At 48.1% G+C, this 288,358-nt stretch overlaps 2 protein-coding genes across 2 annotated transcripts; one reads left to right on the top strand and one right to left on the bottom strand.

The window, feature by feature from the left end:
- Positions 1–2,529: 2,529 nt before the first annotated feature.
- On the top strand, positions 2,530–3,012 carry TWIST2 (twist family bHLH transcription factor 2; the record flags this gene model as incomplete). The annotated part of the gene is made up of 1 exon (XM_080632091.1): positions 2,530–3,012. One exon carries the CDS (start codon positions 2,530–2,532, stop codon positions 3,010–3,012), a length of 483 nt encoding a protein of 160 aa, XP_080488217.1.
- Positions 3,013–70,180: 67,168 nt separating this feature from the next.
- On the bottom strand, positions 70,181–279,094 carry HDAC4 (histone deacetylase 4). Its single transcript, XM_080632056.1, has 27 exons — positions 278,973–279,094; positions 251,792–252,040; positions 197,267–197,338; positions 172,426–172,670; positions 160,794–160,944; positions 156,044–156,164; positions 150,793–150,914; positions 139,981–140,112; positions 137,826–137,938; positions 130,963–131,079; positions 130,673–130,871; positions 127,762–127,991; positions 117,966–118,223; positions 116,468–116,654; positions 108,869–109,002; positions 103,061–103,181; positions 99,297–99,343; positions 93,274–93,381; positions 92,721–92,776; positions 91,887–91,974; positions 90,626–90,745; positions 88,765–88,862; positions 80,165–80,283; positions 77,798–77,931; positions 72,680–72,764; positions 71,209–71,350; positions 70,181–70,711 (listed from the first exon to the last, which is right to left on the bottom strand). The coding sequence occupies exons 2-27, from the start codon at positions 251,811–251,813 to the stop codon at positions 70,672–70,674; spliced, it is 3,261 nt and encodes a 1,086-aa protein (XP_080488182.1). The 5' UTR covers positions 251,814–252,040; positions 278,973–279,094; the 3' UTR covers positions 70,181–70,671.
- Positions 279,095–288,358: the final 9,264 nt, after the last annotated feature.

Genomic DNA, 288,358 nt, shown 5'->3' with positions numbered 1-288,358 from the left:
CTCTGCCCCCAAAAACCCTCTGTCCTCAACCCCTGGAAGAACTGAGTCCCACTCCATGCAAACGCCTCACTGCCTGGGAAATCAAGCCCTGCATTTGATGGCCATGGTAGGGCAAAAGGAAGAGGCATAATAAGCACTAGCACACATATCAGCGGGACAGGGGGAGACGAGGCAGCAATGAGCAGCTCTGTTTCTCTTGCAAGCTCAGGTCTCCTCCCTTTGCTCCTGATGCTCTCAAACAGCCCAAAACACTGTCCTGCTCCCTCCCCAAGCAGCCTTTTGCAGACATAGATAGCAACTTTGGCAGTGTATTCCTGGTGCTCATCCCCATGACACAACTGCCCTCCCTTACTGCACACACCCTTGCAAATCCACAGCAGCTTACCCCCATAAACGTGGAAAAAGCCAGAGCCATTCAGAAGGAACCTGTTTGCTGGGAAAACCATGCTCTTTACAGCTGAAAAGCAGAGATGCCCCTTTGGTCTTTGGTGATGGCTCCTTTTACTGCTTGGAAATGACCTCATGCACTAAGAGGAGGCTTCCAAGTACCTCAAATACAAATCAAACACCCCTGACAAGGGGTGTTCAGTTCTCCAAGGCACAGCTCCACATCAGCACCACTATGGACAGCAGTTTATTTCACTTAGAGGACAGGCAAGGGGCTGTTACTCAGCTTTCTCCAGTATAAACCACCCTAACCCAGCCAAGGATGGCATCTGCTTCAGGTCCATAGGGCTGGTAGGTGCCATCCCAGCCCCCTGTACTCATGGACCTCCAGGTTGCAGATGCAAAGTAGTCACCAACCCTTGGGCCCAGCTGCCAGGCCCAATCCCTTCTGGAAGCCTGGCTTTGGGGTGGGAGAGTCACCCGTTCGGAGTCACCGGGGTCTTAAATTGGATTAAAAGTCTATTTGCAGAACTGCCTCGCTTTCCGACTTCTGTGCTGCACCTGAAAACCTTTCCTTTTGAAAGCAAACACACGCTCTCCCCAGGGGCTGCCTGGGGAAGTCTTTCCACTATAAACATTACCTACCAGGAGTGGAGTCAGCTCCAGGCAAGCCAAGAATTCCTTCTCCTACCAAGGAACACTTTCCAATCAAACCAGACATTATTTTTTCCATTAATGAGTGTTGATACCTACTGGAAAGCTTTGCAAAGAAATCCGCCCCAAACGAATGCTTCGGATACAACATCTATGTTTTACGAGTTTGCTTTTGCCTTATTTTTATTATTATTGTTTTATTTCATTTTCCTGCTCCCTATTGAAAACACGATCTTTGTCGCTCAGGAATGCATCTGTTCCTGCAATTTGGGCTCTAACTGAAATCAGAGGTCCAAAACCGACTTTGCTCTGCCTTAGCTCCACGGAAGCAAGCAGAGTTTCCCCGCATTTTTCCCTGGTGTGATGGAGAGGAAAAAGAGATCCGCTGTCTTCTGTTTGATGCATCAGAAATCCTGGAGCTGCTACCACGAGTTTTATGTGCTGGGATAACCACGATTTCATCCGCAAGATATTCGAGAGGAAAGGACATCCTCCTGCCTACCTACCTACCTCTGCTCTTGCTTCCCCCAGAAGTACTATTCAGTGTTGGACAGGAGGTGAAAAAAAGCAGGGAGAAAATAGGCTGTGTAGCCATGGTGTCCTCTCCATCAGGTTCACTGCCAGCTATCAGCTGCTTTCCCAATGACCTGTATTTGGGGCTCCATGGGGTTAGTCCAGGAGGGTCTTTATGTGCTCCTCCACAAGTAGGTGCACTCAAAACTCCACCCTTCCCACAGCTCATCATGCCCCAAGGGACTTCTGCCACCCTGAGGTCACCCCATGGGTCCCCATCTCTGCATGGCAGTTGAGAAGCAGGGTGCGAGACCCCCCCCAGCACCAAGGGGGCAAAGTATAGGGCATCCTCTTGAGCATGATGGGGCTTCATAAGCCCTGCACACCCTGATTTGGGCAAGGTATCAGGGCAGCCTGGCTACGGAGATGGAACCCACGGGCGGAGATGCAGCCTGTGAATGCTCAGCACCCCAAAACACCCCCTGGCAGGGCCGTTACGCTAAAGGGGTGCCCCAAATCCAGGAGGGGGGAGGGTGGTCTCCGGTTATCTTTTATTCGAGGTGCATTCCCAAGATTGAAGTGTAACATAAAACTGTGAAAGTTTAGCAGGGGAAAAAGCTTTCCTCCCACTGACCTGGCCGGCCAATCAGAAGGGAGCCCTGCACCTCCCTCACTTCTGACAACTATTTAGCAACTGAGCTCAGCTAAAGTTTCCAAAAAGTTGGAATAACTTCCTCTCTCTCCAAGACCTCAAGGTTTTTTGCACAACCCCGGTCCTTGAAATAAGAACCCTTCAAGCAACCTGGAAAACGTTTGGTCAGCACAAAAAAAAAAAGAGCAAAACCAAAAAAAAGCCCTCCTGTTTTTTCCAAAGGATCTGTCTCAGGAATTTAAAGCACATTTAAGACACACACACACTCACATAACGTAAAGGAGGGGGGGAAAGGCTCTTCCCCTCCCCTTCTTGCAGAAAGCATGGAAGAAAGCTCCAGTTCTCCTGTTTCCCCTGTGGATAGCTTGGGGACCAGTGAAGAGGAGCTGGAAAGACAGCCAAAGAGATTTGGCAGGAAGAGAAGATACAGTAAGAAGTCCAGCGAAGATGGCAGCCCTAACCCAGGGAAGAGGGGGAAAAAGTCCAGTCCCAGCTCTCAGTCTTATGAGGAACTGCAGAGCCAGAGGATCCTGGCCAATGTCAGAGAGAGGCAGAGGACTCAGTCGCTCAATGAAGCTTTTGCCGCCTTGAGGAAAATCATCCCCACTTTGCCCTCTGACAAACTCAGTAAAATCCAGACCCTCAAGCTGGCAGCACGGTATATAGACTTCCTCTACCAGGTGCTACAGAGCGACGAGATGGACAGTAAGATGACGAGCTGTAGTTACGTGGCTCACGAAAGGCTGAGTTATGCCTTCTCCGTATGGAGGATGGAAGGAGCGTGGTCCATGTCGGCCTCCCACTAGCCACCGCCCGGGCCAGGCAAGCCCAGCTGCCGAAAGGGTAGGTACTGATTTCTCTTCTCCTGAATGATGCTCCGCGTTCATCATGGGATGGGGTTGCCCCTGGCTCCCTGCACAGCCTGGCTTTACTGCAGGGATTGGTCCTGCCTGGGCAGAAGTGGCACAAGTTGGTAGGGAGTGGGGATGCTGCTGGGCAAGGGGTTGGGGGCCACCGACCTGGAGGTGAGATAGGTTGTGCTTGGCTCCCTTCTGCTTCCCCGTGCCTGCAAGAATTCAAACTAAAAGGAACTTCCATTCATGCAAAAATGAGACATACCCCATTTAAAAAAAGAAATAAGAATAGAGATCAATATGATTGTACTCTGCAGGAACGGGGGAGCAGAGAGAGAGCTAGCTGATGAGGAATGGGGGGGGGGGGGGAAGAAGTGCTGCTGCATGAGATTTGCCAGAAAGCACTGCTTCAGGGAAGGGTTTTAAGAGAGGAAAAGGCAATCAGTACAACAGGCTGACAGCGGGATCTGAAACAGCTGCCACCCCAGCCCCAAAAACCCCAGTGCCAAGGCAGTGGTCCTGGAGCGGCCGCATCCTCTCCCGTTTGGGGGGTCTGCAGGACATAAGTGGGGTTCAGTGACAAGTTCAGCCCAGGTTGTGTTTCTTCTAGAAGAAACAGGCAGCAGATGTCGGCTGCAAGCCCAGGCTGTGCCCCTTCCCCCCCACACACAGTAAAAAGCAAACAAAGATAGAAGAAACTTAGCCAAATTTTCCTATTTCTTCAGTTTCCCTTCCCCAAAGTGCCGGTAAAGCAAAGGCTGTTGTTAGAGGTAGTTTCTTATTTACTCTTTAACACTAAAGTCTTCCTCATAGTTCTCCGTTAGCAGAAAACTACTTCCTCTTAAGTCGCCTTTGTAATATTTGGGGAGGGAGGAATAAACAGCAAGAAAGGCAAAGAAAAGGCCTTTAATAACACCCTCATCTCAAGCCAATTAAGCTGAGCAGCTCTGCGTTGTGTCAGCCGGAGTTTGCATGCGGCTGGTCACTCTCTGGGGCTTGCTACATAAAGCAGAGTCCATGAACCCATTTCACCAAGCTCCAAGAGAGAAATTTGCCGCCCTCCCATCACGTTGAGCGTGATGCAAAGTGAATTAATTTCATCATGCAGAGTAATCGGCTACTTAAAGGTGAAAATCAAGTTTATCCCAGCCCATTGGCCAGGCTCTTTTAAAGGCGTAAATCCATCTTTGTTTAAGCAGCAATAAACGGCCCGTTTAAATTAAAACCCAACCGTGGGGCAACTGCAGCCCCTTGTTTGAAAACAGCCAGAGAGTTTTCAACTGGGACTTACTAACGGTGTAACACAGAGACTTAAAATCCTATTAGAAACCACTTCCAAGTCAATGTTTCCCTTGCATCCTTAAACAGTTTGGACTTCGGTGCTGTAATTAAGGTGTGCACACAGTGTTCAATGGAAGAAGTAACACCCCGAATGTTAGGCTGTTCACAAATCAGTTACCCTGCCCGTTGTACAAGCTGCCTGTTTTTTAGCTTTGTTTAAATAGGTGATGCTGCTGGTGTGTGTTTTACGGACATTACATTATGCTACTATTTTTTGCATGCTGTGCCCTCATTTCAACTGCAAAAAGCCAAAGTCAAGCTGCTCTTTCGAAGGATCATCCTTCCGTTCATAAAACAGGGTGCCTTTTCCCATACTAATCTGGTTAAAAGAGCTGCAGCAAATAGATTAGAACCCCCCACCACACAGGCTAAACCCCAGGCTTCTTGTCAAAAACAGATGTAAAATGTCCCAAACACATATTTCTTCAGCAGTTTAGATTGGCTGAATAGTAAAGTGCTGGGGTGGAACAAAGCATTTATTCTGTTGTTTCCCCAAATGATGTGCTTGCCATTAGCCAGTGATGGTTTTAAAACTGTTCTCAAATCTGCAACCATTCTCTATCACAGGGCTTTATAGCAGCAAAACCTCCTTTATTCTTTTAAACCATACTTAAAAATCACTGACAGTTGAATTATTTATTAGCACCACTCTGATGAGGCAGATTTTAGGTGCTGATGCTCAGGTTTCCCCTACCCAAAAGCAGTTTCAAGCGACATTTTGGACAGCATGAAAAACCATGATGTTTAGTCAAATCCCGATATGTTTTTCACTTCACTTTTTCACCAATTCAGTGTGAATTAGTATTCAGCCTCCTTGCCATAACCTGATTTCGAGCCCTGTGGCTAGAGGCGGCTCTTTGCTTTGTGTCTGAGTGCCTTAGAGAAGAAACTCGCCTTTCCTCAAGCCCCTGTGCTTCTCCTTTCTTGTGCTTGTGTGTGCACGCACACGCGTGCGGTTGAACTGTTGAAAATGCTGTTGACAAATGGCCTGGTGTGGTGTGGTGTCAAATTCTATCGTTTATGGCAACAAAAATTACATCTGCCACCAAAGGAAAACTAAAGATACATCAAGATCCTCAAGAAACCCTTTAAAAGGGGCAAATTTAGCTGCATGGCGCGACACGGACTTATACATGGGTCTGTCCTGGCCAGAGGAGGTTTTATGCGTAGTGGGAGCTGCCTGTATAGTCTTGGTGAGATATATATATATATATATATATATAAAATCCCTTAAGAAATAGCCATTTGAATTTGGGATCAGCTCCTGCCTTTCCTAGGGAGTAGTGAGCACCGCAAAGATTGGGTGAGCGAAAAGAGATGAACGCCGTTCAGGCTGGATTGCCGCAGCCGTCCTCCCTTTTCCCGGGGTTTTGGGGAGCGATAGAGCAGGAAAGGTTTTCTCCTTGCAGGAACAGCCATAACCCTTCATCTGCAACAAAATCAGAGCCGCTTTTGGACTAAAAATCAGAGCCTTGGGAACTGGTGAATTGCCACCTGGCTTCTCCAAATGCCAGCAGGTCACTGCTGCTCGTTCCTCTGGCCATGAGAGGTTTTCCTGTTCTGGTCCATGTAATTACAGACAACTTACTCCAGTAGTTTCAAGACAAACAAGCACAGCTTTGTACTTCAATGAGTTCAATAGGGTATTTCAGCTGGATACAAGCTGAGCCTTCCTCCCAAAAATCTTCACATCCTCATCACCAGCACCTGTGCCCCTTCCCTTTGCAGCCACCTTTCTCTTTTTCCTTCAAAACACTCAAGATACTCGTGATTTTTGGATTTCACAGTTTAGAGTAAAGAAAGTATTGCCTGTTATTCCATTTAGCAGGAAAAATCCTGTCCAACAGCGATGCCAGAAGCAAAGCGCAAAAGACAATATAGCCCTAAACCCCGTGCTATTAAAACCAGTCTGCCAGCAACCCACTTCCCACTCTCTGCATTATAGATTGGGATGAGTCCTTTGCCTCCCTTGAGCTGGCAGTGGCACTAGTAGTACCTTTCCCATCTTTTTTTGTGCTGGGGAAGCCTCATGCAACGTGTACATTTGATACACAGCCCTTTATCATTGCCTTTCCAGGGCTGTTTCCAGTATAAAACACTATCATCTTATTTCACTTTGTCCTTCAAGCAGCAAACAGACGTTATCTTTGCTGGCCCTGGGAACAACCTAGTTCTATGGTATATGAAAGCAGTGCAGTTAACTGGGGGTGTTATGACACTGGAACTAAGCCCTTTTTGTCCCCAAAGCCCTATTTTTTTCATACGCATCCTTAGAAAAATGTAAATATGTTTCCTTGACAGGAAGGATTGTAAAGTTTGGTATTTACATTAATAGGCTTGTAGCGGAGGGGGGGGTTTCATCTTAGTGCATTTAAAAGCCCAGGAAAAATGCGGGTTTGGATCTTCTGTTTACTTTTGTGTCTTTTCTTGGGAAAGAATAAATCTGTTCCACAGCAGACACCAAATACATTGCAGTCAGCCAGAAAACACTCGGGCTCAGGGACCTTTGAAAGAGAGGGTGTAAGGAAAATGCTCCGGAGAAGGAGACATGCAAAAGACAAATCTGCCATGGGATAGATGCATAAAAACTAATTACCGATCATAAAGAGTTAGAGATACACATGGTGGAGAGAAAACGTGGGATCAAAACCGAAGGACAGCTTGGAAGAGCTGCAAAAGCATGTTACCACTTAATCTGCCAGCGGCAGGGCTGCGGTAAAAGCGCTATCGGGAGAGATGTGCGTTGAAGGGTCATTAAGGGAACAATCAGGGCATACATTTCAGCTAAGTACACCTAATTTGTCTCCAAATTAGTCATCCTCACACGAGTCGTCTGCGCAGAGTAGCTCTAATTTTAAGAGCGCACAAAGCATCCTCTAAAAACAAAGGGGAAGACTGCAGTGCTTCTCCTTCACAACCTCCCTTCACATTCCTTCCTTCGGTGCTTTTTGAGACATATTTCATGGAGTTCTACGTAGCAGTGATAAATGAGCCTTGGAGATCACAACAGCCTCTCACAGAGCTGGGACAGATCCTGTAACCACTGCTGAAATCTCTTTTGGGGACATTTCTTGTCACTCTTTCCCCCTAGCAATATAATTATTTTTATAGCTGTAGCTCTGAGAATCATTTCCATGTGGTTCAACACGACTCTGAAATCTCCAAGCCTGAATTTATGTCTCACTGTAGAGCCATAGGAACAGTTTGATGAGGCCACGAACATGTAAGGGAACGCCACCGCAACCCAGAGCGCAGGGCGAGCTCGACATGGAATTACAGGTGATGGTTAGGTAAAGCACACGATTTTTGGCAGTTTCTCTCCCCTTCCCAGGCTTAACTGATTAGGGAAGGGGGAAAAAAAGCTGACAAAAATATAGTGCTGTGTCACGAAACACCTTCTGATCCAGATCCTCTGCTGGCCCTGAGGAATCTTGCTGCTCCTTGCTAGCTGACGATCCCATCAGACCCCTCAGTGGCTTGCTATAAGTGACTTGGAGCTCGCTACACACCATCGCTTCTGATTTGCTTCTAAGGCAAATTTGGAAGAGAGGAAAACCAAGAAGTCCTCCAGCTGGATACAAACAGCCTCGTGCTAATTAATAATTAGTTCTCCAGAATTAAAACAGTAGGAATATTTGCCAGGCAAAAATAAAAACAAAGCTCTGGGCACCCCAGGACTTCATTAGATTTGTAGTTGTAGATGACCACTCAGCAGCAACAACTAATCATACACAAACAACAAATTAACTCAGCCAGCCAATAAATCGAAGTAAGGCAGCCCCTTCCCTCATACCCGTCTCTTTAACCGCTTCCACACCAGACCTGGATGAAAGCAGCCGGTCCATGCAGCCCATTCCGAGGCACAGCAACTGTCCCATCAGGGCTAGCTTTAGCAATGCCATTGTCCTTCTCCCAGGAAGGGGAGCCGGTTAAGCAGCCATGAGGCTCTTCTCCAGCAAGCACCCCCCTCAGCTGGGCTTTCTGTTAGGCTCTGCTCAACTTCTGCATGCATGTGGATGGCTATGGCAGGTGGGGATTTGGGCTCTGCATAGCTCTTCAGGATGTACTTCTCTTCCTGCATTAAAGCAAGGCTTTCTTTGAGGGGTGTGTGTGACTGATAAAAAAAGAGATCTCTCTTTAAACGTTTTCCACTGTTCATCACCCTTACAGTGCAAGGCTTTAGTGTTCAGCAGCAAGGAGGGTTTTCCCTTGGGAAGGGTCAAAATGAGGAAGAATCAGCGTATCTCCACTGAAAATGAGCTGACACGTTGCAGGAACATGGAGACAGGAGGGCTTTGCTGGAGAAAGGTGCAAACAGGACAGCAGAGGCTTTTGGTACCACTCTCAAAGTGCTAAATAAGCAACAATTAAGCGCTACTGTTAATAGAGGGTTTCAAAGATGCCATTAATTCCCTGATCTCCCCAGCCAGTCCTCCCCCAGGTCTGAGCCCTTTGGGTGGAAGAGGCACTTTGATCTAATTCTCTGAACTGAGCCCAGGAAAGAGCCAGCAGCGGGCGTTTGTCAGCCTGGGATGGCGTCTCCCTGGGAAGGGGACAGCCAGGCACCCCCAGACCTCTCCCAGGGGCTTTGTTTGTGAGCTTTCACATGATTCCCACATCTATTTTGGCTTCCGCATTGCGGCAAGTAATGGGATCTCAGCAGACCCAGTCCCGACACAGCTTGCAGAAGTGATCAGGCATCAAAAAGATAATAACCCTCACGCCCTGCACTGTACAGCGAAGCTGGATGTGAGCTGTAGTCCCTCTTCCTCCCATCTTCTCCCTATCATTTGCTTGGAAAACAGAAAAAGGGGGGCTGGGAGGAAGAGACAGATGTCTACTGGTTCAGCTTGATGTATATTTACTGGAAGAGGTCCAGTAAGCCTGTACTAGGTTTAATTGAATTCCTAATAAGATAGTTTTGCCTTTCTCAACCGCTGCCCCCAAAAAGAAGCTTTACCATCTCCTTAAGAGATTTTAGACCTGCCAAATGCGTGCTTTAAAATGCATGAATTAGGTTTCAGCTGAATTTAGCCACCAAAAATCCTCACACCATGATTTATCTGATTACACCTTCAGTTTAAACTGCTTGGGCCTCCTTTAAAAACCATATGTTTGTGCTTCAATGTAAATAAACCTAATTGCTCAGCTAAGAGAGATGTGGCGGGATCATGGCTGCACTGAGGCTTTTGCTAAGAAATCAGGTGATCCAGCTTGGAATATTCGATAGAGTTGGGATGGTGCCAGGGAGAGGCTTTCGGGCAGAAAGCTGCATTTTGCATGGCTGGGGTGCTTGGGTTTCCCAACACCAACCTCCTTAATAGAATTAATCTGCCAGAGGGACCTCGCAAGCCACAAACACACACATTTAAGAACTGGCCCTTACGGCAAGATTCATGCGCACCATGATGAAATCTCACTGTGGAATATGGCTTGATAGGAGAAATTCCCAGCCCCGGGAAGCTCAGAAAATCATGGGGTTGTTAAAAAAATACAACAAAAACCAAGGCAAAAGGACATATGCGTGATGATCTTAAAGGTCTTTTCCAACCTAATTCATTCTATGCTTGTCAGTGCACAATTTGCCATTAGTAAAAATAAACCACCCTGTTAAAACAAAAGGACTTTAATCCCTCTGCAGAAAGCTTGACTGCGGAGCACTGCAGCACCCTGATACCCCCCATGCCATCACCCCATAAATGCTGTCAGGAGCACGCTTGCCCTGCAACACAAAAAGCCCACCCTGAATATGCTCAAGACAGAGAAGCAACGAAATGGCATTTCGTTGTTGAAAGGAAACACTGGTTCCTTGCTGGTCCTGTACATTTCACCGCTCTCCTTTCACCATTCAAATAGCCCCATCCCACTGCAGCTTCTGTGTGCCTCTGCCGAGGGCAACGTAATATATAGTGTTATGTTACATATAACATTATTATTATATATAGTGCTGCCCATTGAACGGAAAGCCATAAGCTCCTTCCCGGGTGTTCAGAGTGAAGACTCTATGGGAATGCTGCTCTGCAGGCTTAGTTGCACCCGTAGCACAGCTCCAGGAGGAACCCCAGTATCTGTGAGTGCTTGGCAATGCCACCCACCCCAGGTACAGGGGCAGAGTGAGGTGTCACCGCCCCCAGGACCATGTTGCTGGATGTGAGTGATACACCCTCATAGCAGCATCACCGCCAGGAGAAAAGCATCTGGGGCACCAGCAAATGGTTAAATCAAATGAGTTAGGATGGGGAAAATAGCTCTTTGGCATCTCAAAGCTGAGCACTGGGGTGCCTGGCACTACCTCCATGCTACATACACACCAGCTGGCATCCCATGGGCACCTTTAGCCAATTCTTGTGAGCTTAAGCCTTTCTTTCCCCCAAATGCACAAGGCTGTGGCACACCAGATATCGGTGGATGCAATGGCATGGGGTAGGTAGCAGGAATTGAGCCTATGCAAGAGCGTCCATATGGAACCACAGAGATTTTGGTTGTGGCAGTGACTCTAGGAGTGCCAGGGAATCTCCACCATGGAAACTTCCCAGTGAAATACCAGGGCATAAAACTACACTGTAAAAGCTGGCCAGATGGGATAATATCATCTTAAAAATATAAAACTGTGTGCAGAACATTAATGCGTATTTTTACACATTAGATGATTATTCTGCATCTGTAAAAGACATTTATTACATTGCCTGATGAGCTCAGGAGACTTACGAGCCCTTTTTGCTGCCTGTAATTGCAAGCACAATGCTTCAGGCATGACCCTGCAAAGATCTCTTTCCACTTAGTGGGGTTTCATGCACTGGACAAGGAGATATTTTGCAAGAGATTTTTCATCCTTTGCCATGAGAAGAGCTGTTGAATAGATTCCTGTTATTACCAGCACTAAATAATCTCTTTTATACTTGGTCTCTGACATGTTTGTTGTTGGAGGGGAGCTGGAGCACGACTGAGCTTCGGCTTTCTCACCACCTTCCCCATAGAGAAGTGGTGACTTTGCACTTAGGTTTTGGTGCAAGGAGGTGGTTTGGGGCACTGAGTTTTGAACTGTGCAAGGCACAGTTAGTGCCTCAAAAAGCAAAGGGGATCAGAACATCCCTTTCCAATGATCCCTTGGAAGCTTTGAAACCGCAATCAGTATTTCTTTGGGTAAGTCAGTGCTTGCAAAGGAGTAACTCAACACCGGTTTATAGGCTCTTGCCAGGGAAATGAGCAGTACAGAGAACACAAAAAGACTCCATCACCCCCAGAAAAGTAACTACAGGTACCCCAGAGCCAATGCAATGTGCTCAGAGTGCTGGGGATACAGGGTAGCATCTTCAAGCTGTGAATCAGGAGTTCAAAACACTGATTTTCAACGGGACTGAGTTAACCTGAGAATTTTACTCATAAGCACTTTTATTTTGTAAACCTGGCAACACTTCCCCTCTCAATGGGTGGCAAAAGGTGGTTTAAAGTGGTTGAGTAGCCTAAGGGAAACGGACATGGCTTTGGAAGTTGTAGCTATTTCCTAGTTCTGAATTATGTCAGAATAAGAGGCTTTAAAAGCAAGAGGGTTCAAATGTGTTTCACTTTTCTGATACTGGTTTCTTGACCTCATGTCGTTACTGGCTCATTTTCTGCCGCAATTAGAAAGGTTTCCATGTGCACCACAGCACCTAAGGAGATACATGTACAAGTCCCAAGTACATTTATTAGGCCTGCCCACTCATCCCTGCTCCTACAGAAAACAAACCTCCCGTTTAGAGCCCGTTCAGCACTATTTCCTAGTGCCATAATTCCACCAGCCATGCAAATCAGTTGCAATGTCTTTGTTCCCCAGTGCTGTTGTTTCTTAATCTTCCATTTAAATGCTACTACACACGTAGCTACGTCCATCTTACACAGCTCTAGCAACATTTTGCACTATCTTAAAACACAAACCCTCTTTCTAGATAGGATTTCCATAGGCTGCCACCTTGAATTACTCATTCAATGCATTGTTAAGGCTGCCTTTCAGCTCAGTTTCAGGCACATCCTTAAAATGTGCCCAATATGTTCCAAAACAAGGGCTTTTGGGTCATTTCTGCCATGTCATACCAGCAGACCCAGCCTGACAAAGAGATCTGGAGTACCCCAAGGGGAGAAAATCTCCATTATAACACAAATATGCAGCTTGTCAATGCAAGCTACAGCACCCTTTGTCAGGCTCCCCAGTACAAACCCATCTTAACACTGCATCTTAAAGAGATCATCCAAACCACACTCTCCCTGTGCAAAGGGTGCTTGCCCATGCTGTTGACACCACTGATTTGTCCCTTTGGGGTTGGCAGGAGCCCCTAGTGAGGACAAGCTATAGGGACCACACAGCAGTGCTGGCAGAAAGCACAGGATTGGAACTGGATGATCTTTAAGGTTCCTTCCAACCAAAACTGTTCTGTCATTCATCCTGGGGATGCGGTGGTGTCAGTCACACCCTGGACCTAGGCATGGTCCTTTCTCATGGGACAAGGCCAGCATAGCCCAGATGCGCTCTGGGACAACACTGCCATCGTGGATACAAAGAGGGAGAGAGGAGGAGAGGGAAGCTTCCGGGATCTCTTGAAGGAAGCTCCGGTTGGGACTCAATGCCTAAAGCTTTGCAGGGGGTTTGGTTACTGGGGTTATGGGGGGCCTGGGTGTTTAGAGTTACCTGCATTGTAGATGGCAGCCACAACTGGAGAATCACCAGCAGCTCTGCAGCTGTGAAACAGTCAGGGAATTGACTTGGGAAAGTTGTTGGCCCACTGTATAACATGCAGCTTGGGGGCTTTTGTCCCCAGACAAGCTCAGTGCTTCCAGCTGGTTCCCTTCTTGCAGGTATGGATGTGAGCTGGCCATAGAATTGGGCTGCCCACCCCAGGAAAGACAAACCAGCCCTGAACACAGCCCTTGGCAGACACTGCAGGGATCCCAGCCATTAAAACCCTGGTCATTGCCCCCTGTTCCAGCAGAACAGGAGCCCTCCAATCTGGGCTCTCTACTTCCCTAACTGCCACCATCACAGCATCACGCAGGGATGTAGCACCATCTGGCTTTAACCCAGTAGGAGGCATCAGATGGGGCCAAGAGGCAGATGAGGCTATTTCTCCCATTTTCATTTTCTTAGGAAACTATACAAAAAGGAAAAAGAAAACAACAAAACCCCAGCACTTGGCAGCAAACAGAGGGTGGGGATCACTGCCAAGGCCTGGACAGCTGTACCTTCTTCACTAGCAAGTTGTGTGATCAGCAAGGGCCGTGCTGAAAGCCAAGAGGAGTTACCATAGCTGCCACATTGCATTTGGCTGATCCTCCCTCTGGGAGACACCTTAAAGAAACAAACCCACCCTAACAGCTACGCCAGCACTCGCACTCCACTGTGCATCAGAGGAAAACTATGGGTGACCTCTCAGGGTTTGTGTTTCCCCCCCCCCCCTTTCCCTATCTTCTGATCCAAGCAGAGGGAATAGGGGAGAAGGAGAGTAGTTCCTACAAATGTTCTCTCGTTTTCTGCAGCCTCGTGGTCCCAGCAGTGCTCCTGTGGCTGGACCTTCCCAACGGCTTGGAATAACCCAGGAAGTGATGCAAAAGCCCTGGTGGGTCCCATCCACACTGAGCTCTGCAGCCAGGAAAAGCCACCCCAGCCCATGTCCCTGCGCTGCAGATCTAGAAGCTTTTTCCTGGTGGGATCTTAAAACAGAAGGGAAGGGTTATATCGGGAGGAGGGAGGGAGATGTGATGTGCAGAGGAGCTTGAAGGAGCGTTGGTGGGCCATGCCTGGCTCACAGCAGATACACACCAAGAGCATTGCTGTAAGCAATAGCTGAGGGAAGCCTCCACTCTCCTCCCAGCAGAGCAGATAATGTAATGAAAAGCTCTTAGATGTCTTTTTAAACATAGCTAAGTCTTCCTTTTCTTTAGGAGAAAAGCAAGAGACCCATTTCTAGGTGTTATCCCTGCTCTAACACAAGCCAAGCACTCCCCAGGCTTCAAGGTTTGTGTTAAACTCAGTGAAACAAATCTTCTGACCTCTACAAGCTTCCTTTCACAAAGCCTGCCACATGTGTCCCTGTTTCCATTACAAAGCTCCTTGCAAACATGTTAAAAACCATCAGAAGGATGGTTTTCCCTTGAAAACATCTCCAAAAGAGTCTTCCAAGGAACTGTACTTGCTCCAAAGCCATGCTGAGCTCTCCCTATCCTACCAGGCCCATAATTAGCAGCTTCCCATGCTCAAAGAGATCTGTTGGATGATAAAGGTGGAAAGTCACAGGAACACAGCACAGCTTGCTCCTGGGCTCTTGCTGACTCAGCATCTGCTGGCACTAGAGGGCAGGATACACTTTATTAGAGAGTAGGATGCACATTATTAGAGAGTAAGGAGTGTTTGAGGTTGCATTGAAGGGGCAGATGTGTCTAAGAGGGAGCATGCAGCCTGTCTAGGAGTAGCCAGGAGCTGCCTCACTGCACAAAGCAAGGACCACCCTTGCACTGAGCACATCCCAAAGCAGTCATTATCAGGGCAAGAGCCTCCCACACTAAGGATCAGAATCCCAAATGGCATCAGAGGCACTTCCACCACCTTGCAGTCACAGCTGCCTGCTGCTTTACCAGCCATATGATTCAGGGTGAAGTGTTTGGCCTTGCAAGGGGGATGCTCTGAGCAGTATTCGCTGGCAGTCTCTGATCAGAAGCTGTCTATAATTGCAAGCTCCATGCTTCAGGCACGACTCTGCAAAGACCTCTCCCCTTTTAGTGGGGTTTTATGCACTGATTTCTGATCAAAACCATTTGGCAGATACATGCAGCAGGCACAGACAAGCTACGCTGCAAGTGCTGTTGCTCAGATTCATACAAACAACCTTTTTCCACACACAATCAGCTGATGCTCAGGGAGTTGTCAACATATTCTTTCTATATAGAAAGACTTCCTTGTCTTCATCTCATTACTTTGGTGTGTTTTCCTTTGTATATGACAAAATCTGTACTGTCCTCATCTTAATAGGAGATTTTAAACTAGCTCCAAACAAAGCAAGCTGAGGTTCTCTCTATTCCTTTATCAACAGCCACTTGAAGGACAACCAAAACTGCACAAGAGTACTCCAAGCAGATTATGCAGTGCAGTCCTTTCATTAGTGAAAACCCCATAGAACTGGCAGACTTCAAGAGCATGGTCTAAACACAAGAAGAACTTCCTCCAAGCCTCCCAGACCTCCTTGTAGGGAGGCCCTAATTCTGCAACCACAGCATGCCACCCTGCAGCATGGTGTTCATCACTGCAGAAAGCATTGTGGGCTGACAGCCAGCAGCAGCAGGTTGCACCCTGAATAAGCAATGCTTTTTGGCATCACAACTTGTAATGTACAATAGCAACTAAATAGATCAGGGTGGACCAGTGTGTCAAACCCCAGCCCAGATGCAGCCCAATCCTGGCAGCAGGCACAGGATGCGATAGGCATCACCTCTGCTGCTGATACGTACAGGTCTGTCAGAAAGCATCGACCCTTCACTGAGGGACTGAACTCCTTTAAAATGGAAGGATTGGGGTGCACACTAACAAACTGAGATGCTGTACCCACAAGTCTTGCACTACAGCACAGGGCTAAACCCAGCTGAGATGTCCCAGCAAAGCCAGGGTGCTCAAAAGCTCCATTTTAAGCTGAGACACCTGAAAATGGCACAGAAGAGCTTTCAGGGTCATGATCAAGATATTGGGTTAGGGAGGTAAGAGGGACAAAGCCCAAAATGCCTGTTCCATAAACTTCTTGGAAGAGAAACACCAAGAGCTGGCTGAATATCCTTCCGGTATCTGAAGGGGGCTACAAGGATGCTGGAGAGGGACTCTTCATCAGGGACTGCAGTGGTAGGACAAGGGGTGATGGGTTCAAACTGAAACAGGGGAAGTTCAGGTCAGGGTTTGGAGCAACCTGTTCTAGTGGAAGGTGTCCCTGCCCATGGCAGGGGTTGGAACTGGATGAGCTTTAAGGTCCCTTCCAACCCAAATCAGGCTGGGATCCTATTGTTTCTAGTGGAAGCCATGTGGGGTTTTGATTGCAGCTTGGGAGTGTGGAGATTTCACCCCTGCTTTGCTGCTAGAGGAAAACAAGAGGTCTGTAACCACACACTTGGCTGCTAGCAAACAGGGTGTTTTGCAGGACAGCACACTGAGAGCCTCTAGACAGATGATGGTTGGTGAAGGAGCTCCCACACTTGCTCTCATCTGCTCTGTTCATCTCCAGCCCATTTTGCACTGCTGCTGTTGGTGGGGACCAGGCACAGCTTGCACCCATAGCCCATGCTAAGGACACTCACCTCCACTGTGCTTTACACCCAACTTGTCCATACCACCTTGGTTGATGGATAGTGCCTCAGTTTCCCCTATGAAGAGTTAATACGAATACTTGTCTTCTGAGTGCCTGTTGCCTGCCTGCCTGCCTTGCAACCTCTCCACAGGACAGAGCAGTGCATGTAAAGAAGGAATCCGCGTACAACCAGACTGCTTTTTCCCTGCCTATCCAGCCCATCCTCCCTGCTGTCATAGCACAGAACATCCTCTCTGTACCCTGTATTTTTAGGTGCTTTTGGAAGCAGTTTTCTCCGTCTGGCCTGCAAAATGGAAACTGGCTCTGCACCGAGGCCAGGCTGAGCAGCCCATCTACAGCAATTTGTATGCATTTCACAGCTTCTCATTTCAGCAATCTAAATTGCAGATGTGCACTTCAGATCGGGAGAGAGACAAGAACGGAAGGAAAAAGGTTAAGCAGCTCTGAGTCACTCCAATACATGACCTACTGTTGATTTAGAAACCTACCTCAGCAGTAAATGCAGAATAAAGCCCTCCAAACTGTTTAACCTCTTGTATTCTGGCCAGCAAAACAAATCAACGAGAACAAAACATCCCCCCAGAGGCAGAAAAGCAGCGGATCTGGAAAAGCCCTGCATTGGAAGTGGTACCAAGAGAAGAGTGACTCAAAACAAGTGACCTAAAGAAGGGCGAAACAAATAAGGAGAGAAAATAGGGCAGCAGACATGAAAGGCAAAGAGGCAGGAACAGGCATTAGCAGAGCAGATAAGACAGCAACAAGCAGAGGGAGAGAGAAAACACAGCTCAGACCCTGCTCTTGCTAAAGCCGATAGCAAGACTCTGGTATAAAATGCACCCACTTTGTGCAGGAGAATGGTTTGCACCCAGTTGTTCCTTGGGAGCTGCACGGACTGAACACATCCATTATAATCCCAAGTTATTTTTCCATGGGTGGGATGGTTGCTGCTTTTTGGCGGGGTTAGAAGCACCAGGCTGAAGGCAAAGGATATCTCAGCTGCATAACTGCAAACAGGCATCACATGCAGGTAGACATTCATGGGAGAATGAGCCTTACCACAGTCTTACTATGGAGAGTATGAACGCATCAGTGTTGAGGAAGCTCTGCAGAGGGTTGGCAACTTAAGACACAGAGCAGGCTGTGCATGGAGGTGTCCTTATCTCAGCCTTGGAAACCCCTGTGAACATTTGAAGGCAGCTGAAGCACACAAAGCCCCAGTGATCTCTTGTAGAATCATTTTCTGCCTTCAAAGCGCATGGTGTAGCAGCGGAAGGAGAGCTTTCCCTGGGATTTGAGGCACTGAGTGGGAGTTGAGAGAAAGGCCAGCATCTGCTGATCTCAGGGTACCACCAGGAGAATACTACACAAGGATCTCAAGGAATTCACTTGGGCCAGAGCCATCCCATGGTCTCCAGTTAAAGCAGAACTGCTATAAAGCCATACAAAGTGACCAGGGGAGCCAAGGGGGTTTGAGAGTCCCAACAGTTGCAGTGATTAAAAGGGAAACTGATGAGCAAACATTTACAGCATAAATCAGGCTTTCCTTAAACATCCAGGCATGCTTTAAATCAGCAGTGCTGTGGTTCATAAACCACCAGAGGTTTTTATGGAGATGGTGATGCATTAAAGAGAGTCACCACTATGGTCAGCACACAGTCGGTTGTCAGAGACAACTGCCTGCGTAGTCCTGACCGATAATTCAGTCCCAAATATCTCTTGGGCTGATTTTCTCCCCTGACTTCTTAGACCAGGGATGCAACCTTCCATTTGTACAGCAGTGATAAAAGCTGTTGAACGCAAGCCTGAATTGCTCTAAGTCACAGCTACCTGTGACTTGTTAAAGCCCTCCTGTGTTCCTGCAGCTTTGAACAGCCTGTGCCCCTGGTTCCTCTCCGTTCCTAAGCTGTTGCCTGCCCCCACATCAGACATGAACGGAGATAAAGCTTCAGAAACCATTCTTCAAGCTGCTTTTGAACTCTTCAAAGATCATGTGGTCAAGCTTTTCCACCTAAAAGTCTGCAGACCAAAAACCTTCCCTATTAAAAATACTGCATCAACTGATTAAATAGGACAGGTTCTGTTCAATAGTGCGATTAGAAATATTACATGGGACTTCTTACAATACACCAATAAAGCAGGGCGAAAGGTCGACATCCCAACAGCAGTAAAAGCTTCTGGTGCAGGATGGCAAGCAGAAAACATCAAGATTTGTGCATTACAGTTGTTGAGCCAGCGATGTTTCCAAATTGTGGGCATTTTCAGTAGTGTTTCTGTACCTCCATCTATTCCTTTCCCCCCATTTTGCTGTAGATCCTAACACTGGTATTTACTTGCGTTAGATACATAAAACTGCAGGATTCTCCTCCTGAGAAGTGGGGTAGGACCTTAGAAAGATGCACCTTTCCCCAGTGTAACTATAATAGATGATGCCTGGTGGTAGGAGGGAAGTAGAGGAGATTTAAGCATCAGCTTCCTCCAAGTCAGGACAAACCCACATTGATTACATGGGAGGAGAATTTCATGCTGCTTTTGAAACCTTCTGCGAGGAGGAGCCTTAAGAAGTGTGCTCAGTGATACCCTAGAGAGCTGCCAGGAGCACGTGTGCTCACACAGGGCTTGCTATCCTTTGCTGGTATTGAGCTGAGCCTGGCAGACAGGGAGAAGGAAAGTGACAGAGCAAAGCACAAAGGGAGCAAAGGGCCTTGGAGACCGGGGGAGAAGCAACAGGCAGAACAAGCAGCTTAGGCTGGGATTTATCACCAAGGGGGGCTGAGACTGACCAGGCTAAGGCAAGGAGCCTGTTTACAGCAGCATCTCCTGTGTGGGTTACACAGTGAAGTGCACTGCATCCCATGGATGTTGTAGGCACAATCACCTGTTTGAAGGGGAGAAGTCAGACCTGCCATGAGCACCAGGGTCAAGAAGAGATGGGCTGGAGGAGGCAGAGAGACTCCCAGGAGCCAGCAACACCATTTTAAATCCATAACATACAATACTAACATAAGTAGGGATAAAGCGATGTTCTCATTCATTTGAAGATACAGCTGGAATTCCAGAAGACACCAGCTGTTTCAGTGCAGCTCCTACAAGTCTTGCTACAGCAGTGTGTCCCCAAAAGCTAAGCATCATATCCACAGCCTATGTACATGGGAGAATCTTCATAGACAAGGAAATAAAGGAGCAGATTTCCCCAGAACAGATACAAACCACCAATTCCTGCAGTCAGAGCCTAGCTTGTGCAGCCAGGCACAGCTCCAATGAAAGGAATAAGCTCAGCTCCTTTCATTAATGGCACATAGACAGAAATAGTTTGGATGGTTTAATACCAGAGAAGCCCAAGAGCCCCATCCCTTGGATTTAAGATGATGCCATAGCCAGGGATGAAATCAAGTGAGGTGAAGGAAAAGCAATGCCAACAGCTCTCCTTAGTCTCTGGGGCTGCTGCAATACCCCACACATCAGCTAGCTTTCTTATCCCATCCCTATTAGTTTGGGGGCAGCATGCAAACACTTGGAGATGAGTGTAGGTCCTTCCTTCATATACATCAGGATGCTTTTGCAGCATGCTCTGCCCTGGTTATTCCATTCTCTGATGGAATAACCCAGGAGCATTTGCCAGAAAGGGACTGAAGGGAGGGAAGAAGAAAGTATTTAACTCCCAAATCATTGTAAGAAATTCATTAGCTATTATTTCAGCTGCGTGACCTCCTGAAGGGACTTTCTACAGAGGCAGATTATGCAGTCAACTCCATATAAATAAGTATGGAAAGGGCAGAGATCACTTTGTTTGTGGGATGTAAGGTTAAGTTTCCTGTAGGGTGCATCCATGTAACTTCCAGCAAACCAGTGTGGCCCAACAGCCCCCCCCAGCCTGAGGATGCCTCCCCAGCTGGCAGGCATGGCACAAGCAAATGTGTTCTTTTCATATGGGGAGCGCTGATTTCCAGACTTCCTGCCAGTCCCGCAGGGACACAAGCACATTGCATTGCTGCGAGGTTTCCAGCTGCAGTTCAAGTGGGCTGCAGCTTCAGATACATTACAAAGACCAGGTCCCAGCCAGGCACACTCCTCTGGGTAAGGGGCTCATGCTTCCTTAGCTGCAGCACTTAGATAGGTGAAACCTGTGAGCTCCTTTCCATCTGCGTTTCTTCTGCCACCTTCAAGGATAAAGCACATGCCACGAGAAGCAGGCAGTCTCCCTGAGCCCTAAAGCTTCATCCCATCCGCTCATTTTGGATGTTGACTGAATAATTGCTGGTTTTATGTGGCCTTTAAGCTGCTAAGGAACAGCTGATCCTTAGAAACCTGTTTACCTTTCAAGTGAGGGTGTAGTAAGAAACACAGCTAATCACATTTGCTAGGATCAGGTGGAAGAGGAGGCTCTCTCCACAAGATGTGGTGTCTAAAACCAGAATCTCTTTGGTGGTCAGTGGTATCCCTATGGTTGTGCTCCCTAATAGATGAACACCAGCTTTAAAGTATTACAAGGAAGTATATACACCCCCCACAATATTGACTGATACAGGCAAGTGCTGTATTACAGGTGCACACATGAGTAGGGGAAGTGTGCAGTGTACATATACATATAGATGAGACATCTGTGCCTGAATAAGAGAGGCAACCAGAAATTGCAAGAGAAAACAGCATCTTTAACTTGTAAAAAGCACAGAGAAGCTTAAGTCCCTACAGACAGCTTGTGCTCTTCCACACCTATATTTATATACATACATACTACAATATATATATATAAATATACTCCACAGTATACTTAAAGCCTAAATATGGTATCAGAGGTGATTTGTGTATTGCATATAGAAGCATGCACACACTTTCCTATACCCTACCTGCATTCAATTTGATTTCTTAAGGAGCCTTTAAATCTTCCATTTCAATCAGTGAATGTAGGATCCAGACTCCCTCGTGCTTCACAAACACACAGGCACAGATTGAGCCTGGGGAATATGAAACGTGAGGAAACGTTTTGCTGTACCGCAGGCAGCAGCAGCGTATATAAACCTCAGCTGAACAGAGCATAAAAGCTGCTCGGCATCAGTCGCAAACCCAAGCAGTCAGGTGAGAAGCAGCTTCAGAGCCAAGCCCTTGATTCACAGGAGCACGAGCTTAATTCAGGTCTGCATAGCCCAGGACAGCTTGTGAAGTTCAGAGAGGAGCAGCAGGGCCAAAGTCAAAGCACAGAGCCTTTGTTTTGAACGGATGCAGAGAGCTTTTCTTCCCCCCCACTCCCCGAAACAAGGTTGCATCAGTACCACAGCAACACAGGTTATTGGCTCAGCGGGAACCTAGCAGAGTTCAAGCTCAAAGGTTCAAACAAGTCCAGTTTGCAGCTGGCAAACCTAAACAAGACCGGGCAGCTGGCCTTGAGCTGAGTCACCCACAATAACGAGGCTGAAAATGTTGACTTAACCCATTCAGTCAATGACCAAACCCAGAAACCCCTGACAACTGCAGACAAGAAAGCTTATATCTGCCTTTTGTAGAACGAAAACCCATGTAAACCAATTTTCCAGAGCTTTTTCTAAGCTTCTGTGTACATGCTGCATACAAATCAACTTCTTGGGAGTCATTTGTTCCTATTCAGCAGAGCAGACTGCACATCCTTACTGGATGTGCACTGAAATCAGCTCAGCAGTGCTAACAGCACACATTCAGGCATGTGATTAAGCAGTTCACTAACTGGACAAGCTAAGGACACGCTGACTTTTTTGCTCCTTTAGCACAGAGATTTCATCTCTGCGTGTTTCTTCCTCCAGAAGTTTGAACTTGCTGGAGCGAGATTGTTTGTTCCCCTTTGAAAAAGAGCAGCGAGGGAGCAATCAACTTTGGTTTACCTCTTGCGAGGCCATAAATTCCAGACGTGTGATGAAAAATGGACACGAGAGCTCTGAAGTGGATAGCTTATTTATAGGAAAGAAACCAAGCAGCAACATGGAAAGCCTAGCAGACAGCAAGCCGAATACATTGCTGTGTCCACTCCGAGGCCGCTGATGCCTGTAAAAACGTGTTTTGAAGTTATTAGTTAGTCATTGCAGAGGAAATTAAAACCCTCAGGATATTCGTTTATGGGAGTGCAGGCTCTTGGAGCAGAGCAGTGGGCTGGGCAGCTCACAGCACCATCCAGGCTGGAAGTATGTTGCTAAAGAGGCTGTGAGTAAGCTTGTTCCTGCTCCTGCTTCCCATTACTGGCTTGCCCAGCATCACCCACATAGCAGTTTCAGGAAAGCCTATAAAGCAATCAGCTAACCTCAAGCTGAATTACAAGCAATGATACCTGCCTTATGAGTCTTGGAAAATGAGTGATTCACGGCTGCTCAGAGCCCAGACAGGGACCAGGGGGTTACTGCCTATCTATCTCCTCAAGAAATCACACTCCTGAGGTACGATGGTGACATCAGAAACTGCTAAAGTAACTAGGTTACTGCTCCCCTTTACCATTATCTTAAATAGGAGCCCCTCCAGCAGCCGCCACAGCCCAAGGTGAGCAAGCAGAGCTGAAAAGCAGCACAGACATTCAAGTGTTTATTCAATCACAGCCAGCTAAAAGGCTTGAAGAAGAGTAAATAACACCATGCTGAAGCATAGCTTATTCAAACAAAACCCCCAAACCTCTGCATATTCCAAAATCCTTTCTGGCAATACAAGTAACCTTACCTCCTACTCCTTGTCCTGCAAAGGTCCCCGGATGCAAAGCTGTTTGGGCATCCTCAGACAGCAAAGCCAACCTTTGGAAGTAGCTGACAAGGAGATCATAGAATAGTTAGGGTTGGAAAGGACCTTAAGATTAGTTTCAATCACCCTGCCATGAGCAAGGACACCTCCCACTAAACCATGTCACCCAAGGCTCTGTCCAACCTGGCCTTGAACACTGCCAGGGATGGAGCATTCACAACCTCCCTGGGCAACCCATTCCAGTGCCTCAGCACCCTCACAGTAAAGAATTTCTTCCTTATATCCAATCTAAACTTCCCCTGTTTCAGTTTGAACCCATCACCCCTTGTCCTGTCACTACAGTCCCTAACGAAGAGTCCATCCCCAGCATCCTTGTAGCCCCCTTCAGATACTGGAAGCTGCTCTGAGGTCTCCACGCAGCCTTCTCTTCTCCAGCCTGAACAGCCCCAACTTTCTCAGCCTGTCTCCATACAGGAGGTGCTCCAGTCCCTGATCATCCTCGTGGCCCTCCTCTGGACTTGTTCCAACAGTTCCATGTCCTTTTTATGTTGAGGACACCAGAACTGCACACAATGCTCCAAGTGAGGTCTCACGAGAGCAGAGCAGAGGGGCAGGATCACCTCCTTTGACCTGCTGGTCACGCTGCTCTTGATGCAGCCCAGGATACGGTTGGCTTTCTGGGCTACAAGCTCGCACTAAAGCCAGCTCATGTTCAGTTTCTCATCAACCAACATCCCCAAGTCCTTCTCTCTATGGGAGAGTGAACAGAGTGGCAGAGCTCCTTATAAACACCAAGGCAGGAGAGGAAGGACCTCATTAACCTAAAGAGCAGCAGCAGGGTGAAAGGATTCAGGTTGAGATCTAGAGGCTGGGTTTAAGCATGGGCAATGCCATCTGCAAGGAAGGCAAAAGCTGTGAAGTTTGGGAGGAGTATTGTACAATGCAGTACTTGTAGTAAAGGCTGGAAAAATGGTCCAGGAGAGGTGCAGGACCGAGGATGGCTCTTGCCAGGCTTGTGTCTGTGTTAATGTAGCTGTCAGACCACTAAAGACAGAATGAGCCTCCAGGTACTATCAGATAACTAATGCAAAGCAAGCCATGGTCTATCAGCACACTTATGCAAAGTCACTGTTGTCATTCCCAGAGTCACCATGCTAGCATCAGTCATAGAATCCCAGCCTGGTTTGGGTTGGAAGGGACCTTAAAGCTCATCCAGCTCCAACCCCCTGCCATGGGCAGGGACACCTTCCACTAGAGCAGCTTACTCTAAGCCAAAGGCACATGCAGCTGACCTGCTGTGCAGTGGGTCTCCTGTCCCAAGCTGTGTTCATCCCAGCCCTGCACATCAGCCGGTGGCTTTCTCTGAAGCATGGTTAATGTCACTGGCACACACCAGAGTGCCTTATTTGACGCCAGGTACTTCTTACTCTGGTGGGATTGTTTGGCACATAGAAATGTAACACCCTCTGCATTAAGGGTAACCCCATGTATTTTAAACAGTTGGATTATTCTTGCCATAAATAAAAGATCAGAGTTGCTTTATTGACTGCAGCGGAGTTATACCCGTTTATTCCAAGTGAGAATTTGGCCCCTTGACTTCAATGAAGCTATGTTGGTTAATCGCGGATGGAGACCTGGCCTGGCACAATCCCCTCCAAAAGCCCTGGGAGATCAGTAACACAGGGGCTGAATCACGGCCGTTACACAGAGCCTGGGTGGTTATCAAGACCCTGCACCTACTGCAGCGTGAAATGCTGCCGGGCTGGGGCCAAGTGAGTGCAATCACTGCCTTTAGGGATCAGGGTGTGGTGAGTGAGGGCACATTCTTCAAACGCTGCCTCATGAGAGGGGGAAAGTTTCAGAGCAGCGCCTTTTCCTCTGCAGACATCTGGGAACGCCACCCAAGATGCGGCTCTGCCATAGCTGGGCATGGTGACATTGAGCAAGGAGATGGGGATCCTGCTTCTTCACATCACGGGGTTTTTGTGATGCTCTTTTAAGATCCATACGTATAAAAATGGAAGATTTAATCTCCTGAGCTTCAGGGAATCTGCCCCAGCATCTGTTTGCCAATTTTAAACAGCCTCATGCACCAAAGGGAAAACGTTCTTCCCTACTCCGGATGCAAAATAACACAGGGTCTTTTTTTCAGCAATCACCTCCCATTCTCTCTCAGGGCAGACAAAGGTTTACTTCCCAGTGTTATAGACACAAGTGCCATACTTCTTGCAGGTAATGAATCCACTGAAAATGAAAATCGCTTGACTTCCCTTTACACATGAACCCACACGGTCAGAGAGAGATGGTGAAGGTGTGCTGTACGTTGCAGTGTGGAGAAACACCAAAATAAACCAATTCAAAGGCAGAGTTGATGGCTTTGGGGTCTCAAAGTGATGGAAACACAGAGTGGACAGGTCTTGGAATGTACTTTGATCAGGCATTGGAACAGGCTGCCCAGGGCAGTGGTGGAGTCACCTTCCTTGGAAGTGTTCACACACCATGTAGACAAGGCCTTCAGTGCCATGGGTTAATGTTATTGAACAGTTGGACTTGATCTTACAGGTCTTTTCCAACCTGGCTGCTTCTGTGATTCTATGGCAGTACATAGCCCACATCTCCAGCACATTAATCATGCAGAGACATCATTCCTGGCTATGGGATGCCAGTGTCTCCTCCCAGATGGCTGGGTGGAGTTTCCCCTCTAGTTGCTTCGAAGTTGCACTGAGCAGCTAAGGTGACAACAGAAGAAGGGTTCATCATTGCTTTCATAGGGGCACGGTGTTGCTGTGGGGAGGAAAGCAATGCCTAAGCTTGCAGTTCGTTTGCTTCAGCTCTGCCTTCCAAGCGTTTCTGAAGTCAGGCATCTGGAGCGTGATGTAATCTGAAGATTGATCAGCAGCAGCACACGTACAGCTGTGCACATCTGGCCTACAGGTGTTTCAGCCGCTATTGGTCAGTGACTGTATTGAACATTAAAAAGCACCCCGAGTTCCGAAGGCAATCGTCCCTGTCCTGCGGATTGCTCACAGAAGCCCATGAAACGCCACTGATTTTGTGCAAACTGCCTCTTCTTTTTAGTGGGTGGCTCCATTTTTTGTTCAATTCTAGTTTTCTTTAAGTAACAAGTTTAAACCATAGGTGCTTTCAAAGCAGGGGGTTTATTGTTGTTGTTAATTCCACTGGCATTAATCCATGCTGTTGAGTCAGTCATAACTATCACCCACTTACTGATTTAAGAGTCAGTGTTATTATAGTGTTTGTGCTGCACTGATAAACAAAAGCTAAGGCTTGTGCTCAGCTGTGTACAGATACAGCCCAAAATACCTAACCTAAACAGGGCAGGGGCAGATAAAGTGGGGAAATGGGTAGGAAAGGTCTTTTCCATGGGGTAGGAAAGGTCTTTTCCATGGGGTAGGACCTGCTGTGCCAAGTCCCAGAGTCAGAGAATGATGCTTGTTGCTTCCCACAGGGATGCTGCAGCTCATGAGGTTTGCAAACTGCAGCTGTGTACTTGCTGCACACAGGAAAAATAAGGGGAACAGGGAAGCTGCTGGCTGAGCAGGGCAGGCTAAACGAATTCCCTTGGAAAAAAGAACAAAGCTGCAGATATATCTATATTTAGAGAAGGTGTTTTTCCTAGGATTTGTATTATTTGGGCAGGAACGCAGAGAGGAGGAGGACTGTCCAGTACACTCTGCTATCCTAAAACGGGGGGAAGGAGGCAGAAGGGTATTTTTACAGCCCATTTCATATCTTCAGTTGTGTTTATCCCTGTAGAGACAGGGACCGGAGACACATTTCACACTGAGTGCCAGCATCATCAGAGCATGCCGCACATCAAGCTGTGTAGTGCCAGCTGCCCTAAGCCACTGTCTTCACATATTCCCAAGAGGAAGAAGAATCATATTCCTACTGGTATTTTCCTCCCTGATAGTCTCAATCAGCCCACAAGAACAGGTTTGCCTTAAACAAACACATTATACTTCCCAAACTGCTTAGCACAGGTACACAGTCGTTGTAGCCCAGTCAATGGCATAAGTCATTAAGCTATAACACATCATGCAGCTGTCTCCTAAAATATATTAAGCCTTAGCTTGCAAGCTGTAATTGTGCAGAGTAAGGTTTGCACATGGTCTTTGGTGTGAGCATCTCAGTAGAAGTGTATGGCACATCCATAATGACTTTGCCCTCCCTACCTGATGCCTACACATACTATTTCTATCTCTTTGGCACTGCTTTGATGTGTGCATTTCAGGCAGGGAGAACCAAGCGCCTGCCTGGAATTGCTTGTGTTCTGGCAGCTGGAATTCATGTTGGTTTGAGAAACCTAGGGGATGGGGTGCTCATGAGGCAGAGGAAGACATGCACTGACTGCCCTCATCTTTGGCGCAAGCCTCAACAGCTTCAGAACCACTCTTTAAGATGCACGTCAGCATCTGTGCAACCTCTTCTCCTAGTGCTGCACATTTCATTTGAGCTCTCCAACAAGAATATCTCATTCCCTACCTTTTTCCTTCTGCTTGCTCCTTTTTTCTGCACCTTATTGTACAAAGCCAAGCTTGTGTGTGAGTGCCTCTGGGGAGGGGAGATGAACCCAAGGAAACAGCGACGGGCTTTATCTGCTGCTCCATTAGCCAGGAGGGCTGGTGGTAGCCACCTCCTCCTGTCCCTCTTTGCCCACAGCCCTGGCTTTCACGGTCAGGAGATGCTGGTGGTGTCTCCAAGAGCTTGTCCCTCTGTGCCACCCACCAGGCAGCTGGGCAGAGCTGAGGACAGAGCTTAGATGGTCCTTTCAAATGCCCAAGCAACCCTGTTTTTTCCTACTCCAGCCGCTCATTAGCAGCTTCCTTCTTGCAGCAACTTCTAAATGAGCTTCCAGTGATGTGCTGCCAAGACTTTATAAGGGGCTCCCACAAAGCTACCTCCTCCTTCCTCCTCCAGCTGCAATGAACCCCACCGCCCTGCAGAGGCTGATGCTCAGGCTGTGGAGGAGTGCAGGGCTGGGGGAAATGTTTCTTTGAGGGGGCTGCTTTCTCTTTAAAGCTCTTCATTTTGTTGGCTTAATTTTCTGGTGAGGGAGGGACACCTCGGAGTCAATATTAGTAACAACTGCCCCGAGACTGCTGCGGAGAGGCAGGACATAACACAGAAACTCTGAGTGTCCCAGTAACAAAACGCTTCATTGCAGAGCTCTCCCTTCTCCTCCCTACCCTGAGGCTGATTTTATCTGGGCTAGGGCAATCAGCCACAGGACAAAATCATGCCAAAGGAGTGTGTTTCAAGACCCCAAAGGGCAAGTTTTTCCATGGGCAGTTGGTGAGCCTGCAAGTTTCTGAGTGTGATGGAGGCCACCTTGGCTTTCTTGGCATAGCAAAAGCTATGCCGGCTTGCTTTGAACAGAGCTGATTGCCCAGCAGAGCTCTGAGCTTGCAGGTCCAGGATGGGGCTGCATCAGTCCTTCAGCTTCTCTCTTTCTTCATCCCAAGTGGAAAGAAGATGAAGCCCCAAGGAAAACCCAACAGCTCAGTCATGAGGAACTAAGGGAAAATTGAGATCAGAGCACTCAGAGGTGTTAAAGCGGTTTGTGAGGGTTTCAGCCTCCTCTCGTGCCGCAGACACCTTTTTGACTCCAGACAGTTCAGCCTTGCAGAGGCACGTCTGGAGCTGGAAGAATGCGAAAGCTCGCTTTGCACCTTTAAAAACAAACGGGTTGAAAGAAGATAGGTACCAAAATACTGAAGAAAACACCAAGGGCTGTCCCCTTGGTTTCTTCTTTTGGCACTGCCTCTTTAGGATGGCTCTTCCCGGACAGCGAGGTGTGATCAAGCCATTGCCATTTCGTGGAAAGGAGGGAGAAGAAAAGGCTTAAATCTCTGTTTCCTTATGCCCCATCCCCATCAAACAGCTTGTTACGCTCCCCATAATGAACCAGGGAGCCATCGGACGCAAACCAGCCATGGGCAGATAAATCCTCCCAGGTCTGAAAAGCCTGGGGTAAATTAGATTAGAGGCTTTCCTCTAGACGAGGGGTATATTTGGTGATAGCTGGTGGGGTGGGTGTGTGTGCAGCTCAGGAATGAACAACTGGGAAGGATGTGTTTTTAAATGGTTTCCCAGCTGTAAGATGCACATAATTGTGGCTTTTCTTCATCTGGGAGACTTCAAGAGCAGATGGTCGATAAGGGTTCATACCAGCAAAGGCAGAAAAAACACAAGCCGGGGTATCTGGTTTCAGTCTGTCCTTACCCACAGCATTAGATCTGATTTGGGCCTTCTCTCCCCCCACTGCATGTACACAATTATCTGAATTCCTTTCTCTGCTGTTTCCTTCCCTCTGAAGCCTTGCAGACCGGCCTGCCTGCCTTTTCCTTTGCTTGAGAGATAGCTGTGGATTCGGGCTCTCTCCTTTCCTGGTCTGTGCCACAGCCACCAGGACCAGCACCTCCCTTGGGGCAGAAAGCAACCACAAGGATGGGAAATTATTCCCCATCCCCATCTTTTTTGCCTTTCTTGGTGAGAAATGCCCTCAAAATCAAGGGATTTCTGCTATTTTAAGGTGCCATTACTTCGTGCCTCAGTTTCCCCTTACCTCTGCTGCTTGCTTCTGGTCATGTTCAGAAAATGGCCCTAAAATCTGCATTTTTGCACCATCCACGTCAGAAAAACATTTTAAATCTCAGCTATACACCACCATCCATCTTGGCTCTGGGGACAACTCCCAAAGACAACTTGGGATTACCCCTTTAGTAGAGATCCAGCAAACACCTGCAGCAAGTGTAGCTTTATGTATGTTATACACAGAGCAGCATCGCCCTACTTCCTTTAACTTTGCCATAAAAACATTTGAGCATATATTGAATGATGTATAAACATGGACACATGCACAAATGGAGTTTTCCCATTCTTAAACAGAACTTGCACAGCCTGTGCTTGGATATAGCTTAACTTCACCTTGCTGCTTGACACCAGGGGCTTCTTCAGCTTAGGAGGGAGGTAAGAGGCATCCCACCTCCCATCCCAGCTCCCAGGGTTTGCTGAAGTTTGGCCAGACACTCTGCTCTACCTAATCTAGGTAGCAAATACCTGGTTTGCCTGTGCACGTCCCAACCTGCTGGTCATGAGTCCACCATCTCGCCTCCACCCAAGCAAATCTCTGCTGCTTCACAAGGGCTTCATGTTTTTAATGGCACTGTGATAAAAGCCAAGGCAAAATAACTCACCCATGCTTCCTGCCTTAGGTCTGCTTCATATGGCTCACAGAAACACTCAGCCCGTGCATAGTTGGAAGGCGATTTTGGGAGGCTCAGAACTAGGTCAAAACAAACTTAATTTCCCCCAGGCCCAGGTGGGATGCTGCTTGACAAGCCGGGTGATATGCATGCTGCCTTTCAGCTCTCCACCCGTTGCAGTCCAAGCCTCCAACACGCAGTCAAGGGGAAGCCTTCAGCATTTTTGGAGCACGGCTGTTTTCCGCTCTCCCTGGGCTCCAAAACAGCTGGACCATTTTTGCCCCTGCTGCAGAAAACAAAAACAATGGCAAGAAAGAGGAATCACCGTTGGGCATGGAAAATTTTCAGCCCAAGCATCATCGGTTTCAGGAGGTTTTGAGCAGATAAAAAACCATGGGATGCTGGAGGGCAAAGCACACAGACACGGCCGTGGATATTGCCATTGATACTTGCCATATGCTTTCTTAAAGCTGTTATTCCCAAGACAGCTGGGAATGATGGTCCTTGGTTCATCAGGCTCAGGAATGAGCAAGGTTAAGGGTTGAATTGGGGGCGTCTGGCAGTAAGCACCTCATGTAGGGACCCAGCCCATGATGATGACAATGATTTCTGTGTCCTCAGCAAGATCCTCCAGGCTACCTCAGATGTCTGTGCTTCAAGCTGCCACATAGGTCTTGATGACAGTCCCCTTGTGGGTAAATCTGGGATTGAGTTGGGTCTCAGAGGCAGGGAGAGAGGAGCACAGGATGCTTGCAAGAGCCCAGGTCACCAGGAGTCCTGGTAGCCAGGCAAGACAGAGCCCTCATGGACAGAAGTAATCCGTATTCAGACTTTCTGGCCCGAGAGTCAAGACGCTGAGATTTGTCCTCCCTTCCAACTTGGCATTTCCTAATCTCAAAAGGAACAACCCCATTTCTGGAGCCGCTTGCTTTGGCATTTCACAAACTCCCTTGCTGGCACTTCACGCCAGCCCGTGCTGACCTTTTCTCTCCCAAGGCACGGGGACCAACACGTGAGCAACCGAGTCACGTTTCGCATTGTTCACTGTTGTTTTTCCCCGTCCCTGTGCCCACGGGGCAAGGCAAATGCGGCGCTGGTGCGGCGGGCGGGCGTACCGGGGCTATGACATAATGCAGTAACCAAACTAGCTGCATATTGATTTATTTTGAAGAAAAATATTAAGGGCAGCTGCTACTTAGCGCCGACTGAAGCATTTTATTGATTTTCTAAAGCACGAGCGTCCCATTTTGTGCTGTAACCCAGCGTTGCTTGAATCCAGTGGTTGGACTAGTCCAGGAAAACTCATCCACATCATGTTTTCCTCCTCTTGAGGACTATATGGAGGGTTTCCAGCCCTGAAGGTGCTCACCTGCATAACAACCAGAGAGGCCGTAGACTGTTATTTGCTCTGCCCCACTTCCAATCAGATCCAACTCAACAGAGTCCTTCTTCTTCCCCATTCACCCTGTAACATGCCTGTAGCCAGCTTATGGTGCAGCACCTAGCACAATAAAGCCAGCATGGGTAAGGACCCATGATAGCCTGAATAGGCTTTTGCCATATGTTTCACTATATTAATCCTTTCTGGTATTCTCATTTTGGAAAGGATAGGTTTTGGGATGGTGATGATGGAGATCTCCAGCTGAGTTTGTTCAGTGCTTTCCCATGGGCTGGTTTAACATTTGTTTCCTCAGTGCATGTTTGTTTCCCAGGGAGGGAGATGCCAGAGCTTTCTTGTCACCCCTGCCCAGCAATGCTGCCTGCTCTGCTTGCATCCTACCTCCTAACACCAGCCTGGCTCACAGTGGAGCTGCTCCCTAATCCAAACCTCCACAGCCTGCAAGTTAACATCCCATTAAAATGAATGTTGTGAGGGTGCTTTAAACAGGCACAGTCTAGAGTGGGAGACTTCAGAGGGGGCAAAACACAGTGGCAGGGATAGTGCCAAAGGCAGCAGAGCCGTGGGGACAACACGGGATGGAGGGGAAGCTGGCTGGGACCACCGAGGCCGCCACACACGGGGTGGGTGAAGAACGTGCCCATTGGAGTCACTCAGAAGAGATTTGTTATTGCAATTCAGACTCCTTTCAGCAGTGATGCTCGGTCAGAAACCGCATCCACTCCAGCGATGCCGGAAGGCAGCAGCATCAGCCTCAGGCAGCGTGCCCTGCACTGACCCAATCGAGCAGGGCCAGGGTCTCGGCTTTGACCTGTGCTGGTTTTTACTTCCCCAAGTTGAAGGGGGGAGGAAGCAGTCTATAAACTTCTTGGTGACTGCTGAAATCAGTCCCAGCTGGTGCGGGGTGAGCAGCTGGTGTGTGCTGCACCGCTCGCATCCCTCGTCCGATACTCACTACCTGACCCCCTTCCCAGCTCCAAACACAAGGCAAGAAGTTGGGCCAGCACTTTCCTGGTAGGGATTTTGGGTGGACAAAACCCATGTGGGCAGAGAGAGGCTGGGACCTGGTGGGAGAACCATTTTTTTGCAGTAAAATAAGTTGAAAAAACATCCTTTAAAAGAAACAAACAACAGAACACCACCAAACAAACTCAAGCCATTCAACTGCACTTGCTATTGCATTTGCACTCTGAGTTATGTTATAGAAGTTGTATCAATCCCTTTGTAACCAAAACTACCCTAATCCTATATGAGCAAAGGCTTTGGGGTCCTGTTGCAAAATCCCCGGCTGTGCTATTGCTGCCCGCTTCCATCAAACCAGCAGCTCTCAGCTCCCATGGTTTCCATGCTGTGTTCCTGGGCTGGGGAATGCTCCAAATGCAGAGAAAGAAAGTAGAGCAGCAAGCCCTGAGCTCATCGTGCAAAGGAAACTGCACTGGGTCTGCAGTAAAGTAATGCACAACAACTACATTCTGTGTTCCAAGCTACAGGGTAAGAGAAATGCTTGAGAACTGTGTTCAGCAGAGAGCTTCACCGTCTACCAGCTCTCAGTCCCGATGCTGCGATCATGCTTTGTTATAATGCAGCGCTATGCCTTTCAGCTATAACCTGGAGAATCACAAGGTGCCTTATTGGCACCAGTTGATTAAATCCCATGTGCACTGTAAGAGAGGAAGGGATGTACTGCCATTTCCCAACTGGGGAAACTGAGGCACGTGCAAAGAGAGCAGTTGCACAGCAAGCCTGTACATGATTAAAACTAAGCTCTGTGTTGTCCTGCTGTGCTACCACACCAGCTTAGTGCCAGGAAGGCATTCTCTGTGAAGTCTGCTATATGCTTTCCTGCTTTGATTAAGTCCGTACCTCATCATTCTGCTGCCATAGGAAACCTGCAGCCATTCCTGCAGGAGCGCATTTGGGTCCCAGTCATGGGAGCAGAGCAGAGAAGCGCCATAGGAGTAGCTGCCAGCAGAGTGCTTTGACAGGCTTTGATGGGCTCCTTGCTGAGCGCCTCTGGGATTAAAGGATCATAAACATAAAGCATGACCTTGGGAGGGTCCATTAAAAATCATTATGGAAAAGCTCTCCATGATTTAAGGGGGGGAAGGAGCGTGAAGGGCCCCGTTGCCTCATTTTATAGCTCCTGAAGGAAAGCAGGGCTGTGCTTCCCCTCTTGGTGCATGATGAGTTCGGGGATCAGAACCAGCCTTTCTGGGGGCACAGGCACAAGGCACAGGATTTACTGCAGCAGTTCAAGATCGGGTCTCCAGAAACAAGGGGCAGGAGGAGGCAGTCTGACTGCAGTGATGTGACAGCACTGGGTAGGGGAGGAGGAAAGACCAGCAGCAGGATTTGGGGGATATTATCCCTCTTTCTCAGCCAGGAGTTGATCCTCCTTCCCCCTGCAAGACTCAGACCACTACAAGCAAGGACCAGGTTTCTGACGTGAGGATTACAAGCCAGATTCAGAGTACGATTTCTTCAATACACATAGCACTCTTAAGCAAACTGAGAAGCCACTGAAGTCTCCCAACCTTACTAAGCTCCATATGGGGTGCTAGCAGGTTTTTAGCACAGTACTCCTCTATCTGGGTGACATGGAAGGGGGGGCTAACTGAAGAAGAACAGGCTGGGAGCAGGCATCACACGTCACTTCTCTGCCTGCAGTGGACATGTTGCCACACATCCCACCACCAAAGTGTCCTTGATGCCACAAGCAGATACCCTCCTCCCTCTGTTACCATTTATGTGTTTTCAAAACTGGCACTCAGAGCCAGTCAGCACCCAACATCCCAAAAGTCCACAGAAGAAGAAATGGAAGGAGCGGGTCACACAGCAAGGGTTCTAATCTCGTGCACTTTCCTTGTGCTGGTAGATTGGGTTTGCGAATGACCGGGTTTTACTCTTTCATGTGGATCGTACATAGAATATGTGGTAAGAACAACCAGCAAAATGTTACCGGCTATGAACTGAAACACAAGTTTATGTCAAGATGTGAAGAATAACCCCTTCATGGCCAGGTAGAGCAGCTTCCTTTGGTGACCCCTATATCTAGTCATAATAAGGCTCGATCAGCTCAGACAGGCTGCTTTAACGTGCAGTGGAAACAACCTACCAGATTATCCTGCCAAGGCTGATAATCCAGGGGTAGGGCGAGATAACTTTTGAAGGTCCTTTCCAACCCAAGCTATTCTATGATAACCAGGCCCTGGCTGAGCAGCAGCCACATCTATCCACAATGACACCTCATTCTGGTGACCTGTGTGGGATGAGAAAGGATGGGTTAAGCCCTGGGAGCACACAAGGGACCCGGCAAAGCCATGCAAGAGCCATGGGGCACAGCTGCAGTGCTGTTCACAGGGTAGACCTACACTCATTCACCTCGCAGTAAAAGGGAAGACATCAGCATTGCGCTGCTGTGAAATTCCCGTTGTTTTCCAGTCAGACAGAGCCAAAAAAGCTGCTGGAAACCAGAAAGAACCAGTGGGAACAGGATCCTGCACCGCAGCAGCAGCAGCCAGCGCAGGGTGTCTCACCCGGGGTTAAATCCATCAGCTTGCAAATCACCAGCTCTGCTCCGAGAGCAGCTTTGTGCTGACCTCTCCAGTCCTGAGTGGGATTTAAAACACCAGTGCAAACAGATCAGCTCAGTATTGCCTCCTACCTGTTTTCACCTTGGTTTACATGACAGCCAGGTTCAGTGAAGAGCAGGGTACGGTGATACCTCCTGTAGCTGGCAGCAAGCATCCTCCATCCCTTCTTCTGCTTGCTGGAGAAAACAATGTTAAAAGAAGGTCATCAGAAAATCTCTGCCATGGTATCTTCCTTCTCCCCTGTATTTCATTTTCCTTTCCTGAGTCCTTCCCCGGTGCCAGTGTTAGGAAAGGACCAACCTGTCATCTGTCAGATGTGCACATACATAAACCACTGCTGCTCGCACACACCAAGTAGTTAAGCTTTCCTAAGTGGTCCTGGGCAGCCTGTCAAGTCCTGAGCTCGTCTGCAGAATGTGGTTGTAATTAGATAATTAATAACTTTGAGAAGGAAAGGAAAGGAAAGGAAATAAGCTAAATGGGAGCTTTCCTTAGTGGGAGGAAATAATTATATCTGCTTTTTGATATATGAGCTGAGGTGGCTTTCTGAAGGCAGAAACAGCATCTCGCCCGCAAAGCCATCCCTCCCCCAAGTTAGATGGGGTCTCCCATAGGCACTGTTGGGTCACAGAGTTTGTCCCACCAGCCCACAGCTGAGCAGCAGCAGGTTGCCGTCGATCAGAGCAAACCCAGCAGGCTCCCGCCATGCTGCTGCATCTTGTCGCATCCCAATAAATGGGGCAGAAGAGAGACGGTATGGTTGAGTCACCGGGAATCACGTGGAGAACTGGAGTTTAGCACAGCATCCCTTGGGGCTGGAGATGCTGCTGTCAGCAGATGGCCTCTGTGATGGATGTTTTGCTCCTATGGATTTACCATTCCAAGCTCTGAACTTAGGTTGCACATCCAAAAGCCAAATGAATCGTAAAGTTTAGGTTGATTTTTCTGTGGGTGGTGGTGGTTTTGGATGTGCTTAGGTATTGCATAAATGCGTTACCCAAGGATGGAAAGAAAACGGATTCATTTCCCACAGAGCTTGCCTGACGTTGGGCTGGAGTCACTGTAGGTGGAGTTCCTAAAGCCCAGCTCAGACACCCGAGCATCCAATCTCCCCTTTTCCCTTGCTCAGGGTGGTGTGGGGCTGCTCCTGGTGCCTTGGATCTCACCCAAGCTGCTGGATTAGCTGTCTGCTTCCACGCTGCTGGGACCAGGGGTAGATTTCAGCACGTGGTTACTGGTGATCATGAGCCACAGCCATAATCTGTAGGGGAAAACAACTTTACCAGACAACATACCTCGGAAAGATGTCCTGTATTCAGTGTATTCATTTCTGTTTTCTTCCTTTTTTTGTCTCTTCTCTCCAGACTGTCCAGTGTCTGAGACTGAAGTGGAATTGGGATGTATCCAAGTTTGTAGCTTCTGAAACCTTAACAACCTCAAGTAAACTGGTCCAAAAGACCCCTCTTGACCTCCCTCGCTCCGAACTCTTGCGGAGCGCTTAGACTGAGCAGAAAACAGCACCAAAAGCTGATGGTCTGAAACCTTGCAACATCTCTCCCGAAAGCGACTGACCAAAGAGAAAAGAGAAAAGACATTCCTGGGTGTCCATTGTTGTGTCTGTCTGTGTGTGCGTTTGGTTTTAGCTCTTTGTTCTTCTGAAAAGCCTTAATTCAGGAACACATTTATGAGAAATGGTTGGGTTCAGATTTTACTCCCCTGGACCTGCGTTCCTTTCTGGGTTTGTTTGCTGTCTGTTTGTTTAAATCCGACGCCTGGTTTCTTGTACAGGAACGGCAAAACTGGACCAAGGCTCTCGTAAGAAAAAACAACAAAAAAAAGAGAGAAGAGAAAACCCCACTGTGTCCCCAGCTCCCTGCATGATTTGTTTCAAGTACAGCCTGGATTACAGACTGCCCTCCACGCTCTACTGCCTCTTCCTTATTGCTCCATGATTTGCTACCGCTCACCCCCCTCATCCCCCTTTCGTTTCAGTGTATATGTTGCTTATTTGTTTTATTTATTGAGATATTTTTAACGAGCTAAGAGACTGCAATGTTGCTGTGTATACTGCTTCTCTTGCCAATAAAAATAAAGATGTCATGCAGCTACTGAGGGTATGAGATTTACATTCTTGACTGCACCGCTCTGAGCAGGAGCTGAACCGCTTCCTCGCACCTCCCCATGTTCTGACGTGCACTGATTTGGCTACAAGCTGTTTCCCAGGTGATGGAGGGCAAAAGGTGTGAGTGTCACTTGCCCAGGCTGATGTCTGCCTGCGTGTACCAGGAGTAGTTGGTTGTTTACTTGCACCCTGGATAAGGAAGGTTGCTTTTAGAGGAGATTTAGCCCTTAAAAAGGGACATGGAGCTGTTGGAGCGAGGCCACAGGAGATGCTGCGAGGGCTGGAGCAGCTCTGCTCTGGAGCCAGGCTGAGAGAGCTGGGTTGGGGCAGCCTGGAGAAGAGAAGGCTCCTGAAGGGGAGACCCGAGAGCAGCTCCAGTGCCTAAAGGGGCTGCAGGAAACCTGGAGAGGGGCTTGGGACAAGGGCCTGTAGGGACAGGCCAAGGGGAATGGCTTGAACCTGCCAGAACAGGGGAGACTGAGATGAGCTCTTAGGCAGAAGCTCTTCCCTGTGAGGGTGCTGAGGCACTGGCACAGGGTGCCCAGAGAAGCTGTGGCTGCCCCATCCCTGGCAGTGTTCAAGGCCAGGTTGGACACAGGGGCTTGGAGCAAGCTGCTCCAGTGGAAGGTGTCCCTGCCCACGGCAAGGGGATGGACTGGATGAGCTTTAAGGTCCTTTCAAACACAAACCATTCTGATTCTGTGAAAAGCCAGCTGCACTATGGAAATGGTCACCCAGAGGTGCTGCTCTGTTCCTCCTTTCTACTTACCTTACTTCCTGCTCACCCTGTGAGCAAACACTGGGGTGGACTTTGCTAGCGTTCAGTAACCTCCCTCCATTGCCTTGCAGAGCCCCATCAGACCCTTGGTCATACACATGCTGAATCTAGGTTTTCATCTCCAAGTCACAAACAACATGTTTGAAAATAAATCATTCCAAAACAAACCCAAACCCCATAAAATTACAAATTCCTTTAAAGAACAATTGTGGTGGAGCTGGAAACACAGGCCTCAAGTATCCAAAAGACCTTTTGTTCTCACACCTTTTCCCTGATGGATTAACAACAGCGCTGGTTAGAATGTGGGCTGCAACACTGAGGTGATGGAGTGAGATCGATTGAAGGGCAGGTCCCTGGCAAAGGCTCCTTGCTGGGATTATCAACTCGACTCTTGCAAAGCAAGAAGCAAACCAGGTCTTTGTAGGAGAGATCTGCTCAGGAATTGGCAGGGTGTGATGTTTAAAGCAAGGAAGGGGGGGGAAGAAGAGATGGTGAAGGATAATTGACTCTGGGAGGGGAAAAAAGCAACTCTGTGGTGTCTAGAGCCATTAAAAACTAAATCATGTTGTTCCATCTAAACCAGCTTCAGAGAAAAACACTTTAACATGCCAAATCAAGAACATACATGTGTGTATCAGATGCATTAATTGCCTGATAGGTTTCAGAGCTTGAACGTCACATGTTTATTTTAAACCAAGCACAGTTGCATAGAGTAAAATACATCACATCCATTAGATCGCTTTAAAGTCAATGACATCTCAGGCTGGGCTTTTGGTACCAGCAGAGCCAAAAATACCATTTAAGAAGGTGAGTTTAACAGATGTCATGCAATGCAGCAAACAGAACTTTCCCTCTTTTCTTTTTGTCCCCCAGGGGATGCTTGTTTGTGCCTTGGTTTCTGCCAGTTGGTGAATTGCTAGCGATGCTCCAGATTACGCCATAGAAGCATATAGAACGGTTTGGGTTGGACCTGAGCTTCCCCTGTTTAACCAAACTGATTTCACCACAGGGAGTGACATTTTTCCAACCCAAATCCAGCTTCAGCCTTATTAATGGCTTGTCAGAAGAGCCTGTTGTGCTGCTTTGCTCCCCCAGCACATGACCAGGACCAGGAGGAGATGGTCAGACCTACCGCAGCCACAGGTTGGATGTGTGCAGCCATAGCAGTGCCACCATAGCTGCCATATGCCTTCCTTAATGCTACAGGGGGTCAGAGTTGCTGAACCCCATGCTCTATTGGAGGAGCATTTAAGGATCTGTTATGGTAGATCAAAGCATTTTATATCTCACTCTTCAAAGTGAGCAACTCCTAGTGAAAATAAATGCTCACAAGCCCCCATTGGTAGCTCTTCCATGAATTTTGGGAGTTAGCCAAGGCTCCTCTGGAGAGGTTAAATTGGAGCCCAGAGGTAGGATCATAGCATGGTTTGTGTTAGAAGGGACCTTAAAGCTCACCCAGTTTCAACCCCTGCCATGGGCAGGGACACCTTCCACTAGAGCAGGTTGTTCCAAGCCCCATCCAAGCTGGCCTTGAAGACTTGGGTTTTGAGGTAGAAAAAGCAGTAACTAAAAGCTGGCGAGGCCAGTCAGAGACCAGCTATGCCACAGGGCTCAGGTGAGTGGTTTCAGTTCCCCAGGGAAGAACTGACGCTATCAAACGGTCCAAGAAATCCTGACAATTTGAGAGCTGTAAACTCTCCGGATAACAGATTCCTAACAAAAAACACATTGGGATTGATGAGGAGAGAGACACGAGTCTCAGTCGGCTGCTGAAAAGGCTTTTCATCTCGTCCGAGTTCATCTTGCCTGAGCCAGCAGCGTGGGTTAGCTCAGAAGAAGCTGAAGTAAAGGTAAAACTCAGACCCTATATCCACAGCTGTGTTGTCATGCACGGGACATAACACAGATACATTTACTTCTCTTTCTTACATGGTAGGAGAGGGTTCTTCAATGGTATTCCTTACACCATTCACCTTAATTCCCCAGAGGACTGAGTTTTCCTTTCCCAATCCCACCCCTGCATGAAAGTCCAACACCCCATAGGAGACGAAGAGATGAAGAGGGCAGGGACAGACTCTCTTGTGCCAAACAGAATGAGACCAAAAAAATCCCTTAATACAGCTCCTGACAGCAGGGTTGCTCCTCCATGGCAACACACATGCACACGCAGAGCCTGGTTAAATACTGGTCCTGGGCTGTTTGGTCTCTGTGTACATGAAAAGCTACAGAAAGCACCCAGGACATGCTGTTTTGTGCAGGAATCCAGCTCACAGCAAAGCCAAATGGTCACTGGGATGAAGCCAAGCACTGAGGTGATGATGTGAAGTGTACTGGTAGTCTTTTAAATACTTCTACTCAATCCCAGCTCAGCTCAGCACCACCAAACCACCCCATTTTCACAAAGGGGGCAAAAAGTCTTCAGCTGCCGCTCACGTTTTCAGCTTGAGTCCTTCATATGGACCAAATGAACCCCTTGGGATCTGTTTTCTCCCTAGCCTTTTCCATGGCCACCCCATTTTCAAGGAAGCAGGGAAGGCTGACAGCAAGGTGGGATTGGGGAAGGGAGGGGAAGCACTGGCAATGCTTCCCAGGGATGCTTGTAAACTGGGACCACCCAGGCATCATTTCTGGGATGCTGGATTCAGCCCCCCCCCCCCGAAGGGTGACAGCAAAGAGAGGTCTGTGTTGGTTAGCATCACCTCAGCACTGAGACCTCAACTATGGGAGCTTGCATCCTATCCAAGCATGGGAGAAGAGGGAGCCCATGAGCTTTTGGAGGCACCCATCTGCAGTCAGCTGTATGATGAGGACAACGATAAACCTTCTATTTACTGCTGTTATGAAGCAGAGTGACAAAGTGGACTTTAGCAGGGTTGAAACATAAAAATTGCCCCCAGAAACCACAAGTGACGTGAAAGTGCTGTTGTCTGAGATCTTTTGCTCAAACTATTCTTGTCTATCACCTGGGCAAGCTTGAGGAAGCAAAGCATTGCAGATGGCCGTCCCCCATATGGCACAACTTGTTCCAGTTTGGATATGGGCTCCATCTGTTCTGCCCAGCTTTGCTCACAGCGTTGGCCAGAAATCATGGATTCATAGATTCATTTAGGTTGGAAAAGACCTTTAAGATCATCGAGTCCAACCGTTATCCCAGCACTGCCAAGTTCACCACTAAACCGTTCTTTTAAGTGCCGCATCTCCGCATCTTTTAAATACCTCCAGGCTTTGGATTTAGCCAAACATGGATCTCAGAAGCCATAGACTTCTGGATGCTTGGATTTTGGAGATCCCTTCCAAAGCACCCAGTGAGAGGAGAGATTACAATGACAGGTATCAAGAAGCAATGCCTGGCACCCTGAAAAGGCTTCACCAGTGCTGCCCTGGGACACCATGGTGAGCCCCACTTGTACAGCTGACATGCAGAGTGGTTTGGGAGGAGAAGATCCTTCCCTTGGGGCCCTCATTCATCTTCTTCAGGCAGACAAAACCTATTCCTGCACTGCTTCAGCCATGAAGGACAAAATGAGAGGTCAAGCCCAGCAGAAGACTCTCTTTCACAACCCATCCCTTCATCATTCACATGTTGTCTTCACAATGCATTCAAAATCATGAGTTCCTGTCTCATCTTTAACCCCTTCTCCCACTTCTAGCACTAAATCAGTAGCCATAAGCTGGTCAACCAAACCTCAATAATACGCAAATGTCACACATTACCAGCATTTCACCCATGTTTTAATGGGATAATTCATATTTAATAGGATAATTTAATGGGATTACTCAGAAATCATAGATCCAGAGATTCATTTAGGTTGGAAAAGACCTTTAAGATCATCAAGTCCAACGGTTATCCCAGCACTGCCACGTTCACCACTAACCCATGCTTTTAAGTGCCACATCTCCACATCTTTTCAATACCTTATGAGTACTGAGAGGTATTTACTCATGAGAAACCATGAGTTCTTGTTTCATCTGTAACTCTTTTTCCCACTTCTAGCACTAAATCAGTAGCTATAAGCTGGTCACCCAAACCTCACTAATAAGCAAATGCCATACATTACCAACATTTCACACACGTTTTAATGGGATAATTCAAACGGATGTAGGCTTTTCAGCTGCGTCTCGATGCTTTTTGTGCTTTTGATGTCTTTTTGATGTCTTTTGATGGCCTTTGGAGTCTCAGGATTTGGTTTGAGCATGGTAAAGTGCACTCAGCCCTTTTATGATTTCCTGCCTTGTTTCAGAGCCCTGCATTGGAAGACTTCAGTTGCCTCCTAAATCTTTTCCCAGAACTCTCCTGTCACTTTAAATATTCCCAACATTTTGTTAGCTTCAAGACTTTGAAATCATATCAAAGTAAACCTCAAAGGGAAATAACACAGGGAAGAGTAAGGCTTAATTCATACTTAAATAAAGATCTTTGGCTTCAGCTTGGGTTACTGCGTAAAATGACTGGGAGCAAATGGAGCTTTTAAAGGCCATGTTCCCCCCAGGGGTCTAGTTTAAACCGATCAGTGAGCCTACCAGGCGGAGGGATGAAACTGCCTTCCCATGAAAAATTCCCTACCATTGGGAAGAATAACATTTGTAGTTCTTCAGGATCGAGATGGACTTTTTCCTCCCACCCCTCCTGAGCTGTGACCCTGGATGGTGTTTGCAAATGGTGCTGCCTCCCTGCAGGTAGAGAGAAACTTTGTCAAAGCCTTTGCAGAAGGAAACAAAGAGCTAAGGATTGATTTGCAAGTCAAAGCGGAGCTTCCTTTTCCTTCCTTTTCCTTCCTTTTCCTTCCTTTTCCTTCCTTTTCTGCCTTCCTTCTCTCCTGCCTGCCTGCCTTCCTTCTTTTCTGCCTTTCTTCTTTCCTGCCTGCCTACCTGCCTTCTTTCTTGCCTACCTTCCCTTGCCTTCCCCTTCCTTGAACCTCACATTTCTGAAATGCCAACACGAGATATTCCCCTTCCCCCCTTCCCAAAATACCGGTTTCCAGGAAAGAAGGAAGGAACTGAAGGCTGGTTTCCAACAAGCCTCAGCACCTGACTGGGATTTGTACAGGGCCACACTTAAGGCAGCTTTCCAAGCTGCCCGCCCAGCACAGACACGCTTGCAAGAGCAGCCAAGCACACAGCTCCTCTTGCCTTCATCTGGGGATGTCCTTTGCTATTTGCCTTTAGGCTACGTATCCCGTGCGCCCAGAGCAGCAGTGGTGATGGATTTAGCCTTACCCATCCCCTCTGCTTTTATTTCTTACTTCCTATTCAAGAACAGTGGGCGGGAGGGACAGCTTTTGCTGATGCTGGCAACTCCAGCGCTGCCAAAACCCGAAACAAAGGCTGTGAGAAAGATATTTCTGCAGGACCCATTTGCTGAAACATGATTCATTTCTTTCAGATAAGTCATATTTCCTCCGGCCAACACTTACAAAAGGGTTAGGCTCCCTTATCCAGCTTGCATGATGAATACATCCAGAGCATGTGCTTACAGCTGAGTCTTTGCGATGCTGCACTCGACAGCCCGACGCGGCAGCACGAAGCTGCTCTCAGCAAAGGTAGCTTGAAGCCAGGGGACCTGCAATGGGTTTTTCCTTCTATGTGCCCCAGCCCTCACCAAGTCACGAGGCTGAAGGAGACTCTCCCACCACCACTTCAAGCAGCATTGTTTTCAGCCGGGCTCTGACATGCCTGCCTCAGTCAATGTGGCTTTTTCATCAGCTACTGGAAACAATGGGCTCTGCGGGTCATTTGCAGTTCATCACGTCTTTGAGTTGCCCGGGTACTGACTTGAAGAGAAACAGTTCTGCTTCGCACATGGCCACACGATCCATGATGAAGTTTCCTAACATCCCCTATTTCAGAGTCCTCTTTCAAGAGAGGCCTGCCAGACTGCAGCTTGCTTTCCCAAATTAGTGATCTGGTGGAAACTCAGCAGGAACTGGGCGAGGGACCAGTTGGAATGGTCCTGGCGACGTGCAAGACAGCGGCTTGGGAGCACCATGGGAGGTGGGGATTGTGCCATGACCCCCCGGCCAGCCTGGGTCTGGATCCAAGGCTCAGCTCTGGCATTGGCACTGCTGGATTTTGACCCTGACCCCTCTCTTTCCAACAGGTCTTTGCTTCCTTATGGACAGCAAGAGGAGCTGGCTGAGCATCTTCTTCCTCCTCGCCTCTCTGGGTGCTCAGCTGGGGGCTGCATGGGGCTCTCCATCCAGTCAGGGCAAGCCCTAGTGGGGTGATGGACCCAAAACGCTGGGCAGGGAGATCCATGGGCACAGCCCCTCACATCACACTGGTGTGGCTCATGCCAAAGCTGGCAGATACCATCCATGGGGCCAACCACACATCTGCCAGACCCAGGCATGAGCCTTACACATGGCCAAAGTTGGCCACCTTTCAGCATCCATCCAAGATGAGGCCTCTGGGCACTGTATTTGCTCTCCTTTCTCTCCATCACTTTCCCTTGGATACCTCCATCCCTCTTTACTGGTTTCTTTCATCCGAGCTTCCCCCACACAACAGTGACAATCACAGCCAGTGTCTATTCAGCCCTGTGGCCACAACTTTACCCCACCAATGCCACCTTCCCTCTGACAGACACAAAGCACCAGGGTGCATTACCTGGTGGGTACTGATACTCCTGGGGATCATGAAGACATCTGTCCTCGGACAGCTCCTTGTGGTGTGGTGGGGGTAATGTGGAGTTCTGGTCTCTTCCTTCCAGGACAGGGGACAGGCGAGCACAGGAATGACATTCGCAGCTCTGCATTAGGGAGAGGTGGACGTGCTTGTGCCTGCACTCAATTTTTAACATCTTGGCCTTGAAGGAAGCCAATTTCCCTTTTTCCCCCCCTATTTTTTTTTTCCTTGGGATACATGGTTTGGCTGGAGAGATATTTACATGGTTTATTTATTACCTGGCTTGCTCTCTCACAGGCAGTCTTCCTGTGACCCCTCGCTCAGCAGCAACAAAGCTACACCGTCACAACATCACCATCAGCTACACCCAGGCATCGTGCCTTGTGCCATCACCGTTGGCACACTGAAACAGCTGGGGATGTTGCCTGTGGCCAGCTCAAGTTCAGGCTTGTGCTGCACTCACTGGTTGCCACCACAGAGCACCCTTGTCTCATCAGGGTGCCAGGACAAGCTGAGCGATGGAGGGAGCTTGCACCACCTAAAAGCCAGCAGAGGAATGAGTAACCATCAAACCCTGGGTCCCAGCCTTCTCATATTATGGCAGTGGGCTGAGGTGGGCTGAGATTTATCCCTTCTGGAGAAACAACACTGAGCACTAACTTCCACATGCACGAAAGAGCAGCTGTAAGCACAAAGGAAGAGAGAGGTGCAGAGGAAGAAGAGGATTGGCATGCAGCACAGAAAAGAAGAGGGAAAGGACCTGCCTGTTCTTACAGACCCCATGTGAATACCCCAGTGTGGAGATGGATGGCTCATTCAGGCTTCAGCTCAGACCCATTTCCTGTATATCAAGTATTGCTCTCAAGTTATATAGTTTGATTCACATTAAACTCAGCTTCCCTGCACTGGGGCTTCAGCATCGCCCTTGTGAGCCCATGCTTGTTAATGCTGCATTAAAATAGAATTAAATCAACAATGCCAGTGGTTTTGCTGTAAATGCTGCAGGAGCAATGTGTTTCTGTTAAAGAAACAGCTTCCATCCTGTGCCATGTGGTGCACGGGGTCTCCTCTGTCTACATCCAATCCCTCCCCACAGCGCTTTAGGGTATTAGGGTGAGAAAGAGCACTGCACATCAAGGCAGAAGCTCTCTGAAAGGAGGCTGCAGCACACACATCTGCTCGAGGCAGGATATGGGGAGCCCATCCCCAGCACCACAGCACGGTGTGGACTGGGAGCAGCTACCTCTGGTACAGCTCGGCTGGGCTGTAATCAGATCTTAATCAACTGAACCTCATGCTGTGACATGTTTATATGAGCAGGCCCTTTCCCCTTCATTAGTATTGGGGTCAGGAGAAGGCAAAGGTCAGGCTCGAAGCAGACGATTTCACTTCTAAACTAAACCATCACCTCCTACCTCCCTCCTCAAAGAGCTCGGCTCATAAATTTCCATTTAATACCATGAAGATGACTCTTTTTTTTACCCCATCACATTCGCTTTAATAAGAGTGATATTTTATTTCCCAGAACCAGAGGGCAGTTCCCTATTACGCCATGTCCCAAGCTACTTGGGAAGCTTTGCTGGTACCCTGCCCTGTGCTTCCATTGCTGTAGTCAAGACTGCTAGAAAGATAAAGGGGACAGAGATGCCAGATTGGCACTCCAGCTGCCTGGGTTTAATGGTTCTGCCACCCGTGCTCCCACAGCATCAGTGACCCGTTTGACATGCTGGGGGCTGGAAAATCAAACCCCATGGTCAGGAATTCATGTGCTCGCTTCACTTGGAAGAGAAAACAAGGACAAAAAATGCAGCTGGCTTTCAGGTTTGCTGCTTTTACTCCTGGAGTCCAGCTAAAGCTCGGTGTCCAAAAAGCAAACCAAAGGAGGTAATTTAGACAGTCAGTTTCAAAGGAGGTTAAGGGATTTAGGTGCTCAAGGAGAAGCAAGGAGCTGCTTTTCACAGCTGCATGTGGAAAGCTCACTGGGATAATGTGAACCTTCCTGGAGCTGAATGCACTTTCTGCCCTGGAGCTGGAGGTTCACATCCCACAGGAGGGTCACGGTTAAAAACACTGATGGTTGCAGCTGGGTCTCAGCTCCCATCAACCACACTGAAACAGGGCAGCTCAAAACCAGTGGCTGATTTCAGAGGACCAGGCTGTTGTGGGTGATGCTCAGCAGTTGCTGCAGTCTCCACATAGCCCAGCGTTATTATTTATACCCTGGTGAGACATAACATAAACAACCCATCACAACCAGTGGAGAACTTGCTACGAACAGTACCTATACATCCCCCTGAGCCAGGAGTAAATGTGTGCATCTTCCACACAGCTCTGCTTTTCCACCCCTCTCAAGGCTGCTAAGGACAATTTCCCCTGCCCAGGTCATCCTCACCTCCCCACTAGCTCAGCTCACAGGACAGGGCCTGTGGGTTGGTGCCATCGTGTGGATACAGCTGCAATGAAGAGGAGGAGGAGGAGAGGTGGGAGGAAGCACGCTGGGAAAAGGACAAATCTGGTGTTGTCCAAGCCTGGGTCTAAGCCTAGCTCCCTCCTGGTGGTCTTCAGTGGGACCACAATGCTTCCTTCAGCAGGTTGAGTAAATAGAACAGCAAAAGCATGCACCACCTGCATCTCATCTCACTGAGAGATCTGCTGATACCAACAGCAGATCTTCAGGGGGGAGTTTTCCCAGGTGATGCCCTAATGAAAGAAGCAGCAGAGATCGATCTCCACAGCGCTTGAAAGGCTCAGAAGCTGAAATGGAACAGTGAGTGGTACTCTCTCTACCTTACTCAGGCTTTCCCACTTGGAAATGGGGCTGGAACACACTCATGCATCTATCATCCCCTCCAGGACTGTCTAGTCTACCAACACAAACATGAACCTGAAGGAAAATCAGGCTGTGGATTTTGGCTAGTGGCAGAGGGTGGGTTCTTTGCTCTGGGCTTGCATCCTGTCCTGGAAGTCACACAGTACCCAACCTCCAACTCTCTTGCAAAACCGAAAAGCAATCCCAGCCCAGGACAAAAATAAAGGGTCCACGGGGCCCTGTCACTCTGGGGTCAACTGATGCAGTGGACGTGCAATCAAGCTCCTTCATCTAATTTTTCCAATGCCTTTTATAGGCTGGATCTGAAACAGAGCCAAGTGACGAGCAGGGGGGATAACGAATCCCCTCGTGAGCCTGGGGTTTCCTTTGTACAGTTAAAATCCCAAGCCAAGTCCTGCTGGCTAGGATGTTCCCATTATCTTGCAGAGTGGAGCGCTGAACTCCGATGGGCTCCTTCCAAAACCTCATCTTCCGGGATGGAGAGCAACCTGCCTTGACTCAATGCTTCATTCCTTGTGGGATGAGGAGGGGAGACGAGCTTGGTTCCCACAAGGGGAGGAAGTCTGTGAAGGACCCTGTGCAGGCACTGCTGAGCCTCCCTCTCTATGGAGGAGGCTTTATGTCTCTGTACTGACCTCTGCACCCCCACACACATACACTATGCCTGTCCACCCTTGTCATGTTTTTGGCTCCCCCTGAGTTCACACTGCCAAGGTCTTTGCAAAACGCTTGTAGCACTGGAGTCGAGTGACTTCCCACTCACAGGCACACTGCCTCTGCCACAATGGCTCTGAAGGAGCTCTGCATCTTGGCTCTGGAACAACCGGGGCACTGGTGACCTCTTTGGATGAGGTGCAAGGGGCATACATGTGGCCAGTGCTCAACCCTATGCACCTGGACACACCATGCTTGAGTGGTTGTCATCAGCTGGACCACCAGCCTGTAGGTGCAGGTGGGATCTCGTTTAGCAGTCCATCAAGGCTCATCCATCCTTAGCTAGCTGGCATCCCATTCCAGCCAGGTTTTGCAGCATGTGGCTGACTGCATGCAAGATCCATTAATGACCCAACCCCATGTTGCTGTTTCAGATTAAATTGTTCCCAACGCTACGCATTGTTATTTGGGAAATGCACGGTTCTTTCCCATATGTCTTTGACCTATAAAATGAACATCTCCCAAAACTGAAAGGTTATTGCCAACTACGACGTGTTTTCATTTCTTGTCTTTAAGCACATTTCATGCTTTGCCAGAACTTTTTAGGAGGTTGAAACCGAAGGCCTTAATTCAGGAAAACACTTCAAACGCGTGCCAAATAGGACTTGAGCGCACACTTGCATCTCAGCACACGCTACAGGCCTGTGCTGTTGTGATGGCTTTCCAAACTGGTGCAAAACCCCATCTTCCTCTTCATTAACTCATAGACTCTCAAGTTCTGTCCTCAGCTTTATTGACAGTCACCTCCAGGTGAAGTTTGGCTTGCAGATGTGCAGCTCCTACAACGCAGAGCACAGTTAATATGCAGGGATTGCGAGCCAGGGCTTATGGAAGCCATAAAAAGCCAAAGTAAGTAGAAGTGGGTGATATTTTTCAATGGATGTTTTTAAACATACAACCATTTGCAGCAATTTCAGAGAGTTTTTGCTTTTAACAGCACCAAAACCTGGCAAACTCTCCGCAAGGCATATTTCTGATGTTCCTAAAGGAAACTCCAAAGAGACTTTGATTCGAAATCTCTTCTTCTTTCTCATTTTTACAAGAGAAAGCAGTCAGTGTCCAAGTAAAATATCTCACTTCAGGCTGCCTCAAATATCTCTTTCTATTTATTTCTTCATGTATTTTGCCTGAAATGTCCAATGTTTCATTTTTCCATTCATCCTAAATCAGTATTCCAACTTTCTGAGATTTTTTTTCCCAGTTTTTGAAATCTACTTATATCCTGAGGACTGGAAACAGAGCTGGGCAAATGAAGAGTGAATGCAAAAGGCCAGTGCTAAAGTTTGCCTTTAAGAACTTACCAGTCAGCTGGGAGGAATTCAAGCTATGGCACACACACTGTGGGTATCAAAAGACACGGAAATCTGTATCCTGCTTTCAGGAAAGAAATATTTCATCATTGCAAGGGAAAATGCCAGATGGAGACCAGCCTCTCCCCATACTCCTGCTGCCCCAAGCCTTCAGCATTCCTACCTGCACTGCTAAATCCCCAAATCAAGCCACTCCTGCAGCTTGCCTTTCATCTCAGCAGCACAACTCTCTGCATGGAAGAAAGCTTATATTCTGTTTCATCACGCTTCTAACATAGTTACGCCATTAACCTGCAAAGGGCGATTCTCACTGGAGATGTTTGATATGGGGAATGGGTGACTGCAGCTTCCCTCTTGCAAGCAGTCCTTGCCTTTTTGAGGTGAGGTCTTCAGCTCAAGACCTTGGACAACCATAGCAACACCTAGCTTGTCCTTTCTAGCTACAGATAGCAGGCAGAGAAGTGTCTTGATTAATGACCATGTGTGATTTGCTCCACCACAAAGACCTTAGGAAAGGCTGCTGTGATGGAAGATGCAGGAACACACAGGTGGAAACACTGTCCCCTGTTGCGGAAGCGTGGTGGGGTGCACTGAGCAATTATGGCAACTCGGAAGTAGCTGCTTGTGGTGGCTCCTCTCCTGCCCAGACCAGTCCAAGCACAGAGCCTCAAGACTGCTCTAAAAGACACCAACACTGCATCCGGTGAGCATCCCACCTGTAAACCTACACTGAGCAGGCTGGAGAGAGCGCTTCTTCACCAATAAGCATCCCCAGGCAGTGCTTTGGAGATGGTCTTCCCCATGCACACAGCTTACATCAGCAAAGCAAGCAGAGCTTTTCCACTCCTATGGCTACCATAGAACAAGATGGCAGAGAGGGAAAAAATACCCAAATCACATGTTTTTGATCCTCAGAAAGTCTGGTCACTCCTGAAGTCATAGAATCACAGAAGGGTTTGGGTTTGAAAGGACCTGAAGGTCATCCAGTTCCAACCCCCACTCACAGGCAGGGACACCTCACACTAGACCATGTCACCTGTAAATCCGGCTTTGAACACTGCCAGGGATGGAGCAGCCACCACTTCCTTGGGCAGCTTGTTCCAGTGCCTCGTCACCCTCACAGTAAAGAACTTCTTCCTTATATCCAACCTGAACTCCCACATCAGTGCAAAATGAAGAGGCTTTAAAATGGGGAGTTGAAAGAAGCAGTTAGGACAGTCACTTGGTTTCATTCCTGTTGTCAAATGGTAAAGTTGTTCTCTTCTTTAAGATGTCAAATGCCTGTGAAGCAAACAAACAAAGCCCAAAGCGCCAACTTCCCCACACCTATCTCAGTGAGACATTCATGGACACAAGGCTCCAAAATGTGCATGGAAAAAATAAACCTCCTTGAGAAGGGCTCTGCCAAAGTTAAAGGGAAAAGAGGTTAGGAGCATTGGTGGGAAACAGTGCTGAAAGGGAAGGATAAAAGAGACCAGAAAGAAAGAGGAGGAAAGAGCAGAGGGAGAAGACCGGGGCTAAGGCTGTGCCACTCAGGAGGGATTTGGCCGGATGATGGTTTTACTGCATTTAAATGTGTAAGATATACTTCGATTAATTCTAGTAGACTACACCGAAGTCATACTTGCAACTCCCAGCACGCTAATTACAGAGAAGAGGCGGACAGTGACTCATGTTGGAAGCTTCCCAACTTCCAAAAAGGGGGGGGGGGAACCAGGAATCTCAGTGCTCAGGCAACCACGACAGTCCCTGGACCCATGCTGGGAGAAAGGTCAGGACTGTTCCCAAGGAAGGCTGGCAGGGAAGCCACCAAGAGGATGGGGACCAAAGGGAGAGGTGGAGGCACCTGGCTGTGGGGTTCCTTTCTGGGGCTGGGTTTGCCCCAGCATCTCCCCATCTGTGCAGGCAGGGCAGCTGTTTCCCTCAGTGCTAATCCCAACAACTGGAGATAGGGATGTTGCCATCTCACATCAGAGATGCCCTCTGGAAGACATCACTGAGGTCTGCTCTAGGTAGGATATTTTTCCTCCCTGGCATCCAAAAGCCAGGTGATGACAGAGGGCAGGAGCAATATACCACCACCCTGTCACCAAGCCTTGCAAAGCTGAAGTGCTGGAGCCATGGACTTGCAGAGACAACGATGGAGCCCACCAGCTCTGGGTTGCATGAAGGTCAGGTCTGATGGGTCACAGAGGGAAAACCAAGTCACAGATCCCATGTTAAGCCTCAGGTGTTCCACTCTGCTCCTGCATGGGAAGGAGCTCCCTCATATCAGCATTCAGCACGAAGGAGATGAGCACACACAGATGCTTGCTCAGCAGTGATTACCGCCAGCTCTGAAACATCTCCAGGGGCAACAGCAGAGAAACTAAGGGGGGTCCTTGCCTGATATTTGTTATCCCATCTCAGCTCCATTCTCCTCTACTCATTTTTAACTCGCTGAGAAGCTGACAGCATCAGAAACTGAAGCCAGAGAGTCAGATAAACAACATCTTTCTTCTCCAGGCTTTTGGCCACATGCTTGAATTGGTTCAGCCCATGAATAAAACCGAAACCCCTATAATCTTATGGGCTTGAGACAGAGGCAGGGGGTGGGGATGACAGATTTAATGCCTTGTATCCAATTATAGCTTCAGTTCTTTAAGGAGAAAATTACTTTAGACAATTATTTATATATATTTTTTTAAAAGAAAGCAAGAAAAGAAGCTGCTGGATGTGACCCCCCCATCTCCATCACCCTGGCTCATGGCTTAGACCACAGGGATGTGTCGCATGGGTGCGCATCTCTCTAGATCTGAGCAGGAACTCATCTTGTGGCCTTCAGATGGCTTTAAGGAGGAAATGAGGCACTAACAAGCCTGCAGCACTGTGCTCCCCGACTCCACCACAGACCCAGCCGGTTCCATAGCCGCTAGAGGGGGGTGGAAGGTAACTAGTGGAGGAGATGATTTCCTCCTATTGTGTCCTCCTGGGAAACATAGACATCAGGGGGACTGGGGAGTTCTGCAGTCCTGGCTAGGATATGGATGTCCACCACGCTCTGAGTTCAAAGCATCCACATGAGAAGGTTTTCCCCATCATCCACGGCACCAACATGCTGCTGAAGCAACCTTCCGAATGGAGGAACCACGTGGAATGTCAAACTTGCTCTTCAGAGTGGGGTTGCTTCGATGCCAATTGTGGAATGAAGCCCTTTGGAGTTCTTCCTTCGGAGAAGGGAAAACGAATGAAACCACAGGTTGGAGAGCTGCAGAAACAGGCATGAAATGCAGAGACGGGGCAGCACAGGCGGTGTGAGGAGGAGTTAAAGGCAATGTCCTAACTCAAGATGTATGTGATCACCCACTCTTGGCCCTCTTCCAGAGAGGTTACAACCTCTCTGCTGTGCTCTCAGCTGGGATGCTCCTGTGAGAAATCTTCTGTGGCAGCAAATAAAGCCAAACCCAATTCAAAAGTCCATCATGTAAGAGACTATGAGGCTATTGCACCTCATAGGCCACCAGCAATGTTCTGGAGCAGCCTTTGGGGAATGGTGGTAAACAAAGCTGGATGATAGGACAAGGGATGATGGGTTTAAACTGAAACAGGGGAAGTTCAGGTTAGATATAAGGAAGAAATTTTTTACTGTGAGGGTGGTGAGGGTGCCACTCTGTGATTCTATGGTTCTATGATGAAACCCAGACTGGACTTACCTGCTCCATAGTTATGGGGTCCAAAACTCAGTGCTGCAAGTGTATCAGGGGTGGTTGGTTGAAACGCTTCCCGGCGAGATGCATGGGCTATAACATATATTTTGCTTAGTTCACTGCAGACAGCCTTGGCTTCACCAGGGTCCTAGGTCGCTGTGGTCCCTCATCAGAGAGAACACCACGAGGTCATCCAAGTACTCCCCTCACTGTGGGACTTGGCAAGTGAGATCTTACCCTATATATTCACCGATCTTGGGCACTAGGGCTCCTCCTTTTCCTGTTAGCAACCAGACCAAGCATTCCTCCTGGAGCGCAACACACAAGTCATTGGGAAATGCTGGGCACAATGGAGATGTACGTTATATACAGGAAATACGGTGCCAGGTCTGTGACATGAAAAACATTTCTGGTTTTGCTATCGGGAAGCTACATTTTACTGACTTAAGTCCCCAGCCCACAATGAAGCAATTATGAATGCACTATGATATTGAGATACCAAACAAGATTAATAGCTCAAGCTCAGAACCATGGTGGGCAGGGAGAGCTATCCAATTAGTATGGTATTTCTCCTTAGGAGCACAGCAGAAGCAAAGCCATGCGAGCTGGAGGAAGGGCAGTCACTGAAACACCTTTTCAGGGTATTTTCCCCCAAAAGCACCATGTTTGCACATCCCTGCCCCTGCTCCTCTCCCCTGCATCACCCTCCATTTGCTAACACAGGCTTTGAGGAACCAGCGGCACCCCCCTGGGAAAGGCAGCTGCAAGGAAAGCAAGATTCCATGCTTGGCTTTTGCACGCAAGCCCTGCTGTGCTCCTCTCCTTGACAAGTACCCCCCCCATGGAGGAGAGCTTTGCCCAACAGGAAGCAGGCAGCTCTGCAGCTGAGCAGCAGGATGCTTGGCTTCATCACCAGCAAAGGGGTCAGTGTTTTTGCTCGTGTGCATGCATCCCCCCCTTGGGTCACTGAAGCATATGCCCTATAGCGCAATTTGGCAGGCTCTGAAGAGGTTATGGTAGCTCAAAGCACTGCCTTTCCACACTGCAGCATTTATTACCCTCTCCCCCCCCAAAAAAAGCATTACTCCATATATCTTCTCAAGGTGATCGGCCTGGGCTCTGGTCTAATCAGATAGTTTCCCCCTTTTATCTCCCCCTGATCTGTCCAAGCAGCTCTGGAGTCCATCAACCCAGTGATATCATCCCTTGGCACAGCCCCTGCCTGTTTGCTTCCCGCCAGGATGAATCCTGTAAACACTCCCCAGAAATCACAGCGGGCCCTGGGGGAAGCACTTCCTTTACCTCCTCCCCTCTAGAGAAAGGGCCCATCCCTCACGGCTCACACGAGATGCTGGGGAGGGAGAGGAGGAAAAGGAGGAGGGCTGGGGATGGAGCAGCGTGGAATGATGGAGCAGCGAGGATGACCTCCGTAACTATGGAAAGCAAACAAAGCCAGGGATGAAGGAGCCAGCTGGGTCCTTTGCCAGTCACTTGATTCCATGGAACTCTTCTCTTTTGCTCTGTTGAGGCATTTGTTGAAAAGCCTCTTCCTTGCTGTGTCAGAAGCATTGCAAAGCATGGGGCAGCCAACACCCAGCTGGGACCAAGCCTAACCTGGCAGCCTTGGTCTGCTTACTTAAGCAAATGGGGCTCTGGGGATTAACAAGGCATGTATCTGTCTGGTTGCTTCCTTTCCCCTTCCCTCCAGCTGACTTCGGAGCCCATTCCTGGTTTGTGGCCTGACCTAAATGGGGGCAGTGATCTCGGAAAGATTCAATTCCTCACAGTGTCTTGAGACTGCTCTGGCAGATGGATGGGGCTGAGTGCAGCCTGAGCCCAGCCCAGCTTAACCCAGCATGGCCAAAGCCACCAGATGAGCAAACTGGAGCCCACCAAGGGCTTGCAGGATGCTCAAAGCAGTGCGAGAGGAGGTGGCCCACGGTCACCTTGTCCCAGTCACACTGCTGTGTGATGCCACACACACAGACCATGGGAAGGCCTTTCCCAACCTAGCTGATTCTACGATTCTATGCATTCCTATTGATGAACAGGGAACTGCAGCCTCCTGCCAGGGTGAATTTCAGCCCATATGATCACCCCAGGAGCCTGTAGCACTGAGTTTCCTCACTCCAAGTCTCCTGCAGCTGGAGAGACCCCAGGGATACCTATGGGACAGTTGCTTTGCGCTTCCATCCCTCCCAAGCCTTGCACGCAACCATCCTGCGATATATAGAGGGAAAAGGGAAAAGCAAACCCCTAAGCAGCATAAACAAACCTCGGAGAGCACTCAGGGAGCCGGGATGGTTAACATTCCTTAAGGAAGGAGCTGGGGGAAGGGAGACACAACACCCTCCTGCAGGTCCCACCTTCCCACCTAATCCCCCCGTTGCCATCTGGCAGATTTACTGGCCGCAGGAACGTCGCTCCGACTGATATAATGAGGAATTGCAGGCGGTGCTATATTTCCTCATGAAATTCACTTCCCTGCCAGAAGAGTTCAGAGCTGGGTCAGACTTTTATATATATTTATGGACATTATATATATATATATCTATAAAAGCACATATATCTTTTTCCTCTTCTTCTTTCCAGGTGATATCCACCTTTCCCCATCTAAGGACTCGTTCATCCTCATTCATCTTCCCTACTCACCAGGTTTTTTACTGTTTGCCCAGATGGGTTAAAGAAAACTGAAGGACCAAAGCCCACATCCATCCCGTCTCCTCCGGGGTGCGGATGCTCCAGGGTGCTTCTTTCTGTAGATGCTTGGGGGTGGTTGTGTTGTGCTGGTTTGTATTGGAAGAGGCCTTAAGGCTCATCCAGTTCCAACCCCTGCCACGGGCAGGGACCCCTTCCACTGGAGCAGCTTGCTCCAAGCCCCTGTGTCCAACCTGGCCTTGAACACTGCCAGGGATGGGGAAGCCACAGCTTCTCTGGGCAGCCTCCTCACCCAGCACCCCCAAGTCCTTCTCCCCAGGGCTGCTCTGGTTTCAATCAAGCTCAGCTCCAGCTTAACAGGCTCTAAAGAAGAGGTGGGTGGTTTGGACTTCAAACAGTCCTGTCCCTCCTCCCCCACCACAGTCAGGGTGGACTGCCTTCACAGGGTTGGGATCAGAAAGGGATGTGCACCAGCGTCCTGAATCACTGGTCTCCAAGCTTCTACTGTGCTGCCTTATCTCATGTCTTCCATCCCTGCTCAAGGCAGGATGCTCAAGGATGGAGATTTTGTGGGTACCCATCATCACGTACCTGTCTTTCCTCCCAGGGATGGGTCCACATCAGTGCAGCAGGAGGGACAGCAAACAGCCTCTGTGCTGGACTCTGCAGCAATAGGGGCCTTGGAGAAAGGAAACTGTGGCAGAAACCCAGAAGTCATTTGCTCTGCACCGTTTACTTGCTCCCTACTACTGCTGCGTGCTCCTGGGAAGAGAGTGGGACAAACAAGGGTTTCCCTCTCCGCTGGGATTAGGGGATGGGAACACATGGAGATGGAGGTCTCAGAAGGCACAAGCACTAAAATCCCTGGCCACAAAGTGACCAAACACCTTTGTGTGTTGCACAGCTGAGCCGTGGCACTGGTACTCCTTCATCTCCAGCTCAGACGCGTGACTTTGCAGTCCCATTTCACCCTTGTAGGATAAAGGCAGACACAAAGAGGTGGAAAACACATTTCCCCTCATCCCATGGCCAAACCTGAGGAGCAGGACAGGGCCACGTCCTCCTGGCACCAGGAGAGGACATCAGAGACCTGCATTTCTGGCTGATCCCCTGTCACAGCCTGTGCTGCCCTGTATTTCCATGGACACATTCCTGATCCCGGAAACCTGGATCACCCCTTGAGGAGAGGAAGGAAAGGTCTTGCTGTACCCAAGGCACTCCAGCTCCTTCAGGAGAGGACTGTTTTGAAGGCATCCTTGTTAAGTATCAGGCTATTGCCCTGAAGGAGCTGCCTTTGCCTCTCCAAACACCATCCCCAAGCAGGTCGCACATCTTCTCACCAGTGGCTGGCTCTAAGCTGCCTTTTTCCCACCACTTGGGAGTTTTAGAGCCAGCATTCCTCATTTTCCATGTCATTAATCTCCACGGGCCCTGGCTCCAAGTCGGCTGGAACCCAAATCCTGCCAGACAGGTATCGAGCGGAATCCAAGTTGTCTGGAAAAGGCGAAATTCAACTACAAATTCAATAAGCACATGAACCATGCACTGGCTCTCATCAATCACAACCACCCAGCAGGGCAAGCTCAAGCCAACACATGGGTTTGGTGCCTCTTCCCATTCCAATTGGCTTTCCCAGCAAGCAGTTGAAACATGAAGGGTTATTTTGAGCCAACAGCTTTAATCCCCACCAAACAAGAGAGATTTCCTTGCTTTGGGAGTTGCCATTGAGCACTGTCAGCATTTTCATAGCATTTTTTGCAATGAGTTTTCATTTCCTCTGTTGGCATCTGAGCTGCTTTGCTGTGAAACCCCAATTCCCCAAGGTCCCAAAGCTGAGGACAAGACAAAGCCAAACCTCTGCCAGATAGGGCAAGGGAAGGAAAAGAAGAAACCTGTTCTATGGTGGGAAAAGGGAGAACAGGAAGAGCAGAAACTCACCTGGACATCTCTTTAAGCTAAAAGAGGAGAGATTCAGGCTGGATGTGAGGAAGGAATTCTTTACAATGAGGGTGGTAAAACACTGGCATAGGTTGCCTTGGAGAGGTGGTGGATGCTCCATCCCTGTGGACATTCCAGGCCAGGCTGGATGTGGTTCTGAGCAACCTGATCTAGTTAAAGATGTCCCTGCTCATTGCAGGGGGCTTGGACCAGATGAGCTCTGAAGGTCCCTTCCTACCCAAACCGTTCTGTGATCTCCATAGGTGTTCCATGACACCAAAACCAGCGTTCTCCCTATATCCTGCAGGTTGCCTGTGCAGTTTGCCTGTTCCAGAGGATGATGCTCAACACTGTAGGAATAACACAGCTCTTCACCTCTCCTGCAAGCTGAAGGTGATGGGCACGTTAGACATTCCAAGCAGTAGGTCTGCCTGTTATCTATCATTTGCTCTGGGTGTCTTTCCAGCATCTCCAGTGTTAATGGGGTGGCCCTCAGGGCTTCGCTCAACATCCACCTATACTGCACAGCCCTTGCCAGCATCCCTTCGGTTGCCTGCTTGGCAGGACTGGCTTCCCTTGGGCGAGGGCTGTGCAAGAGCTGCCAATGAACTCAGGAAAGCAGCTACATCAGAGCCCAAGGCACAAGCCAAGGCGCCGTGTTCCTTGATTCAGGTTGCGTGCTCGTGCGCTATTTGCCTCCCTCCAGTAACAAACCCCGGCAGGGTTAAACCAGAGGAGCTGTGTGGCTCTGCACCAGGAATAAATGGCTAACCAGACCAGCAGCACCAGCGTGTTGAGCCGGGATCCTTCGGAACAAGGGCTCTGACAGCCCGTGGCGTGATCCATCGCCTGCCTGCGCCAAGCCCTCTCCTACAGCAAATCCAAGATGCGCATCGGAGGAGCCCTAATGAAATCTGCAGATACTTCAGTGCTCTGCTTGGATGGCTCTTCCTTGCCTCCCCCTGGCAAGTCTCTGCAGAACAGAGCTTGGAAGCAGCCTGTGGTACTTAAGTCCTAAGTCCTGCCTTTCTCGGCTCACAAAGGGAACCAAAAGGGATTGTTTTGGAATAACAGCGCAAATCGAATTACCCGTGGCAGATAAGGGGCAGAGAGGTCAACTCTGAAAAGGCTTTAGATGAAAGAGGCATTAGCCTGCAACCCGCAAGGAATAACTCAATTCCAGTCTCATTTTCAGCACCCCCAGAATCTGGCACAGCAGAGGTTCCCTAATAAAGCCCAACAGATAAACCTGGCCAAGAGGATTTGTTATCCCGCCGAACACAGCCATTCCACCAACCACATGCTGAGCATCATCCATCCCCCAGAAAGGGGAAAGTAGAGCCATGTATCAAAAGCCATCATCAATCAGCCCAGAGGAAACCAAGCAGCCCCGGTCAGGTTCCAGGCAGAGCTATGAGAAGCCACTCTGCGGTTTGGGTTTGCAGCCTCATGCACACCTCCTCCTCTTCCCACGCTGCATCCCATGGATGCAGACATCCTCATGGCACCTTGGCCAGGAAAGAGCTGGGGGTCGGGGTGAGGATGTGCAAACCCTCTGCTCTTGAATGCACCAAAGGTGGCAGGGTTATTGATGGGTTTGGGACACGCTTGGGGCTCCCACAGGATGTTTTCCACCATCTCTGCTTCAGTTCTCTTCCTTTTCACAGCAGAGCTCTTCCCACCTTTCCCAAAGATTCCTCCCGTTGGTAGGAGCCTTCCTTCTCCTGGCGCGCAGCAGGAAACCATTTGAGACCAGACCCAATGCAGCCCTCCTGAGGGCCAAAGCAGGGACCCTCATCAGCGCCAAGACCCACCTCCTGGATAAAGAGGCTCCAGGAATTCCTGTCACTCACCACCGAATGAGCCCAGCTGGCTGAAAGGTGGTTGCTAAGCTTGCGTTGGCCGCGTGATCCGTAGGGACTGGGGGGATTTCAGGAACTGCTCCATGCAGTGGGGAAGGAGGGGGTTTGGTTTTTGTTATTTCTTCCTTTTTCTGTTCCAAAGGAAAACCTCTCATTGAAGAGTGAGATTTGGGAAGCTTTCTCCAGGCCTCTGGGCATTCGATGCCTTTAAAGCACAGGAGTTGCTCCCCGTTCTCTTCCTGGCCTGAAGGGAAACAGGGATCTCATTCCTGCAGGCCCTCTGAAACTGCTGACCATTGGATAATTGTGCCCTGATGGAACACAAACTAAAGAGCACGGTGCCGCCTGTGCCCTCATCCTCCTCCATACTGTAAAATGCTTTCTTTTTGTTACACTGCACTGAGCTTGCAGACTCCAAACCTTTCCCCTTGGGGCAGAGGAATGAGTTGATCCAAAAAATAGATGAAAATGACTCAAAAGGCCTATAGCAAAGCAAATCGAAGTGTAGAATCAAACTGGTTTGTGTTGGAAGGGACCTAAAGCTCATCCAGTTCCAACCCCTGCCATGGGCAGGGACACCTTCACAGTAAAGAACTTCTTCCTTATATCTGACCTGAACTCCCCCTGTTTCAGTTTGAACCCTTTATGTCTTGTCCTATAAAAGAGAACCTGGATAAAGGGTACCTGTCTGTAGCTGATGCACATCAATGTGCAATCAGACCTGTACAGGATAAAATGGTTTCCCTGCCACTGCCATGTGTTTTAAGCTTGGAGCACGCACTGTGCTGCCCACTTCTCCAGGGGTGGCTGCAGCTACCGCCCCATCGCTTTGGGCTGGGGATGCGCGGGATGCAGGTGCCCATGATGGAGAGCAGGCCCCTTCCATTCTCACTGCCCTCACCAAACCCAAGGACTCTGCCAGAGAGGTTTGTGCTCCCTTTTTGAGCTCAGAAAGCAAAGCAGATGACGGCAATGGGCTGCTGCCCAGTGTTAGGGTGCCATGGGGATGATGCTTGCCTGTCACAGGGTAGCTCACCTCCTGGACCACTGCTGTTGCTGCTCCTGTGCCCTCAGTCTGGTCCCAGAGGAGAAGCTGGTTCCTGCAGCAGTGATTTGGGGGTCTCCTGAGCAAGCCGCGGTTGCTGCTGCTCCAGCCCCTGAGGTTTTCTGGGCACCCTCAGGTTTGGTACGTAACAGACTACAGGAAAGAAACCCAAGTCCCGGGTGGCTTCCCACATTTCCACATCCTTATAATCACACCGGAATTCCACAGCCCAACCCAATGAGCCCCTCAGCAGACTCAGGCACCATCCCCTTTTCCCAGAGCCTGTAATTAGCTCTAGCTCTGCTTCGTCCCTGCTGAAGCCTTTCATTAGGACAGCCTGCGGGATGCTATTTGCACAGCCATGAAATACAAACACACCGTCTAGCCTCAGCAGGAGCCGCTCGTGCTGAGTTACGCTGTTGTCAAAGAAGGCAGACTGTGACCTCCCCACAACGCGCAGAGCTGGGGTGTTATCACCGTCACTGTTATTCAGTGCATTCCCTGTTCTCCTGTGAACAGCTTTTCCTGCCGCTCCAGAGGTTTGCTGCCCATTGCTGGTCCCTCAGCAGCTCCCGAAGGAACAGCTTCGCCATTCAGGGATGCTCGCCATTGCTCTCCTCTATTTTTCCTTCCTTCTGCTTTGCAGCATTCTTTAGCCAAGCCTTTGCACAGCTCAACCCTCCTGGCTCTTTCACTTATTAAACACTCTTTACCCTTCCCCTTCTCTCCCATCCAGGTTGGAGAGCCTCACCTACCCTTATCAGGCACATCCAGGACTCACATTAGGTTGCTCGCGTCTTCATTCCGACCTGAAGCTATCAGTGTGTTCCATTGTCCAATCTTAGCAGCCGATGCTTGGGTGTTCCCTTAGGAAACGCCCGGTGTTATTGACTATGGAACATGGAATCCCAGGATGGTTTGTGTTGGAAGGGGCCTGAAAGCTCATCCAGTTCCAACCCCCTTTGTTACAGCCAAACCCCATGGCAGACCGCGAGGGCAATTGCTCTCTAATTCGTGCACACATGGCCCCATCCCATTGCTCTGTGTTCACACCACATAGCCATTTGGCCAGCAGCAGGCTTTCCAGAGCCTCTGAACTGACTTCCTGCATGGAAGCAAACACTTACCGGCATTTGAAAGGCTCTGTCTTGGCAGAGTTACTGTGGGGTCTCTGGGTATTCTCCTTCGATGCTTTGCCTTGGACTCCTACAGCTCATCTACACCCCCTCCATTGAGCTTCCAGGACCTCTGGGGTTAAATTCCTTGTATACGTGATGGTTCTTTGGAGCTGGATTTGCTGTTGATGGATCTCACACAGGTCACTGCTGTCTGCAGGCAGGACAAAAGAGCATCAAGCACCAGCTCCCCATACAAAAGAGCACCCGCTCTCCCTTAACACCGCAGAAATCACGGCGGTCGCACCCATAGGAGCAGATTCCTGCCTCTTTGGCCAGGCTTCAGCCTTTCCCCCAATACCCAGGCAGAAAGCCCTTAAATTCCCAGCTATGACCAAGCTGTTGCACCTTTACATCATCCATCCAGTTTTGCTCCAGGGGAAACAGTGTGAAACACCTCCCAGCCTCTCCCCACCGGGAATTCAAGCTCAGCTCCCCATTCCCTTGCTGCGAGGGTACAGCAACCCCAAGCACCCAGCTTGTAGCACACATCCAATTCTTTCCAGCACCATTATTGCCACGTGTTTTCCCTAAAGCCATTACCACTTAAAGGCAACTGCATTTCAATGCCCACTCACTGGTTTTCAATAGTAATCCTTCTTGCTTAGCAACAGTCGCTTTTGCAGCAGGAAGCCCTGAGCTGAACTTTACCTGGAAAACAGCAGTCAGGCTTCTTGGAAAAGGACCACATGAGAGGAAGCAGCTTTTGGAGCCAGCCCGGAGCTGGGCAGCCTTGTGTTTATAGCTACCTCCCCTCCCGTGAGCAGCAGACCCACTCCTGACTCCTGTGGGGAACAGCAAATGACACCCCAGGGCGCTTCTGTGCATTACATCGATGCTTCTGCTTATAAGATGCAGGCAGGGGGAACAAACGAGTCCCCAGCTCCCTCAGTGATGCTCAGAGCAGCCCATTAGAGATGAACCATCCACCAGCCCTGGGAGAAAGCTTCCACTCAGCACACATCCAAATCCTGCTGTAAAAGCAGGATGTTTTGCTGCACAGGCTAAACTCTTGCCCCCCCTGCTGTGTATTTAATACTGGACCCTGTTCTTTCCCCTGCAGCTACAGAGACGCTGATTTAAGGCACAAAGCCTTGACTTGTTGCTCACAGTGAGAAACAGCCTCTTTCTCCTTTAAAGAAATGAAATAATCAAGTTAAACCCAAACCCATCTCAGTCTGGAAGAGCCACAGGAAGGGTGTGGAGCAGTAGCCCGGACATCCCATCCCTTGCACCCAGACACAGGCTCCCATCGGAGGGAACCACCTCAAAGGGACCGGGGCACATTCACAGCAGCACAAACGCCGTTTTCCTTGGGATTAACGGATTTCTGGCTATAAAACTTCCCATGGCTGAAGCAGCAGTTATTAAACCACATCATTTCACGCTGAGATCCCGGCGTGGGTGCCGCACCGTTGAGTTCAAACCTCCCCGCTGCCATCGCATCAGGTTTACATCCATGTGCTCACAGCGAGCAGCGAGAAACGAAGGCAGCTCTGGATCGCAGGCGCGTTTGGAGGCCTAACATGTCAGCACTCACAGAGCAGGTCCCACTCCCCTGCAAGCTGCATGCCTGGGGCCGGACCCGGAGGTTGGAACCGGTGTGTTTGGAGAAGGAAAAGGCGCTGTTGGAAACATGGATAATCTGGTACTGCAGGTGCTGGGGATGCTAAAGGAGAGCCCATCGCAGGCTGCCCTCCAAAGCATCCAGGCCAGCGCTTAACCAGCCCCCCCCGCCTCCATCCTCCTCATTTGTAGGGTCTCAAATCCATCCCTCACCAATGAGTGTTCATCAGAGCCCACAGTGCACGTGCGGCTTTGCAGAGCGAGAGACCTGGGGCTTCTTAAAGGATTAGCAGCCTCTGACAAATGCACTGCGCAGAGCCTGGAGCTGTGCTGGAAACAGCCCTCACTCCTCTCAGAGCGAGCCCTCCAGGCTGTCAGAGCTGGCTGGAGCCTGGCAGTGGAATTCCACCCCCGTGGATGAACAGGAAGACCCTTCCCAAAGCTGTGCCCAGAACAGCCCCCATGGCCATGCTGGCCCATGCCACTCCTGGTCCCAAAGCAAGCCCCATCCCAGGCTGTCACCCTGCCTACAGGTACAGGCTTTGCCTGCTCAGACCTTCCCAGGCTACAGCTGGGAGCAACAGGCGATGCTCGGTGTCCCACAGCACGGTGCCACTGTTGCTGCCATGGGCAGGGATGCAGGACACTGCATGGGATCACGCTTAGGTCCTCTTTAAGAACAGTGGCTTAGGTGGACGTTGGCCATGAGCCTCCTTTTCTCCTTTTCCAAGAGGAAAGGCACATGCATCTGGACAGCCCCGTCCCTGCGATGCTTTGCTGCCAAGGGATGCTCCCAAGGTCACAAGTGTTCCGTGTGCTCTCCCCATAGGCAGGGGTTGGAAGTGGATGAGCTTTAAGGTCCCTTCCAGCCCAAACCATTCCATGATTCTGCTTCTCCCCTCTTAACTTGAAGGCAACACTGAGAACCTCTCGTGAGCCACAGAGAGTGTGGGCAAGTGCAGAGGATCCGCTCAGACGGGGCATGGAAGGATCTGTGGGTTTGAGGGAGAGCAGAACTGGATAATGAGGCATGGAAATGGGACTCACCCCGGAGCTGGAGGTGAAGAAACCAGCTTGGGAACCGGCGGGTCTATACCCAGCTCCGGCTGCAGCAAAGGAAAGAACCAGCTCCATGAGGCAGAAACCAAATGTCAGGCTTTCCATCCATTGGTTTTCCCTCACTGGTGGCTTCAGTGGGGAATTCAGCTGCTCCCAGAGATTTCCTGCTGGGAATTCTGCTCTTCCATCACTCCACACCCCCTACGTGCACGTGTCAACACACACCTCGGAGCAGCAAGGAAACAGGGCAGAAGCTCCACCATGGGCATCCTTTGACCAAAAAGCCACTTCAAGTACCGAGGCCCCATTCACGACCCCAAGAAACCGCTTTGTTTAAAGCAGCTGAAAGCTCACATCTCCCCCCCCACCCCAAAGGCACCAGATGAAAAGAAGCTCAGCAACAGAAACCAGGGTGGTTCTATAATTAACTTTGTCTTTTTATTTACACCACAAGAATAACAAGTTGTCATAATGTGGTACAAAATACTGGACTCCTAATAAAGTTGAAATCGAAGTCGGTACTGTCAGAGAAAGACACCATTGGCCAGTTCGAAACAAAAAAAGGGAAGAGAAAAAGAAAAGAGGGAGAAAAACCCTAAAAAAAAAAAAAAAAAAGAGAGAGAGAAAAATAATAATAATAATAATAATAAAAAAAAAACCAAACCCAAACCAACGGATCCAAAAGGAAAACAAGGAGGAAAATATTCCAAACTCCATCAAGGGAAAGAAAGGACCGCCAGAAAACTTTGCGCGAGGAATGCTACCATCACTTAAAGTAGGGTCCGTACAATCTAAGAGTGAAACTGTGCCTAAATTACAGCGTAAACCGGGAGCTGCTACCAATGGTGACGTCATACTGAGCACGGATTAGGTATAAAGTAGAATATAATATAGTTACAACTTTTTGATACTACATATCTGTAATAAGCTCTCGGGTGAATAATGTTTCGACCCCTTCCCCCCCCCACGCCCTCCCCACCCCACTTTTTATATATATATTATATATATATAAGTTTGTCATCCTCATAAATTGGAAAATAGCGCCTCCACTATGGAGCACAGAAAAGTGTTAACTTATTTCTTTCTTTCAATAGGATACTTCTTTCTCATCGATATCAAAGACAAAAGCGAAGGGCGGGCTGAGAACGAGCCCCGCTCCGCCACAATGGAAGAAACACCACGTTTTCCTTTCGCCGTAAAGTCTCGTTTTTTAAACCACAGTGTTGCACAGTACACGACTGCTTTTAAAGTGAAACCGAGCAAGAATACATCATGGAAAAGGAAGCTATAGAAAAGTTCACGCAGCTGTGCTGAAGAGTTAACTCGTCAAAGTCCTCCTCATTCACCTCCTCGGAAGGAATGACTCTTAGCTGTTGCCAAAGGGTTGCATCCAACCTCCCCACCCGGCCGAGAAAGCAAAGCAAACCTCCCAACCCAAAGGAAAAGGAGAAACCTAAAACCCCCCAAATGACACAGGCAGTTTTTACTTGGTGTGTTCTGCGTAGTCGCCCTAAAAACACTGTTTCCACATAAATACAATAAACTCTATTATTGGTAAGTTACAAGTGCTAGATAAACATCTTTTTTTCTTCTTAAAATGAGAAATGTTTAAGTAGTCCTTTTTCATCTTTTTTTTTTTCCTTTTTTGTGTATTTTTAACAATAAAAAGCACAATTTCTCAGTTAAGTTCAGTAAGACTCAAAAAAAAACCCCTTCCCACTCTCCTTCCTTCGCGTGTAGCTGTGTGGGTGCGCGCGCGTGTGTGTGTGACAACAACATCCCGACCTTCTGTCTCCGCAAATGCCACGAGAAGAAAAACATAACCCCCCCCCCCAAAAGAAATAGTCAAATAAAAGAAAACCAACCCAAAAAACAACCCCCAAAAGCACACGTTTTTTATCCTTTTGTCATTTCTCAAAGCTGCCAAGTTTGGCGTGCAAAATCTGGGTACAATATAAAGACATGCCAACCTTAGAGACCATGCAACCTCGAGGTGTAGGAAACTTAAAAAAATAGATTCATATATATCTTTATCTATATATTTATATATAGCAATGCCCGGAAAAGACGTGGGCCCAAAAAGGTTTACAAAAGGAAGAATGGAATGAATACATGGCTGTGACGACTAAAAAAAGGAATGTTTTGTATTGAAAGTAAAAAACAAAACACAAATCCCTCCCCACCACCCCAAAAAACAAACCACCAAACCCCAATGATTACTTGTGTACTGCAAACTGGGCCTTGCTTCTCTGTAAAGAGGACTGAAAGATGCTCCTTCCTTTCCAAGCAGGTACAAAGGATGCGCTGGGGGCAGCACCGCGTTGGGATGCAGGAGCATCCCGGGCTCCCGCCGCAGCAAAGTCATCTGAAATGGAGAAGCTAATGGCTCAAAAGGTGAATAAACCTCAAAACAAGGGCTCTTCCCCTCCTTCTCTGAGCCTGCACTGGCCCTGAGGAGCATCCCCTCTTCGCATAGGGAGCGGGCACCGCTGCAGAACAAATTCACGTAGGTGGGAGTTAGGAGGAGATGAGCTTTGATGTCTTGGGGAAGGGGGGAAAATCTTTCCACCCCTGGCCAAAAGCTGAGTGAAAACGACGGAAAGAAATGATCCTGACAAGCTCCTCTGATTCCCATAAAGAAACCGGCTCAGCACGGTCAGCAGGCGGCTCTCGGAAAACACGGAAAGAAAAGCAACAGCTTTGCCACAACCAAGAGGAGAAACTACAACAAAGCCCCTCCGGGGAAGAGCTGACAAGAGAAAGGATGGTGTAAACATGGTTGTTACTGCCCCCAGCGCGTACACGGCGAAAGGAGAAGTTAAAGTCAGTTCACCAGATTCGGCAGTCAGGTTCATTTTAGATCACAGCAGCAAAGTGGTCAGTTGAAAGAAACAAACCCCCAAACCCACCACATCTCCAGGTACCTCTTGTTTTGAACACAGGAAGATCATTTCTAGGCTATGCTGAGGATGGTCCTACACGACCGAAGCTATTCGTAACTCGAGCACGTACTTGGGTTTGCAAACCTCAAATACAGTAGTGTCTGGTTTGTAAATTGCATTAGAAACCAAGGAAGAAAACACAAAAGCCTCTTGCATTTGCTCACAACGCTTCCAATTCCTCCCATGAGAGCGAGTCCTGAATGGAATGAAAGCGGCTGCTTCGAGAACTGGAAGGAAGGAAGTTACTGGAAGCGACCCCGTCAGTCATCATTGAAACAGAATCAAATGAGATTTTAAAGAGAGAAGCTACACTCGGTTGTTGGGAGGAGGGGTGTGTGCTCTCCTACACTGCTGTGAGAAGGCACGCGTGTCAATCCGGGCTCCTCTAAGCTGCTCCGACTCTTCGCGGCAGGGCTTTGCTGCTTCTCCCCTTCCTGTCTGCAGGAATGGGGAGGGGGGGGCAAAAATACCTTCAGGAAAAGGTCTCCAACCCTACCAGCGATGGGAAGAAGAAGAGGAGAGAAAAAGAGGAAGAGAAAGAGGACACGGGGAGGTGTGCGTGCATGTCTGTGTGTCCGTCTGTCCGGCGGAGAGAAAATGCCAGCTGTCCCATGAGTGTCCCACAAGCCTTTCCCAATGGCAGGCAGCACCAGGAGCCACCTGTAATCCTGGCTCCGATCCATGTGGAGGACAAAGACATCACCCATGGGAACACTACTATGTTGAAGGTAAGAAAAACTCTTATTTTCTTTACATAGCTACTATAACAGAACTGAGGCAATATACAGATACGGTGGTATCATTATACAAAAGAGCCCATCCCGGTTCCCTCTTCCTTGTTGAAACGCACCCGTTGCGGAAAATAAACCTCTGCCACGGTTCCTTACGCCTGCAGAAAGCTGCTCACTGTCCAAAAGACTCAAGGAAAAGACAAACCCAAAGGAAAAATAAACAAGGCCAAAAATAACGTGGAAGCGAGAAAGGTGGGAAGGGGGGAAAAAAGGGGGTTTCGATGCTATTGCCGTTCGGAAACGAAACCTGCCAAATGGAAAGTAAATGTCAGAGTCACACAAACAAGGCTTCTGGAGGGTTTTGATATAAAAATTAACATCAAATTCATAGTCTTTGTTATAAAAAACTCTTATTTTTTTTTCTCTCTTTTTGTTTTGATAGAAAAAGGATCACAACTAAAAACCTTAAATTAAAATACAAATGTTTCAGGGTAGTTGCCCAGTGGCTTAACGTGTTGGCTTTCTGAAACACTTCCCAACTTGTCATCTCCAAAGTCCTCGACTTTCAACCTGGATCCTGTTCCAAAAGCACCTCTTACGTTCCAATTCACAAAGCTTTCTCTAAGGAGCTTTCCAATGGCTACTGTTAAGAGTATGCATTTATTAAACGTAGGTTTCTATAAATGCATCATAAATATTTTGTTCTCCGTAAGAATCCGGTTTTCTAAGCTTGGAATACATTTGGAATATACATTATACACATAGATAGAGTTATACCTAAAAATTTAAGCAATATCTCATGCTAGTTGCTTTTCATAAAAAGCATTCCAGTCTTAAATCCTGCAGTTGTAGTCTAATACATGCTTCAACAACCAAATTGAGAAGTTCAATTCAGAGATAACGTAGAAGAGAGAAAACATTGGAAAAGTGGGTTTAAAAATGGCTGAATTTCAAAGACCCAACAGTATTTGCCACGTTTTTGGCAACTACCTTAATTTTTTTTTCTCTTTTTTATCCTTTTTTTTTTTTTTTCCTTAAACAGCAATGAAAGAAACCAAAACAAATCCAAACTTGGAGAGAGTTTTTGGAGACGCTCTGTTCAGCGGATGCCTGCTTCCCACCACCATGCCAGCGCAAGCCAAAAAGTCGTCTTTCCTGATGGCAGTTCTTGGCTTTCCCAAGCAGAGGGAAAAAACAACTACTGATGAACTGCTGTGTTCGTTGCGAGTGTTTTTGTGTGTGTGTGTGTGTGTTTTTACTTAAGGCATTGTTCCTCAAACGTCAGAAAATCCAGCTGCACCATATCCATCCATTAAAAAAAAAGGCACAAACTCATCTTCAGATGGCTTTGGAGACAATAAAGCCGACTCCATCTGGGCTACCGTTTCCCCCCTTTCTCTTTCCCTTTCCTTTCGCTGTTAAGATGAGTCCCTCTTTCCCTGTCCCTCCCCGTTAAAAAGACACCATCTCCCATTGTCCTGCTTTCGACAAGCACGTCGTTGACTCACAGGCAGGCAAGAGCCATTGGAAAAATCCAAGAAATGAAACTACACGATGGGTTCGAGTGGTTCAAGCGGAGATTGCTGAATCGTGGGTGATCAACTTGGAAAGCACCAGTTTTACTGTAAAGGTTTGTTTTCTTTTCGGTTGTGGTGTTCAATCTTTGATTTTGTTATTTCTTATCTCTTTTCGTTTTATGGCAACTCTGCCAAAGACTTCACGGGCTTTGCTCCTCTTTGCTGCTCCCACTGAGGACCAGAGGAAAAGCGCCCAGTGTCAGTCCTTTACTGCTCTTCACCAGCATTTTTCTGTTTCAGCAAATAGATACTGTAGACGCATATAGATATGGAGAGATTGTTTTCATTTGCTTTGTTTTACACCTGGTTGTCCTTCTGTATTCTGGAGAAAACCATGACAGGACGCAGGAGTAACAAGAGAAAGCCTCTTGGCAGAGCTTCAAGACAGAAGACGAACAAACAGGAGAACTCCAGCTGGAAGGTGAATGCTACAGGGGAGGTTCCTCTTCCATGGGTTCATCATCGGGTCTGAGCGATTTCACAGCCGGGCAGGTAGGAAGGGAAGGGGAGGGAAGAGAGAAAAGAGGGCTGAGCACATAGAGCTGGACAATTTGTGGTGCAAAGTTGCATGCCTTATGTTTCCATCCGCTTCCCACCCAGGCAGTCGTGCTCAGCTGCCTCACCCGCAATTACAACTTGACACCAAGAAGGGGTTTTAGGCAATCTGTGCAATGTTAACATCTTTTGCAGCAAAATCATTTTCCTCTCACAGTCTAAACCCACGTTCAGCTCCAGTTGGAGCAGAAGGGTCAGGCACATTATGCCTCATACTAAGGTCACACACAGTGTTCACAGCACTGCTGTTCTCCTGCAGCCCAGGAGGCCTTTAGTGAACCCACAAAGGACAGGACATATGGGGAATGTGTGGGCAATAGTTGAAAGAGGAGGATTAACCCAGAAGGCTGCCCACCACAGCTCATCCTGACTGCGAGATGGGATGACGGACGAGAAGGAAAGCAACTCACCTCTTCTCAGCTGGCTTCACGCCTACTGACAGAGATGCCATGGCTGTCACTGTCTCTGCCTCCTCGTTCTCACACTTCTGAGCCTCAACCAGGGAGTACCCCACCGTGGAGGCATAACGCTGGAGTGAATGCCAATACTTGCCTGGGGTAGAGGTGGGAAGAGAGGCAGTAAGGTCACCTGCGCTGTTATAGGTCCAGCACCACAATCCCACTTTCTCAAGCCCAAGAGATGGCTGAGAACTACCTGGGAAAGACTCATCATGCCTATGCAAAATGCAGCCCTGATCTGCCCTCTCTCTCAATTCAAGAACTATCTTGGAGTCCCAGGAAGCTGCAGGTTCCTGGGAATGTGTGCCAAGGGAGCCCTTGGCTTGTGAGGCAAGGACAGAGAGACCCCTGTGAGCTATATGCCATGCTATTCTATCAACAGAGGAGCTGCTATGTTTAAACCCTTGTCTTATCGCTACAGTTCCTGACGAAGAGTCCCCCTCCAGCATCCTTGCAGCCCCCTTCAGCTACTGGAAGGCTGCTCTGAGGTCTCCATGCAGAATGTACAAGGAGTGTCAGAGGTGAGGATCCAAGCTGCACAGAGGTGCAGAGCATCCCTCTGCCTTGATGAAAGGAGGCACTTAGGTGCTTGAAATAGAATGACATTTCCTTTTTCACTTCAAAACCCTCAGAAACATTTAGACCTAAGGAAAAATAAGCAAGAGGGGATGGATGTAGTCCAGATTTGGGCTGGATATCTGCATTCAGTTGCTAACTGCCCCATTCTTTTGGTGGCCAAATCACCCAAGACTGAAGAAGTTTAAGTTGCATTTCTTTTTTATGGTGGAAGTTTGCTACCCTTTTTCAGTGGAAAATGCACAGGAAAGCTTTAGAGGGAGAGAACGAAGGCAGACTAGCCCCCTCCGGCCTTAGACCACAAACATTTGCAGTGGGAAGATGTCAGGACATAGCGGTGGGATTCCCATGTTACTCCATCTCCCAGGAATGTCCCTAAGAAAGTTTCAACTACAGTGATTTCAACCCTCCAGCTAAATAAACCTAAAATATCAGCAACTTTAGGCCATACTCTGTTGAACTATCCATTTATAACTAACGGGTGCCACCACATCCATCAAGACTTAACGTCACTCCGAGATACCTGAATTGCTTTAGAATGGGTAAGAGCCCACTCTAAATGCAGGGCAGCCTGTCCCGTACAGAGATTTTAGAGGTTTTAATACTAATTCCTCCCCAAATACTAAAGCATTTCCCTGAATCAAATGCTCGCCGTGCATTGCTTGACCCACTCTTGCATGCACAGCAAGACCCGCTTGCAGCTGCACAAATCCAGGTCACAAGTGCAGTGACAACCCATAAACTAGGCCAAAAGCACACAGAGTTGCCAGTATGATGGAGCAGTCAAATGGGTGTCCCACAGGACAACCCAGCTGGAAAGCAGCTGGGTGACTGGGGCTATACTCACTGTGTATCTCGATTACTTTCTCCATTGAATGCACGGCATTAGCATTTGCTCTCTGCTGGAAAACCTTTTCTGGAAGAGGGTCGAGCTGGGAAGAGAGAGGAACACCAAAGAAATGTTATCCCAAGAGACCAGGAGCCTCCACTGCACTCCCCCGGTTCCTATTTCTCCACCTTCAGTTAAATAGCCAAGATACACAGACTTCCCAAGTGCTCTTGTGATACTCAATGCAGTCTCCTCCACCCTGACGTTCCTCCACACATAAAATGCTGCAGCTCAGCAGCCGTGCAGCACAGAACCCGCTGCAGCCACTGATGTAAATCAATGTAGAGGCACTATTACACAGGCCAGATAAAATAAGGCTACTATTGCTATTATATAAATACCTAATTCAGTGTATTAACTCTTAACACACACACACACACACACACACACACACACACACACACACACCCCCGATTCTGAAGATGGGGAGCTTCACTGAGCAGCTTGCCACTGCTGCAAAACCAGACTGCTATAGCCCATGGGTGTGAATTAAGCTCTCCTGGCAAGGATGCAGTTTTGCCTCTGTACCTATGTCTTTGTCAGAGGTCCCTGTATGCCAGTGGTATCCGTCAGGGAACGCACACCTCTGCTGACTAAGTGGTGCTGGTTCACAGCGGTAGCAGAGCTTGCTGAGCCCACAGTTTGATTAGCACAGCTGGTTTAAATAAAGACATTAAATTGCTCCTAAATTAACAGCACTCAAAAGCCAGAAGCTGCTGCAGACTTGTGACTTGCTATATAGAAAAGGAATGTCCAGCCTAGGTGCGTGTATTGCTTGGTTTTGGATACAAGCTCTCCTATCACGCAGGAGAGAGCCGTCCTTTCAGTCTGCAGTCAGGCGGTTACAAAACTACCTCCCGACCTACCAGGGATCCACTTCATCTTTACATCAGTATGGACAAATGCACCTATGGTGACTGACAGGAACTCCAGAGCCCCCTTCAGCAATGAAGGACATCACTTTTCCCATTTCTTTTTAGAGGCACAAAACTGCTCTGGCAGCCAGGGCAAGGGAAAGGAATAAGAATGAGAAAAGGGGGAGAGCAAGAGAAATGCCCTCTTCTTGCTTGACTGCATTCCCTCCTGTTTTCTAGGAGATAGAAAGCTCTGCCTGTATCCATCCCAGCCCCAGCAGCCTTTGGTCAGTGCAGAAAGAGAGAAATCAGATCAACCCCCCTGACAACTATATTCTTCTGTCAACTGTTCTGCTGCCCTTTATGAAGTGATTGAACCTCTGACTGTTGTAGTTACGACGCTTTGATTCACAGGAAGCAAGAAACCTGGGCTCAAATCAAACTAACGCACAGCTACTTGTGGTTCATTTGGTTTTGAAGCCCCAACAGAGACCCTAAGGTCCATTTCATATGGCTCCTGCCATCCTTTGGAAACAGCAGCAGCAGCACAGTAATGACAAAAAGGTCTTCTAAGGGGCAGAGATGGTGTTATTTGCTTTCAACAGGTGACAGTGCAGAGATTCCTGGTTTCTTCTGGCACAGCAGAGGTGTCTGCTTGGTAGGTAAAGATGTGTCAGCAGAGTAACTCTACTTGGCTCACATACATGGCCAAAGGCTTGGATTAGACCTCTCACAAGCAAGTAAATCCTCAAGGTAAAACTTCCAGCAGTTCTGATGCTCTCCAAAGCCCATCTTTTGTTTCCTTCTTTCCCTCACTACTGCCCCCACTTCTCCACTTAGAACATGAATTCATCACAGACCTCCAAAGCTGGGTATCCAAAACAAGGGATATCCTTGTGTTTGAAAACAGTGGCCGAGGCCCAACCAGGGCTATTCCCCAGCAAAGCAGCAGACACAGCTGAACAGTTAAAAATAGACAAAACTGACAGCAAAGTTCAACTGCGACTTGTGTTCAAAGCCAAGAGAAGCTCCAGCCAAGAGATGTGCTCTTATGACCACGTGGCAGCCATTCGCTAGGACTGGAAGATGCTCCATTCCACATTTAATAATCACAGATGGTGCTTTTTATACCTCTCTAACAATAACGCTGGTCCAAACTGGCTTCTGTACGACAGAAGTGAAGGCAAAAGCAATTCCTGGACATATCTTTAAGTAAGAGGTTTCTAACGCCTCTCAGTCCATTTGATAGAACGCAAGCAACATCAGGCAGCCCAGCCACACATGTGAATCATTTCCATTGCACGCTCCTCCCCTTGAAGTAACTCACAGACAACAGGAAAAGGGAGGAAATACCCCCAGGCATTAGGCAAAGGCTTTATGCCAACGCTTATTTTCACCTTCTTGTTTGTTTGGGATGCCTGGATACACCTCCTCATGGTTGCTGCCTCCTGTGCCCTCCAACCCTGCTATCAGAGGCCCCTTTAAGTCATGATGGTTTACTGGTTTGAATTACCATCAGCACATCTTCCCTGCATCACAGAACAGCTTGGATTGGAAGGGACCTTCAAAGCTCATCTAGTCCAACACCACCTTCAACTGGACCAGGTTGCTCAGAACCACATCCAGCCTGGCCCTGAATGTCACAAGCCCATCTTTGATTTCGCAGCTGAAGTTGTGCTAGCGTTGCAGAGCTGAGTTTGCAACCAAAGCAGTGCACATTCATTTGCAAGCCACCTCGCCCGGCACTAACTCATTTCACATTAAAATGATCTGCTGCAAAGCTAAAGAAAGCTCTGGTTTAATTTCCTGGACAGTTGGGAACAAGACAGCTCTTGCCTTTGCCTACCGCTGCATAACGCAGGAGTTTTGATCTCCGCCGGTGAACGCAGACGCTCTGGGGACTGGCACCATTCCCTTCATTTCCTACCATTCCCTGTGTAACTCCAGCATGGCTCTTCAGGAAGCAAAGCTCCCCGCAGCCCGTCGCGGCCGCAGCTGGCTGTCCATGTGCACGCATGCAAGAGCCTCTCACACGCTGTACATCAAACTGCATCAAAGGGCCGCGGGACAAAGCAACAGCAGTTCCCTCCAGCTTCCTTGTGTTAAAAAGCGGGTATAAAAGAGCTTGATAAAACTAGTGTTTCCTGCTTTTTGATGTGGGGGTAAGCCAGAGAACATGGCTGTGATCCCTGCACAGCCTTACAGCCCACCTAGGAAAAGTGAAAACAGGTCCATCTCCAAGTATTTTAGTCCCTCAGAGCTGCCCTGATTCAGAGCTGAATAAAAGTGCTTTTTCACCTTGAAGGATCATTATTAACTCTAAGTGAAACTACTCAGGCAGTTGGCAGCATCCAAGCTATTGTGAGTGCTGAGAGGCTAAAGCCTCGCACTTCCAAACGTGTTTGTGGCTTGGACCGGGCACTTATTTATTGCACACAGATCCTCACACCACGCTGCAGTCACCTGCCTGCATCACAGGAGCACGTTAAGCAAGAGGAATAACATCCTTCACATGTTATTTGTTCTGTCTCCCCTTCAAAAGGCATCCTGCATTAAAACCATCTGCACCCAGAGGGGCTGAAGAATTGTCTGCGGTGACAACAGAGCCATCAGCTGCCACCTTAAGAGAGATGGGTGCTGCAATAAAGACTTCACTGTTTCCATGCTGATGTAGTAGTTGTCTCCTGAGTTTTTGGCTGTCCCGAGAGCTGATCACAGGCTGCCATGTTGGATCAGTTACCTGTGCTGAGAACTGCCTGGCCAAGCACAAGGAGCAGATGCTCTCTGCACGCTTGGAGATGGGATGCTGGATGATAGAAGCAGATGCTTTTGATGGATCCCAGCTGTTTTATCTCTTGGACTGGTTAGTGAGGTTTCCCCAGGCACTGTTGTCCTTCATGTGGAGTGTGGATACCACAAGACAGAGCACTTCTACAACAGGCTGGAAGTAAAACACGGCTGATCTGCATTGCCACACAGATCCTGCTCCCTGCCTGTGGTGGCTCACCACCATCCCCAGAAGTCAGCTCCTGCTGGAGGCAGACCCCGAGATGAAACACTGCTTGGCCTCTCCTCTTTGTGGTGCTGCACCTTCAGGTGTTGACCACATCCTCCCTCAGCTCCTGCCCCTAGGGCCTCTGCAGCAAAGGTGATGATGAAAGACCCTGGATGTGCTCTTCAAGGCACGTGAAAGCTTTAGGAGGAATCGCCTCCTTTCACCAGGACAGGCAGGGAGATGTCTTGTGGAAGAGGCCGCTGCCTCCAGAGGTCATCTCTGCAGCCTACTCATGTCCTGCTACTCTTACCCTGGAGATTTGTTCCTTATGGAGGGCAATCTCTTACCTGAAGAGGCAGCCTAAAAACATTCAAACCCACATACTTCTTTCCCCTCCGCTGCCCCTGCTTCTCCACTAAGAACATGAGTTTGTCACAGACCTCCAAAGCTGGGTATCCAAACCGGGCCATTAGTGCTGCCTGAGGTTTCACAGCCACCCCTGACTTCCAATTGGGGTGGCTGCTTTTCCCCCAGGGCTGAAATATTTAGCTCTACAGAATCACACTCTGCTGTTATCACAGAATCCCAGCCTGGTTTGGGTTGGAAAGGACCTTAAAGCTCACCCAGTTCCAACCCCTGCCACGGGCAGGGACACCTTCCACTGGAGCAGCTTGCTCCAAGCCCTGTGTCCAACCTGGCCTTGAACACTGCCAGGGATGGGGCAGCCACAGCTTCTCTGGGCACCCTGTGCCAGCGCCTCAGCACCCTCACAGGGAAGAGCTTCTGCCTTATATCCCAATACAGCAATAGACAGAGATATAAAATAGAACATCAACAGACTTGAAAACCATGTCAAGCAAGCTGCCTAACACAGCAGGCACAGGCTGTTGGTGTGAATTAAGTCATGGTAAACCTAGGGGCAAAAATTATCTTTAACACTGTAGTACTAGAGGGGGGTCTGCAAAAAGAAAAGCAGGCTTGGACAGTGAATTCAGAAAGCAATTCAAATAGTTCTTCTCAAAAGAGCAGAAAGCAACCTATCAGCATAAAGAATAAACCCTAATTCAATTCTTAGTGGTTTCAAGCCTTACAATACACATTACCAAACACAGGTCGTGAAACAAATAAAGCATGCAGTGTTTAAATCAGTGTGTGTCAAAAGGACCCAAAACCAGGACAGAGATGAGGTGGAGGTTGTGGCTCTTGGTTTTTCGCATGTCTCGGTACCTCGTTTCCCAGCAAAGCAGAAACACAAGCTTCGGAGGCATCACAAATAGCCGTCAGGTCGTGGCCTCCTTCGAGGGCCAGGACAACGCGCCCCCCAGCCAGCCCCATCAGCTGCTTCGTCAGGTACCCGAAGCCTGTAACGAGGGAAAAGAGGAAATGCAGGAGAAGGGCAAAGGTTGGGGCTGGAATCAGGCTCCTGGCAAAGGATCAAAGAATTATCGAGAGGAATTACATCATATTAAAAAACCACAAGGGATCTGAAAGGACTCAACGCATAATATAAGCCAGGTTGGATTTTAATATGCTCGCTACAGAATTCCAGCCGCGGTTCCCTGCTGGACTGCCTCAGCCGTGTGTGTGTCAGGATGGATCTGTATCTCCCCCATGAGCTGCAGTGGAGTTTATCCCAGGTGAGAAACAACACCATTGTCCCTACTTCCCCTCAGTGCCCCAACTTAAATATCATAGAATCCCAGCCTGGTTTGGGCTGGAAGGGACCTTAAAGCTCATCCAGTTCCAACCCCTGCCACGGGCAGGGACCCCTTCCACTGGAGCAGGTTGCTCCAAGCCCCTGTGTCCAACCTGGCCTTGAACACTGCCAGGGATGGGGCAGCCACAGCTTCTCTGGGCACCCTGTGCCAGCGCCTCAGCACCCTCACAGGGAAGAGCTTCTGCCTAAGAGCTCATCTCAGTCTCCCCTCTGGCAGGTTAAAGCCATTCCCTTGTCCTGTCCCTACAGGCCCTTGTCCAAAGCCCCTTCCTGGATTCCTTAGCAGCCCTTTTAAGGTATCAAAATAATTATATATAAAATAAATATAATTGAAATAAATATATAAAAATGAATAAAATAGAAATAAATATCTATAAAATAAATAATAACTCTAGCAGTGAATAACACATTTGGAAGGAAGGAAGGAAGAAAAGAGGGTGGAAGGAGGCAGCTTTATGCCCCGCTTTGGAAGATGCAGTCAGAGCACTCATGGGGGAGGGAAGAGGAGAAGGGGAAATCAGTCAAACTGCTGCCAGTGCTTTCAGCTGCGATAGCAGCATCGCAGTGCCCCAGAGATATTTGACATCTAGTTCTTAACAGACGTTTCTTCCCGTATATAATACGCTATAAAAATTCCTGGGGCAGCCGGGACTTTGATCAGATGACACACAATACATTTCTACCCTTTAAACAAAACAGAACCAAGCTGCGAGGGTTTAAAGAACATGGCCTCAAAGCAGCATCCCCCCTCCAAAAAAACTCAATACATCCAAACAGAAGAAAATCCAGGGCATTTCTCCCCCCCCCCCCCCCGCCATCCACGCTCCCTGCTTTCTGCTTTGCAGTGACCTCCATGAGTGCCTTTGTGAACTGGCAAATTAACAGCCAGGCACCAAGATTCATGGCTGAGCCCATAACATTTAGTGTTAGAATAGCATTTAGAGTAAGAGAGCATGGGTAATTCAACAAGCAGGTAAACAAGACCTTGTCATTACAAGGTTTCTGGATACCTTAAATAACTTATCTCTTATAAATCTCTCTCACTTTATTCCTATAGGAAGTTTATAGGCTCAGCTACCTTTCAAGGTTCTCAAGTGCACTGCAGAGAAGAAGTTTTCTGGCTGAAACAAACTCTTCAAAAGTAATAATAAAATCCTTTTGCAAGGAAAAGTTTCCTCTCAATTGACTGGAATGAAACAGTGCTGGGTATAAGCACAGCATAACCATGGGGAGGAATTTCAGTCCATCTCCTGTGCAGTGTAAACCATCACAGATCTAAAGCTAAAGGGAGGTTCTTGTGGGCCTGTATCATTGCTGCAAAGGTGGAGAACAAAAATGTTCAACTCATTTTCTATTATTATATTTATATTATTTATAATATAATTTATATTTTATACTTTATCATAATTTATTATAGAATCTATAATATAATATAATTATAGATGATTTAATTATACTCCAGGTATCCTGGAGGAAGGAATGGACTTCCACCACTGTTCAGAGCAAGGTGCCCTGTTTACATCCAGCATTGCCTCCTTCTGCAGTTCGCCATTAGAACAAGTGAAACGCTGTGATTCAGCATCTGTCTTCCACATGCCGAGATGTGACTACAAATGAATTGGTAACTTCTTTGCATTCAACACTGAAATATTCAATGCTTCAAGGAAATGAAGGCTTCAGCCAGACCAGAATATACACAGTGCAGTGACGAAACACATGAAAATTGAAAGGAAAAGGCTGCAGAGTTTGTCATGGAAATGAAGGAGCTGAAGGATAGACCCCAAAATGTAAAACCTGCTAATAGTGTACTTTGGTCCCTAGGACAGCAGCAGTTTACAGCAGTTTCAGCTCTCTGCTCTTGTAAATCCACAACTTACATTTTGCTGATAGATTATATCCTCCAAGAGGTGTGGGATGGCCTTCAACCGCATCAAAACCAGATGACACCAGCACAACATCTGGGGCAAATTCATTGGCAATGGGCATTACTACCGTTCTGCAACACAAAGTTAACAATGGCAGACACGTTATTTTGGCTCAGAAACACTTAAACCATCCTGAACACACCCCTTAGAAAACCTTGTGCTATCATTCCACAGCAGGAAAGCCCATCTCCTACCTTCTGACAAGGAGAGAACACTGTGCAGTACAGCTTGAAAGTCAACCTCATATTAGTTTTAACAGTGAGGTCTGTTATTTCCTCAACAGCATCACATTTTGACCAGGGAAATAAGTTGTCATGCATTGTGTTTCCCATTTGGGATCATATCTTGCTTTGCACAAGGGGATAAGGAGAAAACAAGAGGGCCTCTGGCACAGGCTGCAAATCCACCTAGGAAACCTGTCCAATGACTTGTGCTCCTTGTCTCCATGTCCTCCTCTGAAATTCCTCCTTTAGCCTTTGCAGCACCTACAAAGCTGCTCATTTTTCCCTTGCTGCAGTTTTCATTGACCATAATGAAAGGCTGGGGATGTCACACAGGGCAAAAAGCTTTCACAGGCAAATACTCTACCCAAATACACCTCTGTAAACTCCGGTTCCTCATCCTCTGACATTTTGTTCACTGCAAAAAATGGCCTGAATTGCTTAGCATCCATAAACCATCGGCTGTTAAGGCTGGTATTTAAATGAAACAAGAGGTCTGTGCCTGTTGTTTCTCAGCAAAAGGCCTTTCCCTTGTGGTTTCTCTCTTCAATCTTCTCAATTTCTGTTCAAAACCAACACAAGGTTGCAAACACCCCACTTCTCAAGCCAAGACATCACGTAAGTGGAAATCTGAGCAGGGGAACAAGTAGCTGCTTCTTCATCTAACAGCTCCAGCACAGACATAGCAGAACTGAAACTACAGCAATTAAAGAAGTCAAAGGAAGGGAGCTTGGTAATGAACAAGATGGAGACATCCACACTGTGTTCTGACCAACAAAGCCTGTTGGATGAACTCCTTCTCGTCTTCACTTTGGGGGACCTACACACAAGGGCTTGAAAGTTGTTTCGAAGGCTTCCATTGGGCACTGGTAACAGTAGGAAGTGGTGGAAAAGCAAGGAGGTGAACAGATGGTTGTAAACCTCCACCTCAAGGCCCTTCATACAGAGTGGTGTTTTCCAAATGATGGGGTTTTTCCATTAGAAATGAATCTTGAATGTATCCCTTAAGGCAACTGGCCCAGTACCATCCCTTGCTGGTACTGAAGACTTTTCCCTACTTCCCCAGCCTAGGAAGAGCTGCTGGCAAGGCTAACTTTCTAATATATGGAGTTATTAATATACCAAAGCATGAATCTTTGCATTCACTTTTATTGAGTATAGTTGTTACGTGACACACCAAAACCCTAAGAACGAGCTCAAAAAGGTCTGTTTAGTGCTGAGATTGCTCAAGTGCTATCAAGACACCCATAAAAATTCTCATATCTTGCTAGAACGATGCTAAACAGCCACAAGACATCTGCTGGTGTCAGCAACTTATATTAGCCCCAGCACTGATCTGAGCTGATGCCCAGGGTTTACTTTTAAATGGAGTATTAACATCTACAACTCAATAAGCTTCTTCTAGAGTCGGTCAAACCCATCAAGCAGTTTCCACTGCCACCACTGAGCAGGAAAGCAAGGACACGACACATTGCATGGTCTGGTCAAGGCACTCAGGCATCACGTAACCCAAAAGAAGCACGTCTTGAGCTTTATGTTTTGCCAACCGATTGCCGCAGTAACCCAAGAGCCCCGGGCAATCTTCACACAGGCACAAAGACCTAGGCAAGAAGAACCTTATTTGCTGTCAATTCTTATAAAAGCTGGAAGAGTTTGAATTCTTTTCCTTAGAGTCGACAAAAATCTGTTGAGTGCAACCCACAGACATTTCAAGGAGAAACCGCCTCCTTCACAAAGGACTAAAGCAGCAGTTTTGAAGCAAGTGCACATGGGAGAGTTCTATCTCCCCCCCCCAAGCTTTGAAGTACTGCTGAGCTCCTGAATTCTAATCGAAGAAAAACTGCTAAAGGAACCAGATTTCCTCCCCACCCCTTGAAATTACACTGCCACAGGAGCTGCCAGGACTTCAAGTGATGTGTGGGATCACTCTATGTTGGTTGCAGAGCAAGCCCAAACCTGCACCCCTGAGCTGTGGGCATGGTCTGTCCACAAGCCCAAATCAGTAACCATTTCTGGGCTGCAGGACAGCTCATGGAATCCCAGCCTGGTTTGTGTTGGAAGGGACCTTAAAGCTCCTCCAGCTCCAACCCCTGCCATGGGCAGGGACCCCTTCCACTGGAGCAGCTTGCTCCAAGCCCCTGTGTCCAACCTGGCCTTGAGCACTGCCAGGGATGGGGCAGCCACAGCTTCTCTGGGCACCCTGGGCCAGCGCCTCAGCACCCTCACAGGGAAGAGCTTCTGCCTAAGAGCTCATCTCAGTCTCCCCTCTGGCAGGTTAAAGCCATTCCCCTTGGCCTGTCCCTACAGGCCCTTGTCCAAAGCCCCTCTCCAGGTTTCCTGCAGCCCCTTTAGGCACTGGAGCTGCTCTCAGGTCTCCCCTTCAGGAGCCTTCTCTTCTCCAGGCTGACCCAGCCCAACTCTCTCAGCCTGGCTCCAGAGCAGAGCTGCTCCAGTCCCCGCAGCATCTCCGTGGCCTCCTCTGGCCTCGCTCCAGCAGCTCCACGTCCCTCTTGTGCTGCTGCCCCAGAGCTGGATCAGGGCTGCAGGGGGGGTCTCACAAGTTCTTATCAGCTCATCTGCTGATAGCCAAGCATGAATGAACAGGGACAGCCTGCTAGCAGTGCAGTGGTACTGGTGATGCTCGGCTGAAGGTCCCTGCGTGGTGACAGCGGTTCAAAGATACCCTCTAGTGGCACAGCCAACACACAGCCAGCACTGAGATTTCACCGTGAATCAAGGCTGTATAAACTCTGACCAGCAACTGCTGCCTTTTCTGGCCTAAAAGTGAATCCATGGATATATCACATCAGGTGAAAGAAGCTGTTTAGAGATGTCCAGAGTTTCCTACAGTGTCGGATGGGGTAACCTTCTAGCTGCAAGTGGTTACTGCAGCAAGTACCCTCAACTCTGAGCAATTATTAGTGGTGATCTGTACAGATACAGTAGGTTTTAACAGGTCCTTCAGATATTTAGGAAACATGGGTCACAGGTCCCTATGCTTCCCCATCCAAGAGGAGCCAGGAGGACAGACAGACAGTTTGTGCCCATGGATGGGTGCTGCAGGATGCCCATCCCAGACAGAACCTACGCAGGAACCATGTGTGTTGAGAGAAGTACAAGATCATAAGATATCAGAATAAAGAAGTTAATGATGCTTTTGGTACCTTGACCATCACAAACCCATTCAAACCCAACCACTCTCAAAACCAGACTTGAACCCTTTCCTTCACCCAACGTCTCCTACCCAAACTCTCTTGCTTTTGACTTTCTCCTAATCCCAGTACTCAGAACCTGCAGTCCCAACTCTATTTGGTGCTCTCCAGGTACGTAAAGCACCTCTATCCCTGGACATAAAACCTGACCCAGGAGGGCCAGAGCCCTTATGCTTCTCAGCAGTCCCTCACTTTGCCTATCAATGACTATCAAGGAGGTGAGTGATATTGTCTGCCTCTTCTAATGAATGGCTGAGGTGGCTGTAGTTATTCACTGAGGAATGAAAGGGTTTGGAACACTCAATATTCATTCAAGCCACACAGAATTTTTTAAGACACACAGGTTTATATTTCCTAAATGTTAAAATTTACATCCTAATGTAAAAGGGTTGTTTTGCTTCCTTAAATAAACTAAATCCTTTCATTTCATTCTGATTACAGCTAAGGCGAACAGCTCGGCATTAACCCAATGGCTGCAGAGAGCAAAAACTACCCCTTGTGTTCTGCAATCATTTGGGAGAGAGAAAAAGAATCCAAACAACGATTTTTGATGTGTTTTCCAGAAGACTGGGTAATTTTAGGCTGCTATTAGCCAATTCACCAATTAAATGCCTAATACATGACAGGCAGATTAAACAATCCTACAGAGGATTTCTTCTTGCTTTTAACTGCTCAATTGCAGCGAGGAAATTGGTGAGATTTAGAAGGCTGAACACTTTGTTTCCAGAGACCTTTTCCCTACTGTTGGCCATATCTATATCTGTATCATCTACATCTGTATCTAACAACACATTATCTGTTGCTCCTACATCTAATCCTACAGCCCTAAGCCTCCGTCTTTGTTTCTCTAAGCAGCCATTGCCACGGCCATTTACTATGTCAAAAGGGATCAGGAGTCTGAGGACAAAATCAGCATCAGAAGAGCATGAAATGTGAAAGACAGAAACAACCATTTCAGGCAAAACATCATCTTTCCCTCCTCCCTCTTACTCACTCCTGAAATGGTTTATGGATTGAAGGGAAAATCCCCCCTCCAAACTGGCTCCTGAATTCATTGCATGCTTAAAGGCAGGAGGAGGGACCTTTCAAACATAGTCCGGGCTTTTGCTTCTGGTTGAGGTGTTTGAAATAAAACTACCATGGAATCAAGCTGTATATGGGATTATAATTGCGGAGGAGACCTCAGGGTAGGGGAAAAAAGTCTCTACGAGACAACACAACTGCTGGAATCAGCAGGAAAAACCTGCTTATAGTAAATTCAGAGTAAAACTCCTGTCAACAAAATAATACCATTGGATTTCACCAAGCAGTTGTTGGGTTATAAGCGTAATAAGGAACTAGCTGCAGTCCTCGTGGTTTTACTGCAGGTCTCTTAGCTGGGCTTGCACACTCTGCTTTTGAAGCCTTCCTGAGGCTTTCTAGAGCAAACCTGCTTTCTGCTTGCATAACAAGTGAGGGAACAAGAGACCCTGGTAAAAAGAAGAAAGAAAACCCCCATGAACACACTGGGTTTTACAACTGTTTGTTTCTATAACTACTGCATAACAGCGCTGAACACTCGCTGATGAGTTCAGGGCTTTCAAAACCATATACCCTGCATTTCTCACATTAGAGTTTAACACGTTTCTGCCTAATCTGTGAAGTCTGTATTGCCCACATACCTCAGCGCTGAGTTCAGCCGCGGGACCTTTGCCCAGCCAACGGTCAGCTACATTAGAATGTCACGCTGCCTCGGGCAGGCAGAGCCCGAGAGCTACGATGCGGATGGAGGAGCGCCAAGCAAACTCCCCACATCCCTTCTGCACTTCTTATTAGTGACCAGGGTGACTCCACCCTATATCCCTATCCCCCCCCCCCCAAAATACAGTAATCATGATATCACCCCAACCTTGAGACAGGGCAGCCGGTGATTTCAGCCCTCGGTTATGAAGACAATAAGCGACAAAGCGCATGGTGAGGCTGTTCTCTGCTCCGTGTTAACTCTTGTTCTCACTTTTGAAATGGCTTAGTGGGCTTAGTAAATATGAAGAGGTCAGGCTGTCCTGAACAACTCAATGTTGAACTGCAAGCATGGGGAAGCTTGTACCTGTAGAGTAGTTTTCAGTAGCAAGAATCCTCGATGCAAGTTACCCTCTGTTCTTCAGACAGAGTAAAACACCACTGTAAAAGGGTTCCAGTGTGGGGATGATAGCATTCATTGGGGTTATTTATTCACACATCAGAAGACTTATTGCTGAGGACAATTATTAGTTCATGTGAGCACATGCTTTTATCAAACCCATGCACCAGCTCATCTTGAAATACAACCCCAAAACGAAAAGCATGTTGCTTGGTTTTTCTTCTGCTTTGTTTTTACATAGAAAGAGGGATTTCTTCCCTAAAAGCAGACAAGCACGTCAAGAGTTAAGGCTGAAGAAAAGTCTATCAGTATCTTTGCTTAGCTCAAAGGATTTCCACTGATTCCTCTGCAGACTTCAAAGCCTCACAGTTTGGCATTTGGACTGGTTTGAATTAAAGCTCGGTTCTCCGCTGTGAGTTTCCAAGTTCATGGTGAAAATGCCTGCAGCTTCTGGAGTTCATTATGGCCAATTTTCTTATCTTTTCTTCATCTTAGGTTTGATCCCCAGCAAATGCAATGTGGCATTCGATGGGGTGGAATAACAAGGTGCTGCCTTGAAGGCATGCATTGTCTCAAGGGGCTAACACAAGAAAAGGAGGAGGAAAAAAAGAGGATATATGACCCATTCCCTTCACTTTCTAACTCTCAGGGGACTATAAATTGCAAACTTCAAAGCATTATTTTACATTAAAATCAATAGAAAGATTCGGGGGGGATGAGGGGGGGGCACGAATGTTTTTCAAAGAAGCTGGTTAAGATTTGAAAAGGTCACTTGATAATGTATTATCACGACCAGACTTTGGCATAAGATGAAAAAACCCATCCAATTTAACTCCTTGACTGAAGGTGTGCACATGGGGCAGACTACGGGAAGTGCTACCTAAGAGGATGAGTCACAACATCCCTTAGCTTCCCAGCTTCCCCCCCCCCCCTTAAATAAAGGCTGTAACTAGCTCCAAAATATGCTCCCCAAATAGCTGCAGTCTCTGGGCAAAAAGACACCAGTGCCTGTTAAGGAATGGTTGGCAAAGGTCTTACTGTGCAGACGGAGCAATTTTCCAGCAGCCCTGAGACTCAATTAATGTTTAATAGCGAGTATGTCACTCTGTCAACATACTTCTAACTGGTCTCTTTCTAATGAAGAGATCAGTCTTGTTGACTGCTGGGATAAACAGGCTTCCACTTTGGAGGAAAGCACTGCTTTCCTGTAACAGGAATAAAACAGCGAGACAAATGACACTTATTTGACTAGATGTGATTTTAAACTGCACACGTTCTTTGAAGGCTTTTTAATGGCAGGCTGAAGAGTAAAAGCGCTTTTTGCTCTCTATAATGGAATATAAACACGTACACAAGGAAGGACAGAAAATAATGCTCCCAGATTTTTAATGCTCTTCCATGAAGGCCAGATTTCATTCACACCCCATGTTTTGGCAAGTGCGTGTCTCTGTGAACGCATGCAGGGTGGTTGCCAAAAGTGTACTAAATCTGGTTTGAGGACTGAAAACCACTTCAACCCATAGCTGTTAAAAGACAGGCCAGTTGGAGAGGATGAACCCACAGCACAGCGGTTGGGGGGTAGAACTGGACAGCCTAAGAAAAAGAAAGCCTCTATATCCAGCAGGTCAGAGAACTGGATTTGTTCTCCTGGAAAGAGTATTGGAAAGGAAAGTGTGGTCTCATAGCGGCCTCTATTCACTACTGCATTACTTACAAGTCCCCCTCTACCCACAGATCCACCTTCATTTCACCTTGGTATTATGCTGCTTCCATTGTTAGTTTTAATATCTTCCTTTTCCCATTCTCTGAAGCTCTGGCAAATGCATCACGGCCCTGGAAGGCCAGAGATGTACATTGCCCCATTGGGGTATTTCGCCCATTAGCTACTCAGAGCAGCAAGATATATGTTCAACCAACAACTCCCACAGTGACACTGCTCAGAGAGACCACAACCTGGGTGTCCATGACCACAGATCAGCTAATGTGTGTTCTGCTTCGTGCATCTCTTCTAATGATGCTGCTATGAGGAAGAAAGTAAGGATCAGATCAAAGGACTCCCTGCAGATACCTCCCTGCGATCCTCAGGTATCACATGCTTCTGTGAGCAGAACAAGAGGATGAGGAGGACATCAACAAGTGGCTTCATCCCCATCTCCATTTGGAGAATCAAATGATGTCAGGGTTTTTTTGAGCACGCTTGGATATACTTGTACAACCCAGCACAGTGGTTTATATCTGGCTTTACTATGACTGCTCATCAATGAGGATATCCCAGCAACACATGAATTCAGCTCCACAGCTTTGCTTACCTTCATTCACACTCTGACAGTGAGTGATGAGTAACACTTAAGAGTTAAGAGATGATTGTATTTTTATTCATAACACACAACATGCTGCTTCTGAGGAGAAACCAGAACCCAGTAAGAAAAGCACAGATCCAACCTGGCCTTGAACACTGCCAGGGATGGGGCAGCCACAGCTTCTCTGGGCACCCTGTGCCAGCGCCTCAGCACCCTCACAGGGAAGAGCTTCTGCCTAATATCCAGCCTGAACTTCCCTGTCTAGGTTTGAACCCATCACCCCTTGTCCTGTCGCTACAGTCCCTGATGATGGCAGAACAGTCCACTTGTTCTGGACTCTCCTCTCCATCAGCTGGGTTTACCCACAGAAACACCCCAAAGAGGTAAAAAGCTTCTGAGCTAAAATCAGAAGAGCTTATTCATGCCAGTTGACATTTTACATTCCTACATTAGTCAGTGCTGAGCAGCAAGTATGTCAGTCCCTTAATGCCACAGCCACACTTATGGCCAGAAATAGCCTATTTACTTAATTCAGCTTTATTTTTATGCTGGTACTCCAAAAGGAACTGCAACTGGATATAAATCTCCTATTTCTAAACTTAGCAAGAGAGCAACTCAAGATTAAGGAGGACTGTACACGGAAAAAGAAACCCACTTTAGGTAAAACAATAAGTTTCTAAGAGGAAAACTTCAATATTACCTGAAAGCAGTTAAGTATTCTGTGTCTCCCATCGGTGGATCGAGGCCACCAGTAAAGGCCATGTTAACATTGAAACCAACTCCTGCTCCTGTGCCAACCTGAAAAAGGGAGATTGCACTCTGAATTACAAATACGGAAGCTGTCTTAATATTCTACCAGTTGAATATGGGTTTTGGTTCAATAGCTTGGTAGCAGGGAGGTTGATTTTTCCCTCTAAAGCAACCTGGTCCCCCAAAACATGAGTGAAAATAAAGCTCCTCCATGCTTTGGTCTTCATAGGAGCTGTTGAGCTGCTCACCCAAACCCCACTTCATCATCACTGCCTCCTCTTCCTTGTCTGCAGGAGAGTGTGCTGCATGCAATACCTTTTTGAGCTTCATGCAGAAGCATATTCTGCCTTTCACTGCAGTTGCAATGGGGGGAGAAGACCCAGTTTTAATCAGAGTGAGCTCCCCCTCTACTGGGGAAATATATGACTGACAGAGATCCTCACTGCTGGAGGGCCATCGGGGTGGGGAATGTCCGCACACACCCATCCTTGCCTGTCCTGCAGAGATCCCTGTCTGCACTGACTGAAAATACCTGAGAAAGGCAAAAACGGAGCACATAAACGAGGGGTTTCTGGGAATCTGTTTGCCAAGAAGCAGGGCCATGCTTTCCCCATCCACATCGAAACCCCGAAGCTTGTAATCAGTCCCTTCATCAAGCGGGGACCTCGCAGCAGCCTGAGCACGGGGCTCTGAGCTCCTACACACCCTGCTTGTGTTCTGTGGGGTTGGTTTTCACATCTCTGCGTATGAAAACAGAACTTAAACTGAAACCCAAAAACTAAGGTGTTCTACAACATGCAGGTATTGATTCAGGCTAGATAAAGCTGCAGGGCTGCTAGCGCACGTTCTCCCATGGATTGGTCCAAACACCACTGGTACAAAAACCATAGGGGATTCACCCATCTGCAGTGGCTTATTCAGCCATCTGCTGCTTTACTGAATTTGGTTTGTAGTCTTGGCTTCATTTGGTCTGGAATGACACATTAAAAATACTGTACATGGTTAAATCCGGAATGGATGGTATAGCCTTGTGTTTCTTTTATGACAGTAGGTCTTTGGTAAGACAGATTATGAGAGCATTAAAAGGTCAGACAAATGTAGGTCTTTTGCACATCCTGAAGCAGAAATTAAGCCTGCTGCAAAGGACTGCTGTTTATTCACTACAACAGCAGCCCCCAGACAAGGGAACGAAGCAGTATCATAGAATCAACTAGGTTGGAAAAGACTTTTAAGATCATCATGTTACGCTTGAGTTTCTTTAGGAATCAAAATGGAAACATGGATGTTTGCTGAATTGGAAAACATAGAACTGACAGGACCAGAACTCTAGGAGTTTTCAGATGTAACCTGGTGTGCCTCAGAGTATCCAAAACTAAGTATTTCATATCATTTCTCTCTGATCAAATCACTCTGGAAGGACAGTATCTCCTGCTAACCTAGAGGGAAAGGAAGGATGTGATGGATGTAGGAGCATTCATCCAGAGTTCAAGGAAAAAGGCCTCCCAACTTCACTTTCCAGCCCTTCTGCTGCAGGCTCCGAGAATACCACCAGGAACTGATGGAATTGTCCCAGTAGCCCAAGTGACCAGTGCTCAAATCCCACCATCCATGGCTGTTAGGGCTTGGACAAGAAGGCACCAAACACACACACCCAAGAGATACATTCCCAAAGGGGCACTAACAAGCATGAGCATGGGAGTGGTGGCAGGAGCCTGGCAGAGCCTCCCGAAGATGCTGGGAGGCACCTGAATCACAGCCCATAGCCAGTCCTATTAGACACAGATGGATGCTATGCCAAGCCATGCTCTTACCTCGTCAGGAGCACCACTGCCTGGAAAGAAGTTCCCATCATCATAGCGATGTAGTGAGATATAAAGAACATTAGGATCATTGTAGAAAGCTTGCTGAGTACCGTTCCCGTGGTGAACATCCTTCAGGGACAGAGATTGTATTATATGAGGGAGGTTAGTACCTTAATCAAAATGCAGATTAAAGCCATCAAACTTTGGATTCAGAGGGGTTTTCTTTGCTGCTGTGCTTCATTATCTGTGCTTCTCTCTTACAGCTGAAGCAGCCGATTGGAAATGAGAGTAACCTGCTTTGCACAGCTGGCTTCAGGTTACACTCCTTGTTTAACACATGGGATAAATTGGGGTAAACACAATCTTAAATGTGCATCAAAACTGAGGATAGGCTCAATTTACTTGGCTGGAGAGAACTGGATTCATACCAATCTTGGGGGGTGGAAAGATGCTTCATGAGTTACCCCAAGTGTGCATCTTTAATGGGTCTGTGGGGCGACCACTGATACAAGTGCCCAGCAGACTTGTGTTGGACCCAACAAGGTTAAACAATACAAACCTACTGCATTTCTACTTGGCACAGAAATGTGGTCTGTAACAAGACAGGTCTTCAAAATGCCCCTTCTTGACATGAAGACCAGCTGGTGGGAAGTGAGGAAAAGGATGTCCACCCAGTAAGTCAAAAAGCCAAAGGCATTCATTTCAACTTGTGGGTCTAGCCCATGGGCAATACATAAAAACTCATGGCTGATACCCAGCAACTCAAATGCCTTCGCAACCATATAAACACATCTCGTACCAATGCAGAGATCACTTTTGACTGCCTGGCCTAGAGGCAGGACACTGAGACCATCCAGATCCATGTCAAGTCATGCCAGACAGCCTGTACCTCTCAGTAACTGGTCCTCACATCTTGAAGAGAAAGCAGGGATGGATCGTAACAGCTCAGGTCAAAACCTTCATGAATAAATAACCATAATGCAGCATGCTTTGCTGTTACCCATCCTAGAGACTGCGTTATGGGCTTGTTTTGGTAAGCAACTACTTATTAATTACAATTTTATTTTCAAAACTATGGAATTTTGCTTTTATTAAAACACTTCGATGAAAAAAAGCCACAAACTTGAAAAAACCCCAAATTTTGGCTTGCAGACCATAGGCAACGTTTGTTTTTCCCTGTCTGACAAAGCCAGGGCTGCCCTTGCAGGATAAAAACCCTAGAACAATATCCACCTGCTCTCCTGGAGGGTAGAAACAGGCATTTACTCACCCAGTCCACTATGAGGATTTTGCTAACGTTCAGTCTTTGCTGGAGCAGCTTGGCTGCGATTGCCACGGAGTTAAAATAGCAGAATCCCCTGGAGGTGATGAGAGGGAAAGGAGAGGTGTTAATTCTACATATCCTTGGTCCCAGTGCATCTATCATCTTGATGTAACACATTTGGAAGAGATTTCTTCTGCTCTTAACTCTTCTTTCCTCCCTGGAAGATAGAAGTGCTCAATGCTGGGTTGAGAAGAACGCAACATCAAGCACTTATCTCCCAACAAAGAGTGCTGAAGCACCCAAGACATGAAACTTCATCACATGTTAAGCCGGACACACAAAGCCAACACGATTTATACACAGGACTTTGATTTGAGAACAGCCTGATGGCAAAAGCCCTGCTATAGTAAACATACGCAAGATGGTCAACTTGAGCTTTTGCTATGTGAAGCCTTCCTACTCTGACACTCTTCTAACTCAGTGTTATGACCACAGGACACAGTTATATTTGCTATTACCACTGTTAGTTGGGTACCCTTGTTTTCTTCACATCGGACAAGCCATCAACACAGAATATAAAACAATTCACAAGGTTAAAGCAAATAAAAGCATCAGCTCTTTTTCAAAGCATGACTCTAGTGCTGATTCTGGCTCAAAAATATCCACCCGACACCAGTAAGCAGGATCTTGCCCTCTTCCAGAGTTACTCGGAGCTTTGACTATAAAAGTGTCTTACATGCCAATAAGCAAGACGTTTTGTAATGAAAACCTAACCAACTCCCTAATTTCCAGCTGCAGCTCCCACAACAGACAAACACTGAAGCACATATGCATACTTACATGGGTGTGCTCTCTTCTGCGTGGTGACCCGGAGGCCGAACAACAGCAAATCCATTCTGCACATGAAACGTAAGGAAGAAGAGACAGAAAGGAAGGTTTAGAGCAGCAAGAACGGAAGCATTAGTTCTGCTTTGGAACTATGTAGTTGTTCTTGATGGTTTTCTCACTCTCCCTCGTTTTGGAAGGGGGAAAAACATCCACATGAATGGTACAGAAACTGGTTGGTGCAGCATTTCCTTTCATTCAAGGGAAAGAGAAAGTCTTCATGAGGTCACTGAAACAGCAAAGGGGCTGGCTGAAGGCAACAAGACCCTTAGAGAACGCCGGAATAGTGATTTCTTTTGCTGCTCTGGTTTCTTTCTTACTCTTAATCAGTGCATAAGAACATTCTCCAGGAGCCTGTTGTTCACTTGCTGATATCCTCAAGGATTTTTATGACTAAAGCCAGATGGTGCCGTTAAAATGAAGCTAACTGGACCTCCTGCATATCACAGCCCTGAGCAGAGTCCTGTACAGAGCCTATATCAAAGCCAAGTGTTACTTTCATACCAACCTTCAGTTCTCCTGTGGCTACTTTGGAAACGAGCTCAATGACACAGCCCACGGCCAGGCGAGCGGCACCAGACGAGTGAACTTCATTCCAAATGGTGTCACTGTCAACCTAAGGGAGAGACACAGGAAACACGTTTAGGAGCAACAAGGACAGCCAGGAAACAGAGACCCACAGTTTATAAAGAAGTTCTTCTTCTGTACCGAATGCATCAATGCATTAAACACATTACATTTAAATGCATTAGGTTGCAGGACTGGTCTAGGCAGTACCAGGGCTGGACCCCACTGATGAGTGTAACATCACCACTACTGTGTGTCCATCCAACCAAATGGCACTCAAGAGATGATCATTTCCAACAGCTCTGCAATGCTAAAGGGTCAATGCTGTAACAGAGGAGCAAATTCAGCATCTCCAGCACTACAAAGTTACAGGTGTCTCCAACCAGGAACTCCTACCAACACCACGGCATAAGTATTTCTCTTTGAATTGCTGAAGGAAACTGAACCCGGATGAAATAAAAAGGTTTACAAAGTCATTCAATGATTCTATAAAATAAAACACACACAATAAAGAAGGGTGTTTAATAGTGGATGTTTAAAAGATGCCTGCCCCGGACTGCCACGATAAGGTTATGCTGCCAGCAGCTTCCCCGGGGAGCCGTCCTCTCAACCCTGTCTCACCAAAGCTAACAACAGACCTGCACCATCGAGCTGCCGACTACAGACATTTACTTCCATGCTCCATACTTGATAGGACCACCATCCTCTATGGTTTCCCCCCCAAAAAACATGTGAACCAGGCCAGAGGCAAGGCAAGGCATTCTGCAGACATCCCCAGGTTGTTATTCTATGAGATCATGTCCTAATTTCAGCACAAAGGGAGAAGCTTTTACCCCATTCATCCCAACAAGGTAAGTCTGCAGATACGTGATGAAATGTCTGTTCTTTCTTTTACTGCCACTCAGCTGTGACTCTGCAGAGAGCAGAGGGGGAAGGAGGGCTCCTGGTGGGGTGTTTCCAGGCTGAAGCTCTGGATCTCCTCGCTGTACCCATGTCATCAGACTCATGTAACGTGCCTCAATGCAAAGGATCACCAGCTATTTCTCACCTATGACTCTGTGTTGAGCTTATTTATGGAAACAATGCCAACAGAGAAGGAAAGAAAGATTGTTTTGTCTAGCATCCAGTCTACTCATTGGAGATGCCCCATAGGAGACTGGCCCCACCTCCTTCACGGCTGTGCTAAAGCCAGTGGAAATAGTCCCAGGTCTGTTATCAGGGATGGCTTCTGGCAGCAACTGCCCTGAGGATGCTTTCGAAGTCACAGTAAACCAAGAAAGCATTTGAAGGACACCAGAAAGCCATCTCTGTGCAGTAATGCTGCCAATACATGTGTTGTCTCAGACTGAGGAAAGCCACTGCACTGGTGGAAAAGCCCTACTGTGACTACCTGTGGTCTCAGAGTATCTACCCCATCCTTGAGACTATTTAACCCACCTTTGAGAGTATCTAGCCCACCTTTGAATGTATCTAGCCCATCTTTAAGCGTATCTAACTCATCCTGGTCTTGAAAGAAAATGCTGCAGGACACCAGTAGCTTCTGCCTGGCTACAGCAAGTATCAGGCCCCTTCCATGGATGCAGAATTGCAGAGGGCTATCCTCATTCACTGTGAGGCACCAGAGGAATGGAAACAGAACATCACAATTCACATCCAAAGCGTGGCTTTACATAGGAGACCAACAGACCCTTGGATCTCCTCAGACATCACTTTGTGCCAGCCTTCCCCTTTATAAAGCATGCAGAAGTCACCCAGTGCCTGAGACAAGCACTGCTACGTTCAGGCCCTTTGATGCCTGCAGAAACCAGGCACCAAACCTGGTTTGATGGAGGGCAACACAAGGTAGGTTTGAAGGGCCAGAAAGAAATGAAGTACTTGGATAAAAGCACTCCACCTGTGATCCAGAAGCCAAAGTCAAGGGCTCTGCCATGCCCCGACACTCAGCTCCCAGTGCAGAGCTGTCCACTGCTACCCGCAAGCTCTCCACTGCCCCATCCCGCATGCAAGCATCTCCAAGATAAGGATTTAACACCCAGCCACCTCCCCTGGAATGGATGTCTGGAGACCACTGGGCCCTCCTCCAAGGCAGCACTTCATCATCTGTGAGGCTGTAAGTGTTTGAACAGTCCCACTGAAGCCATCAGCGCTCCACAGCAGGGGGGGTTCAGGCTCTGCCATGGTGGAAAATGTTATTAATGTGGCCCTGAGCTGGACTGCTCTCCAGCTCTGAAGCTGCTGCTGTTTGGTGCACAGGCTGCTGTTGACCCCTCCATTATTCCTGCACTCTGAAGTTCATTACAGGCGAGACGCTATTTGGCTTTCCCCGCCTATGAGCTCTTTGATGTAGCTGCCATCACAGGAGTTGTTGCTGGGACAGCACATCAAGCCTTACCATCTGGAAGGACTTTACAGAAAGCGGAAGCATATTTCTTGCCTTGTGTGGATCCAACAGAGTATATTCCTCTTTTTATTCCTGAGCTGGAGGATACAACTGCGCCAGAGATACTGTGTCTTCCACATCTGCTGCTGCTGGATGAGGAGCAGCTGTCCCAGTCAGCACACTCCTCTTCTTGAGAGTAATAATGCTCATTCTAATACAGAAGCTGCTGTTTCTGTTTGATAAGCCCATAGGAGAAGGCTCCTTTAAAGGTGGGGAGAGGGAATTCAGTGCCTGGGACCTGCTGGAGGCTCTTAACATTCACAGCATGTACCATTATTAGCAAATGATGAGGGAATGCAGAATAGCAAGGGTCAACAGCTTGACACAGGCTCTCTCCTATGAGCAATGCCTAAGATGCTTCAAGGTGAAAACCTAAAGACTTTGTCCTTCCTTATAAACTGGAAGTCTTCATTAATATACATGATGAAGTTCCTACTCCCACTGTATACCCTTCTATACACTCATGTGCAGCTCCTTCAAAGTGAAATGAGTGTCTTATAAAAGGTTCCATTATTTCTTCAGCTGAAGAGCTACGCAGATAAGAAATTAAGCCTAGTGACAGGTAGAGACAAGCTGTAGTGCTGCTTTGCAGTGTCTGAAGCTAAGAGAAGCAAAGGAGTTGTGCTCTTCCCTCATTACTCCTTATCATCATGCTGAGGCAACAGCAGCACACATTATCTGTGTGGCCAGTGAGTTGTCTTTACCTAACCACATCTCCTCCTGCTCTTCAGCACTGATTAAACAACTGCGCTCCTATTTTGTTCTTTTAAGACTTGCTCATTAGTTTCTTCTCATTTCCATTCCATGGAAGAAGAAAATATTCACACCAAAGAAAACTAAGTTATCAGCTACCATAACATCGAGTCTTCGAGTGTTTTCAAGAAGTTGGATGCAAATCTGCTTTTCAAAGCTTGAACTCCTTGCCCAAAAATCTTCTTCTAATTATCCTGGATTAGGTAATGGTGCACGTAAGCCATACATTAAGGGAAGAGAGCGTGCTGCAGAGAAGTGAAGGTAATGTCCCAAGTAGTGCACTTGCAGGTGCTGCTGAAGAACAGTAGGAATAAATTACTGTTGCTTAAATCAGAGCTCACATCTGTTGATACAAGTGCTTCTGTGCTTTATTCCCTTCTTGCTATGATCAGAAGCATGCAGATGGGAGGAGGTTTGGCAGTGTCAGCTACAGCAATGTCAAGGCTTCACTTGTATTAAGCAAATCAGTGAGGAGAAAGAACTGACAAGAGTTTCCAAGCACCAGGGAACAAATTTACCCTTTTTCTCATAGATTTCAAGGCACTGTGACTTCATTTCTAAAGAGAGAGACTGAAAGGTGTTGTGTGATGAAGCAATTTACTCTAAACTGGATGCTGGAGAGGGACTCTTCATCAGGGACTGCAGTGACAGGACAAGGGGTGATGGGTTCAGACTGAAACAGGGGAAGTTCAGGTTGGAGATAAGGCAGAAGCTCTTCCCTGTGAGGGTGCTGAGGTGCTGGCAAAGGGTGCCCAGAGAAGCTGTGGCTGCCCCATCCCTGGCAGTGTTCAAGGCCAGGTTGGACACAGGGGCTTGGAGCAAGCTGCTCTAGTGGAAGGGGTCCCTGCACATGGCAAGGGGATGGACTGGATGAGCTTTAAGGTCCTTTCCAACCCAAACCATTCTATTATTATTAGTAAATTACTGGGTTTAAAAAGCTTTTCCTAGAAAACATGTGAATTATCCGTTAAGGCTGGGGATAGACTCTTCATTAGGGACTGTAGTGACAGGACAAGGGGTAACGGATTAAAACTTAAACAGGGGAAGTTTAGATGGGATATAAAGAAGAAATTCTTTACTGTGAGGGTGGTGAGGCACTGGAATGGGTTGCCCAAGGAAGCTGTGAATGCTCCATCCCTGGCCGTGTTCAAGGCCAGGTTGGACAGAGCCTTGGGTGACATGGTTTAGTGTGAGGTGTCCCTGCCCATGGTACGGGGGTTGGAACTTCATGATCTTAAGGTCCTTTCCAACCCTAACTATTCTATGATTCTATGATTCTAAATGGCTTATTTAATAGTGAATATTGAATATTTAATCAGCAAGTGAACTGCAAACTCTTATCTTCCTTAGGAGCACATTGGTAATACCAGCACCATGATGTTTCCTGCCTTGATTTGGGATTTCATGCAAGACTTGTGGGCCCGCGCTAGGCTCAGGCACTGTCTCGACTTGTTACCCTTCAGCCTTCATTTGCAAATGATAATTTCTGCTTTGAATGGCATGCCTGACTGCAGGGCAGAGTAAACGCAACCCTTTGAAACTCCAGCCAAAAATTTGCCATGAATTAGGAGGCTGCCGCATATTTACAATACAGAACGAAACCTCTCCCCGCGTGGTGGTAGGAATAAATGCCGATTATTCTTGTTCGGGGCTTTTCTTTTCTATTCCCCCTCCTTTTTTGACGGGATAATTTTCAAAGCAGCGATTTTGCAAAGACTCAGGAAGAAAACAATTTTGTTTCATTTCCATAACAGAATCCAGACCTCCAAATTCAACTCACGAGCTGCAATTATGCCTGAGAACCACCACTGCGAGGTTTCAAACACAATGCCTTTTATTGTCTCTTCTCATTCTTTCCCCTTCCTGCTCTCTGGGATTTTCTCCACTGTCACCCTGCACAGAAACTTTAGAGCAGAAAGTCTGACTTGAAAGGGAAACTTTCAAGCTTTCAGGCTTCAAAGACCAACAACATAAACCTTTGACATAAGGTATTTGCATGGCATCGGGGGTTTTCAGCCTCATGGGAATAAACAACAAGAGAAAGTTGCTTTATTAGACAGATTCTCGACACATCAAAACTGATGTTCAGCTTTGCTGTGACGAATGGAGGGATATTTTAGTCACCTCCTTCCGAATCCACATGTGATTGTCCTGGAGGAAGATGCCAAATACTGAAGCCTGCAATTCCCTTGTGCTGCATAACCTGCGAGACATTACATTCAAGGACAGTAATGTAGCCCAGACCCAAACGCAGCAACTTGTTATTTACAGGCACTTCCCCAATACTGTCCTTCAATATCACCATTTGCTTAATATGTTTTCCACCCGCAAGAGGAGGCAGGCAGCTCTGAAGTACAAATACTGAAGATGAAACACCTACACGGCACGAGCAGCATAAAAAGCACATCCTGCGTTCTGTGCCGAAAGCATTTTTGGATGTAAGGGTTGCCTTCAAATCTAGTAACCTCTAAGCCATCAAACATGACTGCCTGGGAAATGAGGTTTCTCCTCCTAAAAGCCAGAGACAAAACATGCCTATGAATGTCACACACACTTCAGTGCTCCAAAATAGCTCCAACATCTTCACGCTGCTTTTGAAGAAAGGCACGTGAGGGCTGTCACTGCAACCCCGCACCCCAGGCAGACCCTGTTTATGGGTGACATCTGGTTGCAATTACCCACTGGCTGGAATGCAAAGCAAGGAGTTTTGGTACCAATGGGACTGGGGAGAACAAACAGGACGTTGCTTACACATTAAAGAGAGTACTCACCCCGACACCACCGCAAGGAAGCCTGACAAACATCGATGTTAGGGAACCTGTAGGAAAACAGCCAAAAAAGGGACCCTCTAAGTCAAGAAGTCAAAGTTCACCACATTTTGCCCCAATTTGATGGCAATGCTGCAATCTTTCCAAACACAGCTCTCAGGAAGCACACAGCCAACCCACTGCAATGCATCCACACACAATGTACACACTTGGGCTTGTTTAAAAGCCTTCCCAGTATAAAAGCCTTCTATAAATCACTGCTTTTTATGCAGGGTTTGTGTGCTGTCCTACGTCTCAAGCAGTCATGCTGCCTATAAATGACTGAGATGCTACCAACGACTGCTCAGCATGAACATTTTAACCCCTTTCAACTGAGAGAGGATAGGAAATCATAAACCCACCCTCATTATTTGTCATCAGCTGTTCCTAGGAGACTTTGGAGCACAGGAAAGAGGAAGACAAGAAAATAAACCAGTGGCAAAGCAAAGGAAACGTGTTCCAACTAAAGGAGTAAAACCAACACTAAAACTTGGGAGAAAAACAGAGAAAATCTGGAGGGCTCATTTTGCGTCTGCAACAATTTTCACATCACTTGCAGACGAGCAAATCACCCTCCATGGCTTATAAACCGGACACTGAAACAAGCACACGCTGTCTCACATCCATCACCCACCTATGTGTACAACTTGTGCGCTTGCCTACGCACCCCAGGCAAAGAGAGAGAAGGAAATCTGTGCGTGCAGACACTGTAAAAGATGTGGAATACACTGCCCGGGGTTCATTGACTTGAGACCTATTTAAAGTTAACGATGAAATAAATTGGTTGAATTGGATTTTTCTCTCACCAAACCAGGTTCTTGTCCTGGTCGTGTCTATGCTGAAAGAATGAATTCCCTTAAATGCTAAGTACCAGCTTTGTAGAGCATGAATTAGACATGACAGCAGACAGACGTTGCTGAGGACCACGCTGGTGTCAAACGCGTTGCAGACACATACGTTACCCCCTGTGACTGACAGCAGAGTGGATGCATCTGTATTATTAATCTGAGTGCACAGCAAGATTCACTCTCTGATTAGATCCACATGAAAGTTCTTAGATCATCCTGCCTCGGACCTCCTGTCACATCCTTCACTGCTAATCCAGCCATTACTTTGATATTTATCTTCTTGAAAACAATTTCTGATTGCTCTCTCCAAATTAAAAGCAGCCTTATTTGCCCAAGTTTAAACTTGTTCAACAGGTTCCAAAGCTTTACACTGCCAAATGAGAGATGGATTCCTATTTTCCATCCTCAAGACTTCCAAAGGCTTTAACAACACTTCCAAGGGTAGAGCTGTGCAACCTGCCTGGAAGGCCACCATGTTCAAACCCAGGCAATAAACCACAGCAAGGCAGATCTTTGTGATGCTCAGGGCCCATGTGGGGAAAGTAACTTCAACATCAGAGCTGGGCTTCTGTTGAAAGTCTCTTCTATAGACTTTTGTCTTTGAGAAAGGAGTAAGACTCAGAAGTAGGGAGCTACAGGACAAGTGCAGCAGTCAAAGGAATCAGCAGAGCCACAAGGAAGCCTGCTTACAATTCTGAAGCCCCTGACCTATCTACCCCCTTCCTGCTTTCTCCTACAAAACTGCCAGATAAAGAGACATCTGCCTTTGCGTTTGCAGAAGCTTAAGAAGAAACATCCCCTGTTTTCATCCCCCAGCTTTACAAGCTCTTCCTTTTAGGCTGAGGTTTCTCATGCCTTTTTTTTCCTCACAGACATCTCAAAGGCAAAGAGTTTACATGGAGTCAGTCATCAGAGTGGTACATACGTCAAGGCACTCAGGTCTAACAAACTTCTATTTGCATATGTGAGCCTCACACAAAGCTTTGGTCTCAGACTTCAAACCTGCCATACATTTAACCTCTAATGTATTTAAAAGAACCCTGGAAAGCTGGTTTGTACATTTAAGAGCCCTTTAAACTCTCAACAGGCTGAAGAAAGGGCTGCTTCCAGGCTTGCTCACCTCTTTTCCTTAGGGAGGTTTCCCCAGCACATCACTGGCTGTTCCCCTTGCTCCAGCACTGTGGAAGTCATCAAGTTAACAAACTGGTTTTAGGGCCAGCATCACCCTTCCTACCCCGCTTCCAAAGCAGAACCTCTCCTTGGGTGCTATGCACACATCTCAGCCAGGCACATGTACAAATCATACACGTAGGGTGGTGATGGACATGAGATAGGGTGTTCTTGTTTCAGGATTCAGTTTATAAACGTGCAGGATTTGGAGGATGATTTGCTCATCTGCAAGCCCAGAAAGTGATGTGAAACCTCTTACAGACGCAAAATGAGCCCTCCAGATTTTCTCTGCTTTTCCCAAAGCCTTAATGTTGGTTGTCTTTCAAGCCATCAACTTCTCTTGCCTCGTTGCCTGTCAGCCAAACTGAATGGTGTGAAGCTGTTTGCTCTCCCTGCAAGCTCTGTGCTCAACACAAGTGTCAGTGTGGCCCATGCACAGCTCAGTGTGCAACAGGACGACAACTGGGCAGTGGGAAGAAGCATTCCATCACTGTCTGGGCAAAGACAGCCATGCGAGCTGGCAGTGAGTCCCACTGCTACCAGCTCAAGGCTAAAATGCTGCCAAGTGGGTTTGGGAAACAAGGTCTAAGCTTAGCTAAGAGCTACTGGAAAGCCCTTCCTATTGGAGATCCTGGGGACCTGACCTTCTACCTAGAGTTTTACACTACCAAGGATATGAGAGCATAAAATGCTTTAAACTTGACATATGAATTGTGCAGTTTTTCAGCCAGATGTATCTACTTTTTGTTTCTCTGGATTTTAAAGAGGTGGTAAATTAGCTATAAATACAGTGCTAATTCCATGTTTAACCAGCAGGCTAATGGCTTTCCTCTTTGGGGATCCAAGGTACATACTGAATACGCTGCAAAATCTTTCCAGCTCTTTAGCTGTGACTCCTCCATCCTGCAGGCCATCAAGTTAATCCTCTTTTTATACTGTCCAAAGTCAAGCTAATCCCAAAAATAAACTTCCTCAGCTTCTAGGTTCCAGAAGTGCCTTTTTGCTGATCCTCACGTGAGAACTTCCCAAACTGCCCCTCCAGCTTATCACAAAGGCACAAAGGGAGAAGATGATGATGATGACTTCGCAGAGGTGAGGTGTTAGAATCAATGTGGTTTGGTTGCTGGGGGATGCTGGTTATCTGAACAACCATTCCCTATGTTTTCTGCAGGGAAAATGCCTGTATTTTATGACAGATGCAGCCCTGTTTCAGGAAGAGATAGTGTCCAGTGAAAGGGATAAACAATCTTAAGTCAAATCAAATGCAAGACTAAGAGGCCTCTATTACTCTCTTGCAGTTTATCTATAGAAAACTGACAGCCTTTTGTTGATGTCTATGCAGCTGGTTGGTGCTGCAGGTCCTTACTATGGTGGACCAGCTCCTACCTAGCAATGGGCAACATTCTAACATGCAGAGAAGAGCATCCAAGCATAAAAGGAAACATCTGAATTACCATTTCTCCTCAAGGGAAACCTCCTTTTAGGTTTTGAAGACATCGAAGTTTTGGCTATCTAGGGTTCAGGGATCTACCTGAAGAAAGGGAGATGTTTCTTGTACTGCTCACGAGCAGACATTGAATGGAGATGGGAAGGATTCTTTTGGGAACTGCTTAGCTCCTGGAGATGCTTTCATATTGCATTCACCAAGTGAGAGCCCAGCAGGGCTGAGGACAGCAGTGCGAATGCTAGAGGTGAGGAAGGAGACAATACCTAGAAGTTTCTTGCTGTCCAGTTTCTGTCTGTTCAGAGGGTTTGTGCCGTACAGCAGTGTATGGGCTTCAGAGTGGACTGTCTGCAGCTCTTCTAGAGTTGCTTTTCTTCCACGAATGCACTGAAAGAGGAAAGAAAAGGAGTGATGAAATCACTGTTTAACTCTCATTAAAGAACTTTTTCCTTAGGAAATCATAAAGACAGCCAGCAAAGAGCTAAAATGGGTTCTTATGTGGAAAAACTGATTGTAAGGCAGATTTTGGTTTAGTCCCTTATTCAAAATAATAACTTCACACAGAAAGTCATCTTTTTACATAGAAAGCTCATCCAGTTCCAACCCTCTGACACGGGCAGAGACCCCTTCCACTAGGGCAGGTTGCTCCAAGCCCCTGTCTCCAACCTCGCCTTGAACACTGCCAGGGATGGGGCAGCCACAGCTTCTCTGGGCACCCTGGGCCAGCGCCTCAGCACCCTCACAGGGAAGAGCTTCTGCCTAAGAGCTCATCTCAATCTCCCCTGTTCTGGCAGGTTAAAGCCATTCCCCTTGGCCTGTCCCTACAGGCCCTTGTCCCAAGCCCCTCTCCAGGTTTCCTGCAGCCCCTTTAGGCACTGGAGCTGCTCTCAGGTCTCTCCTTCAGGAGCCTTCTCTTCTCCAGGCTGCCCCAGCCCAGCTCTCTCAGCCTGGCTCCAGAGCAGAGCTGCTCCAGCCCTCGCAGCAGCTCCGTGGCTGGATCAGTCAACAACAAAATATAAGTAGGTAACAGCACAACGCTGGAAGGCTCTGAAAGGCTCTTATAGAGGTCTGAGGGTCACCCAAAACATAAGCCTCAGGACTGAGCATCCTGCCGTGCAGCTCATATCCATGCAATTCATGCAGGATCACATGCACCTCCTTCACTGCCTTCACCCGGGCTGCCTTAAAGGCAGACTTCCACTTTCCTGCAGAAGCTGAGGTTCTAATAAGAACAACAAAAACTGATACCTCAAAGGAAAAAAAGGGAGGAAAAAAGAAATCACGCTCCTCCAAAGAATAGGCTTTCAACTGGGAAACTTGTTCTGAAGAGAAGGTCAAGTGCATCTTGCCCCTGAGAGCTGGTGCAAACCCGTCTGAGGCATAAGGCAGCAGAAATCAAAGCCCGGCGGGATGCTCGTGCACTTTGCTGCTCCTCATTGTGGCATTCCTGCTCTCCACTTCCTCTTTCCTTCCCTCTACACTCTGCTCCACCACCTAGGCTTCCTGAGGCCAGTGATGAGGCCAAACTGCAGCATCCCATTAAAGAGGCAATAACCACAAAAACCCTAGATCCAAGAAGGGATAGAAATACCTGGCAAATCAAATCCCTTGGGAACTTTCATCCTGTCTTCTTTTTTTGTCCATGGTAAGCCTGCCTCTATCCCCCCCTTACAGGCTTTTACAGCTTCCCTTTAACCTGTATGCCAGCTCTGTTCCTTTGAACAAGATGTACTGACCCATTTTCAGCTCCTACATTTAGGGGATGTACAGAAATAGCATTCTGTATGCCTTGGTGTTATGTGAAGGCACCAGAATGACAGCCTGTCCCAATATGGTGCCAGCTCCTCCATGGACACGAACAGCTTCAGCTCCCCAGGTGCTGTTTAAAGGAGGTAGCCCTACCAAGACATCCATGTTCTTTAGGAGGGTTCTCAATGCCATTCTCCCCTGCGTGTGACACCCATAACCAAATAGGAACTAGGAGTGGATGGAGAACTTCCTTCAGTGCTGCAAGTAAAACACATGCAAAGATAACGCTGCTACTTACTGAACCAAATCTAGGTATTACAAACAGCAAAGCAAACCCTGTCTGGTTGTTAGAAACGATGGTGCTTGAGAGGCTTTTGCACCTTTCTCATCTCCCAGCTCATGGGCCCCAAACTTTGTCCTTGGCTCTAACACAAGAGATCTGGAAAATGAACTAACACCCCCCCCAGAATAAAGTTGGAGAACATATATAAGGAGAACATATTCCTCACTCCTGTTCCCAGAGCCATCATGACTTGTACCTCAGTCTACAGCTCAGCCTGCCCCCCGTGCTCCTAATTTGAGCAGTTCCTTGCTTTCTAAGAGCTCTTAAGTCCTGCTACTCTTATCTTTGAGGCTTTGCATTGCCTTTGGAGCTTGCTTACTCCATATTACACCCTCCCCTTTACATTTTGTCCCATCTATGGTCCTCCAAAAGCCACAAAAGGCCATGAAAACAGCTACAAGCTTCTCTCCAGAGATTGACTTCCCATTGCTACCACCTCATACACACTTGTGATGGGAAACCTTTAAACAACACAGCATTGCTGCCAGTGCTTGGAGATGGACCCCAGCTGAGGACTGTGTTCTTTCCCATTCCAGTTGAGGAGCCTGGGGATTTGATGACATCCAAAACACAGCAAACCCTATGGATTTCCTCCTGCTTTTGATGCTGGTGAGAGGATCCCAGTACACCACGAGTGCAGGTCTGCATTTGGGAGGCAGAGTCTTCAATGGAGATTGCCTCAAGAATTGTTGCTCTGAAACTGAACATCCACCAGAGTAATTGCTGTGTTTCATAAAGCTACTTGATTAAATCGAACTTAATTAAACAAGCAATACCCTAAACCACAGCTGTCACCAACTTTGGCCAACTGCTTTCCCTCCAAAGGGACATCTTTAACCTCATGTGACTGCCAGACTCTTACCCATCACACCATAAATCTGGCGACAGAGACACCAAAAGAACATTCCCAGGAGAAAAGACACCCAGAACTGCTGGAGCTTGGAAGAGAAAGCAGAGCTGGGCTTTCTTTTCAGCGTGCAGTCATAGGGGAAACAAGAGCTGTTAAGATGACAGGGATCCAGTGGAGCCTCGTCGGATCCCACACTGTGTGTATGGGACTATTTCCTGTGGGTTTAATCTGTGCCGAGCAACTACTTGCAACCAAGAGAATCAAACCATAGCAGTGCATGGACCACAGCAAAGGGCTGCTAAGGAAGGAAGGGGAAACGTGACAATAAGGAAATGTCAGAGTTCAAACTGTCCTTTTACAAATATGAATTGCAAGGAATGGATGAAACTACATAAATCACAATTTTCACATCAGGCCCTCGGGTTTACTTAAGTGACTCTTCACATCTGAGGCACAGGGCAAAGGACCTGCGACAGTGAAGATGTGTCTGTCAGCAAACCCAGCTACGAACAGAGCACAGAATGAAACAGCAGCTCAGCAAACACGTCAGTGTTCAGCTTGGCAAAGCTCTGAGTGCTAGAATCCAGGTGTTGCTGCTCATTGCTGCAGACCTACTACTCACACTGAAGATACTCATCTCTTTCCAAGTGCCTGTAGGGCTGTTATGCAGATGGAGCAGTTCTAATCCATAAAAACCAATGCAGATATATAGCAGGCTGCATTGGTAGGGAAGTGTCACCCTCCTCATATAAAGACCTCTATTAAGTTCACACACCACATGCACACTACTGTGGGTAAGGACAGCAGCCACAGCTCATGCTGTCTTGCATGGAGCTTTGCATTGGCAAGAGGGATTTGAAAAAGTAATGGAATTATTAAGTGTAGTCACAATTAATAGGCCAGACTTCAAAATTCCTTTTACATTGATCATATAATGGAGTATGTCCCACATAATTAAGCTTTCACAGAATCCCAGACAGGTTAAAGCCATTCCCCTTGTCCTGTCCCTACAGGCCCTTGTCCAAAGCCCCTCTCCAGGTTTCCTGCAGCCCCTTTAGGCACTGGAGCTGCTCTCAGGTCTCCCCTTGAGAAGCCTTCTCATCCCCAGGCTGAACCAGCCCAGCTCTCTCAGCCTGTCAACTCAGACCTTCTACATGTCCATTCTTGTCCTTGTGGTTAATCCTTGGTTCCAGGCAATGCCAACAGCTCATGCTCATGCTCTAAACCCAGCAGCAGCAGAGATCACTTGTGTCTAAAAGCTGTCCCCTTGCCATGCAAGTGCATCTGATGTGGAGGTAATCTTCACTGAAGGAAAAACCTATATGGTCCTCTCTGCCTGCCGGTAGAGGGGTTCCAACTGAGATGCTTCAGGAAGCCTCTGAAGAGCAGGGAAGTGACCAAATGGCTTTGCAAACACAGAAGAGAATGACATCAGTCAAGAACAGCAGGAAGTGAAGAAAAGAGAAAGAGGAAGATCAAGATCAAAAGAATGAAGTGTGGAGGTAGGAAGGAGATGAAGAAACAGTGAAAGGTTAAAGAAGGAAACTTTAATACAGTTAAGTAAGGCAGGAGTAGGAGATGGTGGGTATAAAGGAAAAGCTAACTAGAGAGAGAAATGAGTGCATTTAGAGCAGCTGGTTAACCTGAGATGGCAGGTTCGACCTTGAGGGAAGGCAGAGAGAAGAAAACCCAGGAATTAAGGCAGAAAAGATAACATCACTGTGTGAGGTATCCCTGCCTGCGGCAGGGGGTTGGAACTGGATGAGCTTAAGGTCCTTTCCAAGCCAAACCAGTCTGGGGTTCTATGGTTTTATCACTTATTTTCTGACAAATGAGGCTGAATGTCAGCAGCAGGCAGAAGGGGAACATGGGTGAGAAGCAGGCGAACGTCAGGAACAACTCCAATTGGAGCACTACCCAAAAGTAAGGCAAATAACAGTTGCCTGGGATCACACGGTGAAGAATTCGCACATCAGACAACGTCTATAACACACATTTAGGAGACCAGCCAACTCGCGCTGCTCCTGGACAGAGAAGTTAGGCAGCACTGGGGTATGTTTTCCTTTTGTGTATCCCAAATAACATCCCTAAATCCATTGAAAAGGGCCTCCATAGACAGAAGGGCGTTTGAGGTTCTTCTTCCTTGCTCTCTGCAAGGGCTTGAAGGGGAACTTTAGCCAGGGGCAGTGCTGCCACCCAGTGGAAGCCTCTTCTGGTTGCTCAGGGAATATTCCCAGCCATAACTCAAACATATGCTGTGCTTCAGGCCCCTCAGATGCTCAAAGAATCGATGATTACACCCTACCATTAATTTATGACCACCGCTTTTAGTTATCAATATTAACAGTTATTAATAACGATTATTAATCATTAATTTTTGTATTTTAGTATCTAGGCTTTACGCTAACCTTGCTCTTAAAATGTAACTCTTAATTTAACCTCTCGTGATGCAATAGTGCTTAATTACATCCTCCACCCTCATTCTTTTTACAGTAGCTTTACTGTAGGTTGACCACTACATAGCAAAGAGTATTAATAAAGTTATTAAACCACAGAAATACACACTTATTGCTCCACAGCCTCTCCCATTATGACTGGAGTGATAAATAGCACAGTTGCTTCATATCTTGCTCTTATATTTGGTTGCTCCAAAATCCAACACTTGGCTGGGAATTCCAGGACTGAAACGGTAGGACTGGAAATATTTTCAGACCAGAATAGGACTGAAAATCACAGAAGCAGCTTCATGGCATCATCGGGCAAGAGCATTCCCCAATGTTCCAGGAACAGTCAGCTCGCTAGCAATGGACTCCTGACATACACACACACACACACACACACACACAAGCGTAAGCAGTCATGAAGGAATGGATTAAATTTAGGCCACATATGGCAAAACACTGCCAAGAGCAGGAGCTATAAAAACATCAATCCAGGATGCAGTGTAAAGTTTGCACATCCAGCGAGCAGTCAACAGCCTGAGCAGCAGGCGCGGTATAAACCATTCGGACCAGAAATCAGCCTCCCTCGAATGCTCATAATGCAGCAGCTGGATCACCCAGACAAATCCAAATTCCCTGTTTTGCCAGGCCCCCAAACCACCTCATCCCCTTTGGTTGGTATTTTACTGACCTCACACTTGCCACGAAGACCCGTCTCCTGCAGCCGGGACCAGATGCTCTGGATGCGCCCCGCGTGCTCTGGGTGGCTGTTGGTGTTTCCACAGGTACACTGGTGTTTCAGCATCAAGGTGTCGTACACAAGGCCTGCAGCAGAGGTGACAAAATTGCTCTCAGTTAAAACAGATATATAAAGAATTTGCCCTAGATGGAACACAACCTGCTCTTTTTTCTTTCTATTCAACTGAACAAAAAACTAGACGAAAGACTCTGTTTTTCCAGGAGCCACCAAGCTCTAAGGAATTAAAAGCCAAGACAACCCCAAACCTGCAACGCTGGCTTCCTGTGGAAACCTTCACCAGCTATGGAAAAGCAATTAGTTACCGACATCTCCACAGGCTGAAGCTGTGAGTGACAGAAGGGGGTGACAACTGAAAGCATCACTCTAAGTACAGGGGTGCTGCTATAGGAAAGTGATCTAGGAGGGGACTGAGCTGCAACTTCTCTGTGAGGGTACTTAGTGCTGCTTCTAAAACCATAGACTCCCAGCCTGGTTTGTGTTAGAAGGGACCTTAAAGCTCACCCAGTTCCAACCCCTGCCACGGGCAGGGACCCCTTCCACTGGAGCAGCTTGCTCCAAGCCCCTGTGTCCAACCTGGCCTTGAGCACTGCCAGGGATGGGGCAGCCACAGCTTCTCTGGGCACCCTGTGCCAGCGCCTCAGCACCCTCACAGGGAAGAGTGACTCCAGGGCTTGGGATTAAAAGCCAGAAGGAATAAGTCCTTGGCAGGCACTAGCTTCATTACATAGTTTGTGCCGAAGTCTATGCATCAACATTATTTGACAACACACTAATTAGGGCTATTAGCACACACTTGGGCATAATTACTCAGCACAATATGTAGGTATTTAGAAGTGTTGTTTCATTTGAATGTGGGAGTCAGGCAGCTAAATCCCCTTGCATTATCAAGTATTTATGGCATGACAACAGCATAAGGAACTTGGATTCATGCTCCAGAGTTGCCTGGATAAGTTTTTGGAAGGGGAGTTAGGATTTCATAGCAACGTTCCAGGTCCTCCACAACTCTGCAGGCCCTGTGACAAAAGACCTGGGGTTTTTTTATGTTCACTCAAGCAAACAAGACATTCCAAATGTTTAAATTATCACAGGATCCTGGAATGGTTTGGGTTGAAGGGACCTTAAAGCTCATCCAGTTCCAACCCTTGCCACGGGCAGGGACACCTTCCACTAGAGCAGCTTGCTCCAAGCCCCTGTGTCCAACCTGGCCTTGAACACTGCCAGGGATGGGGCAGCCACAGCTTCTCTGGGCACCCAAAGGTTTTGGTAAGAATCCAAGGCCTTTGGATTAGCAGTGAAAGCAGGAGATATTCCCAGATCCCAGGGCTAAAGGTTCTGTAACAGCAAACGCTATTGTCCTTGAAATCCCAGCTGAGCACACCTGTGCCGTAGCAGGGAACAAGAACCCACCAGAGCTGGTCTGCAGCAGCACAGCAACCAATGAACAGCACAATTCCAAATGCAGGGAGTTCAAAGGGGCTTGTAAGAAACCTGACTTGGAGAACAGACACGGACAGCCTGGAGCTGAGTGCCGTGCTGCGGCACGTACCCAAGCTTGGCTCCAGCTCCAATCACACCTTGGGACTGAGTGCAGGCATGTTCTGCCACTGAAGAATTTAGCTTTCCCCACGGAGGCAAACCATTGCAGGTATTCAGCCTTAGGGGAGGTGTCTGCCAGCTCCTCACTTCGCTGTAAGCGAGAGTGCAAATGGAATAGTACCCAAACCACATTCAGTTCTAGGAAGAGAACAGAGCACTGGCTAATTGACTGCCGTTGGGTGAGCCAAGGTTCAGTTAAACAGGATCATGCTGCGAAGCTCTGTAGAGGTCTCCCACATTTGATTCATGGCATCAAACTTCATTAGGAGCTGCTGGGCAAAGGCAGGCACTGTAACTGTCACCTGAGGAGAAGCTATAGCCCAAAGGTAAGGCTGGTTATACGCGAGAACTCTGCAGTCTAAGTTCATTGAAACCAGTGCAAGGTCTGCAGTAACCTCATTCCATGTTAACTCGTTCTTGAAGGAAAGTCTTCTTCAGGGGACATCATCCATTTTGGTATCTGCTGAGGCGCTGGCACAGGGTGCCCAGAGAAGCTGTGGCTGCCCCATCCCTGGCAGTGTTCAAGGCCAGGTTGGACACAGGGGCTTGGAGCAACCTGCTCCAGTGGAAGGTGTCCCTGCCTGTGGCAGGGGTTGGAGCTGGGTGAGCTTTAAGGTCCCTTCCAAATCAAACCAGGCTGGGATTCGATGATCCTATAACATCTGTTACCCTAAAGAACCCCATGTAGATGTCCTCCTAGATCATATGGGGCTGCAAGTGTCTGGCTAACTCATTCACATTAAAGAAAGGCATAAAGTGGTTCTGCCTTCTCTGATTCCCTACATGGACTACAACCAGGCTTCTTAGATTTAAAGCCGAAAGCTGCATGCATATCTATTCAACACAGATATTCACAGTCAACAAGCAGCCTTGAATTTAAACAGAAAGATATGCAAGCAGCAAGTCATTCATCAGGTATCTGCTGACCTGTCTGGGTACAACCCTGGCTGCCTTCAGCCCTGCGCTGGAGAGACCAAACACAGGGAGCTGGGGGCAAGATCCCCCACCATACAACTCAGCACCTCCTCATGTGCAGGCACTGGAAAGCCACACCTGCTTAAAACACATCCATACTTCCCAAATGGGGTTTGGGAATTGAGCCCATTCAACAGAGGTAGATGTAGGGGTTAAAGGAAAGGTTTTCAGGACACCTGCTTGCCTGTATTTGCTAACAGAGGCTACAGGTGAGGTTTATCGGATTTGGTTGACCTATAAGGTTTCTCTTTCCCAATGATGCAATGATAACAGCAGTATCTCAATGAAGTTCTGTGCTGTAATCACACAGCACTCACCACTTCTCTTTTTAACAAAGTAAACCACTGGAAAGCAGGGAACTGTTCCAAGTTCCTTCCTGTGGTTGGGGACACTCAGCTGAAGACACACACAGAAAGCAAAGCTCAGTGATTTAAGCTTAAAATACAATCCTACATTGGCCATTACAAGTTAATTTAAGTGGTGCTGGAAGCAACCCTCTAAGACACGAGAACAATCATTTCTAAAGGTCAGCACTAAAGCATAACCAACGCGCTTTTCTTGGCAGAACAAACATATGATTTGAGGTTCAGATAATTACATTGCTCTGCACAGGAGAGAATAAATGCCTTCATCAGAACTGAGAAACACCTTACTGCAGAACATCAGGATAATTTGTGGATCCATTTTTACAGGAGATCAGAGACTGGATAATTGGAGCTATGCAAATTAATGGCCTAACCTGAGAAGTCTTACTCGAGTGTGTAGAACAGTGCACACAGAAGTATTCATTAAAGTCAAGGGGGTTACTTGTGCTAGCGAGGACAAGTTCAAGGACTAGCGTTCCTTTATATGCTAGTAGGAAGGAAAATGAGATGTCATGCTTCAGAACGTAAACCTGAGTGCTTGGAGAAGTCAGCAAGGGCACTTGTTTTCGCTTTCATGTGGAGTAATGCACATCATGTTTGAGAAGCGTATTATGTTGTCTTCCTATATATACCTTTGAAGTCACAGGTACTGGACATAGAAAGAGACAGAGAAATAAATTATACATAAAGCCCAGAATTCCCAGCTGTCTGCTCCTAACTCCATCCAGAGAAAGCACTACTGTTTGCTATAGAATATCCTGAATATGAAAGAGATGAACAATTCCTTTGTGTGTTGGACAATAACTGATCTCTTAAGAGACGCATCCATATCTAGAGCGACCACGGTTGGCTTCATTAGGGCCATTGAATGAGGTTTGGTTTTTCCAGCCCTCTCACAGAATGATCACACCAATTCAAATCTGAATTCCTCTGAAATCATGTGAGGATCAGCCTCCAAAGCAGCCGCTCATCAAACAGATGGATTTGCCTTGGGAAAAAGAAGCCTGATGGACTTCAGCACTGCCTGCTTTGAAAAACACCCAAGACTTTCATTTCCTGCCTTTCAAAGAACAGCTCAAGCCTAGTGATTAAGCTTTAGTACCCACTAAAGACACAATCTGCGACACACCACGGACAACTTCAAGCAGGTATTAGCAGTTGAACTCATGCACACATGCTCAGCAGCTGAGCTGCCTGCCTTTCCTCTCCATGCTTGTGTGCCCAGAGTTGTAGGCTTCCCCTTTTATGTGAGATGAAGGACTACTTATAGGACTAAAGTTCGCACCTTTTACGCACCGCACCTCAATTAGTGCCAGTGAATGGGAAACACTCCTCCCTTGACAGCAATTTATTGTGTTTTCCCTCCTCCATTCACCTAGCATAAAACGTAGAGAACTGCACGAGACACAAGACAAAATAAGGGCCTTGGAGTCTTAACATGAATAAATGGCATGAAAAGGATATTTTACAGGTGAACTACACTAAGCATCCTTCATATCACTGCACGGGATCGTGTGGTGCTATACAAAAGCACTGTGATGTTCTACCTCTTATTTTAAGCCACTTTCTTCTTTTAAACCCAAGGAAAAGAAATCAGAATGCTGTAAAAGTGTCTTTTCAAAGCAGCACAGTTCTCAACATCCACATTCTTACAGTTACTTGTAATTGAAATGAAACTTAGAGGCACACATCTCAGTCAAAAGTTATATCCTCCGGTAGGAAATGTTATTGTATGTCCCAAGTCCTGCATACGACTGGCAAGGCAACTTAAACAGCAGAGGAGAAGAAGGGAAAGAAGAGAAGGAATGACTGATCTCTTAAAGTAGGGCAAGACTTCCTTGCTTTTAAAGCACCAAGATTTGGGTCTAAGTGGATTAGAAGCTCAAATTCCATCTGGGTTGACTGTGAGCCAGGGAACTACCCATCTTTGCACCTCCGGCAAAAGCTAAACGCTAGAATCATCTCGCTATAGCTGGGTGCAGTAGAAATGCAGTTATACCGAAATTCAAGGTTTCAATATTAATAACACATAGAGGCTAAAGGGGCTGATTTGCAAAAATGACCTTTCACAGAGCTGGTTGCACATGCTTTCAGCTAGGAGCTGAAGAACAAAGTCATATTTAGCGTATCGACTAGATCTACATAACTACACTATACAGGTTGAAGGTGATCCTGCCCCTCTACTCTGCTCTGGTGAGACTCCCCCCTTGCAGCACTGGGTGCAGTTCTGGTGTCCTCAACATAAGAAGCACATGGAGCTGTCAGGGCAAGTCCAGAGGAGGCCACGAGGATGTTCAGGGGCTCCAGCAGCTCCTGTATGGAGCCAGGCTGAGAACATTGGGGCTGTTCAGCCTGGAGAAGAGAAGGCTGCGTGGAGACCTCAGAGCAGCTTCCAGTGTCTGAAGGGGGCTCCAAGGATGCTGGAGAGGGACTCTTCATCAGGGACTGTAGCGATAGGACAAGGGGTGATGGGTTCAGACTGAAACAGGGGAAGTTCAGGTTGGAGATAAGGCAGAAGCTCTTCCCTGTGAGGGTGCTGAGGCGCTGGCACAGGGTGCCCAGAGATGTGGCAAATGCTCCATTCCTAGCAGTGTTCAAGGCCAGGTTGGACAGGTCCTTGGGGAATATGGTGTAAAGTGAGGTGACCCTGCCCATGGCAAGGGGGTTGGAACTGGATGATCTTAAAGTTCTTTCCAACCCAAACTATCCTATGACTTCATCAGTATCTGACAAAAACCCCGATTCACAGCGCTGATTTTAACAGTGCAAGAAGTGTGGGTGAAAGAAATGTGTAAGTAAAGAGAAACAAAATCATGAGTTGCTCATATTGGAGTCTTCTGGATTTTTTTTGACTTTCCTTTTCCCAGGGCACACATCACATTGCAACATGTTCATTCACAAAATAGAGCTTGACATTTGGGGAAGAAGGCGGACTTCAAAACACATCCTCCTAATCACCCAACGTCGGACTTGGAAAGCTGCACATAAATTAACTTCATCTCTTACTAAGGCTATTGAAGAGACAGAAAGGGTTTGAGGGGAAAAAAAGCCGGTTGCCAGGATGGAGCTTTGCAGTTGTGGTTTGACCCCTGACAGCAACTAAGTACCACATAGCTGCACACTCACATCTCCCCTGCCCCCTGCAGTGGGATGGAGAGGAGAAATGGAAAAGGCCACAGGTTGAGATAAGAACAGATTACTGAAATTAACTCTAATAATAATAGCATCCCAGCCTGGTTTGGGTTGGAAGGGACCTCAAAGCTCATCCAGCTCCAACCCCTGCCACGGGCAGGGACCCCTTCCACTGGAGCAGCTTGCTCCAAGCCCCTGTGTCCAACCTGGCCTTGAACACTGCCAGGGATGGGGCAGCCACAGCTTCTCTGGGCACCCTGGGCCAGCGCCTCAGCACCCTCACAGGGAAGAGCTTCTGCCTAAGAGCTCAGCTCAGTCTCCCCTCTGGCAGGTTAAAGCCATTCCCCTTGGCCTGTCCCTACAGGTCCTTGTCCCAAGCCCCTCTCCAGGTTTCCTGCAGCCCCTTTAGGCACTGGAGCTGCTCTCAGGTCTCCCCTTCAGGAGCCTTCTCTTCTCCAGGCTGCCCCAGCCCAGCTCTCTCAGCCTGGCTCCAGAGCAGAGCTGCTCCAGTCCCCGCAGCATCTCCGTGGCCTCCTCTGGACTTGTTATAACAACAACAACGATTCTGCTATAATAATTCCAGTAATGTGAAAAAGGGAGAGATAAATAAAACCCAGTAAACACAAGTGATGTACAACACAACTGCTCACCACCCACTGACCAATACCCATTTGACCTGAGCAGCAATCAGTGGCTCCCAGCTAACTCCTCCCAGTTTATATGCTGGGAATGATGTGCTGTGGTATGGAATATCCCTTTGGCTAGTTTGGGTCCCCTCAGCATCTTGTTCCCCTCCTCATTGGTAAAGCATGAGACACTGAAAAGTCCTTGATTTAGAGAAGCAACCAGTGTGCTGTCAGCATTATCCTGAGGCTAAAGCCAAATCCCAGCACTGCACCAGCTACTAAGGAAAAAATACCTCTATCCCAGCTAAAACGGGGATAATCTCATTTGTGCTAACCTACAGACACAGACTCCTGAGCAGAGAGGCTGTGTTACAGAAGGATGGGTAGACTGGCACAGAGCCTGGAGTGCATAACTTATGGCATGGGGCTGCACAGGGACTGGAGAAGGAGCAGAAGATACAGCCACCTTGCACTTGGCACGCTGTCCTTTGTCAGTACAGTGCCTCTCTCTTGCCTTGCATCTAAGTCAGCTTTGTCACAGCATATGACTTGTGGTTTTCTGGATGGAGATCCATAATTAAAGTACTGTGCTATGCTTCTCTTGACTTTTGCAGGTGATTTGCTGTCTGGACTGTAAGCTGTCTGCCCCTCTGTGGAACGGACAACAGGGTGTAAGACACTGACTCTTATCCTTGAAGACAACAGGATGCTATGGAACCCCCAGACACAGCCGAGACACAGATGGCTTTGCAGGGACACGGCAGAAAAGCACAACATTAAAGCAAAATGGTAACACCAACCCCACTGCTTCAGCCTCCAGTGTCCCAAAGTGTTACCTGTTGTGAACCTTGGCTTAGTGGGTGGCTCCTGTACAGACATGGGGAAGGTGGCCGAGGCGGGCGAGGACTGGGCACGGGACAGGGGCCGATGGCCTCCGAAGGAGACAGGCATGCCGGCTGCCTCCAGCGATGCCTGATAGTTCCTCAGCTGGTGGATCCGTTGCTGCTCCAACAGAAGGGCTTGCTGTGGGGAAAAGAAGGAGGTATCATAGAACCATGGAATGGTTCGGGTTGGAAGGGACCTTGAAGCTCATTCAGTTCCAAACCCCTGCCACAGGCAGGGATACCTTCCACTACTGTTGTTCAAGTGACATTTGTTTTATGTATTTATTTATTCACTAAGGCAATGAGGCTTGGATGTGACTGCATAAATCAAGCAACAATTCGAACAAGCATGGTTATCCATGGCATTGATCCTTCAAGGCAGCGCTGTTAAGAAGACAAAGGAACCAAACATGTAGTCTCTGAGGAACAACAGCAGCTCCACAGTGCTGGGAAGAAGGCAGAGCAGTGAGATGCAGATGACTTCATGGAGCAACTCATTTGCACCTGATTCCCAAACACTGTAACTGCAAAGCTGGCACAAGTCCCTTTTCCCTAGCCAAGGGCTGCTCCTACACCCTGGCATGGCTACAGCAATCTGCTCTTGGCTGCAGATCCTGGGCAGGGGTTATGCAGGGCTGTCAGTGCTGAAGGCTGTAAAGAAGAGCAGAGCACTGATGCCGTAGGAGAATCACCTTCATTACTGCTACCACAACAGGCAGACTTTGGGAGACTGCCATGTAACTAGCAAGATTACTCTGTGCTATGTTGGTTCTTGGATTTATCACCTGCAATCCACGAGCCTCCAGTGCTTGCCCTCAAAAGTGAGAACAGTGAGGTCTCTAGGATCAATAGCTCTGAAGAAGAAACCCCCTCCCATGGATCTTGTCCCCTTTTCCCTTATCCAGCCCTTTTCTTGGGCAGGCCATTGGTTTTCTAACATAAAACCAAACTAAAATCCTCTGTAGCAATTGAACCACACTTGTCTTCCCAAAGAAACAGAAAGTGGTTCAGTGGCTGCAAACACATTGTCTGCATTTGGTGCAGGTGATCCAGATTCTCCCTGGGACTAATGAGTTGAAGTGGTGACAGATTTTACCTGCAGGTTTCTTTCTGTAGCCAGTCTTCAGAAGCTGGTTCCCCTTAGCTTATCACAGAGTCATAGAACGATTTGGGTTGGAAGGGACCTTAAAGCTCATCTGGCTCCAATCCACTGCCACGGGCAGGGACCCCTTCCACTGGAGCAGCTTGCTCCAAGCCCCTGTGTCCAACCTGGCCTTGAACACTGCCAGGGATGGGGCAGCCACAGCTTCTCTGGGCACCCTGTGCCAGCGCCTCAGCACCCTCACAGGGAAGAAAGCCTCTCACCCTAGAGCAGTTTAAGGTGAGCACCAAGAACCAACCAACCTTCTACAAAGAACCAAGTCCCAAGCCTCGTGTGTTGCGAGCTCACCTGACGGAAGAGCAGCTCCTGCTCAGCCTGCCTCTGCCCCGACTCCAGCTCCTGCTGCGGCTCGGCTTCCTCCTCATCACTCTCGATGGGTTCTTGCTTCACTTGCACCATGTTGGCCAAGCCTGGGGCCTCCTTTTGGCTTGCAGCTCTGTCGCTGTATGGCTCCTCCAGAAGGGCTTGGTGTTCCCGTAACTCCTCTTCTGTCTCCTCAGGGTGGCTTTCGTGCTGGCGAGCTGGTTCGTTGGGTTTTGATATAATCTGACAATAAGAACCCAGAGATGAAGCGATAAATAAACTGCAGCTCCCCAGAGGTAAAGTTCACTCTGTTCTCCTCAAAGAACACAATTCATGGAAGAGCAATTGGGAATTATGGCTTTTAGCTCATAAATGAGGTCCAAAACAACTGCTCAAGGGAAAAGTCAGGGCAACCTCGCCATTAAGCGCTATGAATTCCTGTCTCCCAAGTAATGACGACTCTTCATGTTCCACTTGATTTTCCCTCTGAAGAAGTAAGAACCTCTTGTGCCTACACACCTATGGATGCTACTCCACTTACAAATGCACAGAGAAGCATAGACCCTCTAAGAGGCTTCCTGCTACCTTGTTTTCCCAGCTTCTCTTTGAATCACCCCTCAATTTTACCTGTCAAGTGAGAGGCTTTCATAAGGACTCCTCTTTGTCACTCTTCTGAGATGAGTGAAGAGGAAGCTGAGGACACTCAACTTAGTGCATCCGTACAGAAGCGATCCACAAGAGAAGCGTCCATTCCAGCCAGCCTTTCCTAACTAGAGATGGTGAACTTCCTGAAAGCAGCTGCTAAACCAAAGGGAACAACAGAGTTTTCACTGTAAGTCACCCAGGCTCAGACTTACTGAAGGCAGAATTCACACTTCTCACTCTCAGACTGCTCCTGATTCCTATTTGGGTAAAAGCTCAATCCAAAACCATGAACTGTCTTTAAATGCAGCACAGGTAAATAACTCCATTTCCTTGCTTGGAAAGAGCTTAGCCTGAACCCACTTCCTAGGTTTATATAGAAACTGCTGAACCTTGAAAGCTGTCAGGGCAAGAGCTTTAGTAAGGATTAGGTCATTGGTATGAAAAGCAATATTGATTTTAAATCTAATAAAGCTAAATCAAAACACAGTTACTGAACACATGCAGAAAGAGGGGACTACTTGTAAGTAACTTGCTCTTTGAAGAACCATGCCTCAAACCTGAAACTAAGTCCTCTTCCCCAAGCGCAGGGGTAGAGACTTTGCCATATAACTTCAGCAGCCCTATACAAAGCAGATTCAGGCAGACAGTGGCAATATAAAGGATTAATTGCCTTCAAGGATCACAGTGGGGACAGCAAGAAGATGTTCATAGCTCCAGCACACGATCTCAAATAAGTGGGGCTCAAAACCTTTAACTTTGGAGCACTGGGCCACAGTTTTACTGCATCTTGGATGTCTGGATTCCTGAGAGGAGCAGGACATGCAGAAGGGCATTATCTTACCTAGAAGCTTAAGGCAAGCCCCTACAGGGTTCACATCCCCAACTCCAGCACAGATATAGGATGCAGCCTACCTCTCTTTTCACACGCCCTAACCCCAGCATCCACCTTTTAGTAATGAGAGCCAGTGTTTTTGTACTGATTGACATCCCGTTTAGGCTTTTTAGGAAGGACAGGCTGGGAATGTGAGGAGGGAAAGCTGCCCTTTACGCGAGGGAGGAGCAGGAACACATGGAGCTCTGTGTTCTCTGTGTTTCAGCATGGATCTGGAGTCACAGAATTCCTGACTGGTTTGTGCTGGAAGGGACCTTAAAGCTCACCCAGCTCCAACCCCTGCCACAGGCAGGGACCCCTTCCACTGGAGCAGCTTGCTCCAAGCCCCTGTGTCCAACCTGGCCTTGAGAACTGCCAGGGATGGGGCAGCCACAGCTTCTTTGGGCAGCGTCAGCCAAGAGCATAAATAAGTGGACAGACCAAGATGAGCACTCCTGAGGTGGGCAGACTGCTGTAACCTCCTGATCAGGTAGAAGCAGATGAGGCCTTCATCAAGCATGCAGAAGAAGCCTCACTTTCACAGGTCCTGTCTTGATGGGGGCTTTATCCCCTCTGGTGTGTGCGGAAAGGACAAGACAGCTCAAGCCATCAAGAAGATCTGAGTGCACTGATGGTGAAGTCCTGATACAGGAGATCAAGATGTCAACAAGGAATGTGGCCTCCTTGGACCCGATGCTTACAAACAAGGAAGGACTCTTTGGGGATATGGAAGTCCCAGAGGCAGCACTGGCTGCAGCCACCATGAGATGGTGGAGTTGAAGATCTGAAGGGGAGGGAACAGGGCAAAAAGCAGGACCACAGCCCTGGATTTCGGGAAAGGAGACTTTGGCCTCTTCAGGGATCTGCTTGGAAGAGTCTCATGGGATACATCCCCGGAGACTAGCGGGGTCCAGAGCTGCTGGCTGATACTCAAGGATTCTACAAGATCAAGACAGATCCACCCCAACTAGTTAGAAACTAAGCACAAGTTGCAGAAGGCCTGCATGGATGAGCAGGTTGCTCCTAAGTGAACTCAAGATATAACCAGGCACTGTACAAGAGCTAGAAGCAGGTGACCCAAGAGCAGTAGAGAGTTGCTATGTGATCTTGTATGTATGGTGTTAAGAAAACCAAAGGCAACCTGGAGTTGAATCTGGCAAAGGATGTGAAGGGTATCAAGGAAGAAAAGAGCAAGACAAGGGAATTCATGGGCCCACTGCTGAATGGGTAAGGGACCTGGTGATAAATGACATAGAAAAGGCCATAGTACTTCAAGCCTTCTCTTCTAGCACGGCCATCCCTCAGGAATCCCAGAGGAAATTCTGGAGCAAGAAACACTTACCCTTTGGTGGACAACCATCAGGTTTTGGGAGAACTCAAAAACTCCGGGGTGTACCTAAATCCATGGGGCCTGATGGGTTGCACTCAGATGATGGGACAAGAGGCAATGGGCACAAATGAAACCACGTTAAATTCTTTCTAAACACAAGAAACGCATTTTTCACTGTGAGAGTGGTCCAACAGGTTGCCCATAGATGTTGTGGAGTCTCCATCCCTGGAGATATTCAAAACCCAATTGCATACGGTCTTGGGCAACCTGCTCCAGCTGATCCTGCTCAAGCAGGGACATTGGAGTAAATGATCTCATGAGGTTCCTGCCAACCTAAAAGATTCAGGGATCCAAACTTCTCAAGGTGAGAAGTACCTTTTCATCCACCCATCTCCTTCCATCCAATGTGGTACTCATTGGATAACTAAACCACATTGAGTTAAAGGAAATTCTTCCATCAATATTAAGCTCTCTTAGGCTTGATGAACTGAATCTGTTTAAAAGCTAATTAAACCGTAATAAACTATCTTCTGCTGCTTTCTTTTCCTGCTTGGATCCAAGGTCTCCAGCTTTGAATTTAACACCTTTTGCACTTAGGAACTACCAAGGTACTTGCTGGGGAAAGAGCTTAAAGTGTCTTTGTCAAACGCGATGGAAATAAGCAGCAGCGTAATTCCCTAGAGGTTTTAAATTATTCCAACTCCATATAAATGTAAGAATGAAATGAAAAACATCCTGAAGGTTGAAAGCTCAAGTGGTCAATGACAGGGACATTTTAAAACATTCAGTTTGCTCTCCCAGTACAAAGTGAACCTCTTAGCATGGCGCTTGTTCTACCTGCTGCAACCTTATTGTCCTTCTAAAAGGAAAAGTCTGCAAAGCAAGCACATTGGTAGGAACATATTCCATACATGAGCATGTGCATTCCAGGCCCACTGAACTCCCTAAAAACCTTCCATTTTTGCCATTTCATGAACATAAGACAATTTAAGGTAATAAAATCAGTGTTGGCAAACGGACAGTGGGATTGATGCACCCTCAGCAAGTTTACTGATGGCACCGAGCTGTGTGGTCCAGTTGATACACTGAAGGGAAGAAATGGGATTGAGAGGTACCTGCATAGGCTGGAGAGTTGGGACCATGTGAACCTCATGGAGTTCAAGCAGGCCAAGGGCAAGGTCCTGCCCCTGGGTTGGGCTATCCCCAGTACAAACACAGGCTGAGGGTGACCGGATGGAGCAGCCCTAAGGAGAAGGACTTGAGGGAGCTGGGTGAGGAGAAGCTCCCCATGAGCCAGCTTCAGTGTGCGCTTGAGCCCAGAACCCCAATGTGTGCTGGGCTGCATCTCAGCAGACAGACTGTCTCTTGGCCCTGACCATGCCACGCTGTGCAGAACCCAATGGAAACCTCACTTTCCTCCTCTGGAGATGAAACTCAGGGGAGAACAACAACCCTGGATAACTGGAGACACAGCTTTGATGAGAATGACAGGAATAAATCAGATGCTGAAGGCTCAGCTCAAAAGCATCCAGAGACAAACAGCCAAAAAAGTCCAAGCATGTGGCTAGGAATGGAGAGGTATGGGGGGGGGGGGGGGGGGGCTGGTACCCTGGCTGGGATGCTCAAGAGATAGCAGAGAGCCATAAGGCATCTGCAGGAAACATTGCTGGGGGCTTGAATTAAATGCTGGGAAAGCTAAAACAGAAGCCTTCCTCTTCTGGCTATCAACACAACTATCAACACGACTCCTCCCATGTGAGGTACCCCTCTCATTCTCATTTTTAACTTGTATAGACTAAGAAAAACCAAGAGCTGATAAGGGAGGATGGGGAGAGGCCGAGTTGGGCATAGTAAGGAGCCAACAGAGCCTTCTGCAGCAGCTCAAGCCTAGAATAATCTGTTATCAGACGGTTGTTTGGGGTTTGCCCCTGAACAGATGAGACAGCAGGAAAAGCTATCAGTTTGAGGCAGCCTACCTGCTGGAAGCACCATGAAGGTGCTGGCTAGACCAGAGGGAACAACCCAAGTGGAATTAATCAAAGACCAGAGACTGCCTGGATGGGAAAAGGAGAGGGAGCGAGAAGGGAACACCTTGGCACCAGCCAAAGCTGTTTGCTTTCCCTTCTCTAAGTAATTGGAGTTGCGTGTTGATTATATCAGCTACACATCCAGATATCACCAGCCCTGCAGCAACAGACACCCTGCAGAACAACGGCTCCTGGCAAAACCCCTAAACAGCATTTTCACCCTGATAGTAGGTGCCTTGGTGCAGGAGCAACGTGAACGTTAAGTGCCTCGTGTCCTGCTGGAGGGCATTTCATGTCCAACCGAGACAGCAGGAATGCTGAAGGAGCTTTCCCAGAGATCATTTTCAACACCTGTTCTATCCCAAGTTATGTCTGGGGAATTCCAACCAGACTCCCTTAAACCTTTTGAAGGGGAAGAGCCCTACCTGAATGCTAACACCATCTAATACACTGCATTTTTCTGCTATCACACATGACATATGCAAAGGAGTCACTTGAAGCTAAAGAGTTCATGAATTCCAAGGAAAAGAAAATAACAGAACAGCGGAATGAAATTCTAGGTATTAATAAAAATGCATCCACCCAATGCTTCTGCACAAGACGAGTTGAGGCATTATAGTGTGGTGAATACACGTTGCCATATATATATGGCCCGGCAGGAGAAACAGCTCACTTCCCAAAGCACGCTAGAAATGAGGGTTACTCAGAGGAAACATCATTTGACCACAGAAGCTCAGAATTAATCAGCTTAAGAATACAATTCAGGGCTAAACAGGAGATTACCTGTTCTAGGAAGGCTTTGTGAAGGCATCCAGGAGACTAAAGCCAAAACACCCATTTTCACTACGTCAAGGGAGTAAGTTGAGTGGTCTTGAGTATTTCTCTTTAGAAAGGGCGTTGGCTGCTTCAAGGCCTATCACACTGCAGAGCTGACACTTGTAACTCGAAACACCGCAGAGAACAGTGCCTTTCTTTATGATGTTCACAGTCACAACAAAACGCCAACCTCTAAATGACACAGGGGATTGCCTCATATACTTCTCCCATGGCAAAACAAGCCCTCTTGACCATGGGGAAAACCCATTCCTGAGGCTTGAACATTAGAAAGGTAAAAAGGTGGGAAACAGCAGCACACCTCTGTGGCAAGGGGATGGAAGTGGATGAGCTTTAAGGTCCCTTCCAACCCAAACCAGGCTGGGATTATGATTAATGTATAGCTTTCCTTTTCAGGGCTGTTTAGAGCTTACTGGTTTAGGGCACATTCCTCATTCCGATCAAAGGCTGCACAGAGCTCAGTTTGCAAGCAGGGATTCACTATCATATCTAGAATCTCATTTAATGTCTCAAACCCTGGTTCTGCAGAAAGAGTTGATTTCTCCACAGGGTTTCGCAGCGTGAGCACACGAGTGCTCTGCAAATATTAGCACATCTGTGCTGACGATGACTTGATGGCAAAGCTGCTCCATGCCATCAAATGCACAGCTGGGGCAGAGATTATGAAACCTCACTGGATGAGGCTTTCCATATGATGTGCCTGATGTTAAGATGCGATGGTTTAGGTGTGCAAACAAACCTCTGCAGCTCACAGCTCTGCTTCCTTGTCCTGCAAACAATATGGAGAACATCAGCGTGTCACTGCAAGCTGGATTCACTCAGTGGGATGCAGCTCTGTGGCAGAGGGGAGAAAGCCAACTCCCTGCCACAGCGTCAGACTGCATTAGCCCCAAGGTCTCTTCTTTCTCTCTCCCATTCCAATGCCAAGGCATCACACCACCGGGGAGCAGCCTCACTCTTACCCTTCTCTGCAGTAAGTTCAGAATCCAGTTAATCACCAAACACTGGATCAAAAAGATGCAGAAAGAAGAAAACGTAAGCAAGACTTGCACGGGAAACTTCTCTAATCCCATGCCCTAACTTGAGTGCTCAGCTTGACAGCTTCAACAATGCTCTTTTCATTTCCACATGCCACGTGTCCCCATTTGTTGAAGGGAATAGGTGCATGGAGTTCTTTCCCCCTCCTTAAAGCAAATGTCACCACCAGATGACAATAAGACCACCAGACGAGCAGGGTCCCAGCCTGGACCTTCAGCAAGGAGCTCATGAATGGGATGAACCATGTGCTTCACTACACTCAAGCAATCCCCAATTTGCTGCTGACAGTGGCACAGCAGGGACTTCAGATCCCATGCTGGAAGGAACTGCACCCATGGGAGTCACCCCAAGAAGCCCTGTCCCTCCTTTGGACCCATCCTATGCAACACATCCCTCTGCGCTCTCTTTCCCTACCCAGCCACCCGCCCTGTCTTCATGTGTCCAATTCCAAGTTATTGCTCCAACACGGAGTCTTCACAGCCAAATCCCCATTAGGATTATTCTTAATCAGGAAGAAAACAACCCATTTTGCCTTAGTTGCCTTCTTGGAAACAGCAAGACTTGTTTTGGCTGCGATCGTCTCAAAGATGTCATCTGATGCTGACACCTAAAAGGGGAAGTTTAAGGCCAAAACCTTCAAGTTTGGAAAAACCCACAAGCAACTGAAAGCAGCCTCGTGTTATTTACAGGAAATCCAACCCCAACCTTAACACAGTGCTGACAGTCCTGCTAATAATTAAAAGGCAACAATCTCTTCCCTTATTTTTAGTTGTGCCCTTAACTCTCCTACACACAAGGCTCTTAAAATATCCGCGCATTTGGGAAAAGTCTTTTTCCATGTCAGCACTTGGATGCTATCCCACGGGATAAATTTGCCACACGCACACAGCACTGGAACCAAAACGGTTTTAACTCCTTGGTTCTATAAACCAAACAACAGGGAAAATCGCCCCTGTGCAATCAGCTTCACAACACTCCCCCTGCTTCCCGCCTTGCCGCTGCTCATGGATGTGATGGATCACGGCTCGAACAAAGCTCAAATTCAGAGGGCTGCAGGGCTCCAGCGCCTGGGAGGTCCAAGTGAAAGTCTCAGTGAGTTCAGTGGGTACGTCATGGCAAAGGCTTTGGCCGCTTACAAGTGCTGGCAACGGCATAAACCTCCGAAACCTCAAACGAACCAACCGCCGAGCTGACATCTACTGCTGAACAAAGAAACCCTACCTAGCACCCCAGAGCCGACCCTCCTGCTCACAAAGAGCGTTTCGAGGAGGGCAAAGGGGGTTTCTAGGGCAGCAGCAGCTCCCTGCCACCCCAGCGTGCGGGGCTGAATGAGGGCCAGGGCTGGCACAAGCGGTGCGCGGTGGCAGCTCTCCAGAAGTACATGATTGACGTCAGTAACTTGTGTAATCATCCTGCCTTAGCTTGAGGCTATAAACAAAGTGTGTTTTTTTTTTGGGGGGGGGGGGGGGAGTTGTGTCGAGTGGGGTTTTGTTGTGTGGGGCTTTTACATCTCAGGAGTTGTATCTTCTCACGGGACTGGCGCAGTGGGAGCATTTGGAGGATGCTCTGCCATCAACGAAAGTGCAGCGATGTGAAAGGTCCTCCTGCCACCAAACTCGCCCTCCCAAGCCTGAAATCTACTACTGCTTGCTTCTGAAAGAAAACCACCTCTGGAACTCCTTCAGCAAAGCCTTCAGAAAGGCTCGAAACAGCACGGGCCAGAGTCAGAAAACTATCACCCTGATTAGGAACCATTTCCCCCTTCCCCAACAGCCTTTCCATAGTGCACGTCTACCAACAGACTGTGCCTTCTGTAACCCAAGGCGTCAATCTCAGCCCGGGTAAAACATCACAGCTCCATCCATACCATTTGTGAGCAGACCTCTTGTACCTAAAAGGTGAGGTTTACCTTCCCATAAGCTAAAGTACCAGGTTAGATTTTGTCTTTTTAAATGAATACTGGATGCACTGATCTCAAAGCAGCTTGTTGCAGCTTCCTTGCATTACTGGGATGCCCAGACAGATGCTTTTGGTTACAAAGCAACTGCACAAATCTGTGCTCTGATGAATGGTGCTCTGCAATGCCCATCTGAAGTCAAATCGTAGAAGGGAATGGAATACATGTATTCCATTTCATAGAATGGAATGTCCTCCAAGGGATTTAGAGAAAGAGAGCCAGGTTGGACAGAGCCTCGGGTGCCATGGTTTAGTGTGAGGTGTCCCTGCCCATGGCAGGGGGGTTGGAACTGGATGATCTTAAGGTCCTTTCCAGCCCTAACATAGAATAGTTCTATGATTCTAATCAATGTAATGTTTGCTCCCTTCAAAGCAAGTTTTGCATCAGAACTAGCTGATCTATTCAAAACAACCTCTGCAGGATGCACAGCAATGCTCAGTATTAAAGCCACAAGTCTGAACTGTACTGCCTTTCCACTCTGCCACAGAGGTACTGATCCTCGCCTTCATGGAATCATGGAATGGTTTGGCTTGGTAAGGACCTGAAGATCACCCAGTTCCAGCCCCCTGCCACGGGCAGGGACACCTTCCACTAGACCATGTCACCGAAGGCTCTGTCCAGCCTGGCCTTGAACACTGTCAGGGATGAAGCATTCACCACTTCTCTGGGCACCCTGTGCCAGCGCCTCAGCACCCCCACAATAAAGAACTTCTGCCTCAGATCTAAGCTGAACTTCCCCTGTTTCAGTCTGAACCCATCACCCCTTGTCCTGTCACTACAGTCCCTGATGAAGAGTCCCTCTCCAGCATCCTCATAGCCCCCACCAGACACCAGAAGCTGCTCTGAGGTCTCCACACTGCTTCTTGTCTCCAGGCTGAGCAGCCCCAAGCCTTGGCGATGGCCGCCCACATCCCTGCTGATGTACTTCATGAAGAAGAGGTTCAAGGATGAAGGCCATTTGGTGATGGAGGTAAAGACCACATACACATTACCACACAAGAAACTCTCTACTAGCACTGCCCAAAGCTGCTATCAATGCTGTATGAGGCAAAACCAGACTTTAAAAGCATCGCGCCTACCTTGTTGATGTGCAGTTGCTGCTGCTGGAATTGCTGTTTGTGTTTCTCCAAGAACTGCTGGTGCTGCTGCTGGATCACTAACTGCTGGAGAGCCTGGGCGTTCTGCGGAAGGGGAGCAGACTGCGTGCGCCCCAGCGGGCGATGCTGCCGGAGTTTGTGTATTGAAGGGGAGACCCGTTCTCCACCAACCAGAGACTGTGCATGGAGGGGCAGTCCTGAAAGATACCAGTCTGAAGATAATATGGAGGAAAAAACAGCAGAGAAGGAAAAAAAGGAAGAAGAAAGGAAGGGAGAAAACGGCTGTTGAGTAACGCTGATGGTGACAATGACATATAACGTTCAAACCAGCCACCTCGCCAGTTACAGCTGAAGCATCCTTCAAAGAGAACAGATAACAATTAATCACCACTGGGTGGAGAAATACTTTGCTTTCCTTTGAATCCTTTGTTTTCTTGGTCACTCAAAGCCCATAGGGAAATGGTTCATTTCTTAAACCCAGCAATACCTCACTGAGCCTTCCATCACTCCACGGGTGACATGAATGAACATCACAGTGGCAGTTTGGAGAAGTTTAAGTCTTGGGATAGGGAGTAACCCCAGGTTCATTTCTAAGCAAGCAGCAACCCAAGCTGCCACCTCACAGCATCCAGCAATTACACCTTACAGGGGGCTCATTGGATATGACTGAATGATGATGGATGATGATGAAGCTGGTGTTTACTCTACACCACACAGGGCACGGCCGCCCTTGGCTGTGCTCTATATCCTCCTGTAGAAAAGACCAGGGATGAAAACTTCCATGTGATAAACCCCTCACCAGGTTTGCATTGGGGAAAAAGCACTTCCTTGAAGCTTTTCAGGTATATGGGAGCAATCAGGTTTCAGCATTTCTATAGAAAGAAGGTAAGTTAGAACTCAAGATGACAAACAGCTACAACTGTTTTCACCACTGTCCTGTGCATACATGCTGGCAACTTAATGGAAACATGAGGTTATTTTGGGATAACTTGAGTTAATCATATGCCCTTGGCAATTTGGGTGATGACTACCATGTGAAACACCTATGTGAGCTCCAGTAAGGGCACGTCTTTAGGAAGTGTCATGTCTTTTGACCTGTTCTTGAGGTAAACCAGCTCTTGCTCTACCCTCCAAAAACACCTTCCCATATTTCTTAGAAAGCTGGGATAAGGAGACAGGCCCAACCCAAAGCCCAACCCAAGGGTGGAGGAACTGAGGATAAGCCTTTACTTTTGCTCATTACAACCTGGGATAGAAAGGCATTGCTGCTGTGAACTGCTGTCTCCCTGATGTGGACCAGACTACATACACTTGTAGGGAAGGAGTCCTCTTTTGCTTCACCTCATTGCATGAAACCAAGTAAAGCCTTTGCAAGTGTTAGCATTCAGAAATACTGCCCAGTTCAAGGGGCAGAGAAGTGGCATCTTCTCTCTTACTTCAGTCTTTAGTTTAGAAGAGAGAGAAGCTGCCCAGAGTTCTTCAGGCAGAATGCAGCAGTTTAGAAACACCTTGACATTTCTGTCCAGGACATTACCTCATTTTCCCATTGATTCACCAACTGCCCTACGTGGGAGAATGTGACTCATTTAAAAGCCTCTCTTCTTAGGGAAAGATTTACTGACTTTCTCCCATCTTTGCTCTTCTGAAAAGAATAATGTAAAAGGGCATCTTAGTTTGTAAATGCATGTCTACAAATTCATGTATACACATATACACACACGTCTGAGTGGGTATGAACAGATGACTAAGTGGGAAAGATGTGTTCCTTTTCCCTCGTAACACAGTTCCTCTCACCAGCAGAGGAAGGGATCCTATGCAGTTTGCATAGGATACCTTGGAGGACTTCGGAGAACTTGTTAGTTTGCTCTCTTTCAGTCCCTGCATCTGGAACGTGTGTTTCTTCTTGTTGCTCTGTCATATTGTGAGTGTTTCTCCTAAGTGTTGGTTTACAATATGTTGTACTCCCTCTGAAAACACCCCACGTAGCAGGTGGACTAGAAGGAATACACTTGGAAGCAACCATCGTACACTGCAAACTGAAGGAAACTTTGAGAGAGGTTGAATAGGAAGCAGAACTGCACTTCTCCCTACGTGTGCTTTAATGCAAACACCAGCACAGAGAAGAAGGTTTTGGTGATAGGGTAAGAGCAGAAGTCTTTTCCAATGGCTTTCATCAACAGACCTTGGGCAAAGGGTAACTGGTGAAGAGCCACGTCATGACTCTGAGGAACCTCATCACGCCACCTTCCACTAGCCCTGGTTGCTCCAAGCCTCACTGAACATGCTTATAAGCTTATCGCAACCCTACGTATATCCCTGGGATTTGAATGTAAAACCAGACAGGAGCGGAAGAGCTGTGCTGCAACGCTTCAGTGACCACCATCTCTCAAGAATTCCCATTAGAAATGGAACAAATGAAAGTAAAATCAACATGTCTATTAGAACTCCAGCAGAACATCCTTTGTCCCAGCATTACACACTGTAAAACCAGATCCTACTGGGGATTGCTGCTTTGAATTAACCCTATTTATAGAAATGTGCCTTCCCACAGGTACTCCGTGCTGAAAACACGACACAGGGAGTGATTCAAAGCAATTAGCACCCTGAAAATGTAACAGACACAAACAAATACAATCTGTTGCAAGGCAGCTGATGTTGCCGTGGTTTTGCCACTTCAAATAATGATGAACAGCAAGTATTTCCATCTGTGAGTCTTTAAACATGTGCTTTTCCTATATGGAATAGAAACCAGAGGTGATAAACAGGAATGTTGTGTCTCTTTTGTGCAAGAGACAGACCTTACCACCAAACAACAGATGTCACTTACTCTCTCTCTTAAGCTGTCCCTACATTTAGGGACTGGAGTTTTGCACATTACCTATGGATCACTCACCTGTGACTAAGGGAGTTTGTGCAGTTGGCTGTTCCAGTAAGACCATGTGTTGCAGAAGAGGGTTATGTGCAGTTCCCCCATCTCTTTCCAACGTTGTAGTGCTCAAGTAGGGAGTGAGGTGAGTGCCAGGAAATAAAGAGATGCGCTGCTGTAAGGTTGGGATAGTAAGTCTCTCTGCATCTTGCTGTGCTGATCCCCCCTGCAAATGCACAATGGATGGTGACCACATTAAGGGATAAATCAGGGCAAACAACAACATTCCAAAGGCTGTATCCTCCCTCCCCACTTACACTGGAAGGGCCAGTTGCAGGCAGTCCTAGTGTGATGTTGGGCAAAGAAGGAGATGTGTAGAGTGGAAGCTGTGTAACGGAGCCTTCACGATTCACAAGTCTGTGAGCCAGGCTGGTCTGGAAACAAAAGCAAGAACATCGTCCTGGTGAGAAAGCATCCCCAGATCGGATCAAGGACACAGTCCGCTTGCTGTGAGAACACACCACAAATGCACAGAGCGTGTAACTTCACTGCTGACACTGGAAATACTGAACAGGGAAACGAAACTGTGCTTCAGATCCCCCTCTGCTGCACTCTGGGGAGACCCCCCTGCAGCTCTGATCCAGCTCTGGGGCAACAGCACAAGAGGGACGTGGAGCTGTTGGAGCGAGTCCAGAGGAGGCCATGGGGATGCTGCGGGGGCTGGAGCAGCTCTGCTCTGGAGCCAGGCTGAGAGAGCTGGGCTGGGGCAGCCTGGAGAAGAGAAGGCTCCTGAAGGGGGGACCTGGCAGCGTTAAAGGCCAGGTTGGACCCAGGGGCTTGGAGCAAGCTGCTCTAGTGGAAGGGGTCCCTGCCCGTGGCAGGGGTTGGAGCTGGGTGAGCTTTAAGGTCCCTTCAACCCAAACCATTCCATGATTCTATGATATTTTCAATAAGCTTGAATGCCATTTAATGAAAACACAAGAAGGCAAAAGGAAACGAGAAAGAATTCATTCTGCACTGGATCGTCGGAAAACTGGGTGACTTTGTTGAACACTTGGAACTGAGATGCAATTGGACATGGGGAGAACGTCTGGCAAGTCAATGGCACGTCGAAGACTGCATTTAAAAGGCAGTCCAGTGTCTGAGAACAGTGACACACACAGGGAAGGCTTCCTCCTCCTGTCCTTCTTGCACAGGCAGCACAACCCTCAGGCGCAGAGCTGGGGTGTTCTTTTAAAGCCAAAGCCAGGACCAGCTGCCCCCCTTACATACTGATAAACCAAAGAGGTGGGATTGCTCTCAGATGTTGTTCTATAGAAAACGTTTGGTTTCAGTACCAGTTCTTCTGTGCTTCCCCCAGCACGTTACCCCAGGGTTTCTTTGCAGTCTTTGAAGGAGAAAAACAGGGGGTTATCATCCAGAGCCAGCCAAGCCCTGCGACCAAGGAAATAACCTGCAAAGTCTCATTGACTTACAGGACTTTGAACTTAAGTCTAAAAGGTATTAGGATATCTGTTACATCGATACAGTTGTTCCACAGCGCAACACGAAGTTAATCGTAATCCCTTTTCCCACAACAGCACCTGAGTTACACAGTTGAAATTCTATAGAAAGTAATTTAGATCTAAACTGTATATTATTTAAGTTGGAAAATGGCCTGTAGAGAATAGAGGATGTTCAGAACACTTGTTTCCTAACAGGAAAATCAGGCAGTTTATTGTAATTTTCATAATGGCTTTTCTAGCACATATATCAATCTTGGTTGGAAATTAAAGGTGTTTTTACTTAAGTGTTCCTGCCTTAAATGGCCATAAGATAATTCAGTAAATCAGGAAACAGCTCTATAAATGCAACTTTAAGGCTTTTGGATGAAATGTTGAAGTCTGATTTAAGCTAAAGCGCACTAGTAAGTAGCATAAATTGTCTGTGATTTGCTAAAGAGAACAACAGTCATTGTAATGCCTTTTGGTTTTTAAGGTAATCTCTCTTAGCTTTAAAAGGGCATATAGTTGGGAAGGACAACTAAGCTGTTAAACCTCTTTGCAAAAGCTTTTTGCAGTGACTCTGCCTGAAGCCTGAGCAGTAGCAGAGTGCTGGGGACGATGCAGGGGTGATCCTGCTGGGGAGGATGCAGGGGTGATCCTGCTGGGGACGATGCAGGGGTGATCCTGCTGGGGATGATGCAGGGGTGATCCTGCTGGGGACGATGCAGGGGTGATCCTGCTGGGGACGATGCAGGGGTGATCCTGCTGGGGACGATGCAGGGGTGATCCTGCTGGGGAGGATGCAGGGGTGATCCTGCTGGGGACGATGCAGGGGTGATCCTGCTGGGGACGATGCAGGGGTGATCCTGCTGGGGACGATGCAGGGGTGATCCTGCTGGGGACGATGCAGGGGTGATCCTGCTGGGGACGATGCAGGGGTGATCCTGCTGGGGACGATGCAGGGGTGATCCTTAGTCTCCAGGAAAGACCAAATATACTGTAAAAGGTCTCTCTGTAGGGCAGAGAGGTTGGTGGCAGTTGCAGGGTGAGACCATCCCTGCGTTGGTTATCCTGGTCTTGTCACCCCTTAGTAAGACAGTGTTCAGGGCATGCACTTGTTCTGTGCTTCACAGAATCACAGAATGGTTTGGACTGGAAGGGACCTTAAAGCTCATCCAGCTCCAACCCCTGCCACAACCAGGGACACCTTCCACTGGAGCAGCTTGCTCCAAGCCCCTGTGTCCAACCTGGCCTTGAACACTGCCAGGGATGGGGCAGCCACAGCTTCTCTGGGCACCCTGGGCCAGCGCCTCAGCACCCTCACAGGGAAGAGCTTCTGCCTAAGAGCTCATCTCAGTCTCCCCTCGGGCGGGTTAAAGCCATTCCCCTTGGCCTGTCCCTACAGGCCCTTGTCCAAAGCCCCTCTCCAGGTTCCCTGCAGCCCCTTTAGGCACTGGAGCTGCTCTCAGGTCTCCCCTTCAGGAGCCTTCTCTTCTCCAGGCTGACCCAGCCCAGCTCTCTCAGCCTGACACTTCTTCCATAGAAAGAAAATGTGTTTTTAAGGTCTCACTTCACAAGCTGGAAAGGAGGAATCTGCAGGGAGCACTCTACTGCTGAGCAGTACCTGGGTAAGGACATGCGATGTGCGTATCCACACGCTGCTTCTGCCAAGTAATCGTGAGCACTAGTGGCAATTTGGCTTTAAGTCAACTGACATCATGGTAGCGTGCCACATTGAGAAGATAGTTATTTAAGCAGAGTAATGCAATATTTTCCTGATATCATATATGAAACAAAACTACATCCATTTTCCCTTTGAACAATCAATACCCCGGAGTTGTGCCTCAAAGTATCTCCTGGGGATTTGTCTGAAAAACAGCGAAGAGCAAAATGCAACTGCTTGACACTATCAGCATCTGGTATTTAGCAGCATTATCATCACTTTAAATATACAGATCCCATCTACAGGGTGCACACAAACATTTGCTGAATTGCACAGAAGAGAACAATTTCAGCATGCACGATTTTGGGCTGTAGACAAGTACTTTATATAGCCTTGCATCAACTGCAATGGCAATGGATAGCAGTACCTTGCGGAGATGGAAAAGCCTTTGGATTTCAAACCAGTATTTAAACAGACAGTGTCTATTTTAAAAGGAGGCAGAGAGCTGCAGTCTTTCTCCACTGAAGACAAGCACTGGAACTTAAATAATAGATTTACCAGATATAAACCAGATATTAAACAGATACCATCTTCCATGAGAGCTGAAAAGGTTCTAAGAGGTGACCGAGCCAACTAAGAAGCAAAGAGATGTGTTTCTCATTTAAAACAAAACCTGAAGGTGTCCTCAGCATAAGAAGCACACGGAGCTGCTGGAGCAAGTTCAGAGGAGGCCACAAGGATGCTCAGGGGCTGGAGCAGCTCCTGTATGGAGCCAGGCTGAGAACATTGGGGCTGTTCAGCCTGGAGAAGAGAAGCTGCGTGGAGACCTCAGAGCAGCTTCCAGTGTCTGAAGGGGGCTCCAAGGATGCTGGAGAGGGACTCTTCATCAGGGACTGTAGTGACAGGACAAGGGGTGATGGGTTCAGACTGAAACAGGGGAAGTTCAGGTTGGAGATAAGGCAGAAGCTCTTCCCTGTGAGGGTGCTGAGGCGCTGGCACAGGGTGCCCAGAGAAGCTGTGGCTGCCCCATCCCTGGCAGTGTTCAAGGCCAGGTTGGACACAGGGGCTTGGAGCAAGCTGCTCCAGTGGAAGGGGTCCCTGCCCGTGGCAGGGAGTTGGGACTGGGTGATCTTAAGGTCCCTTCCAACCCAACCTATTCCATGATTCTATGACTTAGTTAAGCCATTCAAGTATGCCTGAGATTCTGGAGGAGAACAGTTTGTGCAACAGGTTATCGATCTTGTTTGCCATCACGCAGTGATTTATGTTTCATTCTGTTCTGTGATGGCAATGATCCAATAGACTTAACACAGTCCTGGGCAGTTTTAAAATTGGAACTGCACAATCACGTCTGTTCTATTTTTCCTCTTTTCCAAAAACTATAGGAAAGTGAAAAAACCCCAGATCTCCAGACAGGATTGACAGGGAAACGAAAGCTGGATTTTCTTCCTCCTTCATGCACAGGTTGGTTGGAGATGGTGCAATAAATGCTGCTCTGGTTAACATTCCAGAGGAACACACTTCTCTCCTCACATGCAGCAGCATTGCTGTGAATTACCCACTGTGCTACAGCTGCAAAAGAGGCAAAGATGATTCCCAGGGAAAGGCTTTGGCACTTATAGGGATTATTCCCGGATCATTTCCGCTGCTCATGTCTCAGCCTCAGTTAAGAGGTCGCTGCATTACAAGCAGTTGATGACAAGTTTCTCCTATAGACTGTATCCATTTTATTAGGTATTAGTGGTGTAATCACAGATTATATAGCTGAAAAATAAGATGTTTATGGAGAACATCACAGCTTCACATTCACCTGAATCAGCTAACCCTGACTGTGAGGAAGCTGCCTGCTCTATCTATATCCCAAGAAATCGATGAATCCACTAGTTTTCCATGAGCAGAACTTAGGGATTTGCAGTTTGCCAAGTATAGACATGACTGACAGCTCCCGGATCAGCAAAACCAGCACCTCAGTGCTGGTTTCTGGGGCTGACACAAACGCATCCAAGATGTGCTCTCAACTCAGCCAGGCTTCAGTTCTGCAAACCCAACCAATGACCTTGGATGCGAGATGCCTTTACCCAGGTCTGCTCCAAACTCCTGCATGATTGATGTGCAGCTCAAAAGCCACATCTCTTCAGAGCAGGTTGCTCCAAGCCCCTGTGTCCAACCTGGCCTTGAACACTGCCAGGGATGGGGCAGCCACAGCTTCTCTGGGCACCCTGTACCAGCGCCTCAGCACCCTCACAGGGAAGAGCTTCTGCCTAAGAGCTCATCTCAGTCTCCCCTGTTCTGGCAGGTTCAAGCCATTCCCCTTGCCCTGTCCCTACAGGCCCTTGTCCCAAGCCCCTCTCCAGGTTTCCTGCAGCCCCTTTAGGCACTGGAGCTGCTCTGAGGTCTCCCCTTCACACAGCAGAGGGGCAGGATCCCCTCCCTGAGCTGCTGCTCACGCTCTGGGGGTGCAGCCCAGCACACAGGGGGTTCTGGGCTCAAGCGCACACTGAAGCCAGGTCATGGGGAGCTTCTCCTCACCCAGCACCCCCAAGTCCATCTCCTCAGAGCTGCTCCATCCATTCTCCACCAGCCTGCGCTTGTGCTTGGGATTGCCTTAATCTTTACAGTAATTGTCTAAATCCTGTAAGTTCTGCAGCAGGCTAGAGTGAATGCAGCTGTGTGTTGGACAATTTGGCAAAGGGGAGGGTACAGAAGGTGACACATTCCCCATATTAAATACCGTTACACTACATTAGAAATCAAAATAAAGTGAAAATCTGTACAGAACTAGAAAGCTTTAAGGGCTCACATTTATAGTGCAAGAAGCCCTTTCAATTCTAAATGACAATCTGGGAAGAACAAGCCCAGGCCTGTTTTTACAGTCCTGATGGTAAGACAGAAACTACATTCATGAGGAGAAGAGCTAATGGTAAGCTGGATAAAAGGAAATGCACCAGTAAGATTACACAATGACACTGGGTTTGTACCTACAGGGTTTATAGTGAGATCCAGTTTATGTGGCCCACATCCCAATATCTGCCCTTAGAAGAAGGTGGGCTTCAGTAACCCTGCACACAGGAGCTGTTATCTCCCGGCTTACTCAGTCCAACACCCTGCCCATGGCATCTGCAGCAGATGCCTCAAGTAATGGTGAAAGCTTTGGGCCACGAGGATGAGCAGGGGCTGGAGCACCTCCTGTATGGAGACAGGCTGAGAACATTGGGGCTGTTCAGCCTGGAGAAGAGAAGCTGCGTGGAGACCTCAGAGCAGCTTCCAGTGTCTGAAGGGGGCTGCAAGGATGCTGGAGAGGGACTCTTCATCAGGGACTGTAGCGATAGGACAAGGGGTAACGGGTTCAAACTTAAACAGGGGAAGTTCAGGTTGGATCTAAGGCAGAAGCTCTTCCCTGTGAGGGTGCTGAGGCGCTGGCACAGGGTGCCCAGAGAAGCTGTGGCTGCCCCATCCCTGGCAGTGTTCAAGGCCAGGTTGGACACAGGGGCTTGGAGCAAGCTGCTCCAGTGGAAGGGGTCCCTGCCCGTGGCAGGGGTTGGAGCTGGATGATCTTAAGGTCCCTTTCAATGCAAACCATTCTGTGATTATCAACTAGCATGCTGGTATGAGGCACCAAGCTTTCAAATCCCTGTGTGGGGAGGAAACGGTTAAATCCATTCCCTTTAATACAGTTCTGGTTTGTTCATATTTAGAACAAGCTACTGCACACAGCAACTTCACCCTTTAGACAAAATACTCCCATTTGACCAGGAAACCTTGTTAAATCCCTGTATTTTGACTCTCTCCTCACAACAAACCCTCTACAAGTTACCACAAGCAGCTTGTGAGCTGGCTCGGCTGAGATTTAATCAACAGATAATGCATCCTGTCATGCCAGATTGAGAGGCAATTCCCAAAGCCTGCCCCGAGCCATGAGCTAGGTTTTTGTTCCCGTGGCGCACACCGGTTCATCCACTTCAATTCCTAAACCTCTGCAAAACCTGATTGGAAACCCAAGTGTTAAAACCCAGCGGGAGGAAGAGCTCTGTACCTCTGCTTGAATACTCGTGACTGATCCTGCAATTCCGTTCTCGGTGCTTATGTTATTGGAGCTGTTGTTTGGAGAGCTGGGCCCAGATCCAGGAGCACTGTTGCATGCAGAGTCTAAAAACACATCCAAAACCAACTTTCAGTGTTACAAACAATCTCCGTGATGGTATTTAAACAGATAACAACCCTTTAAGTTTTGTTTTGGAGGAAAACAACCTTCCTCCTCCCCATCTCCCTCCGCCTAAACCTTCCCAGGGCTCTTAAAATACCAACAGCTAATCTCAAATGGGTTGTCCAAGTACTTACTTACCATACTTGAGTCTTCTCCTCCTGGGGATGTCTCTTACAGTGTAATAATAACTTTAAATACAGTCAGAAGATAATAAAAGACATGGAAAAGGCTTGAAAGGGCCAAAGTGGAGGATGCCAGATTGTCCTGCTTCAGATTTCAAGCAGTGCTTCTCTCCCCCTCTTTTGCCTATAACCCCAACAACACCCTCTACTCATGTATTGCATCAGACTTCACACTGGAACTGTCTCAGCCTTGACATTTTCCCACGCAGGCTTCTGGTCCGTCTGGATTTACTGGACAGCCACCACTAGCACCGAGCCCTCATGCTGGGCATGAGAAGTGACCTTTGCTTTTAGAGCACAGCGCTGAGATTTTCCAGTGCAGGGCAGGGGGCACATCCCTGTCCCCTGCCAAGTGCCCACACCGTGCCTGGTCCTCAAAGAAACAAGGCCTGCCTTGGTCTGCCCTTCATGCAACTGCCACAGCACTGAGCTCCCCCTGGAAACGCCTGGGGACTGACTCTCAAGGATGGTATTTTGCCAGGATGGCAAATTCAATTGTTTGAAGGGATTTAAAAGCTGTGTGAGTGAAATGGGGCTGGATGGACCACGGGCCATGGTTGTGTCTGAGCATGTTTCACCAGAATCAGGCAAAACGCTACGGGGTCCAAATCTGTTTAAATCACTGCCTTTTCTATCCCTGCCTTTAAATCACTAAATCAGAAAACCTTCTCCATATTATGTATTTTATCAGTATGTTCCCTTTGAACTCACTACCCAGAACCACAGAGGTGCCCAGCCTGACATCAAAGCCTCCCATCATCAACACAGAAATAACAACAAACAGAAAGAGCGTGTGAAATGGCAACAGCCTGAAATCTTCCCTTAGAAGGTGCCTCACATAACGCATGGCCCAGCTGCCACTGCTTCTCCTTTTAGTTTGGAAGGTAAATAACATTCTAAACCTTTTCTTTAGCCTAAAAGCCATGGGACATATAGCAATATATGAGTGAAGTAGATTGGATTTTCAGATCTGCTATAAATGATGCTTTAGCTCTTGAAATCACCTATTCCCTTGCAAAACAGAGACGCACCAAGTGGTGCGTGGCTACCCCAGGGTCACCTGAAAGCACTGTGTTCTCTAAAGACAGCTCACTCCGAGCTTCTCTGAACGATGCTAATGTGCCTTGAAGCGAGCCAAGTCTGAAAAAGCTGTTACATAGTGGTACTTACACACAGGCATCCCTAGGTGGTGCTAAGAATTAACTTTATGGTAATCTATACAATCTGCCTTACCCTGATTCCTCCTTATAAACTTGACTCCCAGAAGAATATTCTTCCACAAGAAGCTGTCAAATAAGTAGTCAAAATACCAGCTATATATATATATATATATATATATAAAACAATGCCTTACATGCTTTAAAACCTTGCTGTAACTACCTAACAAGGAACTATGGCAGTCTGCCCAAAAGCTTAAACAAACAGGGGTTATAAAGCATTTCCTGCTGTGAATTACAGCCTCCCCAAGGATATTAATAGGATCATCTTTGAGAAAGTTGATTTCTCAACCTGTTGCTGAACATCATAGAAATGCTTGGGGGAGCCAAAAAAACCCAGCACTCCGGTGGCATACTTCCATGTTTTCAAACCAAACCCAAGCTCCTGGTGTTGATCATGTTATCTCAACAGATCGGTACTTAATGGACCGATGCTGCTGATGCACACTGACATCCCCCACTGCCAACTTCATCCCGGTTTCACCAGCACATGAGAGATGCAGACTGAATGCAGGGATTCATCTGGGGAAGGGAACATCTCACGGAGCGTGTGGCTGCAGGGCGGATGTGTTGTCACCCACTTACCTGTGACATCCAGCGGGCGCTTCTTCAGAGCGGTAACCACTGGGCCATCTTTTCTGCGCAAGAGGGGGCTGCTCCGTCTTTCAGCAACTTTCTGCTTTAGTCTGGATCGTAGCTTCAGGTTGGGTTCAGATGCTGAACAGGGTAAAGCAAAGCAGAGAGTGCTTTGGTTAATATGAAGTGGTTCATTTAATATTAATTAGTTAATAATAATCGGGTCAATATTTTACCTATTTCAGTAGCTTTTAACGCAAAGGCTGGGTTCAAGTTCAGCATTTGCAGAAGCCTAAATGGAATTAGACATTTGGTAGCGTAGATGTGGAAGAAAGACTTAATCGAATGAGCAGGTCCCAGCCCATGAGACAGCTGAATTCACTGGCAATGAAAGTCAATAGCATTTTAATTGATAATAATCATCCTGCAATCCCTTTTCTCAACTGAAGACACTGACTTACAAGCAACTGTGAACTCAGACTACTGCAGAGAGCATCATTCACATTCCCTAGCTTCACAACTTGCTTCCAAGCCAGTGGTAAAGCTAAACTACAGGATCAAAACCATCAGTACTGTACAGGAACTGGTGAGACAGCTGAGATGTTGCTCTTTGGTCGTGCATGGAGCATCACTGTGGGGCTCAGACAACATCTGCGATGCACTGCTGAAATGGGCAGCTTCCCACCCACGGAGTCATCCAACCCCAGGGTGAGCTGGCTTAGGGAGGAACACCAGGGCAGGGGAAAGAAAACATGAGAATCAAAGCCCACAGCCAAACCAGGAGAGTGTTTTCCTGCTGGTTCACCTCCCTGAAGCAACTCACCTTGGAGCGAGATGAGCCTGTGTCCTCTGCAGCCAGTGTCAACTCAAGCAAGAGGGCATGAGAGCGTGGCCAAGGCCAAAGCCAGCACCAGGGAGGAGAAGGGTTGTTTATTTGGGGAGCAACTTGGTTTGCATCATCACAGGCACAAAACTGAACCGTATCTAAACTCACATCAAATGCTTTGAGAATTCAGGGCTGCCAGGGGTAGGTGCACATGGAATTCCTGAGACCACGGACTGACTTGCTTTGTATACATCAGCCTCTCTTCAACACTCCTGCTGTATCTAAATCCTGGAACCTTATTTCTCCAAAAGCAAAGCAGAGCTCTTGGGAAGCTCTATCCTGATGCCTCTGGGTTAATGACAGCAACACAGAACACATCAGTATGGCTCAGATTATCAAGGTTTTATAAAGGTAATGAAGCTTTAAGTCAAGATTTCTCCTGCAAGATGACTTTCTCTGTGAACTTCCTGATCCCTTCAGCAGACACGAACTATCTGCTTTGGTGCTTTACGTTATGAGCTTTGTGAACTGGCCCAATCTTTTCCCCTCTTCAACCTCTTAACAACTCTGCAGCTTAATCCCTTTGAGCAAACAGATCCTGTGCTCTCACCATTAACTACCCATACACTCAGCTCCCTGTCCAATGAGCTATATTGCTGTAGGAGAATTAAGAGAGGGTTTACAAACTGATTTGAATTAACTGAGATATATTTTCCCTCAGCTGGCTTTGACCACTGGGTCATGTCAAAACCCAAGCCTGACAACATGAATTGCAGGGTTCAAATCTCAGAAGGCTGCTGAATTCAAGATCAAATGCTTGAAGTTAAGCCATCAAAACAGTTCTTTGATGAAACTTTTTTTGGGGGGGGGGGAACAGAGCTTTTCATTAATGTTTTGGACAGGAAAATGCCAGCAAGAGACAAAGGGAGCACTAAAAGTGTCAGACTCCACAAGATGATGCTTAAAATGCAGGATGAAGTGCATTAGCAAAGGGGAAATAATCTTACAGGGCATTTGCATGTAAAGTGGCAGGGGACTGAATGCAAATCTGTCATCTGCTTGGAGGGCAATACTGGAAGAGTGGACTAGTTAAAATATGAGCATAGGTTCTAACTACCTCCTTCATTAAGTTCTCTTCAAAACAGAAGTTGACTTAGTGCTTTAAAAGTAGCCTTTAGGTACGTGAACATTCAGTACCTCATCCCTCAGCCTTTAATTCCCAGTTATAATTGGTTCCAAATACTGAGGATTAGTAACCGGGTAGATGCTCCAGTCAAGACTTTAAAGAACAAATGGGACTAGATGCAGATACATCCGGTTTGGATACATCTGCATTGCCAACTAGTAAATGAAATAGAAGCCTATGCCCCAGCTGTTGAAAGGATCTGTTTTCTGGCAAAGCAAAACAGGACAATACAAACTGTACTCGAGCACTGATTTTACTCCTATGCAATGTAGACCCTGCATGGTGCTCAGCTGAAGTATGTTTTCTGTTGGGGAACAGACAAGTACGTGCGAGGTTTTCCATGTACAGAGAAGGGATTGGTTAGAAACACCTTCAAAATGGGCAGGGAAACAAAAGATCCGAGGCTCACAGATTACCCAACAGGACCAGATCTGCCCCCTGTGCAAAGCCACAATCCCCACATCCTTCCATGTAACAGGAAGGGAATGAACATAGACAATTCCAGCCTTAACAGAGAAAACACCTTGAGAACAGGTTATTGCGAAAGCAGGGTATTACAATGTCAGACAAAACTCTTTCCAGGCAAAACTATCCCAGATATTCCTCCTTTGCTTCCTCAGCTGGAGTTCTGAAACACCACACAGTCTCTTTAAAGAACTATATTTCCTTAGCTCCTGATTGTAGTTTTATCTCCACCACCCCGCTGTAATCCCAAATCTAACCTGCCATCAAGACCTCAGACAGCATAATCCCAACCCACATTTAACTGGGTGCTATACAGCCCAAATGAGGTGACTTCAAATTCAGCACAGGCAGTGCAGAACAGTCTTAAACTGAAGGAATTGACAGAGAGCATCTTCTATCAGAAAAGATGTAGCTTTAAACAGGCATTTCCAAACCTCAAAGCAATCATTCAAGCTGATTCAGATGTTTTTTAAGCTAATTGATAGTTTTAAATGGAGAAAGCAGGAATTCATATACAACAACAATACATAACTATCAATATATAGCTATATAGTATATATAGCAACATATAACTATCAATACCAGATACTCCACACAGGTCAGATGTTCTCCCAAGGGACACCAATTCCACTGAGAATCTCCCAATATCCACCCTGTCAGGCAATGTGCCCAAATAAAGCCAACTAAACCCATCACTGCTACCTACAGTAAGCTTAAGACTGAATTACACAACTTACTGGTCCCCTGCATCATAAGGTGAAACCTTGAGAAACAAACACTGGGAAGTTCGAAAGAAATGAGGTTGACTCCTGTTTAGCAAACAGATGGAGCCCATGCCAAGTCTGAGTCAGCTTCCACAAAGCCAGTGGGATTTCTTCAGCGGTGACATACTTAATTTGGCCTATAATAAGGATTTATACAAAGAATATTTTGTTTTCCTCCACGGAAATTAATAACTAGAGCAGAAGCCAAAAGCTTCCCTAGTTTGCACAGGCTCAAACCCAACTTACCCCTCTTATACATCATTTATTGCAGCAGGACCCATGTAATCCAATTCGCCAACATTTATGTCATTCTCATTGTTTTCTTCCTAGAATTGCATCCCCTAAGCTGCTGAACTAATGGGACATTAAGTGTGTGCAAGGCAAAAACACAACGTCCTGGGCAGATGTTGCCAGGTTCCCATTAAACATCCATGTTCCTGATAAAATAGCCAACAATGCACCATGAAAACCCTCATCCCAGTGCTTGAACGTCTTGGTTTCAGCAGCTGGGCACTGTGAGGGTGCTGAGGCGCTGGCACAGGGTGCCCAGAGAAGCTGTGGCTGCCCCATCCCTGGCAGTGTTCAAGGCCAGGTTGGACACAGGGGCCTGAAGCAACCTGACCAATTTAAAGCTATTTAAAGCCAGTTTAGGCTCTGAGGTCTCCCCGGAGCCTTCTCTTCTCCAGGCTGAGAATATAGCAAATATCTTGTAAAAATCTAAAAAATCTGAAATTCAAATCTAATATAGACCTCTTAAAAATACAGCAACATCTTTATCCAGCCCTTTCTAATCATGTACCTGCGTTCGTAGACACATCAGTTCAGGTGATGCCATCTGACAAGCTAAGACAGTTGGGGCTGTTCAGCCTGGAGAAGAGAAGCTGCATGGAGACCTCAGAGCAGCTTCCAGTGTCTGAAGGGGGCTACAAGGATGCTGGGGATGGACTCTTCATCAGGGACTGCACCGATAGGAGGACAAAGGGCGATGGGGAATAGGGGAAGTTCAGGTTAGATATAAGGAAGCTTCTCTGGGCACCCTGGGCCAGCGCCTCAGCACCCTCACAGGGAAGAGCTTCTGCCTAAGAGCTCATCTCAGTCTCCCCTGTTCTGGCAGGTTCAAGCCATTCCCCTTGTCCTGTCCCTACAGGCCCTTGTCCCAAGCCCCTCTCCAGGTTCCCTGCAGCCCCTTTAGGCACTGGAGCTGCTCTCAGGTCTCCCCTTCAGGAGCCTTCTCTTCTCCAGGCTGACCCAGCCCAGCTCTCTCAGCCTGGCTCCAGAGCAGAGCTGCTCCAGCCCTCTGATATATAAGTACATGTAGAGTTGAAAGCATACTCGTCCCTTTGAAGCAGAGAGGGAGCTGAGAGGACCAACGAGGAGAAGGGCAGGTTCACTGAATGACTGAGAGCTAGGTCCTGGGCCTCCCGGAACCCCTGCTCCACAGTGGTGACACTAAACCAGAAGACTTTGGTCTTCTACTGGAAGAGGTTTCTTCTTCAATGCACCATTGATGGTACTCCTCAAGAAGAGCTTTGATGGGAAGTACTGCCTTTCTCCCCATGGAGCCCCAGCTCTTGTGTCAAAGCTTCTGCTTTACCTGATTAAGAGGGGGCATCCCCTCCTTTTGCCTTAAGGCAAACCTCAACATGGGAGAGGTGTGCATTGGAACAGAACACACTTCAAGCTGCTGGTGCTGAAGAAAAACATGGGAGGGAAGAATTCCCTCGTGTGCATTTAGACATGATAGTCAGAAGAAATGGAGGGATTAGAGCAAGTATTTGCTGGTCCTCCAACTGCACGTCAGTTTGTTGCTGCTCTCTGAAATGTCAGTGCGCTCGTCTGAAGAGCTATTCTGCAGCATCACTGCCATAAAGCAATTTTTGCCTTTAGGAAGTTATTTTTGGACTAGAGACACTTATGTCACAGAATTCTAGAATCAACTAAGTTGGAAAAAACTTTCCTCACAGCAGGAAGGGCTGGTTAAACAATAGGGATTCCTCAGGCAGGTCTACGGCTCCTCTCGCAGAGCGCACACTGAGGCAGTGCGTGGGTCCCCAGGAAAGCCAGACCTCCACCTCCATCGGCTGGAAGGGCAATGCTGGTGGGAAAGCAAGGCTGCTCTGGAACTTGAGTGACACTCCATGCCATCGAGAGCTCAATGATTTTCTCTAAACCATACTCCCACACTACACCAGGATTTCTGCCTACTCTATTTTCCTCTAAACAATCTCCGCGATAAAACAAACCACTTAAAGCATTCCAATGATCAGAAACCAACTCAGGGAGGTATTATGCCTTTTCTTGACAAAGGCAGCATTTTAATCACTGACAAACCCTTTCTTTTGCTCTCTGCTTCCTTTGAAATGCAAGGAATTCAGCACAATTTCACCTGCTTAGCTGCAAATAATACTCAGACCAATCTGTGTTGGAACCAGCGAGCACACGCTGTGCACAAGCACTGATTTGTGATGCCTGGCAGGTAGATGCGCATAGGGAAGGGCCTTGCTGCCTGTTTCATGGCAGCTCTGTATGGGCAGCAAGCAATCAGGATCCTGACAGCCCAGGTACACATCATCATCTAAGCGCAAGCTGGGGCTTAGAAGAAGTCATTGTTCACAATCTGCTCGTGCTTGATGCAGCCCAAGGAATATAATCACCTTTCTTTTAGAAGGTTGGTGGGCTGGAAGCTGTACCAGTTACCGGCACCATCAGCACAGGCAATGTATTTGTCAGATTCCTTCTGCAGGAGGTCCCAAAGGTACAAGAAGGGGTCTCCTTTTTGTTGCATTCCTTTATTCCTTGAGGGAAGTCACTGCAGCAAAGAAGTGCATAACCAATGCTGAGCTAAATACTCCTCCTTGGACCTTTCCTGCCAGTTCTTAACTGTGTGGGGGCTGGGAAGGCTGAGGACAGCTTTTTTCCCTTTACCACAAGCCCTAAGGCACAGAACTTGACCTATAACCAGTTCTCTTCCGTCACAACTTGTGCAGAAGGCAAGAGACACTGCTGGGATGGGAGGTCTTCAGGTAGGATACTGGTTCTTCCCTGCTCCCCAGAGAACAGGAGCTGAAAGAGGGGTTTGTGACACTCCCTCCTCGTCCTTTCTGCCCAAGTCCATACCACACACACACTCATTTACTATCTAGGCAGGAAATCCAGAGACATAGACTTGCCAAAGATGTCTTTATAAGCTCCCAGCCTGGCATTCAACTCCGTCTAGCTTTGGAAATAGTGGAAACTCACACCCTGAGATGCTATCCCACAGCTCTGCAGTGAAAACATATTTGGGACCACAGGAATCTTTTTGCCTCCTTCAAATCTTCATGGCCATCAACTTCCTTCTGATCTTCAGCTCCCCAGTGCAGCCAGCTGTGATACTGGAGTAAAGGGAAAGCCAGGGCCTGGAGCATCAGCGACACTTCACGTAACAGTGACAATGGCTGCAGCAGCCCCAAAACCCAAGCCAAAGACACCAAAACCCAGCTCTTAACCGATTCAGGAGGTCTTCTGGTGCACAACGAACCACAGCAGTTTGGCAAACACCAGAGTCAAAACCGAACCAATAGGGTGGTTTTGATAACATCAGCTTGGCCCAAAATCCCACCTCTGCTGACAGACCTGCCAGGAGAAAGGTTGGAAGACCAAAGTACGTCGAAAGAAATGAGCTGGGTTTCTCCCTTTGGGGTCAGGTTTAAGTATTGATACAGGGAACCACTTCCAGCTCCTGCATGCAGTGAGCTGAATGTGTGTTGGCTGTAGCAGGGGCTGAGCTTGGCAAAACTTCTCCTGATTTTCATGACAACTGATTGGAACGCTGTGGCTTCCCTTTGAAATCCTGAGGAGCTGGCAAGGCCCAACAAACACAAGGAATCCCTACCCTACCTTTACACGGGAGGAAGCGGGAAAGCTAGTGGCCAACATGACACGGTCCAGCCCTGTGCAGCATGTATAGAAACACAAAAGCAAACAAACCCCCTATGTAAGCAAGAGGAAAACCATGCTAAAAAGTTGCATTATTCTCTTTTTACCCATCTCTATGCTGGTGGCTGTGTCAGATCTGTAACTAACAGCATCTTTCAATACATCCACTGCTCAGGTTTCAGAAAGCAGGGAACCCCATCAACTAACAGCCTTGTTCCTGGGAGAAAATGAGGACATTGAGAACCACAGAATGGTTTGGGTTGGAAAGGACCTTAAGATCATCCAGTTCCAACCCCCTGCCACGGGCAGGGACACCTCCCATTAGAGCACGTCACCCAAGGCTCTGTCCAACCTTGAATGTTCTTCAGGACAGCAAAACTGAAAAGCTGTGTTAAAAACAAACCTCAGGAGCTCCAAGACAGCTGCTGACAAACAGCTCCTGGGGTCTGTCAGTACATGAAGTCCTGCATCCAACTCTGGAGCAGCAGCACGAGAGGGACTTGGAGCTGCTGGAGCGAGGCCAGAGGAGGCCATGGAGATGCTGCGAGGGCTGGAGAAGCTCTGCTCTGGAGCCAGGCTGAGAGAGCTGGGCTGGGGCAGCCTGGAGAAGAGAAGGCTCCTGAAGGGGAGACCTGAGAGCAGCTCCAGTGCCTAAAGGGGCTGCAGGAAACCTGGAGAGGGGCTTGGGACAAGGGCCTGTAGGGACAGGACAAGGGAGAAACTGCCTTCCCACAGACCCCAACATCACCCTATCCCTAACAATGATGCTGGTTGGATTCCAGGCCCAGTAACCAGAAGTGTATCGTGATGGACTTTGTTACTTGAAGAGCAAATATTGAATCGAATTGAATCAAGTCGGCCTACAGGAGATGGCAGTTTTACATTACAAACACAAAGGCAGAGTTTTGCCTGGTGCCAACAACGTGAAAAGCTCCCCCATAATCAAGAACTTTCGTTAGGATGGGCTCCAGCCTTCCCTGTCTTTTGTTTACACCAGACTGTTCAGGAGCTTTTCTTCTCCAAGCAACTTAACATTCTTGGCAAGGGGAATTCTGCAGGGGAGCACTGTGCCAGAGGCTGACGTGCTGCTGCGCTGAAAGGGAAAGAAAGGGAAAACAAATCAAAACAACAATAGCTCTCTCCTGAACCTTGCAAGTGAACTCCATCGTGTCCCAGAGCAGTCCCCAGAAGGTTAATGCTGGGGTCCATAAAGAATAAGCATCAGCACGCTGGAAAAACAAAATCAGCTCAGCGTCTTCCTGCTTTAAAACAACAGGGATTTTGGTTGGTTCCATTTTTAATAATGTGATTAAGTACATTTATCATCCTTAATTCCCCTTGTCTGACAGGGCTTTTATTGAGCCAGAGTCTTATTGAGAACTCGGTTTGGGTCACAGCAAAGGGCTGAGCTCTGCAGAAATCCCCTTCCGTAACACTGGGAGCACGAAGGGTGGCTGATCCTCAAACCCAAGCGACAAGAAAAGCCTGCAAGAACTCTCAGATGGGCTCTGGACAAAGGCCTGTAGGGACAGGACAAGGGCAATGGCTTTAACCTGCCAGAGGGGAGCAACCTGCTCTAGTGGGAGGTTGGCAGGGGTTGGAACTGGATGAGCTTTAAGGTCCCTTCAGACCAAACCAGGTTGGGATTCTATGAAGTAAGGTCCCCTGAAGCGATGAGCATGGGGGTTCTGGAGCATGCCAAAGCCCATTTACACTTGGGAATGCTACCACACTAGAAACAGACCACCTGCACTTATAAGGTATAGTAAAGAGCTAAAAACCTTTTGGAATCACGCTGTCCACAGGCCCTAAGCAATAGGAGTGGTGCCAAGGGATGTTTCCCTGCATGGAAATGCTGTGATTTCCCAGAGCAGCCTGAAAGCCTTCAACAGAAGAGGAGTAAACAGCAGCAGCAGCTGATAGAGCCTAGGCTTGCATTCCCCTTCCCAGGCAGATGTGTACAATGAGCACATGTTTGTGCTTCACCAGCTTTAGAGCTGAAGGAAGTCTTCTCTGAGGACATTCCTCCACCAGTCCTCTCCTTCCCTACCGAAGTCCCAAAGCCCAGACAGCATCACTTCATCCGTCCTGGGCACTGATGATACAGCAGCATCTACCACACACCTGATGGGGTGTTTGACTACCTCGAAGCAGAGACTAGAGGATGTTTCACCTTTTAAGCAAAGCCAGTTTTCTTAGCTCTACTTCTGGAGCCCTCCAGACAGGGCACAATCAAAACTACCCCCACCAAAGGTACAGGGTGTGCTGAGGAAAAACCCCATATCCTGGAGTGGGCTTGCCAAGTTGTGATTGACTTCTTGTGCAGCTGAAGTGTCTGGCACTTGTCACCCAATGCACGAAGGGGGAAGGCACAGCAGATGGGAACCCGTCCCCAGATCCATGCGGGGGACCAGGTGCTATGGTCCCTAGTGAGAAGTTCCCAAAAAGGTCTTTTAAAGCACAGGAGGTACAAGGCAGCAGTGTGGAGATGAAACAAGAAAAACCCCAAGTTTCCAAAGGTAACGAGAACTGTGTTAAACCATTCACTGCACCTAAGACCTGCTCTGCTTCTATTAGAAGAAGTGCCATGAGAACACCTACATCCCTCTCTCAGAAGGCAAAGGAGATGCTGCAGCTCTTGGGAGCTGATGTAGGGCAGCTGATTTGAGCAAAGCCTGCAGTAAATCCCCAAGGAGACTGGGTTAACACACGGTCAGCATTCCTTATCACAAGGATGACACACTTTTTGACTCCTGATGCTCATCCATCCACATCTGAAGATCCATCCCTGAGAAACAGCCAGGTAACACCTGAAGAAGCTGTGAAGCTCAACCATACCCATACTCTCCTCTTGCTTCCCCTCCATCTTTTCAGAACCTGTGGCTGCCCCATCCGTGGCAGTGTTCAAGGCCAGGCTGCATAGGGCTTGGAGCAACCTGCTCCAGTGAAAGGTGTCCCTGCCCGTGGCAGGGGGTTGGAACTGCATGGGCTTTAAGGTCCCTTCAAACCCAAACCAGTCTGGGATTCTATGATTCCTCAAAGAAAGCAGCCGAGGATCATGAGCTGGCCAGGTTAGAAGCTGAGGCTGTGTTGGCTTAGGCATGCAAGATGGAGCTGAGGATGAGAGCCAACCAAAACAACCTGGTTTACATAATACGTAGCTGAGAAATAACTGACCTGCTAAGCCACCGTGCAGGGAAAATCCTAACTGAGAAATAACTGTCTAGGTGTGAAGCAAACCCCTTTGCAGGAAGTCCCGCCGCTCTGACTGGCAGAACCAGATTTATTTATTTTAAGCATAAACTTGTCTATAAAATGCAAATCCCCGAAGAAATGAACTTTTCTTGGTCCTTTGCTCACTCAGCAGAACACACTTGGACTTCAGACACCCAGATCTCTGTATTAGCTTTGACTCGGGGAAAACATCGCACAAACTTTGACACGCTGTCTCCTAACCGCACACCCAAAGCAGCTCCGGGCTCCCTCTCACACTGAGCGTAGTGACAGATGAAGGGGGAGCACAGCAGAGTCGGTGCTTGTTGAATAAACCACCCCATGAAATACAGCTTTACAGTAATGCAACTTCTTTAAAATAACGAAACAAAGAGGACCAAGTGTGACAGCAAAGCCAGAGCAACACAGAAAATCAGTGCAAGAGCTACCTGTTTTTCTGAGTGGGAAGTCATCTTTGGAATCATACATCCCCAGTACAGGGTGATTGTAGGTGCCGGATACGCCACTTTGGGGTGGGGAGCTCTGGTCCAAAGAGCTGTGCTGGGTCTTCCTGCACAAAAGGAAAGAGAAAGAGAAGGGAGAAGCTTTACATCAGTGATACACAAAGGGAATGACTGCAGCTTCACCTTGGTTATCTCAGTTAGTGGAGAACAGTGCAAAAGAAAACATCCTGGTAGCATCTTTCTCCTTCTAAACACTCATACAAGACTAATACAGAGGAGATAACTAAACACAGGCTTGATTTTCAGTAGAAGAATGACCCTGTTGAGAATGGCTCAACTCATGAAGCTATTTAACCATGAGTATAATGTCAAGCATCTACTTGGACTAGCTTTTGCTAAGTCATATTCTTGAAGCTCAGCATCAGTGCTCTTACTCCCCTCAGCAATCTCCCTTCACTGAATACAATGCAGACGCAGTAGACAAAGCCTAAGAATGAAACAGAAACAAAGGATGAGGTGCCACAACTGGCTAATGGAGCCATGCTGCATAGGTGGTCCTCTGCCTTTGGCTTCCCTGCCTCCTGACCCCAGTACTCAGCAGAGATACGGCCAAAGTACTCAACACCCTTCCAGATTAACTTCTCGAAGCTGGTAATTTATAGCTTTGTTTGAGCAGGCTGCTGGAAGTAAATTGCACTCTGTTTGCTAAGGATATTAAATAATGAATGAGTTTTCTAAGCCTCCTACCAGTTTGTTGGCTGAATCTTTCCTACCTAATGACTTGTGCCCAGCTTTGCCATTTCCCAGGAGCTCGACCAACTCCAATCAGCACAGGCTTTGGGAAGTCTCCAAGCTGTGCATGCTGGCAGAGCAGCTCCATCCATAGAATGACTGATTTAGCCATATAGGTAAGAGCCACAGAGCTGTCAAACAAGCTGACATTTTAAGTTTCAAGAAACACAATTTAAACCTCGCATTACTTCTCTCAAATACTAAAGAATATGGGACAAAGTGAGCACTTTGTCAAAAGAAGTGAGTATTTGAGATACTACATTGCCTAATAACCAGGCATTTTGGAGACCTCGGTTAAAAACGTTCTCCTACAAAAGGTTCTTTACGGAAACCAAAATGAGCCATTCCCAGTTGAAAATGACACCAATCCATCCCATTCCTTTGGCAGTACCCGTTTTGAAAGCTCAAATCCGAAGCAGGCTGTTGGGTGAGATACATCGCAGCAATTCCACTACAAGTGACACCTTTCAAAAGGAAGGGGCTAATGATGCAGCAGGAAAACACATCCCATTTTCTACATGGTTTTGTTGCAAGTTTAGTGGAACATCTACATTAACATCTTCTACAGCCACAGCTCTTCCCAAGCAGCGTGATTCACTGTGGTTTCCTAATGCTCCCCCCTTCCTATCCCAACCATGGAGGCAGAACGATGCCACGGGCTCTTACACAGTTGCGCATTTCATGAGCGCTCGCGCACATCACGTACCCCCTGCACATTCACTCCAGTAAATGCCCCTGCACACGCGGCAGTTTAATCATCACCTGCAATCAAAACACAAGCAAACGGACGAATATTTGAAGCCCTCCCAAAAACAGAGGGTGCTTTCTCTGCCCAGGTCTGCTCATAGCAGGGGAAGGCAGCACAGAGAGATGGTTCACAAACAGGAAGCCTTGGATGCTGCAAGCCAAGAGCCCTCAAACCCATCGTGTCACACAATGACATTTTTTTGCCTATACAAGCAAGAGGCTTTTCTTTCTCTCTTTTTAAGCCATGACTTAAGCTGCACAATCATGTACATTGAAGCTATTTTCATCGCTTTGTTGAGGAATGTGCACTAACTCAAAGGGCCTGTTTAGATGTGCTTGGGGGTTGCTGAATGACAGATACTTAAACTCTGCAAACAGGAATACATTATATGGCTCAAGGACTGGGATCGAACACTCCTACCCTGCTCGGAGCTAAACGCACCGCCCTGCACGCTCGTTCCAGCCTTTCAGAGGTCTTGAAAGAGATAAGTTGTACATTACATGGAGTTTGGGGGCATTCCTGAAAGCTCATAGCTTCGCAGAACACATCCCCTGCTCTTTGAGCTCTGAGGTCCTCCAAAAAGCCTTCAATCTCCATGTGCACAGCAAAGCATGCAGGAGGCTTCAACCACAGTCATGGAACGCAAACTGGATATACACTCAGACATATGTATCTGTGCTAGAATGTTTTGTGTACCAAGACTGTAGACACCTATGGACACTGGTATAATTTAATGTGTGATTATATCTCTCTACCTCCTTCCCATGCAAACACCCAGCTTTCATGATTGCTACCACACTGAGTAGTTACTACCCAAGTGCATTTCTAACAGCTTCTCAGGGAAGTAATAGCCCTGTTTGCTAAGCCCAAGGCGCTCTGTCTGCGTTTCTGCTAAGCCACTCTTACTTATGCTAAGTAAGGTTTTCAAACACATGAATGAATGCTCAGTACCCAAGATACACTTGAACATTTAATGAAGGGTTAAATGGTGAGTTCTCCAATCCAAATCTGCCCAGGCTTCCTTAGGATTAACTCCCCACTTTGCTCAATTGATGTTTAGAACATGACTTAATAACAGAAACAGCAATGAGACATTCCTCTGGCCAAAGAGAATAGCCACAGTAGACACACACGGGTCAAAGCTGAAATACAAGTTCTGCCTGTATGTCTCAGGGCTCTGCAATTAGTCCAGTGATGCTCCCCTCCTCTGCAGACCTTAGTGTCAAGTGGGGTCAGCCCTGGGCTGGGGCTCTGGAGATCAGAGCCTCCATGGTAGTCCTGCCCTGTGTATCTTCTACAACAGCGACAAGGACCTTGGGCATTCAAGGCCTGGTTGGATGAGACTTGGAGCAAGCTGTTCTAGTGGAAGATGTTCCTGCCCGTTGGAACTGGATGAGCTTTAAAGTCCCTTCCAACACAAATGAGTCTGGGATTCTATGGTCTTGAAAAGCAAAGCCTCCTGTCCAATGGGTTCAGAATCCACAGGAGGGACAGCCTGACATTGCAAGTCAAAAGGATTTCTTCTGCTGTTGCCTATCACCAACATAAACTGAAAATTAGACCCACAAAGCTATTTTAAACAATTACATATAGACTGCAGATGTAGCTATTAAAAAACAGAGTTTACCAAGTGGCTTGAACACCACAGAGCTGAAGACAGAGCGAGACCTCCATGATAGCCCACAAGAAACAGTATGAGAATTACCAAGTCTCTCTCATTTAGCAGATCCTTTGGACTACAACTACATCCTGCTTTAAAACATCTAAAACCGGCCCCTTGTCATCTCAAGGGCTGATCCACACATGCAACTGTGCCCTTCAACATCAGTGATTAATTAAGAACTATTCGCTAGCTATAAACACTCAATGTACCAGCAACTAGCAGTGTTGAATGAAGTTCAAACAGATACAAGATCAAAGAATGATGGACTGGTTTGGGCTGGAAGGGACCTTAAAGCTCCTCCAGCTCCAACCCCTGCCACAGGCAGGGACCCCTTCCACTGGAGCAGCTTGCTCCAAGCCCCTGTGTCCAACCTGGCCTTGAGCACTGCCAGGGATGGGGCAGCCACAGCTTCTCTGGGCACCCTGGGCCAGCGCCTCAGCACCCTCACAGGGAAGAGCTTCTGCCTAAGAGCTCATCTCAGTCTCCCCTCTGGCAGGTTAAAGCCATTCCCCTTGCCCTGTCCCTACAGGCCCTTGTCCCAAGCCCCTCTCCAGGTTTCCTGCAGCCCCTTTAGGCACTGGAGCTGCTCTCAGGTCTCCCCTTCAGGAGCCTTCTCTTCTCCAGGCTGACCCAGCCCAGCTCTCTCAGCCTGGCTCCAGAGCAGAGCTGCTCCAGCCCTCGCAGCATCTCCGTGGCCTCCTCTGGCCTCGCTCCAACAGCTCCATGTCCCTCTTGCGTTGGAGGCAGATACTGAAGGCAAAAGCATTTGGACATTTCAGAGGACAACCAAAGCCTGGCCCAAAGGCTACGTCACATGTCAATGGAACACACTTCATGTCACGGCCATTGACGCAGAGCCGCTGTGGTGTTCAATACCCTCAGGAGAGCTGTTGTTTCCAAGTAATGCTTTCAATTCTTGTTTTTAAAGGAATTCACAAATCTTAATAAGACCAAAAGAAGGGCTTAAAAACAGGCGTGTCATTTAAAAGACTATTTCAGCATCTGTTACCACTTAATTGGCTTGCCTGCTCACAGTAGGAGCATCCAGTCTATCTTCTGCAAGCCTCATCTGCGTATGCTAAATCCAAACACCACCCAACTGAATCACATTACAAGTATGTGAGTACATAAATATCTCTCTAACTGAATCGCTAACCTTTGAGACGCCATATAAATAAATACTAAAATGTAATTCATTTCAAAGCTTTCCTCTTCTTTTTAAAGAATCCTTTTTAAATAGAATGGAAATGAAAGATCTTTCACTTCTGCCTTAATAGCTGAAGGGTGCATTGACAAATCCTCCTCCAGCACTAGACAGGACACTCCAGTCACACAGCCCTGCTGCCATCTGCCCTCCTCAAAGGCTGAACACGAGTTCATGCCTGAATGCACCTTACTACCAAGACAGACCCTTAGAAACCCTTGGGAGGCCTTTGGGGCTTTCTTCCCGCTTCACATCTTGTGTTAGATGTAAGAATATTGATCCTTTCCCCACCACAAAGCAGGCGGAGGGAAGACAAGGGGATTATTTAAATCCCTAAGGATGGCCCCTTGTGCAACAGTTTATATGTTTCTACCTGTTGGCATCCTGCAGCATTACAGGAAAGGGATGTTTTGATTAAATGTGCCACAACAGACCTAACAAAGAGAGTGATGTTTGGGAAGTTCTCAGCATTGGATGGGGCCTGGAGCAACCTGCTCTAATGGAGGGTGTCTCTGCCCATGGCCGGGGGTTGGAACTGGATGAGCTTTAAGGTCCCTTCCAACCCAAACCGGGCTGGGATTCTCTGACTCTATCTATGCTTGCTCAACTACCCTGAGTTGCAATGCACTAAACATAAAAAGTAATTTACCCATTTTATTAAAGGTCAAACGATTCACACCGAAACCCTCTGAAAAATGCATTTTGGTCACGTACAGCACAGTCAAACCCTGGCTCCCCTAAACACAGCAGGTCCATTCCCCCTCATCTCCAGCAATGTGAAAAAAGGTGGCACAGGCTGAATCATAAAGATAAGCCCAGTACCACTTACCCGTACCAGAAGCGAGGGTCGCTGGATATACAGTGGTTGAGATTCCGGTGTGCCAATGCCTTCTTCTTATTTAAGACAAACTCCTGCAATTTCATCTTGACTTCTGTGCTTGCCACCGCACCTGAAATGTCAAAACACAGACGAAAAAGGCCATTTAATCAATTGACATACTTGAAAGAACTGAAATTTCTATGAAGATTCGCAATTCAATCTCTGATTTCCAGTCTAAAAGCAGAACTTCTTATTTCAAAGAGGAAAAGAACAAAGTATCTCCAGTAAGAAGCTTTTTTTCCCCCTCTTTGCCTTTAGGTTTGCATATAATCACAACTCCTGTTCGAAAACAGGGATTGAATCAGAGATTTCTCATTTCCTTAGGAAACAGTTCTGAAGAGGATTTTACACGTGCAGGGAAGCACACTCAGAAGAAAGCCCTCATCCGAGGTATTTCCAACTTGCTTTCCATCAAAGGTAGTTAAGAGAAAGGCTCTTGTGTACACTCAACGTTTTAAATGTCACATCTGCAAGCAGAAAGGGAATGAGACCAATGTCTCATATGGGGATTTAGTCTTGAAAAACTCTTGTAAATAGGGCCCTCTTTGTTCCCAAGTATCTGTGGACAATAAGACCTACATAATATTCCGATTCATTTACAAGTGTGCAATCTCTTCCTTCAAATAGAAAATCTCACAGTTAAAAGAAGTAAGGAATTCTGCAGCTCAGAGCTAAAATGTCAACTCTGTAATTTCTAGCCATGATTTCCTCCACAATAGAGACCGGGTTGTTTTCCTCCCATGATGGATTAAAACTATCGTTTGCTTGACAGAACAGATTCGCAGGCAGAGAGCTCCTGATGGAGTAATGCATAGGAAGTTTGGCAAGCAGAACATGTGGAAAAGGATGGTTCATCTATACCTTGGCGTAAAGCAAGAATTCCAAAGGAAAGTAGCCGGCTACAAGGAAAAGCTGTCTGCTGGCCTGGGAAGAAAAGCTCCAACTACAACAGGGTAATCTTTTGCCTCCTGGATCTCACTCAGCAACGTGGTGCCATTTGACAGTGGGGAAACACTTCTTGTATGGCTCCAAGAGAAGAAAACTGCACTGTTTTGCTACAGCTCTGCTTTGAATCTTGGGTCGACTGCGTTTAAAAGCTTGAAAAATCACCTTTTTGGAGCCTTTCTCACTACATCTACATATGTAGGTATGGTGCGTAGCCCAATGGGAAGTACTGCTGAGGAGCTGGAGACAAGCTCATATGAGTGTAGCAAGCCACATGGCTAAAGCAGAAGAGGTGACAAAGTCATGCTTAAAGGCCTTATCTCTCCAAAAGGTGTCACCATTCACCTATGGGCATCTTTAAACTAATCAAACATGGCTGCATTCCATCAGTTTGGGACCAATCTGACATGATTTAGGACATTGGAAATGAAACAGCTTTCAATGCTGAGATTTACAAAAGCTTCCTGGCTTGTCTTCCTCTGGAATTAGAAGCTGAAAGGCCCCATAACAAGATAAAAACAGGCAGGCTTCCCCTTCCCTGGGCAATGCTGGAGCCATGGACCAAGCTGCCATGAAAGACCTTCCGACCATTACTCAGCTCTTGAACCTTGAGTTGAAAGATCAAAAGAAAGAAAACCCAAGCCCAACGATCTAATTCACTTTAAATAAATATAAATCACTTTAAATCACTATAAATAGCTCACAAACAAAATAGACACAGTGGGTTATTTTGAACTCAGTCACATAAGCATTGTGCAATATCCAGTAAAGATGTTAAAGAGGACCCTAAGGGCAGAAAGGGACAACCTGTCACATATACAATAGTATACACCGTGCAGGGGTATAAGCAAAGAGGACAAGAGAAAGCCCATGTGTATGGATTAAGCCCATAGGCAGGAAGCAAGACACTCAACCCCAAGGAAAGCAAAAGGCACAGCAGAGTCAAAGCAGGAGCAAAGAGCTGGAGAGCAAGAGCCCACACAGCAACCCTGGTAAGGGAAGCAGCTTTGCACATGGGAAAAACCGAGCTGTGAAGCTGGGCTGCTCCTTTTGGAGAGTCTGAGGGTGTAAGAGGAGCAGGGAGCAAAGAGCAAATCAACTGATAAGGCTGCAAACAAGAGAGAGCCACAAGGAGCAAAGTGCTGCAGGCAGAATAGCTCTGAAGAGCCAAAAGGATGTATTTGGATATATTCAAATATAGCGCATCCAAACCTAGGATAAGGCAGGGTTAGTGGGAAGAGACTAAGGGAGGGCAGTGGCAGGATCAGGCTCTTGTAGAAGGAGGTTGCACAGTGCAAGAGGAGAGGAGCAGAACTCTTAACTGATGGTGTGGGCTTATCATTGCTTATGAGGAAGTCCAAGACAAGCCACAGAACAAGACTGTCTGAGCAACAAGGGACTGAATGGTCCATGCCCAGAAGTGTCTGGAAACACTGATGCACAGACAGGTTGTAGGTTCAACCTGAGCAGTGGAAAGGCAGGATGACCAAGTATCGCTCCTTATCCTGCAGGAAAACTACCTTTACTTTCATATACATTTTCCTTCCTTTAAGGGAAGTCATACTTCTCATCCAAGCCTTTCTGACAGCAGGTATCAGTTAAGGCTCACAAGATGAGAACACAACAAGCTGATATTGGCTTAAACTAAATAGGTTTGTGATTTGCTTATAAGAGACACAAGCCAATTCTGTTTGGGCTTACAGTGATGGAGGAAGGAGGAAAATAAACTATACACATCTATTAATGCTCCATCCCTGGCGGTGCGCAAGGCCAGGTTGGATGGAGTCTTGGGTGCCATGGCTTAGTGCAAGGTGCCCCTGCCCATGGCAGGGGGGTTGAAACTGGATGACCTTAAGGTCCTTTCCAACCCAAACCATTCTATGATTAAAGACTTTTTATATTTCAGATCAGGACAATTTTAGCTGTGTTGCACTTCACAAAATCTTCTGATGTGAGAAAAAGCAGTATTCTGAAGAGCTGAGGTGCTATAATGATTATACACCATAGAACTTCTTCAATAAAGAGTAACTTAAAAATAAAACTGTAGCCATGGGAACAGGATCTTCAACTTACCATCCCTAAAATCTGTTTTCTCCTCTACACCTATGTGTTTCAGCCAAAAGGTGCTTGGATGCCTTTGAAGCTCACAGAGATTCATGCATTTTGCTATATATCCAAATTACTTTAAGGAGAAGAGCCAGATACCAGCACTACAGAAGTGCCCAGCAAAACACTGACACAGTATCAACAGCTGATGATAAAACAGCAGGGTGAAGTGGAAGTGCTTATAGCTTCCATCCACCTCGAACCCACTGCTTTTACTTTGGACAATAACATAAAGCAGCCAGAGGAAAATGGAAAGCAATGGACCTGGTAGTCAACCAGGCACCAGAGCAGCAAACCCGCCTTAGCATCCCTTTTACTCACTCCTGAATGTTAAACTGCTTCTTTTAAATAGGTTCAGATCCTTTGGTCTTTCTAGTATCTAAAATGAAAGAAAACCAAACCAAACACACAAAACATGTTGGATCTCCTATGAACTGCTTCACAAAGGTGTTGGGGTTGGCCTTTGTGCTCCCTTGTTTGGCTCCAGCTTAAAGCCTACTGCTACAAGATGCACGTGCAGGGAATGGGAAATTCAACCTGCACATAGTGCATTTCTTAGTCTCCTACACACCAGGCTTTCCCTAGAATCCCGGCCTGTTTTGGGTTGGAAGGGACCTTAAAGCTCATCCAGTTCCAACCCCTGCCACGGGCAGGGACCCCTTCCACTAGAGCAGCTTGCTCCAAGCCCCTGTGTCCAACCTGGCCTTGAACACTGCCAGGGATGGGGCAGCCACAGCTTCTCTGGGCACCCTGGGCCAGCGCCTCAGCACCCTCACAGGGAAGAGCTTCTGCCTAAGAGCTCATCTCAGTCTCCCCTCTGGCAGGTTAAAGCCATTCCCCTTGGCCTGTTCCTACACAAAGCCCCTCTCCAGGTTTCTTGTAGCCCCTTGTGATGTTTATTCCTACTAGAAAAATTCTTTTTGGACCTTTATCTCATTCCTGGTTCCCAGACAGCATCCCATTTCCTCCAGCCCTCCCTGCTTCTTCCATCACAGGCTGCTTTTTTTCCATTTGAGCTGAAGACCTAACGAGTTGATAGTACAACTTGGTGAGGTATTTTTCCTCCCATTCACTTCCAAAAGAAAACCGAACAAGCAACCAAAGTGCCTTTGATAAGGGGAGATTGTGAGGCCATAATCACTCTACTGAATCTCGTCAAGTGCATAATGACACGTGGGAAAGCCAACCACAATCTGTAACCTCATGAAAGAAGTACTTTCTGAATGAAAACACTTGCAAAAGCGAAGGACCGAGAACTCGGCTCCATCTTAAAAGAGGGGAATTAAAGTGAAAGAAGAAGCAGCAGCAGCAATGCAGTGTGCATCTGGTGTATTTTATGGGCTTAATATTCTGCCTCCATTAGGAATGCTGCCAAAAATACTTCAGAAAATGTTAAATCAAGTAAAGAGAGGAGAGGCTTCCTTTTGAAAAACGCTCAAATGGCATTTCCTAAGACAAAAATGAAGATAAAGCAGAGAAATACGTTTCTCTCCGCACTCAATACTTCAGTTTACGTAAGCTCCCTAGCACAGCCGAGCTCTGCAAGAGAGGCCATCAGGAAGGTTTCTCCAGCTTTAAGCTGCAGGACGGCTGCCATTCATCTGCTCTACCTGTCAGCACTGACACAGGTGAGCTTTTTGCTACTTACTCTCTTTTCCTTTCTCTTTGTTTTTTAGCTGCTGAAGTTTCTGCTCTCGGTGCTGCTTCTCCAGCTCCTGTTCCTGTCGGTGCTGCTCCAACTTCCTCTGGTGCTCCAGCAGCTCCTGCTGATGCTTCATGGCCAGCATCTCCTGCTGCTGCTGTGGAGAAGGGATGAGAGGAAAAAGGGTAAGTTCACACTGCAGAGTTCCCAGAGCTAACCCAGAAGCTGCTGTCAGGTGACAACAACATTGCTTAATTCATTGAAAGAGCAAAAATGGGGTTTTCCTTGTCTAGAGGCTCCGGCACCATGACTCACTTTATGCAAGCCCGTTTCCATTTCAGGGATATGCTAAGTGATAGGGACTGTATGCTCCAGGCTTCAGGGCACGGTCTGTTTACAAGCAGCAGCATCCTGTTCAGGAAGCACTTCCTTGAGAAAGCGACACAAAGCTTCTACCCAAAAGAGGGGAGACTGAGATGAGCTCTGAGGCAGAAGCTCTTCCCTGTGAGGGTGCTGAGGCGCTGGCACAGGGTGCCCAGAGAAGCTGTGGCTGCCCCATCCCTGGCAGTGTTCAAGGCCAGGTTGGACACAGGGGCTTGGAGCAAGCTGCTCCAGTGGAAGGGGTCCCTGCCTGTGGCAGGGGTTGGAGCTGGAGGAGCTTTAAGGTCCCTTCCAACACAAACAATTCTATGCTGAAGGAGCGCGCTTGAGCTCACCAAGTCAAGCACTCCCAGTAAAATACACCATTATCAACATGGGCTTTGCAGGCCAGTTCCCTTGTGTTTTTTTGACTAAGCCTCTAATTATATGACTTTGGACTCTGGTTTCTCCAATAGCCCTTCTCCCTCTCTGTGTACAGACATGAGTTCCCATGGACTGCGACCCCTCTATCTTCTTAACACCATCAAACACCGGTTACTTTCAGGGTAAGGGAACCCTCTGAGAACAGGTCTCACTCCATCCTTCTCCAAACCCTGACAGCGTGTGCAGACGCACTCCACGTGCACTGATTTCTCCTACCGCACATTTGTGCTACCCCAGCGCCGCAGCCGCGGATCCATTCTAGACCACAGACATCAAATCAAACCATTCTATATAAAGATGCAAGGAAAGAAACGTAAAGAGGTACTTTCCAATCTGCCTGGCTATCTGCTGGCAACTCTGGATGGAGGAGTCCCTGCTGCTGCTGCCGGTTCCAAGCAGGCAGACTGTTGTAAAACACCCAACCCCAGTTATAGCGGGATTCGCAATGATGGCACCTATGCTTCCCTTCCTCATCCTATGGAATTTTATGTAAACAGCACAAAAAAAACCCCAAAAACCCAGACTCTCGAAACCTAAAGAAGAAAAACAACCAAAAAAAACCCCAACCCCAACCCTTGACAAAAGTAGTTATTTTCGTTTCATAATTAAGCAGCAGCTTCTACTAGCACATCTCCATTTGGAGCAAGAGTATCTTTTCAGGCTTCCAACAAGTCCACCACATGGTGGGCTTTTATAACCTAGCCATAGAAAGTATGCAAATGAACAATATTTAATGCACAATATGTTAAAACAGGTTTTGTTATTTTTATGAAATCAGGAGCCTTTTCTCTCCATCTGCAGTCTCCTAGGCTCCGCGTGCTTCGCTTCCTGCAATGGTTTACATACATTAGGGTGCCTTAGAAGGAACTGTGCATTCATTGACATCTGTAGTGAAATGTAAATGAAAGACCAATTTGTATCTGGATGGCTTACAGAGGTTTCATTAGAGTGGTATTGTTCCTGCTGATTTGGACCCCAGTTGCCACAAAGCCTATTCTTAATAGAGTTTCCCCATCTTTTCAAAGTTGGAAAAAGAAATAATAATGAAGCAACCTCTTCAATCATCTCCATGAAAAAGGGAAAGAAATCACTTTGTTGGTGTCTGCTGGAGCCTCAGAAACCGACTCCAGGAAACCAATCCGGGTGCTCTGTCTGAACTGGGATGTCTTCTTACAGCACGAACACGTCTCCACGCCCAGGGCTGAAAACAAGCCACACAGACAGTATTTGATAGGAAATACATGGCGCAGGCTCAGCACGATGCAGGGGCACAGGCAATGATGTGGTGCCTTTACCAGCTCCAATGAGAGACCACATCCAGGCTCCACAACCACCACAAGGGCCTCTGATAAGGATTTGGGGTGCTGGCCCAAGGTGAGCACCCCAAATCCTTATCATGGCTCAGCCACATCATTGCGCTGCTCATCCCTGCTGCTACTGGTACCCATCCTGTTCTAAAACAGCCAAAGGGAATAAAACTATCACACTAAAAGTGCAAAAAGGCCTTTCTTAGCTTCAAAACCATAAGCTTTAAAGCCAGACTGTGCCCCAGTTTTATATTTTGGGGGTTTCCAGTTTAATTTTCTCGTGTAAAAACCGGGTTTTCTGCTGATGCTTTGTGCAAAAAGACCCAGAAGCCGCAAGAGAACCCACCTACAACAACTGACAGGAGGAGCAGCAAACCTGAGGACATGCAAAAAGCTATCACGGGCACAAAAGGAACCGAAGCTTCACAAGAAGGTAAGATTCTGCTTCATCTAAAGCAATCAAGGTTCATTTTAACAGTCAGTGACCATCCAGCCCCATGTTTGGCCAACTGCAGCACAGTCATACGCTCCCTCCCGCACCATGCACTAGGCTGCTTCTGCCAAGGTAATACCCATACATTGCGGGCTTGGTCTGGCATTGAAACTTCCCCTTCCCAACGGTAATGCCATTGGAATAGCTGTGAAAGACAAAGCGTTACGCCAAGGGAAATCCCTTTGCGTTCAGCCTAATTCAGCTATCAGTTGGAGGAGCACAGTGTGTGGCAGCCAGGCACACCGCATTAGGGAGCGCAGCTCAGAACATCTGAATTAGGTGCCGTTGCCAAAGTAAATGTTTGTCAATATTTGTAACTATGGGGATTCCTGCATATGCTTAATGTCACTGCTTCCACTATTTATGAAAGCTGCACAAATGCTCAACTGTACCTGGAGTCAGTGTTGCTGGTGCTCCTTTAGCATACATTAATATTAATCAATGCAATCAGGAGAAGGCCGAGCATTCCCAACGCTCGGCTAGCCGTGAGGACTCGCTGCTGCAGTGGGTTTTGCCATCGCATTCATCAGTTGTGTCTTCAGCATGGCAACCTAGAATAGGGACTGACACCTTACCAGGAATCCCGCTGTCAACTTCCACTGCACAAAGCAACCTCTTTGTAAGCAGAGAGGAGCTAAGCCAGCGGAAGTAAGGATGTGTTTCATGAGGACATGTCACATTAAGGCTTCCAGAACGACTCCTCAAACTGCTAAATGAGCAGCAAGAATGCGAGCCCTTCCTGCATCCCGGAACCTTGCAGACACTACCTTATTCTTCCCCCAGAAGGCAGGCACTGCTCTGTGCTGCTTCTTTCCCATCCAGCCATCACTTTAAAGGTGCATCTGTCATTTACTTCACAAAATGGACTAAAATCTGCAAAGCAGGAGAGGTTTTGAAGCTCAGACTATGGCTCTTAGGGTTTTATATATATATATATTTGAATAGCTTACTGTAATTAGTGCAAGGGAGTTTAAAACCATCTGTACCCAGACAGCTCATCCTTACTCATGCAGGTAATCACAAGCCTGGCTGACCAACAGTTTGCATACTGATTGCTGATATAAGATTGCAGGCTGAGGAGTTCTTCATATGACTACTTCCCCTGCCACCTCGGAACGAGAGGCTGGCCTCTGATGGAGGCAATAGCTTCAAGGAAGTTGTAAGGATGTGTAAGTAAAATGCTACCTTCAAACTCGACAACTTAGTGCTAGACAAGACCAAAACCAGCCCCAACAAAGCAGGTCTTTGAACTTGTCCTCTTTGAGTCAAGAGTTGAGGCATGACCCAGAAAGCACTTTGAGAAGCTAAGCTGGGTTCAGCTCCTTTCATTGAAGCTTAATTCTTCACGACATTCTTCCTACCTTGGTCCTCTGCCTCAGCAGCCAGCGAGGTTGGGGTTTTGGTGCAAAGAGTGGGGTTTAGGGCAAATCATCTGCTATGTGCTTTGCCAAAACTCCATGGGTTTGGGGGGGGTTAAATCTGGTATTCAAAATGATCAAGAAAGAAGCGGCCAAGCCATGTACACATGAAAACACCCCCTGAAAAGTCACATCGCTATGGGTGGAAGCAAAGCAGGGATGTCAGCTTTGAGGGAGAACTCAGAGCGCTCTCGACACTGGCCATTCCTTTGGCCAGACTGCTTCATGTTCTCCCCATCCTGTTTACTCAAGTCTCAAGCTGTGGCTTCAGTTTCAGGATTCACTCCCTTGGCTCCGTCCCGGCGTGTTTCAGATAACTCCTGGAGCACCAGAGGCTGCTCAGAATGACTGACTTGTATTGGGAGGTGGGAGAGGGGGAAAACAACGTTGTGGTTTCCAGCAGGAGCCAAGGCACAGGAATCCTAAAGCCCAGCTGAGCAGAACAAATGCCCATCATCCTTCTCTTGGACACACCAGCAGCTGAACATAGATTTGCTGTGTCCCCTTCCAGCTATCAGGCAGCATCCCTTTGCTACACAGGGAAATGACCCTGCCCAGCAGACAGCTTCCTGGGCAGGAGACTGAGCCCGGTTAGACGTATCCTACTGAGAATGTCTGGTGTTCAAGTTTATGAGGCTCAAATGTCTCCAGGAACGGGAACAAGGGTTGTGTTCCCTCCCAGCCAGCTCTAGGTGACAAGATCCTATGCTATGAGTTTGGCAGCTTCCGTATGGATATATCATTTCAGATCACTGTTTCTTTCCCATGCCATTACTGCTCACTTCCCCTAAAAGGCTGGAAGCTCACATAGCAGCTTCATCCCTCTAAATCCTGGATATCTGTGCTGCGAACGCATCTGTGCATGCCTTTTGCTCCCTGACTGCCACTCCAGGCTAGTTTTCATCCTATTTCCAGAAGGTGAGCGTCTTTAGAAAGCACTGAGCTCCATTTGTAGTACCCAGCATGTTCAGCTCCATCTCCCCTTTTACCCTGAGGAAAACTCCCTTGCATTTGCCTCTGCTTTGCTTTACATGGTTATTACTGAAGGGGGGGACAAATCCTTGCACCAGGAGCAGGGAACATCCATCCAAATCATGCATGACAAGATGGAATCTTTATAAATCAAAGACCTATATAAACTGTCCTGTAAAAGAAGGAGCCCCAGATGTTTAATTCTAAGTGAGATTTTATGATGCCATAAGCAATCAGACCTCAGTCCTTGGAGAAGCAGTTATGTCCTCTGTGAACTGTTATGGGGTGCAATGAGTAGATGAGTTGGAATGGGAATGTTACGCTAAAATCAGGATCGGGAGTGGAGATGCAGGAGCCACCATCAGCTTTTGGTCATTGCAAAGAAGGAGACGCTGGCACAGGGTGCCCAGAGAAGCTGTGGCTGCCCCATCCCTGGCAGTGTTCAAGGCCAGGTTGGACACAGGGGCTTGGAGCAAGCAGCTCCAGTGGAAGGGGTCCCTGCCCGTGGCAGGGGTTGGAGCTGGAGGAGCTTTAAGGTCCCTTTCAACACAAACCACTCTGGAATTCTGTGATACACACCACCACCAGTGAAACAGGAAACTTAAGCACGGAGATTTACCCACCACCACTGTTCATACTGCGTGTACTTGAGTGAAGCTATTCACAACATGATTTATGTTTCAAATGCAACGTCATTCACCCACATACCAGCTCAATGTTGTTAAGAGACCATAGGCACCAACAGGAATTACAAGTTTAGGAAGGTTAAATTCGCCAGCAACAGTGTATATTAACAGGTCAATATTCCTGCAGGATCCACTCGGTTCTCTCTTTACTCCTGCCCTGACTTTCTCTGTGCTTTCCTTGACTACTTCCCATCTATTTTATCTACTTCCAAACTAAGATGAAGTCGAAAAATCAGATGTGGGAACTGCAAAATATTCTTGCTCCTGCCATTTACTCTGCAATTCCAAACTGCATAGAGACCATAAGGGTCTCTAAAAGAAAATCGTCCAAAGTAATCCCTGCACCCTGCACACTTGTTCTGGGAGACAAACTCATGCTATAAAGGATGGAAGAACAGGAGTCTGATCACTTGACAAAGCTGTTTGGACCGCTGTTGCCATCAGCCATTCAGCTTTCAGAACACCCAAACTCTGCCCAATTTAAGCCCAACTTCAGGAGATTCATTCACAAGAACATGCAGTGGGTGAATGTCTGTTCCTTGACTTCAACGAAGGAACATGGAGTGGCCGAGCACAGGGGACAACAGGCTTTCCATCTCCCACTGCTGATGGACTGGAAAACCTCCATATCCTGCTGGAAAACTGGGAACCCCAAAGCAAAGAGACTGAGGAATGGTGCACAGAGGACAAGGCTGGCTGTACCACCACACTCCATGCACACAGGTCCAGGGATTCACAGCACAATTCACACCCACTGTCTGCAATGAGATTCACGACTGGACTTTGGAGTGAGGTTTTTGCATCTCAAAGCTGGAGTCCCCATTCAGCTCCTTCCAGCCAGCAAAGTGTGGCCTGTCTCAGAAGCCCAAAGGAAACGCGCTTCTTTCACCAGGTTGACAGTAGGACCAGTGCAGACAACGTTCTTGACTGTGCAACCCAGCTTCACCCCACAAACCATCAACACCAGGTAGGAAGATGCCCCCGAATGAACCCAGCCTGCTGCATGATGACTTCTTCAACCGAGACAGGGGGCCTAGAGGTGTCCAAGCTGCTCTATGGGTCTGTTGACACTGCCCACCCCTCTGTGTGAAGATTTGTCTTCAATGCTCTTGGGAAAGAGCTTGTCTTCGAGGCAGAGGAAAGTCACTCCCTGCCCTTCAAAGAGAGCAAACGCTCTGATCTTACAAAAGCTTTCCTCAGGGTTACTTCCATCAGAAGCGAAGTTTTGCAGGCTCCAGGTCTAAGTCTTGCAGGCAGCTCCGTGGATGAGAAAACCGAGGCAAGGTCACCAAAAAAGAACAGGAAGCTGTCTAGAAATAGCAAGGGAGCACATTACAATGCATGCAAGTAGACAGAAGGCACAAAACGTTCAGTCTGGGCTTTTTTTTACCACCGACTGTACCCAGCTGCAGCCTTCCAAGATGAATAATCTTATCATGTCAGAAGGCAGACAGAGGCGGGCACCTGGTATCTCCGGGCTTTTGAAGTTGCTCTTGAACAATGCAGGCTGTGAGGAACGGCTGCTCTGCAGACAAGCAGCACAAAGTGGAGCAGAGGGAGTCTCTCCGCATGGGCTGCTGCAGGCAGGAAGGATGGAGCAGACACAGGCAGCAATGGGAGTTGGGGTGTTTGGGGGGAGGTCAAAGGGAAGTTTGCCTTTACCAGAGTTCAACGTGAAGAGGAGGATACAGGGGAAATGGGTACCCTTGGCATCGGGGCATGGGGAAGGTGCCACCCCGCAAAGGGGAGAAGCAGACTACACCGATCCCATCAGCAGATGGGAATTTCAGTTAGGAAGCAGGAATTGACACAAAGAGGCCACCGGAAGAAGCTCTAAGCACTGGCATGGCTACAACTGAGAGAGGATGAGATTCATGCCCAAGGAGCAATCCTGCAAGCAAACCTGCCATTCCAAGGGCAGGTGCCTCCAAATAAAAGCAGCAGCAGGATCAACGTGATACCTGTCAAGTCTAGATATCTCTACAGCATTCCAAGACGTGTCTGGAAGATTCCCTGTCGGCCTTTTGCTCTCCAAAACAAAAGTAAGGAGTGGCCAGAGAGTTTCAACCTATATCTCTAAGATATCTCTACCTGACACCTCGGATGGGCTACACCTCTCCATCAAGGCTTGGAAGCTACATTGATTAGAACTATGCCATCTGAAACCAGCCGAAACCTAACAAAGCCATCTCCTCAGCTTTATCTCAACACTGCTATGTAGATAAAGCTGATGTCTGAAAACATCCCATGTATTTTTATTAACTGGCTTGAAGCCATGCGGCAGCACAGCACACTGCTCCACAAATCACTGCATTCGGAAAAAGAGACCAATTTGGGAATCACTCCTCATCAAACCTCACCACAAAGCTCCTCTGGCTGTTGTTATGAACCTCTCTGCCCACTCTGTCTACCTTGCATGTAAACCTCATCCTCCCTCTGCTCCTGACGCACACAAGCCTTCTTTTCCCAGATAACGGGAAAAACAGGAATAGCATTGCAGAATTAACAACTCGGAACTTCCAGGTTAGGATCGGAGGTCCATGAGGAGCTGTGAGGCTCAGCTGCTTGCCCGTCTTGCTATCCCATCGCCTTCCTCACTCCTCATGTCTGCTGTCATGTGCTAACACCAACATGCGTCAGCATCCTGAATAAGTTCCTGGCTTTAGCTCTAAACCAGCCGGAGCTGGGAAGAGCCCTGCTCCAAGCTCCGGCAGCGCAGGGATGAACCACATTACCCACCGCGTCCTTCACTCCCACTGCTCACTGAGCTCGCACTGCCCTGCCAAAGCTCCTGCCCCTCTTCAACCACCTCGCTGCGGCTCTTGACCAGAAGGCAAATGGAAAAGCTTTTGGTAACTTCCAGCTGATCCTGGCTGGGAAGGAATGACTCACAAAGGAAAAAATTCCCTGCCGATTCCTTCACAATCAAAGGTCAAGCAAAGCTCACACTGGGACCTGCGGAGAGGCTTTCCACCGTCGCAACGGCCCGGGCACCAGGCTCCTTATTCCATCCTTGGTTTTGTTTAGGAAGGCAGACTTGAAGGCTATAAATATTGTTACACATCTGGCGAGGCATTCCGGAGTGGAAAATCCATCTCACTGAAGGTAAATGGCTACAGGAGAGAGGAGCTGCCACCTCTGCCTCCAGCCAGCCCGCAGCAGCCTCCGGTGCTCACCAGCTCCTGCTTCCTTTCCATGATGCTCTCGCATCGCAGCAACCTGCAAAGCTGCACTATCACTGTGAAAAGCGCTTTTCCCTATTGCTGTATGAAGTTCTCATCAGGTTCCATTCATTTTCCCTAAACAAGTCAGGGTTTTCTTGTTCCTCCTTGATGGCAACGATTCCACTCCCGCCGTGTGCCAGGCGGTAACTGTGTCCACTGTACTTCCCTTCCACAAACAGTTTCACTGGGAGCTTGGCTCTCCAAATTCCAGGATCTTCTGGGATTTTCCACCTACATTTAGAGCCCACTTCTTCAAAATCCAATGTCTATAAAGCAAGGACTGCTCGGGAGGGAAAGGACAAGGGAAGGGATTGCACATGCAGGCAAGAAGGGCTATGACCATTCCATCATCTTCTCCTCTTGCACTAGGTCAGATGATTCAAACTGAGCTGTTGGAATGGAACCAAGCTCTGGAAAATGCCCAAACATCAGATTTCAATAGGAAAAAGTTATCTACTTGAATAGAAAAACAAGGAAGACATGCCAGCATTTTTCAAGCCAAATTTCACTTACTTAAGACAACCTTAAGGCATTCCTTACACCAGGGCTTTGCTTAGGGGTGGGAGGGAGAGATGCTTCCTCCCCTCTCAGTTCACATCGAGTCAGAACAGGTTCCCTGCTCACACTGACACCAGAGTAAGAAAAGAAACAAAACAAATAAACCCTGATTCCTCCTGTACCCGCTGAGGTTTAAAATGTCAATGGAGTAACTTCTTTAAAACGTCCATAGTGCTGCTGGCTGTAACTGAGCCATGTTGGTTATACAGATGTCTGTCCAAAACACAGAGGAGCTGCTTCAGAATCATAGAACCAAGGAATGGTTTGGGTTGGAAGGGACCTTAAAGCTCATCCAGCGCCAACCCCCTGCCACGGGCAGGGACCCCTTCCACTGGAGCAGCTTGCTCCAAGCCCCTGTGTCCAACCTGGCCTTGAACACTGCCAGCGATGGGGCAGCCACAGCTTCTCTGGGCACCCTGGGCCAGTGCCTCAGCACCCTCACAGGGAAGAGCTTCTGCCTAAGAGCTCATCTCAGTCTCCCCTCGGGCAGGTTAAAGCCATTCCCCTTGGCCTGTCCCTACAGGCCCTTGTCCCAAGCCCCTCTCCAGGTTCCCTGCAGCCCCTTTAGGCACTGGAGCTGCTCTCAGGTCTCCCCTTCAGGAGCCTTCTCTTCTCCAGGCTGACCCAGCCCAGCTCTCTCAGCCTGGCTCCAGAGCAGAGCTGCTCCAGCCCCTGATCATTCACCTCCCCACACCTTTGTCCTAAAGAGAACACAGAGGACCCACTAAGGACAGAGATGTTCAATCATGCCTCAAACAGCAACTGCTCTTCCAAACCCTGTGTTTGAGAAGTCTGTAAATAATACACCATTAACTTTTAATCCTATCTTCCCCACTCTGACATGAATTTCGTATTAAAACGGAAGTTATATACGGTTGAATCGAGGTTGCTTTTTAATATTACATTAACGCTATTTACCATGTGCAGCGCTAATCCCCGTTTGAAAGGAGAGCATATTAGCAATGCTGAAAGCTTCTGTTACCATAGCAATAGTCTATCACTGTGAAATATTTATATAATGTCTAAGGTTTTCACTATGCAACAGCCATCTTCTAAACCACACTTCCTACTTCTCCTGTGTGTTACGTGGCTTCCCCGTCCTGTGCACCGGAGCAGCACAAACACCCGCAGCAGCCCTGGCTCCTGTCGCTGCAGAGACACCAAGGCTCAAACATCTGCTCTGCACCTTGTGCTGATGTGCAGGGAGCACGTTCACAGGCCACTCTAGTCCCACATATGTGGTCGTACTGGAAAGACAGCCTAAAAGCTCTCTTGTTGGGTTAAATTCTACTGACACTTCCCAAATCCGGGCAAAACAAGCCACCTGATGGCAGTGGGATACAGGAGTATTGAACACAGGTAGGTGGTAATGTTTAACATGACACCAGCTTACCTTGCTTCCTCTCCTCCACCCTGTCCCCCTTTTTAACTCTTGGTGCTTGCATCCCTTTACAAAAGATCACTCATAGAATCCCAGACTGGTTTGGGTTGGAAGGGACCTCAAAGCTCCTCCAGCTCCAACCCCTGCCACGGGCAGGGACCCCTTCCACTGGAGCAGCTTGCTCCAAGCCCCTGTGTCCAACCTGGCCTTGAACACCGCCAGGGATGGGGCAGCCACAGCTTCTCCGGGCACCCTGTGCCAGCGCCTCAGCACCCTCACAGGGAAGAGCTTCTGCCTAAGAGCTCATCTCAGTCTCCCCTGTTCTGGCAGGTTCAAGCCATTCCCCTTGGCCTGTCCCTACAGGCCCTTGTCCCAAGCCCCTCTCCAGGTTTCCTGCAGCCCCTTTAGGCACTGGAGCTGCTCTGAGGTCTCCCTTTCAGGAGCCTTCTCTTCTCCAGGCTGCCCCAGCCCAGCTCTCTCAGCCTGTTTCCACAGGAGAACTTCCCATAGGACTCACCTGAACCATAGGCAGTATTCAGATGCTTCCAAAGCTCTATGGTTGCAACCCCCCCCAACACCTCTTGTCCCATTGATGTTCCACTGCCCTAGATGGGCACAAAGCATGCCCCTACACAAAGCCCCTCTCCAGGTTTCTTATAGCCCGTTTCGGTATTCTCTGAGCAGAGGTGACCAAGTCCAGCACAGTATTCCTACCCCAAAGCACATCAGTTGGATCGCCTCAAGGTGAGGAGATGCTTCCACACAGTGCCCAGCGCAGGGCTGCTCATCACTTACTTTGATGTGCTCATGCAGCTGGGCCTCATGCTGCCGGGAGAGCTGCTCGTGCTGCCGCTGGAACTCAGCTATGAGGATCTGTCTCTGGATCTGCTGTTTCTGCTTGAGTGCCAGGAGCTCCTGCTGCAGCTGCTGTTCCCGCAGCGTCGGCTCTGTCACGGGCATGGAAAACTGGTGGTCCAAGCGCAGATCCATTGGGACTGAAGTCGGTGCAACTTGCAAGGGCAGTGCTGTGGTCACATCAACTACGACATGAAAACAAGAGGAGAGATGAGTGTATTCCCCATCCACACAGGGATCTAGCTCTCATATCGTGTCCAGTGAAGACATTGAGGAACCATGGACTGACTCAAGAACAACACCTTCAAACTCGCACCATCTTTTAAATGGTAAAAAAGCACTATGGGAATTCGGAGTTCGGGAAGCTGTCCTCCAGCCATCACCATCTGCAGCTGTGTGCGTTTGCTAACAGTAAAGGACTTCAACACATCACACATGACCTTTCTTGATACCATTCTGCATCTGAGGATTTGAAACATACACCTGTGGTTCTGCTGTTCGAGCATCACTGGAAATAAGAAAGATTAATCTCAGACTTCACAGAATCATGGAATGGTTTGGGTTGGAAGGAACCTTAAAGCTCCTCCATTCCCAACCCCTGCCACAGGCAGGGACCCCTTCCACTGGAGCAGCTTGCTCCAAGCCCCTGTGTCCAACCTGGCCTTGAACACTGCCAGGGATGGGGCAGCCACAGCTTCTCTGGGCACCCTGGGCCAGCGCCCCAGCACCCTCACAGGGAAGAGCTTCTGCCTAAGAGCTCATCTCAGTCTCCCCTGTTCTGGCAGGTTCAAACCATTCCCCTTGGCCTGTCCCTACAGGCCCTTGTCCAAAGCCCCTCTCCAGGTTTCCTGCAGCCCCTTTAGGTATTGGAAGGCTTCAATAAGGTCTCCCTGGAAACTGCAGACACATTACATGCAGCAGCAAGAGGAAGCAGGTTCCCCAATGGTGACTATGCGGAGTCTTGCCTCTGTCACTCCAAGTGGGACAAACCTGAAGCACAATCAAGGCACAGACAGAGAACAGTTTGTTTACCAAGAGGTGTATGCTAAGAGAATGAAAAAGGGAAAACTATCACTGTGAGTGTCTGTGGAGTAAAAATCAGCCCTTCGCTTGCACAAAAATCATCTCCCTGAAGACAATGGGACCGTGGTAAAAAAGGGCAGCAAGAAACAACCGTGAAAAATCCCTTTGCAATAACTGAACTCAGCTTGTTTGTGCTAAAAAACAAGATCACTGCCATCACATGAGGACTACAAATGCCTAAATTCCACCTGAATGCTGCCATTTCTCCTGCACTCCATACACGGACCACATTTAATGCCTCCCTCTACAAGCACTCAGTCACTCCTCTGCGGAATGAAAACAGGCTCATCCTTCAAAAACACTGAGCTTCCACAAACTTGGAAGCGGAAGTTGGGTTGGAGATTTTCATTTCAGCTGCTGTTTTCTCTTTAAGATGTGTTTGTGCAAGGTTGCACAAACTCTGCAGCATCCCTGAAGCTGGACCAGTCACACATCTGCTAAGGTACCTACTCCATATGACAGGGTTACCCAGGGCTTGCCTGGGGAAGGCTGAGATCTCACAGGGGTAGACATGATGCCCCACTACAAGGACCCTGTGCTGAACCTGCCCTGCTTATACAAGCCACTTCCTTGTCACCTTTCTATGCCATCCTCCAGAGGAAGCCACTGTGATACCCTGCGATGCCCACACATAACCTCCATCAGGACATTAGTATCATCAATCCCAGAGGAAGGGGTTTGCATAGGGTTTTGTCCCAGTTTGATGCTGGTAAAACCTGAGTCTGAATAAAACAGAGACACACAGGAAAAGAAACCAAAATAGTGGAGTCATTCCTAGAGATCCAGGTGTTTCGGAAGATGTAAACCAAAATGCAGTGCCCTGGTGCCAACAGCAGCAGGGACAGGGACCACTGGAACAGCAACTCCATCTTGGATGGCAGCTCCTTGGAAAGGGGGATGTGGAGCTAAGTGGTGGGGTTTCAAAAGCACGGCCAGGTTAGTGCTGCTGGAGCTGAAGGCAAAGAACAACCAAGCAGCACCAAATCACATTCCAAGAGATGAATGCAGACATTCTGCTTGGCCTACACGAGCCCAATTTGGAGGAGAACATCACTTCTAAGTAAAGAAATGCAGATTAGCGTAGGAAATGGAAAGCACAGTAAAAACCAAGCCCAAATCCATTGCTTTGCCTTGAAAATAAAGCTGCACAAAAGCAGGGGGAGGGTGCTACAGAGACCAAAGCATCTGGGTTGAGTTTCCCGTGTGCAGGAGCAGCATCCTTCCACCTCCTCATGCTGGGGAGGAGGAGACTTTCTCTTTGGTTTTCTCTTTCAGATGGAAACATTCCCTGCTAAAGGTCACATTACTGGAAGTGTTGCTATTTTTCAACCCACAGGCTCTTCCCTCCACTTCCCTATTGTTTTCCTTCCTGTGGCCTTTTCCCTGCTCCCCTCTCTCCCCCGCAGGACCAGAGCTGGGATTCCTTCCCTCCAGGGCATTCTGAGGTGAGCCATTCAACCATTCAAACCCACCTAACCGTGTTCCTCAGCCTTCCTTGGGAATGGCTGATGCGTGGTTGGAACTGAGGGGAGACCCTTCCAATTCCTGCCCACAAAGAATCCCTGTGGCAAGTGCTGCACAGAAGCATCCCTCCATCCTTTCAGTGGGAGCTGATGGCTCGACACCAGCCCTCTCATTTCACAGACTATCGCGCTTCAGAAACTTCTCACCTTAGATGTGATGCTTTAAATTAGATTTAAAGCAGCATTTCAGAGTGACAGAAGAACGTCTTGGATCCCTCCAGTACTACTCAAACTCAGGCAACCCCATAACAGCTCCGTATCTGTGTGATACCTGCCCCTGCAGCATGGTGTATGTATGGGGCAAAAGGTACCATCTGAAACCATCGTGTGCCCCAAGGGCTGTAGGAAACAGGATGTGTGCTGGAAAAGAGATGAGGGGTGATGGTTTTAAACTACAACAGGGGAGATTCAGGCTGGACACGAGGAAGAAACTGTTTACAATGAGAGTGGCAAAACACTGACACAGGCTGCCCAGAGTCTCCTCCCTAGATCCAGGAGAGCTCAACCCAGTTAATGGTAAAGCATCAAACGCAGTGAGTCATGAAGCAAGCAGCACAGTGGGCTCTGTGAATCACAAACCTTAAACGTGTTCCCTGTTTTCACATCCAGCTGAAGATTTCTGAGCACCCGGAAAGAACATCTCCCATCTTTCAGACGTGTGGACCAAAGGTCAGAGTTACTAATGCAGATGGTAGGAGTCACTCGAGCTGCTTACTCCTTCTCCACGTAAATCTATTTATCTTCAATACAGCTGACTGCGCTTGGTAATGCTATTTATAGACCCATAGGCTGGTTTGGGTTGGAAGTGGCATTGGAGCTCATCCAGTTCCAACCCCCTGCCACGGGCAGGGACCCCTTCCACTGGAGCAGCTTGCTCCAAGCCCCTGTGTCCAACCTGGCCTTGAACACTGCCAGGGATGGGGCAGCCACAGCTTCTCTGGGCACCCTGTGCCAGCGCCTCAGCACCCTTCACAGGGAACAGCTTCTGCCTTATCTCCAACCTGAACTTCCCCTGTTTCTGTCTGAACCCATCACCCCTTGTCCTATCGCTGCAGTCCCTGATGAAGAGGCCGTTCCAGCATCCTCGTACTCCCTAAGCAGAGCCTGAACTTGCAGTGTTGGATAATGGCCCCGAGAAAACTTCGTGGTCCTTCCATTTCCCATCCAAAGGGATTCATCCCCCCTGCAACACGCGATGCACAGGGCACCAGCTGTGGAGAGCACAACCACAATTCCCATTCACAGCCTCGGCAGAGGCTGCGTCATCCTCGGTTCTTACTATTTCAGTCTCCAAATACCCCCCTCTTTGAAATGCCACGAGCTCCCCACAGAAGCAGCGAGTGCTTTTGACCTCCCGAAAACAATCCAACCTTCTCTGCTTAATGAACACATCCTCGAGACAAAAAAAAGCCTGTGTTCTTATGAATATTTGATGGTAGACTAGAAAATTGCTTTTCTAGGTTCTGCCTTGAGAACATATTAATACAATCGGCTTCATGACGCTAGCAAGAGCACAAAGACTACATTCAGAGGTTGAATGCGAAATGCCAAAGCCATGAACTAGAAGACAAGATCGCGGTTATGAATAATCAGCTATCTTGTGTTCTCTCTGCCTTTTCCTTCCCTGTAGGACCAGAAGGAGAAAACAGGAGGGATGTTGCTTGTTAAGCATTGTTTTAACCTAAGCATGCAAGGATTCTTTCTGTCCATGCTCAAGTTACCATTAGTTTTATACCATGGTAGAAACACTCTGCTCAATGGTTCTCTCCCAGACCATCCGAATCTGCCCGTGTTGGATGTTAAAGCATCGTCCCCATCGATCACCAGCATGGAGCAGCCTCCTGGTTGAGGTTGTCCATTTGACAGCTCACAGCCTGCTCTTACATAGACTGAAGCTGTTAAACACGCTTGCTGTAAATGAACTGGTTATCTCCAACCTGAAAGCAAAGGTGTGCTTCCTACAAGCAACGCTGGACATGAAAATCACTGCCCATCAAGGCTGCATAGAAACACACTGTCACAGAAACCGTACGGTGAGTTTCTTCCATGCTCCCAAGTGGAAAATAACTTCTCCACAAGTACTAAGCATTTTGGAAGGGATGAGGAGAAGGGGACACTACTTCAATATGTGCACTGAAATAAACTTCACAGGAAAACCTGTCTATTCGTCCTTTCCTGGATACAGCATTTCCATGCAGGTCCTTAAAGGATGAAAGCATCAAAGAGCTGAGTCCTGGAAACACACTAGAATGGAAGTTAAAACCAAACATATTTGGGATATTTGAAGCACAGCTTTACATTCAAATCTTGCTTCAGCATAAACTTCCCTTAAGCTGAACTGGAGAAACATTGCTCAAACTTGCCTGCCTTTTCCTCAAACCAAATGCTGCTGCAGGAAAGCCTTGCCTTTTGTGTCTGCGTGTGTTCAGGCTGAAGCAGAACAGAAAACTGCCTCTCACATTTGAAATACATCACCTTCACATGGGAAGTGCAGGGGACACCTTCCCTGAGGCTGCCACCTGCCTGGCACAGAGTGGAGTTATATCTAATTCCAGGGAATTAGATCTAAGGCAGAAGCTCTTCCCTGTGAGGGTGCTGAGGCGCTGGCCCAGGGTGCCCAGAGAAGCTGTGGCTGCCCCATCCCTGGCAGTGTTCAAGGCCAGGTTGGACACAGGGGCTTGGAGCAAGCTGCTCCAGTGGAAGGGGTCCCTGCCCGTGCAACTGGATGAGCCTTAAGGTCCCTTCTAACCCTAACCAGTCTGGGATTCTATGGGGTTAAAGCCATAGGGAAGGAAGCAAGGAGCAACCGAGGGAGCACTTGCAGTGATTTACTCTGGAAGGAAGGCTCATGTTAGTTGGGTGTTGTTAGATCATTACAGATCCAGTCCCTGCCCAGCAGGAAGTGGTGCCTGCATCCCCTCCGGCAAGCCCATGCAGTGCCGGGCAGCCAGGGTGCTCCTTCCCACTCCTGAAAATGCCCAAACTCGCCGAAACAGTGAGCGAGGGTGAGATCAGGGCTATTAATAGAAACAAGCTACTGCAGTATCTGACTGCAGCGCCGGGAGAGAAGCAGCGTATTCTGTGCGTAAAGGAGAACAAAGCGGACGAAGACACAGCACCCTCAGAGCGCATGAGGTATGAATCTCCGACATGCTGCATGTCCCATAGACATGGAGGGGAGGGAAAACCCCACGTTACCATCTATACTCGGCTTATTCTCTAGGGAAGATGTCCCCAGGACCCCATGGAGGAGGTCTCCGAGGGGCAGCTTCCTTGACACCAGTCCTGCATGGCACATCTCAAGCATCACCCAGGGGCAGGATGAAGGCATGGCCCTGCCCCACTCCTCCATCAATCTGTAGTACACACGTGCAGAGGTGAGGAAGTGGGGTGCTGTGGGGCAGCCTGGAGCAACACTTCATTATCTCTGCTTTAATTCTTACCTCTACCCTCCCAAAGGCAGGGACCAGGATCTCAGCAGGGATTACCATGGGGCTAGAATTACATGGTGAGTTTAAGCATCACAGTGCAGCTAGTCTGAAGGATGGAGATGTCAGATCAGACATCAGAAGGTGGTCCTCACCTATGGGGACAGGCCAGTCGTGTGGTGACACAGCTCTGGAATGGGAAGCAAGCACCGGCGATGGAGCCATCCCTCTATAAAGCAGATAGGGCCGTGCACCAAAGCAGCCAGTGTGCTTGCAGAGCTTGTGACAAGAGAGGTGTGGGTGAACGCAAACGCAGCCTGGATCCCTTCTCAGCACACAAGAGAAAACAGCAGCTGAGGTTTCCAACCAGCACCACACATGCTGCAGTTCAGCAAAGGGCTGGAGTCATTCCCTGCTAGGAGAATATTTCCTGCGGTATGAATGGGAACCAAAATTAATCATCCCAGCACCCATTGAAAGGCATCGTGAGGCACCGCACCGTAGGCAACAGATGGAGCTTTAAATGTCACTCACTCATTCATGGCAATGAAACTTTTTGCTGATTACTACTGAGAGCTGAAGACATAATAAGGGTGCAGTGATGCTGGATTTCTATAACCAGCTTTCTTTGATCCTAATCCCTTCCCCGGAAAGATCTATCAGCATTTATTGGAGACCTAGATATACATTTTATCCATGGTGATAAGAAAGCCAAACCTTGAAGAGCAGACTGCTTCATCCTCATGTACTCTATCCTAGGTTTAAAACAATTAAAGCCATTTCCCCTTGCCCTGTCCCTACAGGCCCTTGTCCAAAGCCCCTCTCCAGGTTTCCTGCAGCCCCTTTAGGCACTGGAGCTGCTCTAAGGTCTCCCCTTAAGGAGCCTTCTCTTCCACGGCTAAATATCTGGATCTTAGAAACCATCTGATGGCTCCAGCACCCGGAAAACACTTTGGGGTTCCTGAGCAGCGGCTGCAGCAGAGCCTTCATCTCCTGAGCACCATCAGCATTATGTCCTGCCCAGAGGGAAGCCAAACGCTTCACAAAGAAAACAGGGCACTGCCAAGCACACAACATGTAATAAGTCCTAAATAAGACTGTGAAGAGTTCATATCAAAGTGCCTATGAGGAGGCCAGGAAGAACTCCTTGATTGCACAGATGTCTCCGAAAGATGAGCCTGTGCAGATAGAGAAGCTCCAAAGGGAGACACTTAAGTTCCACCACCTCCTTCTCATTCATTATCCTACCCCACCTTCAGTGACATCTTTAAAAGGAGTGTCTTGGAAGATGCCAATGCTCTTACTGGAATTTAAGATCATGGAATCAAAAGAGTCAGCTTGGACTACTCCTTACTTTAGACTCCATACAATTGTGGTAAGCCTTTCCTTGCGTTCTAGGGGACAGACAACCAAAACCCAGGAGAGTTTCCACAGGAAAAGGCATTTAAATAAGTAATAATATACAGCATTAGACAACTCAAAAGAATATCTATGCCTTCTTAAAAGGCATTCCTGGGAATATCATAATCCTTGTTCCAAGCATTATCCAGCAAGCAAACCTCTTTGATCCACCTGTCTCACTGTTGGTACAAGCAACTCCTCACCTTATCAGGTACCCAAGCAGAAAAGGCAGGTTGGAGGAACCTCTGCTATGCTTCTGAAGAGACAAACCCACCCAGATCTCTCGTATGCCTCTCTCTAATCTCATTATGAACTTCATCCAAGGGAAACTGGTACTTTAGAAAAGAGAATTAAACACGGAGCAGACGAAGAAGGAGCCTGAGAGTCTCATCTGAGGTTATAGATGGAAACTCTCCATGATGACAAAAAACCCTACCTTGTTGCATCACTGCTAACGAGAGTCCAGAGGAGGCCATGGAGATGCTGCGAGGGCTGGAGCAGCTCTGCTCTGGAGCCAGGCTGAGAGAGCTGGGCTGGGGCAGCCTGGACAAGAGAAGGCTCCTGAAGGGGAGACCCGAGAGCAGCTCCAGTGCCTAAAGGGGCTGCAGGAAACCTGGAGAGGGGCTTGGGACAAGGGCCTGTAGGGACAGGCCAAGGGGAATGGCTTGAACCTGCCAGAGGGGAGCAGCTTCACAAACCATTGCTGAGCAGCGTTTCAGAAGGTTCTAAGAGCACTGCTGCTCACTCAACGCAGCCAACACAACCAGTTGCAATTAAAAGGCCCCTGATATTAAGAATGACTTCTATAAATGGTAGATGGATCACTCTAAAACAGCCATCTCCCATGTTCCACATCATCAACCAAAGCCGGAGCACAAGATGTCTGGATCCCCCTTTTCCCAAAGACTGTCCTTCAATAGAGTAAGGAGCACTGCAACCAAAAACTAATGTGCAAAGCCAGGGAAAAAATAGAACACTTTATCCCCTCCCTGCATCCTTATTAGATTGTATAACCTACCCCAATTGAAGAGCTATGACCGTGACACTCCTGGACCCCTCCAGGGCTCTGTAGAGAAGATGGAAGAGGATGCCAGCCTGTGTTCTCTTACTCTGATGTGCACTGCCAGAGAAACAGCACACCCTTTTTCAAGCAAGGGTGGGTGAATGAGGAGGAACGCCCATACAACTCCCACTTCCCCTCTTATTTTCCTCATTGTACTTGCTTCACCTTCTCTGTAGCAGCCATCACTCTGGAAGACTTGGGAGTACGCACAGAAAAGTAGAAAGAGCAGCATCAGCTGGATACAGGAGTTAAGAATCAGCTTTAATTCTGACCCTGCTACTGGGAACTACCTAACTAAGCAGCATCCAAGCTGAAGACAACTCATTCACAGCTGTGTAAAATGTGGGTTACATCTCCACTATGTCTACTACAACCAAAGCAAGAGGTCAGCAAGTCTTCGCTCTCTGCTCCGATGAATAAGGCAATTCTGGTTTATGTTGCTCAAACCCACAAGTCAGTCTTTTACCCTCAAATTCCATTTAATTCATGCAAAAAATGGTGGGTTTACTAAAAGACACATGGCCGTGATATAACTAACTACAAACGACATGGCAGCTAAACCTGACCCTGTCAAAACGCTTCACAAAGTTAGTTTTCTGCTGTGGAACACAAGAAAAGCCAGGAGGGTTTGCTCACCAGGCTCATCAGGGGAAGATGTTTCCTTAAACCAAACCTGTAATAGCAAAGCATCTCCTTTGGAGATACAACGTCCTGCTCCTCAGAGATCTGGATTTCAGTGTGAGCACAGCACCCACCCTCACCACAGGGCCATGGGGCAGCAAATGAAACCTAAATCACAGCTAAAGAACTTCTAAAGTGGTAAAACCCATCATGAAGCGGGGCAGAGGCTCAGTGAATTCAATACGCTAGGAAATTTAAAGGGTACTATCTAGTGCCAGTTGGGCTGATTAAAGGACAGGATAGACATCAGTGAGTTTGGGAACCCATAGCTGAGCTTGACTGGAGTGTGCAGGGGACAGACTCTGCCATCAGGAGCTCCCACTGTGCTCGTGGTCCCCACAGTGTATATTCAGGCAACTTCTCTGCTGGGGCTTGACTGTAGCCTGATTCTTCCCCCAAAAGGATGCTATGAGAAGCCCAAAGGTGAGATATATATATATATATATATATATAGATATATATATATATATAAAAGGATGTTGACCCTATCTGTATCCTTCCCTAAACTAAACTAACCATGACTGACTTCTCAGACAACTTGAAAACGATAAAGGACTCTGGAAAGAACCTGAAGAGGGTTCAGTGATCCAAATACCAAGTCTTAAGAGGACACTTGGTTATGAAGTGGAAGAGTGGACAAAAGGCATTCAGAAAACTAGAAGAAAGAGATAAAAAGGACATCCAGGCATGCAATTTGAGGAGCAACTACAGGAGGACGAGGCTGACCATGAAGCAGAACTTGCACCAGCATCTCCCTTCAGAGGTTTGGAGAAGAACTAGCATGAAGCTCCCCCTCCATCCACCACCATTTGAAGAATGGTGGCAGAAGAGCAGAGGCTGGATGTGAGCGCAGAAGGCACCAGCCTGAAGCAGGAAGCACATCTTTATTGGAACAGACTGTGAAAGTTAATGGAAGGTCACCTCTCTCCAGGTTAAGGAATGCACAAAGTACCACAGGGATTACGTGGATCCTCAAGGTCTGTTTCCAGATCCTATCTCTCTTTTTACAGCACCATGCAATAACTGAAACGTAAGGAAAATGGGGCATTCCATTCTTGCGTTCACTTCAACATTCCTACACAACAAATTGTCTCAAAGAAGGTATCCAAAGCTGAACAGATCAGTACTCCCAAACACCCAAAACCTTTCCATGGAACCAATACACACTAAATGCCTTCTCCATCACGCAAATCCCATTTTACACTAAGTATTTTATCTGTAGCCCACTAATGAAGGACTGTGTGTTCTACACCTCCATCCCTCCCTATTGCCTTTGTAGTGCCATCGGTTTTGCTTCTGAAGCACAGCAAATTGTTGGGAACAACATCAGGGAGCTCTTCCCATTTGGAGTAAATACTTCACAGACTGATTTGTCTCGAATGTCGAGTTCTCTTAATGTGCTAAGGCATTTAAAGCAGTTCTGAATTATAAGCTTGGTTTCATGGTCTGGGTTTTTTCTTACGGAGTACAGAATCTATCCAACAAAATATAAACCCAAAAGATTACAGGAACCAAGTCAGCCTTGCAAGGAAAGCCAGACCATTTGACACATTCATAGAACACAATGGCATGTGTGAAAATGCGCTGCTCAGCTCTCTTTAGAGCATCATCCTCTGAAAAAGCAATTCGTGTTCATAAAACCTAAAACAAGAAAAGAGACAGAAAGGGAATTTTACTTCTAGATAGCTCTGAGAAAATCCTACAGATCCAGTAAGGAGTTTTGAAGCTGTGTGTTCAAGAACTGGGACAACTGCAGACAGAGACTCCAGTGGCTGGGAGACAGCAGGGAATAAACCACCATAAAGGACGGCAGCTGGATGAGCCCACCTAAGCTATAACGCCACTGGGTTACAACATGTAAGCATCAGCTAAGAGGTAGTATGAGGTGCCTGTGGGCCCCAAGCTTGCAATAAGAGGCCTTCCTTTCACTTGGGAGAAGCAAGTTTAATTGAGGCCAAGCTAATTGCCAAGGTGACCTTATAGCAGCCTTAGACAAAGAAGCCTTCCAGTGCCTAAATGGGCTACAAGAAACTTGGAGAGGGGCTTTGGACAAGGGCCTGCAGGGACAGGACAAGGAGAATGGCTTTAACCTGCCAGAACAGGGGAGATTGAGATGAGCTCCATTTGCGCTGTACATTTCTGGTGAGCAAACCTGTTCTATTTTGCAGGTCACCTGGTTTTACCATCTGCCTTGATTTATGCTTAAGGACAGTGTTGCTCCTGAAATCCCTGCTATCATACACAATGGTGAAAGATGTAAACCAGCAGCAGCTTGATTTTGTATCATCCCACTGCAGATCCTCATGGTGAATGGAACAAGGTATCATCACAAGCTTGAACAAGAAACGTACAAAGGCATTTAGGGGTATCCGTCCTTCATTCCCTTCAGCCCCCCAAAACTTCCATAGAGACACCTTTTCAAGCTTAGAATCATGGTGTGCTTGGAAATACTGGTCCTGGGCTGTAAGTTAAAGCAGACACCGATGTGGCTCACCCTGAACTCAACGCTTCTGCCTATTGATGCGGGCACTGATATGCACCAAGCGAGGGCACAGAGGCAGATTTGGACAAAGCCTATGTAATACTTTGGCAATGCTCTACAATGACTTTAAAACCAAACGAATAAACCCCAAAAAGCAGTTATTCAACCAAACCAGACCGAAACCCTTTTTGAAGATTCCCACTATACGCATCTGTTCCCTGTATTTGCTTCCAGTTATAGTAAGCTGCTTCCTCCAAATCTTTAAAACGAGAACCAAAGGTACCTCTCCATCACTATAAGTAAGTCTCCTATAGGCAGTTCCATGTTCATTGCTTCAAGTCACTTTGTCATGAGAACACATGTACTGGAGCAGAATCACTGGGCAGCCACATGCCACTGCATGATGAAAAACTAAACCTGTGGTGAGATGCTTCACTACAAGATTTCTCCTCTCATTGTGAGCCCATCTCAGACGCTTTAAGAAGCTTTTTCCAGCCATACTGGCACGTGTAAGACTAAATGTCTGCAGTGTGTGAAAAGGAATGTCTTAAAATGAGCATTTGCATTAAGATCTGGTTTGCAATAGCTTAAAGAAAAGTTCAGTTTCATATAAAACACTTTTCTCCTCCAGACCCAGGAGGTCTAAAGCTGTTCATAGCTAGAGGAGAAAGGGAAGGCACTGAAACCCAGGAGTGCTGGACTTGTCCACAGCCTTAACAGAGCACCTGGCTTCTTGGAAGTGCTTTAACAATGACCCAGCATATCCCATTTGTGAGAGGCAACCACAACTCTTCCAGATGCTCATTACCTGGGAAAGACAGATCACAGAATGGCTTTCATTGCTGTTGTCAGCAACCTGAGGGCACTGATGGCAAACCGAACTGAGTACAACACGCAGAGACAACAGAACACTTGCACAGCAGATATTCAGTACCCAGCCAGCTGCAAAGAACTTAAATGCTTCAATCACAGAATCCCAGACTGGTTTGGGCTGAAGGGACCTTAAAGCTCATCCAATCCCTGCCACGGGCAGGGACCCCTTCCACTGGAGCAGCTTGCTCCAAGCCCCTGTGCCCAACCTGGCCTTGAACACTGCCAGGGATGGGGCAGCCACAGCTTCTCTGGGCACCCTGTGCCAGCGCCTCAGCACCCTCACAGGGAAGAGCTTCTGCCTAAGGGCTGCTCCATCCAGTGTTCCCCAGCCTGCAGCAGTGCTGCTGATTGCCCCGACCCAGGGGCAGGCCCTTGCGCTTGGCCCTCAGATAACATGACACCCCTAACATTACAGCTCTCCTTTGCTCAACAGGATTGACAGGGGCAGGCAGCAAGGCAGGAACCCACTATAACCGTATTATAGATGGTGTTGCATCCATTAACTAAGTGACACCTTTAAGAAGGGTTTAACCTCCATCATCATCATCTAAGTTGCACTTAGACACGTTCTCAATACTCTCTGACAGTTATATGCACCACGAGATGCACAGCTTAGTCTTTCGGATGTAAAGTAGTGCTTAGATATAAAATAGCAGCTAATAGTATAATTCAAAGGTGCAAAATAATACTATGCATTATAAAACATCTACTTAGAAGTTGAAACCTTTGTCATATGCAAGATCTTATTTTATGGGATAAAAGTAAAGAGCATTTGAAACTGCACACCAACTAACATCTAACGTGCTCCAAGACTGTCTGAAAACCTCGATTAAAGCTGCTTTAAAAGGACCAGAATTAATCCTATGGTGATCTTCATCTCTCCTATCATTCTTCCTCATGTGTCACCTCCTGCACCTCACTCAAAAGTGCTATTTCTCTCGTGCAACAGAACTAAGGTGTAGCTCCTGCCCCCTAATGCTGCACCAGCACTTTGATCAGCGCATGTAATACATAGCCAAATCTCTACAATGAAGCTCAAATTCCTAAGAGAAAACCAGAAAACAGCACAGAAGAGCTATTGCGTGGCAGAAGGGAGCATTTACAGGCTTTAGGAGTTTGGTGGGGTTCAATGATGTACAGAGGGGAGTTGCCAAGTGACTGCATTGTCTGCTTCTCTCTTGGTGTGGCAGTGCAGGAAGCCTTTGCCAAGCCAGCAAAGAGCAGCACAACTTCAAAGCTCCCCCTTCTATGCAAAAGAGCACAGTTTGAGGTGAAATTAGATTCTCGTAAAGAGAAAGCAGAGTTTATCCAACAAATGTGTCCTTGAACAGGAGTAAACCATGGTTTTGACACTGAAAACGTACAACTGGCATCTAGAAGTGACTGCCTGGGGAAGGGGGGACGGTGTCTTTGATGAAGTTCCCCTAAAATCCCCCCTCCTCCTTCAGATTAGGAGCAGCTTTGCCTGCCTGTACCTACCTGAAATGGCTTTCAAGGCCGCTGTCAGCAACCTGAGGGCACTGAAGGAGAACGCAATCAACTACAACACATAGAGAGGCCACGGAACGCTGGCACAGCAGATACTCAGTACCCAGCCAGCTGCAAAGAACTTAAAATGCTTCAATCCCAGCATCCCAGCCTGGTTTGGGTTGGAAGGGACCTTAAAGCTCATCCAGTTCCAACCCGCCAAGTGGGAACCCTGCTCTTGGATGACTCCTGGTACATGGAGCTTGAAGGGTTTGAATGGAAAGCAAGCAACACAGCTGAGACAGCTCTTCCCCGGGACACAAAAGGAATGGAGACGGTGGCACTGTCAGCTCTGTGCCTAATCTCACAGCAAAGGGAAACTGGGCTCCCATTCAGGCTCCCTTTGCTGCTCCCTCACGTCCATGGGAGCACCAGGTCTGCAGAAGGCTGCAGAGGCAGGAGGTGGCAGATCTCAAGGAAGCCCATGTTCTCCTCCCTGCCAATCCATCCAGGCAAACATTTCACAGCTTCACTGCTGAGCTGTCATCTGTGGGAGCAGCACTTGGTGGGAAGCAGGTCAGGCAGGCACCCTCGTACCACTCCGTGCCCCTTGCCAACAGCCCTAAAGGCTGCTGCTGCTATAAAAAGAAGGGCATAGTTGGTAAAAGAAACCGATATAGAACAAGGAGTGAAACAAAGGCAGGAACAGGAGTCCATCAGGCACCCAACCTTGCAAATGTTATGCACCATAGAAGGTGCTGAGCACAATGCCATGATTACAGTCCTAATCGCCAAGTCAATATTCACCAAGATGCTCTGGGAAGGCAGAACAGCACCTGCACAACTGCAATACATGGTTTTCCTAAGATCTAGCCTAAATCCTATTGCTCAAAAGAGGCATAAGCAGCAGGTCAAAGGGGGTGATGCTGCCCCTCTGCTCTGCTCTTGTGAGACCCCCCTTACAGCGCTGTGTGCGGATCTGGTGTCCTCAGCATAAGGACACGGAGCTGTTGGAGCAAGTCCAGAGGAAGCCACGAGGATGAACAGGGGCTGGAGCAGCTCCCGTATGGAGACAGGCTGAGAACATTGGGGCTGTTCAGCCTGGAGAAGAGAAGGCTCCAGGGAGACCTCAGAGCAGCTTCCAGTGTCTGAAGGAGTCCACAAGGATGCTGGGGAGGGACTCTTCGTCAGGGACTGCAGCGATAGGACAAGGGGTGATGGGTTCAGACTGAAACAGGGGAAGTTCAGGTTGGATCTAAGGCTGAAGCTCTTCCCTGTGAGGGTGCTGAGGCGCTGGCACAGGGTGCCCAGAGAAGCTGTGGCTGCCCCATCCCTGGCAGTGTTCAAGGCCAGGTTGGGCACAGGGGCTTGGAGCAAGCTGCTCCAGTGGAAGGGGTCCCTGCCTGTGGCAGGGGTTGGATGAGCTTTAAGGTCCCTTCAGCCCAAACCAGGCTGGGATTCTGTGATTGAAGCATTTAAGTTCTAAATAAGGTTACAGCATAATAACAGAATAATAACAGCACCCAGTGAGACAAAGGTGTGTATGATGGCAATACAGTGTCTCCTCCTAAAAGGAGATCTCTGCTCGGAACAAGACTCAAGCTTGTCTTCATGGAATGGCTTATGTTGGAAAGGACCTTAAAGCTCATCCAGCTCCAACTCCTGTTGGAAATTCCCTGTTTCAGTCTGAACCCATCACCCCTTGTCCTATCCCTACAGTCCCTGATGAAGAGTCCCTCTCCAGCATCCTTGTAGCTCCCTTCAGACACTGGAAGCTGCTCTGAGGTCTCCATGCCTCCTAAGACTAGAGGAACAAGACCCTGCTTCCACGCTCCCCCATCCTGCAAGCCCTGCAATATCGGCACGACATCTGAAAGGGTCCTGACGTGCCCTTTCACTGTGTCAGACACAGATCATCTGCTTTCTCTCAGCCACATTCATTTACCTTCACAACCCAATATCCCTACCCTTACTAGCTCCCTTGCTCTGTTCAACTGACTCCTCCTGCCGTTACTACCTCAGGACCCTGGTGAGACACTCGCCATGGACCCACAACCCACCTCCAACAGTCACACAGCAGTGCTATTACTGAACACGGTGCTTGTCTACTTACCCTAATAGAGTCAAGCACAGAGCCTTGGGTGACATGGTCTAGTGTGAGGCACCCCTGCCCATGGCAGGGGGTTGGAACTGGATGATCTTAAGGTCCTTTCCAACCCAAACCAGTCTACCAGTCTATGCAAGCAGCCAATTCACATCACCCCTCCAGTCTAAGACTGCAATGAAAGCTTTTGGCAGCGTTTCCAACAGGCTCCTCGGGAACGACACCGCTGAGGTGCAATCGCTTCCCAAGTGCAAAATGAACTCGAAAATCCCCACCTCAAAGCTCTGAGGCTGTCCAGCCCTCCCCCAGAACGTGTGAACAACCCAAAGCTGCTAATTTCATTCATGACAGATTGCTCCTGCCCTCAACGGGAGTTATTTCAGCCTACCCAGCAAAACGGAATGGAAAGCACTCAATCAGAACACGGGTAATGCTGCCTTCGCAGGTACATTATCAAGCAGATAGGCTTGCTTTGACTAGTTTCGCATGATAGATTCCTTTCCTAATACATTATACAGGCATCAAGTGTTAAAGGAAGTATAGCAGAAAATAACCTGGGCTGAGCTTTTCCTAATAAAACCATTTCCCCAAATATTGAAAGCACAAAGAGAAGCTCTTATTATATTCAACAGAGAAATACCTGAAAGCTTAAGGCAGGTTTGGAATAGTAAAAAATAGAGGATAAAGGTTCTCCCTCCATCAATACCTTATTGTAACAGCTTAAGCTACTTTGAGAAGAGATTGAGTAATAGTCTGTATTCATTTGTTGAAGGGAAACCAGATCTGTGCCCTTAGTGACAATAAAAGCCTTCCAGGTGTCACTTTACCACCGCACATGACACCCTGAGAACTCAGGATCTTCAAGACCTTCATTAATATCATTAAAGCCTATGAGCAGGACTACAAATGTGTCAAGTGAAGCAAGTTTTGACCCAAATTCCACCCATGGCTTGGTCTTCAGCACAAGCTGGAAACCTGCTTGGGACCAGCTCCTCTGGCCAGGGGAGAAGGTCACTCACTGGATTTCATTAGCAACTTGGAAATCAATTCCCCATATAAAATTCATTAGCAAGAAGTGTAACAGCTTGAAAAATACCTGGCAAAAGCAGCATTAAGATGTGCCATACATTTATTCTCTATATGACAATTCCTGTTCCAAGCCAACGATTCCAACACCTTTTATTAAATCATAAAAACTTCAGACCCACTTATAATGAAATCTCTAATCAAATATGAATGAATCATCGCGGATGAAACAATTTCATGAACAAAAACCAGATGGAAAAGTAGTAAGGAACAGAGTGGTTTAAATCACAAGATTTAAAGTGAAGCCAAAGAAGCAGATATTTAATCAGAAGCAGTCATTTCAAGTTAAAAGGAGACACCCGCTGAAGGTAGACCTCAAATCAAGGCATTAAAGGGGAAAGTGCCAAGCCAGTACCAACCATAAACTTAAATGAGATGGCTTTAGTGTGGATGAACTTACTCCTGCATCCAAGGCACAAAAAATGCTGATTTCACATCTGCTTGGTGGTGACAGGAATTAGGTGAGGATGGAGGAGGAGAACCCGGTGCGGTCCTCTTTGAGAGTTCGCGATGTAGGAAAGCATGAGCATGCAGAAGGAAACCATGCTGGTACAGCTCAAGTAAAACCACACAGTCCAGCTCTTCAAAGACCCTCCTTGTTGAAGGCAACATCCCATCTTTCAAGGCCTACATACTTCAGAAGCCAAACCAAAGTTCAACCATTACACATCATCAACTGAGCGCGTCAGTGTTGCTAGGGCTTTTTGGCTTAAAGTACCTTGGTTACAGTTTTTATCCATATACTTGGTGACTTGTGCCTCAGCCTAAGTCATTTCTAGGTTTGGAGCAGGGGTTTTTTGGGAGTAGGGTAGGGAAGCAGTGGGGAAAAGGTGATGAAAAGGGAGAGGAAAAGCCTACTTAACCAACCGACGGCAATGTTCCAGGGCAGCATCTGGAGAGTGCTGCAGTATTTTAGGCATCACTGCACAAGCCATTCACCTGATACTCCCTCCACTGCTCAAAGACAAAGCAGAGCCAAATATAGCCCTGAAAATCAATATGCACTGGGGAAGAGCCTCTCGGATGCTGATAAATGCATCTTGTGTCGGAAGAGGAATTCCTAAAATCCTAGGAACACAGATGGCTACAGAACACGGGCCTGTGGCATCTATTTCCCCTTTAGCAAGAAACTACCCCGAGGAAATCTGGGCATAAAGCTCTCTGGGGAGCTCCATGATAAAGGGAACACCCATAATGGGAATGTGGACCAAAAGCAAACACGCTGCTAATGGAACAGACCTCACTGTATCCAAGGCTCTTCCCTCCATCAGCTGCTGATATAGAAAAGCAAAGCACAGAACAACCTGTCCTTTGGTAGGGAATCAGCAGGATATCTGCTAAGCAAATCCAGTGCAATATATCATTATCAGTGTGAATTAATAAACCAAACAAGGTGAGGGAAGAATAAAGCACGGCAAGTTGGGCCTTGCAGTGAAGCAAACTTCCTTCCCAGTTGCCTTTCATGTAAGGAAACAGCTCTATATTCCAGCGCTTAAGATGTAAGTGCTGCTTTCAGCTCTTAAGAGAAACAAGTTGTTAATAATTCATCCCACCTCCTCTGTTTAATAACCATTTTCTTGTGGGTTAGGAAGGAGGTGACAGCTAAACATTTTTGCTGAGGCAAAACACACCAAGGCACAGTCTATGAGCTGCAGGCTCCTGCTCTTCCCACCCCACAGGATTAGGACATCCACATTCTGGGCAGCCAACCCCATCCAGCAAGAGAAGTGGTTCAGTTCCTTGCAGGACACAGATGCTGAAGTTCAGGCAAGAGATGGTTGGAGCAGCTCTGCTCTGGAGCCAGGCTGAGAGAGCTGGGCTGGGGCAGCCTGGAGAAGAGAAGGCTCCTGAAGGGGAGACCTGAGAGCAGCTCCAGTGCCTAAAGGGGCTGCAGGAAACCTGAAGAGGGGCTTGGGACAAGGGCCTGTAGGGACAGGACAAGGGGAATGGCTTTAACCTGCCAGAACAGGGGAGACTGAGCTGAGCTCTTAGGCAGAAGCTCCTTTCCAACCCAAACCAGTCTGGGATTCTATGGTATCCCATCAGGGTGGCACCTCTTGCTTACATTCCCATACATGCACACAACCCTGCAAGGCACACGTGCTGATGGGAGAGTTAGCTTATCCTATGAACATGACTTTGGGTTCAATATTAGTCCAACAAAGAGCTTCGGAAGCTTGAGCTTCCCCACTACTCCGCATGGAGCTGCCCAGAACATTTAGATGTGGCAATTCCCTTCCCTGTCCTGCATAAATAACCTCAAATTTGCTGACCACATTCTGCAAAGGGCTTTTTAGTAAAGCACAACCATACAGCAAATGTGAAGACTGAAGTGGTGTGCAAAGCTCTCCTTGCTGAGCAATAGGCTGCAAAGGTGAGCTTTAGTAGCACCTATAGCTGGGCAAACACTTTATATCGCCATTGCATGGGTTACATTTTGAACATCCAGCTCTGAGCTGGACATAATACCCACTGCAATAAAGGTGAACTGGATTTTAACCATCAATGCTTACTATTGATAATTTAGGGGTTTGGGTAGGTATGTGTGTCGTCCCCCCCTGCCAGAACCCCTGGGAGAACAGATCAGGATATCTTTGCTATTCAAAGATAAGCCTTTCTATGCGTGAACTACACTTCTGGAGCATGATAAAACTATACTGTCCCTGCACTAACACATCCCAGTGTGAACAAGGAGGCGCAGGCCCATGGGGAGCCCCAGTCCTGGCCCATGGGCCAGCAATGTGAACCTGCTTCAAAGCCCCACTGCAGCACGCTGCTTTGGTACCTTTCTGAAGGAGCTTTTGAAGCAGAGGCACTATAGAAAGCAGACAAGGATGTGAAAACACAGTGCAGGCAGAGGGCATCCCCTTCCTTTGAAAGGGTAAATGAACAAAGGCATGGGATTCTGCTCTGTTAGACCAACCGGGCTGCCACTCCTCCCTCTTGGGGACAGGGATTAATCTCTGATTTCAAAAGCCTGTAAAATCATGTAACAATATTAGTCCAGAGGCTCCTGCAAACCATTTATTCATACATACATCAACATCTTCTTCCTTCAAATGAATGTGGCAGTGAGACTGGATAATTAAGCCCAGGAAGAAGAAGAAAAGGCAGAGAACTGCAGTCTCATACATAATCCTCTGCTTGTCCCTGCCACGCCGCCCTTGCTATTGCCAGTCGTACATCCAGAAGAGACATTTTGGGCAGCTTAACGTAGAAGATGCAGCCTGATTGCTGACTGACAGCGCTGATCATGAGCAGCTTGTGCCCAGGCAGCCAAGAAGCCATCAGCATCCTGGCCTGTATCAGCACCAGTGCGGCAGCAGGACCAGGGCAGGTACTGGGTCCCTGTGCTGGGCACTGGTGAGGCTGCACCTCAAATCCTGTGTTCAGCTCTGGGCCCCTCACTGCAAGAGAGACATTGAGGGACTGGAGCAGGGTCACAGAAGGGCAGCGGAGCTGGTGCAGGGCCTGGAGCACAGCGTGATGGGGAAGGGCTGAGGGACCTGGGGGGTTCAGTCTGGAGAAGAGAAGGCTCAGGGGGGACCTGATGGCTCCCTACAAGTGCCTGAGAGGAGGATGGAGCCAGGAGGGGCTGGGCTCTGCTCCCAAGGAACAAGGGATGGGACAAGAGGAACCGGCCTCAAGCTGCACCAGGGCAGGTTTAGATGGAGCTGAGGAACAATTCCTGCCCCAGAGGGTGCTCAGGCATTGGAACAGGCTGCCCAGGGCAGGGCTGCAGGCACCGTCCCTGCAGTGCCATGGGTTAGTGGTGGCCTTGGCAGGGCTGGGGAACGGTTGGACTGGATGAGCTTAAAGGGCTTTTCCAGCCTGGTTGATTCTGTGATCACCAGCACCATTAGGACACATCAAGCCCCTGTTGCTCTTGTAGAAACTGCTCAGCAGCAGCCACCCCTGTGCTTTAACTCACTGGGTCCTCATGCTTTGCAGGATACTACTATCACCCTCAAAAACTTGTCCTAAACCCACCACTGATCACTGGTCTAACACACGCATATCTGAAGCACGTGAAACACAGCTTACACAAAGGGAAACTCATTCTACAAGGTACGCCAAACAAAGACCTATGTGCTGAGTCGCAAGGATGCTATCAACAGCACATACCTGATGTTTTTAGGAGGATTAGCTACAAAATACCTGGTGCTTTACATAATCGAGGTCTTTTAGACTGGCCCCCCAGCTTTACCCTATTGGAAACTTGAAACATCTCTCAGCTAAAACTCATAGGAAGAAAAAGTGAGAGTCCAAGAGAGCTCTGCCCACCCCCCCTTACGTAGGAATCAGTCCCCTTATGCAGACAGCAGGGAAGTTCAGTGCTAAAAAGAAGAAAACCATTCCAAAGTACCCAAACTTGTGGGACAATTCCCGTCCCTGCCACCTATCCAAACCAGGCACTGCCACCTCCATGTTCCCTTAGCTGAGAAGCTTTCTCTCCTGCTAATCACGGCTTCTTAATCATCGAGCGATTCCTCCATGTACCATGAAGTAAGATAAAATGTGTAATGCTGGCTCTGAAGATCTCCAGATTCAGCAAGGAAAGGTTAAGGCCAAGCAAGGTTGCACAATAACCTCAACAATTTATTCCCTTCCCTCCCACGAGCCAAAGATGCAGTAATGTTCTGAAGCCAGAATGAGAGAAAGCAGCACTATGCAACAGATGATGATATTCCTGGGCAAGATGTGGGCTGGTGCCTTGGTTTACTTCTACAAGCAACTAAGAGATTCAGAAGCACCAATTAGGATGCATTTTCAGAAAGAGCAAATGCTCCCCTTCCTTGGATTAATCCTTAATTTATGGCAAAAGAAGACAGAAATGTTTAGAACTTGGGTATCGGGCATCCCTTTCTCACCTTTTTACAGCAGAGAATTACAACGAACAAGGGTTAAACCTCTTCCACACATGGGTCATGGTGAAGAGAAACTGTTTTGGGTTCCTACAAACACACCACAATGATTTTATCATAGAAAGGGTAGGGTTGGAAGGGACCTTAAAGCTCATCCAGCTCCAACCCCTGCCACGGGGAGGGACCCCTTCCACTAGAGCAGCTTGCTCCAAGCCCCTGTGTCCAACCTGGCCTTAGATCTGAGGGTAACTGTCCATTGTCCACACTAGTGCTACAAATCAGCCACTTTACCATGGCCAGGACGGGATAAGGATTTAAACAGAATATCCCAGGCCATGATGAAGCAATTTTCTTTTCCTTAAGCTGTTTTTCAACACCATTATTTCAGCCATGCCTGAGACCTGGACCAACACCCCACAAACCCACACATAACTTGTTTTTCCAGAGCAATACTTGGTCATATTTCCCCTTTCGTCTCTCCCAAGGATCTGCAGCAAACTCATAAAGGTAATATGATAAAACCCAGACATGACAATGGTTTTCCCAAGTGGGTAACTCCCACAACCTGACAGCAGCTTGTAACAGACATTCAAAAGACCCATCAGAGTATGTAAGTATAGGCTGGCACGACACTTGAAAGCCAGCTGAGGAGCCACTTCCAAGCTAAATGACATTTGCTTGCATTTACAAACATGCTGCAACACCTTTTGGCCAAACAGCTTTTAAATCCCGCTCCACTAATCCAAATAGGAGATGGACACAGAATCATAGAATAGTTAGGGTTGGAAAGGACCTTAAGATCATCGAGTTCCAACCCCCTGCCATGGGCAGACATTTCCAGCCTGTGTATGCACTGCAGGGTCCAAAGATTGCCCCCAAATACAGCAGAAACTGAGTAAATGGAAGGTCTTGAGTGACAAAAGGAACTGCACAACTCCCATCCAGAGCCAAAGCTGCTCCTTGGATCAGGTCACATTTGCATTCCCAGTCAGTCCTACCTTTCGCCCATTACAGGCACAACCAGCCTGAGCTTTCCGGTGTGACACAGGAATTCCCATGGCTCAAGGACTGGCAGAAGACATGGACACAGATGTTGCTGCCTCTCTCACAGGCTGTTTGCTATCATAGAATCACAGAGTGGTTTGGGTTGAAGGGACCTTAATGCTCACCCAGTTCCAACCCCTGCCCATCACCCCTTGTTCTACCGCTACAGTCCCTGATGAAGAGTCCCTCTCTTCATCATCACTGATGAACTTTACCATCAGGTTACCCGAGTTGTTAACCAGCACCAGCCTTTGCCCTAAAACACCTCAGAAGGAAACACTAAACATGAGAAGCAAAAAGCAAATGGGTTCCAAAAAGCCCAACCACCACCACAACAGGAAAAGATGAAACCCCATCCCATGCACAATTCACAATAGTGGCCGTTGATCTCTTGACAGGAAAGAGGACGGTGCCTCCTCTTCTACAGAGCTACAAAAGCCATCTAAGCACGTGGATATGACAGAGGGAATACAACACTTAAAGCTGAGCTGTGTTACCTCAGTAGGCTTAAAATGAGAACCTCTCTTAGGGTTAGGAAAACAGAACCTCCCCTACCTGACAGACACGTTTTGGAGCACACGGAGGGGGGAAGAGAGGTTTCTCAGCATCCAAAGCCAAACACTCAAGACCTGGTTAAATGAGGATCTCTTCCTTTCCCCCCCCACCAACACAATTGGTGTACCTCCTTCAAAGTTTCCTTCCCCAGATACACATTGAAGTCCACAAGAATCTAGGTTAGGTCAGAGCCCATCTTCTTTCCCCCTCCCTATAATCTACTGAAGTTGTTTTGAATAAGCTTCGTTTACATCTTTCCAACTTGCATTACCAGAAGCACTTAGATCTCCTGGGAGATCTCTTCCTTAATATCTAAGGACCTGGGGGCATTTTGGAAGGCAACACAGAAGAGAAAGTTGGGGTTTTGGAAGCTTCTACCTGGAAAGTAGACAACGCTTGATATATCCTATCATTCCTAGCATAAAGCTCTTTGTTTGAACCTGGAAACAAAGCCCTTTAGGAAGAGAGAACAGGGAAACACAAAAGACAGCAGCAGATTGCTTTCTGCTGCATTTTATGTCCTGTGACCAAAAGGCTGGATTCTATCACTCCAAGTGCTGCAGTTCTGAGCTGGAAGATCTCTCTCAGCTCCGTAAGGATGAACAGTGGCTGCTGTGCTTGCTTCATACCAGGACAAGACCCACGAGATACCGTAGCTGGATCATTAGAAGAGGGAAGCAAAGCAAATAGCCCAGAGCCCAGCACGATACACTTTGATCAGCCTGTGTTTGCCTCCTCATTTCAACAAGAGTTCCCCTTAATGGGAGCAGCAACCCAAACCCTCCTTTGCTTCACAGTGCTCCTTTTAGGCTGCAAAAGGACTCGGAAGGTACTGCTTTCTTCTGCTGTCTTCTCCTTTCCATGTAAACCCAAGCAGCTCCAACCAGGTTGAGCCCTCCTTAGCCCCCTGCCAAGCTGTTTAAGACTCCCCAAGGCTGCTCCATCCTCCCTCCACTCCCAAGTCCCACTCACCCAGCCTGGGAAAGTAAATGAGTGCAAGTCCTAACACACTTGGTTGCAGCATTTGGCATTTGCATTGTGCTTTCCCCACTTGTAAGATAGAGCTGAGGAACATTTTCCTGCATTCCCAGAATAGGAACAACATTTAATAAGAGTTTCTTCTTACCAGAGCTAGGCATGTGGTTCACTCTAGGTGGATTCAACAGCTCGACTGGCTGGTCTCTGCCAGAAAGCCCATCTGGAAAGAGAGAGAAAATAAAGTGAAATCACATCAAGGCTATTTTTAGCTATTCCAAGGATTAGAAACCATAAAAATCACTAACCAATTATCAGTGTAAAACAGAGACACAAGGAGCACAGATCAATAGAAACAAGAGCATGAACAGGACAGCTTACAGCGTAACAACTGCATACAGTAAAGCACGAAATCAAAGCTACCGTAACCTAAATTACACTCAGGTTTTCCTGGCCTTTAAATCCATGACTGTTCCTGCTCCTCATCCAAGGCTTACGAACCTTACCATACAATAACTACACTGCAACTCATCCCTCGCTTGAAGAGCTGAGTGAGTTAAGGCAGAACGGCAGCCCTGCGAAGCAGAGTTGAAGAATGGCTGTAATATGGCAGGGAGATGTTAAGGAAACCTGACAAATCACTGCAGGAGATTAAAATGCAGAGACATGCATAACAAGCCCCATTTTGCATAAGTTTGGATTTCAGAAAGGCATTAAAAACATACTTTGTAAATGATATGCAGAAACCCATCTTGCTGAAGCAGTTCTCCCATTTAAAAGATTTCAAAGATGGTATCTTGTATGCAGGTAGAGTTAAAACAGAGGAACACAATAGCTGCTGCTGGAGACTGCCCGACCAGATTTTCTAGTCCCCTGTTCCCCTCCCAACCTGCACCCCCCTCCAACCAAAGTGGAAGCAAAAAAAGCAGCTAAATGATGTTTTCAGTACTTCGGTTGTGAAGACACACAACTTCTCTCAAACCCCTTTGGAAATCTCTCCACCTTTACCAGTTCAGCCTCACTTGTTCTCCTCTAACGCCTTTCCACACGCACAGATAGGATCAAGCCAAACCCTGTCTGAAGACATCAAAGAAGCCACCCCATCTCTTCTCAGACAAAGCAGAGGATTATAACAATGTGAAGATGGCAGAGGAACATTTAAAACATACCAAAAATCACCCCCCTCACACTTCTTTTCTCCATTCCAGCTTTGTGGAGAGAAAGCCTACTCGACTCTTCATCACTTGCATGGGTTTGTCTCCACTGACCATATGCAAGGACCAGTGCAGACTCAACAACACAGCTATAAACTATAACTACGCTGAGTTCTCCTTCTCAAACAAGCCATTTAGTTTATTCACTTCATAATTTGGGGGGCTTTTGGTTTGTTACTTCAAGGCTTTGCTGTACCACAGTGGCCAACCTACAGTGGTGGGATGACACTCGGCACAAGCAGCAGCTAATGATAATAAATGAGGAGGGAACTGGATTGAAGTAGTAGAGCAAGACACCAGCACTTAAATATCATCAGTTCCCCAGCAAACTGCATCCCTACTTGCTGCTGAAGCTTCACTGTTCCTGTGCTGGACATGCCAGCATGGCCCAGAGACCAGAAGCATCGATGGAGAGGTGAGAGCAGCACCAGGAGCCCCTGGTTTGCCCTGGGAGCAGAGTATTTCAAGCATCACTGCTGAGCTGCTTCAGAGGAGGAACTATCTACAAAACAGAGCCCTGTACCAGCAGCCTGGGTGCTCTGTGGGACAAACCTGGGTCACTGCAGCTCAGAACCCCCCCATGTGCTGAATGCACCCCCAGAACGTGAGCAGCAGCTCAGGGAGGGAATTCTGCCTCTCTGCTGCGTGAAGGGGAGACCTTAGAGCAGCTCCCAGTGCCTAAAGGGCCTACAGGAAACCTGGAGAGGGGCTTTGGACAAGGGGAATGGCTTTAACCTGCCAGAGGGGCTTCACTCAACAAAACACTGAGCATCCTGGACTCGAGCCTCTGTGCACATGCAGAGCTCTTGAGCTCAAAAGCAAAGCAAAACCAACCCCAGAACACAACTTGACCTCTTGAAGCAACTGAACGCTCTTGTTGTCTCCTCAGCTTCCTACAAGCTGAAGATGCTACTTCAAAGCACAGAAACCATTTCAAGAGCCTAAGCAATCAGTGTATTAGGAAACTGGAAACACTGCTGCATTTAATGAAGCATCCTATCTGCTGCCAACACAACACTGCCCAAAAAACCCCCAAACCAAAGCAACCACATACCTTCTGAAAAGAGCAAGACAAGGAAGACTTGAAAACCCTACATACGCTCCATTAAATTGTGACTGAGTACTAAAATCCATACACTAAATAGAGCAGGATTCCTCCTTGCTCAGCTCAGCAATGCTGCTGCCCACAAACCCCTTGCTTTGACCGACTCCTTCTCTCAAATAGATGAGCTAACCCAATGGCAAACTGTTCAAATAAACCTGAGAACTGAGCACAGAGACGAAGTTTGGACTCCGAGGCTGTGATTCTGTGCTCTACAGAACTTCAAAAGAGGAAAACCCAACCCTATGCTTTGCATATTCAACCGCATTGCTTCACTGATCCTGTTGCATTATTAACACTGACGATAAGCTGGTCACCTGGGGGGAACTGAGCCTCAAGACAAGCGTGTTTTCAGCTATTGCTGCGGTGGGGTTTCTTCCTTCCCCCCATCACCGCAGACTCTCACCTAAAGCAGTTGATGTATGGTTGAACTTGTGTGACAAGGGGAAAGCACGATGGGTTATGCCAAGAGTGGTCTGGGTCTGCAAATGTCAAACTGACCTCAATCAGTTTCCATCCCAAATGAGTTTTATCCCCACCTCCCGCCTTCGCAAAGTATGAGCTCCAATCCTCTCCCCTGCTTCACCACGTAGCTACAGAGAGAGCTGTGGCAATTAGAGAACTAAAGGGAAAACACAGAAAGCACTCAAGTTATCTGTGCCACGCACGGATCGCTGTTCCTGCCTAGAAGGGATCGCACGGGTGCTTCTGCAGTTCCTAGGAAGTGGACAGGGATTGGAAGCAGTTTGTCTGGCTGCCACGGACAGGCAAACACAATGCAAAGAGGTCAAAGGATGCCCTCGTGGTTTGACTTTCACAAGCCCTGGTTTGAATAGCACTGAGACAAAGCAGAATACCCACTATGTATCTTCCAGCTCTCTACTGGCCAAGGTTTTACCTAAGACACTAAAACTAATCGTCAAGAAAATGTCCTCTTGAATTGATTTTGTATGAAGAAGCCTGGAGAGGGGCTTTGGACAAGGGCCTGTAGGGACAGGCCAAGGGGAATGGCTTGAACCTGCCAGAGGGGAGACTGAGCTGAGCTCTTAGGCAGAAGCTCTTCCTGTGAGGGTGCTGAGGCGCTGGCCCAGGGTGCCCAGAGAAGCTGTGGCTGCCCCATCCCTGGCAGTGTTCAAGGCCAGGTTGGACACAGGGGCTTGGAGCAAGCTGCTCTAGTGGAAGGGGTCCCTGCCCGTGGCAGGGGTTGGAGCTGGATGAGCTTTAAGGTCCCTTCCAACCCAAACCATTCCTTGGTTCTATGACTCAATCTAATGATTTCACCAAGACCATCGGAGCAGCACAGGGGTGAACTGTCCCAGCTGTACCAGTAGGGCTGAACTGGGTAGATCCATCTCAGGGTTACTGGCAGCTGGTGATGGAGCAGTGCCTGCAGAGTGTTCAGTCCAAGGGCAAGACTCACTGCATCATCCACAGAGCCTGGAAGCAGACACCAGCCTGTCTGATGCACGGCTCGAGTTAAAGAACATTTAGTGTAGCTTCATTTCCAGATGGGTATTTCTTCTCATTAATTAATAAGATGAAGCTATTATTAATAGATGGGATCTTAACGCTTTATTTTTATCCCCATCAGTTCCAAAGAGTCACTGAAGTTACTTTAAAAATCTCAGCAGGACAGGTTTGGAAGTAGCTGGGATTTCAGGACTCAAACCTGTGGAAAACAGCAAAGCCAAGATAAGATGGTTCCAGGATGCTCCAGAATAAGACAAAATCATGGATAAAGCCCCTCTGAAAAGACAAAGCAGCGAAACGAACAACAACATCCAATGCAAATCCAAAACCAGATGAGGAAGTATTACTAAAGACAAATAATGAACAAACTCAGAAGGCTGAAGCATTCAGTGAGCTCTTCCAGCAAACTGGAAGCAGCCTGACTGTCATTAAGGGTTGAGTTTCAAAACGCAGCGCACAACTGGGAAAGGAGACGTTATTCAAATAGTTTTCCGTGTATCCACATCTTTCAACCCGATGCAAATCACCCTGCCCTGCTTGGACGCCTTGACTACAGTGCTGAACAACTGACAAGTCTCTCTAAAGGGCACCTGGAGTAAAGGAAAAGTTCTATAGGGACACGGAAGTCAAACTTTGGGAGAGGCAGGAGCAAGAGGTACAGAAAAGGGGGTTATTGACTAGGACTGGGGTTCCTGAAAGAAAGAAGAAGTTTAAGAGACAGAAGGAGTAATTAAATAAGCAGGAAACAGGAAAAGCAAGGGGAAGCTGAAGCAGGCAAATGCTGTGTTTCTCTGTCAGAACGGCTGGCAAATAAGGTTGGATTTTACTTGAGTTGGATAAAAAGACATGAAAACAAAAGCAAACCTCCCCCCAATCCACACTGATTATCTACATGGGGAGTATCTGCAAGAATCAGACTCACACAGTGATTTGGGTTGGAAGGGACCTTAAAGCTCATCCAGTTTCAAGCCCCTGCCACGGGCAGGGACACCTTCCACTGGAGCAGGGTGCTCCAAGCCCCTGTGTCCAACCTGGCCTTGAACACTGCCAGGGATGGGGCAGCCACAGCTTCTCTGGGCACCCTGTGCCAGGGCAGTGATTCACAAGACATGGAGTTCATTCAGGATGTATTAGCAGATGCATATGCAACCCAACAGATCCCTGGTCTTCTTTAGGGCAACGCTTCCTGGACAAGACTTCACTCCACAGCAGCAATTGGTTCTTTCTGAGAAGGCACTGAATTATGTCCCAAAACCTAAGACCTCGCCAGTGAACTGCCATCCATGTCCTTCACACAAGCTACTGCCACCTACCATTCGCTGCTTCGGGTTCCTTGCCAAGCTGGTTCAGTGGTTGCTTGGCACACAACCTGCAAAACCTCCAATGGACTCCACTGTTCTCAGGCACACAGGAAGAACTAGAGCTTTCTGTTTACCTGTTCCCAGTTCTTGGATAAAAATATGGGAATATAGAGTAAAACTGTTGAGCCATAAGACATCAGCAACAGTCCCGAGTGAGGAACTGAAGGCCTATTTCTTTGCAAGGCAGTTAACAGATGATTTTAGCTGGGTTTAAGCCAGAAACATGCAGCTCAAAAGCTTGCCCCCATCCTTGCAGAGCCAAAACACAAAGAAGCTGCAACCTCTCAGTGCCCAATTGATAAGGAGCCTCAGAGAGCACAAGGCAGTCAAGCTCAGGATAAAGAAAGAGCCATCAGTTGGCATCTGAGATACTATCCCAACCACATCCCTCAAGAGCATGCAACTGAAAGTAAGCTGCTGCTAAGGTCAGAAAGAAAGGGGATGTTTCTGGATCAATGAGCCCTGAATTTGTAGGTATCATCAAGCAAACAGTTTCCTTGTTCTCCTTGTTGCTTTCTTAGTAAACCTGGGAACCTGGCTCACAAAGAAAAGATGCATTCCCCGTCTCTCCACCCATGTCTACACTTCAACACAACAACACTGCACTTGAGAGAAGAGCTCCAAGACACAATGAGCTTCACAGTTATCTTCACTCAAGAGCTAAATAAGCTGCTGCGTGCTTGACCAGGGTTACTCTTAAAGCCTGCACCAACAGGAGCGCTGCCAGGAGCAGCTTTCACTTGGGAGCAGGCTCTTGGAGCAAGCCCCTGGCTGCTCCACTTCCCATCCTTCTCCACATCCCATGGTTTTGGTTGCATCTGAGCACAGAGACTGGACTTTTATGGGGGAAAACACTTAAAACTCAACCCGAAACACCCTTCAACTCACTTAACACACTGAGACACTAATGGAGACTTGTGTTGAAGGCCAGGTTGGACACAGGGGCTTGGAGCAAGCTGCTCTAGTGGAAGGTGTCCCTGCCCATGGCAGGGGTTGGAACTGGATGAGCTTTAAGGTCCCTTCCAACACAAACCAGGCTGGGATTCTATGATTCAGTGACTGGACTGAATGGAGTCCTAAAGCCAGGTTCAAACACCTCCTGAGCATCATTTGCTGCGCTCCACAGAACTGTTCCTCTATGTGGTACTTGCCATCACAAGCTCCATCCCTCTGATGAAGGCTGCTTAGTGGTCTACAAGCCAGCACGAGCCTCGGCCCTTGTAATCACACTGCTGTCAGCAGCTTACAAGGAGGTGCACCCTGTGAAATGAACTCCTCACTGACACTGCCCCCAACTCCATGGACCTATTCCAGGCCCAAAACATCTAGGTTTTAACCCATTGTCACTATATAATGTACCATAACCCCATTATATAAAGTTACCTTCCATTTTATACCCGAGATGGGGGGTTGGTTTGGTTGAGCGAGTGCTTCTGGTATCGTTGTATTTCTCCAATCAGACTATGCACTGCCCTTGTGGGATGCCAAGCAGTTCAAATAGGATCACTGAGGAATAAAAGCCTCCAACTATGACCATTAAGCACAGTCCACTCAACCATCCTGACTTGCATTTTAACGCCTGCAGCATGGAACACCAAGCGAAAATATGAGTTATGAGAATGGGAATTATCAGGGACCTATTATTTATTTGTCTACTCATTTGAAATACACGGGGGGGGGAGACTTCAGCATTTACAAGAAAGCAATTAAAGCAGCAAATGGATTATTTCTCTTTAAACCTATGAGAAAATGCTCAGTGCATATTTCCTCTCTAATTTGTCTGCACTCAAGGAGCTATTTTTGGAAGTCTCCCTAGACTGTATTGTAGCACCACATGTACTGTAATGGCATTTTAATTAGCCCAGAGAGCTGGAAGATGCACTGTGCATCCAAAAGAGAAGCAGCCTAACAAAATGAGAGCATCCTTCCCTTCCCTTCGTTCAGATTTACAGTCGAAAGACCAATTCTGGCTTCAATTGGAATCGGCTGCTAGAAAACCCCAGAGCATCACAACAGCCCATAGAATACAACAGAAACAAACCTAGGGATTAAGCACTATTTACTCGTATTTTAAGTGTGGATGCTAAGAAGGAAATGCTGCAGGCAGAACAGGGGAGAGGAGGAGAAGAGGCAATAAAGACATAATTGGGTTCTCAATGTGTTAGGTTTAGGCCTGCAAGTCTAATGAATCATACACCCCATTAGATGAAAGCTAATCCGATCCTGGTTATACAGGGTTGGGGTTTGTGTTCTACTGTTTGGGTTTTTAGTTATTCTTAGCACTACTACTACATCAAACACCCAAGTTAGCCAGCTGCCATTGCCAGTGAGTGATAACAGCACAAAACCATCAGCAGCATGGTCTGGTATGGACTTCATCTGCTGTAATTCTGACTTCTTTCTCCCTGTGCTGGAAACTGGTGAGGCTGCACCTCAAATCCTGTGTTCAGCTCTGGGCCCCTCACTCCAAGAGAGACATTGAGGTGCTGGAGCAGGGCCACAGAAGGGCAGCGGAGCTGGTGCAGGGCCTGGAGCACAGTGTGATGGGGAAGGGCTGAGGGACCTGGGGGGTTCAGTCTGGAGAAGAGAAGGCTCAGGGGGGACCTGATGGCTCCCTACAAGTGCCTGAGAGGAGGATGGAGCCAGGAGGGGCTGGGCTCTGCTCCCAAGGAACAAGGGATGGGACAAGAGGAACCGGCCTCAAGCTGCACCAGGGCAGGTTTAGATGGAGCTGAGGAACAATTCCTGCCCCAGAGGGTGCTCAGGCATTGGAACAGGCTGCCCAGGGCAGGGCTGCAGTCACCATCCCTGCAGTGCCATGGGTTAGTGGTGGCCTTGGCAGTGCTGGGGAATGGTTGGACTGGATGAGCTTAAAGGGCTTTTCCAACCTGTTTGATTCTGTGATTCTGTTCTTACTGTTGATGCAGTAGAAACTAAGCCAGGCTGATGCCCATCTCGCTTCCAGAAAAGGCTGACGTAGCTGGAATCAAAACCTCCTTCCTGCCCTTGACAACAGTGATGACTCTAGAACCATTCATAGCTCCACATGTCAGGTAGAATGTACCCATGAAGCCAGCAGCTGACCGACCACAGCACTCAATACCTTGCGAACAAGAGCTATGATGGTATCAGAAGATACTCAGGGGTAACATCTACAAGAGCTTCATACTACTTTCCTATGCAGAACATAGTAAAGGTAAACCCAACAGATCCCACTTTGGTTAGCATCAAAGTTAAAAAGCACGTAGAAAGAAAAGTAACCTTTAATATATTACTAGGAAGTTATCCTAGAAGCAAAATACCTAAGCTCCATCACAACAGGAAACGCTGAGGTCCCTCAAGGTGTTCACAGATTAATACCCAAATGCCGACGCGCTCCTTTTCAAATGCCAAAAGCATAAAAGCATGGTGTTCTGTTTCCTGTGCCATTCTTTGCCTTAACTCTTTGCAGTGGGAGGATAACGCGACTCCTACTAAACACAGAACCATAGAATGGCTTGGGCTGGAAGGAACCTGACACACAGCAACCTTCAGCCTCTTCAGCTGACCCCGATGACTTCATCCGCACAAGCTATGGAAGCTGCTTCAAACTGAAACAGGGCAAGTTCAGGTTGGAGATAAGGCAGAAGCTGTTCCCTGTGAGGGTGCTGAGGCGCTGGCACAGGGTGCCCAGAGAAGCTGTGGCTGCCCCATCCCTGGCAGTGTTCAAGGCCAGGTTGGACACAGGGGCTTGGAGCAAGCTGCTCCAGTGGAAGGTGTTCCTGCCCGTGGCAGGGGTTGGAGCTGGAGGAGCTTTAAGGTCCCTTCCAACCCAAACCAGGCTGGGATTCAACGATTCTATGTCATTTTGGAAATCCATAGTAATAAAAGTATCCTTTCCGTGTCAATGCAAGGAACCAAAGGGTTGTGGTAACCTCTTCATTAGACCAAAGACAGAAAGCTCCCTGAATGCGGTCCGATATCTCATCCAGACAAAGCATTAGATGATGGAGAGGAACATAAAATAAAAAGGGAAGAATGACCACATTAAGGAAATAGCAAGGACAGTGCCCTTTTTATGTCTCTTTTCTCTTTATAGCCAAAACTACCCATATTGAATGTTGGTTTTCATTCTATTCTTCTGTAACAAGTTTCCAAATCAGCTCGCTTGGTACACAGAAAATAACCACGAAGTCCAATCACAGACAAGCTCCATCACTCACGTAGTAGAGATAGAGCCAGCATCCTACACCCTGAGCACTTCTTGCACCTTGGTAGTCCGAGAGCTTACTCAGTCCCACTCGGGTGAGATAGGAACCCAAGAAACACACCTGCTTGTACCCAACACCAAACACCCACCCGGCAAATGCTGCCGACCACGACGGTGGATCCAACACCAGTGTCCCAACTGTTCCCAAACACACCCTGACTCCGAAGGTAGGAGCCAGCTCAGCCTCCGCTTGAGAACTTCAACACCTCCCATAGGCGATGTTCTCCTCACACAACCACTGATGAACCTGAACATCCAACCATGTTCCTTCTCCACTTATAGGCAGAAGACATTGCTATCTCCTTCCCTACACACAGTCACAGTCAAGCACGCCATACCAGGACAGCACTGTGTCAAAGCCTCTATTTTAAGGCTTAGCTTACCCAGTCCTTTTCCAGCAGCCTCTCTTCTGCAGCCATCAGAAGACATTGGTGGTGGGCATCCAACACCTTCTCCCACTTTAAACCTAGCTCAGGGTTTCCACCGCATGAAGAATAAAACACATCATTGTGTCCGTGCCTCCCAGAGTGCCTGGAGGATCCCGCAGGATCTCACTATGTCCTGATGTTAAATCCATCTCGTGCGAGATGCTGCATGCAGAACCAACCTGGTACTTTGTATGGCACTTCCCCATTACCCCAGCTCTACCAGATAGAAAGTCAATGACTATCAACATCCGGACGCAGGAAAACTGTCCCAATCTACCCAATTCCTGATACTCCACCAGTGAGTATCTACCAGGTTTAGACAGAATCATGGAATGGTTTGTGTTGGAAGGGGCCTTAAAGCTCATCCAGTTCCAATTCCACCCTCACAGGGAAGAGCTTCTGCCTAAGAGCTCATCTCCATCTCCCCTCTGGCAGGTTCAAGCCATGAAGACAGTCCATATGCACTGTCTTCATGTCAAATGATGCACAGGGTTCTAAAATTTAGACTTCATATATTTTTAAATCCCAAGGAAAGGAAAAAAAAAAAACCCAAACCATCATTTCCAAGCATCTAAAAGTAGCTTCCACTTCCACAGACTTGGTGGAACAGCAATTTCCCCCTTTGCAATGAAGGAGCAGAGACTCGGCTGTTTTCCTGCTATAAATATACCCATAGATCTTTCTGCTGGCACGAAGCGCTTCAGTTTTCAAGGCAAGAGATTCATCGACTCTTCCGGAGAGCTCCATCCTTCCCGGCTTTTATTCTGTCACTGAGCACAGGCTCCTGGCAGGAGAGGAGGAGGGGACAATCTGCCACCATCTGCAGGGTGCTCTCCATCTGAAAAGGTGCCTGTCCTTGAGAAATCAGCACAGGCCAAGCTTCAAACTGGAATCTTGTGTTCAACCAACAGACTCCATCCAAGAGCCGCTCTGCAGAATGCTCCTTGTTCCTGTTAAGCGCAGCGAAGGGGTTTGGGGTTGGTTTGGGCTTGATTTGGCTTTTGGGGGTTGGGTTGGTTGGGAGGTTTTGGGGTTTGTGGACTTTTCTATCCATCTTTCTATCCCTGCAGTGCTCAAGGCCAGGTTGGACAGGGTGACATGGTCTAATGTGAGGCTGGGGGTTGGAACTGGATGAGCTTAAGGTCCTTTCATAGCCAAACCATTGTCTGATCCTTCCTGCTACGTGGATATGGTGAAATCAGTATTCCACAGTCACTGCCAAGTATTTCAACAGGAGATCAGTGTTATCAATGTGAGGTCCTTCATCTGCTGAGCCAGATCCCAGGAATTTCAGCCCACCAAAAGAAGCCAACTCCACAGGATCCCTTTGGCATGCAGCAGGAGAGGTGCTGCTGGCACCCGGCCATTTCCCAATCACAGCCTATTCAGAACACATGAATTCAGGGTTGATAGCTACACATTCCCAGATACAATGCCGCCTGAATCCAAACGAACACTCCAGTAGGCTTTCAGAACTGATTGGTGACACAAAAATGAAGCAAGGAAAGCAAAAACCACCTTGAAATTATCTGCAATTGTCAGCAAGTGGAGACCTAGGCAGCACATTTTAAAGGCAGGAGGAGAAGGTTCAATAACCTGCTTGATTTCCCCTTCTCTCCAGTTGAATAAGCTGTCAGGAAGAAATCCAGCTGAAACATAGCCTGGCTCTTCTAGAGGTTCAAACAAGCCTCCAGCTCCTGCCCTCATAGGACGCTATGTACAAGCTAATAAGCCACCAAGTGAAAAAAAGGCTTTGCCTCCTTAAAGAGGGAAAGAACTCTATGTTAACATGACTGTGGGTGTCCTTCCTCACCCCAGCCTGCCTTTAGGGAGCACACACTGTAAATCAGGCTTCTCCACAAGCCTATTTCCAAGGCAGGCTGTGTCCAAAGGCTCCGAGCCTTTCCACAGCAGCAAAGGGAAGGGATAATAATGACTCAGCAACCCATTACACTGATGCTTTCAGAAAGCAAAGTAACCCAGGGAAAATTCCTGGATGAAGCAGAGGGCAGGGAGAAAAGAAGGAAAGGAAACTCATTCTTGGATCGCTCCCTGGACACTGCCGGCAATGGGAATCATCTCCAATTGCACTACAAAGCAGATGCTTTTTCTCCTTACAAGCTGCACCTTCTGGAGTGGAAGGCAGAATTGGAAAGACCAGAGGAAAAAGGGAGATTTGTTGAGGAAAATAAAGAGACACGGAAACAGGACCATCAGCAAACAGAGCAGGAGAGGGGCTGGGAAGCTGGGCTGGGCATCCCTGCTTTCCACACAGCTTGTCAGAGACCTCCAGCTTCAGAAGCTTGAGTGAGACCTCAAGAGGGCTCTTCTCACCTCCCTGCTGTCACGCCAACGTTATTCAATGTGCATCAGGACACCACACTTGGAAACAACAGCAGTCCTACAGACGCTGGTGCCTCACAACTTCATCCCCCATGTATCACAGGAACCACAGCTCCCCTCTCCCCCAAGGCTTGAATCATGGAGGACAGTGTGACTTGTTTAAACCTGGCTCCCTGCATCTTCACATGCATTCATCAAACCGGCAGGATTCATCATGATCCCATCCTGAGGGAGACCAGCCTGCTCCCACCTACTCAGTGCCAGGGTAGCCCCTTTAGGCACTGGAGCTGCTCTCAGGTCTCCCCTTCAGGAGCCTTCTCTTCTCCAGGCTGACCCAGCCCAGCTCTCTCAGCCTGGCTCCAGAGCAGAGCTGCTCCAGCCCTCGCAGCATCTCTAAGGCCCTGAGGAATCCCACTTGTCACTGGTCTCCACTTGGACATTGAGCCATTGACCACAACTCACTGAGCGTGACCATGCAGCCAATTCCTTACCCACCGAGTGGTCCATCCATGCCTTTCCGGTTTAGAGACAAGGGTGTTGTGCGGGATAATGTCAAATGCCTTGCACAAGTCCAGGTAGATGATGTCAGCTGCTCTTCCCTTATCCATCAATGCCAGAGCCCCAAAGTAGAAGGTTGTAGAGGGCCACCACCTTTGTCAGGCATGATATGCCTTTAGTGAAACCATGTGCGTGTCACCAATCACCCCCTTACTGTCCATGTGCCTCAGCATAGGTTCTACATAGAAACTATGGAAATCTATGGAAATGCTCACGATCTTGCTGGGCACCAGCGTGAAATCCTTCTGTTTTAAGGATCAGAGACAAGCTGACCTATTAGCAGCCTAACCTGCAATCCACCCTAAGCTCACTGAAGACAGCAATCACGTATAAGATGCCACCACCTCTCTCAAAAAGGCAAAAAGACACATTTTGTTTCCTTGCTGCGCTCGTATTTTGGGTACATGCACGTAAAATCAGGAAATTGGTAAAGTTTGGGCCATTATCTCTGCGCAGTCATATAATAGGGAATCCAGACAAAGTCGTTACTACCAGCAACAGCCCAGTGAGGAAGACCTGCAATAGCACCAGTGTGTGAAGGAACATCCACATGAAAGGAACAAGCTCCAGCCTCCAGGGTTTTTAGCTACTGAATTCATGGTGATGCTCCGGGTTGAAGCTGCCATGCACCCCCAAAGAATCACCCATGTCCAGAGCTCAAAATCCTTTCAAACATCCTCATTCAGGCTGCTCAAAACAGAAGAGCCAATGGAGACAGTGCCCAGCAAAAGGCAATTGTTTCATCAAAATCAGCAGTTCAACCCCAAAATGATCCTGGTAAAGCAGTGAAGAGACACATGCTTTGTACGGAGAGCACTGTATGGAGCCCACAGAAGCCAGGTCAGGGTGCATCTGCCCACACTCACACGAGAACAGGAGAGCAAAGAGCTTCTGCTGCTACCATGATACCAGCAACAGCAAGAAGAGGCCTTTTGCTTCTGGTCAGAAAGAGGAAAGGCATTAATGTACCTTCTGAATCGCTCCTGACTGCATGTTGGTAGGGGTCCATCAACAGAGTCCAGAAAGCTCTTCCCAGCTGGCTCTCCCCAGCTCACACCCCAGCTGCAGCTCATCTTTCCAGGATTATGGAGGGTCTTGTTTTGGGTTTAGGCACATTTCAACACGCAGATATTTCTGTTCCAAGAAAGTATTTGATGTTTCCTATTATTGCATTCAGCACCAGCACATGCATCTGGCAGGCATTTCCAGGCTTGTGCCATTAACTTGGAGCAAGGAAGAAGGATCATCACTCAGGCTCTCCCAAAACCTCACTTGCCAACAGAGAAAGCACAAGTGGTACCCTCCTCACAACCACTGAAAGCCAAGGAAGCTCCTCAGTACCTGACCTTCTTGTTGAACACTGCTTGCGCCACAAGCCCTGGTTGCTCCTGAGCTTGCCAACCAACCGCTGAGGCAGGCTCTCTCGAAGGAGGCTCTCCAGCTTGCTTCCAGATCTGCTTCTCATAACAGGATGCACTGTTTTAACAGCTGGACACTGGAGAAGGTGCTAGGAATGGATGGGAAAGGAAAGCGGAGCTGAACCGATAGCCAGCCAAACACCACCACCTCAGAAGCATAAAGAGATGTTTTGGAGGATGCGACACAAGCATCCATGGATGTTGCTATGTGTTCCTCTACATCACCCTCCAGGAACCTCTGATTTTCATCCATGAGGTTACACGGGCTTCATCCCACAGGATTCCAGGTCTGAGTTACTACTCAGGCCCTTCCAATGCAGCAACTCCTTACGCTCTATGGGTTCTTCGCATCTAAAGCCTCTTCCAGTCTGCTCAGGGTGGTTCAGTACACTCAGATCTATGAGACCAAAGACACTGGGACACATGCTTCCATTCCTATCAACTATGTGCTGTGTGCACAAAACCTGTTGCATTTCTCGTACACCCAAGCCTCCCTGGATCTCTTCTCTTGCCTAGGAGAAAGCCAGGCTGGTTTACACTGTCACTACTCCCTGTTGTTGATGAAGACGGAAATCACATTCTCGTGACACTCAGACTGCTCACAGTAACCAACTTCAGCTTGTGGCTCGGAGATGGGACTCGCCCAGAAGCCATCTCCTAACACTTAACCTCAGCTCCTGCTTTGATTCCTCCTGATGATGGAAAACAACAGATCTGGCACAGGAAAACCTCACCCATATCACAAGAAAGAGCCCACTGACATCTCCCTTGCACTCAACATTTGTTTTTTCCCTGCTCTATTGCAAACAGGAGTTAACACAAGCTGAAATGCTCATGGAAGAAACATGGGGTTTTCTTACCACTTTACCACAGTGCAACGTTACTCCGTTGTTATCTACTACAGTAGTATTAGATAGCAATACAGATTTGCTACAGTAAAAGTAATTTTAAATCACATTAAACACAGTAACACGAGGATAGCACATTCGGAAACAGTAATTTCTAATCCCTTGTCTGCTGAGGAGCAAATTCCTCTTCCCAAGTCAAGGAGAAGCAACCACGGAGCCAAACTAAAATACTGGGCTTTGAATATGCTCCATATAACACCAGGCCCTCAGTACCACGGGGTGCTAAATGTGCTGTCTGCCACCTTCCTCCCTTCTTCCTGGAGGTCTCTGTTACCCAGTGGCTGCACGTAGCTAAAATGCTCGCTCATTTGCCAAGGTACTACAATAAGGCCCAAGTTTCTCCTCCTTACGCAACTGGGACAGGCTCCTCTCCCTCTGGACAGCTTGCAAGATACTTAGGCTCACCTGACTGATGGTGCTGAGCGGCTTCTAACAACCAAAAGATGTGCTAGCATGCAAAATTCATCACAAGAGAGGCACAAATCCACTCTGTGCCAAAGCTTCCTCGACATACATCTGCAGGGAGCCTAAAAGGATGCTGGAGAGGGACTCTTCATCAGGGACTTAGTGATAGGACAAGGGGTGATGGGTTTAATGATGGCCTGGATGAGCTTTAAGGTCCTTTCCAACACAAACGAGTGATTCTATGACATGCATGAGTATTAATGAGTAGTACTTGTCCACCTCACCCTTTACCTGCTACCCGGAGTCTCGCAGGGGACTAACAAGCACCAAACCACCCCACAGACTGCACTTGCACGAATGCCATGGCCACGTGCTCAGTGCACGAGGTCTGCCCACAGACAGTGTTAATGCATAATGATAAATCTCAAGGGGTTTAACACCTCGGTGAGGTCTGAAACCAGTGAGGTGTCTCTGAATCAGACAAGTGCATGATGAAATAGCTTCGGTGTGTTACAAAGGGAAATGCTCTAAAAACAGTGTTATGTCAATGTCTCCAAACACGACAGCGGGTGGGTTTGCTGCAGGAGCTAACCTCTGATCCCTCTCCTACCCAAAGGCACTACTCAGCTTGCACCAATGCAGTTGCCAGGTTTCATGTTCACGAGCTGATGGACTGCAAGCAGCATCCTGTGAACCACCTGAACATCACACAACCAAAACCACGCTGGACCAACAGTGAAGTCCCTGTTGCTGGCTGAAGAAAGCCTAAGATAGCAGCAGCAGTGTCCCATCAGCCTATGTGCCAGCAGAAGACTTCTTAGGTTCATTGAATCATGCTCAAATATCTTATAGTATTAGGAGAACAATGATGTATCTCCATGCATGTCATCAATACATGCACATGCATTTATCTAAATGTGTTTATTGATGTGATAATGTTATCTTCTGTATAATAAGCCCCATCCCTGGCAGTGTTCAAGGCCAGGTTCGACAGGGCTTGGAGCAAGCTGCTCTAGTGGAAGGGGTCCCTGCCCATGGAACATCCCAACCCAGATCGGTCTGGGATTCTGTGATTCTATTTTATGATACTCAACTTATATAACATGGATTTGGAGAGAAGTTCTGAAGGAAAAGGCGCTCCTTTTACATCCATTTGAAGACAGAGCGTTCAAGGTCCATTTAGCATTCAACAAAACTATTCCATGAAGATATGAGCTCATAACACCAGGCAGCATACGTCTCCTCTCCAGACAGTCCTTCTTGTGAAAGCAGCGTCGCTTGTCAGGGCGAGAATCACTGAACTGAGAAACGCGGGCTGATTTTGTCCAGTCTGCCCTAGTTTGGAGCCCTTTCATCTTCCTGGCTCTTTAGCAGAGCCAGAAGTGTAACAGAGACTCGGATCTGGGATTTGTCTTTGTTTCTAGGGAAAAAAAATGAGTACATCTCAATAGCAGCACCGGAGAGGAAAGAGTGTTCCCATGCGGGGTGGGCAGCTCTGACTGCATCGCCCTGGGGTGCTGGGTGCTGCTTCTAGTGGCTCCCAATTAATAATTACCTGATTTCAAGGTGCCATTGTGGAATCATGGAATCAGCCAGGCTGGAAAAGCCCTTTAAGCTCATCCAGTCCAACCGTTCCCCAGCCCTGCCAAGGCCACCACTAACCCATGGCACTGCAGGGACGGTGCCTGCAGCCCTGCCCTGGGCAGCCTGTTCCAATGCCTGAGCACCCTTTGGGGCAGGAATTGTTCCTCAGCTCCATCTAAACCTGCCCTGGTGCAGCTTGAGGCTGGTTCCTCTTGTCCCATCCCTTGTTCCTTGGGAGCAGAGCCCAGCCCCTCCTGGCTCCATCCTCCTCTCAGGCACTTGTAGGGAGCGATAAGGCAGTGTTCAAGGCCAGCTTGGATGGGGCTTGGAGCAAGCTGCTCTAGTGGAAGGTGTTCCTCCCCGTGGCAGGGGGTTGGAACTGAATGAGCTCTAAGGTCCTTTCCACCCAAACCATTCCATGATTCTACGATTTCATACTTTGCCAAATGCTTCCATCAGCTTTGGCTCCACCTTCCAGTGTTTTACACCAGCAGCTATTTTTGTTTTCCTTTCCTCCAGCCAGTAATGGAGAAACCAGCCCTCTTCATCTCCCATATGTTGCCGTGATGCCTTTTGCTGGCACAGCAGCATCCCAAGGCGCGTGGCAGTGACAGCCCTGTCAAACCACAGTGCCATTCAACAGCCTCCCTGAGAAATCCGTTCTGGCCCACTTTAGGATACATGGATCACCCTGCTAGCAGGGACTGTTCATCCTTTGTACCCCAAGAGAAAGGAGCAGCTGAAAACACTTGACTTGTGTCAATTGAGTTCCTCCAGATGAGATTTCCCTCTGCACCGTGAACATTTTCTCACTTCCTGCACTGGAAATGCATCCAGGCAAAGCAGATCCCACCATTATCGAAGTGCTGTACATGGACTTCATCCAAACTAAAGCCTTTGGACAGGCTTTCAGCACAGCCCCAGCAAGCTCACCCACAAACAGACCTCCAGAACAAAACAGATCTCTGCATCAACCCATACTCAACCCAACACTGGCCAACAAGAAAACCCCTTCATGTGCTTCTTCTTCGGTCACTTCTCTGCTACTGGGATTGAATCCCAGCCTGGTCTGGGTTGGAAGGGACCTTAAAGCTCATCCAGCTCCAACCCCCTGCCACGGGCAGGGACCCCTTCCACTGGAGCAGCTTGCTCCAAGCCCCTGTGTCCAACCTGGCCTTGAACACTGCCAGGGATGGGGCAGCCACAGCTTCTCTGGGCACCCTGTGCCAGCGCCTCAGCACCCTCACAGGGAAGAGCTTCTTCCTTATCTCCAACCTGAACTTCCCCTGGTTCAGTCTGAGCCCATCACCCCTTGTCCTATCGCTACAGTCCCTAAAGAAAGGGACTGCAGGCAAAGGATGAGGAAGCCAGGAACGACCCTCCTATCTCCATCTCCTACCCTTCCTCACAGCCATAAATCATGCAGTTTGATCCCTCTTTGCTATATATTAAGAAGTCAGAGAGTAAAGCAAGAGAAAGCCTTACCTCAAACTCCTCCTCAATACCCAAGGTATGCATTAGACAGTGCTCTCCGAGCATCCTGTTCGGAATCCATGGTTTGAAATGCCTCTGTGGCCCTGCATGGCTGTCAGCCTGTCCTCCTGTCTCTGGCATACATGAGGTTTGACCTTTTCAGATTTACATTTCCAGAGCTCCGAATCTTTGTGAGCCAGAGAAAAATGAACCAAGAGGAATTTCTGGAATGGGCAACTGGACTCCTGATGTTTCCTAGGGCAAAACACCCACTGCTTGTGTTCCAGCTTCCTAAGGCCCTGGTAAACAAGAGAAAATTGAAGGACAAAAGCAACTGAAGGAGCTGGAATCCTCGGGAAGATGGAAACCAGGCTTCTACAGCTGCCCACATGAAGTGAAGATGCTGCTGCAGTTCATGTTCAATGGTAGCACAAACAATGCTCCAAAGGAAGAATGAAGCTGGGGAAAAATAATACAGAGCAGCAATTGTGTTTCCAAGTGAAGAAAAGCCAGGCACTCACTTCCCAATGTGTTCCACCATGTGTATCCAGTCTTTTCCTTTGTGCTGCAGATGTCACACTCATTTTAACAGGGTATTTAATCCATGTAGCTGCCTCAGTACCAGCATTACAATGTGTTCTGTGGGACCCCCAGTCCTTTCTCTCCAGTGCCGGCCCCAAGAGGGAAGCACACAGGCTTTTTCTAGTGTTCAACACTTGTAATACACGCTCTGACCCCAAAACACCAGATTTAGCAGTGCTCCCATGCAGTAACCATATCAGTGCAGAACCAGGCTCTGGGATAAGGATGCTCCTGGATAATGATGACCATTTCTTAGGCAGGTTTATCTCTGGGCTTGGGTATTCAGAACATCAGCAAACTTAGGCTTCCTCAGTCCTAGATGCTCTTCAGTGCTATAAAGCACCCATGCCCAAGAGGGCAAACAAGAACACAGAACAGAATACACCATCAGCACCAACATTGAGTTATAGCATGGAAAAGTTTTAAGTGGGGAGAAATCCTCTTGGTCATTTAACTACAAACAAGTTAACCCTTAAATATGACCATAAGTGAATATTGGCAGCATGAAGAGGAAGAGATGAGCTAAGTTGAAGCACAGCAGCACCCCCCAAGCATCTTCTTCATAGAGTCCCTACCCCAGTGCTGACACCTCACTTTGGAGCTTGCCATCCTTGCCTCCTACAAAATGCTCCAGCTCAAAATCATCCTCCATCCAAACAAACTCATCTGCAATGTGGAATGAATTGGTGAGGGTTAAAGTGGTTTATATTTAACCACCTGTGGGTATTTCCAGCACTGTAACACTGAACACACAGGAAAGGCATTAATGTGAGCGTACAACACTTACACATCAGAAGCACTTGTCTCTCTTTAGCAATGTTCTCCTAAATGACTAGACCGTGCACAGTCTATCCATCACATTCTCCGTCAATAAAACCCATTGATCAGTGGCAGTCACAGAAATCCAGCAAAAAGGGAAAAAGCTACAAGAAACAGCTCACTGCACAAGAGAGCTCATGGCACAGAGGGCATGGGAATTACCGTCGGAAGGGAGATGAGCAGCACAAGACTCTAGGAAAGGTGCAGAGAAGAGGATAAGACACAAACCTTGATAGCGCTGCTTGGGGCTAAGAACAGCTCACAACATCCATCAGCTGCTGAACAAAACAGCTAAAGAAGCCTTTGCTACGCAGGAGGGGTAATGACCCACACACCAGTTGCTCTGTGGTACTACAGTCCCCTGCCCTTCCAAAGCCAAGAGCCAAGAGGATGTAGGTGTTCCTCTGGCAACCTCCATATGCTGCGCATAGAGTTGTCACAATCCCAGTGCCATGGCCCCAAAAAGCACCTAAGGAAGCAGAAAAGGCACCTCTAAGTCTTCAATGGATGGCTGATTGTCCATTCCCAAGGAATTAAGTGCTGTACTGCACCAAGAAGAGAACAAATTATCAACTGAATGAAGGGATTTCATTCATTCTTAAGCCGGAATTCCCACCACAAAACATGTATTTGATCATCTGGGGCTAACTGGAGCCCCCAAAGCGATGTGTGCGAAGAAACTGCTACCCAAAAGGCCCTGAGAATTGTTCTAACGTCACTTCACCCCTGCAGCACAGCCCAGTGACCTGCACTTAGCCTCACATAGACCAGCTCATGAACACACCAGATACTCCCCACCGCAATCACAGAATGGTTGAGGTTCCAGTTCCAATGCATCACTTTGGTGGCTCTCAGGGTAGGGCACTCAATCGATGTTGGCAGCACCTCCCACCAGGTTCCCTAAACACCCATCAACTGATTCCTCAAACCACATAAGGCAAAGCTATTTTTACCCCCGTGAACACCAGCAGAGACACAAGCTACCCTGTGCAATGTGGCGGGGGTTATTACGCACAGAACGCTATTATCTGTCCTCGAAAGTAGATACTATAAAGTCATCAAAAAGGACTTTGAACGCGCAGTTTAGAAACGCACGGATCAATGGGGCTCTTGTTTATCTGCAGTTCAGGAACCTGCCCTCTTAAGGGGGCTCTGCACGTGGTGCTCTATTATACACTATTAATGTGGTGCTGGTGTTATATAGCTGAACTCCTACGTGTGTACTCTACACATCTGGCAGAGGGGAGACCTTAGAGCAGCTCCAGTGCCTAAAGGGGCTCCAGGAAACCTGGAGAGGGGCTTGGGACAAGGGCCTGTAGGGACAGGACAAGGGGAATGGTTTTAACCTGGTTCAAGAGCCTGCTCTAGCAGCAATCCTGAGCTTCTTTGGAGGCAGAAGCATTATTGCTATAGCAGCAATGGAGCAGAATCAAAGCCAGGGCAAACTCCCCACCACAATGAAGTCCATCCTGTGTCACCAAGGCCCCCATTTCCATGCTACACTGGGAGCAAGCAGCCCATCTCCCTCTTCCAGCTGAGCAGGCACCACCAGCCACCCATCTCCTCTTGTAACACTGAGTTCATGGTGTAAAGCCACGATCAAAACACGCTCAGGAGAGGACAGACACTGTCAGTGCACCTATGTTTGCATGAAGCAGCTGCTGGGCTAAAACCTGCATTCTGAGATGCTCCAAAGCTTACAAGGGTAAAAGACACGTGGAGATAGACCATGGAACCAGTTGCATGCAGTCTTAAACCCCCCCAGCCCGGTACTATGCTGGCTTTGCAAGTCTTCCCTTCGCTAAGCTCAGGACCAGCCTCGGTTAGTTCAAAGCCTTCTGTAGCTCTCTGCCCTTTCACTCCCTCCTCAGCCTGAGCTGCAGCCATTTCCTAATTGCGAAATGTACTTGGTCATAAATCAAAGTTCAAAAGATGCTTCAGAGCAATTCAATCGCTGCAAGCTGGTGACTGTTGATCTTTACAACGCTGGTAACTCCTTAGCAGGGAAATACCCTTCTAACAGTGGAGGCAGCTGAGCAACTACTCTGGTTGTAGGCTGTATTCTCAAGGCTTGGCTTCTAATAGCAGTGAAAGCACCACGGATTACACAGCCACATGGCAGCCCATGAAGACCTGCGAGACACGGAGGTACCAAAGGTACCAGGAATCCACATGTATAATCCTTAAACTACTCTTTATGTCCTTACATAAATCTCTTTCCTGCAGACAGCCACATGCAGACAACACAGTGACAGAACAGGTCCCTTCTTGTTGTCCACCTCAAGCAGATGAAAACAGGACATTGTCACTTCGAAGCCTCAAGAAAGCAAAGATCCAGGTCCCACACACTGCAAACACCCCCTCTGGCACATCCTTAATCAAAGAGGAGGGATCGACACAACAATTCCAACAGAAAAGGACCCATACCTCCCGCTTTTGGGAGAAAGTTGATGGTTTAACTGTTTTTACCTTTATCTATTTTACATTCACCTTTCCTATATGCAATAGGAGGAGAAACTCTGCAGAGGAAACGAGCCTGGAGAGCAGCACCATGGTAAGCAGCACCATGGTAAGCATCACTGTTGTTCTGCCATCACTAGGACAGGCGGACCCAGAAGCAGAGTAGCATGACCAGGCTCCTCAATCACACTACTTCTGGTTTACCAATAGCATCTAAAGGAAAGCAAGTTTTCCAGTCATATAATCCATAGGCATTAGAAAATGCATGGACAACCCCTCTGCCACCACACCTGATGTAGGCAGGAGGAAGCCATCACATTGACAAGTAAGGATATGGAAGAACGTGGGGGTGACTGCTGTAACAACTGAAAACAAGACTAAACAAAGGTATTTGTGTAAGGAAAAGAGTTCGTAACAGTTGGGCACATGAGGGTTCTTTGTAACATTCCTGGAGAAGAGAAGGCTCCAGAGAGACTTCCAATACCTAAAGGGGCTCCAGGAAACCTGGAGAGGGGCTTTGGACATGGGCTTGTAGAGCCAGCACAAGGGGAATGGCTTGAACCTGCCAGAACAGGGGAGACTGAGATGAGCTCTTAGGCAGAAGCTCTTCCCTGTGAGGGTGCTGAGGTGCTGGCACAGGGTGCCCAGAGAAGCTGTGGCTGCCCCATCCCTGGCAGTGCTCAAGGCCAGGTTGGACACAGGGGCTTGGAGCAAGCAGCTCCAGTGGAAGGTGTCCCTGCCCGTGGCAGGGGTTGGAGCTGGATGGGCTTTAAGGTCCCTTCCAACCCAAACCAGGCTGGGATTCTGTGATTTAGGGAGACTGTTTGATCTCCCCAATCTCCTGTCACTGCGAGCTCCCATACTGCAAACACATGATGTGATGAGCTGCCAGAACAGCTCCCTCCTCACCAGTCTGCCTCTGAGGATGAAAACCAGCTAGCAACAACACCCCCAAGTCTGGAGACAGAGGCAAGCCAGCCTCTTGGTGTTCACTTCCACAGGGAAGCACTGAGCTTGTCCGAAAACCACTTAAAACCAACCCAAAATTTACCATTAGAAAAGGCCAGAGGAGGAATAGATGGGTAGAGAACCCCCAAACCTGCATGTTCTCTAGGGTTTTGTCAGCATCTATAGATCTCCTTTACAAGTTTGGGAGAACAGGAGGAATTAATAGACTGCCATATGCCCATATGCTGCATTTGCTCCAGCAATTTATTCTTATAGCTATTTTATTACCTTCTTTGGGAACTGAGCGAGATAAGGATCATCATCCTGACACTTGGAAATTAGCTTGTTTCTATGACTGTCAGCAGGAAAGCAGGAATTAATCCTCTCATTCCAGCCTGAAAAATAGTGAGAGCAAGTCCAATGAAGGCAAAATAAATTGCTTTGTGTTTGTAGGAAGGAGGGAAAAAGAACTGTTTGGAACAGCAATGGCCTTATTATGCTGGCAAGCCTACAGCCCATGAGATCAATGTTTTGATGAGCACAAGGACTGGTGCCAAAGGGGGACGGGAAGGAGGAGAAGAGATTTCAATGAGGAGCAAGGAAGAGGCAGGGAGGTGGTTTGAGACTGAACTAGGTCAAGGGTGGGTTTAAGGACAAGGGAAAGCAGAGTGTGCTTGTATAGGAACATCAGGGCTAAGCGGGACCTCGGACATGGGCACTGAAGGCTGGGAGATGAAAAGAAGAAATAGGGTTGCTCTCACCTGCAAGTGAAAGGAGTATACCAAGAGGTGGGAAACAACAAGGAGAAGCATTTACAGTGTACCTTGCATGCACCAACATAGCATCCACCTTCACAGAACGATGCGATGCTTTAAGCTCATCCAGTCCAACCGTTCCCCAGCCCTGCCAAGGCCACCACTAACCCATGGCACTGCAGGGACGGTGCCTGCAGCCCTGCCCTGGGCAGCCTGTTCCAATGCCTGAGCACCCTCTGGGGCAGGAATTGTTCCTCAGCTCCATCTAAACCTGCCCTGGTGCAGCTTGAGGCCGGTTCCTCTTGTCCCATCCCTTGTTCCTTGGGAGCAGAGCCCAGCCCCTCCTGGCTCCATCCTCCTCTCAGGCACTTGTAGGGAGCCATCAGGTCCCCCCTGAGCCTTCTCTTCTCCAGACTGAACCCCCCAGGTCCCTCAGCCCTTCCCCATCACACTGTGCTCCAGGCCTTGCACCAGCTCCGCTGCCCTTCTCTGGCCCTGCTCCAGCACCTCAATGTCTCTCTTGTAGTGAGGGGCCCAGAACTGAACACAGGATTTGAGGTGCAGCCTCACCAGTGCCCAGCACAGGGACACCATCATTGCCATGGCCCTGCTGCCTGTGCTATTTATACCTCCAGAGTGCTTATACTGCAAGGAAAACCTCCGCAAAAAGGGCTCCAAAAGGGAACAAACAAAGCCTCTGTGGATTTCCAGGAACAGCTCCATAGCTCTATTTTAAGGGAAGGGCAGATACGACTGTTGTGGCTTTTGGGGTTGTTGCTTTCTTGGTAACGCCTCTCCAAAAGACTTCAGTGCACAGCAGCAGTGTGAAGTCGTGGTCCCACCCCAAGGCTGGGTTTGCCAAAGGGATTTATTTCTGGGCTCCCAACCCGTGTCGAGGTGGGAGCTCCAGCTTGGCACTGACGCTGCCTGGCTTGCGATCCTGCTGCAGTCACAGTTTCTGGGTCAGGAAGTACAGACTTCATGGCTAAAAGTAGAGAGGATCCTGCAGGCAGGGCCTCCCACGTCTGGAGCGCTGGAACGATGAGTCTGGGTCGAGCTTAATTTGAGCAAAGCTCTTCTCAGAAAGATAAAGAACTAAATGGAAACACAAACCTGTGTCCCTTTACCTCAACACACTCAGCACAGCAACCTCCTGGCTTAGCGATGGCAGAGCTGGGATGAGGACAACGCTGGTGCTCTCCAGGATCTTGGTTCCTCTGCACGACACCCAACAGCAATAAAACCTTGGGGTTTATTATGGAACAAACCCCTCGCTTCCACAAGGAAACCTGTATCTGTGGCTCTCAAACCCAAACCTTGTCCAATGCCAAATGCAGAGCTCAGTGATAACTCGTGACACCAGTGGAAGAGATTTGAGGGAACGGAAGGAAAAGAACACCAGCTCTCTGCCCTCAGAGTCTGAGCCCACCGAACCCAGCTGGAAGAGGATCCGCTCCAAGCACTCCCTCACACGTCTGCCTTGGGCTTGCATTCCAAAGTGCACACAAAGCCTCTCTTAAATGTGGTTTGATTGACGCAAATCAGGAGCCGAGCGGGTGATTCATCCTTGTCAGCCCCTAACACTTGCACAAAGCCAGCGTGTGGACAAACTTGCTGATGCACTCAAACGCTCAGCACCAGCGTGAAAGGCTGAAAGTCAAACACAGACTGCTCAGGATAAGGTGGAGGGGGTTTTATTCCCCCCTTCCTCGCCCCTAAGACATTTTGGATTCTCCTAAGTAACAGAGTTGTAATAAACCTTCAGGCACGAAGGTGTCATTAGCACCTTGCTGTAATTCACTACTGCTTGGCAGGAAGGATTAGGATGTTACATACAGTTTAGGCATAATCCCACTGGAGTTAAAGGATAACCCATAACCAGAGCCCACTGACCTGCAGTGCTGCCACACTGCCAGACATGTGTTCGACCTCCCCATTCCCAATCCAAGTCTACTCCCTCTCTCTTCATGGCAAAGACATTTTCCATCCTCTTTTCTTTTCCCATGAGCTTCACAGGAGAATAAAGAGCAGGAGCAAAGAGGCCTGTGGCTGGGGACAAACGTTTCACCCCATTTCTCTTGAGGAAAGAGCCAAAAGCAGCATCTGCCTGGACCCTATGCTACAGCTCTTGTTGCTGGTCCTGCATCGGTCCCACTTCCCTTTGCACTTCCTGCGGGCTCTGCACAGGTATATACACACCACAGATGTATTCTCCATCCCTGGCAGTGTTCAAGGCCAGGCTGGACATAGGGGCTTGGAGCAAGCTGCTCCAGTGGAAGGGGTCCCTGCCTGTGGCAGGGGTTGGGGCTGGATGAGCTTTAAGGTCCCTTCCAACCCAAACCAGGCTGGGATTCTGCGTAGATAAAGCTGGGATCTTTCTGTACTCCCCATGCATCTCAGTCCAACTTACCTAGAAGAGACAGACTGAAAAGCAAACGTGACCTGAGCCCATGACTCCAACCTCAGAGCAGTCCAGATGGAAAGCTGCTGTCTAGACTCATGCCATGACACAGCTAAAACAGACAGCACGAGCAGCAAGCCTGATTTCACTCCATGCCTTCACGCTCAGAGCAGTCCACTGGAAAACCTGCTGGAGGAGGGCAGGAAGGGGCGAATGAGGAGGGTCCCCACCACCAGCAGCAGGCTGGTGCTGTGCTGCTCTCCCCACCACACACAGCCTACAAACCCCTCTGTAATTACAACTAATGACACCATTATGTTCTTGCAAACAATTAGGAAACAAAAGAACATACACAGATCCTGCCAACATCACAAAACAAAGTGGAGGTGTTGTTTCAGACTCAGCTTTTCATTAACCATCTCAAGGCAAACGCCACCGTAGGTAAGGGGGTTCAAACAAGCATAAGTTCTACAGTAGCTCTTACATCCAAGATGCACCCTGAGATGCTCAGCTTCTGAAGGTCCCTAGAACTCTTCTCCAGCAGCCTGCCCAAATGAGACACCTCTTTCTCTCTGAGGGGATGGAGAATGGTGGCAAAGTGTGCCCAATGGCCTGCACCAACCCTATGCTCCTCAACCTTCAGCTCTGCTAGCATGGCAACCCAAGCACAAAGCCTCTGGATCCTGAGCTGGCTTTGCTGAAACAAGCCCATGTTCCACACCCAAGGTCCCAGAAGAGACTTCCTGATCCATACATCACCCATAGTCATCTGGCTCCTGGTGTTTTGAGACATCCTCCATCATTACCTGCATTTTCCAGACCCTCACCTCCCCTTCCAGCTCAAGTCTGGACCCCACTGCTTTTCGATGACCCAGGGAAATCCATTCAGGAAGGGGTAAAGGGAAAGCTATGGAAGTGCCCACCATCTCCAGTGCACAACACTCACCTCCTCCCATAATTTACTTAAAGTTAGCTGAAAAAAACACTAAACCAAGCCGGCAGTAGCATCCAGGATCCTGGGAGATGACAGAATCAAATACCCTAGACACAGGCTACATCCACATCAACACTGCACTTCGGAAGGGCATCTCCTGGGACACACCACTTAAACCACCTTTGAGTTTATAACCCAAAGACGCTTCAAGCACACAAACCAGGTCTGCTCCTGCACTGAGCTGCCCATCAGTGCCCCCCCACAGCCTGGCCCCACTCCTGCCTTTACCACTTACTCATTGGTGTATTTAAACAGTGCTGCTCCACTACAGAGAGTGAGACCTAAAAGAGCTTTTGGTGTAGCACCCCTTCCAGCTGGCTCAAAAGGAACCAGTCCGAAAGGCTGGAGTAATGGAGTTCAACATCTCCATCACTGCAGCAGGGACCAGCATAAGGAGAAGTCATTCCATCAACCTAGGAATGCCAGGTCTAACTCACCAGGATGAAAACAGCTGCGGAAGAAAACAAGGAAAGCCGATTTCTTAGGGACACATTTCCATGAAGGAGTGAATTATAACAAGTGCAATGCCACAGCACTGTAGCTGTCACTCCGCCTCAGGTTCTGCTTTAGTCATCATTAAAACAAACACCACGCAAAGCACAAAACCCTTATGAAGCTGGTTGATGAAGCACTGCAGCGTGTGGCTGAGAAGGGAGTTAAAAGCTGATTTGACTCAGTATTTCTCCATATATACGCATTCAGACCTGAGGTGTTTCTAAGTTCTATGTCAAAAACTGCAAGCCAGTGAACAGAATCAATAGAATCCCAGCCTGGTTTGGGTTGGAAGGGACCTTAAAGCTCCTCCAGCTCCAACCCCTGCCACGGGCAGGGACCCCTTCCACTGGAGCAGCTTGCTCCAAGCCCCTGTGTCCAACCTGGCCTTGAACACTGCCAGGGATGGGGCAGCCACAGCTTCTCTGGGCACCCTGTGCCAGCGCCTCAGCACCCTCACAGGGAAGAGCTTCTGCTTTAGATCCAACCTGAACTTCCCCTGTTTCAGTCTGAACCCATCACCCCTTGTCCTATCGCTGCAGTCCCTGATGAAGAGTCCCTCTCCAGCATCCTTGTAGCCCCCTTCAGACACTGGAAGCTGCTCTGAGGTCTCCAGCAGCTTCTCTTCTCCAGGCTGAACAGCCCCAATGTTCTCAGCCTGGCTCCATACAGGAGCTGCTCCAGCCCCTGAGCAGCCTCGTGGCCTCCTCTGGACTTGCTCCAACAGCTCCATGTGCTTCTTATGCTGAGGACACCAGATCCGCACACAGTGCTACAAGGTGGGGGGGGTCTCACCAGAGCACAGGGGCAGGATCCCCTCCCTGAGCTGCTGCTCACGCTCTGGGGGTGCAGCCCAGCACACATGGGGTTCTGGGCTCAAGTACACACTGAAGCCTGGTCATGTTCAGCTTCTCATTGACTACCCTCAAAAGCTCTAGGTATTACAAGCCCCTAAACCAGCTGATGCCCAAAAGCCTTCTGGCAGCTCATACTTGAGAGTAGGTCAAAACAAAGGCTGCAGACAACAAGGTGTTATCAAAGGGACAGCACTAGAGCCAAGCTTCAATAACCTAAGAACTTCTATTTGTTACACTCAGCTCCCAGGAAACTCTGCTTTCTCTGTTAACTCTCTGTTTGGAAGTGTTCTTCTAACTAGCATTGAATCCTCTATTGCTCCGAACAAACCAGTGCGTGCCCATGCAGTTGTGGCAGGGGTTTTAACCCTCGTTCCACTGCTGCCCAAGTACATGGCAGGATGTGGCTTCAGCTGTGCTCTCCCAACAACGGATTGCTTCTTATTCCCCTGGCTCAATGAAGAGGGAAGGGATTTTGCAGGCAGGACCCTATAAGCAGCTGTCCACAAGTGGCAGCAGTTGGAAGCAGAAGCACGTTACATTACGAATAGAGAGGGCAACAGAAGATGAACTCGTGAAAAGCAGGACAAGGTGATAGACAAGAGTGAATAAATACCTGCAAATACAGTAGGTTTCTATGGCTTTTTGGGGTTTAGGAAACCATCAGCATTCCGAACAGATTTAGGAAGGCCAGAACTGAATCTTGCATTGTTTTTGGCTTCGTGCAGGAAATGAGCTTTAATGACAACCTGCAGTTAGCTCTGTAGTGATTTGCTTCTGCTTCATTGACAGCAATGACAAGACTTTATTAGCAGGGCTAAAATTAAAACCAAACCATTTTTCCCAGCTGCAAAGAACGCTCCAGCATTCCCTGACACCTCCTGAAAGGAGACAAAAAAACCCATTTCAAAGCAACTCCATCACCTCTTTGTATCACAGCTTATCCCGTGTTAAGGACTGTACTATGCACACCCATGACCACAGATGGAGATTAGGCGCTGTGACAAACGACTGTCCTAAAGGGATAAGTGTTGTCATATTCCAAATAAAAGCAGGATTTCTAACTTGGAAAACCAGCAGGAACACACTCAAAGGGAAGACCCTTTGGGCAATATGGATTCTGACTTTGCTCAATGCAATTTCACACAATCCGCTTACTACCATTAGGAAAAGCATTAGAATAGATTAAAAGATTTATGAGGGTGAGAAGCGATGACCATTTAAACTGCTGTCCCCATATTTAACACCTAAACCTCACTTCTGGGTGGGCAGTGAGGGAAAACATTGCTACCATAGTTTAAGGTTGAAGAATTTAAAGTCCCCCCAGTCTGAAACAAGAGTTTGTTCCATATCACCCCAATGACTTTGTCCCTCACTGCTTCCCAGTCAAGATCATTACTGAACATCATCCCAGCCTGGTTTGGGATGGAAGTGACCTTAAAGCTCATCCAGTTCCAACCAGGGACCCCTTCCACTAGAGCAGCTTGCTCCAAGCCCCTGTGTCCAACCTGGCCTTGAGCACTGCCAGGGATGGGGCAGCCACAGCTTCTCTGGGCACCCTGTGCCAGCGCCTCAGCACCCTCACAGGGAAGAGCTTCTGCCTAAGAGCTCATCTCAGTCTCCCCTGTTCTGGCAGGTTCAAGCCATTCCCCTTGGCCTGTCCCTACAGGCCCTTGTCCCAAGCCCCTCTCCAGGTTCCCTGCAGCCCCTTTAGGCACTGGAGCTGCTCTCAGGTCTCCCTTTCAGGAGCCTTCTCTTCTCCAGGCTGCCCCAGCCCAGCTCTCTCAGCCTGTTTCCATAGGAGAACTTCCCATAGGACTCACCTGAACCATAAGCAGTATTCAGATGCTTCCAAAGCTCTATGGTTGCAACCCTCCCCAACACCTCTTGTGCCATTGATGTTCCACTGCCCTAGATGGGCACAAAGCATGGTTTAAGGACTACTGTTTGCAGACAGACTTGAAGCAATCCAAACCAGTTTAAGGGATGCCTGGCAGAACAAAGCCTTTGCTCGCTGTCTTGTGTATTTAGAGTCTCGTTTCTAGCAGAGATGTTTTGTTTCACATCTTGCGTAGTGACACCCTCCCCTCTCCGAAGTACCTGTCTTTGCTTCTAACCATCCTGAATGTTCAAAACACCCCTTCAACAACCATCAAATAACAACACCTACTGAGTCATGTGCTTGGAGGAGTTATTTACACTAGTTTGGCATGACGAGGACAGCTCTTACTGCTTTACCGTGCGTGAATAACAGACACGTTGAAAACCCACTGGCAGTAAAACATCAATATGAAGTATACTCAGAGTGCACGTCTAAGGTTAAGAGGTGGCAAGAACTGGTTAGAGCAGGAGGGCATCACTAGATCGTTTAGTGCCTCTTTAGCTAGCTCAGAGAAGCAATCAAGATGAAAGACACCGGTACAAGGATGCTCATAGGGATGCTCATGGGTGCAAGGATGCTCACACTTCCTAGAAGGATTGCACATGGATAATGGCAACCTATCAGATCTGGAGCAGAAGTATTCAGAGATGTGGAAGGATAAAAACAATGCAAAACCCTGGAAGAGTCTGCTTGAGCCCTTCTGTCTGACATGAGAGAACCTCTGCTTTAAAAACAGAAAGGCCGAGGAATAGGGAAAGGAATAAGAAATAGTGATTATGGAAAGGAAACTATCACCAGAATCCTGTTGGAAAGTTATCCAAGCAAATGATGCTGCAGCACAGCAAAAAGCATGCGGACAGGCCTGCCCAGTCCAACATCAACGGGAATGCTCGTGTAAGATCTTCCCAAACGGGAAAGAAAAACATCCCAGTTTCCTGGAAGTCAGCAAAAGCAGAGTCCTTGACATGGTCATCCCTGTGTCCCGCTGACTCCTTCACCCTGGAAGCACAGCTCACATTGCAATGCAGAAAGCAGAAAACCTTCCTGTCAGTGTAATCAGTTACTAGTCTGTGAGGGGTAAATAGGATGAAGCAACTAAAAACCAGGGATCACCATAAACGCTGTGGCTGCAACACCTTAACTGTTTGTGCAGCTGAAACTCTTAGTACGGGTCCATCAACCATTCTGCCTGACTGAAACCATGCCCATCACTTAAATAAAGTATTGCTCTACGGAAAGGCACCTCCAGAGCTCACCTCAAGCATGTTCCTGACATGGGCAGTGTCCATCGTGCCTTAAACTCCACCAACTCCAATAATGATGCTTCAACACCGATTGGCAGCGAGGGGAAGAAAGCAGGAGGACGTGTAAGGATGGAACTCAGGATAGCAGAGCTCTGGGTAAGGAAAGGGCACTTCTCAAACCAAGGAGGAGTGGAGAGACTCTTGTGGCACCAGCTTTCACCAGTGTGGGAACTACTCTCACTGAACTCCCACCAGCTCAATACCAAGGTGCCCGAGATGGCAATCCACAGAATCCCTGAATCCCAGCCTGGTTTGGGTTGGAAGGGACCTTAAAGCTCATCCATTCCCAACCCCATGCCACAGGCAGGGACCCCTTCCACAGGAGCAGCTTGCTCCAAGCCCCTGTGTCCAACCTGGCCTTGAGCACTGCCAGGGATGGGGCAGCCACAGCTTCTCTGGGCACCCTGTGCCAGCGCCTCAGCACCCTCACAGGGAAGAGCTTCTGCCTAAGAGCTCAGCTCAGTCTCCCCTCGGGCAGGTTAAAGCCATTCCCCTTGCCCTGTCCCTACAGGCCCTTGTCCCAAGCCCCTCTCCAGGTTTCCTGCAGCCCCTTTAGGCACTGGAGCTGCTCTAAGGTCTCCCCAGAGCACAGCAGAGGGGAGCATCCCCTCCCCAACCTGCTGCTCACTCTGGGGGTGCAGCCCAGCACACGGAGGGGCTCAGGCTCTGGGTGTTGCAGCTCAGTGCAAGGCACACACCACTGCACACAGCGAGTCACTCATCTCCACAGGACACAGCCCCAGTTACACACAGTTGCTCCATGCTCATTCCCACTGCTCCCGCATCTCCACTGATGGAACTGCACTTGTCAGTGCAGCAGCTGCTCCCTAGCACCAGCAGCAGCTGCTGGGGCTGTCCCTGGGAGCTGGAGGTGAGGTTGGGGAAGATGCTCAGAGGATGCAGCTGCAGAGCTTGCACACGCAGCTGGATGCAGGCACAGATGAGCTCTCATCTCTTTGCACACTATTTTTCTGCTATCTGAAAAAGCCATAAAGCCAATTCTCTTTATCCCTTGCTATATCCTTGTTTAAGCGTATCTGCGATGGTCTTTTGGGGTATCTGGATGGTAAACATGGCATCCAGACTCTGCTTTCAGAAAAGACAGTCCAATTCCTTTCCAGGCTATTACTTCTACTTTAGTGAGTTATTATTCTCTGTAAATTTAGCCTTACCTTTCTGCACCTTTGCATAGAAGACACAGCAATATTGTGCCCAGGAAGCAAGTGCAGTGTGCCCAAAGCTGACCACGCGTCTCTTTTCAGTGCCGTAGGACTGTAGCATCCTGCCCTGTGAGGTTGTGAACCAGCCTGGCCTTGTGCAGGACTAAACCCTGGATGTGGAGAGAAGCGTTTCACTTCTTAAGGGCCTGGAAATCCACACCAGGAGAAAGAAGATGAGCCACCACGTGTGAGACAGACAGACTGCTTCTGGGGAATGCTGCTGCTCAGGCTGGAGCACCAGGAATAGCTGGTGACCGGGCAGAGATCAAGGGGTGAGGTGGTCAAAGGTAGGTGATAAACACGTTCAGTGACAACATACAAGTGCCAGAATGAGAGCTAAGTGGGCCTTTGCAATTAACACCACTCCCCAAGCAACATGAGATGCTGACAGCCCCACTCACCTCCCCAGTACCTTGGGGGAGAAAAATAAGCAAAGAATCAATAGAATCAGGGACTGGTTTGGGTTGAAGGGACCTTAAAGCTCCTCCAGTTCCAACCCCTGCCATAGGCAGGGACACCTTCCACTAGAGCAGCTTGCTCCAAGCTCTAAGGTCTCCCCTTCAGGAGCCTTCTCTTCTCCAGGCTGACCCAGCCCAGCTCTCCCAGCCTGGCTCCAGAGCAGAGCTGCTCCAGCCCTCGCAGCATCTCTGTGGCCCTGAGGAACACCACTCATCACTGGGCTCCACTTGGACGTCAGGCTGCTGACCACAGCTCTCTGAGTGTGACCATCCAGTCAATTCCTTATGCACCAAGTGGTCCATGTGTCAAATCCATGCCTCTCCAGTTTAGGGACAAGGATGTTGTGTGGGTCCATGTATTTTGTATATATAAGCAGTAGTAATTCCCTTGTATTACAAAAGCCCCATTACCCTCTGATAAGGCTTCAATTCAAAGACAGAACCTTGTATTTACCAAACAGCTTGCACAGATGTCAGCAAACTGTTCCATTCCACATCCTTTTCCTGGCCCTCGCCCTGAAGAGCTGCTGCAGGGAGCTCTCAGCTCCTCAGCCCATTGAGCTCAGCAGCAGAGAAGACAGCTCTCTGCATCCATCCCAGCAAGGTGGGGTTTTCCCCCTTCTTCCAGAGATGATGAAAGGTTCATTTATTCAGGCCCCAAGTACAGAGAGCGCCAGCTTACCTGGGAAAGCTTCCCATTCACCACAGGCGAGCGGAGCTTGCAAGACATGAATGTCTGGTTTATGAACATCTGCACTCCATGAATGCAGAGTAAGAGGTTTATAAATGTGAGGGTTGTGCACACAGGCAATACATTATATCTCTAAGGAAAAAACACCATGAGATGCAAAACAGTACCAAAGCCTAAACCGGCACTGGTCTGACATCATGCTGCCCCATCTTCTAAAATCCACAGGAGAATGTCCCTACCTGCTCCCCATGTGACATCTCTCCAATACACTCTCAATGTACATCACAGCCCAAAAAACATCCTATTCCAGGTGTGCCATGGGTATCCAAAGCATAGACTACAGCCACAAAACCTTGTGCAAGCCTGCCCCATGCTGTACTAACACACCCCAAGGCATAAAGATCCTCACGTGAGAGATGCATGGTACAGGGATACCCTTAAACACAGAATCACAGGCTGGTCTGGGTCAAAAGGGACCTTGAAGCGCATCCAGCCCCAACACCACCCTCACAGGGAAGAGCTTCTGCCTAAGAGCTCATCTCAATCTCCCCTGTTCTGGCAGGTTAAAGCCATTCCCCTTGGCCTGTCCCTACAGGCCCTTGTCCCAAGCCCCTCTCCAGGTTTCCTGTAGCCCCTTTAGGCACTGGAGCTGCTCTAAGGTCTCCCCTTCAGGAGCCTTCTCTTCTCCAGGCTGCCCCAGCCCAGCTCTCTCAGCCTGGCTCCAGAGCAGAGCTGCTCCAGCCCTCACAGCATCTCCACGGCCCAGAACAAAGACATCCAAACCAGTATCCAAGACATCCCAAACCAACCGCACCACCTTATTCCACAGAGGGATCTTTTCCCTGCAAAACCCTTCCCACACCACAGCAGTTTATAGCCCAAAGTCAGAACAACATAAAGAGGGGGAATTTTAAGCTGTAGCTGAGCTGTTGCTGTTCTGCATCCTCCTCAAAGTGTGCTCAGCTGCACTCACAGCAAAGCTCCCTCTTGTCTCACCACTGAAACCTCCACTTGTGAGCCAGAGCCCTGCCACTGCAGATCCTGGTTTCTGACACTAACATGGATAGTTAAGGAGTGACATTGCACCTTCCTGCTTTACTAAACTCCCTTAGGTAGCAGCACCAGAGAGCAAGAGCCCAGTTCTATACAGATACACAACAATTACACTGGCAATACATACTGCTACTAAAAGAAGAACTTCAAAGAAAGGTATTGCTTCTCTGACCTTTCATTTCAACTGTATCCATGGCCTATAAAAGCTACTTGAGGGAAATCTTCTGCTCTAGGAAAAGATTTTAGATGGAAGCACTTATAGAAAACTATAGGGCAATTTTCCATACTTCCCCTTTGTAGAATATCCATTACCTGCCTGTTAACAAAGCCATCCAGCACAGACCCATACAGGCTCATACCTGATGCTATGGTTGCCTTAACGTTACGGATGGACTCACCAAGCCAAGTTCAGCACCATGTACCAGTGTCCTTCTCCGCCAAGGCAGCATCACACTGCATGGACCTTCATGGCAACATAAAGGCTGCCCAGGGCAGTGCTGGAGTCACTGTCCCTGCAAGTGTTCACACCCCGTGGAGACGAGGCCCTCAGTGCCATGGGTTAGTGGTGGCCTTGGCAGTGCTGGGCAATGGTTGGACTGGATGAGCTTAAAGGGCTTTTCCAAGCTGGTTGGTTCTATAAATACCTAAAACTCTCCCCTCCACCACATGGAAAAGAAAGCCCTCCTGGCCCGCCAATATCAAAGAGGAGCAGCAGAAAAGAAAGCCAGACTTCAGGAATAGGAAGGACAAGGACACAACGGAGCAGAGATGTTCCTCATTCCTCTCACAGCGGCCAGAAATATCCCCATTTGTGTAAATACAGCCTTAGTCAACAGGGCGACAAACCCGTACCGAGATAAATGTCACAGGCTGACGTCAGTGCCGGAGCAGCCTAATCAAAGTTCAGCCTTTGGCTATTTTTAAACCCCAAAGTATTTTTCTCTTTCAAAAATACCAACAAAAAAAGACAGCACCGAAACTTATCCTCACAAAAATTCCCTTCTACAGAGTCTCCATAGCATTAAACCAGAGGATTTCTTCCTCTCTGGTACCATAGACATCAAAGCAAAGCTCTCCCCAGCCCCGAAACCGTCCCAGCCGATGGGGCACTGCACTAGAAAGCAGAAGATAAGGATTTGGGAATGTGCACAGCCCGGATTGGCACTACCAGATACTTTGTACTGGAAACTTACCCAGACAGGTTAAAAATAACAGGGCGCAGGCCCGGGGCTGTGCTGAAGGTCGCTGCCAGCACAACTGCTGTTGGAGTCGGAGCTGCTGGAGACGTGCGACTCGCGAGTCGTAGTATTGGTGTCCCCAGCAAACACCGTACAACCAGTTCCCTTGGCTGGGAATTAAGGTCATGGAGGCTGGTCACAACCAACACAGTGCCACAGCAGGGGAATCGAGCCCAGCATCCACTTGGATTGACTTGCGTTCCTTCTTAAAACAAAGCGCCCACCAGGTTTGGCTGCACAGAGTCATTGCTGTCTACCAGCACGCTCTGGCCAACATTCCCGTTACGCATTCCCATGGTTTTAAGCCCCATTAGCACAGGATCCAGTTTCCATAATGAGAGAGCAGGCACGGCACAAGGTGTTCACATGGACCAAGCCACAGAGCTTCCCAATCTCCTGGCATTGCAGAGTACCAGCATAGAAAGAACATCATTACCTTCAGAAAGATGCCTTCATAAGTGAGCTGTACCAATGTCCACAGTAACTAACCCAAGGGGATGGTTCCTGATGGGCTTTATGGTCTCCATTTGGAAAAGAAGCAATTCAAACCAGGAATGCCTGATGCTGCCTTCAGCTTTGGCTTCACCAAGGCCAAGTTGGATGGGACTTGGAGCAACCTGGTCTAGTGGAAGATGTCCCTGCCCATGGCAGGGGGTTGGGACTGGATGAGCTTTAAGGTCGCTTCCAACGCAAACCAGGCTGGGATTCTGTGATTCTATTTAAGGATTTCTTGAAGTTATCTGTACTTAACAGGTACATGAGGATACTGGCTTCATTAAAGACTTACTGTACTTTGGCTCTGTGAGGAAAAGGCGTGTTTAGCACCTAAGGTGCTCTGCACAGCAGCCACCCTGGGAAAGCTGTCAGTGCAGAACAGACTGATGTCCATTCAGTGCAACCTGAAAGCTTCATCCATAACATTTAGAGTCATTGGTGAAGCAACACACCAAGAGGAGCTGTGCATCGGGATGCCAAACCCAGGATGCAGGATGCAGGACAACAACCAGGAGGTTAAGAAAAAGAGACAAGGATGGAGGCAAATTCCTATTGGCCAACATTCAGTGAGATCATAGATAGGCCTCAACTTGTGAAGGTGAAGATAGCTGTTTATCGATTTCTTTCTTGACCAAGGGGTTGCCTTATTTAATAGAAGCCAGCAGAGATAAACCTCCTGGATAAACTCGCAGTGGAAGAAGCCATTTCCCCAACAGAAAGAATCAATGCTTATCCATTTTTCTCTTTTATCCTCCTACTCACATGGTGAATTGAAGAAACAGAGCTAACCGCAGCTCCCATCTGCTCTGCTCCCAGATGTTTCTTCAGCTCAAGAAACAGAGGCAGAGCCTGCCCCAAACCAACCCAAACCAATGGGGTTTTCCTTCTAAAGGGTAAGTAAAGCAGCTCCAGGTTGTAAGTGCACAGCTCTGAGCGTACACCCCGCAGAGCCAGGCATGCAGAGGTGCTCTCCTGGGACTGAGCTTGTCCAGCTCATCTGCAGTTGGAATTGCGGATCCAGAGGCGCACACAGGCTTTAATTACACGAAAGAACACAAGCACTGAATAACAAAGTCTTTAAGCAAGAAGCACGCTGAGAGCAATGCATCACCTGCAGCACTTTCCCAACACCACCACCCCCCCCAACAACAAATAAAACTCCGCATTTCGGGCGCAGGGGGTGGAATACAAAGTCCATTTACTGTAACACTCACAGATGAAGGATTGTAATTGCTCTGCCTTGACATCTGGTTTCTATTTCGCTCCCATTAGATCAGATGACATAACAAACAGATGATGCACCAGAGCTCGCAGAGTTCTGCTGTGAGTCTTGCTGTTTACATTCTTGTTCATAGAAATGTCAGCTATGCCACACACAGCAACGGCATCAAAGCCAAAGAAGCAGCTTTCAAAGGGAAAAGTAAGAGAGGGATGGGTATTTTCGGGGAGGGGGGGAGGAAGGATGGGTTTAAATCCATACATAACATATTCCGTTGCACAATCCAGCTTTAGACACTGAATCTGCACACTGCCTGTGGACAAAGTTTATGTGAACAAGCCACAGGGAACACACCAGTTTACACCCTGGTGTAACAGTTAAGTAAGCAAGAGTCAAATGTAATGATGCAAACGCAAATTCCACCCTGCCCTGTCACATCCAGTTATCTAACCACACGCAAACCCCCACTGCCCATGTCCCCGCTCCACCTGCCAATTTGGGCCTGTAAAGTGATTATTTTAAAGTCACTTCTGCTGTCACAGTGATTCACAGCCTTAAGAGCAGATAGCAAGCAGGTAACTTCCTAAATCAGACACCCACTTTGCTGACCTTGGCCCTAAAACCACATTATAAGCCTTGTGAGTCAACAGCACATCCTTCCTTCACCGCAATTCAGGAAGCTATGCAGCTGAGAGGAAGCTGCTTCAGCTGAACGCAGGTGATCCGCACACAGCAATGAGGTTTCACTCCATCCTCCCTGCACAAAGCCTGTTCCATGCCTCATGGGAATAGGCCGGGTGTGTTGGCCGCCCAGAACCTTCATCCCGTGTGCTGGGTGCACCCCCAGAGCATAAGCAGCAGCTCAAGGAGGGGATCCTGCCCCTCTGCTGCGTGAAGGGGAGACCTGAGAGCAGCTCCAGTGCCTAAAGGGGCTGCAGGAAACCTGGAGAGGAGCTTTGGACATGGGCCTGTAGGGACAGGCCAAGGGGAATGGCTTTAACCTGCCCGAGGGGAGACTGAGATGAGCTCTTAGGCAGAAGCTCTTCCCTGTGAGGGTGCTGAGGCGCTGGCACAGGGTGCCCAGAGAAGCTGTGGCTGCCCCATCCCTGGCACTGTTCAAGGCCAGGTTGGACACAGGGGCTTGGAGCACCCTGCTCTAGTGGAAGGGGTCCCTGCACATGGCAAGGGGATGGACTGGATGAGCTTTAAGGTCCCTTCCAACACAAACCAGGCTGGGATTGTGTGACAGGATCACACACAACCACTCTCAAGAACTAATTACCATTTTCCTCTGCACAAGCCCACTCACAGGAAATTCTGGATGATGCAGGAACCCTTTGCTACCTGAAGGCTGCAGTGAGTAACACTGCAGGCAACTCCTCTTTCCAACACCCTGCTAAAAGGGGTTCACCCACATGCGACTGACTCCTTCGCGTACTCACCTACTGCAGGCTTGCAGGGGCCTAACCCCGCTTTGAGAAGGGACCAAATCTCATTTTCAGCTATTAAAAACAACAAAAACCTTCCAAAACGACTTATTTTCTACCCTGTCTCTTCCATAACAGCTTGGGTTTGGTCTTTGGGACAGGGAGCCCTGACATCAGAACCAAACTGACAAGAGCAGCTACAAAATGCCTGTGTTCAGCATGGGAAAGACCTGCCAAGGCTCCCTGCGGATGGGACCTCTTGGAGCAGGGCATTTGTGACATTTAAGTTGGAGCCAAATAGGAATATAATAAAAGCCTTGAGAGATAATCCCCTTAATCCCTTCTGATTTCCAAAGGCCAGTTACTGGCTTTTCTCCTCACCTTACTCTTACATACGCACCCATTTACATTACGTGGTGTGCAGAGGGCATCTGAAGTGTTGAAGGCATTAGGAATGGGCAGACAAGTGGAAAAATACTCCCAAATACCAGTTTCAAGAAGCAGACCCCTCAGGTGCTACAAGTACCTGCTGCCACAGAAGCAAAAAGGGTGTTTTGGTGGCCAGAGAATCCCTTCTGGCCATGCCTGAACAAGTTTATCATTAAGCACCAAGCAAGCAATTAATAGTATTAATCTTGGAACATAAAGACAGGATGAGGTGTATCCAGCTTCTTACCCTTTGAAGGTATCGGCACTGGACTAGGTTCTTAGCAAGCCCTGAAGGAGTGGTTTAGGGGAAGAGAGAAAGCAAAAAGGAGGAAAAAGGGAAAAGCCAAACCAATACCACTTCCCACATCACGCACATCAGGGTTGCATTACATGCCTGAAACAATTGAACTGCAACAGCTTTGTTGTAAGTGTATGCAATCCCTGAGGTCAAGGGTATTACTCGGTGCTTTGTGGTACTTTGCTAAGGCAAAATTTGCAATTGAGGTAAAAATCCCAGCCTGGTTTAGGTTGGAAGGGACCTTAAAGCTCCTCCAGCTCCAACCCCCTGCCACGGGCAGGGACACCTTCCACTAAAGCAGGTTGCTCCAAGCCCCATCCAACGTGGCCCGGATTTACTCACTCCTACTAAGACACCATTGCCTGCCTTATCTCCTGCCCCATGCTGATGTTTATGCTGGTGAAGAAGTTCAAAGCAGCGCATCTGCTTTGAATACCTCCCTCCTGCACACCGGGGGGAGCAGGCAGCAAGGGGGGGGTCCTCTCCAACGTGTCAGCACACAGCCCTAGTCATAACAAGTCCTCGAGCACGCCAAGAGCAGAGCAGTGAAACTCCACAGGGAGGATGGAGGAGGTTCCATTCCATGCTTCCTGGCATGTTTATTTAGGATAGCATGAGAAAAGGGGCTCCGTGGCTCTTGACTCTTCCAGAGGCCCAGCTGAAAAAGCTGCTTCTTCAGCACCCAAGTTTCAAGCGCTTATTCATTCCTGCTTGTCATCTGCAAGCAAGCTACTCCTCCATTCATTCCCGACTGGCAGAATGCAAATGCGTAGTGCAGAAGCCTTCACTTTTACTATTAGGAATGATGCTATTTTTGCCTTTAAGCCTCCAGCATCACAAACCACAGATCCTTCACACGCATCACCCCCGGCTCCCTCCACTCTGCTATTGTGTCTTGCAGAGCTGTAGGTGTTTTCCTCCCATAGCTTTACTTGCTGAGAGCAAGCGGGAGCGCGTTGTGACATCTGGCTGCTCCGCACCGCAGCGGCAGCGTTGCAACGAGTTGCATGTGTAAGGCTCCGTACAACTGCTTATTTATAGGCCAGGCTAAGTCATAGGGAGCCAGCAAACCACAGTGACAACGCAGCTGTCACAGAGACTGCCTGACTTGTGCTTAACCCCCCCCATGAACGTCACCTTTCAACACAGGAGAAGGAAGTGCCACAACCATTGGCCATCAGACAAAGCCAGGCACCCGAACCCTCAGCGCGCATCATCTGTTTCCACCAGCACGAAGTGGTCACTTCTGCCCCAACGCCAGATAAAACATCTTCAAGCTGCCAGCACGCTCCTCCACTGGCACAGCCAAGGGCATTCTGCAAAGGTCAGTGGTTTGAAGGATCTGCACAAGGGATCAGAAAGCCTTGCGAGCGTGCGATGCTTGGAATGAAGGACTGCTCCATACTTCAATGTTTCAGTGGTTGTTCTCCTGGAAAGAGGTCCACAGCAGCATTTCAGGAGTCCAATAGCAGCAAGGGGGTGGGGGGGAACCCACACTGATGAATTCATCGTCTCAGCAGCTAAAAAAAGGGCTTGAAATAGGATTTGGAGAGCAGCACAGTGCAGGCAGCCCAGCATTCACTAGCAGGGCTGCCTGTGTTGAAGGTGTCCAAAACACCTCTGCCTGCATCTGAGACATGAATCAGGTCATGGGGAAACTCCAAGCCAGGTATTTTCTAATGAAAGGAATCAGCAACCAGCGAAAGTGTCCAGCAGGCTCCACTGGTTCCCATTTGGGAGGAGAAGGAGGGAGAAGAGACACCCAGGTCTGAGTTTTCCTGCCTGCATCTTCCCCGCACACAAAGGTATCCTCTGCACAGCTGAGTCAGCAGAACCGCTGACTTGGAAGCAGCAGAGTGGTAAATAAAGGGGATTAAGACAATAAATCACTTCGACTTTGCCAATACAAAGAATACATTAACAAACCAGGATGTCATTAACAACTTGCAAATGTGACAACAACAGGCGAGCTCACAGACACGATGAAAATACAGTCTTGCAGGAAAACAGGAGGAAAAACCCAACATTGAGTGAATAATAAGCATTCTGCCTCCTTCAGAATAAGAGCCAGTTCCAAGCTCTGTGCCAGCAGTTTCTAAACACTGCTTGCTACTTCTTAGAGCAAAATCATTCCAATTGAAGACACCAGGGTGGGAAAGCTACTACAAGGAGTCCCACACTTGTTACTTGCAGGAGAATAAAGGAGTTTCTAGCACAACGAAAGTAATCATACTCATACGTTGCTAAAGCCACAACTACATCTGTGTCTAAACCACCTACGAGCATCATTATTTCACTATAAAAACAAGCACCTTCTGCAGAGCTTTGGCAGACTGAGGAGCCCAAAAAGCAAACCACAACACTGGAAGCACACTGCTTTCCACCAGCCCTGCTGCCAGCTCACCAGCACCAGGAGGGACCAGGGCTGGCAGAGCCCAGCTCCCGTGGCTGAAGGACAGGGCTTGGAGCAAGCTGCTCCAGTGGAAGGTGTCCCTGCCCATGTCAACGGGTTGGAACTGGATCGGCTTTAAGGTCCCTTCCAATGCAAACCATCCTATGATTCCATGTTTCTATAGGGACTGACTTTCAATGGAAGTCAAAGTCCTGAGGCAAACAGGAGCTGTCTGTACCCACTGCAGAGGAGGTCTCTGAAGCAAATGGTGATCCCATAGTCAACTTAAACAGAACTCCCTCACAAACTCAAGCTTTAGGATCCAAGGTGGACTTCGGATAGACATACACACATGTGAACACACACAACCTTACATCCCCAAGTCAACTTAAAACAACCTTGCTACTGTCTAACAGCATCATACACTCCTGAGCAGCCACCTTCTGCCTTCAGGCGAGTCACAGGCTCATTACAGGCACAGCACAACAGCAGGACACAATCATTATATCATAGAATGGTTTGGGTTGAAGGAACCTTAAAGCTCATCCAGCTCCAACCCCCTGCCACGGGCAGGGACCCCTTCCACTGGAGCAGCTTGCTCCAAGCCCCTGTGTCCAACCTGGCCTTGAGCACTGCCAGGGATGGGGCAGCCACAGCTTCTCTGGGCACCCTGTGCCAGCACCTCAGCACCCTCACAGGGAAGAGCTTCTGCCTAAGAGCTCATCTCAGTCTCCCCTGTTCTGGCAGGTTAAAGCCATTCCCCTTGGCCTGTCCCTACAGGCCCCTGTCTAAAGCCCCTCTCCAGGTTTCCTGTAGCCCCTTTAGGCACTGGAGCTGCTCTAAGGTCTCTCCTTCTCTTCTCCAGGCTGAAACTTCTCTACAAGAATCAAAACAAGACTGTGTCTGAACTGTCAGACTGCAGCTACTGTGATGGGGAGAAGCCTTTAAATCTAGAGTCCATCATCTATACACATTAATTTAGTGTACACAGTGTGTACAGTCCTGCCTCCATCAGCAGGACAACACTTCAGAGCATTCAGTCATTTCAAACACCCCCCATTTCCACTTGGCTCCATTCCTGCTTTCCTGAGAGCCGGCAGGAACACGGTCAAACCTACTGCTGCGTTCTGCAAGGGCCGTAGCCAGCGGCTCCAGCAAAGCAGCAGCTCTTCTGGCCAAGCTGCAGGCACCCACAGCATCCCACAACCCCAAGTGTCACAACTTGTCACCTTCTGCCACAGCTTACCCCAAGACGGACAGCAACACACGGGTTACATTTGGGCCATCCTGGTTACCACCAACAGTCGACTTGTTGCAGAGAGTGATTTCACTTTACACAGAGGAAAGCAAACAAATACAACCCAACAAACCCCCACTGCTTTTTGCAATAGGAAAAGCAACCTGAAGAGGAGCATTGGCATTACTGAGCTTTGGTTTCCTTTCAAAGGAGAGCAACTGGATCTGTTACCTGAGCCAGGCGCACAGACAGCAGCGATGGATACACCTGAAATGTGCTGTCATCCTGGCAATTAAATCCATGTCTTCACCCTCCTACCTAATAAATACAGGCACTGCATTGCCCAAAACTTCAGCTCTACCCTATCTTTAACATCTGCCAAGTCATTTACCAGGTTTCTCACCACCTTGAAGCGTTCAGCACCCGGTTTGCACAAGAGCTGTTCAAATGGCTTTATAGAAAGCTTCTCTCACCTGAGTGCTAGAACATCTAAAGATCAAATAATTGTTGCCCAATGACTTTGGGCAATTAACCCCAAACCATCCTGTTCTTTTGTGCAGTGCCACCCATGTTCTCCATGAGAAAAGCACCCATCAGTTCAGCTTTGAAGAAGGACCAGAAGAAAGCCAGCAGCTCAAAAGTGAGCCTTCCCAAGTGAGCAAATGTGAAGTCTCAGACTCACTCAGAAGCCACCCCAAAGGTGGGGAGCACCAACCAAACACAGGCATGGACCATTGCAGATGCTCTTCTGAACTCAGTGGCCTCTTCAAAGAGCAGCCCTGGAGCAGAGGATTGCAGCAGCCAAGCTCTGAAACCACGGATACGCATCAGGATGGCAAGAGGTAAAGAGGTGCGAGGAGCACCCAAGTCCACCGAAGAAAACCCACAAAGCCTTGAGCATCTGGGTCAAGCAGGCTGGTGATCTTCACACCAGCAACTGAGGTGGGGTGAGAAAGGCATTTGGCTTGCTCACGGCTGTGAACACACACACACGTTAGGCACAAGTTCTTCGCTGTGAGGGTGCTGAGGCGCTGGCCCAGGGTGCCCAGAGAAGCTGTGGCTGCCCCATCCCTGGCAGTGTTCAAGGCCAGGTTGGACACAGGGGCTTGGAGCAAGCTGCTCCAGTGGAAGGGGTCCCTGCCTGTGGCAGGGGTTGGAGCTGGGTGAGCTTTGAGGTCCCTTCCAAACCACGGGGGGATGCTACAATTCTAATTCAGAGCATACCCAAATGTTTGTCAGCATGAACCATGGCTACGTTTGTTGAGCTCACCCTGTCTCACATACATTTGAGGGAGGCAGAAGTGGTGATCCTGCAAGTTGGCTCTCCCTGCTGCAATGCTGGATTCTAAGAAGTGAACCAGTGGCAGAAGTCCCATGAGCTATTTTAAATAGCTCCTGCAGGAAGCTTCACTTGAGAGAAAACCAAAAAGGCAAGAATCTTTACGGCAGCCTGAATGAACAGCATCACCCCTACCTGCCAAGAAGCCATCACGCTAAACCTGTCAAGAGTTAGGAGCCTGCAGAACGGGCCTTCCACCTGCTGGAAAGAAAGTAGAAAGGAAAGACAAATCTAATGCCAATCTGATAGTTGATGCTGGCAGGGAACAGATGCCAAAGCCCTTCTTCTAGGTTTAAGAAGCTGTAGGAATCACACGCCTTCTCGTGGCAAAGGCTGGGTGAGACCAGTGGTACCTGATTTCGAATAAAGCAAGTGCTTGGAGGTTTCGGGATCAGGGACAGATGTCAAGGATGCAATACTTGGATGGACTATCAGAGCTTGGTCTTTTTCTCAGTCTGGGTTACTTTTGGATGTATATTAATGTAGTTTAGGCTCCTCTGTCTTCCCCCAGAGCAGCTCAAGTGGTTTATGGGCCATGTGTGAAAAGAGTTTTCAACTAAGATGTTTCTCTTTACAGCCAGCACAGAACAAAGGTCACAGTTAAAGGAGGGAGGGCAGGCTGTTTAACTGAAGGCTCAAGTTCTGAATGCCCAAACAGAAGAGCAAAACCAAACCAAACCACTTTCTCAGTGGATTATCTTCAAACCACCAGGCTGTAAGGGTTTGCTGCCTGAAGAACCGTCCATTGATCAGGAATACTGCAACCAACTTTACAGAAGTAGTAAAACTGCCTTTGGATCTCCACAACTCCACCAGCTGAGGAAGCAGAGCAGTGAGCGCACATCCAAATTGCTGCATTGATCTTGGTCTGTCGAGCAGGTGGTGAAACCTGACAGCAAAGAGTCATTACACAGCAGTTCATGGACAGCACCATCGAGTAAAGCACGGCAAAACACACAGTCCAGAGAGTCCACTGCCAAGAAAAGCACAAACCCACACCCCAAGGCTCATGATCCTTCCTATTTAATAAAGCCTGATGGGGTTACACCACCCCAGCAGCCACCTTCCAGGACAAAGGGGTTCCCTGGAACCAAGGCTGATGTTCAAAGCTCACAAACTACACCTCACTCTTCTTATAATTCTCCCTGTAAAGCTATTTCTGTGCTTTGGCAACCCAACAGCTCCAGATGCCATGAATACACAGATTCCCAAATACCGGAAAGGTCAGGATTGAAGAGGTTTGATTTTTAAGTGATTTGAATTAATCTGTCCTTTCCCCAGCATCATGATGGCAGCCCCACCACTGAGCTGTGGCATAGTGAAAGGTTCCAGTATTCCCCTCTACACAAGCAACTTCAAGGCCAGGTTGGACACAGGGGCTTGGAGCAAGCTGCTCTAGTGGAAGGTGTCCCTGCCTGTGGCAGGGGGTTGGAGGTGGATGAGCTTTAAGGCCCATTCCAACCCAAACCAGGCTGGGATGTTGGGATCCTTGCAGAATGCACTCAGACTCTACAATTCACGGCTTCATAACAAAGCTGATGGAGCTGCATCAAGGCTGAGTAGATCAGATACAAACACTGGAACGATTAAATCCAGCCTATGGATTCCCTGGCAAAGCCTGTACTGCTGGGGTTCAAAGCAGGATTAACGGTGCCCTGCTGAACATCCCCCCCCATGATAACACTCAGGAGAACTGGTACCACCAGTTGTACCACCTTCAAGCTGAGTCTCTCCATCAATGCTGGCTGACAGGCAGACAAGGGAAGGCTTTCACAGTCATAAGGACACACTGCACCACCGCTTAGGAAAGCTAAATAACCACAGAGAAGCAGCTTAGCATTACTTTGTGAAGAGACTTAGCTTCAGAACTACTGAATACAGATGCATTAAGTAGCGAATATTCCCAATTATAGTCTTGACATACAAGATACATGTCCCTTCAGCAGACAGGAGTGTGGGTAGGATGCCAGGGAACCCATAACCCATGCAGCAAGGTGAAGGCAGAGCATGCCCGTGCTAGAAGGTTCACGACCTTCAATGACAGCTTCCCAGGGTATTGATTGTATTGCTGGTTCGGGTCTAGTCCTGAAAGGGCTTTTACAAAGTGCTTCTCTGGGTTTTCAGCATTAAAATAGAAGCTTGAATCATGCTTGAAGACCGAACTGTTACAGTCAGCACACACTGCTTTTGGTTCAAAGTAGATATTAAGTCATCTTGATTGCCTTCCATTTGAAAGAGATCACAGGGAGACAGGAGGATCTCAGAAAAGCCCCCCGAGTATTTCTGTGCATGTAATTCCATGTTCAATAGGTGCAAAGTTTAATACTAGCTTCAGCCTTTGGAAAGACTAAAACCTTGCTTCAGCATTGCTGCACATCAGTCTTATCGAGCATCAAGTGTGAGAGTAGCTCCCAGGGGAATCACCAGGAGATGCTGGGTATTCCAAGGCAGACAAGGGCACTGCAGGTAAAGCAGCTGATTTCCCCAGTAACTGATGAACAACACTATTTTGATCTTGGTAATAGAAACAGAACCTTTAAAAGATCTGCTGATAGACTAAAATTAGGCTTCTAAAGGGAAGAATGAATTTCATGCCCCATTTCTCAGTATCAAAGATGCTAGCGGAGATTCACTTGTCTGTTCTCTTCATGCAAGGGTGTCATTGGAGCCATGGCCCCTGCCCCTGCCAGCTTCCAGCTCTCAAACACAAGGGAAAGGAGAAGGAAAACAAGTACCACAAATATACTAAATAAGAGATAGGAATACAGAAGACAACAGCAACACACTCCACAGAGTCTCCATTCAGCCAGATTAACACAAGGGTTAACATCTAAAGAGGATGCTGCAGTTCTACCCTGCAGCACAGCTGCACAAAGGGTTAAACTCATCCTACCTCAGTACTTGTGCAACACTGCCAGTTAGTTAGATCAATTATTTGAGACTTAACCCCACTGAGCATATCTTTGAAGTTCCTAAATGGAAATTCATGCAAAGCAGACAACAGCCATATTAAAGGTATCCTAAAATCCAGGCAGCGTTTTATTGCCTGGTTTTAACCTACGAATATGATCATTCTCACTGAAGACAGGCTGAGAACTGGGATGGTTCAGCCTGGAGAAGAGAAGGCTCCTTAAGGAGAGACCTTAGAGCAGCTCCAGTGCCTAAAGGGGCTGCAGGAAACCTAGAGAGGGGCTTTGGACAAGGGCCTGTAGGGACAGGACAAGGAGAATGGCTTTAACCTGCCAGAACAGGGGAGACTGAGATGAGCTCTTAGGCAGAAGCTCTTCCCTGTGATTCTATGATTCTGTTTTGACCAAGAGCTCTCAGAAGTAAAGGAATATGTCTTCCTTTAGCAGTCAAGGTAAAGCAGTACCTACCAAAGCACAGGTAAGCACACAGCCGAATTCCTAAAGGATGAGAAATGCCGTGCACAGCTGAGAATAAGTGGATTTTCTGCCCCTGCTCTTGAACCTCTTTCAGAGGCAGCGGGGTGACTGAAATGTTCCTTCACCATCTGTTCTAATAGATCTGACCACATCAAAGGCACGCAACCAAGCCTCAGCAGTGCAAGAGCCTGGCGTGAAGACAACAAGCTAAATACCTTGAAAGACATGCTGAGAATATCCACCTTGGTACAGTCCAGTAGCTAACGTAATGTGGGGAAGCAGATATAAGATACAGCTCAACTTCAGGTTGACCAAAAGTGAGTCATAAAAATGTAGTAACTGCATAGAAAAAGGTTTTCTCCTTTCCAAGCGAGATGCAGGGTCCCAAGGACCATCTCAAACAGCATCATCTGCCTTTAAAAGTGCAACCTGTTTGATATCCTTTTCCTACCCTGTACCTCATTCCAAATAAGCCAGAGTTCTCTGCCTCTCATCAGCAGTACCTGCTTCTCATCTTTGCACTGCAGGATACATCACAAGCTAAAAAACTTACTTTAGAAAGAGGCTTTTAAAGAATTCCAAAGTGCAAAGGACTGCATTTAAAGCAAAAGTAGAAATGAGAGGAGCATACTTAGCAGGGACACTGACCTAGGAGGAACTAACTTGAACCCCAAGCTGAAGCACAAAACACTTCTTCCCTTTTGAGGGTACAATAAAAACCTCGTACAGAAAGTCTCAACTATTTGATGCTCCAAAGAGTGAAAACTTCACAGGTTTCATGGTAGCAGCCTTAAAACTTCCAAGGTCCTCAAAATGGTATGACTGTTCTTAGAGGAAATCCAGGACAGGTTCCACTTACATGATTTCATGATATGTAAGAAGCAGAACGCAAGTGGAATAGGTATTCTATCATAGGCTGAGGAAAGAAAAGCATACAGAGACGAGCCCTGTTCGCATCTACAAGGGTTTTCAGCTATTCTAACCAAGCTTCTTCCTGCCAAGACCTTGTTGCTGAGGGTCCTTCTCAACCAAACCCCAAACCTGGGGGACCAGACTGCTCAGGACAATAGCTTCAAGGCATAGCAGCAGCTCTTGCTAGTGAGCTCCTAGTCCACATGCTGAACACTCAACCTACTGCTGTAAAGAACAGGCCTCAGCATTCCTTCTAAGGAGCTCCTCATATCTCTGCTGGACCTGTCAAAGAGTTGAACCTTACCCCAAGACTTGAGCTCCCCATGAAGCACACACGGCAGCGTGAGAGGAGGAACAGGTCTGAAGAAATCTTTGTCTTTCCATCAAAAAATTAATGTAAAGACAGCCTCAGAAATCACGAGGTTCTACCTATGCTCACTACTGGTAGTATTTTACTAAGAGCCTGAATGCCCAGCATAGAATAACCCAGCCATAATGAAGCAGAGCAGCAGACAGGTAGAGGAAGCAGGGTTACACCGTCCAGATGTTCTTCCAGAGGACAGCCACCAGGTATCGGCTGTGCCCCAGCCTTGCTAAAGGAGGTCTGGAAAGGACTCCTCTGTTCCTTATGTTTCTTTAAAGCACGCTCTTGCCCCCAGATTACTTACAGAAGCAGCATCATGAGTGCCAGAAAGTAGGTCAGTGTCATTTAAAGCCGCTTTGAAATGCATCTGCACAGAAACTTCTTCATCTTTCAAAAGAGAAGGCATAAAATATTTATTGCCTGGTGCAAACTCTTGGAGAGACTCCCAAGGCAAGCTCTGAAATGGCTCTGCATGCCTCATTGAGCCACGGCCTGGGAAAGGAGAGGGGCTCCTTGCACTCAGCAGATAAAGCACCACCACCACACACAAGTACTCATGAGCCCAGCAAATCACAGCACGTGAGAAGCTCCGCTTCCCATGGTGTGGGAGCGGGGAGCATTCTGCTTCCTCTGGTATCTCCTCTCAGGCTTCATGATGCTGCCGCAGAGTCGTGTGTATCCGAGAGGCAGCTCATTCTTCAGCTTCAATATTCCTAATTATCAAACATTCAGCACTTCCAAATGGAAATGAAATGTGCAGCTCCGCAAGAGCAGCGCAGAAGAAAGAATAGAGCATTTGCATTCCCACTGGCTAATCCCTGCAAGATAACATTTCACAAACAAAATGCTTCATTGAACATGGAGATTTGCAGCTTTTACAAAGGAAAGTGAACTTTAAACAAATACAAATCAGTTGAGTGATTAACTTCAAGTGTTTGGGCTTTTTTAAGCTAATCTTTATGTAGAACTAGTATCAGCAGAACAATCTTTCCTGATTAAAGAACTAACTGATAGTGAAACTCAAGGCATTGAAAGTAAAAGTGGGGGGGGAGGAAGTTCAAGGCGACCACAAGAAATCATTTCAGGTCAGTGGGGGAACACACACATACCAGCGCTGAGTGGGTTGTGAGTAACACGAGCAGCATCAACACCACAGGTTACCTAAGGTAAGCGCAAACTGTGGGCAACGGAATAGGTTAAGAAGTGAAACTAAACATGCTTTCCCCTGAGCTTTGCCATAATCCTCCATGTTATCTTAATTAGCCTCATTTTCTTAATTATATTTTGCAGCAACTTGATCGTTTATAGCACGATTTCAGTGTAGCTTTTTCCCCCCACACTTTGTTCCAGTAGTGTTAGGAGCAGCGACGACTCTGCCAAAAGCCAAAGGGCACATCATGCCTCTGAGCTTTGTCTTGACTAGGTCTTATGCAGCCTCCTGCTCCCACCACTGCATGGGAAAGCCCATCTTCCTGCCTCCCACCCTTCATCCTGCCCAGCAGCTCAGGGAGGGGATCCTGCCCCTCTGCTGTGTGAAGGGGAGACCCCCCCTGCAGCCCTGATCCAGCTCTGGGGCAGCAGCACAAGAGGGACGTGGAGCTGTTGGAGCGAGGCCAGAGGAGGCCATGGGGATGCTGCGAGGGCTGGAGCAGCTCTGCTCTGGAGCCAGGCTGAGAGAGCTGGGTTGGGGCAGCCTGGAGAAGAGAAGGCTCCTTAAGGGGAGACCTGAGAGCAGCTCTGTAGATCTACATCCTACGTCTATGGCGCAAGACAGATTGATTTACCTATTGGAAGTTACTGAGGACTAACTTTTCCTACCTGGGTACTCCTACTTCTATCAAAGTTATGTCTTACTCTCTGAGAAAGCATAGTCCAAATAGAACAAAAGAAGTGGCAGTGATGGGGGCAGAGTGAGGGGACAAACTCATACTTCTCTTAGGTAACTTAGTCTTCTCCATATGGCTTTGCTCAGTGAGAAGCCTTCAGGATCCACCATTTCTCACCAGAGTTTTTCAGATGGAGAAGGCAGAAAAAAAGAGGAAAGAAATTGAAAGCAAACCACTTCCATTCATCTCTGCTGCAGCAGTTTGACAGCACTGCTCCTAAAACAGCCCATGAGATTAGAGAAGAAAGCTTGTACCCACTGAAGCAAGGCTTAACAGGCTCAAGTTAAGCCAGGGCTTTCTCTTAAACCATGGCCATCATTAGCAAGAATTACCTGTAGCCATGTAATCAAAAGAGCTATCAGAACTGACAGGAGAAGTTCGGATGTCATCTTTGGCAAGGCTTGGGAACTGTTTCTACCTTTTACTATACAACTGACTCTAAAGGAGAACCAAACAGCCACAATACCACAATACACTGGGTACACAACCATTACACACTAGAGTTTCAACTCGATGCTTAGAACTACAGGCAAAGGAAGAACCCAACACATAGGAAGGGCACAGGGAGAGTTTCTCAACAGTATTTGATGAGATTTAAGACTTTGTGGAGGTTGATACTGTTTGAGAATATGCTCAAAGCCTACCTGCAGAACACCATTGTATGGCTCTGTAACAAGAAGATCAGGTTGCTAAGAACCACATCCAGCCTGGCCTGGAATGTCTCCACGGATGGGACATCCACCACCTCTCCGGGCAACCTGTGCCAGGGTTTTATCACCCTCATTGTAAACAATTTCTTCTTCCTCCCATCCAGCCTGAATCTCCCCTCTTTTAGTTTAAAACCATCGTTTTGACCCTTTAAATGATCTCCAGTGGACCAGTTGACAACGGGCCTTGAGTTTCTATCACACCCCCTTCACGTCAATAGGAAATTTAAGCTGTATTTCTAAATACAACTGCAATAGTTTCTTTACATTTGAGAGGGTTAACTACCAGAGTAGACAAGCCTTTCCCCTATGAGTAGCCTTATGTTCTACCAAACACTCCCCCAGCAGTCACACCTGCAATTCTTACCGAGCCATCCCATCTGTCACTCCAAGGTCTTATGTGACAAGGGCCAAGAAGGTTTAGGAAGAGAAGCATAGGAGAACACACAGAGGTCCAAAGCCATCCAGCACCTCCCTGGGTTTGGATTACACCAGCTGTAGCAGCAAGAGTCACTGCAGCTCCAATGGTCCTGCATCAACAGAACAGCCCCCCTAAGGACATCCCGCTTTCCCAAGTACCTGGAGAGCTCTCCTGAACAAGTAAAGCAGTATCAAGTTTGTTGGGGTTTGAATACAGGTATATATTGCACCTATGCCACCCCAAGGAGATAAAAGCAGGTGGCTTTCTGAGCTCCTCACTTGTATTTGAGGCAGTATTCAAGTAACTATCCACTTGTTTGAAGAACAGATCCTTTGAAAACACCCCATTGCAAGAAACTGTCACAGGTGAATACCTACACACACTCTACTCATCCAAATCCACTTCATTTCCCAACTCCTCGTAGTACCAGAAGCAAGTTCTAAAGATGGAAATTGAAGCCAGAGTTTGTTCTTTTCCATAATCCTGCCCATTTTAGAGACTTTGAAACCATTTCAGTTCATACACGAAGGTGAGGTTTTCAGGGCTGCTGCTTGTAAACTCCACTATCCCCACCAACTGCAGGGTTTCTTGCTCAGAGCCTCAGAAACACAAATGGGCTGCTAGAAGGAACTGTAAAGCAAATTTTGCCCACAAATACACAGTTCCTTAAACCTTAGGAGCTGTTTGTTGGCTTTTAATGCTTCAGCCTTATTAGACTGATTAAACTCAAGTCACAAAAGTAATCTCTCCAAGGCATAGTTGAGTCCTGTCACATGCCTGTTGTTGGATTACTTTGCTTCCCCGCAGCCATCTTCTTCTACCATAAACTACAACAGCCAAAGCAGGCACATGAGAGCACAACAAACACTCCTCTTGCAAAGCACCACCTCACAAAGCTCTGCCTAAAGTCACCCCAAACTCACTAAACACGAACATAGGAGGCAACTTTAAGCAAGAAAGCAGGTAACTGAGGTTCTTCCAGATCCTCTTGACAGATAGAAATGCAGCTTTGTAGTGATGAATCATGACTTTAAATTACAAGGCACAGCAGGGATGCTCCCCCAGACAACACTGAGATGGATCAACTGACTCTTGTTGCAACAAAACTATTCTTCCCTTACTAAAAGGTCCTTTAAAAGTCAAAGAGTTTCCTTGGGTATCACTAAAGACACGCCAGCAGAACCATGACCATTCCTTAGAGGTACACTACAGACCATAAACACTCATCGGCACAGATTTAACAAACTGAGCATCTGGTTATCTCCAAAACCACAGTGACATGTAATGCAACAATCAGAACCCTAAAAAGGCAGGATTTCCTTGGCACTCGGCTAACAGCATGCCAATTCTCCATCGAAAGGCCAAGCCAGAGTTTTACACAAAGCAGTAGCACAAGGAGAGGGACTGGATTATCATTGGAACCCAACAACAAGCCTCTTCATGCAACAAACACGTGCTGTTTTGCTGCTGTTACTGCATTTCAAGTGGGTTTGACCTTACCTGGATGGCTTTGGGAGCTCATTGCTGGTGACGTCAAGTCCTTTGGAGAAGGGATTGGAGCTGGAGCAGTTTCCACGCAAGTCCCAGCAGCTCGAAAGAGCTCCAATGTTTCACCAATACATAGAAATTGGAAGCGGGGATTAAATCATGGCCACCTTATAAAATCCAGGGCACAGGGACATGCTGAGTTGTAGAGAAGTAATCCAATGGGGTGGCAGAATATCTTCTAATGGCTTTCAAACCGGGAACCTGCAATTAAAGAAGAAGATGCCTGCATTAGAGAATTAAGACTTACGACCATTTAATTACACATTAGACAACGTATTTATCCCCAGCAGATTCAAACTAGGAGACTATTTCAGGCTTTCAAGGTTGCAGAGAGTAATTTTCACATAGAGAGGCAATTTTGATTCATAACCATAAAACTGCAGCCTAATATTTTAACAGCATTCAAAAGCAAGACTTCAACAATAAAACTCCAACTCCACATTCGAGCCTGAAAAACCCAAACTTGCATGTGAATTCTCAGCCTCCAACAGCACCATATGAAGTCACTTTGGTCCAACAGCTTCCATATTTCCCAAACCATATGTATGAGTGGTAACTGTACTTCAGGCATCTGTTCCCCAAAGAAGTCGAAAGAACTCCTCGGTGCCAAGAAGCAGCATTGGAGCAGGAAGGAAAAAATCCCACACAAGCAAATCCACTCCCACTCCAGCAGACTATTAAGAAGCAACTTCACATCGCCCCAAGGGAAAAAATAAACCCACCGTTCCCTAGTAGTTCTAAGCTGTATATTAGAGGGAGGAAGAAAAGGGGGTGAAAAAGACCACTGAGTAAGTACCCCTGCCCATCCCCATGAAACTAGAACAGCAGCAAGGCCAAGCTGGATGGGGCTTGGAGCAAGCTGCTCTAGTGGAAGGTGCCCCTGCCCGTGGCAGGGGGTTGGAACTGGATGCGCTTTAAGGTCCCTTCCAACCCAAACCACTCTGTGATTCTATGAAACCAAAGTGCATCCTTTAACCAAAGTGTTTCACAACCACAGGTTATTTCCCTTCTTTGTCCCAAAAAATCCTAGAAGCACAGAAGGAACCTTAAAGCTCATCCACACAGGGAAGAGCTTCTGCCTAAGAGCTCATCTCAATCTCCCCTCTTCTGGCAGGTTCAAGCCATTCCCCTTGGCCTGTCCCTACAGGCCCTTGTCCCAAGCCCCTCTCCAGGTTTCCTGTAGCCCCTTTAGGCACTGGAGCTGCTCTAAGGTCTCCCCTTCAGGAGCCTTCTCTTCCCCAGACTCCCAACAAACAGATAACCTCTCCTGGACACCAAGGATGACATGTTGACACACAGCCGGTACCTGGGGTTCCTCACTGCCCTGACAAGGCATTTCTGCCCTCCCACCTTGGAGAACAAGACCAGTTTATAACCAGCCCTCCCTAACCCACTTCACACATGAAGTCAGCCTGCTGGCAGAAGCGGACCAGTCACCCCATCTCAGTGAATCCAGCTGACTCTGCTCAAAGCAGAGTGGGGAGCGCTCACCCCAAACTGCTCCACCAGCAGATCTAAGGGTGTGGTGACCTCCAGCAAAAAGACAGCGAGATGGCTTGGGCGGGGGATGATGATGATGACGATGATGATAGTAACTACCACTGCTGCTTGCACAATGAGCATCTGTCCACAGCTTATCTGCACCATCTATTCTTGGAAGAGCTCTTACCATGCTCAGATATTCACGTTCCTTTTCAATAAGGCAGCAAAACCAGGTCAAAGACTTTAACTACCACCCACTGTCACTTACGGAAACATAGAACAGTTATGGTTGGAAGGGACCAGCCCCCTGCCAGAAACAGGGAAAGCCTCCTCTAGACCAGGCTGCTCAAAAGGTAGATTTAGATCAGACATTAGGCAGAAGCTCTTCCCTGTGAGGGTGCTGAGGCGCTGGCACAGGGTGCCCAGAGAAGCTGTGGCTGCCCCATCCCTGGCAGTGTTCAAGGCCAGGTTGGACACAGGGGCTTGGAGCAAGCTGCTCCAGTGGAAGGTGTCCCTGCCCGTGGCAGGGGTTGGAGCTGGATGAGCTTTAAGGTCCCTTCCAACCCAAACCATTCCAGGATTCTATGATAAGGAAACCAGACCTCCCAGGATAATGACAGCAGTCATTTCCCAGCTCTTGTCACCACCAAATTCTGATAGTCAGCCACCACTTGCACTGGTGTAAATGCAGTTTAATGAGACATTTCCCAAGTGGTCAGAAGTTGTTGTCAGGCCCCAATCTGCCACAATTCTTATGTAAATCTGTCATTTTGCCACTACCTCACAAAACCACTTCTCAAATGAGGAGCAGCAAAACGCTGGTTACCCCTATACCTGGTACCTCTGGAGTTCTATAGGGTTTTCCAAGGAAATCCCCTCATTAAACAATAAAACAGTGCACAGAGATTGTTCTGCTTGTACCCCACTGCTTTCCAGGACAAGGGCAACCACCTCACACACAGCTGTGGGAACAGCATCGTCTGGTGGCACACGAGCTCCTCGGGCATGGGCAAGGACCGGATCATGGCCACGATGAGCTGCTCGGGCAGCCTGCCCACTACTAACCAGATACACACTGTACGTGATGGGATGAGACATGTTTGTTTACAGCAGCACAGCCTCTCATGAGTAACTTCAGGATCAGTTTTGGCCAGACAGGTCCTTCCTTCCCTATGGGGAGCGGGATGGGAGGCACAGGAGTGTTGCGTGGAGCCTCCCTGCTGTCTCCAAGCAAATCCCATGCTGGCTTAGGGAATTGCCTTGGCAAACAACAAGCAGTAGCACACTGACCATTCCAGCTTTGGCACTTCACCTGGAGGCCTTCCCTCGGTACAGCCCAAGAGCATCCGTGCAGAAGCCTGTGGGGACGGCACGTTTCAGACTATGGGGCAGAAAGGGTGAGCACAACAGTAGGCTAAAACAAGCAAAGAGTCTAAAACACACACTCTTATTTAACCAGGTGCATCAAACAGGACTGGTATGATCAAGCTTATTCCTTTCTGAGGATGGTTCCTGCTGGAAGAACTCTACAACAGAAGCACAGAGAGCACAGGGACCCCTTCCACTGGAGCAGCTTGCTCCAAGCCCCTGTGTCCAACCTGGCCTTGAACACTGCCAGGGATGGGGCAGCCACAGCTTCTCTGGGCACCCTGTGCCAGCGCCTCAGCACCCTCACAGGGAAGAGCTTCTGCCTAAGAGCTCATCTCAGTCTCCCCTGTTCTGGCAGGTTCAAGCCATTCCCCTTGGCCTGTCCCTGCAGGCCCTTGTAAAGGTCCCCACCTTTGTCCTCTTCAACTGCATGACCAGGCTTGCCCCCCAAAACCACTCCACAACGCAGTTCTGCACTGTTCCTTTCACTTTCCAAGGCCGCTTTTTCCCCACTGGGCATCCTGCCAGCCATTAAGAGACAGAATTGCATGTGAACTAGGAAATACAAGGAATCCAACAGCTTTCCATGTCTGTTTCCCTACATTTCTCAGCTACCGAAAGCCTTAGTAACAAGGAACAGAAATGTTCCAGGTCTGCCACACAAATGTTCTGACAGGATGAATGCTCACCTTCCCCTCCCCAGCCTATTCCAGATGTGCCTCTCTCCAAGCCCCAAGTACAGATGTGCAGTACCCAGTCATTAAAGTTATGGGCGAGCTCTCTTTACAAAGCTCTAGTTTCCAGAGCTTCAATTGCTTCAGTACTTGAACCAAGATAAAAATCTCGGCCTGAGGGTGAACTTGCAAGATTGTTTTAAGCCAAGTCAGGCTGGTTGCTTCAGCAGACCATCGATGAGCTTGCTTCATCTGCAGGCCCTCACAGGGCATGCCACCACCACCACCACCCCCGGATGGCAACACTACAGCCAGCTGACAAGATCACTTGAAACCCTCAGTTAAACAAACCTAACAGCTCGCTGATTCAATGCATCAAAACATGGTGCAAGTCATACACCTACTATACTCATCACTCTGCTTTGATGGTTATTTCTATGTCCAGAGAAAGCTCTGCTGCATTTCAGACCCCTGAGTATTAAAAGACACTGCCTTTTACAGGACAAGGAGGCAACTCTGTGAAGGGAACAACAGAAAGGATGCTAGGAGAGTGCCTTCTGCATCCGGGCACTTCTGTAGCAGCGCTGCAGCATCCTGGGGATTGATCTCTAAAAGCCATGGAAAGACCCATCATCCAAAAGCGTTATCACAGAAGATAACTGTGGGGCAGCAGCACAAGAAGGACGTGGAGCTGTTGGAGCGAGGCCAGAGGAGGCCACGGAGATGCTGCAAGGGCTGGAGCAGCTCTGCTCTGGAGCCAGGCTGAGAGAGCTGGGCTGGTTCAGCCTGGAGAAGAGAAGGCTCCTGAAGGGGAGACCTGAGAGCAGCTCCAGTGCCTAAAGGGGTGCAGGAAAGCTGGAGAGGGGCTTTGAGGTCCCTTCCAACCCAAACCAGGCTGCGATCGTATGATGCTGCTGCCTGACACCGCAGATTAAACTCTTACAACAACATGATTTCCATCACACGCCCCCCTCAACAAAGAAAATCAACCAAGGTATTAGGCCCCTTCCTGTAATAACAGGCACAAACAGTATTAAGCTTAATCCCATATGCTCCATGTAAGATGATGACGCCATCCCGGTGCTGGCTTGGCTTCCTACCATGCTGCTGGTGAACCACCTGATGCTGCAGCATGAGCATGCTTCGCACAGACTCACACCTATGGAGAGCTGGAGGTTAAATCTTCTTTGACAAGAGACCCCAAAGTTTACCCGGAGGAACAAGACAAAAGCTGCCTTTGCTCTGCAGTGGTTGTTCATGAAACCCTGCCAATATAAGATCTATATATACGAAAGGAGGAGGAGACAAGGGAAAGGCATATAGCTATTTGAAAGCAATAATAATGTACTGTGACCACAAAATGATTTCCTGCATCTTTATTTAGTGCAGAGGCAGTGTGTAACAGTCTCCAGGGCTGATTCTTCTCTCTAGGGACCATGTCTCCAGAGCCACTGCTTTGCAAGCTGACAAGACCAGCGGCAGCAGTCCTGAGGACCCGACACAACCCTTTTACAACATCACTTCAGCTCCTGCTTCTCAAGCAGAAAACAGCTTCACTGACTCTGTCCCTAGAGACCAAGTTCCATGAGCACTGCCCATTGGTTTTCCTGCAGTGATTCTCGGACCAGACCTCTCCCAGAAAACACATTTGCAAGCCCCAAACATCATCATCCTCTCAAAGAGTTGTAGGTCTCTGTAGGCAGCGTTTCTGTCTCTGGTACAAACTCCTCATGCAGGTGAAGCAGATCAAAAGATGACTGAAAGATATTACAGTGATGCAGAACCATGGCAGAGAAGTCACCAATGCCTTTGTTTTCCATCTGTTTCCCTCAGAGCAAGAAGTCTTTCCCACTCTTTTTCTGGCAGAGAGTTTGGGTGGAAAAGAAGGGAAGAAAGAGATCAGGAAAGATACTCTGTGTGGAAAGCTGGAGCAGAGAGCATCACATGCTCCCTCTTAGCTGCACTATGACACACAAGAGTGCCTGGATTCCAGAAGCAAATGGACAGACTCCATAGGAAAGGGGACAACCAGCAAGTGCTTGCTTACAAGACAAGTCACTGGCCTGCAGGAAAGTGTTTCAGAGGGGTGTCACCACGTGCACATCCTGTTGTGAAACGCCTCCCAAGGTACACCTTGGATGCTGCTGGAGAACGTGGCAATCAAAGTACCTTTAAAGACAAAACACCTACACCCCACTCTACAGTCACCAAATCCATTCAGTTCTGGGATGTGACCTTCTGCACAACAGTTTACTCCTTACAGCAAACTCAGTTCCTGAGTTCTCACACAAGTGGTAAGTACACCTGCATTCATTAAAACACTCGCAACTGGAAGGACCCACACCGCGCTCGGGCACCCGCACAGAAGAACAGGGAGCAGAGTGAGTTGGAGTAGCTGAAGCCTTCGTTACAGTTAGAAGGGTGTAACTAATAATTAAGCAGAAACCCCAACCTAACCGCTGTTACAAACAGCTTCTTGCACAGTTAGCACAGATCCAGACTGACCAGTCTGGCCCTTATTACTGGAGCATTCCATCTTTGCTACTTGTTTTCTCCACGCTCTTATCTTGCAGTAGCACATCCAGAGGTTCCTACCTTTAAGATCCAGAGCTCCACACAGTGATTCACATGTGCCATCTAAGAAACACAGACTCATTACCCAGTACTTGAAGGAATTAAAACACAGCGCATTTATTTAGCAAATGCTGACATTTCAATGCCAACCATTACAAGCGCTAGTCTCACATGGCAGCCACGAGTAGAACAAATAAGAGTGTTTCTGCCTCTCCCTTCAACTTCCACTTCCAGATACACGCTGTGAGCATTTACTGCTTATATGCTCACACTAAACATTTTCACTTTGTGACAGGTTTTGTATGTTATAATGTTCAGAAAGAGATTCTCTCTCCAACCGCATTCGTCCTAAGTGTTAAATTACAGTCTATGTGCATTAAGACTTCAAGAATAACCAATACTTACTGTGTATTTACACAGTTCCTTCAGGGAAGACTATAATACATTGCTAGACAGTTCCTGGTAGTTGCTTTTGGAGCCATCCTGCTTTATTTTAGGCAGTGGCTTGTTAAGCAGTGCTATACATGCACTGAAGACACCAGCAGACATGAGAACGAACCGAACACCAGCCACAAGTGGCACAACACTAGTAACTAACTGTGAGCCACCTTATTAACACAGACCTAACCCACAGCTATTCGAGGGTAGGAACATACATAGAAGTCACTATGTGTAGCACAAATTCTTCATAAAAACAGTGAAGAGAAATGGCTTTCTATCCACAGTTTCAGCTCCTTTTGGTTCTTGCTGTTGAGAAATACTCCACTACGATGGCCAGAGCACGCAGATCCCTTAAGCGAGGCTGCCTTTCCCATGCTTTAGTTTGGTTTTGAAGTGGAGTCACCAGCTCCAACTGATCTCTGGTGTCAATCCACATGATGACAAACTAACCCAAACTGGCATTTCAGTAGAAACATTGATATTTGACTACAGGTGAGGACTTCTTCACCCATTTCAATGTTAAACTAACACATAATGCCACCATTAGAGCTTGCCCTTAGCAGAAGTCTGTTTTCCTCACTGGACTTGATGATCTTACAGGTCTTTTCCAGCCTAGTTGAGTTTATGACTCTACTTGGAAGTGTTCAAGGCCAGGTTGGAAGGAGCTTGGAGCAACCTGCTCTAGTAGGTGTCCCTGCCCATGGCAGGGGGTTGGAACTGGATGAGCTTTAAGGTCCCTTCCAACACAAACCAGTCTGGGATTCTATAACTACACTTTCTACATCTTCTGCATCCAATCCCTGCTACCATCTACAGACCACCATGAGCAACAGTTACAGCTGCTTTGAAAGCTGAAGGTGCTTCCATGTCCTTAAAAGAATAACATTAAGATCTTCTGGTGGATACTATGCAGTTTTTGCAGCCTTTCATTGCCAGGAGTACACAAAGTATTAACACCATTTCTACTTCCCCATATATGACATCGACAGTTGGACAGATGAAAAGGGGATCTACTGGTATCCCCCTTATTTTTAGACCTTGATACGCACTGCTGTTAAAGCAGCATTGAAGGCATCTCAAATCCACATGGAAGCAAAAAAACCAAGGCTTCGGGAACAACCAAGTGGATGACGAGTGGACCTAAAGCCTCCAATGCATGATCCAAGACTCTGAACACAAGATCACCTTTAGGAACATGAGCAAATCTGGAAATACCACCTCATGTTCACCCTGTGGGAGCTCCACTTGATAGAGTGGGCAACAGCCTGGAAAGCTGGGTTTAGAGTCAAGCAGGAGCAGGGCTCATGGAATAGCCGCAGACTGAGAAATGCAACTGCCTGTGTGTAAAAACCTGGGAATACATAGGATTCCAGAGCCCTCCTTAACCAGCAAGGCTCTGGCAGAGGGTCTGAAGGAGCAGGATGCTTCTGAGCTTGATCCAGTTTCTCAGCAAGAGCAGCAAGAACAAGCAGTCTCACAGATGGATCCACGTGGGAGGCAGAAAGGAGAGAAGTCTGCCTCAGGAGCCCGCTCCAGCTGCTTCCGAAGCCTTGGAGGAGATGGAACAAATTGGGCAGTTACCTATAAAACTCCATCATCTTGGCTTTTCCTGAAGCCCTCTTCTGCCCTCATCCCATGTTTTGCCTCCGTCCTAGTATTCCTGCATGGGAAAGAGTGCAAATCAGATAGGTGAAAGCAGTGCTGGACTGAAGGTAAAAGAATACAGGGCGTTTACAGACCACCTCCTCCTCATTTCTTCATCCCTTCCCTGCAGATCACAGCTACAAGAATTCAAAGCACAAAAAAAAAACCCCAAAACTCTCAAATACTTAACTGAAAAGTGAACAAAAACGATCAATTCTTCTTAATCAAACCCCCCTAACAACACTTCAGGGCCAGGAAGAGCGTGTGCGACCAGCAGGCAGCACACTCACATCAACTGAAGGTTCCCATTGCAAACTCAGCAGCACCTCAAGCTTCCTGCGATCCAAACACAACCTCCACTACATATTAAGATCACCCTAAATCCGTGCAGGGCAGTCACATGGAGCAGGGTGCCCAGAGAAGCTGTGGCTGCCCCATCCCTGGCAGTGTTCAAGGCCAGGTTGGACACAGGGGCTTGGAGCAAGCTGCTCCAGTGGAAGGGGTCCCTGCCCGTGGCAGGGGTTGGAGCTGGATGAGCTTTAAGGTCCCTTCCAACACAAACCAGGCTGGGATTGTATGAATAATGCAGGTTTCAAAACAAGTCTTATTGTCTCCAACTGCCTGTGCACACACAATCCTTCCTTCCTTTTAAAACAGCTTGATATAGACAAAAACCCCAACACTTATGTAATTAGTTTTGGGAAACAACTGAACACCAAACTTGCCAACCACACTTTCACTCTAGCTCAGCTTTCACAACTGCTAAAAATGCACAATTCACCGTTCTTCACTCGGGGTGTTTTCAAATCCTCATACATAGATAAGGAAAATTATGGAGAAAAACATAGACTGGTTTGGGTTGGAAGGGACCTTAAAGCTCATCCAGCTCCAACCCCTGCCATGGGCAGGGACCCCTTCCACTAGAGCAGCTTGCTCCAAGCCCCTGTGTCCAACCTGGCCTCGAACACTGCCAGGGATGGGGCAGCCACAGCTTCTCTGGGCACCCTGTGCCAGCGCCTCAGCACCCTCACAGGGAAGAGCTTCTGCCTTAGATCTAACCTGAACTTCCCCTGTTTCAGTCTGAACCCATCACCCCTTGTCCTATCACTACAGTCCCTGATGAAGAGTCCCTCTCCAGCATCCTTGGAGCCCCCTTCAGACACTGGAAGCTGCTCTGAGGTCTCCCTGGAGCCTTCTCTTCTCCAGGCTGAACAGCCCCAACTGTACTTCAGCTGCTACAACCCACATCTGAACTTCTTGTTCCTTCTGACAAAGAAGCACAATTCCTGGTCACTCGCTGTGCCCAACCCATCTGCTCTAGCAGCACAAAATAGCTGAGTACATGTGTCATCAATCACTGCAAGTTATTTCATTAACTTGCAAAAGAATATTGACTTTTTCTTTCAAGAACAAACATTGTTTAAGGTTAGGCCAGTTCTTTTTCTTTCCCCTGTTATTTAATTGAATGCTATCTGATTACCACAAAAAATAATTAAGTCTAAAGCAACCCTGTCACATCATTCTTCTGTCAAGTAAAACATTTCCCCAAGTCTCTTTTGGCGCTGACTTCAGTGCAGTGCTAGTTTGGACCAGAAACTTCACTCCCCATGTTCTCAGCTACCCCGGTGCTCAGTGCAGGATGAGAACCTGCCTGTTCTCACCTACCAGCACCACTGTGCTTTTTAAGCACTGACCTTTGTCATGCTCTTGGAAAGAAACATGCCTCAAGGTCTCCAACAAACAAGCTGTTGCATCATTATCAAGTGGACGTTTAGCCTTCTGCTGCTCCCTGGAAAACAGGTGACACAAGAAGAGGGGTATTACAAGGGGTTGTGGGGTTTATTCTGCAACGTGGCTACCCCAGTGTTTCTAGCACCAACAAAACCCCAACAACTGGTGTCACACTGACAGCACAGCCTGACATCAGTTGCACGATGCAAGCTTAGAATCACAGAATCAGCCCGGTTGGAAAAGCCCTTTAAGCTCATCCGGTCCAACCATTGCCCAGCACTGCTGAGGCCATCACTAACCCATGGCACTGAGGCCTCGTCTCCACGGGCTGTGAACCCTTGCAGGGACGGTGCCTGCAGCCCTGCCCTGGGCAGCCTGTTCCAATGCCTGAGCACCCTCTGGGGCAGGAATTGTTCCTCAGCTCCATCTAAACCTGCCCTGGTGCAGCTTGAGGCCGGTTCCTCTTGTCCCATCCCTTGTTCCTTGGGAGCAGAGCCCAGCCCCTCCTGGCTCCATCCTCCTCTCAGGCACTTGTAGGGAGCCATCAGGTCCCCCCTGAGCCTTCTCTTCTCCAGACTGAACCCCCCAGGTCCCTCAGCCCTTCCCCATCACGCTGTGCTCCAGGCCCTGCACCAGCTCCGGTGCCCTTCTCTGGCCCTGCTCCAGCGCCTCAATGTCTCTCTTGCAGTGAGGGGCCCAGAACTGAACACAGGATTCAAACACATTCTTCTCCCTGGACTCTCTCACTGCTTCACAGGCTTACCTGGCTCGCCTCTGAAGGTCTCAGCCCTGGTCAACCACCACCACCTCCACCTCCCTATATGCAGCACATGAGCTCACCTCCCTTGCAGAAAGAACACATCCATGCACCCATGCCTGCTCAGCCAACCTTGCCCAGCCACGGTCTGGAAGGAGCCACTTAGCTCAGTTCTGCATTATGTTTCTCCATGCCTTAGTTAAGTGGCTTAAACGCTCACTGTTAACCCCCAGAAAGCTCTTTTGTTTGAGGACAACATCCATGCCATTTCCTATACCTAGATGCCACACACCCCCTGCAAAGAACACCTATTAATGCAGCCTTAATAGGCCACTGGCAGGAATTGCTACCACCGTTCATACACACATCCCCTTTCACTTCCAAACTCCAGCTCCCATGAGCCTGCCCTACAGAAACAGGGCTGTGAGTGCAAATATCCACTGCAGGAAAGCATGCAGGCCTCGAGGGCCATTGCCCAGCTCATGAGACAACAGAACACCCTCACCCGCAAAGCAGAGCATCACAGGAGCTGCAGTTTACGTGTTGGCGTGTTTGACTGCTTCTGCCTTGCGCTGAATGCTAATACTGTTACCAAAACACCCTGGTTTCCACAGCAACACAGCGATCCAGACCACGGTCCTCATGAACTTGTGGTGTTCCTCTTCTATCTCTTCCTTTAATGCGCTTCTGTTTTCCTACAGCCAATGAAAATCAGACAATCATATGAATCATGGAATGGTTTGGGTTGGAAGGGACCTTAAAGCTCATCCAGTCCATCCCCTTGCCATGTGCAGGGACCCCTTCCACTAGAGCAGGGTGCTCCAAGCCCCTGTGTCCAACCTGGCCTTGAACACTGCCAGGGATGGGGCAGCCACAGCTTCTCTGGGCACCCTGGGCCAGCGCCTCAGCACCCTCACAGGGAAGAACTTCTGCTAAAGCCTAATCTCTACCCAGTGTATATGCAGTGCATTAGGTATTTGCATATCTTCTTTGTGAAAGGATCTTAACCAGGGCATCACCTAAGCACAGATTTCACATACAAGCACAGAGGATACTGCAGTGAACAGGAAAATACAAATACAGCTTTAAAGGTAAAGTGCAATATAAACTTCTTTGTGTCATTTGTTGGCAAAACCTTTCCTCCTCTCCTCATCAGCATATGAAAAGTGATGTTGACATACACCTGTAAGAGCATGACAGAGCTGGCAGTCAAACACTGAACCACAGATAACACGGAACACTAGCAGCTAAGTCAACAGTTCTTTTTGACATCAAAAAACCTCTAAACGAACAAGAAAGCTGGAAAGGAGCTTTTGACAAGGGCATGCAGTGATACGACAAGGGGGAATGCTACTTGCTCCATGTTTAACTCACAAGTCCCACTCTCGAGCCCCATACATGGCTAGAATAGAAATTAAAGTCTATCAGCAGGCCCGATGTCAATTCCTGTGTTGTACCCCTCTAGGCAGGGTTCCATTTTTAATGACCAACAGCAGCCTTTAATAACAACTAGACTCTTCAGTCAGTATTTCAAGCTTGCAGCTGACAAGCAAGAAAAGCAAGGCAGGAACAAGTGGCACTACACGTACTTGAGGGGCTTTGGGCGCGGGATATAGCACCATCAACGCAAACAGGACAAAACCCTTTGAAGAAGCTCTTGTCTATAGAGAGACAGAAGCCACCCAACTTTGGGACTTTACTTCCCAGGTGTTGCCCCAGCACCAGGGCTGTTATTGAACTCGGAGTAAAGGAAGAGCTCCGTTTAACATGAGGATTTATAGATCCTATTTTGTCTGCCTGGACAACACGAACGCAGCAAGGCAAATTGGAATTGGTCCTTGAAAGAAGGAAACTGGGTGGTAAAGCCACAAAAACTGGGCTGTATTTCAAGGACTGACCCAGTATCAGCCACGGAGAGGTTCTGAAGGTAGGTTTTAAAGCACTGTCAGTCACCAGCTGAAGAGGCTTCAAGTTAGCATCCTCAAGGAAGCCTTAGAGCCCAAGCTCACACGTGCAAGAATTGTGTTAGCTTTCGATGATCTAGAGTAAAATTTATACCCCTGTTTATGGCTTTACACACTAAACAGCATAAACACACTATTCTTCCCTCTACAACATCCCTCTTTCAGGTTAGGAATCAAGCCAAGTCACTTAAACCAGGGTTTGACCCTCTTTAGCCTTCTCCATCCATTTTCCAAACACCATAGCCCAAACTTCAGGATCTGTTATTCCCTAGGGTGGATATGGGGATTTTGCACTTTTGCATGCTCCTAAATATCCTCCCGAAAGCTTCACACTAACAGCTTCAACTGCTACACCAGGAAGAATTACTCTGCTTCCAAGATGACAAGAGGAACCGGCCTCAAGCTGCCCCAGGGATGCAGATTTAGACGGAGCTGAGGAACAATTCCTTCCCCAAAGGATGCTCGGGCATTGGAACAGGCTGCCCAGGGCAGGGCTGCAGTCACTGTCCCTGGAGGTATTTAAAAGACATGCAGATGTGGTGCTCTGGGACATGGTTTAGTGGTGGCCTTGGCAGTGCTGGGGAATGGTTGGACTCAATGGCCTTAATGGTCTTCTCCACCCTCAGTAATTCTCTGAGCTGCCATCAGGCACCACAGCTCTGCTGTGCAGAATGTCCCTTCCCTTCAGCACCTGCTACAGAACTGCTACTCTCAAACACATGAACAGGAATAGAATCATAGAATGGTTTGGGTTGGAAATGACCTTAAGATCATCCAGCTCCAACGCCTGCCACGGGCAGGGACACCTCACACTAGAGCAGCTTGCTCCAAGCCCCTGTGTCCAACCTGGCCTTGAACACTGCCAGGGATGGGGCAGCCACAGCTTCTCTGGGCACCCTATGTCTTCCCGTGCTGCAAACACACACTGCTGGGTCATCCAAACAACTCCTCTGCATTGGAGCTATGCAAGCAAGAGCACGCAGCACTGCAAATCCAACGTGCCTCCCTGCTCCCTCAGATCACTCTGCATGCAAAGCACTCCGCACGCTGGAGCAGGGGAAAGCAGGCTGTCAGGATCTGTTCCTAAGCTGCAATGGGGAGATAAACTGAAGTGGAAAGGAGCAGAGGCTGCTGCCACATCCAGATGCACAGAAGGCAGTAAATATGTACCGGTAAATACGTACATCAGCAGCCACTTCTAGGAAGAAGCCAGGAACATCCAAAAGCAACTTCAGTTCTGCTGAACTTCACTGTGTTAAAGCAAGAGACAGAAGAGTTCCCCCCGAAAGAGCCAGCTTTAATTCTCCCTTACAGGAAATACTGGACTAGATCACGGAATCAGCCAGGTTGGAAAAGACCTTTAAGGTCATCAATTCCAACCATTGCCCAGCACTGCCAAGGCCCCCACTAACCCGTGGCACTGAGGGCCTCGGTGATCTCTTAGGCCATTTCCAACCAACAGCCTTCTATGATTCCAAGGTTTCTATTAAAAAACAACTCCCCACATTGAACATAACAGTATTTGCAAGTAGTTTGGGACATTTACCTTTAAGCACCCTCATTTGGAAGCTCTATAAAAAGCAGTATCAAAAAGACTCCACCTGAAGCTGTAAACGACCCTAACAAAGCTTCATCAACTCCCCGTTCCAAATCCTTCCACAGACCAGGAGAAGAGCTTGTTGCCCCAAAGCCACAAACAGCCCATTTCCCACAAGATGCCAGAGAGGAGGAAATAAAGGCTGTATCGACCATGCACCCTTGAAGGCAGACACTTAAGAGCAAGAACTGCAGTTTACGTGACTCGACAGCAGATAAGCAACTCGGGAGAGCTGTTTCTGAAAGGCAATACTGGGACATCCATCTGTTGTCCTTGAAGTTTTGAGAGACACATCAAGCAGAAATACATCTATCTGGAAAGATTAAATATAGAAATGGTTCAGCTAGATCTATATGAAAGAGAGATTTGTGAAATAAATACATACATATAAGTGTATATACATGTTTACATGTGTCTATATGCATATATGTACATATACATGTATATATACACATATATGTGTATATACATATATAATATAGATATGTAAATAGATATATGTAGAGGCCTATATGGCTGCCCCATCCCTGGCAGTGCTCAAGGCCAGGTTGGACACAGGGGCTTGGAGCAAGCTGCTCCAGTGGAAGGGGTCCCTGCCCGTGGCAGGGGTTGGAACTGGATGAGCTTTAAGGTCCCTTCCAACCCAAACCAGGCTGGGATGCTGGGATTCTGTATTGAAACACCAGCACCAAAGAAAGCATTTCTCTTTATTTTCACTTCCTTTTATCTACCTATCACCTCTGAATCAGAGCTCAAAGGCCAGTTTTGGATATACCCCCAGACATGCGTTCTGCACATTTATAAGCAGCTCTTCCCTACTGTGGCAGGGACCGAACTCAGCTTCACTAACTTATTCCAGGAGCCTGTTTCCTAAAAGAAGGGGAAAGAAAGTACTCCAATGAGGATACCTACTTGACAGCCCTCGGCTTCTCCTCTCAAAGTACATGGGGAAGTCAGCTACCTAAGGAGCTCAAAGAAACTCATCCATCGCTAGCATCAAAACTCCGCTGTCTGCTAGAGCTAGGCAGATGTAACAACCAACAAACCAGACCTTTCCAGGCTGAATAAGCCTCCCACATACGGCACAATACAACAGAAATCATTTACCCAGGAATGTAAGAGACACTGCAGAGCTTAAGGCACCCTTCAACCCACCAAAAGCTCTATACCTGTGGTAACCACAACAGTAATTTACACTCAGTAAAGCTCCCAGCAGTGATGCTCCAGGAGAAAGGTTATGACAAAGCATATCTGCTGGCAGGGAGGCTACATGAAGACATAGAAAGGGTCTGTGAGGGCCTGCTCTAGGAGGGAAGAGCCCCATAAAGGGCAGGGAAAGAGATAATCGACTGCAAAATACCAGGTACTGAAACACCTATGCCCGAAACATGCTCCTTCCATCAGAGCCATCCCAAGCACTGCATTGGAAGCCCATTCTCTACTGCCCAGAAAGCCCTCCTGTAGCTGCAGGAAAACATTAGTACCTTTTCTTGTGTTTGCTTGAATTTCACACCCACACTTGTTGGTTGGCTACAGCATATGCTCAGAATTCATTTAGCTGTATTCAGAGGCTCTGCTGCTTTCCATTTGTGTTGCCAGTGTTAGGAACAAGCCTCAGAGCTATACACTGAGGCCCTGGAATTTAAATATACGATAACACTGTAAATAAAAGGAAACAAATTCCTTAAGGAAAACCTTGTCGCATGCCAGATCAGCTCCCAATAGGAACCGCTCTGCTTTGACAAGAGATAAATATTTACAGTGTAGAACAGAGAACACCTTGTGTTGCAAGAGGAGGAATTCAAGCCTCATCTGTCCCCGGTATACTTAAGAGGTTATTTGGATTGATAAAGAAAGAAAATACAATCCCAGTACCTAGAGAAGCAGACACTGCTCATTTCCATCACCAAAACACAGAACGGAAGGGAGTCACACAGCGAGATTGTCAAACAGACTGAATCCAGAACAGATTTTCACAAAGGGAGACCTCATCCCCCAGGGAATGTAGACAGTTTACATCAAAAGCCGAAATTATTGCCAAGAATATGCTGCCTTCCTTTTTTTCCCCCCCTTTTCATTTAAATATAGCCTTAACTTGCTCCTCTTTACGAGCTGTGAATGTAAGACACTGAAGATGCTTCCCTACTGGGACAAAAAGGTAGCAAGAAGGAGTAGATGTCCCTATCGAGCTCCTCAGACTGGGGGATATCACACTGGGGATACCCACGGCAGAGGCAAGAGAAAGCTCAGGCATTAGTTCATTAGGCTATCTCCCCATTTCCAGTGCCTCCTGGCTTGAGCAGCTCCTTCCAGCAAAGGAAAGAATGTGGGGAATGCCATTCAGAAGGGCACTTGGGAAGACCTAGGAATGGGGAATATACAATAACTGGATATCCTTCTCCCGAGGAGGGGTGATAAGCCCCATGCAAAGAAGATGCCCTTGTTTCTAGCATTAGACACCTACATCTCAAGTTGCCTGGGGTTTTCTGTCATTTTAAATGAGGCAAGCACCTCATTAAACAGAAAAGCAATGGCTTTATGGTGCCTCTGCAGCCCCAGTTCCAATTTCTAACAGGACCTACACAAGGCCAGCCTGGCTTAGCTGTTACACCACAGCATTTCCTATCTGGAGTGTAATACTCCTCACCCAACTGCTATTTGGGCTTTTATTGCACATACCCTTTGAAAAGGGCCAGCCCAGCCGCCCTTAGGTTTATGGAAGAGTTCAATGTCTATCTCCAAGTCTCAGTTTCCTTACTTCCTTCTCCTCTTACAATGGAATTATTACCTTGTGCAAAACTCGCCTGCCTTGACCGCACTCAGTGTGAGCAGCATTACTGCGTGGCACTGTCCCTGCCGCCACTCACCGTGCCTGTGCTTCACGCACCCGTCCTTCACCCACTCCCCTGCTCTCAGCATCCCTCCACACCAGGTTATTTTTAGACCAGCATTTTCATAGCAAAGACCAGAAGCAGCACGTTTTCAGTGCCAAACAGGATTCAGCTGAGCCTTCTAACACTGCCAGTAACTGGCCTCAGGACACTGTGGTCTGAGGGTCTTTATGTCTGCACCAGGGCCACTGTCAACCCCATGGCACTCTCCCAACTGCCCCACACCATCAGGTCACCAGCCGGTTCACCAAGATCAGCCCAGTACTGCCCATGAAGGATTCATATCATTCATCCCCCCATCACTACAATGGATTGTGGTTTGTGTTTCCATGTGTGTGCAAGCTTTCTGCACTGAGAAGGGTTTGATCCGTCCCCTAAATGGAACACCACCTATCTTTACACTTGCAGTGCCATGAATCAGACACGAGAATCAGATCCAGCAGGTACCACCACCACCTATTTCTGTTTACAAAGCATAAACTAGTACAGGAAACATCAGCCTAAGCTATCCACATCCAGCCCCAGATGTGAACAAGACCACGTCATCAGCGTAAATCCACCCAAAACCAGCATGGATTGCTCAGAAGACTGTAGAGTAAAAGATTCGTCTATGTTCAATGATTCATAATTCTCATGAACAAGATTTCAACTGAGAAGGCCATCTTCTACAAGGGATACTGCAGCCAGAAACAGAGCTACCCTTTGCCCTGAAATCACATCAACTACCCTGCTGTTCACTTCCAGCCCTCTCCCTCCTCCTTTGACCATGCTGCCAGACTAAACCTCCTTACTCAAATGCATCCTTTAGCCTCTACCAGCATCTGAAAGCAGGTAAAAATGGGGAGAGGATAAAAACTTAACATTGGGGAGGGGATGCTGGGTGAGGAGAAGCTCCCCATGACCCAGCTTCAGTGTGCGCTTGGGCCCAGAATCCCCGTGTGCTGGGCTGCACCCCCAGAGCAGGAGCAGCAGCTCAGGGAGGGGATCCTGCCCCTCTGCTGTGTGAAGGGGAGACCCCCCCTGCAGTCCTGATCCAGCTCTGGGGCAGCAGCACAAGAGGGACGTGGAGCTGCTGGAGCGAGTCCAGAGGAGGCCATGGAGATGCTGGGAGGGCTGGAGCAGCTCTGCTCTGGAGCCAGGCTGAGAGAGCTGGGCTGGGGCAGCCTGGAGAAGAGAAGGCTCCTGAAGGGGAGACCCGAGAGCAGCTCCAGTGCCTAAAGGGGCTGCAGGAAACCTGGAGAGGGGCTTGGGACAAGGGCCTGTAGGGACAGGCCAAGGGGAATGGCTTTAACCTGCCAGAACAGGGGAGACTGAGATGAGCTCTTAGGCAGAAGCTCTTCCCTGTGAGGGTGCTGAGGCGCTGGCACAGGGTGCCCAGAGAAGCTGTGGCTGCCCCATCCCTGGCAGTGTTCAAGGCCAGGTTGGACACAGGGGCTTGGAGCAAGCTGCTCCAGTGGAAGGTGTCCCTGCCCGTGGCAGGGGGTTGGAGCTGGGTGAGCTTCTAACCCAAACCATTCTCCAAGTCTGTGATTTTCTCCCAACCAAAACATTGCCATTAGATTCAAACAGAAAAATCAGTCTTGGGTAGAAGCGCACCACAGAATCCATATGGAAGATAATAAATTATGTCCATTTGCATTAAGTAGGTCAGGAAAAACAGAAATGCAAATGCAGCTCACGGTAGCCAATCTCCGTTCCAGTCCACTGGCAGGTTCAGATACTCAGCGGCATCTCTAACACTAGATCCAAACACACCTGACCCTGTGGCCTCTCCACCTTGCTTCACCCTTCCTCTTCAACACAGAACAAAGGCAAGATGAGAAGTTTTGTGCATACTCACTACCAAACCCGTCGGGGCCTTGCTTCATCACGCTGCCACTGAGTAAGAGCAGCAGCAACCGAACTAAACGTGGAGAACCTCAGTCATCTGTGACAGTAATCGCTACCCACAGCAAAGGGAAGCTTTACACAAACCCAGGGGCTGGGTTGTTGGCAAACAGCAGGAAACAGCAGCACCGGAGCTGTACATGGAGCAAGAAAGGGCCCTGCTTGGCACTAACCCAATAAAGATGCTGCAAGCATCCAAAGGAGCCGTTTCTTTCACTAGCCCCGAAGGCACTACAACAGCCCCGACAACGCTCAAACTGCATCAGGCTCCTTGGGAAAGAAGCAGGAGGCAGCAGGAAACTGCATCTTAACCGTTTTCCTGCCCTCTCCACGTTTATAATAGGTGCCATCATTCATCCCCTCCAACAAGACCTCCACAAGAAACATGACCCTGTGTCTCCTGAGATACCCCACACAGGTGCCTGGGCTCCCTTTTTCCCCCCAAACAGGCTAAAACACGCCAGGCTTCCTGCTGTGCCACAAGAGGCCAACCTCTGTGTCTGAGTCCTGCCAGCCTCATCCCCACCATAACACAGACAGTTCCCCTCCTGACTCAGCCAAAGCACTAGGTAGCTATTTATCGGTAAGTCTATGCTGGCTGGAGAAGCAACTCCCTTTATTAGGAGGCAGTGCCCCATAATCCAGCCTGCAGGAAAGCTCAGTTTTACTTATGGATTCTCCTTCTAGGACCCCTAGAACCTGGAGCAAACACCAACAAAACCTGGAAAACTCTTTCCCATTGGGAAAATGCATCTTTCTGAATACTTTGACCAACACTTCCTTCTGAGTACTTACTGGGAACAGCGTCCAACGGAATCCATTCATCGTTTCAGGCTTACATTTTGGACCAATTTCCATAGAGCAACACACACCAGACAAAGTTTTGTCCATGCAACATCCAAACTGAACAGTTTTCTGCTGAACAAACACAACGCAAGCTATTTGAACTTATGAGGACAACACAGAAGAAGAGAAGCTGCTTGGAGACCTCAGAGCAGCTTCCAGTGTCTGAAGGGGGCTACAAGGATGCTGGAGAGGGACTCTTCATCAGGGACTGTAGGGACAGGCCAAGGGGAATGGCTTGAACCTGCCAGAACAGGGGAGACTGAGATGAGCTCTTAGGTAGAAGCTCTTCCCTGTGAGGGTGCTGAGGCGCTGGCACAGGGTGCCCAGAGAAGCTGTGGCTGCCCCATCCCTGGCAGCGTTCAAGGCCAGGTTGGACACAGGGGCTTGGAGCAAGCTGCTCCAGTGGAAGGTGTCCCTGCCCATGGCAGGGGGTTGGAACTGGATGAGCTTTAAGGTCCCTTCCAACCCAAACCAGGCTGGGATCCTATGTTAACAGTCCAAGTTTTAGGCTTTTACTGAAGGAAAATGAAAACTCAAACAGGAAGCCAACTTGGAAATGGCTGGGTGAAAGGGGACCAGCATACGATGCTCATCTCCCTTTAATCCTGAAGAGCCAACGTAAGTAACCGCTTACTCAAGGTGAAACATCCAAAGGCATTAGTGCGGATGCAGCTGTGATGCTACACACACCTTCCTCCCCATGTCCTCACACACAACTGCATAAAGGACAAAGCACTGGTTCAGAGCAGCACACCACCTTTCAACACCAGAGCAACACCAGTAGCAGCAACAGGCCAGCCCTGAACAACTGCTACTTCTCACATTTAATGCCAACCGTACCAAACTAATGCCCTCGTGCGTGTGTGACAAATGAAGCTCCATTTCACACAGACCCCGTTACAGAATACTAACGTTCACAGAATTTAACAGTAATTAAGTCTTGCTGACAGACACCTCATTAAAGTACCAGTTCTCCAGAAAAATCACAAAGTGAATGATTTCCTACGCAGGAAATGGCAGTGTTTCTTCACTCCTCCTAAAAGATAAATGGAGGTAAGTTCAACTGGATGTCAGTGCTCCCCACAATAAGAGTGAGCTGCTTGGAAAGCTTTAAAACAATACATTGCTATGCTGCCAGCACGGAGATGGTCATCTCCTCGACATGATTTTAACCTGTGATTGCAAAACCAGACCCCTTACAATAACAGTTTGTCACCCAACAGCTTATGGCTGGTTATAAAACACACAGATACACACATCCAGGAAAGGCTATGGGAGATCTACCTTGGACGAACACAAGGGAGTGAACACAGCGGGCTTCAACCTGTCACTTCAGCAAGTCTTCACCATGGAGAGATGAAGAACTTACTGAATGTGTTCCTAGACATCATCACCTCGTGGGCAACACGCTGCCAGAGTAACGCTTAGTCATATCCGATGGATTGGTCCAAACTACTGCAGTGATTATAGAATCACAGAACCGACCAGGTTGGAAAAGCCCTTTCAGCTCATCCAGTCCAACCGTTCCCCAGCCCTGCCAAGGCCACCACTAACCCATGGCACTGCAGGGACGGTGCCTGCAGCCCTGCCCTGGGCAGCCTGTTCCAATGCCTGAGCACCCTCTGGGGCAGGAATTGTTCCTCAGCTCCAGTTTAAACGATGCTCCAAAAGAACAAGCTCTTTCTTCCTCAGACCTTGGATACGCCACATGAGCTGCACATATTGCCTTCAGCTGCCCCCAGCACCTCTCTGGCTCCTTTAAGCTCCTCTATCAAATTAAACGGCTATCTCAGAGGACTCCTAGGTTAAAACTACATCTTGACCAAACTAGAAAGAGGTTTCTCGTTAGTCCAAGATCCCATTTTCAACTTGCAACTTTTTGGTTTTTAAATGCTTCTTGTCTGAGGAGCAAAGGTTAAATCACTCAGTGAGGGCAGACGGCCCGTGTGCCCATGACCACAAGTCAACACAACATTCCTCTGCACTAGTAGATGGCAGTTTGAAGCAGCTTTTAATCAAGTCGTGTCCAATAGGAAAACATCAAGGGAAAAAATACGAAGTTGATCAGGACATGTCTAGCAATGAAAACAAAATGAAAAGCCTGAGTTTTTATAGAGGAAGGCCAAGCTGTAATTCCTTGCAAAGGGAAAACCACAGAAGCTTTCCAAGAGATTTTACAGTCTTTCCCTAATTGTTCCCTTTTACAAAGCTGTTATGCAACCTCCGTGTGCTTTCCTGCTTCTCTACCCCCCTTATTTTACCCATTCCCCCCCTGCCCCACACACTGAGGCAGCTAGTTCCAAACAGCCAGCAAAACACAGGAGGTATTTGTCTCTTCTCTCAGTTTAAACTGCCCAAGTCTTTTCCAGTGAAGCAGCATCACCCAAAATCTGCTTGCTATTCAAGCAGTGACAAGCATCGCTTCACGAATCATCTGTTATGGATTGCCTTATCAACATGGGCCACTGCAGGAGACAGCAAACTTGGCCCACCTCAGCCTTCTGATGAACACAATCAAAATGCAGGTGGCATGAGTTACCAGAGCAGCATGAGGAGCTCCCTCACCCAGGGGCTCCAATACAGAGACAGTGCTCATAGCAGAGACCATCTAAATCAGATCAAAATGCTAAGATGCATTTCCTCCCCCCATACACACACAGCTTTTACTCCCATTTCTTATGCCTCTCAGTAGGTAACAACATTGCCACATTTCTGATTATTAAAGCAGTCAGTTTTAGTGTTTCTGCCTTTTCTCAGCTTAAACAATGAGGCAAACCCCACGTATTTTCATGGGGTTTCCCCCTGTACCCAGACCTTTGAGAGGAGAACTGGGTTCCTTTCATTGCTTTGGAGCATTGGGATGCTTGGACCTGGGGAACCTAGGAGCAAAGGTAACTGAAAAGCAGAAACTAAGCATTAGGGACGAGGACTCAAAACTGAAGAGCAGGCTTGAAGTGAGTGACAAAACACATCCTGCCAGCTTCTGTCTCCAGCAAAACAGGCTTCTACAAAAGCACAAACCCAAAGGATCCCAGCAGGAGTCTGACAGAATCCAAACCCAACAGCCGGCCTTGTAGGCTAAGTTAAAGACTACAGACAAGCAATGGGGTAACTGGAAACAAGCTAGAGATGACCTGGAGGAGCAATAAAGATGACACCAAAAGAGTCATCAAGAATACTTGGCAAATATTCAATGGATGATGTTACCAGTATCCAAATAACACGTTCAGTTAACATCTCTTTGTGGTTTGTGACAAGTGGTGCTGTCTGGAACCAGCTAAGCAACAGATACTGTTCAGCAAATAAACTATTCTGGTAATATTACTGTGTGTTCTCAATAGGTGCAAGACAAGTAAAAATATGGTCCCAAGACTCTGTTACACACACAATGCCAAGAGTATTTATTTCCAGTAAACACGAAACCATTCAACGCCAAGGAGTGTAACACAATCACTTCTTTAACTGGAAGAGGACACCAAAGAGATGTTTTAAGCCCACGGTTACGCTGGCACAGCTGGGCAGTGAGCATCCAGGTTTTCAGATCCTGAAGAGAGCACTGCACTGGCAGACACTTCACTGCACTTAACCCAGACAGATGCATGTCACCCTTGAGAAAACACGAGGACAAGGAGGTACTGTGGCCTTACAAAACCCTTTCAGCATGGCAAACAATCACTGGAGGAACACTTCAAGCAATCCAAAAGTGCCAAAAACAATTCAAAGCCCCTTATTTCTAAGTGCCCTCTTGTTTTCCCTTTTTCCTAGAATCATGGAATGGTTTAGGTTGGAAGGGACCTTAAAGCTCATCCAGCTCCAACCCCTGCCACGGGCAGGGACCCCTTCCACTGGAGCAGCTTGCTCCAAGCCCCTGTGTCCAACCTGGCCTTGAACACTGCCAGGGATGGGGCAGCCACAGCTTCTCTGGGCACCCTGTGCCAGCGCCTCAGCACCCTCACAGGGAAGAGCTTCTGCCTAAGAGCTCAGCTCAGTCTCCCCTGTTCTGGCAGGTTAAAACCATTCCCCTTGGCCTGTCCCTACAGGCCCTTGTCCAAAGCCCCTCTCCAGGCTTCTTGTAGCCCCCTTTAGGTAATGGAAGACAGCTCTAGAGGTCCCCCCGGGGCCTTCTCCTGTCCAAGTTCTCTTCTGTCTTAATGGGAACACAGAAGCCTCTGTAACAGGAGCACAGCAAAGCAGGAAGTTGCATTTTAACCAACACGAAGATTAACACATGCAAGAAAGTACTTTCTCTGGTTGATTCTTTTTTGCTAGCAAGTCACCATCAAAAGGCAAGTGATCAGGGAAACCAACTTCCACTAAGGAGTTCACAGGCCCTTGGTGTACCCAACCTGCTACCTCCTAACCTGAGGCCGACGGATGTCCCCTGGGCTCCTCGAGGACTTCTTCATGTGTTTCCCTTGGTGCTGACCACAGGTTGAGTAGCTCACACCTGCCTGTTTTCTCTTACTTTACGATAGTCTGTTGGGGATCACACAACATGAACATAGGCTGCTCCACAAACACTTCCTCCCAAAGGAATGAAAGCTCCCATGCCATACCTATGCTTTTCTTTCGTGCCCCCAACCCATTAAGGAAATGGCAAATGCCTCTGGTATTCCAAGGTAATTTTCAAAATGCATTTCATGCATTTTCTAATCTGTCTCCTTTCTACAGCCAAGTCCTGACCAAACCCAAAAGAATTACAGGATGGCAAAGTTAAATTGTAGAGATTTAAACATTTGGGGGCTCTTTTTTTCCCCTTAATTTGGGCAACCAAGGGCACAGCTTAATATCAGCAACTGGAATGTGTCCGATGCACATGCCAAAACACCCAAACAGGAAGCATATAATCCTAGAAAGTCACGTCTTACACATTTCTCTCGATACAGAGAGGCTGCAGTTGCTAAAACTTACTCTAACTGGGTGGCATTTTACATCTCTAAATGTAATGGAGTGAGCACATTGCCATGGCTACAGGAGGATTCTGCACTAACTTTGTTGCCTCGTAATCGCTGTATATTTGTATACACGCAGCTGAGCTTCCTTAATTCAGTGCCCTCAAAGAGGCTGCCGAGTGCCAACAGCAGCTTTTAGGCTCAAAACTCCATAGAGGGGTGATGGGAACATCAGAAACGACCAAACACGCGGTGCCGCAACCGCCCGCATTAGGGAAAGCAATGGAGAAATAGGAATAAGAAAGCTTGCCAAGAAGCAGATTATCATATAAACTTCACAGCTCCTTAGCTTTTACAAATGTTGCCATTAAAGAAAGCAAAAAAAAAAACCCATCCCTAATTCAAATAATTAACTCCAGGTAGCTTTTGGCAACAACCAAAAGCGCTTTGATGGCAGTGAATACGGTCCCATTTATTGACAGGGCATAAGAGCAGCAAATCAGAACGCATTGGCAAGGAGACTGGAGCGCCAACAGCCAAAATCATGCTCGCTCCATCTCTCCAGGCTCACATGAGCATGAGGAAGGCAACAGAATACAGCTGTTGGGAACATACATAGAACCAAGCTGCTCGGTGAGAAGAAACACACACCACCAGCGAGCGCCTCTACCCCGCTTCCAGCACCATGCTTCCCAGCTTTACAAGTGATTTTCACATCCTGAATCCACCCACAGCTTTCTAACACCGATCCCACTTCTTGGGAGCATTTTTAGACCTGGAATCCAGTCTGGAATACCAGGCAAGATGAAATCCTCACTTCACAGCCACAAAACAAGCCGTTTGGTGACAAGCCTGCTTTATGTAAAGCTCCCAAAGCAGGCTTCTGACAAGCAAGCCAAGCACCCGAAAAAGCCTTCCATTCCCCCCAAAACGAGTGCCACAACACAATTACGCAAGTGTTGTGCACGAAGGGCAGGTTCTCATCCCTTCGAACGGGGGAGATGATGCCCAGACAGCCATTATATAAACACGTTCGGCTTGCCGAAGGTGCCGTGCGCCCAGGAGAGCACCCCGACGGAGCAGAGGGATTGCACAGCATCTTCCCTGATAAATTCCTGCAGCAAAACCCACACACAGCCAAACGCTCAGCAACACCCTCCTCCGAACGCACCAGAACCTCTCTTTTTTAGCCTCATTTCTCATTGCACAAGCCAACTCTTTACATTTCGGAGCGGTTCACGCACTTTATTCACCCACAGCTCCCCAAAATGCGTGGTTTAGGGGGGGAAGCCATAGTGTAGAGCCCTGCCTCGGCTCGGCGCTGTCATTTTCCCTTAGCAGCCCAACGCTACCTCCTCAAAACACGGTGATGTAAAGCAGAACACTCCTTGTTTTCTCCTCCCAGTTACCAAAAAAGCCATTTTTAACGGTGTTTTCTAGCGGGGGGCCACTGGACAACCTCCATGCTCCAGCCCCGCAGCCGCTGCCCCGTGAAGCGCGTCCCCACCGACACAAACTTTCCCCAAGTCCACCGTTACCACCGGGAAGCGCCGAGCAAGACCCGACCCCGCTCCACGGCCCGCTCGGCACCGCAGGGCCCCGCCGCAGGGCCGCCGCGCCCGCCCCGGCCAACACCCGCGCCCCGCCGCCCCCAGGCCCACGCCCTCAGCACAGCCCACTCGGCCTGGGCCCGGCGGGGCTGGGGCTGTGGCCGTGTGCGGGCCCGGCCGCCGCCCGCGGCACTCACCGCTGCCCGCATCGCTCCCGCCGAGCCCCGCGCAGCACCGAGGCGGCGGCGCTGCTCGCCGTGAGCGCAGGGAGGGAGGGAAGGAGGGGAAGGAGGAGCCGCGGCCGCCCGGGAGACGAGGGGCGGGGCTAGGCCGCAGCGAGAGAAGGGGGCGTGGCTTGCGGCGGCGCCGGCCCCCACCCTCCTCATTCACAAAAACGCGAGCGGCGGGGAGGCTCCGCGCGCGCTGATTGGCCGGTGGAGCTGCCCGTCACGGCCCTCCGTCCCATGGCGAGTGATGGCGAGCGGAGGCCCCGCCCCCGCCGAGAGCGCCGACCAATCAGAGCGCGGCAGAAAATGCCGAGCGGCTCAAATACGCCCGCCACGGCTGCAACGGCGATTTTGATTGGTTCGAACAGCTGCCCATCACCTCCCTGCTCCAGAACGCTCCGCGCCTCACGGTTGGGAACACGGAGAGAGGGGGGAAAAGCCAGCCGCTCTCAAACGGTCCCTCGAAGAACGCAGCGGCCGGGAGCGGCCCCGCCACCATTACAACCCAGCGGGCAGCGAAAGGGCCCCACGCCACGCCGGGGTCGGCAAAGCGAGGCCCGATCGGGAGCGAGGGTGTGGAAAGCAGCCGTACGCCGCCGCGTACTGACCTGTGTCGGCGGCGGGCGAGTCGGGAGAGCCGTGCGGCGATGGCTCCGGTGCGCGGGACACCGCGGCGGGCGCGCCACCGACGGACTCAGCCCGTGACGGGATCCGCCATCTTGGAATTTTTAGATGGAGAGTCACGTGGTGCGACCATTTTTCCCCGCGGCCAATCAGGACGCGCGGTTTATTTATAGCCCGGCGAGGGAGGGGGAGAAAGGGACCAATCGGGGCACGCCCTCGCCCTCACGGCACCGCCCCGTGGCGCGCGGCCCGTCGCCTTGGCGACGGCGCGCCCGGTGGTGCTGGGCTGGGGGGGGGGCGCTGAGACGGGGGTCCGCCATGTCTGCCCTAGGCCCGTAGCCCCGGAACGGGGGCGAGCTCCGGCCTGTGGCGGAGCGGCCGAACACCGAGGGCGGATGAGAGCCCGAACACGGGCGTGGGTCTCCGAGGCCGGACGTGCCCACTCGGCGTTGGAGGCCCGGATAAGCCTGGAGGCTGTTTGGGGACAGGGATGTGGTGGTGGTGGCGCAGCAGCATCCAGTTCCAGCCCACTGCCACGGGCAGGGACCCCTTCCACTAGAGCAGCTTGCTCCAAGCCCCTGTGCCCAACCTGGCCTTGAACACTGCCAGGGATGGGGCAGACACAGCTTCTCTGGGCACCCTGGGCCAGCGCCTCAGCACCCTCACAGGGAAGAGCTTCTGTCTGAGATCAAGTAAACAGCACTGTCGGAAGACACCTCGAGGTGATGGATTGTTTTGAAGGGAATTCTTTTGCACTTATAACAAGAAAGTGATGAATTCTGATGTTTTCCATCCTTGGTTTGAGATAGCTCAAATAAGGGTTTTTTGATTCGCAGGATACTAATAGAGAAGGATTAGTTAGAAATACCAGAGCAAATGTAAGCAATGCTAGGTGAAAACCTGGAGAGGGGCTTTGGACAAGGGCCTGTAGGGACAGGCCAAGGGGAATGGCTTTAACCTGCCAGAGGGGAGACTGAGATGAGCTCTTAGGCAGAAGCTCTTCCCTGTGAGGGTGCTGAGGCGCTGGCACAGGGTGCCCAGAGCAGCTGTGGCTGCCCCATCCCTGGCAGTGCTCAAGGCCAGGTTGGACACAGGGGCTTGGAGCAAGCTGCTCCAGTGGAAGGTGTCCCTGCCCGTGGCAGGGGTTGGAGCTGAAGGAGCTTTGAGGTCCCTTCAATCCAAACCCATTCTATGAGTCTATATATAGTATTTTCATAGAACATGAAACTTTTTGTCAGTTTTCTGCACCCAAGTGTTATTTTTTTACCCATCAAGTATTGTCTATAAAAAATGGCTGCTGAGTGCACTGCTTTTAATAGCAAACAGCTGAATCAAGATATAAAAAAACCACGAAAAGGGGAGAACATACTTCAGAAAATCTCTGCTAATCTTGGCCTCAATTACCAAGAGTAAAGAAATAAAAAGGGATTGTTCAGTGCACTGCCTCTACCCATGTGTTCCTAGCAACCATTGAACATTTAATTGATTTTGCTATTTTCTAAAGAATTACTCTATTGAACTGTCAAGTCTTCTCTAGCTGCACTTTCTTCATTAGCCAAGCCCAGAGCTGCCACAACTCTCACTTCACTTGTGTTTTGATGATTTACCTTTGACTAGAACAAGGCAAGAAGCGAGTCACAGAATCCCAGACTGGTTTGGGTTGGAAGGGACCTTAAAGCTCATCCAGTCCCAACCCCTGCCACGGGCAGGGACCCCTTCCACTGGAGCAGCTTGCTCCAAGCCCCTGTGTCCAACCTGGCCTTGAACACTGCCAGGGATGGGGCAGCCACAGCTTCTCTGGGCACCCTGGGCCAGCGCCTCAGCACCCTCACAGGGAAGAGCTTCTGCCTAAGAGCTCTTCTCAATCTCCCCTGTTCTGGCAGGTTAAAGCCATTCCCCTTGTCCTATCACTCCCTTCCCATGTGAAAACCTACTCTCCAGCTTTCTTAACATTCCATACTATGGGAAGCAGAATATTTTGGCATCTCTGTTAGCTGGTGTGAGGAAGCTTAGCCAGGGGTTACCTTTGAGGCATGCTCTGCTGGGAACATCCTGCCCAAGGTGCAGGCTTCTTTGAAGAGATTGCCAATGGCCAAGGGAAGTCCAAGTCTCCAATGTCACAACATCACATGTTATTACTCCCTTTTTTATGATGGCTTTCAACCTTTTGTTGAAGGCAAGCCACCATGGTGGTCCTAGAAAGAAGGTGACCCATGTGCTGTCCAGTTCCATTCTGAGTTTAAAGCCATCGACACAACCTTCAAACCTCTCCTATCCAGGTGGAGCTTGCAGAGGGTTCTTGTACTTCACATAGGTGGAGCCATTGGCTTACACAGTTAAAGCAGTTTGTGGTACGAGCCCTGGGGACACAGTGGTCTGCTCTCACACCTCTTGTAGCAATCACTGTGCCTACTCATAGCCCATTCAATACACTAAGGGAGACTCCTACTTAGCTTTCACAGAGTTCCTTAACACCGTGGAGTAAGACAATCTGAAACACAACATTCCTACTTGTAGGCAGCCATCCCAGCAGACTTCTGCTGCTTTTGATTTATTGACTCTTGCTAAGTTGTTTTTAAACATCCAGATTTGCCTTAAAGAAAAATGAACTCCTGTAGTTCAGCCATCTGGGTTTCCATACATTCTGGAACCAGAAGCGAATTGCTTACAACTTTGGCCCTCCCTCAAAGTTTACATAGACATAGTAATATAGAAACACCTTTTTTCTTTACTGTGAGATGTTTAGCAACTACATTTCCATTTGAAAGGGCCACCCATCTCAAAACCCTTGCCATATTGACCTGACCCCTCCAGTTGCTGGCTTTCCCATGCTGTGCTCTGGTCTTGGCAGAGGTCAGGGTTACTCTTGACAGTCCCACCAGCAATAGGATCCTATTAACTTCAGGTTTCCACTCTTACTTTAAGAGATTCATGTATTACTGACAACTTTCAACCATTACATTTTGCTTATTCTAAGTTTGAGCATGCAGAAGGCCTGAAGTCTTCATAGAATCAACTAGGTTGGAAAAGACCTTGAAGACCATCAAGTCCAACATGCACCTAAGAGCACCGCTGGCAGGAAGAGCACCACTTCTGCATAAAGCTGAAGCCCTTTTTGTTTCATATTTAGCTTATACTGGCTTGTGGGCTTGTTTGTTTGTTGTTCTTTGGTTGGTGAGGTTTTAGGTTTCCTCCTATGGTTGTTCTATCTTTATTCAGAGCCACTTTGTGTGCTCTCGTGTGTGTATAAATAATCTTCAATTATTTTTGTCAAGAGATGGAAGTGCTTTAGGAGTAGAAGTCACTAATGCAGCCTGTGGAGCAGGCAAGGTACTATTTGCAAACCTGCCTGCCCTCTCTTGTGGCTCCCCATTTCTGGTACAGCTGGGAGATGGTTTGGTCACCAACGTGGGTTACAACCAACATCTTGTTGCCTACTGCAGCTTCCAAACTAGTGGAGCCCAGAGGTACCTTTGGTGTCACCCACGCCCTCACCATGAAGGGTTGGATGTTTTACTGTTGTACTGCAGACCCATTCTCTTGGCTACAAGCTCCAGAGTCTACTTGCCTGGCTACGACAGTTGCCTCCAATGCTTTCTGCACTGCTAAAATAGAATCATAGAATAGTTAGGGTTGGAAAGGACCTTAAGATCATCCACTTCGAACCCCCCCGCCATGGGCAGGGACACCTCGCACTAAACCATGGCACCCAAGACTTCATCCAACCTGGCCTTGAACACTGCCAGGGATGGAGCATTCACAGCTTCCTTGGGCAACCCATTCCAGCGCCTCACCACCCTCACAGTAAAGAACTTCTGCCTTATCTCCAACCTGAACTTCCTCCGTTTCAGTTTGAACCCATCACCCCTTGTCCTATCGCTACAGTCCCTCGTGAAGAGTCCCTTCCCAGCATCCTTGTAGCCCCCTTCAGATACTGGAAGCTGCTCTGAGGAGCTTGTGAGGTAGCTTAAGGAGAGGAAACAAGAGAAGAAAATTGTGCCCTAAAAGTTGCTATGGAGTGTAAGTTGTCTCTTCAGGATTTGATTGATGCAGTAGTAGTGGCTGTGGGTGTGAATATGCGTGTCTATTAATATCCAGTCTAGGCTAACCTGTGCATAACGACAGAAAATTAAACCTTGTAATCGTTCATGTAAATTAGAGCAGAGATTAACCAGAACAAGTATTCTTCCTATATTCTAAAACCCAACTGTACATCGCACAGTGTGCTTTTCCTTCGTCGCAGCTGAAACATTCACTCAGAAGCCATTTGAAGTGAGAAATCAAAATAAGATAAATAAAAAAGGAATTGGCAGAGCTAATTCATGAAGTCTGAAATAAAATGCAATTCCAGAACTTCGTGCCTACCTCCACCTCGGCTTTACCTCAACTCCTCTTCTTGTTTGTCAGGAATGGTTCCACGCTTCACGTTCTCAAGCAGGAAATCGCAACCCTCACAACACTCCAGCTAATTTCCCTCTTTAGTCACAGGGAGCTGGTGACAATAACAGAGGATGCTTCAGTCTTCCACTCTAATCCTGCCTCTCCCACCACCTCCATGGCCAATAAAAAGAAGGTAGGAAGAAAGCCAGCAGGATCTCCCTCTAGAGCCCAGCCAAAAAGCCTCCTTCAAGTGCCACCAGCTTCTTTAGAGAGGGGCAAGCCTAGAGGTAAGTTTTTACCTGGTAATTGCTTACTCTTCTTCTCCCTCATCAGTTGCTCTCCCTTGAAATTCCTCTCTTGCCAGCCACCCTTCTTTGCTATAGCTCCCACTCCCATCTGTTCCGCATCCTTCCAACAGCGTACTCTTTTTCTGCCATCAAAAAGAAACCCAACAAACCAACCACACTTCAGGCACAGCTGTAATAGAACAGAGAATGTTAAATTTACATCACCCCACTCCTGTGTTTTCCTCCACATACCTTTTGGGGCTGTTTTTTCCTGGTGAATTTTGCTTCAGCTCCAACTTCTTGTATCTTTATAAAGAACTGTAAAATCTTGTCCTCTTGCAGGAAGAGACATCTCTGTTTTTTGCTGTCATGTGAAATCTGTCTTCTGTGCAGAGCAATCCTGTCTGCTTTAATGTGAGCTGTAAAGGAGGTTCTCCTCCACTTCTTGGAGTGCTTGTTGAGGCTGAAGAAGCCTGTCTGCAGGAGCTATTTTTCCAGCTTGTCTGCAGACCCAACACTTCATCAAGTCTTCAACACTCAAGGACTGAAAAGCTTAAATGCTGAAGCATTAAGAGCCAGTCTCTAAGAAACAAGTTATTGCTGTTGTGTTGGACAGACTCAAGCCCCTGTTGTCCGCTTGGGGGGTTGGGGGGGTGTTGAGAAAAAACAGCAAGTGAAGTTCAAAGTAAAGGTTACAGTGTAAAATTTCCTCTCCTCTTCTTATTTATGCTTCTTAAAATGTACTGGTTCTCAAATTATACTCTCTATTTCAGTAACATCAAATCCAGTGGAATGCAAGGATTGGCAGTGGTAGATCAGAGAGCCACAAACCAGGCAACACTTACCTTTCCATGCTGGAGGTTTGGTGGAAGCTTGGCGCAACACAGCTGGAAACTCACACCCAGGTAGCTCAGCTCCAGTGTATTCCATCCCTGAATTACACCTGGAAATGGCCATCCTGTGCAGCCTGGATAGCAGGGCAACTGCTCTCCTCTTTGAGCTGCAGTAAGGAAAAGCCATGTTGATGCTGTTAGAAAAGCAAATCTAAGAAGAAAGACGGACATACTGAGAAAGCTGGTATGAAGACTGCTGGTGAGGACAGATTGGAGTGTTATGGCAGTCCTTTTAGCCTAAGTACAATAAATACCCTTATAAAATACATTTCCTTGGATTTGTTTTGACTGATTTTTGCTGGATTTTATAAACTATTTATTTGGCAATGGTCGGATGGGGCCTTGAGCAACCTGCTCTAGAGGAAGGGGTCCCTGCCTGTGGCAGGGGGTTGGAACTGGATGAGCTTTAAGGTCCTTTCCAACCCAAACCAGTCTGCGATTCTGTGATACAGAGCAGAAGTGTTCTGCAGCCATTAAAAAACACTGCCAAAAAGTTCTTACTGTGTCATCATCCCTCTTGATTAAGCTGAAGAGTTAAGAGTTTGAAAGAAATCTCTTTTCCCCCTCAACTGTCATTTTGGTTCAGTCAATTTTAGTGGCATACTAAGGCTTAAATATAGACATAAAGTGAGAGTATAATTGAGAGCAGCCCTGATGAGAAGGACTTGGGGGTGTTGGGTAAGGACAGGCTCCCCATGACCCAGCTTCAGTGTGCGCTTGAGCCCAGAACCTTCATCCCGTGTGCTTGGCTGCACCCCCAGAGCGTGAGCAGCAGCTCAGGGAGGGGATTCGGCCCCTCTGCTGTGCTCTGGGAAGACCTTAGAGCAGCTCCAGTGCCTAAAGGGGCTACAGGAAACCTGGAGAGGGGCTTGGGACAAGGGCCTGTAGGGACAGGACAAGGGGAATGGCTTTAACCTGCCAGAACAGGGGAGACTGAGATGAGCTCTTAGGCAGAAGCTCTTCCCTGTGAGGGTGCTGAGGCACTGGCACACGGTGCCCAGAGAAGCTGTGGCTGCCCCATCCCTGGCAGTGTTCAAGGCCAGGTTGGACACAGGGGCTTGGAGCAAGCTGCTCTAGTGGAAGGGGTCCCTGCCCGTGGCAGGGGTTGGAACTGGAGGAGCTTTAAGGTCCCTTCAACCCAACCAGTCCGGGATTAAACAAGAAATCAGAATACCATCAATATGGAATGCTTGTGAAGCTGAGGCTATAAGAACTCTTGGATACACTTAGTTGACCAGTGATTGTTTTCTGATTATTTGTTTCCTTTAGTTTTCACCCATGGCAGCTGCTGGGAGTAAAGCATGTCTCTATAGTGGGAACCTTAGAGGAAATATTGATTCATGGTTCTCTTCTGTCTTTTTCAACTGGGGAGCTGAGGAGGGGAAATCATCCTGCATGACACAGGGTGAAAACCAATTAAAACCTAAATAAATGTAAGGAAAAAAAACCCTGACAAACAAGCAAGTTGCTTCTTCAATAAAAAATACATGCAGTGTGGCCCCTGGGTGCTGGCTTGAAGTGAAGATATTGACTTCCAACTGAATGACAAGGAGAAGATTTCGCTACTGAAATATTGAAGGTAGATTACACTAAACCACAAACTATCTCCATAAAGCCCATCATTTCTAATCCTAATGGTGTTTTCTTTCCCTTGGATGACTACTACATTCATGATATGATGGCTTTCTTCTATCTGGGGGAAAAACTTTTTACCATACAGCTGAATTAACTTGTCAGAAGCCGTCAAACTTCGGAAGCTTTTACAGCTCAATTCAGAGCTATTATTCAAGATTGAATGAGGAGGCTGTGGACTGTAAAAGCTGGCAAGAAAAAAACCTGTGTTTCCCAAGCCTTCACAAGTTGAATGGAATACTTACTTTTTGTTCAGGTTGTGTGTGTTTCATTGAGCTGCCTCCGAATAGCTGGATTTTGCCTCTAACCCCCTTGCTCTGCAGGGACAGGCAGGACGCTTCTCGCTGCTGCTGCTGCTCTTGGGGCTGTGACCCTGTGCGTGCTCTTTCACACACACACACTTGGTTATATTTAGTCTGTGCCAACCTAAATAAGCGGCGACCAGCTCTCCAAAAATGTGGGGAGCACAAAAGAGAATGGCTCGCTCCTAAATGGAGGCAGAGCGAGAACACAGGGAAGCTTAGTTTTATCCTTGTAGAATCAGATCACAGCTATCTCGCAGGCAGTTACAGCTTTGCCATGCAAAGGAAAAGGCCTGGCTTCAGGAGCAGCAACTGCCTTGAAGGAGAAGCCTCTTTCAGGTTTAACAGACAACTAGCAGCTGGCAGAGCTTGTTCTTGGAGCCTTTCCTTTCCCAGGTCCAGCCTACTTTGGGACAAAGCTCAAATCAAAAGGCAAGCCAACAATTACAGCCCCTAGAAGGGAACCCATGGCTCTTAGATCCAGGACTCTATGGGAGAGCATGCGAAAAGGAGGTGACAGAATGGGATCCATAATGGCCAGCATGGCAAGTGGCCTCAATTTGGCATGTTCTCCATGCAGCTGCCTGTAGCTGGCCCATGGGGAATGCTGAGCACAGGAGCAGTCTTACATCCATCTTGTCTCTAAGGCCTGCAAGGAGGTTCTGCCATTCACTCAGGACCCAGAACTCGCTCTGAACTAGAGGCACTTCACTTCTTTAAGTGATGCATAGAGCTTGCAGCATTTTCCAGTGCTCAGAAACCCATGAAATGAGGGATCCAATTTCACTCCCCCCCCAGGTTCCTCCTCCCTAAATACCTGAGTTCATAATGGCATAGGGTAACCTCCCTCCTGCTGTGAAGGCAGGCCACTGAGCAGAAAGATGATGTGCAAGATGCATGAGTTGAGAGAGCAGGCAAGATGCTAAGGTTCTTAGCTGCTACAGAGAGGGTTAAGGAATGTTTAGCTTTTGGAATAACATCTGAGTTTAGGCTGGTGTTGACTAGATCAGCAGCATAGCACCAAGATGTTCTGGAGCTAAGCTCTGGGAAGCACTTAATAGCTGCCTTCATAATAAGGTAACAGCCTCCTGTAGCCTAGGGAAGAGCATCTTTGAGCTTAGGTTACTAAACGAAAGCAAACTGTATTATTGGATGGGGCCTTTTTCCTCCAAGTGTATCTTGCATCTGTAAAATAAGAACATTATTGTTCCCCTTCCCAAGAACAAAATGAGGAGAAATACGTTGGAATCTCTTATCCATTTATGGGAGTCCTGTAGATACAAGTGATGCAGCAGAGCATCAGAAAACCCATAAGCCATCACCAGCCACTTTTGTGATTGCGTGCAAGAAGGAAAGCTAAGTTGTGGCAAACTAACCAAGTCACTGTCCATTTCTGCCCATTGCAGCTCTATTGCCTTGAAAGCAAACAGCAGCTCAAGTATCTACCGCAGCTGTACAAGACCAGTAAACAGGGATTCTCTGTTGTCTTCCGTATGCTTTGACATTATCACTGCTTAATTCTCTCTGCTGTTTGGAGATGGCCACTTGACATCAACACTGATGAGCACACGTCACTCAAAGCCCCATTAGGTAGGAGATTGATTTTATGCCCACGGAAGCCAAGACCAATCCAGATACAAAGGATATCAACAGTGCCCAAGGGCAGGAGCTCGGTGCTGCTCGGGAATAACTCATGTTTTGTCAGGCATGGCAGGTTTTGACCAAGGTCCAGAAAAGAAAAGGATTTCAGTTTTAGGCAGCTGAGACTAAAAGGAGCCCTGATGGATGAGGGGTGGGAGCAAAACTGCATGGCCTCTCAAATTCCCAGTCTCTTCCTCCTCTCATTTGTTTTTCTAAGGGTTATTTAATCTCATTT

The sequence above is a fragment of the Psittacula echo genome, assembly GCF_963264785.1.
Source record: "Psittacula echo genome assembly, chromosome: 20".
NCBI lineage: Eukaryota > Metazoa > Chordata > Aves > Psittaciformes > Psittacidae > Psittacula > Psittacula echo.
The sequence above is the reverse complement of the archived record's forward strand: the minus strand, read 5'-3'. Positions and strand labels throughout refer to the sequence as shown.

What these genes read in the sequence shown, in the direction of transcription:
- HDAC4 (XM_080632056.1), bottom strand. Translation starts at nt 251,813, where the DNA reads ATGAGCTCCCAAAGCCATCCAG. An exon ending in GAGCTCCCAAAGCCATCCAG is followed by an intron (nt 197,339 to 251,791) that starts GTAAGGTCAAAC and finishes CTCTCTTTCCAG; the next exon opens with ATGGGCTTTCTGGCAGAGAC. An exon ending in CTTCCCACTCAGAAAAACAG is followed by an intron (nt 140,113 to 150,792) that starts GTAGCTCTTGCA and finishes TACCCTGTTCAG; the next exon opens with CATCTGAACCCAACCTGAAG.